Source organism: Strigops habroptila, chromosome 6 (assembly GCF_004027225.2).
Source record: "Strigops habroptila isolate Jane chromosome 6, bStrHab1.2.pri, whole genome shotgun sequence".
Lineage (NCBI taxonomy): Eukaryota > Metazoa > Chordata > Aves > Psittaciformes > Psittacidae > Strigops > Strigops habroptila.
The window spans coordinates 14,979,180-15,264,618 of record NC_044282.2 but is presented as its reverse complement, the minus strand read 5'-3'; the positions used below and the strand labels follow the sequence as shown (position 1 = coordinate 15,264,618).

At 40.1% G+C, this 285,439-nt stretch overlaps 6 protein-coding genes and 2 long non-coding RNA genes across 23 annotated transcripts; 4 read left to right on the top strand and 4 right to left on the bottom strand.

The window, feature by feature from the left end:
* Positions 1-14,857: 14,857 nt before the first annotated feature.
* On the top strand, positions 14,858-26,086 carry LOC115609644. Of its 2 annotated transcripts, none has more exons than XR_003991933.1 (5): positions 14,858-14,926; positions 16,116-16,165; positions 22,445-22,524; positions 23,090-23,252; positions 25,756-26,086. It is a non-coding gene; the product is annotated as an uncharacterized LOC115609644 (long non-coding RNA). The 2 variants fall into 2 exon arrangements; XR_003991932.1 differs by having other exon boundaries at positions 22,407-22,524.
* A 24,050-nt stretch (positions 26,087-50,136) lies between these two features.
* On the top strand, positions 50,137-56,488 carry LOC115609484. Its single transcript, XR_003991876.1, has 3 exons — positions 50,137-50,149; positions 50,370-50,372; positions 56,404-56,488. It is a non-coding gene; the product is annotated as an uncharacterized LOC115609484 (long non-coding RNA).
* Positions 56,489-57,944: 1,456 nt separating this feature from the next.
* Positions 57,945-69,872, bottom strand: CD164 (CD164 molecule). The gene is made up of 6 exons (XM_030489802.1): positions 69,606-69,872; positions 66,885-66,968; positions 65,350-65,427; positions 63,163-63,285; positions 61,934-62,014; positions 57,945-61,012 (listed from the first exon to the last, which is right to left on the bottom strand). Exons 1-6 carry the CDS (start codon positions 69,727-69,729, stop codon positions 60,852-60,854), a joined length of 651 nt encoding a protein of 216 aa, XP_030345662.1. The 5' UTR covers positions 69,730-69,872; the 3' UTR covers positions 57,945-60,851.
* Positions 69,873-72,048: 2,176 nt separating this feature from the next.
* PPIL6 (peptidylprolyl isomerase like 6) lies at positions 72,049-88,473 on the bottom strand. Of its 2 annotated transcripts, XM_030490203.1 has the most exons (9): positions 86,559-88,473; positions 85,176-85,271; positions 84,526-84,714; positions 83,605-83,667; positions 83,318-83,465; positions 82,373-82,429; positions 78,780-78,915; positions 77,171-77,312; positions 72,049-72,319 (listed from the first exon to the last, which is right to left on the bottom strand). In XM_030490203.1, exons 1-8 carry the CDS (start codon positions 86,637-86,639, stop codon positions 77,201-77,203), a joined length of 882 nt encoding a protein of 293 aa, XP_030346063.1. In that variant the 5' UTR covers positions 86,640-88,473; the 3' UTR covers positions 72,049-72,319; positions 77,171-77,200. The 2 variants fall into 2 exon arrangements, with proteins under 2 accessions (XP_030346063.1, XP_030346062.1); XM_030490202.1 differs by lacking the exon at positions 72,049-72,319 and having other exon boundaries at positions 77,092-77,312.
* Positions 88,474-89,186: 713 nt separating this feature from the next.
* On the bottom strand, positions 89,187-103,048 carry ZBTB24 (zinc finger and BTB domain containing 24). Of its 6 annotated transcripts, none has more exons than XR_003991952.1 (8): positions 102,757-102,815; positions 99,321-100,320; positions 98,764-98,931; positions 98,520-98,603; positions 97,733-97,816; positions 95,603-95,684; positions 93,130-94,702; positions 89,187-92,221 (listed from the first exon to the last, which is right to left on the bottom strand). XR_003991952.1 is itself a non-coding variant. In XM_030490199.1 (7 exons), the coding sequence occupies exons 2-7, from the start codon at positions 100,291-100,293 to the stop codon at positions 93,892-93,894; spliced, it is 2,202 nt and encodes a 733-aa protein (XP_030346059.1). In that variant the 5' UTR covers positions 100,294-100,320; positions 102,969-103,048; the 3' UTR covers positions 89,187-93,891. The 6 variants fall into 6 exon arrangements, 4 of the variants coding, with proteins under 4 accessions (XP_030346059.1, XP_030346058.1, XP_030346060.1 ...); XR_003991951.1 differs by having other exon boundaries at positions 89,208-89,800; positions 91,916-94,702; XM_030490199.1 differs by lacking the exon at positions 102,757-102,815 and adding an exon at positions 102,969-103,048 and having other exon boundaries at positions 89,187-94,702.
* Positions 102,976-174,915, bottom strand: AK9 (adenylate kinase 9). Of its 8 annotated transcripts, none has more exons than XM_030490193.1 (36): positions 174,654-174,915; positions 173,626-173,755; positions 172,179-172,242; positions 168,589-168,641; positions 168,408-168,504; positions 164,518-164,630; positions 161,174-161,350; positions 160,155-160,280; positions 158,102-158,176; positions 156,562-156,660; positions 154,523-154,662; positions 154,258-154,438; positions 153,674-153,812; positions 152,038-152,168; positions 151,198-151,354; positions 146,525-146,636; positions 146,037-146,107; positions 133,396-133,602; positions 132,305-132,423; positions 131,129-131,341; positions 130,255-130,521; positions 126,556-126,674; positions 124,955-125,174; positions 122,662-122,724; positions 121,056-121,259; positions 118,677-118,895; positions 115,720-115,933; positions 114,552-114,753; positions 113,265-113,411; positions 111,445-111,665; positions 110,100-110,296; positions 109,394-109,563; positions 107,130-107,228; positions 106,947-107,049; positions 106,262-106,376; positions 102,976-103,278 (listed from the first exon to the last, which is right to left on the bottom strand). In XM_030490193.1, the coding sequence occupies exons 2-36, from the start codon at positions 173,740-173,742 to the stop codon at positions 103,076-103,078; spliced, it is 5,154 nt and encodes a 1,717-aa protein (XP_030346053.1). In that variant the 5' UTR covers positions 173,743-173,755; positions 174,654-174,915; the 3' UTR covers positions 102,976-103,075. The 8 variants fall into 8 exon arrangements, 5 of the variants coding, with proteins under 5 accessions (XP_030346053.1, XP_030346054.1, XP_030346055.1 ...); XM_030490194.1 differs by having other exon boundaries at positions 103,076-103,278; positions 146,043-146,107; XM_030490195.1 differs by lacking the exons at positions 146,037-146,107; positions 146,525-146,636 and having other exon boundaries at positions 103,076-103,278.
* A 115-nt stretch (positions 174,916-175,030) lies between these two features.
* On the top strand, positions 175,031-242,490 carry FIG4 (FIG4 phosphoinositide 5-phosphatase). Of its 2 annotated transcripts, none has more exons than XM_030489818.1 (23): positions 175,031-175,269; positions 185,241-185,339; positions 186,383-186,506; positions 189,564-189,720; positions 191,043-191,093; positions 193,129-193,277; positions 196,009-196,137; positions 197,671-197,771; positions 198,224-198,386; positions 199,023-199,120; positions 201,026-201,159; positions 203,084-203,200; positions 203,656-203,701; positions 205,278-205,426; positions 209,322-209,488; positions 215,464-215,602; positions 218,350-218,408; positions 219,008-219,155; positions 220,009-220,092; positions 222,853-223,048; positions 225,665-225,747; positions 230,101-230,190; positions 241,013-242,490. In XM_030489818.1, exons 1-23 carry the CDS (start codon positions 175,201-175,203, stop codon positions 241,188-241,190), a joined length of 2,730 nt encoding a protein of 909 aa, XP_030345678.1. In that variant the 5' UTR covers positions 175,031-175,200; the 3' UTR covers positions 241,191-242,490. The 2 variants fall into 2 exon arrangements, with proteins under 2 accessions (XP_030345678.1, XP_030345679.1); XM_030489819.1 differs by lacking the exon at positions 175,031-175,269 and adding an exon at positions 177,217-177,444.
* Positions 242,491-268,176: 25,686 nt separating this feature from the next.
* Positions 268,177-269,507, top strand: GPR6 (G protein-coupled receptor 6). The gene has a single exon (XM_030489896.1). It carries the CDS (start codon positions 268,277-268,279, stop codon positions 269,132-269,134), a length of 858 nt encoding a protein of 285 aa, XP_030345756.1. The 5' UTR covers positions 268,177-268,276; the 3' UTR covers positions 269,135-269,507.
* Positions 269,508-285,439: the final 15,932 nt, after the last annotated feature.

Below are 285,439 nucleotides of genomic sequence, written 5' to 3'. Positions count from 1 at the left end.
TTTCCCCTATGAATGACCACAGATAGGTATCTACCAGCTTGATTTCACATTGTTAGAAAGTAAGAACAATCAATCAGCTTAATGAGAAAGGAAATACACACACTTATAACTGATGTGAGATCACAGTAAAGCCTCCAGGTTTCATGCTTGTGTGTGTGTACAGTCTGAAAAAAAAAAGACTGGACATTAAAGCAAATATTGTTATAGGAGGAACTGGTTAATGTCCACCATTTCCTGGTATAGGATTTGGAATTTGGTTGGTTGTAATTTTGATAAATGGTAATTATTGTGAATGAAATTATTGATGCTGGATTTCTCTATTAAGCTGATTTGTTTTGTTGTTTTTTTATTAGTCAGTTGTTGCTGAGAGCAACAAATGGAAAATAAATTATTTTCTATGTTTTCTGTACACGATCATAATACAGCTGTGCTTTGGAGCATATATTTCAAGTTTGGGAAGGCTCATTAGCTGATGATATGCCAAGTCTGGCCAGTATAAACTAAACTAAAATACACTATTGCAACATACACAGTAGGAAGACATTATCTGAAATTTCTGTGTGCCCTGGTATATCTGTAACCTGAGGCAATCAGGACTTTCCATTGCAGTCATAGCTCTGGTTTAGGTGATCCATATTTGATTTGGGTCTGAGCATTGAAAGTGAGCATGAGGAGCTCTTAGCCTGCGCTTGTGTTGCCTTCACCAGCCAGTGGAGGAAGCTGGCTTAGCAGATTTCAGAGGAGATGCAGCAGCTCTGTTAGTGGAGCAGGAGCTGGGCAGGAGTGTAGGTGGCTTGGAAACAGGCGTGGCAGCCAGTAAAGGGGAATGAAGATTGAAGTAGATGAAAAGCTGGGAAATACAGACTAGAACTAAAATCTAGTGGTTTTCTTCCTTTTAGAAGGAAAAGATATGGGGGAAAAAGTGCACAGCAAAGTGAGGCTGGGACAAGGAGGCACCTTGGGTGGTGGTGGAGGTTTGAGAGGGGTTTGGTAAATAGGTTGACGCAAGCTGCCAAAATCCACTGGTAGAAGGGCTTTCTAATCAAGGGAGTGGGGATGAAAATGAAAAGTCTGATGCATGGAGACAGAACTGGTTAGATGAAGAGACTGTGAAGACAGTGATGGGTAAGAGCAGAAGGGCACAGCCTCCTAGGATGCTCCCCTCCCTGCCCTAGAGCAAAACCCAAGAATTACTTATCCATCATGTCTCTGCTGCCAATAAAATTCACAGTCAGTGTCCCACTACCCTCTTGTCCACAGCAGATCACAATTCTTTACTTTTTAAATTTTAAATCCTAGAAGTCGTGGCAGGGATCTGTGCATGGATTATAAAGTTACTGCACTGCTGTTGCCATGGGAGAAAGGATTTTGTTGTGTTTACTTCTTGCCCATTCCTTTTCCTCCAAAAGAAGTTGCAGATGAGACAAACACATGCAATCAGACAATGTTTAGAAGGAACTAAGGCTGTAAAAGTCTACCATTTAAATTTTAGGAAATTTACTTTTCTCAGAGCAGATTTAATCCTTTTCCATAGACATGATGATGCAGTCTTTACATGATCACATATTGTTTTTCTTCACGACTTGGTGCGCTAAGATCAACATTTCTGTCATTCCTGGGCTGGTCCTTTTGTGACCTTGGACCTTATTCTTTCATGTTTTTCCAACCCTTCGCTAAGGCTGGTTTTACAAGATCCTATTTTTGTTCCCCATCTGACTTCATAAACATCTTTCAATTTCATAACAAACAAATTACACAGGGCTGAGGTACAGATGCTGCCAGCCTGGGAAGAGGTGGTTCTCCTATGTAGAAATATCAGAGAGGCCATACAAAAAAAAAGTGAATTCTGGAATTACAAGACTAAATGCTCCCTAGTAAGCTGTGAGATCTTCCTCTCTCACTCCAAGCCAGGATCAGTTATACTTATGTTCTTCCCATGAGATAAGTAGCTGTCCTGTTCTTAAACACATCATCTGACGGACTTTATCAAGCAGTCAGTTGTAGTGCTCCACCAGCTTCACCATTCTCAAGTTCTTAAACTCTAGCACAGACATGCCTTGTTGCAGTCTAAGTTTATTACCTTTTCTCTAGTCCTCATTGGAAATAGGGAAGATGCTATTCTTGTAGCAACCTTGTGAAGAAGCACATGAAGATGAGTTGTCCTGTCTCACCCATCCAGAGTCACGGAATTACAAAAGCATGTTGCAAAGTACTGGGTAGAAGGGACAAAATAAAGTTGCACAACTTCTGACACTGAACCTCGGGGTGTTGTCTTTAAAAAAAACTTGTTTGGGGTTTTTTTTCAGTGTAGCTGTGAAGGTGTAGTGAATGCAGGTGTTGAAATCTGGACTTCCATTACTAATAACTGCATGGCTGGGTTCAGATTTCCTCATGATTTGTGGTTCATTGGTCATAAGCAGTGAAGTGTGAAGCCACTCAGCTACAGCAGTGGCCACATCTATCCCATCTGACGTGAGCAGGGTGGCACAATTGTACAGGTTGTGACAGCTAGAGACAAGGACCATCTTTTCATGCACACAGAGCCAGGAGATGTTCCTCGCACCACTTCCACAGCACAACAGCCAATGGGCCATTGTCTTCTTTCCAGATGTCCACATAACCAAGCTGCAGCTTCTGATCACTTTTTTTCCCTTGGGTTTCTGCTCTTTTGGAGGCTTCCACCATCCCAGTAGAAAAGGGGTTCAGCTCTGCTGAGTTAGCTGAGCGTGCGAGTTTACTGTCCTTATTTTGGGAGCATCATATGTACAGTGGCACATGTGCTGGGACCTGTACACTCTTTAGAGAAGGAATGGCCTCAGCTAGTCATAAGTCAGCCAAGTTATAGGGCCCCTGCTTTAGAGAGGTATATACATCTGAAGGCCTTCTGAATTTTTATTACTATAAAAAAGGCAAATATCTTGTGTTATATATGAAAAAATAAATAAGATAAACATTAAGTCCTTCAAGTAAAGCCAGCTTTATAGATACAGTGTCTTTACCTTAGAAACAAGTGGCAAAACACCAGTGTAATTTTAGGGGTCAGGATAGGTCAGGTGGGCACAATTCTGGCCTTGCATGGGTTGCCAATTATGGCTTACTCCTGAAGAAGAAAAAGGAGAATGGTCTCCTAAGGTATTTAAAGACCTTTGTTATCTGTATGTAAATGCTTTCTCTGTTTCTTTTCTTTTCTTCTTTCCTTTCTTCGCAGTTATTTGCCGAGGTACTGATCAAGATGCTGTGCTGGCGCAAGAGATTGCTTGGTCGCTACTGGAGGTGGGAGCAGATGAAGGCATGCAGAGAAGAACAGCTCTTTCTTTACTCTGTATTCCTTCTCCACACTCCCGGAGCTTGCCATGCTTTGCCATCGGCTGGTGGAAGTGGTGGGAGAGAGTGTGCAGTTAGCTACGTTAGTGGGTCAGTAGTGCTGGTTTAGCTGTGGTAGCCTCAGAGATGCATGGTTTAGAGGGAAAAAGCAACTTTTCTAAAATAGACCACCCACTATATTTGGGGAAAAAAAACTCAACCCAAACCAAAACAGAACAAACAAACAAACAAAACCAAAAACAACAACAAAAAAACAACAGAGAGAGGGAGCTTGCATTTGTGTTGCAGGAGGTATGTTTGCTTGTTATGTGGAGATGGAGCCTGCCTGGGATTTGCAGATATTCATTAGTTTCAAAAGTTGGGGCCATGCTGCTCCTCAAAACTTAACATGAGAGGCCCTTTGCCAGGAAAATGGTGAAATTTTGTCAAAAGGAGGAGCAGTAGGAATTCACTGACCCAATGAACACTAAGATGCCTCCTACTTCAGAGTTTTAGACAGACATTTGTTTTAACTGCCTTCTTATGAAGAGTAGTGCAATGTAGGAAAAGGCATACAAGTACAAGCTTTGTTCACCACCAGAGGTAGGAAAGCATAAAAATTGTTCTGGCTATGCTGATCTTTACAATGATAATCTACACAAGGGAAGTCATTGTCATGCATTTATGGAGTTATCAGCTGAAGGAGATGACAATTTGTACAGGAAGACAAGGGAGATAAGGACTGAGGTGATGGGGAGACTACAAAGGGTAGTATTGAACTACAGGCTTGGAGGCAGGTTATTGGTGAAGTTCCTATTGTTCTGCTCCATATTACTTGACATTTTAATTAATGTTCTCAATAGAAAACATAAGAGAGTGTTATTAAATTCAGGACATTGTAGTGCTGGCAGATAAAACTGATACGGAAAATAAATGGGATATCTTACAGGAAGAACTCATGGTTCTAAGGACTGGCGTAGTAGAAAGGAGATAAGCATCAATAACACAAAGCTTAAGGTTCTACATAATAATAGGAAGTTCTCCTGTGAACTTTGAGCTTATTATTTCGAAGCAACAGAGAAGGAGAAAGAATTGGGTGTATAGCTGGCCATGGGATGATTGAAAACTGCAAACATATTGCAACCGTGGCGGGGGGGAAGCCATTATATCTTGCTGTGTAACAGGCAATGAGTTTCGTAGCTAGTACAGAGAGGGAGAATTGGTGCTCTGTACATGAATCTGGTGATGCCTCACCTGGATTATTATGTATAATTTGGAGATTTGTGTTCAGGCAAGATAAATTCAGATTGGAATGAGAGCAAAGATGATCTAATAGCACGCTGAGGGGAAATACAGAATGCATTTTACAAAAGCAAATGAAATATCCTGGCTTTTTTACCCTAGTAAAATGAAGGCTGAGAGAAGATAAGATTATTCTCTATAAATACACCAGAATGATAAGCACTGGGAATGGAGAGGCTCTATTTAAGCTAAAGGCCAATTCTGGCAGCAGAACAAATGGATCTAATCACTGTGGACAAATTTAAGCTGAAAATTAATAGGGGATTTCTAAGAATCAGACAACAAAGTTCTGGAAGGGAAAGAGGAAAGGGTAGAAAACTAGCAGTTTTAAAATGAGGCTTGATTCATTTATGAAAAGGATTCAAGGGATGTGATTGTTTGCAATAGCAAAGTTGGGTGTGTGGGATAGATGACATTCCAGTCGTGATTTTTCTTTGTCATAACCCTTGCTCTACCTTTCTTCTTGAAAAATTAAAGTCAATGTCAAAAAGTCAGCAGCATTTATTCTCAGCAGCTGGAAGCCTGGACGTTTTTAAGATATGTGAGCCACAACTGTACAACTTAGTTTGGTGGAAAACCTAATTTTCTGTCACAATTCTTCTTCTTTTAAATAAGAACTTCTTGAACTATAATTTGATATCTGGAACTTTCTTGGGCAAACTAACAAACAGGTTAACTTACTTCAACCCAAGCAATTCCATGAAGAAAGAAGTTTTCCTTTCCTGGCAATTTGTGTTTCTTCTTTGGATACTCAGCTTTCTAATAATACAGATTCTAGTTAAACTTCTTCTGCTGGTTGAGTTATCTCTGTGTTCTTTCACTCTTACAAATATATAAATACATACACACGTATTTTCTGGTAATCAATGAGGGGTGAGGTTACCCTGAAACATTTCACTTAGCTGAAAAATCAATATCGCATCACCTTTTTTTCATGAAACCTGTAGGAAGTTAATATCTTGAAAGCCCTGTCTCTGTGTCAGATTTCGTTAATATTCACCAACAGATTTAAAATTTATCCAGAGGAGACAGATGGGCAGACCAGATCATCACATGGCTGCATTTGGGAACAGGGCTAAGAGGACATACTCATCTGAGGTGACATACTTACAAATCCCTGAAAAACAGCAGTAAATTGTCATTTTCCAGGATGGGAATTCAGTGGGAAGTTACAACAAAAAGTAAGACATCATGATGCATATGTAAGGCATATGTAAGGCCATTAAGCAAAGCATTATCTTCATTTAATAGAAGATGGTTGTCAGTCTAAATACCAGTATAAACCTAGTTAGTTTATTTAATGTGACATTTTGAGGTGCTATTTTTACATCTTTTGATGTGATAAAGTTCACAGTTCATTATAATATGAACTATTAGAGACTCAGATTCAGACTGAAAAATCAGAAGTGTTAGTAATCTTTTTTCCCTGCTACGTGAAAGTAAAATGAAGTGAATGCACCCACATTTGTGGACTCCTCTACCTCATACCATAGTTTCTATCAGACTTTTTTGGGGGACCTGCCAAAATTACTCCCATTACTTGACTGTCCCTCCATTCCTGGAGTGGGAGGTCATTTACATATAAAAGTACACATTTTTCTTGTACGTATTGTTCCTTACAGTCCTTGTTGCTTCTCTCACTGTTCCTCCATCCTCAGTTCCTCAGTATTCTCCTTCTATTTTGTGATGAAAAGGGACATCACTTGGTAGAATAGTAGAGCTAGACAGTGCAGGTTTAGTCTGAATTTTGCTTCTTTCTAGTTTTGTTTGACACAGTCACCTTTTTAATATCTTTTCTTTTTCTCAATTTTTCCCCTTTACACAGTAATAATAGGCTGATTTGTGTGTTGATGTCTGTTCTGTACAGACTGTTCATATGTCTATACTCGTCAACTAAGAGATTAACATTTATAATAATTACATAGACCTCTGTTTTAAGAACTTAGAGTTGATCTTGGCTGTGCTCCATACAATTATTGATTGATGCCATGGTGTCATTCATATGTTATTTTGCCTCCTTCCTTTTTCTTTCCCTTACTTCACAGGCAGGGAATGGTACCTGATTTTAAAGGACGAGGAGCTGTGCCTTCTAGGTCCTATTTGTGTCTTTATCACATTCTCACAACACAGCTGCTCTGTGACCTGATTTCTTGACTGATAAAACACCTGCCTTTGATGTTAGGAGGAAGCAAGGGAGTATCTTATTCCTTTGCAGTATCAAAAAAAAAATCAAAGTCTTTCTTTTTAGCATCTTCTTACACTATATGAGAAAAGCCATCACAGGCCAGATCAGTGGTTCTGTGGTCCTGCATATGAAGGAGTGCAGTGGTGGATCTGTAGGGAAGGAATGCAAAAATCAAGACATTTCCCAACTTCTAATGCTCACTGCTTTAGAGGTTTCCAGAGCTAGTGGTTGCGCCTACCATGTGTTTACTGTCTGCTGGTGGGCTACCCTCAGAATTTATTATATAGGGTAAGTTGAATTGGGGTTGTGTCATACTGGGGGCTTCTAGAATAAATGTTTCTTAAGTTATGAACTCACTGTTTTGACAGTAGTAATGTGTATGAGCACTGCTTATCTATTGAAGCCTCCTTATTGGCATTCAGTTCTCTTCCCAATTTCTAATCTAAAATAGTATTCATCTCTCTGCCAAATGCAGTCCTTTCTAAATAGAAACAGTTAACATATTTCCTTGTTTTTCCCTTATGACATTGTAGACTCACAACTTACTGTCCTTTGTAAATGCTGTCTGTGTCAATTGGATGGGTGATGCTAAGCAACCATCAGCTATCTGGGTACAACACTTGTTTGCTTCGTATCCATCATACCACTTCAAATGCCAAGAAATGTTTTAAGTTGAATGCAGGTGTCTCATTGAAATGAACTGGATGGTTGTAGGTTTCTAGATGTGTATTGATTACAGCAGGAAGAAAGTTATTTTTTCAAATGCATCCATATGGTTTTGCTTCTAGGTTATATAAGGCTTTTGCAGCAGAAGCAGTTTTTGGGGAGTTTCATTTTGTACCTGAGGCCTGTACCTTCCCACCAATATTTATTACAGCTCTCCTGGAAGATCACAGCTGTGTTGACAGGTAAACTGAACTTTATTTGTGTTTCACCAGGCATAATCTCTTTAGATTGGATTGGATCAAGCTTTTGGTCTGCTTAGGCTCACATATAAGCCGTGAAAATTTTAGTGTGTAAAATACATAAAATTATTCAGGCAGAAAATGTAAAATGCTGCATGACTTGTTTCATTTTTGTATAGTTAAAGCTGATGAGCAATGAAAGTAAGAAGACAACAGCTTTGTGTGTAATGCTGGTAATTTGGAACTAAAGCGCATTTTCTTTTGAAGTGAGGAATGCTTGATTGGGCTGTCCTGAAAGTGATTGCCCCAAACCCCATATGTAGCAAAACAGGACCTCAGAAAATGTTGTGAAAAAACTAATTCTGAGCATGAAGAAAGCTTATTCTCCTAGAGTCATACTGCACTTCATAAGGTGACACCTTTGATTTTTGTTTTTCAACTCAGTGACTACTGGACCCAAACACTGCACAGGGAAAAGGCTATTTATTATCTTCCCTTTTCCTCTGGGGAAAGTGACTGGAACAAGTAGCTTTTACAGTTGCTGTGATTTACTCTTTAAAGAGTTGGTAAATGTGTGTGTATACACATACATAAATGCAGCAGTTTGTGTGTGTGTTTGTGTGCATTTTAGATCAACGTTTAGGAGGAAGGAAAGAAACAACCTGTGAATTCTCTTGCTAGATTCAGGGAGGGCATCCTGTCAGTCATTCCCTATGGCTAACACAGGCAGCAGGGCTCCGTTTTGACCTGTACATGTACCACCTGCAGTCCTGTGCAACCTATTCACTTGCATACCCTGCTGTGAAAATTGGGCTGTTCCAAATAAGTTCAGGAATTACAAGCAACCTGGAATGAAACTTCAGCTGCTAATTGAATTGAGTCAGTGATGGATATCAGGGCCCAGAAAACAGTACACCCGCCTCCCTAAACTATTAGGAACCAATACTTGAAACAAGGCATGATTAAACTGAACAAGCAGATTTTTCACTGGTTTAGCCAAAACTTATCTAGGAGGAGCTAATAAGTCATAAAGTCAACCACAAATCATCACAAGAATATACATTCTTCTTACAAAACTACTTCTGAAAACTAAAGCAATGTCCTAATATCACTAAATTAGGGACTAGACTGACCAATTCCATTATGTGTTCTAAACGTAAAGTGGAAGAGAAATTAACAGTATTTCTAAATTTATTACTATTTTCTTTTCATCCTCAGTTTGTCGTCTTTTTGTGACATACTCCATTCTTACAGATAATTTTGCTTTTATTTCAGATATATTCCATCTAGCTTACCATTAAACATTCAAGAAATCAACAGTCATATTGAAAAGCTTAGTTTCCATACAAGAGATCGTGTTATGCAGGTGAATGATTTAATTTGCAGAACAAGAAAAAAAGAAGTGTATTACATTATTATTTATTTGCTAGAGTACACAAGGACCTCAGTCATATGATTATTAGAGTATAAACTTCTCTACTGTTTGTCTTTCTCTGAGTGATAATATACAATCATAGAATCGTAGAATCATAGAATGATTTGGGTTGGAAGGGACCTTAAAGATCATCTAGTTCCAACCCCCTGCCATGGTTATGATTTAATCTATTGTTTTATAATTAACATCATAAAATTGCATGGAAAATTTAATTGTTAATGTGACCTAATCCAGGAATCCTTACTGGAATGTGGTGTAGAGAGTTCTGTAACGAAAGAAAACAACCTTAGTCTTCAATGCTATTTTGCATACTTCATCTTTTTTTCTTTGTACGAGTATATAAAAACAGTACTATAGACTGGCAGGCCTTGGAGATTTCTTCTTAAAAGCTCTCCACAAAGTCTCTTTCTTGCCATCAGTGCGGTCATGACCTGTACTCTGCAGCAAAGTGGCATGTAATTAAAAATGTGCCAAGGAAAACCAAATATGTTTTATTTGGTATCTCCTCCTTTACCAGCTTGCTTGCACTTGGCTGCACTGTCTGGCACCATCCTGCTCTACTGAGTAGAGCTGAGAGTACAACCCATCAAATCAAATGCATGAAATCTTTCCTTGATCTCTGCATTTACTCATGTTTCAGTATACAACATATACAGATAACAGATGTTTCAGATAACAACATATACAAATAGAATGCTCTCCCTTACCCCTCCTTTCATTAAATTAAGCTGCTGAAGTCTACAAGACAGAGAGCAATGTCTGTAAAGTAACCTGGCTTTTAAATGGCAGAGGAAATGCCTCTTCTTAGCTCTTGTGTCTGGAATAAGGAATGTGCAACTAATCCTGGCCTGTCAGGTCATTTAGAAAAATGCTCTTTTGGCAGCTGTTGAGCAAGCCTCCTTTTGTCACTTGGTCCAGCCACCCCATACCCTGAACATAAAGGTTAGCACCATCTTATTCCTCACACTGCACTAGTAATAATGGGTTTTGTCAGACTAAGCCCAAAGAGGCTATCTATTAATTCTGCTTATAATCAATTGGATGGCAATCCTGCGCAACACTTGGAACAGCATCACTGATGACTGCAGGAACTGCAGTGATTGTGTATTAGCATATGACATAAAAATAAATGGTGTCACGTTGGTGATTTATATAAAGTCTATTTGTTAGGTAGGTGATGAAGCATAGCTAAAAATATACCCCAAGAGAGGACTGAAAGAGGTGGGAGATGAATTGGATTCAAAAGGCACGGATGAAATCTTATAGCCTGTGGTATGCAGTAAGGCTAGCAATCACAACCTGACCTTGAAATATGTATTCTTCTGGGATGGTGAAACCATCAGTTCCTGCTGCTTTCATTTGTCCTGTCTTCTGAAAACAGAAGTATGGTCAACACTGTTTGCAATGGGAAACATTCACGTCAGTCTGATGCCATAATGTTGGTTCAAAAGCTACCTGCCAGGGTCACCAAGCAATTACTGTTCCCCATCTATTTGGCTTTTTTTTTTCTTTTTCTTTTTTCATCCTGTGCTCAGGAGCTGTCCTTGCTTCATACCTGCAAAATTGCTGTGGGGCTTCGGGCAGCATTTTCTTGCACAGCTGTTGTGTCTTTTCAGAGGCAGCTGCACTACAGTGATGAGCTAAATGAACTCATGCGATTTTGAATTCATGAGTGAATAATGATTCTTTAGGGCTTGTCTTGCCTTCTCTGTGCTTATACTGACATCTCTTTCCATGTTCCTTAGGACACCCTATCCATCCTCCCTCAGCCCCCTCTTGCATCCCCAGTGCTCTCCACATTCAGTCCCTTGCCACCAGACAGTATCATCAGCTCATTCCTGGGTATGGGAAGTGCCTGTGTTTTGCTGTCTAGCTGGGCAAGCAGCATTGTGTTTGCAGCAGGTTTGTAGCCATGCACATGCTGACTGCCTGGCTGTCATGCTGAGAGCCCAGCTGGCTGCTGCCTCTTGGGAGCTGAGCAAGCCAAGCTAAATGGCTAGGGATAAAGCCCTCCTTGCCTTTTCCTGGAGCAGAGGGTTCTCCTCACTGGCTGAATGCTGATTTTGCAAAACGGGAATGAGCTTTATACCCTTGAGACCTCTTTTCTTATGTCAAATGTATTTAAAATTAGTCAGAGGGTTCAAAAGTTGTTAGAGATGGGTTGAACAGTCAAGGGAACGAGGCTAAAACATTTCCTGTGTGACACCACTTTCTGAGTTTAAAAATGAATAGATATTATCATGACTCCCTGTTGTCTCATTTTGGGTCACTCAGGGCTGCAGTGTGGAAAGGGAAAGAATCTCATGCAGCTGTGACTTGAAAGCTTCTAAGCATGGATTGCTGTTCCTGGAGCAGTGCCCTGTATGTTTTCTTTCCTTATACCAGAAGGGAATATAAAGGAGGTCTTAGGGCAAATAATCACCCTAGAGACTGCCAACTGCACAAGAACAAACTTGTTTCACCACTGCATGGTTTGCAACCGTTCCTAACATGAGCAGGACAGTGATTCTGCACCATGTAGCTGAGATCCATTGGCCCAAACAAATTGATATCCTGAAGGCCCACCAGAGAAAAGCTTAGTATCGCACAGAGTCACCTGCTTGCTGCTGAGCAGAACCTTTAGCACCATTGATCTCATGCAACTTATGGCAGCACATGAGCTATGTCCCAGGGAGCTGCTGCACTCTGCAGCGCCTTGGTGGGCACCCAGGCGTTGGCAGCTGTATCGCCAGCTGTGCAGCCTCCCAGGGCTGGCCATGGTCTAGTTTGTCCCAGAGGCTGGTTTGCATTCGCTCTCACAGAGAAGACTGAAATTCCCCAGCTTCATTTCTAACCAGGTTCTGCAGCACTGAAATCCTCAGCGAAACTGAGCAACCTCAGTTTCTTTCCCAAATCGATCCTCTGTGCTGCCATACAAAGTGCTGGTGTTGTGTGTCTCTGCTGATAACCATGAGTAGTCTTATTCTGGAAATGGCTCTTCATCATTCATTTGAAAAGGATTGATCTTCCCAACATTTGGAGCTCTTTTACTGTCTAAATGTTGAATGGCTTCTTTTTCACGGAATGGCAGGGACTGTATTTTTTCGTTTTCACGTCTCCTCTCCTCTGTAAATCATTTAACGGCTGCTGCATCAATATGGATCAGTTTTTGCTGATTTACAGTCAGTAGGTATTAGCTAACTAATCAAACTCGCACACAGAGGACAATTAATAAAACCAACAGAGGCTGTTATCACTGAGGTCATGCATCTGTTATTCCATATTAATATGTAAAACTGGAAAAAATCTTGTATAACCTCCTTACATAGGAAAGGGAGATGGTTGCAGGATGTCACAGGCTGCGTCTGCACTGAGGGACCCCCCAGATGCCCACTCAACACAGGCCAAAGCCCATGGTGTCTCCCTTCAGCCCATGTGAAGGAGAGCTAGTTGTGTGATGCTAAGGGGGCTGTGTGCTCTGCAACACCCACCATAGTCTGGCTGGTTGATAGCCATGGCTGTGCCACGAAGGGCACAGGCTTAACCAACCCAGTCTTACCATGCAATAAGCCCTGAGGCAGACCAGCCTCTTTCATACTGGCTGTGACACTTTCTAGGACCTTCAAAATGGCAAACTCACATGTATTTGTAACCTCAGTGCCCAACTTTTCTATACTGACTTTGTTTATAGGCTGAAATATTTCTCAGGAATGAAAACACTGCTCATATCTGCCTTTTTACTTCTAAGGCAGTTGCTGACCACTGTTTTTTAATACATGTTGTATGCTGCCTGTGCTCAGCCAAACAGGAAAAATTGTCTCTGGCCAATAAGTCCTTTTTCTACTACAACAGAGCAAAAGTGTTCTTTGGTAGATCTGTCTGCAAGCTGGCACTAACCCAAGCCAAGCTAGTACTTACTTAGGAGAAGGAAGTCAGCTCTTAAAACATGGGCTGTTTTTTCGTTTGGTTGGTCGGTTGGGGTTTTTTTTTCCCAATTTGGTCTTTTTCTTTCCCACTATATGCAAAAGACAATAGCTCTCCTTGATTTTCAGGGGAATTATGCACTTTTTTATCTTCCCTGGACTTCAAAGTGCCTGTGCCACTTTTGAAATATGACTTCAAGAACCTGGAAAAGTACCACTTGTTCCTATTTGAAATTTAGGTTTATTTTTATATAAATATGCAGAAATTTCTGAGGTTACTTCATACCAGGAGCCACTAGGACTTAAACAGGCAGTGTGGGGGAAAGAGCGTAGTTTTTTGTTTTCGTGGGGAGGCAAACTCATTTTGCAGACAAGTGATCTAAATATACAATTATTTGCACATATTTTAAAACGTGAATCTCTGTGAATATTCATGTTTTATTTGCAGCTGATTGAGTGTCAAGATTGTTGTCTGATTTACAAATCAGTGCTGCCTCTGAGTCTGCTGTCACTACAGTTTCATTATGCCTGTGCTCAGTGAGAAATGTTTTTTTCCTGTGACTTTCAATGATCCCAGTGAATTATTATAGCATAAAGCTAGAGCAAATGAAAGCATACAGAACTGCAAATCTGCATTGATTTAGTAGGAAGAGCAGACAGTCTTTATGAGAGCAAGCACAGAATTGATATTCATGCTATTTTAGGAAGAAAATGTAAGTCTAACAAGTTGGAGCAGTTCAGCAAGTGAAAGAAATTCAGTCTCTGGGAGTGAAACAGAGGATCAGCTGCTGCAAACAACCACACCGGCCCCTTCATTTTCTCCTGGGCGTTCTCCAGGTTTACTCTGTACCATTAAAAGGTATTTGTTACAGACTGGCCAAGCTGCCTCCACTGGGTAGGGGTCAGTTTGGTGCATGTGCGATTCCCCAGCACTGCTTCCTTTGAATTGTGCTGGGCCTCCACCAAGAAAAAATACAGGCATGTTCCCAGACACCCTGTTTCTTGCTGTGAATCAGTCTTCTGAGCATTATGGTTGTCCCATCATACCCTGCCCATGGGACTCTGGCTTTACATCAAACTCCATGGAGATAACCTGTTCATTAAAGGAGGAAATCCAGATACCTTATAGATGCCAAGAATCAGCTAGTTTACAGTTGAAACCACTGCAAAATTATGACAAGTTGTTGGACCAGGATAAGGCCATTAAATATGACTTTGCTTCACCTATAGAACAGAGCTTGGCCCACGTACTAGCTCCCCAGCCCAATTTCCTGGCCTTTACATGGGGTATTGTTTACTAACAGGGTATTGTCAAGACACAGAGCAATTTTTTGCATTACTCAGTGCTGGTCAGCTGGAAGCTAGGCACTGAAAACACTGTGCTAATTGAAAAACCTGTGGTTTGAAGATACAAATAAAAAGGCATTCAACATGTCTAGCTTAGCCCAGGCAGTCTCACAGTTCCCGTTACTACCTTAACGCCAGTATGTGGAGGTACATTTCTTTTTTCTAAATTTGCTACTATTTCTTTCACCATTTATTTCGCTTGCACTGAAATTAAAAATACGTGGACTTTCCTCAGAGCTCATCTCATCTCTGATAGCTGATCCACAAGATTCAGTGTATTTGTACCTGTTATATACAGGGAATGAGTAAAATGAATCTTGTTGGAGAAGCTGTAGCTAATCTGAAGAAGTTATTTGAGTGGTTCAGAAGGAGGTTATCAGTTTGCCTTTTGAAAGACAACTCTTCTCAGCCCTCATGGGGTTTTTTTTTCCTCTCATTAGGCTTCTGGAATCTTTCATTTCCATTCAGCTGAAGAAACAGGGACCTCAAGGTAGGATGCTGAACACTTTCACTCAGAGAAGCACTGGGCAGCAGGCTGCAAAACTCTGTAAGTAGGTCAGGAGGCTCCTCAGCATTTTTGAGAGGGACTCTTGGGTTTCGGTGCATTGGCAAAGTGGTAGCTTTGAGTTAGCATTGTACTTACTCTGTGGTTACTTTAGGGAGAAAGGCAAGCCAGTGGCAGGTGTGGAAACCCAGGCAGTGAAGAGGAGGCTAGGACATGGCCAGGGTGTGCAGATCAGGCATGGGGCTGCAGATGGTGGCCCAGCTCCACAGGCAGTGGTGGGAGACTCAAGGGAACCCTCTTCCACTGTGCTGTCTTCCCGTAGTCTCCCATAGGCATGACTGCAATGCTTGTGATGGAGAGGTGCATGGAAAACAGCAGCAGTCTGCAGACACATGGCTAACTAAGGTTGTGGTTGCTCCCAAACTATTTCTCTCCTAGGTACGGAGGTAAATTCTGGCTATAGCCATGTTGATAGGTGCAGAACTGTTCTGGGCTTTTACATATAAGCATCCAATAGTGGTCCTAGCTAGAGACAGACTATGTAAGGAAGGCTCCTTGAATAAATATTTCTAGCAGTTTTATTATTTTAGAAGAAGGTGTGATAGTTAAAAAAAATATTTCTAAGTATACCACAATGGGTATAGATTTTGCCTTTTGCAAATTCCTCTTTATTCGGTGTTTAAAGGTGAGAACATATATCCTGTATTAAACTGCTTGTGACTGTGTATCTTGCTCTGAATACAGGTTAGGCATGGCCTTTAAGAGTTTATCAGACAGTAAAACTCATTCTACTCAAACTCTTAATGGCTATTCTGTTTTTTAAATAGCATAAATTATTTAGTTCAACATACTCATAAGCTTCTTGCCAGCTCAGAATGCAATATGAGTGTATGAGGAAATCACTGCTAGCTGCAGACTCTTTTGAGAAATATTACAGAATTCATGAACAAAATTATACGAAACAGACTTGAATAAAATAATTCTGAATTTATTTACAAGACTGCCTTAACTATCTACTGGGTCTGGCATACTGGTTGAAATCTTTCTTGATGTTTAACTTCCTTAAAGTTTTGGAATTTCATAGTTTAGATATTTGTAGTACTGCATGTAATCTGGAGGGTTTTTAAAAATTATATTAATAGAAAAAATTACAAGTGTTTTGGCTTTGTTAGATTCTCAGTACATGTAAGTCCCACATGATACTAAGGAAAAAAATATTGTCTCATTATAGGATGAAGTCCTGAAACTCAGGAGAGACGTTATTGTTGAATATTGCCATAAGTAAGTATATCTGATACAGACATTTACTATACGTCTAATATACGCTTAACATAGATCTAGTATAGACATTTCCATACAAACACATGTTTTAGATATAAGTCTTGCTCTGAGGGCATCTTTTTCATGTGAATAATATGAATTTAGGGACTTTCTGTTCAAAATATGATGAATATAACTGTAAGCCATTTTGAAAGCTGAGGAAAAGAACATTTTCAGTGGTTTAGTGGGACAATGTTACAGGCAGTACAAGCCATGTTTCTGGAAGAGTAGAAAATATGCCACTTGGCTTTATTATGAGGAGAAAGGATTGATGATGGGATGCTAAATAGAGGCACAGAACACCAATGCTTTTTTGGTATTTCAGCAGAAATACCAGATAAACATAATTGACATCAGTGATAAATTGTAGTGGAAATAATGTGCAGTAGATCAGAGAATGAATGGTTGAGATCTATTGTCCTCTGAATTCAATCTAGTTTATAAGACTACTTGGGAGAAAACAGACCTTCAAACTGAGGCGGACTTGATTTTAGCTTTTTTTATCCTATGTTCATATGTCAATGTTCAGTATTTCACGGATTTTACTCCACTTAAGTTTACATTTCTGGGACCTTTGCCTTGCACACAATATCATGAGGTTGAGCACATATGACAATAAAAAAGAAAAAAAAAGGGAAATGGGCTATTTCTAGTTTACTTTCACTGAGAAACAACCCATACTTTATATACCACCGTAGATTAGTTTATGTATTACCTTTCTACAAGAGTGCGTAGCCTGACATGAAGCCACCTAAGAGCTGTATATTCCACATCCACTCTGTCAAAAGACTGAGCGAGAACCTGGCATGTGACCAGCATCCACGTCTGTCTTGTCCTCATATGCCCAGGTAAGCAGAGGTGCACCCAAGCAGCCCTTGGAAAGGGCATGGCAAGGAGCAAGCTGCAAGTAAGGCAGCGGTTTCATTTTTGCAAATGAGGTAGGTTTGTGTCATGCTGCAGATGCAGACTACCTTTAACCCAGGTACAGCTTATCAAGTGTGTAGGTAAGGCCAGACCGATGGGTCTAGAGGCACCTTGCAGCCAGAGATTGGAGTAGAGTTTCATCACAGCTCAGTGACGATGAAATCTGACCCAGGGTCACACTGTCTAATTCCCAGTTCTGCAATTAACTCGTCGCCTCACTTAGCTCCTTCCTTCTTCTGCTTCCTTATTGTAAGTTATTGTGTTGTAAAATTGTAAGTATTGTAAGTATCAACAGCTACCACAAAGCAGCTGCTGAATTAATTCACAGATATTTCTAAAGCCTTGTAAAGGCATCTGTGTGATGAAAAGTGTTAGATCTCAAATTTACCTTAATTCTTAAATGCCATTTTCACAATTTGCCTCTCATTGGTTGTACATTATCGTACAGAGGAATCATACCTTGTAAATTTTGCTGTAGAAGATGCCAAAGATAGAGGAAGAGATAAGGTTCAACAAAGGTAGAGCTTATCTGGACCGATGACACCCTGCACAATGCTACATATTTTCATTATACCTTTTTAGGCTGAATCAGCGTGTGTCCCAGCGTGCCCTGAGAGGTCAGCTCAATGGGTACCACAATAGCCTCTTAGATGATATCTCTGTCATCAGAGACAAGTATTTCATAATTGGACTATCTCAAGGAAAAAAAGACGAGCAAGACTTTAAGAAAAACCTTGCAGCTGATCCCAAGTTTGTATCATGTTTGCAAGCATGTTCCTGGGGGCCAGAGTCCCCAGTCAGTTCATATTACTAAGTAAAGCTGGGATGTTTGTCCCATGTTTGTAAAAGGAATGATAGACTGAAAGTGCCCTACGCAGTGTGTTCTGCCAGTCTGCAGGCAATTTTTGATGGATGAAGAATGTGCTCAGTCAGAGTCTCCTGCAAAAGCTGGCATATGGAGAAGGAAAACTGGAAATTTGCTTGCTTCTAATCCCAGCACTACATGTAAAGAGAAAATAAATGGATAATTTCATTTTCAGGGTATAAATCCTCTGCTTTAATGATTAAGCCAAGGTAGGGAGCGTTGTTTTACCTTTTACATTTTATTTATTTAAGATTTAAATGAAACCTGTTAATAAGTTGCAGCAATGTGACTTGTTGGAAGCTAGAAAAGGAGAGGAAGAGCACACCACATATGAGCAGATGACCCTTGTATCACCTGCTCCTTTCAGAAGGGACAATTTTTTGTCCATGTCACAAGGATCTCCTTCCGCAAAACTTGTGGCTCACAAGGCAAGCCCTTCTGCTGACTCTGTAAGTCTCTAGGTTGCCCATGTTAGCACCAGCAGACAAATGGTTTTAGATGTGAAAGTAGCCCCCACAGCACACTAGTTTGTCATCTTGTTCCCCAGCAGTAGCGGGGCTCAGCAGCAAACATAGAAAAAACATTTGATAAGGTCAGGCAAAAGCTTTAGTTCTGATAACAAAGGTTGGGAGCATTGTTACAAGCCCAACAAATAAAACATGGTTCAAAGAGATACCTGAGAAAGTGATTGTTGCCCCTTCCCTGTTCTTTAACTGCATGCCAGTGGCAGGCCTGTGGAGCTATACCTGTTTTGGGCTAGCTCTTACCTGGCTAGTAGTAGTTGCTGGGAAGTAAGCCCATCACAGGCCCATGGTACAGGCCGTTTTTCTTCCTTTATCTACCTACTTTGATTAGGTGTTGTCTAAGCTACTGTATTTTGTACTCCCATCTCAGATTCCCTGAGAAACTTTTAAGCTCTGTAGTATTTTGCATATTATCCTAAAAAGTTGTACATGGGCTGCAGAACCTACACTTCTGTAGTTCATGCTATGTGCTACCTACTACTCTTGTGTCAGGGGGATGTTGAGCAAAGAATAAAACCATGGTACGTTTCAGGAGTATCCATCTTGTAACAGAGGAGGTCCAGCAGAGCATTGACTGTTGAGATATTCAACATCCAGATCTGTGAGTCCTAGCATTGTGTGCCCTCATCAGATATTGGCTTGTGCCTTTTGGACCTGTAACTTTTCAACAGCAAGAAAATGTTTCAGTACCTTATAATACTTTATTGAGTTATACTATATGTAATATATATTACACTTCTTAAAAAATGTTAATATAAGCATATTAACTTATACACAGTTGCACATTGTCCTTTTGCACTTTAAAATGAAACATCTGAATCAATGAAACATCCTAAAACATAAGCATGTGTACATATGTAGGCCCTTTTATTTTTCTAAAGTAAAATAAACCCTGAATTTTCCGAGGTTGCCCTTTCTCCTCCTGTGCTTCAACACTGTCCTGGTTTCAGCTGTAACAGTTATGGGTTTTTTCCTTCCTAGTAGCTGGTACAGTGCTGTGTTTTGGCTGAGAACAATGCTGAGCTCCCCCTGCCTTTCTCTTCCCGTGGAGAAAAGCCTTCCTGCTCCTGGTGGCTCCCAGAGGGCTGCCTGCACATTGTCTGTGTCTCTCCAGCAGCCTGCAGCTCAGCCAGACTCGCTTTCATATCACTTGCTATAGCATGCTGCTTTTCTGTGCTTGATGTACAAAGGAAGCAAAGAGCAAATCCTTAGCTGGGGGAGGGAAGCAAATGTGCAGGTGTCTAGAGAGCAGCGAGCATGGGGACCACTGCAGTGTGCCTTTCACACCTGCATCCACTCCCCTGTACGGGCCCACACCAAAACTGGTGTTGGTGCCAGAAAGGGAGCTGCAGGGAGCTGGAGAAAAGGCTTTAATTGAAAATGGCTCCTACCCTTTCATCTCCTCTGAACTTTTTGTCCCCACTTTATCAGTTATTACCAGTCAATGTTTCATTTTCTGTTGTTTAACTGAAGCTAAGAAGCACCTTGCAGACAGCAACTGTCAATTAGTTATGATGAAAGCAGAAATTTAGCTTCCATCTTGCCTGCATTTAGGGGGTTATAGCAGGACATTAATTTAATTGCCGCCTTATCTTCTGAGCTAATCTTGTTGCCTGCATTTGTGGCTGCCAGGTGCTTGGGGGGTGAGCAGGTCCTGCCTTCTCTGTCCCTCCCTCCCTCCTTCCCTCTGAGAAGGTCCTGCAGCTGGGTGGAAGAAACAGTAGATGGGGTGCTGGTGAAGATGGCTAGTTACAGTGGAGGAAATGGAGGGAGGAAAAAATAAGTGGAGAAAGAAGAGAAGGGGAAAGAAAAAAATAAGATGGAATAAAGAAGAAAGGAAGAAAGCAAAGAAGCAGCTCTGGGGAAGGAGCATAAGAAATGAGAATAGTTATAATGAAAAGTTTTCTGCACATGCATGTATATGTATTTCCATAAGCCTAAAATTCATGAACATCAATGGGAAATGTTTGAGAATAGCCCACCTAACTTTAGACACCTGTATCAGACTAAGCTCCCCTGATAATAGGTGCTTCAAAGGGATGACTTGTTTCAGACTCCTGCTTTTGGATGGGATGAGCTGTGTCCTGGAAGTGCCTCTTTCTCTCTCTAGGGACTCAAGGGAGGTGCTCATATTGTCAACATCCACATTTGGTTGAGTGAACCTCCTATCCTTCCTGATTTTGATATGTTTACATTATGCAGAGTCCAGCTGCCGTGGAGTGAAGGGAAGGCTGTGGATACGTCCACCCTTGCTGGCTTACCTAAGCTTTGGCAGGATCCCTTAGAAAAAAGCAGAAGCAGTGGCTACAGCAGAAATGTTATCTTACAGAAGATCGTAAAAGTCTCCCGCAGCAACTGCTGCCTTAAAAGTAAACGTTAGAAGCAGGAAGAGAGAGGAAAAAGCGTGGCTGTGGGTTTTGTGCAGTGGTGCCATCCTGTTCTTCCCTTCCCCCAATCTTTTATTTTTTTCCCAGATTTTGCATATGAAACCAGGTCATAGCTTTTAGCCATATGTGTTTTAAAACTACTAGTCACCCTGTGAGCATGACATAGCATCTCTGGGGTGTTTTGGGAGGTTTCAAGGGGGTTTTCTAAGTAACGTAGAAAATCTGTTTTATTTGGGATCAGACTGTGGTTTAGCTGTTTCTTGGGAAATGGCACTGCAAATTGTTCACGTGTTGCTGGGGTGGGCAGCGCCTCAGCTTACCTGGATGTGGTGGACTGTCTTTATTTTCTCTCTGAAGAAGTTAGGTGCCACATCATAGCAGGGTGACGTAGCGTTGGGACTCCTTTGCAAACATGGCTACTGAGAAGCCATGCTTAACATCCTGTGGTGAGGTGGGGAAGCCTCTGTGGCAGGCTGCCCACAGTCCATGTCTGCCAAAGTCTGTAAAGATGAAGCACATCTGGACAGTGTGTGTGCTTCCGCCTTCAGAAGAAACCCTGGTCATCGTGTTTGCTCTCTCCCTGCTGGTATCGTTTACGGGTTGTGATGTAAAGTGGAGGAAATGGAGAGTGTGAATACTAATCTCACCCTGAAAAGCATCACTTGTGTGGTTTCTTTAGGTACAATTTGTGTTTATCATTCTCGGGCAAAAGTTAGTAGGGCACAGCTGGTTAAACAAACCCTGCCCAAATATAATTTCCATGCTTACAACACAGAGTATTTAACCTTTCATTGCTCCATCCCACCCAAACCAAAGGTCTATTTTCTGCATCCAGGCTTGCTTCTTTTTCAGACAAAAGGAAACAAAAAAATTAAAAACTCTGCAAAACTTACTTCAGAAAGAGCTGAACTGAATCTCCAAGCTGAATTTATATCTCTTCTTTCAGAATGTACTAGCTGCATATTATACTTCATGTATGTGAAGACAAGAAATGGCACATTGTATATAAAAACAGGAAAATACATTATTAATGTAATAAATGTTGAATTTTCATATCTTCTGGCAAAAAAAAGTGGGCTGTCTACTAGTAATTGCACATCGTATTTTAAAATAATGAGACAGACTTAATGCCTGTCTGCTTCTTTGCCCTGCCTGTCTCCTGTTCTAGACAGCAAAAGCACGTTCCCAGGGGAAGAGATCCTAAATGTCCTCAGCACAGCAGCTCATGTCCTTGCTTTCTAAATCAGATTATTAAAGAAAGTTGCTTTCAAGTTTCTCTCAAATTCAGCAGGTTTTGGAGGTCAGACCTTTACCTTGTATTCTACACATCAAAGCTAAATCATGTTATGTATGTCTAAAACACATTTTCTCCAAATCTTAGAGGCAAATCTTATGTTCAAATAACAGTTTTGTCAAACTTCAAAAACATGTCTTTCTGGGAAGTGACAGGCAGAAAGAAGCCTCAAAATGCTAAACGCCTCTCACTTCTCTCAATAACTCAGATCCTTCCATCCTCCATCACTGTCTTTGCTGTCTCCAGATGGATGCACCTTCCTCAACTTGTGGTTCATCCCTCAGCCTACTGAGGTGTTGATCATGTTCAAACCACTTCCAGAGAAGGTCAGTATTTGCTAATGCTAAAAGAGATGTTCTAGGCAGTAAACCACACACATCTTTTCACGTGCACTGCAATTTAGCTTGTCACTAGAGACGGGGAAAGAAGTGGCAGGCTGGGACCTGTATGGCCTCTGACTTACTTCTGCTGAAACAAGGAGAAGAGGGATGTGAGGGAGGAGGTACCCAGGCTGCCCCTGGCAGTGCAGGAGCTGGAGATGGTGCAGTGCAGGGGGTAAGGACTGCGAGGGGAAGGCTGCCTGGCCATGTCTATCTGCTTGGATAGCTATAAACACTGACAAAAGTGATTGTAAGAGACAGTGGGGAAGCAGTTTCTAAAACAGAAGCTGTGACACCAGATAGGACAGTAACAGCTGGGAGTGATATCCTGAGCCTGGACAAAATCCAGTGCTTGACCTTGCTCTGGGAACCCCGGCGCTATCCCAGGAAAGTCTCATTTGGTGCTCAGGAGTGGTTGGTGCCTGGGAAGCAAAAATATTTGCTACTTTGGTGTGTCTGCTTAGGGACGATCATCTGAATGGTTTAATTTGTGAATTTGTCTTGTCTGCAGGCTGCTCTCAGAGCTCTCCACCTAAGCCTAGAAATCGTTGGTGCATTTCACAACGTGGTTTCGTATCTCCTGGCTTCTGCTCAATTAGGAAATTCCCCCAACTGCTTTTGTGCCTTAAACCCAGAGCCTCTGACCCCAGACTGAGGGGGGGCTGACAGGATTGGTAAGTAACAAATGCTGTGTCCTTAAGGTAGATGGATCCAGGTGCAAAAGTGTGTGAAATGCTGATGGTGAAAAAGAGACAAGAGGAGTATGAAGATGAGACTGATGTCAACTGAAGAATAATGATAAAATTCCACCCTTTTTTTTTTTTTACTTTTTTTATGCTCCATTTTACTGGTGGAAGACTCTGTGTTTTGGGAGCATGCCCACCACATCATATATCTGTCACAATCTCACAGAGAAGCAATGTACCTACAGGGCTTGGGAGGTCTGCTCCAGCAGGGAACAGAAAACATGGTCCAAAAATTGCTCTTCCGCCTCTAGCAAGTATCTGTTAAGCCATCTGGTCAGCCCATGTTGATTTTTTCTGTACCAGAGATTAAAAAAGGCAGGCTTGAGTTCCTCCTCTGGTAAATCTTGATTCTCCTTCCAAAGGGTGAAACAGTTGAGGTGTGTGTTGTCCTACATGAACATGGATTTGTGCAGAAATAGTACTGGTTTCCTCAATAGCTTTGACCTGTTGTTTAAGTTAATTTACCAACCTTTCCTTTAGCGAGGTATGTAACTGCTGGCGACTAAGCACCATTTAGGCACCTCTGCTGTCACTGTGCTGGACACTGTTACAAAGAGGCCTTCAGAGGAGTTGCTTGTCCCAAGCTAAAATGTATTCAAAGCGAGTGGGATGAAACCCTCTTTAGAGGTGCCCAAGATTGCAGGAGCCCAATTAAACTTGTTGCCTGATAATTGAGCAACTAAAGTCACATGAGATAATCCTGTCCCAAGTGCTGAAGTGCTCTTAGCATTTGACTTTTCAGCCCCTTCATTATTCCTACAGTAGAGTGAGCTGGAGTTTCAAAACATGGCACATTGTGCATACCTCCTCCTCTGTGGAGGCGTGTGCTGCGTGGCTGGACTGTTTTCATGGCACCTAGAAATGACCACATTTATATATCCGTACATTCGGTGCTGCTCAGATGCAACTCAGGAGTGGAAAGTTTACCCATACAGCTTCCCTTCTGTCCTGGTAGCTTTTAAAAAATGAAAAATTGATTATGGCAATTGGGTAATAATATTAAATTCTTCAAGAACTGGGAAAAATATATCAAAGACTAGCTTTGTCTTTTAATGTTTCCAGATTTTATGTGTTTTTCTTTTTATGTAAGATTTTTATTGTCAGTGCCGAATTTACCTTCTTGAAATTTCATTTTCAAAGGGAAGAAAGGACTCAGTGAATCATAAACACTTGTTACAGCTTGTATTTTAATATTGTGCTTGTGGATGTTCGATGTTGAAGTGGGTTTATCTTCGCCAACAAAAAGCACTGCCTGGTCTGTGGAGTGTGCACATTGTACCATTAAATGCGTAGTAGTGACTCCATTTGTATATGGCTGAGAAAGCTCACGTAAATTAGCATGTTTAATGAGCTTTGAAACAATCAGGAAGACTGAGCTCAGTGATCAGTAAGAAAACATATAACCAGATGTAGGAGGAATATTATGTGCAATGTATTTCAATTTCAGACATATCTAATACATCCCTAGCTGCCACACTTTCAAAATAGACAATATGGACAAAGACGGAACACTCAGTACTCTGCTATCTTTATAACGCATTTTGTACAGACAATTTAACTCCATTGCTCATGACCAAGAGATCTTTTTTGTTGCTGATGCTGAGGAATAATTTCCCTCTCACCCAAACCAGGCCATTTAACTTCTTAAATGATGGCAGCTCCTGCAGCTTGACAGAGAGAACATTGGGTTTCTATAACAGGTGTTTCCAAGTTAAATCACTTCTGCAGTGGCTGTGGCTTGGGTGGCAGTCAAGCCCTGTGAACACAATTCCTACAAACACCAAGTAAGAGCAGGTGCTCTTGTAAGGGTAATGATTTGTAGAGACTCATTGCTTTGAGAAGTTTTTTGCTAAGCTCGAAGGGGATAAAAAAACTTTACAACCTCAGCAGAAAAGTATTCATTAGTTTGCAGAATTGATCCCCAATAGTATTTTATTAAAAACAGTTGGAAAAGTTGTCCTTATCATTCCTCATCAGGTTGTAACTAGTTTAGGTCTTTGGAGTAAGTAGAACCCTATCTGAGCCCTGATTCTGCTCCTGTCAGACAAATCTAATGTTGATATGATAATCAGTAAGATACACCACCATGCTTGTTGGTATTTTATAATAATTTATGTTTTAGTGGGAAAGATTAATAAAAGCATCATTTTGAGTTGCTTGTAATTTTTAATTCCTATGCCTCTTCCTCCCTGACTTTACTACATCCTCATAATTCTCCACCTGCCACAACCTCTTTTCTTAAAACCTGGTTTTGTAGTGTTGAGGGGGATGTAAGCACATTCCTCTTCTTCCTCCCAGGGGAGGGACAAAAAATGAAAGAAGTCTTGAAGTACAAAACTCCTGGAGGGAAAACAAGTTTACAAAACTGAGATACTTCTATGTGCATTTTCTGATATCTTACCTGATAAACTTACTGTTCTTGGGACCCCAGGGAATGAACTTCAAGACATACAGAAAATGATTGACAGCCTCCAGAATCCACTGTATCCCAGAGAAGTGGCCCAGCTGCCAACCATTCACAGAGAAGTGGTCTTTGTACAGTTTGATGCAGCAATTGGGCATCGACTATGGTAGCAATTACAGCCGGTTAGGGATGGGACTGGCACCTTCTGTATAAAGAGACTTTTATTTTTTGTTCACAAAGAAAGAAAAAAATGTATGAAAGATGAATTTGAATTTCATTCATGGTATCTGCTTGAAGATCATGAAATATGCTCTGTAAGTGTAGATATTTTCCTTTCATTAAAAGTGCTCATTTTCCTTTAACTAAAAGTGGTGAGAGTCTTTATATTCTTCATTGAGGGATCTCAACACACCATATTGGAGTACAGCTGTCCTTTTATCTGAACATTATATCACTGTTATGTTGTGATTCATATGTTACTAAATCAGGGAGCTTGGTAGCTGCTACAGAGGTAGACTTATGAGTTAATCTTTTTGTTTTGCTGTGGGATCTGCATTCAATTTTATTTTTTCCTCTATAACAGAATGCTTAATATGGGACTTACCTGCTTATACTGAGATCTAGGTTTACCATCCTGTAAAATGTTATTTACCCTATCATCACAGAAACCCAACTAAGATGTACTTTTCAGATCTTACTAAAAAGTAACTTGTCTTTCTTTTCTCACCCGCTCTCCTCCCATATATTGTCTGCCATTAATGGTCACAGAGTGGTTTGACTGTACTCAGCAAAATAACCTTGGCAGAACCAAAACAAGGGCAGGACATGCAAAAGTAAAAGAAATTTCAACTGTCTTCCCCTATGTAGATGCCGGGTGGTGGCATGATGCAAGACTGGATTTGCAGGTGTAGCTTGTGTGGGGCAGGCAGGCCATACAGTCCACCAGAAGAGAAACAGCTCCTGGGCTTGCTTTTGGGTAACATGCAGGACCAAGTTCAAAATGCTGCAGTTGGAGAACTGTTCTATAAGAGCAGCTATGATGTGTTTGCATAAAACATCCCTGAAGGAACAGTGAAAGCCAAATAAATATCACCATAGCTGAGCTCAGCTTCAAAATGAAAAACTACATAAAAAGAATACTTGCTGAAAAAAAACCCCAGAAGGATTAGCTAGGGGAGTTAAATCCTTGCAGATGGCATGGAGACTCTTTGGAGGCATACTGGAGGCACTCAAGAAATGCATACCACATGTGAAGAAAAACTTAAGAAAGGATAAGAGGATGCTGGCGTGGCTAAACAGCAGGATTAAATAGATTATCAAAGCAAGAAGGCATCCTTCAAAAAGCTGAACTTTCATTCAAATGAAAAAACAGAAAGGACTATAAACTGTGACAGGATAAATGTAAAAGGATTCAGACAGCCCGGCAAAGATTCTGCGGAACAATTTTGCTGAAGGCTTCAAGACTAATAATAAATCTTTTTTCAAATATACCAGGAGCAGAAAACCTGCCAGAGAGTCCGAGGGGCCAGTAGGTGATGAAGAGTGTTCAGTGAAGATAAGCCAATAGCACACTTTTTAAAAAATTATTTGTTTATTTCTGCATTCCCTGTGGAAGAACTTGACGAGGTTCCCACACCAAAACCTTTCATTATGGGAGACGCGTCAGAGGAGTTGCTGCAAGTGGAAGTGTTGCCAGGGAAAGTTATGGGACAAGCAGACTGAAATGAAGATGAACAAGTTGCCAAGGCCAGACAATGTGTGAGAATTCTGAAAGAACTCAAGGATTTACATTTATTTGTTTATTTATTGTTAAAAGAAGCCAAAGTACTAGCTATGGTGTGCAGCTTCTTGCCTACACTGCCTTCATATCCGAAGACTGAAGTGGCTGGTGCACTGCCAGTTGTAAAAAAGGATTGTAAGTGTGATCTGGCTAATCATAGGCTGATAAATCTGATATCCATAGTGTTTCAAACTAGCAGAAACTGTAATGCAGTGGATGCATGGACAAATGTTATGTATTTGGGAAGAGACAACACTGCTTTTGGGAAGTGCAGCCCTGCCTTAAAAATGTATTGGTCTTCTCTGAAGGTGTTAAGAAACATGGATAAAGGGTTGGTACAGTTTGTCTGAATACCCTGAAAGCTTTAATAGCCTCAACAGAGGCTCTTAAGCAGTCTGATCCGCCACTGAGTATGTGAGGAGGTTTACATCTGTAAATAATTTGTTGGTATTTAGGAAGGAGAAGGCTGTAAATGGTCAACTTTTGCAGTGGATAAGGAAGATTCCCAGTGGCTTCCCACAGGAGTTTAGTTTTTCTCCTGTGCTGTTCAGGTGCTCATTGGTGACATTGAAAAGGGACTGAAGATGAGGTGGTACTGTGTGTACGTAATACTGTGACACCCAGATATCCAGAGTAGGAGTGGCTGGAGGACGACCTTACAAAACAGAGTGACTGCAAAACAGCAGATGGAGTTCAGCATGTTGGTAATATGATGCACCTGGGGAAGGAGAACACACAGACAATCCCAATGTATAAAATGACAGCCTCTAACGTGGCTGGTATCATGCAGTAATGAAACCTCAGAGTAATGACAGATAATTCTGTCAAAATTTCAGCTCAGTAGTGATCCAAAAAGACCCCAACAAACAAACAAACAAAAGGAAAAAAAAAAAAGGCAAATTGATTCCTTTTAGGAGAGCAAAAATAAGACCACCACTAAAATACTGACTAAATCTGTGTTGATGAGCCTATGCAGTTCTGATCCCCACCTGAGGAAGGACAGAGAACACGGAAAGGTTCCCAAAGGAGCCATGTGGATGATGAAAGGTTGCTGTGCAGAATAAGTAGTACAGCTGGGAGAGAGCTCTGTAAAACTGTCAGTCAAAGGTAGGCAATAAACAGGCTCACAGTCTTTCCCATCGTAAGGTGCATCCCAGATGAACAGCAGGTAGGTGCTTCTGAACAACAAAATAAAGGTGGTTCTTGCACATAGCTTCTAATTAGGCTGTGGGATTTCTTGGTGCAGGATTCAGTAGGTGGCGAAAGTTTATGGGGCTCGGAGGGAGACTGCACAGGCTCATAAATGACAAATCTACTGATGGTTATTAAACATTTAGCAAACCCTTCTGACTGAGGAAATGCCTGAGTTACAAATCCCTGGAGACCGTGAGAATATCAGTGGGAAATATCAGCATATGCTTGTTCTGGAGATTTTTGTAATCTTCTCATGAATCCACTTTTGATCATTGTGGGAGAAAGGACACTGAGCTGGATGGACCTTTGCTCTGACTCGGTATGACCACTCTGGTGCTATCCAGTAGAGTTGTGATTGTACACATTTGTAGACTAAAGATTATTCTGGAGACTCACAAGAAGGTGAAACTACTATGTGGTTTTATTTCTATTTTTTCCTGATTAAAATACTGTGAAGGCAGTTGGTAAGGGAAATACTATCCTTGGATAAAGAATTGTGTGTTAACAGGAAGTAAGAAGAAATGCAGTACATCAGATACTTGATCCTTATTGCCAGTGCAATTAGTTTCCATTTTCTCCACACCAGGGCTTACAGTGTTACACTAAATCAAATTTAATCCCTTTTGAACTTCTCTGCAAAATTTGAGCGTGGAAGCTGTTATTTGTCTCTCTGATTCCTTTGTTGGTCCTGTAACTGATACAAACTCCATGTCATTTTTAAAAGCATTTGTGTGTGTTTGACAAAAACAAAAGACCAAGATCTTTGTCTTAGAGTTACCATTCAAAGGAGGATGCACAGCTACAGAAAGAGTTGCAGTCTAGGTTGCTGCTTATATTGCAAGAACTGGTTGAATGGGGGCTCTCTATTTTAAAAGCATGTGAAAAAAGTGGAGGAGAATTGAGGGTGACAAAGAGGCTGCAATGAAATGACAAAGTCATGCTTGGTTGTGTAGTATATTTACATGATGCATAGAGTGTAGTAAAAAGTAGCTTTATGTGTGGGATTGCACAACCCAATCCAAGCACAAGGAGCCAACTGGGTCCCAGAAGCACTGTACGACTGTGTTGGAATAGCTCTCTGCAGCTTTAGCTGGGCTCTGGCATCACCTGCATTGCTGTGTGAGACCAGATCTCATGAAAATCAATGAGGAGTGTTGTTGCTAAACTTAGCTCTGGACCCCAAGTGCCCTATAATTCAGGTTCCAAAGCTTCACAAGCACTTTTGAAAACTATGGAAAGCTTTAGTGGCAATCACACTTTGTATAGGAAATTATCCTAGTATCAGGAATAGGAGGCAGTAGAGCTCTTGAATTATTACCCAGTCTATTAGTTACCTGAGCATCCGTCTCTGCTAGCATGTGTTTTGCTGTAAATGTCTCCAGTCAGAGGCACTTTCACACACACATCTACATCATTGACATTTGTGTCTATTTGTTTTAACTGTCATATCTGCCGCTACCCCTATCAGTTGCTACCATGTTAGCTTAAAATGAAGTGTAGGCAATTTTGTTATAGACCATTTGGAGAATTTTGAAGTCATCTTACTTCTTTTTTAATACAAACATTTTGCTTCCTTCACAGAGAGACATTTTTGTCCTCAGGGAATGTTTCAGCCTACCAGAGTGTTACAGACAGGATATCCCATGCACCGCCTTCATTGAGTAACTCTGGGATTCAGGGTGCATTTGCTTCGCAGCTAAGGCTCCCACAACTTCTGGACCCTCAGAGCTGCAGGATGAGGAAAGGCACTCTTCCTCCATTTGCACTGAGCTCCTTGGAAAACAAAGTCCTCTGCATTCCTTGCTGGTGTGCTTACTCCTTCCCTACCATGGTGCAAAGAGCCCAACCACTAATAGCTAATTAAAGAAATTGCCCTGATCACAGCTTATTAACTTGATTCACCACTAGGAGTTCTAGAAAACACTCTTTACAGAAGTGAATAATAAAAATTTGAGAGGGAATGTAATCACACTGATGTCACCAAAATGGAATTACTCTGCATGATAGATACTGGTAATTCTACTAACTTTCAGGTTTGGGTAATTACCCTTCTGAGCTCCCTCATTAGCTGGCAGCAGTTTTGATTGCCGAACATGTCTGTCATGGTTGTGTGCAAGATATTTAGGTCTAATGGTCTTCTTAGATATAGCATCACAGAGAGTTACATAATGCCAAATTACATACCTATGTGCTCAAGAGGCACCTTGAATGACAGCAGCAAAAAAAAGGTGGTGTTATGTTAGGGAAGGTAAAGATGAGTTTTGCTGGTGATATTAGCATGTTCCAAGGTAAGAGGTAGTTTGAAATAATCATTCTAACTTCATGTTTCCTTATTTTAATACCATCATGCTAATTATCCAATAACGGATACTATCATTTCACCTTTACTAATGTCTTTCCCAATCAATGAGTTATAGGAATACAATTTTCTGCCATCCCTGCCTTGATTTGGGTGACTATGACACATAGGATATCTTTGGCATATCTATCTGAGAAACAGAATTTGTGCTGGCATGCAAAATCTGAATGTCCTGATGCCTCTGAGATAGGACCAGTAATAAATGATTAACAGTAGGTAGGTAAGGTCATGGGAGCTATTCTGTGGAGACAGAAGTAACACAACATCTTGGTAGGAAATGTATTCTGGAATTAATCTTTGTTTCTTTCCCAAGGAGTGATAATGGATGCTTCTCTCTTTTCTAATATATGGCCTACTTTCAAAGTCAGAGCAGAGTGTATCACATATCAAATAGCAGCTTGTCCTCTGAATTGCCTTTTCCTGATCAGATTAGATGAGACTCCCATAACTAATTGAATGCTCTTATTTATGAACAGTTATCTCTATTCTTTTAGACATTCATGCATTTTCCTTGGAGGACATTCCTAATGGATGGAGGATTGTTTCCAGTCACTATCAACATCATAATTAATATAAATTACAACAGGTACAGTGAGACAGCAACCTTGTGCTTATGTCCAAAGTCATAAAGACAAGATGAATCTATGATAAATGAGAAAAAACCAAACTAATCATAGAATAGGATCATAGAATAGTTAAGGTTGGAAAGGGACTTAAAATCATCTAGTTCCAAACCCTTGCCATGGGCAGGGGCAGCTCACACTAGAGCATGTCATCAAACACTCCATCCAACCTGGCCTTAAACACTGCCAGGGATGGAGCATTCACAACTTCCTTGGGCAACCCATTCCAGCACCTCACCACCCTCACTGTAAAGAACTTCTTCCTTATATCTAATCTAAACTTTCCCTGTTTAAGTTTGAAGCCATTACCCCTTGTCCTACCACTACAGTCCCTAATGAAGAGTGCGTCTCCAGCATCCTTGCAGGCCCCCTTCAGATACTGGAAGGCTGCTGTGATGTCTCCACACAGCCTTCTCTTCTCCAGGCTGAACAGCCCCAACTTTCTCAGCCTGTCTTCATATGGGAGGTGCTCCAGCTCCCTTACCATCCTTGTGGCCCTCCTCTGGACTTGCTCCAACAGCTCCATGTGCTCCATATGTTGAGGACACTAGAACACAGTACTCCAAGTGAGGTCTCACAAGAGCAGAGTAGAGGGGCAGGATCACCTCCTTTGACCTGCTGGTCACGCTTCTTTTGATGCAGCCCAGGATACGGTTGGCTTTCTGGGCTGCAAGCGCACACCGCCGGCTCATGTTGAGTTTCTCATCAACCAGCAACCCCAAGGCCTTCTCCGCAGGGCTGCTCTGAATCTTTTCTCCGCCCAACCTGTAGCAGTGCCTGGGATTGCCCTGACCCAGGTGCAGGACCTTGCACTTGGCTTGGTTGAACTTCATGAAGTTGGCATCGGCCCACCTCTCAAGCGTGTGAAGGTCCCTCTGGATGGCATCCCTTCCCTCCAGCGTATTGATTGCACCAGGCAATCGTCGGCAAGCTTGCTGAGGGCGCACTCAATCCCACTGTCCATGTCGCTGACAAAGATGTTGAACAAGATCAGTCCTAACACTGACCCCTGAGGGACACCACTTGTTACTGGTCTCCAACTGGACATTGAGCCCTTGACCACAACTCTTTGCATGTGGCCATCCAGCCAATTCTTTATCCACTGAGCGGTCCATCTATCAAATTGATGTGTCTCCAGTTTAGAGACAAGGATGTCGTGCGGGACAGTGTCAAACGCTTTGCACAAGTCCAGGTAGATGACGTCAACTGCTTTGCCCCATCCATCGGTTCTGTAGCCGCATCATAAGAGGCCACCAAATCTGCCGTGGTCCCTCCTGGCACCACCCCCTGTGAGTCCCTGTTCGCATCAGCAGAGCTGCAGCTCCTGGGCAAGGCCTGGCGAGGGCTCGAGGCTCCCTTGGTGGCTCTCGCTGCTCAGAACTGAGGCTCCGGGATGCGGTGTTTCCCCTCGCTCTGGTGCTGAAGGCTCCTCTCTGGAGCCACTCGCTGTGGCAAAATTAATGTTATCTTGTTTCCTGTCTTCGCTTTTTAAGAACAGATGCGAACAAAAACCATCTCCCCCCTTTCTGTCCAAAAGCCACTTTACCATTTACTTCTCATTTGAGCTTTCTTCAAGCAGAGCAAAGCATTTTTATTGATAATAAACCTATACTTACCATTTTATCAATGTGTTAGATCTAGAGAATCAAATAATTTTTATGCATGGGCAGATGTGTTTTAGGACCATGGTGCTAAAATCTCTATATCCGTTTGTGTTTGTATCACAAAAAAACCTTGTGCTGGCAGTTATCTGAGATTTGCTATTACTGGTTAAGCTCTGCATGGCAGACCTTCAGAGACTCTCCCTTTCTCTCCAGCTGTGCCTGTGCAGCCTGTGTGATGTAGACTGAAGACTTGCTCATGCGCAGCTAGTGGCAATGCAGTTTCTAGTGGAGGATGTACTGCAGAACAGCTACAGCTCTGCTGTGGAAGATCATGCTGACTATCGAACCTTGTGAGCTAAGAGCAAGCAGGTACCTCTGACAACTCAATTTGTTTGGGACTGTACAGCTTCTGTGCAGGACTTCCATTAGTTTTCGCAACCAAATCCTTGTGATCATAATTGACCTAGACCTGAGGTATGCCATAATAACCTCATCTACTCCTGGCCATCTGGTACGAAGCAAAAGGAACAATGTTGTCTCGTATAAATCCTGAGAAGCCCTAGTGATAGATGCCCTGGGGCGCCTGTTGGTATCACCAGACTTCTGGAAAAACAGCCTGTCCTGACGTCTCCCCACAGCCCACTGAAGGTCCAGTTCATTCTTTATGAAGAGCTACTCAGTGCAAAGGGGAAAAGAACAGCCCGGCCTCTGTCTAAAACTAAATCTACTCAAGGAGAGGCAAGCTACTTCCAGGTTCTACTTCCCCAAGTATTGCATTATGGATGTGATGTGATGTGAGGAATGGTTCCTGGGAGCACCCAAATCCAGGCAGAAACCATACAAAGATTTGGTTCAAGGAATGGGGAGAGATTCAAATGGTTTGTGATGGAAAATAGATATGCTAATGGATTTGTTAGATAAAATGAATAGAAAGAAGAAATTTAGTTATTTTAACATCTGCTTCCTTCAAGATTTGAGCTAACAGTTTGATTTATATAACAGTACCTTTAGTGGAGATGAAGCAGAGTGATGCTGTTGAAGCAATTCACTTGATGAAAGCAGCAATAAAACAAAGGATTTAACTTCTGCGCGATTTTATCCCCATCTCTGTTGTATGTGCATACTCATTGCAATCAAAAAGCAGGCTGTTTTTTTTCCTGTACCGTGCTCTGAAGGACACTGTTGTAAAGCCCTGCTGCAAGTTCTGGTTGTGCAATAGCCTGTCGCATGTCTCATCTCACTGTATATTTCATGAGATGGTACTAAGCAAAGAAAATCATGTGAAAAGCTTGTCATAGCTTTTTGAAGCAAAATACTTCCGTGTGACTTCCAGCAGAATCTGGCAGAAACAGTTGAGTCAAGTGCTAACTGGTTGCAGAATAGCAAAAAGATGTGCAAACTTCTGCTGAGGCATCATGATCCCATCACATCACTTATCTTGCCGAGATCTTTTCTAATACTATGGAAGCAACTAGAAATATTAAAGGCAGAATGGGGCTGGCTCAAGCTGGGGGCTGAGGATATCAATACAGTTCCTCTCTGCAAAGGGTTTTGTGAGCAATATGGGTAAGTTACTTTGGATGCAAGAATATTCCAGAGTGACTGAAAAGATGAAAAAAAAGGATGCCTTCTCCATCCATTTTCCTCCTTTCTCCCTCTTTCACTTGCTTTTTTTTTTTTCGGTATTTCTACCTTTCTTTATTTTTGCTTATCATTGTCCTGGTGAATCTGCTTTTCTCTAAAGGCTTGGGAGCTACCTTTTGTTTCTTTGTTCTAGCACAGTTGGTTTTTCCCCTCTTTCAATGTCTATTCAGACTGTTTGCTGATGATGTTTTCCAAAAGCATTATTCTCAGTCGTGTGACCCGCCTCTGTATTTCAGGATCTATAAACAAAGTTAAATAGAGTGCTTGAATAAATGGAAATTTTGGAAGCCCATTAGATGAATTGTAGCAGAATTCCTCCTAACCCTCCTACTTGGCTCAACTTTGAGCAGTCAAGAATAGAAAATTGGAAGATTTCCATCAGAGAGGCCCTTCTGGAAGTAGAAAATGGAACATCGCTTTTATAAACCCTTGTCCCCCGGAAACCACAAGAAAGGAAGTGAAAGAGCAAGATGACATAGTAAGGGTGAAATCTGTGCATGGAGGCACTGGAAAGTGCCATTGTCATGCAACGGAGCACAGAGGAAGCAATGTTCAGTGGGCCTGTCCCTACAAGGCCAGGGCATTTTAGACTGACGAGTCTGAATCTGTCACAGAAAATCTGTGTCTATGTAAAGAGCTGGTACCAGATTTGCTCCATTCTGGTCTCCATTTATCTGTATCCCAATGTTACCTCCTATGCATTGCCACCAGACTGGAGCAGGCACTGTCCAATGCTGGGGCCCCACAGTCTCTACCTCTAATTTATAAACTGCTGGGGGAGCAGCTGCAGGGCAAAGCAGGACTGGGGTGCAGGAGGGCTGGGAGTCAGGGGCACAAGTTCTTTGTGCAAACGGAGCAACAGCTTGTGCTTCCACCATGGGGCTGGGCAGCTGCAGGAGAGCCCCAGCCCCAGCGTTTGCCAATCCCTCTACACCCAGAGCTTTCTTGTGGTGACGCCTGCAATTGGGCTTAGCTGTTACTGTCTCCTGGGAAAAGAGGTGATCTCCATGCCCCTGACTTTGCCTACACTGGCCTTTGAGCAGAAGGAGATGCGGTAGCAACACCTGCAACAGCTCTTCCAGAGCAGGCAATTTACCAGATGTACTGTATCCCAAAATCCCACTGTGTTTCCCTCGTCCACATCCCCACCCATCCCCTGCCACAGATAAGAGCTCCCTACTTCCCTGTCTGAGCTTTGTGTTAACCTGTGTGTCATGCCATCAAGGGTTTAAAAGGCAGCATGATTAAAGCAATAAGATGCAAGGAAGTATATATGCCTTGCCAATGGCTTCTCTGCTTCTAAGAGCAAAGTGAGTGTCTGCCTTGGCACTTAGCACTCAGAAGCACTTAGCAAACCCATGCTCAGATATGAAGGAGAGCAGGGGGAGGAGGCAAAGGGAGTTTTTAGGTCTATTTGAACAATGATGGTAAAAAGTTAAGGTCCAACGTCAGTAAATGCAAACACAGTAATTTTGAGAGAGAATGTGTGAAATACCCATGTCTTGATGATTCTAGCACTGATATCCTGAACCCAGCTATGAAAGCCGTAAGTCAGACAAATGCGCACAGAAGAGCAGTTCAGAGAGCCCATTACAAGCACTCAGCATACGCTTCCCCACAGAGGAGCATCAGAAATTGAAATGAAAGTGTGCCAGGTAAGGGGAGGGCTACGAGTGGGGTGCTGTGGGGGACCACACAGCGGCAAAGGTTTCCTAATTTTTGGCAAATGAAGCCCATGGAGGCTGTCATGAGGGGAAGTTTGGCAGATGTGGGTGACCCAGGAGGCTCTGCAGTGGCACTTCTGCTGTGTGGAGCCAGGTGTGGGTCCTGGGAGACCCCAAATAGGGGAACCTGCCTCCATTCCAAGTATTTGTGGCACAGCATTAGGCATACACTCACCCCTAAGTGAGATTGACCTTAATATTGTATCTGAAAGTACTGTATTTCAGAGAAGAATGGAAAGATCTTTGGTTTAGTTTGCTAGTTGTCAATTTGCTTTATAAACAGTATAGGTATTTAGTAAGAGTTAAGTATTAAACTTGATTCTATCTGCAAAAGCTTCTGGAAACCCTAGAAATCCACATGATCCATGATGTGTAGAAGAAAATTAACCAGGAGATGACTCTAGTGACATCTGAAAGAGACGGACAAGAGACCAGTCTCGCCACTGGTAAGGAGAATTAAAATGCTCTTCCTGGGAAATATGGGAGCCATAGTCTTGAGTGGGAAAAGTAGCCTTGATGCATAAAGGCAGTAAGGAGTGGCCTTGCATGTGAACAGGAGAGCACGTTTACACTCAGCTCCCCCGTGCACCCTGTGCCCTGTGCACCCATCTGAAGGCCAGGGACAAGCAGAAGTGTGGGGAAGGCATCTCTGATGAGAAGCAGCTTACCCTCAGGAAACTCTGGTCTGGTTTGGAGAGCCCATTGTGAGAAATTCCAGAAATACATCTATCAGGAAGCCATAAGGAGCTGTGTACCAAGATATCATACACCTTTCTGCACAGATCTGATTATTCTGTCTGTTCAACAGATTCAAATTCCCTAAATCTACGAGTTCATTTGCTCTTTATAAAGTGAATGTTTAGCCATAATAATTGCAAAGACAATTGTGCAAAAAAGGCTGAACACTACGCTAATTATTCTGGAGTTTGCAAGTAGCCTGAAACAGACTGATAGGAAATGACTTCTCTACTCCTCTGTGTTGCAGTATTAATATTTTAAGCCTAGCAGTGCAATTGAAATGCCAGACTTTTTAGTATGTTAGGTGTTTAGTTGGTACAATTACTGCATGGGTACGGGCAATTTGGGTATTCACAGGCACATATAGTAAAACAGAAATAGTGGAAAAAGAAAGAGAAGAAAAATGTGCCCTACTACCACTGGTTGTAGTTGCAGGCAGCAAAAATTAGCACACAGAAATGTTCAGTTTCACACAAAAGCCATATTCTTGACTCAATATTTACAGAAAACTCCAATACACAACTGTGGGCCAGGTCATTATTAACAGAACTCGTGGTAATGAAATTGCATTTTGGCTTTGATACCAGAACGAATTTGATATTGCTGCTCGACACAGGCTTTGCAATCTGTTTGCAATGACATTTACTTTTTGTTGTAAACATTTCAGGAAAGCTGAGAAACCCTAAGCTATAAAGCATACCCAGTGTCAGATCACAGGGATTACTGAAAGATCAATATTTTGTGACAGTGATACTCACGGATGTGTGGCTTTATTCAGGTTTTGTTTCTTGATTTTTTTTTTTTTTCTCCCCCTGTTCCTGCAGAGCTCTGGAAACACAGGGTAATGCAAGAAAATTTCTCAGTTGTAAAACCACAGACAGTTGAAACGTATCCGAAGGCTGATGGAAAACTACCAAGAATCAGATACAGAGAGGTACATATTCTGCATTTCTATCTAAGCAACAGCTAAATCATGTTTACAGCTTCATTTATTAAAGCTCTTGTCAATCAGTGACCTAAAAGAGAAACACATTTCTTAAGTTTATGAGCTTAGATTCAGATTATGCTGGTTTGTAATAGCAGTGTTGGCAGCAAACTTGTGTCTTGCCCTACTGCCTTCTGACAGGTTTATTTCAGCTCCCAGTACTGTAATAATGTGAAGACGAGTTAGGGCTGGAGGTTTATATGCAACCGCAATGCAGGATTGCAGGGCTCTATTCACAGATTCAGTAGTGGGAACTCTTCTTCCTGAGTCATTGCTAAATCAGGGGTCCAGCACAGTGTTAAGAAGCAGTTTTAGGGTTTTTTTCAGAGAAATTTACAGAAAATATTATGCAAATATGACCACTTCTAGTTAAAAACCACAAAACATGCTTTTTTATTTGAGAGAAGGGGCATTTGGGTCCAACCGCAATCCAGGCAGTTCTGAGCTGGTGATTTAATTTCCCTACTGAAAATTCTCTTTTAGCTTCAGATGCAAAAAAGAAATACATTATATAGTTGCAGCTAGAACCAGTCAAGAACCTGACAAAAATCTGTTTTCTGTTAGTTCAGTGAAATTGTAGATTGGGCAAAAACATTTACATTGAATAATTTTATTTTTCCTTCATTTTTATATGGCAGAAGCATTTTATTTACAGTTGGGTGGCCATGTTTCATTTTGATGTATGCTGTATATAGCCACTCTTGTGACTCAGGTCACCTGCGAGGTTGCTTATTTTGTTTTCCCAGGTTACTTTTAAAAAAGGCCATTTACAGCAGTGTCTCAGCACCCTGAGCTGTGACACCATGATCAGAGAGTGCAGCAACTTTGAGACCTACTCCATGCTTTATGAAAATATTCTCCAGCAGCAGCTTTGTTTATTTTACTTTACCAAAAAGAACAAGTATGCTCAGAATGTTGAGTTGATTCTACTCTTTGAGAACAGGAGACGGTGGTTTCTCTGGGTGGGAGGCAGTTGCTAAGTAAAAACTAAAGTCAAGCTGTCAGGCTGGAAAGTTGTTGAAGTGGAGCTGGGCTGCACAAGCATAGTCACCATGCATCTTTGTGCTTTGCTTCAGGAGCTGCACGCAGTGGAAGAAGGTGGCAATCAAAATGACGTGGCTCTGACACGGGTTGGTGATACTGGTCTATTCACTGGTAGTACTTAGTGGTCTCATTTGGGACAGAATCCCACTGTGATTGGTGACAGTCTTTGAAGAGAAAGGTAGTGGAGTTCTAGGGCTGCTGTTTCTGTGCTCAATGCCAGAAGTCATGCCACGACTTGAAACCAAAACTAACCTGAAGGCAAAGGTAGTGGCCTGCCGTTCTGTGGTTCATGTTCACAGTGGATGATATACTTGCAAACTTCTAACTGAAACTTCTACTGATGGGTCTTTTCCTTCACAAGGCATTTTTCCAGAACAATTCAATCCTGTGCATTGACTGAGATAGAAAATAGAAGTGGATCAGGCCCATAGGTCACACCGCAGTGTAGGTACCAGGTATGCTATATCATGGCTGCATAACCAATTCCTCTTAAATTCTGAGTACTTGTCTTTGCAGCTTCAGCTGTGTTTTTTAGGGTAGTTGGTACGTGTTCGTGGAATTTTTTAAGGAAGTAAACCAAGCCAATAAATCAGAAATGCTATCTTGTGGAATTGTGTGATATCCATGTAAACTATTAGCCGACCTGGAGGCTTGGCTCCATTAACACAAACTCCACTGCTAGAGGCATGTCAGTTTCTACAGAAACCTACACTAGGGAGAAGAATGCTTGAGTTTCAGGGATGTTTGCACAGCAGTGTTGGGACACCTGCATTTTGAATTTCATTCCTGGGCTCCTTTTCTCATCTGTCCTCATCACTGTCTACAAGACTTCAGTTCTTTTCTGGGTTTCTTAGCAGTTTCTTGCCACACTTCCTCATGGTTCTTTCCTTTTTTTTTTGCCCCTATATCCTTTTCTGTACAGTGTCTTGTCAGCAACCTCCCTTCTTTGCTGATTTCACTGTCCTGTCCATATGTTTGGGAAGGCTGGAGTGAGAGAGAGAAAATGAGAAACACATGAGGTTTCAGCTGGGTGGAAAGATATAGGAGGAGTCAGTAGGGAGTTCCTGGAGCCTGTGGGCGGTGGAGTCTCTTTTCCCCTCTGCTGTGCTAGCCCATCATCACCAAATCCCCAGCCCATCTGTGTTGTACTCAAAGGAAGGGGCCCAGGGTCACCAGCTGCCTGCTGTCTCTGGGCTCTGCTCCAGCTCCAGAAGAGACTTCCTGCTTCTAGTTGCACTTCTCGCCTAAAGCAACTAACAGAGGCTATTGCAAGTCTGAAGAGCAAGTTCACTTGCTCAGTTTTAGAAACCATGAAAAAAGTTCATGCGTGATTAGCCAAAATGGGACGGCAGATAGTTTTAAAACTAAAAAGTCTCTAAGTAACACACATGAACCATGTGGGCTGGGGGGTTTTCTTCAACAAAGTCTTGGGAATTGACAGACTTTTACAAAAAAGACACCCCAAACAGGGAAAAGTTAGTGCTGCTCTGAATAAAGATCCCAGAGTTTTTCAGCAGAGTTAAAATACAGGTATTTTCCCCCAACATTCATTTTCAAAAGTCTCTCAGTGATGTTTGCTGTAAGACAAAAAACAATTGACACAGAAAATTACAGTGAGAATCCAGTGCAGTTATTAGCATTTACTATTTAGATCCAGCACGCGGAGGTGGGAGGCAACCTTGAAAGCAGACTGTGCTGTTGGCTGTGCCTACAGTCTGCATTCATACCTATTTCTTATCTGAGTAATGTAATATACTAAGAATGATTTTTAGCTTTTCTCCATTGTGTTCACCTAGTTGCAAATGCTGTTCAGTGGTATGAAAATGACTAAACATGTATACCTAGCAATGATGTGCCTATGTGAAATTTAAATCCTGTCATTTAAATCTGTTTATCACGTACCTTCCTACTTGCGCTAACCTGCATGCCCTTTCTGAGGGTATGTTGTTAAATATCAACAAATGGAACACATAATTGTTTTTATCATATATTAAATGGTCTGTATGTACAAGCTTATCAGCAGACAGCATATTTGCTCTGATAAATGCATTACCTCACAGCTTACCGAGCAAAGCCTAGTCACAGTTGTTTTGACTTTCTGGAGGCAGGGGACATTATGCCATGGGAGGCCGGCTCACTGACGTAGCAGAGCCATGCATGGCATCACATTCCCTAATTCTGCTCCCCAGTCTTTCTGCTCTTCTGTCCTCTGCACACATTTCCTTCTGTCAATTTTCATACCCATTAGCGAGGCCGTCTTTCTTTCTCGATGACCAGTAACGGACATTTTAAGGTTATGTATGAGACTTAGGCATTTGCCCTTTCAAATACTGGTCATGAACTGCCACAACTCTTCCCACTGTTTCCAGTTATTTTTGCTCTACTTTACTTAATTAAGTATCCTACAACATGTTCAGAGCTCCTAGGCTATGGCGTTCGCTCACCCCGAGCTTTGCTCATTCCCTTTCTCTGCTGTGATAGTTTGTGGGGCTGAGCCATAGGATGATTATGGAAATAACTGCCCTCAGAGCTTAGCTCGCTGTCTTAGAGGAAGAAATTCTGGTCTCACACAGAAGATTAGAAAAGAAGTACAGGATGAATATGAATCATTAGTGCGGAACCTATTTCTGACATGTGTCTGTCTAAAAGTAGGTACAGCATAAGAGGGGGTACTCAGTCGGTCTTTTTTGTGCTGCTGTATAATTTGCCAACAAGTGTAGCACTCAAAGGAATAAATTGCTGTAGTGTTCCAGGTGGATGAATGGGTGAATCATTTATCTCCTGCTGCTAGAAGCATCTTGTAAAAATGTCTGGTAGAAAAATAGTGTACCTTTTCCAAGAGAGGAGGCGTATTGTCAATGGAGCAGGTACCACATTAGAGAGAGTGATGGAAGACCATTTTACTTACAGTGGAGGGAACTTTCTGGATGTAGTATTTCATTTTTGCAATATTTTGCATTATTTTTCATGGAAACTTTATGTCCACTGTGTAATTGTATTGCCACTCTAACAATGTAATCGTTTTCAAGCAGTTCACTGATTTCTTTGGAGCGACATATATGATTACTTACAAAGATACCTCAATCTAACCTGTAAAAACTGACCTGATTATAACTGTGTGTATTATAGAGCAACTACCTGCATCAGATCCCCAGGATTTTAAGTGCCCATTAATGTCTGTGTCCAGAACAGTAGTGACTTGAGGAATATTGTGGTTTATTTTGCAATCCTGAGGGTGAGTCCAGTTTTAACCAGAAAGCCGATTTTTTCACCATGGTGCTGCTACTCTCATTAAATGCATACATCCCAGGATTGCAAATAGGTTGCCTGCAAATGATACAACTAAAATTCCACTTCTTGTAGTGCCTGGATTCAAGAAGAATATTGCTCTGTCTTCCTGATACATTGATTCTAGGAAAATAATTACGAAGAAAGACCATCTGGTTGTAGTTGAGAGACTTCTGAAATCTTCTGAATGTTGTTTTCCCATATGTGCACACTTCATCTCTTATGAGTCCTGTTTGTAATTGCAGGAAAAGCTGGATGACTATCACCTTAGCATTGAGTAACAAGTGTTTGAAATCACCAGTGAAGTGAGAAGAGAAAGGGTTGACAATACGATTGCTCTGAAGAAAAAGTTTGCTGCACTAAAAATAATGGTGACTTGAAAGACCACTTGTCTAAAGTAAGGAAACACACATGTGTGTCAGTAAATGAACACAGGGATAATATCCTACTTAAGCTTGCTGAAGAAGGCTTAAGTTATTGCATTCTATCTGGGACATTGGCTGGGTAAAGAGCATGGAGCTGGTCCGTTGCTAGGTTCTGTTAATGGCTACTCATTTGTCAGGCTGTCATGAATCAATCATCTTTGACTGTGTGACTGAAGTGCAGAAATTTTGGGCCAAACCCAGCCCTTAGACCATGAATAACCAGATGTATTTAAGCTGAATTTGGTTCTAAACTTAAGAAATCTGCTTTCAGTTCGTTCTGAGGGCAACTAACACCATGCTTTCTACACAGATGAACATCAGAGTGGCTGAACTTGGATCTGAAGAAGCATAAACATGAACTCACGTTCAATCATATGCCAACATTGTCATGTGTTGTAATTGTCCCTTTTTGGGTGGGGGAAAGAGTATGTGATATATTCAGTTGCCCTGATAAATATGTTGATGGGAGTTCCATCTTCTTGTCGTGCAAGCTGGTCATGTAAAAGAATGTGACAGAATTGTTTTTTTCCACTTGGGGTTACTTAGAATAAACAATATATTCAGTTTTGTGTTTTAAAAAAGTGCTCCCAAAACTGATGTTCTGGGAATTATAAACTAAAGCCTGGAAATTACTTTCCAGGCTACAATTTCCAAATCAATCCCTTTTATAGTCAAAAATATTCCTCCTCAGCAAAGTTCAATTTGTACTGAAATTATGGTAGTCAGTCAGAGAATACAAATAAGATCAAATGGATAGTGGTTAAATACTTCTGCCTAAAGAAAATATGCCTGCAGATCTCTCAAGCAGAGAAGCTTGCGAAGCAGGATATAACTATAAGGCCAACAGAGTGAGAAGGGCTTTCAACACCCCCAATGAACCTAGGGGATAGGGACACCCAGAAGTAAATGAGGAACCAGCGGAAATGGAAGAGGTCCATGTGTGAGAAGGCTGCAGGGAGGCTCCCACACCCCCACTTGGAAATGGGGATGTGTGTGCAGAGGCAGCGAACAAGGAGAGTGCAGTTAAAGGGCTGTGGTTTGAGCTGAGTCATGGGAACTTGGTGGGCTGGTGCACACCATGGTCATGGGTAGTTACAGGGTGTTTAAGAAGGATCAGCAGGGAAGAAGAGGAGCAAGAGTTGCACTCTGTGTAGAGTTCATTCCCTGCACAGAGCTCATGAACAAATGTGCAGATGTACTACTGAAAGCTTCAGTCAAGGTCAGAGGATTGAGGAACATTAGTGATGATTAATGACTGTGGTGAGCAATCTGTTACAGGCAGCTTTGTCAAGAGAATAAGTTGGATGGGCCTGTCTGTAAAGGGCTAAAAGTGTTTCTGAATCCAGGCCTTGGAATTTGGAGGTTTTATCCATCTGGAAATCTACTGGGAGGGGAACACAGCATTGTGAAAGCCTTGCCAGTTCCTAGACAGCATTAGTGATAGCATCCTAAAAGCAAATGCTAGAAGAGCCAACCACAGTAAATCCCTAATTCTGCTGCTCAGAAACAGGGAAAAACTGGGTGATGTCATCCGAGGCTGCAGTGACGATGAAATAATTTCAGGATCAGGAGAAAGGTTGCAAAATTATGCTGCAGAGCTAGGACTTCGGACTTCAGGAAAGCTGACTGTGACTTAATCAGGGAATTGCTAGGTCGAATCCCTGGGAAACTGCCAAGAGGGGAAAAGTGCTGAGGAAAGCTGGTTGATTTTTAAAGAAAACATAGAGATTTCAAAACCAACCTGTTATGCAAGAAGACCAGGGAATTTAGCAGAATCTTGGCCTTGCTTGCCTTAGCAAGGAGCTTCTTAAAGGACTAAAATACACAAAGTATTTTAGTATTTTAGCAAGTAGTGGAAACACAAACAGGCAACAAAGGTAGAACATCAGAGTGATGAAATTAGGAAGGCCAAAGCCTGGCTGCAGATAGAACTAATGTGGGACACAAAGGGTAAGAAAGTGAGTTGACACTGAATGGTAGAACTTCTGTGCAGAAGGGCCAGGAACTCTAATGTAACTGTAACTTCTGTAAGTTTTTAGGAGGAAGTCTGCTATTTTTTAACAAACAAGAAGAAAACCTGATGACTATACTTTTCATGAATCCACTAATTTTATTTTTATTAAGGACATTGCAATTAGGGTGAACCAGGTTACTGGATACGGTATGAATCAGAATGCCCATTTGGCATAATAGTGTTTAACACCATTAACAGTGCTTCATTTTGGAGGCATTTACCTGCTTGCTATTTTGGATTAAATTTCTTCCATTTTTTTTCCCAGTTTCTGGGCAATGTTCACATTTCCTGTTTCCCTGGAGACACACTAATAGAAATTCATTGCCAAAGGCTTCGCTGTTTCAAACTGCAAAGTATGAGTATTTGAAAATTAAAATTAAATACAAATAGTTTTATGCTTTTACAATTGTATTTACTTCCAAACCGCACGTTTCTTCCTGGTGAAAGTAGTCTTTGTGAGTCTACTCTTACCAACATCTTCTTTAGCAGGAACCGATGCAGCTCTTTCAGGATGAAAATATTAGGCTAAGCAAGCTGGTGTGTAAGCTGAAGGCTCTGAACTGTTGGAAGCAAGCCACTCAGAAGGCACAGATCTCTGTAAAGCTTAGAGATGCTGAGAAGGTGATATTTCCCTCCATTTCACCTGTTATTGATGTCTAATTTTCTGCAAAACTAATGGTCAGAATAGGCAGGCTCACTATTATTCAGTGAACCCATAGGAGCTCATGGAACCTGAAGATTTTGGGTAGAAATTCTAAACTTCTTCCCCTCTATATTATGGGTATAATGGTGGTCTTCAAATCTGAAGAGTGTGAAACAAATCCCTGATGTCTGCTTGAAGTGAGTTTAGGAAGTACGACTGGCCTATAGTTTTTCTAATTCCAATGTTGACTCAGAAGACTGATTATGACACTGTATTGAAATCAACCCTTTCAAAACTGACCAAAACAGGCAGACATGAAGTGAAAATGAACTGGATTGTTGGCTTGGGAGCTGGCTGAGGGTTTGGGGTTTTTTAATTTTTTTAATTGGTATCTACTTAAACAAAGCAGAGCACAGCGTGAGGTTTATAGATCTAATTACAGAAATACAAGATGAAGCACAAAAATTACTAAACTAAACAAAAGTGAAGATGGATGGAAAGAAAAGTGCCTCACTGCTTTAAATGAGGCTGATTAGAATGGAACAAAGAGGTTATTGATTGTTATATAGGTTAATTAGCTGCACACATCAAGCAAAGGAAAGGAAGAATGGATCATATTTGTCAACTTGAAAGGCATGAAAACAAAATGGGTTTTGTGTGCTTGTCAATTTCAAACCAAAATAAAATTGGATGTGCACACACTTAGTTCAGTTTTATCCAGGGGATGCTAAATCATTAGAATATTTTATTAAACAGATCAGTCAAAGATTAATTGAATTATTGAAAATGTTTGGATTTAAATAAGAAATAAGAGCTATCTTCACAGGATTTGAAAGAAAAGTCTGAAACTGAGAAAAATTAATGGGAAAATTTGGCTATGTTAAAATTGGAAACTAGCTCATCTTGCCCAGACAGAGCTTTCTTGTGTCTGACTTTGGAGTGATCCTGAAGATCTAAGAGCTTGTATTTCACTGCCCTCCAGTCCAAGTGCAGAGGATCCTTTGACCTTGCTTTTTCCAGTTTAAATGCATGGGAAAGGAGAGAGGGCTGTTAGATCTGTGCGTGACACTGTACCATGTATATATATGAACATTTATGTTTGTATTTAAAACAAACAAAAAGATCCTCCTCAGAAGAAAAAGAAGCTTAATCACACACGTTTTTACTTTAATGAAGGAATAAACAGATTAGTAGATGGACAGGTCTTTCTAACGCGTAAGGAAGATCAAATTTTGCAGTGCTCTGTGCTTGTTTGCAAAGAAGAACTTGAATTGTTGACATGTGAATATAATTAAAATTGTGCAGTTGTACCCACATGAAAGATTATCTTACATTTTCCCCCTTAGAGGACACATCTTGTCCATCCTGTTTCCCACTTTGCCCTAAAACAAGATCCAGCCTTTATTAAGAAATAAGAACAATTCAATCCCACTTTACTAAAAATCTCTGAGAGCTTTACCTTTCAATAAACCTACTGCTATATGAAATAGAGAAAATCACTGTTCTCATAATTGTTTTTGTTACATACTTTCTGTACACAGAAAGCTCTTCAAAACAAACAAAGAGTGCCTGATTGCTAAGATGATGCCAGAACAAGAGGTGGCTTTGTTTCAGGGGCAGCTCATGTCAGTAAGAAAAGCTCTTGAAAAATCTCAAGCAGGCAATGAGAGGCTGAAGCAACAACTGCATAAACAGGTATCTGAATTCAACAGGTCCTGATTCATCAGTGCAACAAGCTGAATTCTCGTCCCCATCTCACTTATTTTGATGAGGATTTTGCCCACTTATTCTAGGAGAGAAATGGATTCAAACCAACTGCATAATACAGTTACTGAAGCTGGATGTGTATTTTATGGCATTGAAACAACGTGTTCATCTGCATGTTTTTACCATTGCAGGTAGAAGGAACTACAGAAAAAAATGTAGCATCTTGGATGAAGTTTGAGTCACATACCAAAATGACAGCTACAGGCACTGCATTTATGTATGCTATCAACATCACTGGATGTACGTTCTAGTAGAGGCAAAGACACTATGAATATTTTACTCCACAGATAAAAAAAGATTTAAATTGCAGATCTTGAGTTATTAGTCTCCCACCCAATCATTAAATTTCAAGGAAACGTTCAGGGATGTTGCCATTAAATGCAGAACAAATGCGTTACATGTTTGGGTTTTTTTCTGAGCACCTTCATGGATATAGCACCGCCATGGCAAGCTGCCTTTCACTTCTACATGCTGAAAAGCACACCCTTCACTTGCAATATACTTAACATCAAGAAACATTATTGTGTGGAAAATGAGTCTGGTTAAACCAACCTCATTTCGTTCTGTTGATAAGATTGCAAGTTAGATAGATAAACATAATGCTAGAGATGTAATACATATTTGGAAGGGTCTTGTAATGCTTGGGGTAGCAGCAGATAACTTTTATATTTTAAATATTAGTATTACACAATATCACTAAAATGCTAAATGGATTGAGAGCTAGATTTTTTGACATATAAAAATGTGTTATTTTCATTAAATGAGGATAGTTTCTGACGGATTTCTGCAGGGGTTGGTAGCAGAACTATCAGTATTCATCATTTTTGTCAGTGGCTTGGAAATAAATATAAAATTATAGATTATAAAATTTGCCAATGACATATTTTGGGAGGAATATTAGTGAATTTGATAAGGTACATTTAGTGAATAACGATGTGGGTAGAGCAGGAGTACAGAATCATACAGATCGCTTGGTAACTTGGTTATCTCTCTGAGAAGCATCTCAGTGCCTGAGTAGATAAAGAATGAGAAGAAAGCAGGACTTGTGCAGAACAGGGTGACCGTATCCCTGGATAGGACGAGGACTATAACAGACAGATGAGTGGCCATGTAGTGTGGTACTGGAAAGGATGGATGCTGCAATCTATTTGTTTATAAAAAGGAGAATAGCACAGATAGATAGATATATTAAAAAATGAGTTTGTAGCTCTATGTGCAGCATACAAATACTGCTGCTGGTTCCAGAGCGTACTACTTTAAAAAGATGAAGAAAAAATTGAGAGAGTGAGGAGAAGAGTTACTAAAATTGTTTGAGTGCTGCAGGTAATGCTTTCTAGCCTTAACAGGCTCAGTCTGTTTAGTCTGTCTGAAAGAAGAGTGACTTGATCACAGTCTACAGATATTTTTTGTTGGGAGAGAACAGCAGATATTAAAGGGTTCTTATGGAAAAGTGTAACAACAAGGGGTGGTGCATAGCAGTTGAGGCAGACAAACTGAAAATAGGAAATTAGAAATAACAGTCTCAAAATGTGATTAACCATGGAAATGGCAATATGTCCAACTGAGTATCTTCAAGTCGAGACCTGATGCCTTTCTGGGAAACATGGTTTAGCCAAACCAACTTGCTCATTCCAGTACAAGGGTAATGAATGTAAATGGGATATGAAAAAGTCACATCTGATGGTTTGACTGCTCCATTCTGAGCCTATTGGTATCTGAAACTCCAACCTTAGTAAGGCTTAGTGAGCTCCCCAAGGAAAAATGTTTGGGCTGTGACTGCTTTTAGCTCTGTGTGTTCATATTTGTCACCAGAGTGGAGTTGCCTTTGGCTGATAAATTGCTTTTCTTCACTGAAAAGCTGTCAATTTAATTCCAAAAGGCTCACTGGATCTACCATCTTTCTAGCAGCTGCTTTTGTTGTTGTTTTGGTTTTTCTTTGGTTTCTGACATCAGCTTCTGGATCTTTCTATTCTTTCTAATTTCTTTCCTTGCTACAGATTGTGACGATGGTGTTTACAAATAGCAGACTCTGTTCTACAACCCTTGGCTGTACAGGAGGGTTTGATCTATTATGGTAGCTTGCAATACCATTGCATTCAATTGTAATACAGATGCCAAAACGTAGCCATACTTACTGGCTGTCTCTACACACCTTGTATAAACAGCTATGTTTGAAAAAGCCCCCCCCCTTTCCTTGTTTGTATGTTGTTTTAAAACAAGTTCCACATGCAAACCAGAGGCTGGCTGCTGAAAGCAAATTACGGCAGACTGAGGAAATTGGAAGCAACTGCCTTTGCGTTTATTTACAATTGAATGAGTTCTACATGTGAATGTTGTTTTGAGGCTTCTCTCTCTAACAAGCAATGCTGTAAATACAGCATTCTGCTCCCACTCCCCACTACCATTCCCTTGTGCTCCCCATTCCCACAACCCAGATTTTATTTTGGGTTTGGGGCTGACTGTGGTCCTTTCATAAGATCATAGGATAATTCAGATTTGTTTGCCAACGTTTCATTATCTTGAGTACCGAGCTATGTGGGATTGGGTCTCTCCTCATTCAGCTCAGCTGGGCATGACATTCAAGGACTGGTCATCAAGGAAATTGAAAGGAAATCGAAAAAGGTGTGTGTGGGAATTGGGTGGAATGTAGTTTAGGTCTGAAGTCTTTATGGTTGTATGTTGCAGAAACAAATGCTATTGGAAGTAGAACAGAGGAAGATAACCAGAAGCCAAAAAGAGACAAGTACTGAGTGCAGTGAAAGCTGAAAACATACAGTAGATGCTGGAAGAGGTGGAAGAAAAAGAGCAGAAAGTGGGGATGCCTGACTAAGGAAGCTGAAAAATCTTCTAAAACATGCTATCTTCAACAAAAAGGAGTCAAAAAAGAAATGCAAGTAAGTTTATAATGCAGAGTTGAAAAAAGGAAACCAGTAGCATTTCTGGAGAGATGTCTCAAGTTTTAACACTGTCTGACCACATCTGAGAGTATGTCTTCATGTCTGAGCTTTAGAGCTTCTCTGAGCCCTTCAAGTGCTCAGGATGAGGGTCTTGCAGCAGAAGCCTTGGCACTGTGCTGGGCCCTGCCTGCTGGGGGCTTAGGGCTGTGATGCACCTATTGGGGGGATCAAGGGGTGCAGCAGTGAGAGCAGCAAGCGGCTGGGCTCAGTGCCCTGGAGGCTCCAGCCGGCAGTGCATCCCCTGTTGGGCTGTAGCCCAGTGGTGTGCCCCAGGCTGTAACTGCCATCCTTGTCACCAGACTAAACTGGGAGCTTTGGACCTTCACTTGGGCTCTGCTTCCCTGTTGGGGCCATGTTCCTGGATCTGCAGTGTCTGTTGCTTTCCTGGCTCTCCCTGTGATGTTTCCCAGGCAGGGCTTTGACACCAGAGCTGACAAACTGCTGTCCTTTTGCTTTATCTACTCTGCATTTGACAAACTCTGCCCTTACCTCTGTTTCACATACGTTACACTGTTTACCAAATTCTGGACTGACGAATGTATTGGGGAACTGCTTTAATCCAGTCTGGCCACAGAAATGATGTTAGTTTTCACTAAACTGATGCCATTGTACTGAAGTGATGTACGGAGTTTTAATCTGTTGGCAAATCATTGATCTAGTGTAACTGAGTAACCAGGTCCACTTTTACAATTTATCTCCCTGTAAAAGGGGCTGTAGAGCTTTAACTACTTCAATTTAGAAACGGATTTGGCCAACTAAATACGATCTGTGTTTAGCGCACCTGATAGAGTGGGCTTTTGGCTGTGAAATGTGCAGTGCTTCTTTTGTAGCGTAGCCTGCAGAACAAAATATTGTTTGGCAACCCCTTGATTAGACTTTAAGTAGATAAATCCATCTACTAACTGTCAACTTTGCTGTCACTTAAGTCTCCTTGCCCTTGCTTTCTTGGTCTAGACAGAGAAAAAGGTTTAATGTATCTGAATGCCTCTCCTGTGAACCAAGCAAAGTATATTCTGTCTTCAATCTTCTAAAGCATCAAGGTGAAAGCATAGGCTGTTTGTTTTCCAGACTCAGGATGACAAATGCCATTGTGCTGGGAGTAATTTCTCAGGGTGCGGGCATGTTTTCTAAACAAAATCATACGAGAGACTTTTACACAGCCAAAGCAGCTGGTGCAGACACGAGACCACTGATTTTCTGTCTAGTGTCTGTCTTCGATGGGGCTTTAAACTGTTTTGCTGTGTTTACAAAATAAGCCTCCAAGAGATCAGAGATGTCAACAGCTGTATCAGCCTGTGAGGAGAGCAGAATGAAAACGGCAGCTGCAGTGCACAGGCTTTTATCACCACACAACAGTCCCAGCTGCAGCTAGCACCTACGTGGTCATTAATGCTAACCAACTTTATATTTAAACTTGGCAAATTACAGAGTTGGTGGAAGAGATGGGGGAAGAGCTGCTGGTTTTCCTACATACCTCTGCCCTGAAAACTGGCGGAGTAGGGTCTTGTCTAATTACAGTTACATGCAGAGAATTGTGAGAAAAGGCCTCTGTAGTGTTTTTGTCTTCCTCCAGCAATGCCTGAAATGCAGATTCCTGTTAAACAATGATGAGAATTTGCACTGTTTGTGCCGTATTTTGTATTCAGAGGGATTATGGATATGTTTAGCAAAGCTGTGATTACAGATTATTTCAACCAGCCAGAGCTGATGGCCTCTCATTCACAAGAGCACATAGGGCAATAACATCTTTTCCTTTAAATCTAGGCCCCTGCTTTGAGGCAGAGCTCTCAGATGATGAATGTTGTCCTGAACCCAGGACAAGTGTCAAGTTTATTATGACCTGGAAGCTGCAGTTTCCCAGAGGAATGTTACTGCAGGTAAAGATAGGTTGTGTGTTGTAACTCACTTTCTTGGGGAAGTAAGTCTTAATGAGCAATGTGTCCACATCTCCAAATCCCTCCTTAAGTTTTGATGCAATAGGAAACTTAAGCCAAGTATGAAAGAGAAGATGTCCTCTGTAATGAAAGCATTTAGGTAGAGGAGAAAGACTTAAAACAGCCTTGAGGAAAAGTCGGACAACTCAAAAGCCATATGGCTTCTTACACCACAGCTGCTCAAGCAGCACAAGAAACACTGACTCTCAAGTTAGTAACTTCAAACCATAACTTGTGTTGTCTTTTGCATTGTAGGGATGTCATGGGAAATATGAAGGGAGCTGCATTTGGGGGGAGGAGGCAATTGGGAAACAAAGGATCCCAAGTCGTAGGACATCAGGTGTCATTAATGGCTCTAGTTTTGGAACACCTTAATTACAGATCATGGGGGGAAACCAAGCAAGACTGTACCCTTGTAATTCGCCTAGGTACATGCCTATGATTGCAGGTATTTTTTAGAGGATGTCAAAGCAGCAGTGAGAGCTTTCTAGCCCTTAATTGAAGTAACCCAGAACTTAAGCATTTAGCAAAAATCTTTCTTCTCAGCTGATTGTTAGGTAACTTTTTATCATAATGCTTACGTAATTCATGTAGCTTAAAAAAGCTTGATTAGGGATTTCTACTCCTACCTGCCTTAAGTTGCTGCTTTTCTCTGTGTTACCAAATCCTACTGTCAGTCTGACAAACGCATGCAAGAAAAATCGATGGGCGATACCTAAATTCCCAGTAAATGGAATAAACATAAAAAACTCCAATGATCTTTCAAGGCGCCATGAAGAATATAAAGTATTACAAATTTAATTATAGTTTTCTTCTGCAGGTAAATGTTAGTTATTCCTGCCATAGGAAACTGGGAAATGCTCATTAGCACACTGCTGAAGACAAGACATGAATCAAACATGGGAAAATAAAGAACAGGGAGGTATCTTTAATGCACAAATATACTTGGTTTCTCTTGCTTTAAACCGATCAAGTTCAGGGGAAAAGTTGCTGCAAAACTTGTGACATTGATGCTACTATGCCACATTTCCTGTGACAAAGGAAACGATTTATTTTTTCCCCTGCAGTGAGTTACCATTGTAAAACATGATGCAGAGCTGGAAAAATCGGCTGAGGAGCTTGGATTTCTCTATGCTTAACATAGGAGCTCCATCTAACTATATAAACACCTTGTCTGAAATGTGTTAAAACTTTGCATTGTGATTTATTTTTTTTTTACTCCTATGTCTGTAACAGTAGATGGATGTTGTGAAGGTTTGGTAGTGTTATTTTTTTCTTCCTTTCAAAAAGGTAGAAGGAAGACTGCAGAGCTGTTGGTCCATAGTACAAGCAGTATAAGAAATTGTTTTCCGGGTAGTTAGTCAATATTAAATAGCTCTATGTTTTGATGCATTAATACTAGTACTTCTCATAAAACAATCCAGACTTGCATCATGTAAAGATTTGTCTTATCTATTAATCTGAGTTGCACTGTCCCTGACTTCAGACTTATCTGCGTCAGGGTGGCAACTGTTACTTGCAGTAGCCCTGGTTTGACTGTAAAGATGAAGGTGACTTTGAAACAGGTCACATCAACTCCAGGAATTGCCCTCAGACTAAGACTTCAGCCAGTTTGTAACTCCTGTAGATTAGCAGTTTGAGCCATGTCTTCTTTTTCTCTATTCCTTCTTCTCCATCCTCACATCTTTCTTTTCTTCCCTCTCTAATGCACTAGGCCATGACCTGTCCCAGTTGCTGCACTTCTCTCCGGGTTTCATGCGACACTTGTGTAGACAGTCCTCTCAAGCCCCTGCTTCAGGATTCACGGATGCTGAACGCAGCCTAACCAGACTGGGTAAGTTGTGAGCTCTGGGCAGCTGCAAGCTGCTCTCCTGCTGCTTCAGCAGAAGGCCTGAGTCCCTTAGATACCCACCCTGAAATAATGCCAGAAACAGCAAAGCAATGTGGTCTGAAACATCTTGGGTCACACCTGGGAAGGAGGAGGAACACTGTCTCAACTAACAAGGGCAGGATTACAGCTACACAGCAAAAACGCCCGCTCCTTCTCACCCAAAGTTAGTGGGAAAGGTTAACGTAAGCTTAAGAAGTGCTATAGCAACCCCACATTGTACAAACTACAAATCAGGGTTGAATCACATTACAGCCTATAGGAAGCATAGCATTTGATACAATGAGGATTGTTTTAGTGGCTGAAGGGTTGGCACTAAGTGGCTACATCCCTGCTTTTCAGGAATCTACAGTGATAAAGACTACAATTCACTAGGGAATTAAGTGTCACTGGGAACAGATCAGTAACACCCATCCCCACACACCTTTTAATCTTGGCTTTCAACGGGACCTGGAAAGACAGAGCTGCGGGAAAAATAATCACATATAATGAAGTAGACTTGGGGCAGCAAAAATTTTCTGCCTCACCACGATATCTCCTGCTGGAGGAATAAAGATACACTTATTACTATGAATGAAAAGGGCATGCTGTGAGCAGTAAGTTGCAGATAGTTGCAAATAGGCTTTGTTCTAATTTGTGTCAAGATCATCCATGAACCGCTTTTTCCAGACTAAGTAACTTATTATTCTATCAGTACTATGCCAAGTGTTTTGTGTGTGTTTGGTTTGTTTTATCTTAACATTCTTCTTAGAGGTCAGAAACAACAGCTTTTGCATGTCCTTGAGTTCTGTCTTAATTCTGTGGTGTTGATAACACTGTATGTTCTGCTACTCAGGTCTAGAGCAACAAGCTTGCACCATCCACTCAGCATGGGGATTACCAGCAACATCCTTTGAACTTTGACCCAAGAAGCAGCAATGGAAGAGGAAAAACCAGAAACATTCAAAGACCAATGACAGTAAATGATGGCATTGGTTATAAGCTGATACAGTTGCAAAATGAGCAAATTCTTCACTGATTTGCAAGCTGTGATTTGTATACATACACAGGCAGGTTTCATCTGGATAATACATCAAACCCCTCTTGAGATTTATCTTTAAGAGCAAGGTGACAAGTATGTATGGCTCCCAAGTGTTCCAAAAATCAACTAACGAAAGCAGGCAGGAGGGAGGTATTTAGTCAGAAAAGGTCTGGGAGAGACTCCTTCATTTTATTTTTTTTTTTGAGTACCATGCCATGGTTGGTGACTCTTCTTATGTTACTTATGCTTTCAGGTGCCTAGCAGATTGAAGGAGAGAACGGCAGATAGGCTATCATCACACCTAAATGAAACGTCTCTTCCTGCTGTATTCATAGAAACAAAGGCTGGCCTGGAAGTAAACCCACATGTATTTTTAATCACTACAGAGTATTTTAGGAAATGCCACTGAACTGGCAACCTTGAAGAAAAACATTTTACATACAAAGCGAGGCAGCAATACTCCAGTGCAGTGTCATTATGTACATCAACATTGTTGGGTGCAGCGTTCAATATCGGCTCCAGTCAGGTTACCTGCCAACCCATTTTAGGCACTGGATGATGCAGATCCTCCTCTGAATAAGAGCAGCACTACATGGCGTCCCGCAGACAATGCGGCATGCTGCAGAAAGGGCAGCAGTTGGAATTAAAAGGCTTCCTTTTATTGTGGTAACCTTAGAACACAGTGGTGCAAAGCACAGCTAAGTGCTTAGAGGAAAAGCTTGGGGTCTGGTGGTTTTTGGTTTGTTTTTTTTAAACTGCTTTCCTATTGCACCCCCCAACCACCACATCCTGCCCAATGCAGTGCCCTCACCCCCAGAGGTTGCTGCCTGTACTCTGAACCTTTGATGCCTGCTTGAAGATGACTCATCAAAAGTACCAGCCTCCACCTTCCCGAGCACCTTCTCTCCCCTCCTCCTAGAGACGGGAAGGGCAGCTCTGTGCTACACTAACTAGAACAGGAGAGGAAAAAAAAAAAAAGCATATCTGTGTCTGCCCCTCTCTTGCATGGAAAAAAGCTTGCTTTTATAGCCTAGCCAATAAAGGTTGTCTTTCAGAGATGTGCCAAAATGTATTGCAGCTTTTGATGAGTTAGAATACCAACTATGTGCCTTTTAGCATCATCCACATGCCTGCTTGTGAGCACTGAGTAATGAAGTACCTCAGTCCTTGTTTTATACTTTAGAACTTGAATTACATTCAGGCAAGCTTTAACAGCATTGCATTGGTTAAATACTCAGTAAAGAACTCTAACTTCAGCTAGAAATGCTGCAGTATTCAGAGAATGAGGATTTCTAGAATAAGATTTACATCCTTCACCATTACTGAAACAAGCTTTATTTCATTTACACTTGCTGCTACATCAAAACAGGTCACAATATACTCAGAATCCTGTGGAATTAGTTATCAAATAACACTTATTTTAAGGCATGCCTGAAATGAAGGACAGCTGTCATTACAGAAGCCATCAAACGTGATTCTAGCACATTCCAGGAACCAGATGCCAATTTGGAAGTAGAACAATATCATCAGTATGAAGCACTTCTGTACCGTAGCAGCAGTAAAAAGGGCTGTCTCCAGCTAATTACAGCTTCTTGATAAAAACACTTCAAGTAGTACTCAATACAGCAAAATTCAAAGACGATTTCTGAATGAATGCTATACCTACAGAAGACTGCCTTCAAAGAACAGCAGTAAGCAAGACTGGTACTATAGGGATAAACAACTGTGCAGAGGCTTCCAGTGCTGCACTGTAACAAAAATATAACTCAGTCCTTGACTGTGTGCAGTAAATGATTTTCTGGAAGGCACAGCAATTTTAAGCACATCAGGTTTCCTCCATTTCCATACAGCTTTTCCTAAAATACTACTGGAGTTTTTGCAGCTTCCTATATGAGACTAAGTTATGTCAATACTACCTAGTGACACATTCACTGCCCGCAAAAGCGTCAAAGCCTTGATGTAAAACTATTGAGGTCAGCTCACTCAGAGCCAGCTATCATTATAGTCGGTCTGTAACTACAGAATTGTGCTCGCTCTGTTCTCTTCAAGCATAGTCACTCCCTAGCAAATATCCTCCTCTCTCTCATGCCATCAGGAAAGAAGTACGGCTCAGAGCAATACCTTTTCATGAAGGTCAAAGATCTTAATGTGAAAAGATGCCACAATGTAGGGGTTATTTACAGCCTCCCTGGAACAACAGTCCTTCTTCCGCCTTACAAGCTGACATCCAGTATTATTACAAGGTTTGCTATTGGAAAGAGGAGCATTAAGCCTTACCGGTTGCTGCAGCTGGAACACTTAAATGCCTTGCTGTTCTTTCGCCTTAAGGGGAAAACAAGGTTCAATATGGAAAACATGGACTAAAGAATTCTTTTGGAGACTATTCTAAATCTGAATCAGTATTGTTGCACATAACAAATGCAGAGCTAATACTCTACTTAGGAGAGCTAACTTAACTCTTCAACCTTTCATTCCCCCTCTTTCCCTACAGTGTTCCTCAGTTTCTATGGAAAATGGCTCTTATCTCCAGAAAGTCAGCAGACAATTCCCTCTGGGGTTGCTCAAATTAAACTTACAAGAAAAATTCCATTCAACAGATTTTTATTTATCAATTTGGTTTCGCGATTACAACTGTTTCAGTTTTCTTCCACTGAAGACAAAATACAAACTTTTACAGCAACACTTGCAGAGAACATTCATAACAGCTTGATATTTGCACAAGTTGGCTTCAAGAAAAAGCCAGATAACTTGAAAAGTCACTACAGTTCAGTGCCTAAAATTCATGTAGGGGCAAATACAACTACAGATCTATGAGCTACCTTCCACTTCAAAACACAAGGCCAAGAAAAACTGCAAGTTGTTACCTCAGGTTTTTTTTGCTAATACACAGCACGGATCAGCCCATACTGCCACTTCACAAAGGAGTAATTACTAATCATAGTGAGGCAGCCAAGCACATGGTGAAGATGTATAACCCAGCCTCCCTTCCACCCAAACAACCGAAAGGGAAACAATCCTAGCCAGAATTCTGTGAATGGGGGATCATACCTTGCTGGCTAGGCTAACAAGCAAGTGGTGCGTAGTGCAGGCCTTCCAGAACATGACTGAATTGATACAGTACAAGCTTGAGTTTTTCAGGTTGGCATCTGTACATGTCAGAGATCCTGCGTTTCTTATAGTCTTGGAAAGTAGCAATTGCTGGCACCAAGAAAAAATTAGTAACTAAGGCAAGGTATCCCTTCTACCCTTTTAAACAAAATTTGAGGCAAAAGATTAAGTAACTTTAAGGCACTTTAAAAATTATTTTTAGTTTGCTTTACCAGCACGCTTTATCAGCAACCTAAATCAGGGTCAGCCTAGCTCACAAATAAGCATTTTAGCAATAGTTTATAATGTCTTCCATGCTATGAAGTGTTCCGTTGCAATTTTCTGCAAGTTACCCAGAAGATAGCCCTTTGAGGCCCCCAAAAATTATGTACTAGGCATACAGTTTGCTTTGCTGAGCTGAAGGAGAACTATCACACTTTAGCAGATTATTTTGCTCATTGCAAAGCAGAGAATACAAGCTCATGGATATCTTCTTAAACAAATAAATGTAGTAGAACAGTTCTGAGATAAGGAAAGGACAGATTAAGTGATTTCACAATAAGGCCAAGGATATACCATCTAACCCACACACATACTGTTGCTGGAAACTGGCTGCTCACTCTGCTCTTTTAATAAACCTGAGCTGATTGTCTTAGTTTTGTTTGGAAAATCAAAAGCTAATAAACTCAAAGATACAGTACTGCTGAGTAACTTTGTAGCAATTTGCATTTTCTATTCAGCACAACAGAAACAATGCCATTTGAACTAGAAGAACAAAAGAAAGCAACACTATGCACTTTAAGTTTCCAACTGAAGTGCACTTAACTTGCTTCGTATTTAAGCTCCACTGCCATGACTATTATCTGCATCAATGCATCATTTTGTATTAGGTGCCAAATTCCAGTCAAGTCAGAGCTATCAACAGTGCTACAGATTCTCCTGAAATTGATGATCAAAGTATATCATCAAAAGCTAAGTATTATGTGCTACATCCACCACTTGAATTTCATCTTTACTTCATTCTTCCTGTGGGTTTACTTTCACAGGTGCTCAAGTCACTGGAGAGGACGTACCTTTGATACTCAGATCATATGGCTGATCCAGCCAAGGAAAAAAGTACTATTTGGCCAAATAGATTTCCTTACCGGTTCACTGGAGGGTGACACCAACCTGATGCCAGGAAGGGGGAAAGAAAAAAGGTGTAGCCCTGGCTGTCCCAGGACTAGAGTAATCCTGACTAGGATTAAATCAGCAGATCCTCTGAATTATACTTAACTGCTCCTTCAGCAAGCAGACATACTGGAGGGTAGAAAAAAACCAAACAACAAACCAACCAAACCTTGAAATTAATTGCAATAAGTTTAGGAACCGTTTGAATAAGAAAATTCCAAGGATTTTCCAAACATCAGTATTTCAAATATAAATGTAAGTTGTTGCCTTTTTATACAGGGAGTGAACCAAATTTTATCACTAGTTTTATGGTTTGTAGGCCAAAACAAAAGGTAAACAAAGTTCCTGTCTGTAGCTGAACGTTACTGTACCATGCTTCTCCACCCTCACAAGGTCAATAAGGGACAGTTACTTTGTGTAAAAAGTTTTTAACTGGAATGCTCAAGTCACATATATTCCATTATCCTAATTAAAGCTGGTATTTAATAGCTTTATCTTTGAAATAGGTGGGACACTTTGGCAGCCTTTTGATTTTTAGTCTTTCGAGGCACTAATCTTCATTTTCCCTTTAAAAGGATTATCCTTACACCCCCTCTTCACCTGCAACATTAATTGAAAAGGGTGTAGGATATCTGTTTGGAATGCAGTTTTCATCAGGCAACCTTTATTCCTGTGTAAATTAAAAAAAGAAAAAAAAGGAAAAAAAAAAAAGGTTATGTTATTCTATTAAGACATCATCTACTTCTACAATTTTATCTTTCTAGCAGCACGCTTTAAGAGCCATACGCTAGTATAAATGGTATTTCACTCCCTGAAGTCAGTCACCAGTAATTCACATCTTGACAAAGCTGAAGGGATACTGTATCAAATGTTGATTAAATTAGCCTTCACAAGTCATCACAAGATTATCTACTCAAGACAGTGTTGCCACTGAATAAGAATCTCTGAATGTCTACATTTGGCATATCAAAAAAAAAAAAAAAGTCCCACAGCAGCAGCCACTAAAGGAAAATAAGACAGCCATTAGAACCCATGCAGCATATTCCAAGTACTCCTGTTGAAGAGATTAACGTCACATCTTGCCAAGTATAATGTTGCAAAAATATTCTTTTAAAGTCTTCTTTTAGAGATTTGAATGATATTATGAACTGCTGTCTTCCATGAGCAACAGAAAATATTTTGGTTCAGTGAACTACAGGTGTTGGGCTACAAGTCCATTACAAAGGGGCAGGTCCTAAAGTGTGTGATAGTTTCGGTCTTTTGACTTGCAGAATTTGTACAGAAAGAAAACAACAGCCTGCAGACCCAGAACAAGGACAATTCCGCCTATAAAACTTGCAGCATCAAACGTAGATTTGCGTGGAGAAGGTGCAGGAGTCACAGTAGCATTTGTACCTGTTAAATACGACATCAGAGTTTGTAAGTACACACTGCTCAGAACAGTTTTCCAGATTTTCGTACTGGCTTCCTGGTATCAAGATTACTCAATATATCAAATACCAATAAGGAAACAAACGAAAAATAAATAAAAAAGACATGTCAGCAGCTGCATTTAGAACAGTGATGCTGAAATTCTGATTAAATACTGTTTGTACAAGGCTAGAGCTATTTATAACTGCACTGCTCTGGACCTCAATACTGAGGAAGTCCCAGCTGGACCTTCTGTACTTCAAAAAGCAAAAGCTTTCCTCCTTTACATGAAGTCTGTTACTGATATACTCAGATTCGAAACACATTTTCCAATGTCTGCTGCTTGCTCCAATTTTCTGCTTAAATTCAAGTTAAATTATTATCTTCCATCTACTAGACAAGAGTCATGCTTAAAGAAATTAACTGAAGCCACAACACATATGAAACTGGAAGTAACAGCCATTTGCTGATGGCTGGTTCTGAAGAGCTTTACTTCATGAGAGCTTTTCATGAAATATCATATTCAGGACTGATGCAGAAATGGAATACTTCAGCTTATTTCCATCACTATTATGCTGAAGTGAAAACCAAAATACCACCTCCCACAAACATAAGTGAGTCAACAAGTGACTTCCAGCCACACTATTAAAAACAGCCAGCTGATTTAAATTGACCAACACATCTGACTTTTAATATCTCACCAGCTAACTTTGTTTCTCAGAGTTCTACCTTGCTACATACATACCTCTCCTTCAAATTACAGACATGCCATAAAGTTAGAAGCGATGACAGCACATATACCAGTACTACTTTAATGTTGACACTTAGGTCTTTCAAGATGCACTTCTAAAATCACACTAATTTCTAAGTATTTTACATGTTAATTATGCTAGTAGTAGCAGTTACCTGGAATACTGGGTGTTGTGGTAGCTGAACTAATGGCAGTTGTAGGTAGAGGAGGATGTGTAGTTACACTGGTGACATTAGCTGTTTGAGAGAAGACAGTATATGCATACCATAAACTTCAAGAGCAAAGTTCTTATGTAAATCATTTGTCTTGTTTTGCTTCACAAGAATAAGCTTTGACCTCAGACTGTACCCCACACAATTTAGATGTTCAGCTGCATGGCATTTAGCCAAGTTTCTGCAGTAAGGATTTCTTTTTTCAAACTTGCATACTAATGTTATCCAAATATTTCAAGGTTCTCCACAGATCAGACACTCATTCTTCATTCAGACAAAACCACTTTTCTTTCAAGTACCGACATAAAGGCTGGTATCTGAACACAAATCAAGACAGTTGTTTCAAGACAACTGAGAATCTGCATCAAGGCAAAGGACTTTCATTAAACAGCCCTCAGAATCAGTTAGTGTTTATTGTACTAAAAAGCGTACTTAAAGTGATACCTTAAGGTATAAACATTTAAAGGATAGCAGAACTTCCTCTTTCCCCCCCCCCCCCGCCATCTTCAAAAACACTAACTGAATGACACCACTGAAATAAGCAAACACTCAGCTGCAGCTAGACTGTCTCCTATAAGCTATCAAGCCAGAACACTGGATCTCTGACCACCACCACCCCCCCCCCCGCAGATCAGCATTAAAAAAATTTAATCAGTATTCCACTATGTGCCTGGGAGAAGTGCCAACATTTGTAGGTTTACTCAAAGGTAAACATTGCTCTGCCATACATTAGGCTGTTCTGAGCCTAATCAAGTACCAACTTGTTACCCCCCAGCTCCCTTAAGCAGATGCTGTAAAAAAACCATAACAACCAAAACCACAACACCCAAAACCAACCAAACACCAAGATTTTTAAAAAACTTCACTCTTAAGATGGCAGCACATGCAACAACCAAAAAACCAAAAAACAATCAAACTCATCCTTAGTGGAAATGACTAATCAAATTTAAGCAATTACCACTGAGCCAATGCTTAATTATATTGTAAAGAAGCATTTTCTGTTAGTTTTATAAAATCCCCTTCTTCCAAAGCTTGGGACCATTTACGTATTCCATACATCAGATGTTTGGTGGTCAGGTTACTGCAGTGATCTGTGGAAAAAGCCCTTGTCCTTTATTTTATTCACCAGTTCCTAGCTGACTGCCATTCTATGTCCAGAGGTACCGTATTACCTATAGTAGTAGTATTGGCTGTCGTAGCAGGACTGGCTGTGGTCGCATTGGAAGATGCTGTGGTAGTATTGGAAGATTCTGTGGTAGTATTGGAAGATGGTGCAGGACTACTGGGAAGAACAACTGTAGGAGCCATGAAAGAATGAAGAGTTTAAGAGATTAATCACAGTATTTAACTAAAAAAATATAAAAAAATAAAAAAAAAAAATCACAAAACAAAACCAACAAGAAAAAGCCACAAAATGGAACAGCAACAGGCTGTGTTTTAAGGAATTCATATAGCACCAAGTTTTATTGCAGTTTTGGTCTGAAACTGCAAAGTAGTTGAATGTTCAATTCACACTAACAGCAAAAGTTGCATGAGCAACTACAAGGAAAACCTTGTCAGAGGCAACCCAATCAAGCCAGTGTGCAACTGCCAACTCAAGGTTCCTCAAAGCAAACAGAAGGGAGAAGAGTCCTACTGTACAAGCACGAACTGTGCATGCTTTACACAACAGGACACTAGGTATTCAGTACTGCTTCCCAACCTCACTGCAACTAAAACTGAATCTGACCTATCAAGCTCAACTAGAAATCAGTGGTTAGACTGCTGAAGTGGCAGGGGGTGGGGGGAAACCAAGACATCCTTAAGAAAAAGCTTCCCGTTCCAGGAATTGTTGCTGGTTGTAGGTGATGTCAACCTCAGCATGTGCTGCAAAAAAACCCCACTGACCCCGTAACTGTGAAGCCTTCTGCAACTTACTGCACTGAGTTAATCACACATGGACAGTTTATCTAAACTCTTGCTTAATCATACACCAGTACACCAGCACACCAGCAAGCTTCCTGCGGAAATACCATTATGTCCAAAAGCCTTTATGTCCAGAAGTGAGCTCAGGCTCACTTAAGTGTGGTTATTTACACCTTGAAACAATTCAGCATGGTGGGAAACCAGAGCTGACTGTTTCTACAGAGACAGGCTGATACATCAGAATATACATTCTCTCAGGTCACATTCACATCAAGTCAGGTTAGGGTCGCCTTGACGTTCTTCCATGTCAATCCTCAAATATAGTGCTAAGCCATGACACTGTAAGAGCTGATAAGGTATACTGGTTCCTCTCACACCAACAAAGATCCTCTACTAACAGTGACAATTAGGTTTCCTTGAATACGCAGAAGCGAAAACACAACAATCCGATAAATGTCACCACCAGTTTAACAGGAACAGATTGGAGAAATTCTACTCTTAGATACAGAACAAGGCACTGTAACACCATGCTCTTTGCAAAGCACCGAAAAACAGCACTTTTAACACTCCTGATTAAAAAGAGATTGTTACAATTTTAGAAACAACACAGGAAGCCCGAGTGGAATTATATCTGACTGGCTGCCACTGCCACCACCACCACCACAGTAGCATGGAAGCTTCATCTCTGTTGGTGTGAGCCAACCTCTTTAGCAGCACTGCTGAACTCCTCTAGAGTATTACAGATTTTCATTTGCTGTTCCAGATCTCAAACCCAGAAAATCCCTATTTTCAAGTCCATTTTTTGTCAGCTTTCAGAAAAACTAAATTGGTGGGCTTTCACAACAGTGAATTTCAAGATTTAATCTGAATTATTCATATCCCACAAATGTGCTTTGCACAGCAAGCACAAATTAAAAGACTGAAGTAGATATGCAACTGAACATGTTCCTAGCATGAAGTATATACCTTACACAGTTCTATAAACCAGACCCTACACTTAAGAACTGCATGAAATGTTGTGCTAGTTAACAATTAAAACTGGAAGGTTCATAAGCTTTTCCTATTTCCTGCATCTCAGATGAAGCAGCAGACTTAGCAGATGAAAAGTTCTTGTTGATTATTAAGCTGACTGCCTTGAGGATGCTAACAAATTCCTTAGGATGTGCTAGATCTAATAGGAAGCATCACCCATTTTAATTTGAGAAACCAAGGTAGCAGCCAGAGACACGTGCCTAGTAAAGTATGTCAGGCTTCTTGAAGCAGCCATAGTAAACAGTAAACTGAATGTACAACAAAATTGTGTATTTTAGTATCACATATCGCAGGTTTAAGCTGGCAGCAAAGAGCTTATGTAAATTGTAGAAGGCATGTTAACAAAGGTCAGCAGATGAAGGAGTTGTAAACACAACGGCTTCACATTAAACAATGTGAAAACCGAGTGTCTAAATACTTACAAGAACACTGTTCTTCAACTGTACAGCTTTCATTCATCGAAGCTACTTCTGTTTCATTTACACATATGCCTGTGTCTCCTGTCAGAAAAGAGCCAAGAATATTTACAGCAGCAGAACTTGAAAGTGCTTGAGACATTGTTCATAAATAGTAATAAACTGTTCACAGGACAAACTAAACACCATCTTCTAGCCAGGATAACATAAAGCCACTTCAATATGCAGGACTTCAGCATTGTATTAATAATTAGAAAACTTCTAGTATTTTCTTAAACTACAGCTACTTTACCACTCTAAACAATACTTAAGCAACACTTCTACGTGGTTATGCACGATTCTACGGTAACAGTATAGCTTGGTATTTTCTTCTTCATAGCCTAAAGATTTAGACAGTGTTTCTACTATTTGTGGCATTTTCCAATTTGAACATTTTGCATTATGGTAGCATCATAAAAAAAAAAAAAGTCTTACTGTCTTAAATTCTGCATGCAAGCCGAACTTAAGTTCTAGCTTTTTAAACAGATCCTTAACCTTGAAATTGTTGAAGACAGTTTCTTATTCTCTGCCTGCATACTGTTCTCCCTTACCTCAGATTTCAACCTCTCCCCAAGAAGTTACACAGATCTCTTGGGTGTTTGCACATGTGCCTGTTGGTCAGACCACACATGCAAAATTCAGAAGTGCTTCTTCAAGGACACTCTTGTACTGGGCAAGTTAAATCCAAACTACTTTTCATTAGTTCCGAAGCACCTTAACCTTCATTATATAACCTTGCTTGGTCATCTACAATCACATACTACAAAATCACTATCACAGTTAACCCATTCTGCCCTCTTAGAAACTGTTTCCACCTCACATAAGATGTACAAATAATCCACCCGAGCACTACTTATGTAGTCTTTGCAGGGCTTTGTCAACAGCAACTTCATTTCCTCCAGGCCTGAGTACCAGAGGTCACCTAAATGTAGTTATATCCAACTCTCCCACAATGAGGGAAAACAAGGCTCTGAATGAGACTAGCTAATGCTTCCTTGGCTCTGTCATGTTCCCATCAGTGGGTTGCAATTCTTAGTTTTAGGAACACTACTCTTTAGCTGATCTTATTTAATGGACTCCTCTCCGTTACTACACTTCAATGCAGGAGTAGTGGTTATGACCACCAGTTCTAGGACAAAACCTCAAAAGGGACTGAAGCACAGTAATGTCCCTGCACACTGGAACCCACTCATGACTCTTAACAGCAAGCACAAGTGACTAGTTTGTTCTACAAACATTCTGAACCATCTGGAAAACATTAGCTTACCAACAGCACAGATATAAATTAGAAGCCTTAAAAATCTGGGGTTATTTGAATACGTTCAGCTGTCTCAACGTAACACCTTGACTTTCTCTACAACAGATACAACTTATAGTTAATGCTCCATTAGATTATCAAACAGAACAGTATATTTGTGCAATGAACATTAATACAGTACATCTAGCTGGGTTTAAGGTTCTGCATGGCATAGTAAGGATCTGCACTGTTTAGTCCTCCTTACCTTCACAGCTGATCCACTTGCAGCCTGCTACACTTGTGTCATTCCCAATACACGAACTGCAGTTAGAAATGTTTCCACAGACACCTAAAAGAAAAAAGCATAAGAAATGCGCTGATTAGTACAAAATTGCCACTGTCAAAGAGCATCTTCACCCACGAAACAACTCTGAGATCTGTACCTTCCCCTGTGTTCATCTCCTGGATTAAGGCACAATCCTTCCCACTGAACTACACACAACCAAAAGCTAGAATTTAAGGATACATTTGACAAAACACAAATACATGTATTTCCCTTCAGACGCTACAATACTCTGAAACCAGAGTCCACATATACACCAAGATCTTGCCTGATACAACCTCTAACCACAGTAAACTAAGACAATAGAGGAGGTACCACTCTAGTGGAAGTTACCGAAGTCCAAATTAATTTTGCAGAAGTTCACTGAAACCTCAGATGGCAAGAGCCTTGTTCCTTTAGATTACATTTTTCCTTTAGGTAATAATACAGCCAGCTACGAATAGCCCTACAGTATGGGAAATAATGACAAGAGCCTAGAGGACTTCACCTACATATGCACAAAAAGAAGGGCAGAAAGTAAGTCAATTATTCATATTTTAATCACAGTAGAAGCCAGCAACATAACCAGTCCAGCTGCTTTTTTTACATCAATCTCAGCCAAACATTATTGCCTTAAAACCACAATGACAACACATCCACTACCTCGATCAAATAAGATCTTCTCCCAATCTACAGTTTTACCACAGAAGTTTTAATTAAGACTTAGTCATACAGCCATCATATGCAGAAAACCCACACACAACCCACAACTCCTCTCTCCAGCACATTTCACATCATATCCACCTACTCCAGACACCTTTGAGTGACCTTTCACTTTTCTCAGCTCTGCTCCCTAGTGAAGGGAACACTGCTATTCACAGATCTGTGGCAAACAGCACGGTAATTTACATCTCAAGATAACAGCTACAAATACATCAACTAACTTTAGCATTCTTGTAATCTGAATTAGGCCTGAATCCACCTGGCCTTTCTCTTAGTTACGGTAATATGAGGCTAGAAATACTAGCACTATTTCTTCACTTTTAAGAAATGCAAGAAGATGTGAAAAGACCTTTGCCGGTTTGCATCAGTGAGGTATGAAACAGACTTGCTTGTTCCCATCAGAAAGAAGGCACTTAAACCATTTTAAGAGCTGTGTGACAGTTTCTGGATAACAGATTTCAGAAAAGTCATTTGTTATTCTGGGTATACATCTGAGGAACAATCAGTGCATGTACCACACTTCTGATGAATAAACAATGTTCTCTTTTGTAAATTCTTCACTGGTACAAAGAAAATCTAGCACAGCGTGTCTGTGGAGACAGGAAAGTCAGCACGGCCAGCTAATACCAGGTGCACACTAGGATGTTTAGTTTACTTTCAAAACAGCTTTCCCAGATTAGAGAAACACATGTGCAAGAGTAAGGGATTGGGAGACATTTTTATCACAGCAAAAGGTTTCAAGAATGAGCTGTCAGCTTCAGAACCGGTGGCAGACTGTCAGATGTTCTCCCAGTGCTAATAATCCTGCTGTGAAAGGCTCTCTTAGGATCTTTATATGGGATAACAGCAAGCTCCCCAGCTGCCCCCATCCACAGGTCCCTGCTCTTCACTGAAGAAATAACTCTAGTACCACAAACTCAGCTCTTAAGTGCAGGCAAGCTCACGTTTGTTCCCAAGATAAACCCGACTCTTACACAGGGTAAACGTGGATATTCCCCTTACGCTTGAGGAAACCTGGAAACACGAAGCAGAAGCCTGTCCTGCTGGACCAACACTGCCCTCTCCCGCTGCACCGGAGCGGTTGTTAACCTCCGACTCTCGGCAGTCCTCAAGCAGCGCACGGTTCCGACAGGGCGCTCGATATCGGCTTACACCACGCCGCCGGTGGTAGGGGTGAAGAGGAAGTCTAGACGGGCTGAACCAGAGCTTACGGAACAGCTTCACGCGTAGCTGCGCCCAGCGCCATTATGCAGTGCGACCAGAGAACACTAAAGTACCTCCAGAACAACTTCTTCCCTGAGCGTTTTGGGGCACGCGGCACGTTTTGCGGTTCTCGGCCACGCAGGCAGTTTAGCAAACAGCTCACAGAGCCAGTAAGAGCAGGACGAGTAACGCGGCTAACCTCGGGACAACGCGCAGCGGTGACAGACCACCGAAGCGTACATAAGTAACTCTCGCAGTTTGACCCGTACTAAGTTCGCAAGACGCGAACGCGCCGCTCATATTTTACTGACACAAATCTACCCGCTACTAGCGGCTCGCTGCGCGCGAAGGGGGTGTCTGGGGCGGTGCCGAACCGCGCTAACGGATTCCACACCGCGCGCACCCAAACCCTCCACAGCGAGGGGAAAGGCGAGAACAGAGGAGCCAGAGGGAAGCGGGTAAAAGCTCGGCGACTGCGGCCCAAGCGCCGCGGGCGGCGGCGGCCGAGCTATGAGGGAGCGCGAGGCGGCTCGCTGCCCCCCACACCCGCGGGGCGGGAAGGCGGCGCGGCGGGGCTCCCGCTGTCCCCGCGGGGCGCGGGGGGCCGTGCGGTCGCGCTCTGTGCGCGGAGCCCGCCCCGCTTCCCCCGCAGCGCCGGGCACCGGGCGGGGCGCGGGCGGGGCTGCCCCGTCAGCAACTCCCGGCGGGAGGGGGCGGCGGGGGCCGTGTGGCACTCACCAACGGTCGCGGCGCTCCCCGCGCTGACCGCGCGCGCCCAGCGACTCGGCAGGTCCGCCGCGGCCAGCCCGCAGAGGCAGGCCAGGCACAGCGCGGCGACACGGAGCGCGGGCGTCCGGCCCATGGCGGCAGCGGCGAGGCCAGAGGAGGTGTCGGCTCTTCGCTCGTTGGCGCTTCCCCTCCACCCGGCTCCGCTCCCGCTGCCTGCGCGCACCCTCTGAGCGCCGCCGCGCCGCTCCGCCCCGCCCTCCCCAGCGTCACGTGAGCGCAGCCGCCTGGAGGCGGTCCCGCCCGGGAGGGTGACGTGGTTGGCCCCACCGCCCCGGGACAGCGCTGCCCGCGCGTCAAGCGCTCCCCGCCCGCCCCTTTCCCCGCCCCGTCCGCACGGAGGCCACGCCCCCCGCTGGGGGCCGCAGAGCGGCGGCTGCTCATTGGCTGGGGGCCAGGCGGGGCGTGGGGACGGGGCTCTTCCCGAGCAGGCGCCGTACGTCGAGGGTGCCGTTGGTCTGTTCCGCTGCTGTGGGCGTCAATGGGTGAAGTGGCCGTAGCGGTGGAGGGTTGGTGCTCCCGCAGGTGCCAGCCGTGCAGAGGGGGCTCTGTCTTCTTACCCTGCTCTCAGCGCACCTTGGGCACCGGCTCCTGTGCCTCTGCCAGCTCCGATGCAGTGCTTTTGTGGTGGGTCTCTCACAGAGCGGTTGCCACTGGTGTGAGGTTCATCTCTTCACACTTCCCTCTCCCTTTTCCACCCTGAAAACGCTTAGAAAATAGTACGCAATGGTTTAAATGATCACTTGGTAATAATCCCACATGAGGCTTAGCAGCCGGGATGTCCAGCAGTGCTCCAAGCCAGTGCTGGTGCCGCCTGTGCTGGGTGTTTGGGTGGCTCCGTCATGAAATGTCTGCTACTAGGAGGGAGGCATTGTAACAGCTATAATCCTTACCTTAACTATCACTGCCTCCATCTGCACAGGACAGAGCACCTGGAGAGGGCTGTGTGGTGACCCCATCACTTTGGTGGGCTTGGCAGTGCTGTTAGATTTGATGTTAAAGGTCTTTTCCAACCTAAACAATTCTAAGATTCTCTTCTGATCGCGGGGGAGAGTTCCCCCCTCTGAGTCTGTCCATTGTTTCTGCCCTAAGGCAGCTTGAGTCAATGTATATCATCAGCAGTGGACTCTGCAAGTAAAAATTCATGTAAACCTGCCTCAGCAGTCTGTGCAGTGCCAACTCAGGCAAATGTTGGGAAACCAAGACAAACATTTGTGCCTGCTCGTAATCAAGGAGAGCAGCCAAGCTATAAAGCAAATTTTAGTATGGTTCTGGTGTGAAGAAAGGTGCCATCAGAATGAAAGAACAGATGAAATAGGAGTTATAATCAGGAAAATTCTCCCCTGTTTCTCCTAAGTGTGAGCTGGACTTGGGCAGTAAAGAGGAAACTGCCAAATAAATCCCTAGCTTAATCTTCCATTTTACTTTCTTTCCTGAAGTTGTTTTATTGCCAAGAGCCCAGAGACCAATACAAATTCAGAAATTTTAAGGCAAGCTGCCCATCATGATTACTGTGTGAGCTCCAGAAGGCTCCATAGGACTGTAATACATAATTTGGGTATAGGGCTTTGTGACAAGCTTCTGTACCGTCATGTATCGTGGTGCTTCTGCTGCTGGGCAGGATGGCTAATGCTTTGCTTTCCTGCAGAGGACTCTTCAAGTGAAAATACAAAGAAAGGGCTGCAAAAGAAGCAGCAGAGGAACAGTTTTGCAATACGAACAGGAACCTCGTAGCCACTGAGGTGAAATGACCAAACTTTTTGTTGGTTGTAAATGTCAGTGACACCTGAATCTAGTTCTGAAATAAGGTGTGAATGAAATCACACGCTCCCTTTAGTTATCTTTCATTCTGTGTGTACTTTTTACTGGAGTGTTAGTGTGAAATACTTCAGTTATTCCTGCAGTGTGATTAAAGTTGCTGGCGTTTTAATAAAAAAGAAGTAATTTTCACATCCATTATTAAAATACTATGATTCTGTTCTAACTTTGAATAAGCAGCATGTAAAATAAATGGAGGAGCAGCATAAACAGATATTGCAACGTAACCGAAGCTGCAGTGAGCACTGAATACAGACATTTCTTATGGCTTAGGGTCTCCTACTGGGATCAGGGCTTGATTTTCATAGACCCTCTTGTGATTTCACTACATAATGTGGCATTATTTGAACTCAGGTTTTCCTTTTTACAGCTCTTATGGGTTATGATATTAAATATCTCTGTAGCAGTTGTCGCAGTGTTGCGTGAGGGATGCAGCAGCAGTTCAGTTGATGTGCTGGGCACATGAAGTGTCATGGTTGCTGCAGTCTGTGCTTCATGAGGACTCCATACTGAAAATCTCTTTCAGAGAAGGGAAAAAAATGGGACAAATGTTAAATGTGATTGATAAAAGACAAGATGCTAATTAGTGTGTATATATGTGTAAAAAGTGGGAGAAAATGAAGTACATAATCAAACAGAACTGAGATTACCAGCAGGGCAAGAATTACAGCTACAGCATGCCCCCACAAGCGAGTGCAAACATGTCTATCATGTAATCCTGGGGGTTGGTGGAATCCAAGTGAATGATAAATGTGGTTTGTCTGTTTTTTCTTGAAGTCAGCATCTTGGGACTTTGTTGCAGCATACAGTCAGCAGGATCATGGCAGTCTGAGTTGTTGTTGTTGGATCTAAAATAACACATTCATCACTGTATTCGTTTTTCATTGTGCTATTATATACTTAGTGGTTAGTTAAGGCATTTAACTCTGGTTTGAATCTATAAGGAATTCCAAGCACTGCATTACTGGAAATTTATGTAAAGTCCTTGGCAAAAATGAGTAAAACCTAAGGGTCTGCAGATGTCCATTTTAGGGAAGCACATAGAGTAAAAGCACAGCACGTAGAAAATGTCCAGGATTCACAGCAGATTGTGTTATGCCATAGAGCCATTAGAATCACAGAATGGTTTGGGTTGGAAGGGACCTTAAAGCTCATCTGGTTCTAACCCCTGTGCCACGGGCAGGGACACCTTCCACTAGAGCAGGCTGCTCAAAGCCCTTGAACACTGCCAGGGATGGGGCAGCCACAGCTTCTCTGGGCAACCTGTGCCAGTGCCTCAGCACTGAACTCAGCAAAGAACTTCTTCCTAATACCTAATCCTCTCTTTCAGGTTAAAGCCCTTCCCCCTTGTCCTATCCCTACATGCCCTTGTAAGAAGTCCCTCTCCAGCTTTCTTGTAGGCCCCCTACTATTATCCCTATTATTATTATTATTATTAACCCCTATCAATTGGTGCATGGCAAGATGTGATAACAGGCTTTTCAAGAGGTTCCTTTTTTCAAGAGGAGTGTGCTGCAGTTTGGGATGCTAGCAATAAATGAAAAAAAAAAAATTAGTAGATAAACTAAAGGGGGCATATATTTGGTTCAGTTTATAAACACTTGTTCTCATTTCCAAATTGCCGCTTCACCTGCATGCAAAGAGAAGCGTGTGTGAAGTGTAAATCATGGTGGGTGTTCTAACGAGAAAGAGACACCACCCAGAGAGGTTTCAGGGTATTCCATACCATTACGTAGTGGTGCATTATTGGATTATGATGCCATTCACCACGTTTGTAATCATTCAGAAATCATGCCTCAATTCCTGTGCTCAGAGATTTCTAACCTGAGTTAATCTTTGCGTTGTGAGACAGGTATAGTAAAAAACCCTGCTGCAGAGGTGTGTCTGATCGGGGCTGGAGACAGCCCCAAGGCATGTTTGGGGTGGCGCTTGCTGTGCTGTGTGATGTCTAAGTGTGCTGTAAGCTGCTCGTGTGTCTGTGCCCAGTGGAAGTTCTGGGTGAGAACATTGGCACCTGCACTGTACAAGCCCCTTGCCTGAGGCCAGCAAGCTGGGGCTGTGTCTGGTGGTCCCTCACGTATGCTGTGGTACAGGCACTTGCTCAGCCCCACCACGTGGAGTGGAAAAGGCTGCTTTCAATGTAAGGAACAGATAGAAAGATATATGCAGAGTGATAGTGAGGATGTGGTAGTGCTAAATTATTCTTCTTAGATCTTTTTTAGAGGTAGTGGTAGAGGCCACTGCTTTTAGCCTAAGGCAAACTGAAGAGATGTCATGAGGAGAAGAATGGAAGGCAAGAGGCAGAGGTGAGATGGGACGGAAGGAATAAACATTTCCCCTGCACAGCTAGGGCCAACCACAGAATGAGGTCAGGCTGGTTTAAGTAACCCAAGAAAAATAAGGCTAATGTTTAGATGATGTCTTCCTGCAGCAGTACATCCTTTTACTGTACTGTAACACACACTTTTCTGTTGGTGATGGTGTAATACAGCAGTGGGCTCTGGCCTGTGTCAGGGCAGGAGCACGCCCCCTGCCCCTAGCAGTTCAGCCTTGTGCTCGATGCTGTCCGGCTGATGAAAGGTGCCTTGGCCAGCCTGGGAGCTTCTCAAGAGGAGGAACCTCAGCAGGGCTCCCCAGCTTTTCCTCACTAGGTGCTTGTAGGCTGAGGCTCTTGCATCTGGCCCCTGCCTGAGCTGCAACCCTACGGATGTTGCAGCCCTGCCTGTGCCTGTCCTTGGGTCACGTTGACCTGTCCTCCAGCATCTGAGGGACAGGCATGATTGAGCTCTGTTCAGCTTGCCACCCATTACGGCATCTTCACATCCTAAACCTCACCAGAATTACAGTAAGAAGCTCAGCATAAAGCTCTAATAGCAAAACTTGAAAGATAGTTTTTCTTACAGCAGTGACACATTGCATAAATAAAACACTGTGTAATCCAGTAAGATAATTGTTTTCTCAGGATTCTGGTTGCTGCCATCTGCGCTTTATAGAAGGGAGGTTTTTTACGTGGTTGCTGGGAAGGGAGCTTCTCCAAGACCAGCAGCTGGCAATGGAAATTTTCACCTCCCTGTCTGCAGACTGTCCTGAATTTCCTGGCTTTTTGGAAACCCTATGGCTTGCCTCTGGACTTGCGTGTCCTCTCAACATTTGTGCACGCCACTTCTCTGGTCTGGCTTTCTCAGAGGAGGCAATGCATTGCTAGTGACTTGACCAGAGATGTAAGTTATAGTAGAAAATATGGCACGAAACGTCATTTTAAATTGAGGTTAAGACTGTTCTTCCATTCCTGTTTCATTCTTCATCACCTTAGGCTCCTTAAGTATATCCAACTTGCAGGTGCTGGGGAACCAGGGTTGAAAGACACACTCTTTCTTTTAGGTGACCTCCTTAATAGTGGATGAAAGATTTTACCACTTTTTTGCTGGCAGAGAGTCCTGTCCTGACCAATGCAAATACAGTAATTGTGGCTTGCCTGAAGTATCATTATGCTTGAAATTCAAAATGTTTCCTGGTTATACTCCCCTCTTCTCGTTATAACGTTTTCCATGTGGCATAACTTCAACCAGTTGTTCCCCGCCCAGTCACCCTGCGTGGCTCTTACAGACCCTGCGTGTATGATACCCTGTATGTCATATATCAAGCCATCATATTTGTTACCAGGACTGTGACTTTGGGCACACAATCAGCTTTCTGGTACTCGACATGGTTAGGCATTTGTCTGCCCTGAGGGATCCTGAACACAGCCCAGAGCATGAGTTTCTGGGCTCTGGCTGCTGATCAGACCAGGACTGTGCTCTGGCTCAGTCCCTCATGGGGACACTGGGGTGCAGCGACACCGCAGAGGGGACCTGCCATGCATGACCAAGCCATCAGCAAATAAAAATCAATTGGTCTTTTGGCACTGTCATCTATAACCTGCAGAACTAAAATTACTTTTTTTGACTTTTATCTTTAAATATCTGAATATAATTTTAAATCCTTGCGAGAAATAAGAACCACTAACCTCTGTCCCAGTAATGAGTTCGGAATTCATATCCTTTCACAGCAATAGTCTCTATTACTTATGAAAAGTAATTTGTCAGGAAATAAGTTATTTTATGAAGGAAATACAACACTGTATTTTCATCTTTGACCCAGAACTATAAAGTGAAAATAATTACTCTCTAGGCAATTTAATTGAAGTGTTCCTACAGAAGACTTAGCTCCTGTGTAATAGTCTATGTATAGATTGCAGAATGCTTTAGAAAATAGAAGGATAAGATGTATTAAAGGCTTCTTAGCTAGCTACAGACATATAAAGATATTTTAGGTTAAAGAAACTTATTGTTTTGTACCATAAGTAAAGAAAAACCTAAATCCCCTTGCTAAAACTAAGACAATCTCTCCATTCACTCAGAGCCTGTGGTCTATACTCTCTTCAGGCATTCCGTTAAATTCAGTTTGCTGATTTGTTAAATTCATTCCCATTTAGCAAATACACTTAAGATTGTTATTTTTCATTAAATCCATGGGCTTAAGCTCGGACAAAATTAGGTCTCTCCTAATGCTTCTCTAATTCTGTCTTTTTCATCTTACACTGGTGCTGTTTTGTGGGGTTTAGCGGCTCATACAGTGAGCTGAGGAGCAAAGGTCACTCAGCACAGCACTCAGCAGCGCTGGAAATTGAGGCGAGAGCTGTATACTGACAGTGTCTGTGGCCCTGGCACTGGTTTAGCATGCTCTTCCCTTTGAACTTCCAATGCATTCGGTTATGACCTGTCTTTTCAGGATGCATTTTGATCTTCCACATGACTTCTTTTAATGTTTACCTGCTGTCATCTGCTGAAGCCATCTGTGCCCAAGCTCTGCACTGTACGTCGGAGAGATCTTGCATGTAAGGAATCACTGACACTAGCAATCATTGTGTATTATATTGTGTATTTGGGTTACATTGTCTAGTGCGAGGTGTCCCTGCCCATGGCAGGGGGGTTGGAACTAGATGATTGTAAGGTCCTTTCCAACCCTAACTATTCTATGATTCTGTGATTCTATATATTTGCATCCACACAAAACCTTAAAATTTCCTGTTTTGCGGTAACTTTATAAAAAATATTTTTCTCTGTTTTATTTGCAATAGTCACATTTTTGTTATTTGACACCATTTGCCAAAAGTGGTTACTTAAAGCTTATGCCTGCTCTAGCATTTCCTGGTTTTAGCCTGATGCAGCCCAGCTTGATTACAAGGGCGTTACTTTTAGCTTATAGTAGTCAGTGCAGGATCAAATACGTGACATTCAGAGAGACCACAGTCCTGCAGGCATGCTTTTTCCTGCTTTCCAGGGCAAACTTGGCAGGGCAGTTGTGCTGTTGAGATTGTGGTAGAGGCAGAATTTAGCCAGGAACAGTTAGCCTTATCCCTATAGGTGTGTATCCATCTGCCCACCCGTTCTTTAGCCATATATACATTTTATCTTATCTGCTTGTCACTGTGTAATCATATTCCCACCATTTCCCATAAACCATAGACTGGCACCGAGATATGTCCACAAGTCTTTCTATACTCCTGTAAAAGTGCTTTTTAACAGCTTATGAACATTATTTTTTTTAGCTAAAATAACATTTCCAAGCCACTCACAAGTGCAAGAAGTGCTTTTATTTTTGCTTTAAGTGTATGCCATTAAGGTCTGTAAAAAGTTGAGTAGAAAATTGTGCTCTACCTTTCAGCAGGCAGGAAAACCAACTGGTGATCACGGCTCAAAGGTCCCACAGTTTGTAATCTGGCAGGGTACCATAGGCCTTTCATTATCCGTAGGGACAGCTTCCAGTCTCTGAAGGACCTCCGTGCCCTCGATCAGTTGCCTACAGGAGGGAGAAGGTGCACTTACGATCTGTCTCCATCTGGAGCCAGTTCTGCAGCGTCTGGCTTGTGCAGGGCTGTAACAAACCCAGGCACTGGGTTCCTATTGACGGGCTGCACCCGCTCTGCTCTTTAAAAAGTTGTTCTTTGCAATGGAGTTGCAAACACCATCCCTTCTTGATTAAGTAGCCTCTAGCTGGTGTTTCAGGAGAGGTGAAAGTGCAGTGGCTTTATGCAGCTGCATTTATTTAAAGAAGTGAGTGTTGTACCATGTGACCCAGCCACAAATGGCCATTACTCTTGAGGAGAAAGAAGTCAAGAGATGCTGTCAAAAGTGACACTATTAGAAGTGACTCCCTGAGAAGTATCTTTCGTTTTCTTTCTTCACAGCACCAATCTGAACCCTGAAAACAGTCCAACATTTTGCAGTCTTTACAGTTTTGAGCCTGTCCTGCTCCCCCAATGTGGGAGCATGAGCTGTGCCTTCTGCAGGTACCATTGCAGCAATGGATGCCAGTGCTCTGGGAAGCTTTATACCACATCCCATCCCACCCAACCCCAGCCCAGCCAGCACAGTGGTACCAAGCGGGGAGGACATTGCAGGTGGCCCTTGCCCAAGTGAGGACATCAGAAGGACTGAGCAGACCAGAGCTGGCCAGGCTGTCCTCGTGTGCTGTGGCTACTTTTTGCTCTCTCAGGATTAAACTCCCACTCAGATTTAGGAGGGTCTGGCTAAAGATCATAGATCCCGCACCTTTCAGATTACACAGAGCTGGTGGCAGGGCAGAAACTTGATGTGAATGCCAATGGTTATAAATATATCTACCCAGCAATCGCTTTTGGGTTGTCTCTGTAGGTTAGACAGTTATGCTTTTTGCTTCCTTTAAAAATCCTTTCTGTGGTTACAGTCCGTGATGTGGTTACATGGAAACGGCACTGCGAATTTCTCTCTATGGTAATACATACATATTTTGCTCTCTTACATCAAGCAAACTGCCCAGAGCAATAATCTTCCTTATTACATTACTGAAAAATCTAAAAACCTTAAGAGGGCCAGCCATATACATTAACCTACCGAGAACAAACTCCCAGCATGCATTCACTAAAATAATCTCTTTCAGCTTGTGAGGGCAGAGCAGAGCCCGAGGCTTTGCTCAAGACCCCCGTGTCCATCAGGGCCCACCTTTGGCCGACACCAACCTCTGCAGCCATGGGTTTGTAGCCTTGGTTTGGGAGATGCCCTAGCCTTAGCTTTGCCATAGGGTTTTCCAGCTCGAGCAAGCCAGGCCAATGCAGAGAAAGGAGGGATGGGTGTCACTAGGCATTTCAAATCTGATTTATCCATCCTCCCCCTGGCCAGAGGCATCTGTGTGGCAGCTGCATGGCAGCTGCTGTAGGGATTTTGTGGATGCTTATTCCCAGGGCAATATCCCGCGCAGTGCAGTAGTGGCAAGCTTATGTGTACCTACCCAAAAGCCACGTATTTCTTGTCCAGGTAGGGAGATGGCTGGAAGGTGATGTAGAACTGAGAGCCATTGGTGTGGCAGCCCTTGTTGGCCATCCCAAGGATCCCTCTTCCCTTGTGACGGATGGAGAAGCTTTCATCTAAGGAAAGAGTTCAGGAATGAAGGGCCGCAGCTGTGCTGCTCCCTTTGCTGCTGTTCACTGTACAGCTGCCTTTTGCCAGCTTCTGCAAGTTCCCCTTTCCTCCTTCCGCACTCTCCCTTTCCGTTCTCATTTCCCCCAAAGGTCTCATTGAGTCTCATGCAAGCAAAGTCTACTTTGAATCAATGTCCTCCCTAGAAAGAGCTTTCCACGACTGTCTATTGCTTAAGCCAGTAAAGAAGCTAATGAAAAAATACCTGTAAAAAAGCACTCTAGTGAATATTAGAGCCACAGCAAGGATGCCTCTGCCTCCCCTTTGTCTGTAAGGCCTTTCAGCAGAGGAGCTCAGGGCACTAGCACAGCATTTCCCCATGGCTAATTGGGATTACTCCCACTGTATGGATGAGGAAGGCAGGAGGCAGAGCAGATGCTCCACAGCCTCTGCTCTGCCTCCCCTCATGCTGCTGCTTGCAGTGAAGAGAACAAGATCCCCTGTGAGCACAGACAGGTCTGTGAGGGCAGGACATGCAGGAGGGCAAGCAGGAGACTTCTTTAGCCAAATAAAATGACAGAGCTGAATGAATGGAGAGCAGATCTGTAGTTAAGGAGGCCAGGGTGGTCCCAGAGCTGAAGCTTTGTTCTAGGGTGAGGAGAGGAGGGAGGTGATGGGAGCAAGAGCTTGGAGGAGGTGGAGAGGATCCTCTGTGCCAGCTGAGGAAGGACTGGTGAGGGAGAGAAGAAATGGCTCTCAAGAGGGGTGACTGTGGAAGAACAGGCATTAGGTGTGCTTGGGTTTGGGGGATGATGGCAAGGACTTGATTCCATCTTCTCCATGGAGGGGAACCTGGCTACAAGGTGAGAAGCAGGGAGTCCACTGATCCTGGCCTCCTCTGTCACTTGTCTCAGTCCTGATCACACCGAGCAGTCATGAGCCCCATTGAGCTCTCAACAGACTTGAAGAAAACTGTAGAAATAGTTAGATCTTATAGTTCTCTTTTTTTTTTTTTTAATTCTTTTTGCCCTGTTTGAGAGCCACTTCTCAGAAACTGATTCATAAAAATGACAATTGAATTTTAACTGAACGGTTACTCCCTGACTGCTGCCCTGTGGTTTGCAAGATGATTTCAGCAGACTCATTTTGGAGCAGGATGCTTCATCCTACGGCATGACGCTCCAGTCCAAGTGATTTTCTGTAATCACCTCAGCCCGTTCGGCTCATTACAGTAAGATGCAGTTGTGTCCCATTAATTTCAGCAGGCACTGGTTGCAGTGCCTGGCCGCTTGCCAAGCACGGAGTCTCCCAGAACATTTCCAGCTGACAGAGGCATCTCTCAACCTTTTCAGGTATTGAAGATATTTCTCTTCTGCCCTCAGAGTAGAATAGTTTTGCGGGAAGTACTGGGAAAGCAATCTTAGCCTTAAAATAGGCAGGCATACCCAAGGGAACACCTTTCTCAATGATGAAAAGCAACTTTTAATTTAAAACGGGGAGGGGAAGAATTAGCAATCTTTTCCCGTAATACATCAACACATGGAGTATGTGCAATGTGGGTAATAAAACTCTTCCAGGGACACTTTCAAAGCTGACAGATTCCAAATTAAATCCACCTTAAAATTACTTAAACGATTTTGACGCATTGTCACCTTCCCACGTGGCATGGGAGCTTCTTTCCTGGGTAGCACGGAGGAAGCACAGGCCTGGAGGAGGAGGATGGAGCCGAGAGCAGGACGCTGCACGTGGGGCTGGGGCTTTGTGCTGCAGCTCTCCTGTATGCAGAGGTGCCTACGCATGCCCAAACTCATTTTCCTCCATGGATGATTTCTACCCAAACAGAAAGTGCGAAGAGTGTGAGATGTGCACTGTCACAAATCCATGGGGCAGCATTGCTGGAAAAGCAATCCTTGGTGACATCCACCTTGCAAACAATTTAATAGCCAGTCCTACTTTTTTCCAATACCAGCTTATGTTCTTTCTGAGGTGTGCGTGAGTCTGGGCTTGCTGCTGTTTCAGGAGCAGTAGCATCAAAGAAGTGATTTTCTTCCCTTCCTGCCCACTCTAGGCAGCCCAGAACATCACTGCCTAAAGAGGCTGACAAGAAAGCTGGAGAGGGGCTTTTGACAAGGGCAGGTCATGATAAGACAAATAATGATAAGGCTTTAAACTGAAAGAGAGTAGATTGAGATTAGATAGAAGGAAAAAGTTCTTCCCTGTGAGGGTGGTGAGGCGCTGGCACAGGGTGCCCAGAGAAGCTGTGGCTGCCCCATCCCTGGCAGTGTTCAAGGCCAGGTTGGACACAGGGCCTTTGTGCAACCTGCTCTAGTGGAAGGTGTCCCTGCCCGTGGCAGCGGGGTTGGAACTGGATGATCTTAAAGGTCCCTTCCAACCCAAACCATTCTGTGACTGTGATTTTACTGCCTTAAATCCCCCACACTTCCACTTCCAGCAGCCTTCCGGCACACCAGTGCTTGCGACACAGCTGGGTGACCCCCCTCCAGCCGGGTTTTGCTCCATCCATCCCAGGGCCTCAAGGTGAGAGCAGCTTCTTGTGAGCGGGCTCTTCTGCGTCTTGGGAAGGAAAGTTTTCAGCCACACTTGGCATTTCTGATCTCACTGTTGGCTGCTGCCCAGACTGCTCAAATGTAACATCGTTTGCACCATTGGCAGTGGGACATCTTTTATGTAAGGGAACATAAATCAGTTTCAAAAGTGTTTTAACTGTCATAAAACGTCTTTATGGGTAGCATTTAATCTAAACAGAAGATCCCAAACGTCTATGTCAATTATATGGATTGTTTTTCTTAAATATTGCAAGTTATAATGTTCTTTTTTTCTTTACATTTTATTACTTTATATCATTATAGGGGAACATTTTTTGTTAAATTTAGCTCATGTTTGTCATTTCTCGACTTTCATGGTTTTATGAGATTCAGAAGCAACTCCCCTTAAATCCACAGTCACTTAGCCACTGGCAGCAACGCCTGTGGTGTGCCCAGGCCTGAAAAGCTGCATGAGGTCTAGGAAATCTAGAGTTAAAGCTGACTTACTTCCATTAGTTTAAATGCATTTAAATAGGTGGTATCAGGTGCCTGGAGATCTGTAGCTAATCCACTTTTGCATTTCTAAGGTCCTGTCCACAAAGGTGAGTGTGCACAGTCTGAAATAGGCAGCAGGTGACCATCAGCCCTTATTTAGGCAGGGAGAAGGGGCTGCTGGAGCTGAGCCTCAGGCAGGGGACATCAGGGGAGGAGGACAAGGTTACAGATCAAAAAGTGTCCTCACTAGAGCAGTCCGCTGTTGCTAATGCAAGCAGATAATAATTCTGACTGAAAAGCAAACCCTTTTGCTTTAGGGAGATGAAAGGAAATTCCCAGGTTATTCTGTGAATAAAATCAGATCAACAGCCTGATTTTTGTGGAAATTTGCCATTTGTGCAGTAAGATGGCTGAGGAAACGTACCTTCAAAGGTGGGACCATAAATTGACTCTCCTTGGTCTCCCTTTCCAGTGATGATATCTGCAGGGTAGATAAAAGTAACCATCAGAGACCAGGTTTATCACAGGCGTTATTGGGGCTGTCAGTGAGCAGCTCAGCTGAGGTCAGAGACGTGGGTTGTGCATCAGCCTGGGGGAAAACTGCATCCATCTTTCTGTTTTACTACTGAAATACTGTATGACTACATAGATATCTGCGTAGTTACAAAAAGTAGGAAGTGTATCTTCAAAGTATAAACTTGAAATGTATTTATGCACTCACATTTGGAGCAAGGCAAACACAGGTAAAAAGAAGTACAGGTAGGCAAGATGTATGATAGACCAAAAGGGTATAATGAAGGAGATGCTATCTGGTACACCTAACTATCTTGACTTCCCTGGGGATGTCAGTCGAGCAAGCTGCATGACCATCATTTGTAGTGCCTTTCTCCTCAGTGCTACACTCCAGGCATAGCACTGACGTTCAGACAACTCACAACACGTATGCAAGTGCTCTGATGTTTCACGAAATACCACCATACATTAATCTCTCTATAAAACAAGTAATATGTTTTCCTATCGGTATTATTTTGTTCATGTTTCTCTAATTAGGAAACCAAAGACTTATCAACCTTGCCAAAAGGTCTTACCAAAGAACTTCCTGGAAGAGAGTTTTAGTGTTTTCAATTAGTTTCCCAAAGTCTTTTGAAATGGTCTTGGATAATCAAAAGAACAAATTATTCAAACTTTTCCTACGTTTTGAAAGTGAGATGTCTAAAAGAGTAAATGTTTTCTGTTTTTTTTATCTATATTAGTGAAGAGATTAGCTTTGTCCTGGAGTTCAGTCGTGTCTCTGTGGATGAGGACTGTTATTCATCACCCCCCGGCTTGTGCTGTAGCTCGGTTTTACTCAGGACACCTGGAAGCGCACCTCCTCCTTGGATCCACCCATTTTTCACTATGCGATGAAAAAGGGAGTTCTTGTAGGTGAGCTCTCGGCCATCACAGCAAGACTTTGCTCCTCCGACGCACAGAGCCCGGAAGTTCTCACAGGTCCTGGGACACACATCTGAAAAGAGCTGCAAGAGTGAGAAGACGAGAACACGTGTGAAATTCCTAGCTGGCATCCACCGGCCAGACTCCTGGCCCCCCACCTTCAGCAGGTGAAACCACTGCGCTGGGTGGACTTTTTCCTTGCTTTTCTCCTTTGTTACATACCTCAAAGAGCAGCCTCCCGATGGGCTGTTCCTCAATGGCTATCTCCAGGTACACAAACACATGCTGTTCAAAGCATAAAAACAACTGCAGTGAGGGAAAGGCCAGCTCTCTGTGCTGTGCTTGCTTCCTAACACAGCCCGGGTCCAGCCACCCAGCACAAATGGTCTCAGGGAATGTCTGTGGGACTGTCAATGCACAACAGCATTCCTATTATTTTGTGTAAATAAAAAAGTAGAGCATGTTTCACTTTGTTCTGGACAGAAATAATCCTACCAGTGTGTTAAAATGAACTACTGGGCAGGGCCTGCTTCTTTATCTTGAATTTATTTACATGTCTATTGCAGCCCATACAATACAGGAAGAAATAAATACAGGAATACCGGCCACCCTGCCAAAATAGACATTTCTGGCTATTCCCAGCCAGACTGGTATTCGTTCTGGTGTATTTTTCTCTGCTCTCTATACTGTGTGAGGGCTGGCACCACTGTTCCCAATCCCACCATGGCATTTCAGGGGGTGTTGGCTGGGAAGGGAGAGGTTTGGCTGTTGGGTTTTTTGTACCCAAGAATTTTGGTATCCCAAGGGCTGAGTGGTTTGGGATTTTGGAGCAGCACAGTTGCAGCAGAGTCAGCATTGCACTTTTGGCTGTTCAGCCCTGAAGCAGTTATACGTGTCAGGCATCCAAGCTAGTGTTTGCCCCTTTCTGGCTGCCGAGAGTGCAGAGGCTCTGCTGTCCTCCTTGCATGGGATGCTCCCCATCGGCCTCTCCAGCCCCAGCTCTGGCCCCGCTGTCACAGGGCAGAAAACCAAAAACCTGCCACCTCTGTGCTCGCTCTCCTTCCTCCTCATGTTACCTGCCCTTTCATCAGGCTCCTGGCACTTACAGACCTTGTACCCTTGTCATAAAACAGTGCTACTTGCCTGGGTGCTTTTCAGATATTTGCTGTAGAAATCCTCAGCAATCGCTTGGTAAAGCGCCTCAGGCCTATAGTCACGATAGCCCCACTCATGGTAAGACCACTTGAGCAGATCCTTCTCATCCCCCAGCAGCCGGCCATCAAGGAAGCACATCACCGAGGAGGTGTATCCCCACACCTCACCTCTCAGTTCCTGCATTCAGTGGGACAGCAGAGCTTCAGGGGATGAATTACACACTTGGTAAAGAAGCAGTCAGTAATATTCAACACAGGTAAGGTGGCCTGTGGTATTTTTATGCCTTTCTTACTTTTAAAACCACAAATCCCACCAACTGGGAAGGATTTGGCAGCAGCTTTTGGTGAGGTGTGCTGACACTGCACTGTTACATGCCCTAAAGATCTGGATCCTGATGCTATGGGACATTATTGTGGCAAGAGTCATCTGGGTGTCACCTTGGGGGCAGCTCAGGCTGAACAGGAAAAGCGCCTGGAGAGCCCCATCCTGCCTCAAAGGTCTCTAGAGAATGTTACATAAATTGGGGTGGAAAAGCTCACTTCTGACATCTGTGGATGGCACCAAGCTGGGAGAGGCTGCAGCCCCAGGGAGAGGGGCTGAAACTCATGTCTGAAACAACCTGAGGACGTGAAAGTTACCTTCTTTTTCTCTTGTAAATATTCATGCCATGCAGATTCTACTAAAGGCTGTATTACAGGATCTGCAAACTTGCTTGGAAACTTCAGCTTCAGAGCCTGTATTTTCAAGGTAAGGAAAAAAGTACTTGCTTACAAGCAGTTTAATACCTTCCCACACTCTGTCCTATCGCAGCTTGTATTCCCCTTGTGAACTACCACCTAAGCCATGTTCTAATCCAGTTATTGCTCTGCACCCCTCATGCCTCTGGCATAATTCCCGACACTTGCAGGAGTACATGCAAATCGTTCTGACTCCCTGCTTGTGGATGTAGTGGGTGTCTTGTTTTTCTATGACGGGCTGCTTCACAAATATTACTGAGTTACATTGGTACTCTCCCACCCCTCCCCACCATGTGAGATTGTTGTAAGCAGTGAGATATTCAAAGATGCTGATGAGCATCTTCTACTGCATTTGTTGCATGCATTTTTACATGCACGGGGAGTCACAGCCCTCTTACTGCACCAGGAGATTGGGCCTAGGGCCTTGGGGCAAGCAAGTGGCTCAATGAAGGCTCAAGGTGAATGTTTCCAGTCCCTGTTGCTTGTACCATCGCCTCAGGAGCCCACCGCTATTTCAATGTGGGACATTCCTGCCCATCAATTTAGCCTCATGTCCCTGTGGACTGTGGCACACAAGTGCCACAAGCTGTGGCTTAAAGACAGCTGAGCAGGCCTTAAAAAGAATAAAGCAAAGAAGTGACTTTCTATGCAGCTTACGATCCTTTTTGCTATTGTCGGGATGGTGGCTAGGAAAAATAAAGGGAGAAAAGCCAAGAGGCACACACCCCCTGCAGCTATTGGCTTGGCTTGTCCTTTGGGCTGCTGATAGATGGCAGAGCTTCGTCAGCTGTAAATAACGCTGGGGAACAAGCCTGACAGGTAAACAGTTACAGGCAGGGCAGGCACACAGGTCAGCGTTGTGAACCCCATGGTGGGCTGCATGCTGTGCATCTGCTGCACAGCCGAGCTTCTCAGGAAAAGTCTGTGAACCCCCGTTTTTGCTTTCTCATTTGCACTGATAGAGCTGCATTAAGGACTTGTCATAAGCTGCCGAGCAAGTGGGGCAGAGCCATGATGTGCATGACATCTCACACAGCATTGCACTAGGAGGTGCAGGAACAAGGAGGCGAGGATGCTGCAGCAGAGACCCCTACCCTGAGCAGCGCTGAGCCAGAAGCCCTTAAAGCTTCTGTGCCTGTGCCTGGCAGCAGACATCCAAAAGTCGCAACATGTTCTTCTTCAGAGCCGCTGCCAGGCACAGGCATTCCTCTGCTTATTTACTTCCAACCCCCACTGCTCCCTGCTGCTCCCAAAGCAGCGCTGGGGTTGAAGCCCAAGCCTTACCTCTGCTGTGCACTTGGCCACGTGGAAAGCTGTGTCCTGGAGCAGCCCCACCACTGTCACCAACATCTGCTGTGGGCCCATGGCACCCTGGCCACCACGAGTCTGAGTTCGTCAACAGAGCCCAGCTCCACGGCAACACTGGGCACCAACACACACAAACCCCCCTGCATTTGTAAGCACTTCCCAAGCCTAATGTAAGCAGGTTTCGACCCTGACAGAGGGTGGAAAATGCTCCAATTTCCATTTTTCCACGAAGGAAGGAAGAAGGAGGTTACACAGAGATTGTGTGGCAGCGCGAAGGACTGAAGCCAGCTCTCTCCAGAGCTCATGACAGGTTCTGTCAGTATGGGATCATTTAAAAGAAAGAAGATCCTGTTGCTAATCCTGCAGTGAGTAATAGCAGATGTCCAGCAAAAAGAGGAAAGAATAAGGGAATGCAAGAGCAGCGCTTCCCTATTAGTCTCCCAGCCCCTGGTGAGCCTTTGCTCAAGGATTTCCAGTATCTTTGTGTTTAATTCCCCATTGGTGGCTCCTTTCCATGTGAATTTCTTTGCTTTGCAGACAAACATAAAAATCCAGCACACACAAAATCCTGTGGCAATGAGGTTTACAGCTTAATTACACCCTGTACAAAGTGTGCATCTCCTTTGAACGCAGAAACTCTGATCCACAGCTGTATTTCCTGAGCATTGCCGAGACACCATTCCCTCAGCTGCCTGTTACAGCACATGGACAGAGCTGTTCCAGAGGGGTTGTGGCTCCTGCAGCAGCTTCACTCCCTTTTCACTAACATAGCACGTGCAAAAGGGGTTTGTGGGACAGCCGCAGGGTCAGCACGGGCTTCTGCCGGCACAGTTGGATCAGGTTGCTCTTCACCTCTGAGCAAGGTGCATTTTAAAAGACTGGTGTTAGAAGTGACAAAACTGAACGGTGCATCACATCAAAAATCTGTCTAAGTTTTCATGACATCGTGGAGCAACAGAACAATCATCACATGCCCAGGAAAAATACATCTTTGACATGTAAAAATCCTATTGCAAACAAGATAGTTGTGATTTTCATGTTCTGCAGAAAATATGTTCTGCAGAACAAACCTATGTTAAAAACAGTAAAAATTATAGTGATTTCTCCTCTTAACAATGTGCACCTTTTTTTCCAATTGTATAACCAAATGGCCTCATAAAATGATAAATTTGTACATAGCCATAGAGTTGGCATCGGAAAGCCTATATAGCCTCTGAGCTCGATGCTTCCCACCTATGCCTGTGAAAAATTCAGACTGAGAAAGAAATCGCAGGTTGCAGAAGGGCTCTGCCATGGAGCCCTCAACTTTCTCTGACCTGTGTGTGGCTCAGTGGTATTTTCTTACAGCGATTCATTAGGGTAACACTTGTAACTATTCTGTTGAGATTTGAAGCAATATTGAAGAGCTCCACTCTCAGTGTCAAAGACCCGTGAAGATGATCAGATTCCGAATGTTTTGCTCCCTTGCCTGGAAGACCCATGCACAAGACGTTATCGTTTCATGTCATGATGTTGTCCTGCTTAAAAAACCAAACAGAACTGAGGAAGACAAAATGGTTTGGAGAAGGGGACATACTAAAATCCTCTGGTAGACAAGACAGTTTTGATTTACCCACAGGTACTGGTGGCATAGACAAGCTGAGGTGCGACAGTAGCAAACCACGATGAGCAGCACATGCAACTGCTATGTTTTGCAGGCTGTGACAGAGTGATGCAAAAAAGGAAAGCCCCTTCCTCCTCTTCCCGAGGGCCGGCACAACTGCCTCTGCAGGCTCTGACAAGCAGAAGCTAATTTTAGTAGCCAGGCCATATGCCTTCTGCTATAGCCAAAAAAGTCTGTAGTGCCCATACGTAAAGTCAAGAAGATAAGCAGCATATCCAGAGTAAAATATAAAATCAATAATGCTATTTTTCCTCTACATGCGTATTTTTAGCTTGATACAGATTAATACAGCTGAAGCTCATCTTTCCTCCTGTCTTTTTCCTCCTTTTTGTACTACAGAACATAAATATTAAAACCAGAGCAATCCACTGCATATTATTTTCCATATTATTTTCAAAAAACCAGATTGATATCTGCATTTTAGTCAGGTGTTGGAACAGACTTCCCAGGGAATTGGTGGAATCACCATCCCTGGAAATCTTCAAAGACTGTGTAGATGAGGCCCTCAGTGACATGGTTTAGTGGTGGACTTGGCAGTGCTGGGGTAAAGGTTGGACTTGATGATGTTGAAGGTCTTTTCCAACCTGGTTGATTCTATGATTTTGTAAATGTGCTTAAACTTACCACAAGTTCTGTTCCTGAAATTTAATTCTGCACATACATATGACTGGCTCCTGTTATTCCTTCTTCAAAATAGTATTTAGCTGTTTTGGGTTTTTTTACTGATAGCTTCTAGGCATGGAAATTCCTCCTGTCATCATGGGCAAGAAAGGGAATTAACTAGAAACATGCTGCTGATAGTCAACTAATAATCAACATCAAGAAGAAAAGCAACAATTAGCCAAACAAGAATAATATTACTAGCCAACAAGCTAATAACATTATTAGCTGGACAGGACAGTTGCTGAACATTTATGATGGACTTTTTTCAAACAAAAAAATAGTAAGCCAAGAGACACCAATTACATGCTGTCTCTATCCATTCTGGGTTTTATTTCTCCCCTTCTTTTCACATTGTTTTGTAATTCACGTACATTAAGATCTATTCAACAGGGTTGTCAATTACCAAAATTATACCTATTAAAATCTTGACCTGGATTACTATTATTCATTTCAGCCACTTTCTATTATCTGTTTATGACAACATGATACTGTTCTGCAGGCTTATTCATAGTACTTAGAGAAGCATAAATGTTTTGCTGGTGGTGAGTTAGGCAGGAGTTTGGCAGTACCGCTCTGCTTGCCAGCTGCAGCAGGTGTGCTGTGCTGTGGTGCATTCTGTGTGGACAGAATAACAATTACTGCCAATAAAAATATAGAAAGCACAAGAGGTTGTGCAGTACATTTAAATGACAATACTGAAACCCTTTCAAAGGCTGTGCAGCTAATGTTCTTGGAAACAAAGCCCTTTGAAACATGCACACATGCCCTGACACAAGACCCGAAGTTTTGCTTCAGCGTGATTCTGAGAGGGTTTCCTCACTCCAAACCTCTCCACCTGCTATGGCTGCAGCCACTGCAGTTCTTTTCAGTCCAAGATAGCACCTGAAAGAGACTGAGAAAGAGAACAGCAAAGCATGATGTGCTGAGAACAGCATCATGCTGTGATGACTAGTCGAGGGCCACTGCTGCTATGCCACACCAGGCCCGCATGCTGCCACAAGCCCTTTCTGAGACATGCAGGGAAAATGTAGCCATTCAATCACCCAGCAGTTGAAGAAAACAACACCGAGGACTTCTAAAAAGGTTTTCCTACTGTCAGGGACCAAAGGACAGATTCAGCTCCAGAAAGAAGGAAGATTCTGTAAGCTCAGTCTTCCAGGTGGAAGGCAGAAACTGACATCGCTTTATCAAGAAATTCAAAGCAAAGCCAAAGGCATAAGCTGATTTTGAAGATGACAAGATATTAACAACAACTTGACGTTCCGCAGGTGACTGCTGTAGCAGCCACGAGGCATGCTACCTTCAAGGACAAGGAGGATCCAGTGGTTTGAAGGGAAGACCTATGAACATGTAAGCATCAGTCCCCTTCAGGAAGAGATACAGTTGCAGGTGTTAGAAAAAAATTGCAGGACAGGATAGGGAGCTGCTAACTAAATATTTAAATATTATTTTAAATATCATCAGACTGGAAGCCCCCCCAGTCTAATCCACACTGCCAGCGGCTCGGCTTCCACACACAGAACAGCAAACTCTTGAACTTTAGAGTGCCAAGGTCAGGAAATGCTATTTGCAGCCAAACCCATCAATATTACTGGCAGGTAGAGCAGGTATACACGCAATAGTTGAATACACACTTAACAGAGTGTTTGCTCTACCTCTCAGGGATTTTTTTTTTTCCCCGAGAATCTGCCAAAATCTTCAGAAAAAGCCAGAATTTCATAAACTTGTGTTTAAAAGAATTTTACTCTTTTTTTCCAGAGTTCAGCCACACTGGGTAACTTACAAATGGAGTAGAAGAACTACAATGGTGTTAACTGATCACAAAATGGATCTTTCTGTAGTCATTTTATTGTCCCGTGTTTATGTCCAAAATCCTAATCTTATTTTAGCATAATAAGCAGTGAGATGGATTTGCTAAGATTAGTCTATGTGAAAATGAGATGTTAAGGTGTTTACTAGCTAAGGATTAAAGATATTTAGAGAGCTGCTTTGAAATGTAGTTTTTAAAGGATGCATTTGTTTGCTAAACAGTTCTTAGTGGCAGCTGGACTAAAAACCAAAGCTGAAGGGATTTCCTTTCAAATTCAAAGCTTTAAGGCTTCAGTTGGAGCCTTAACAATGCATACACAGAAAAGGGATTTATTTTCATCTTTAGTGCAAATATACTCCCTAGAAAGGAAAAAAATGGTGTCAAAAAAGCAACACTTGTGGCATAAGAAACCACACGAGCTTCTCGAGTGCAAGCCACAATGTGTGCCGACAGCTTCAGCGGCACAGAGTGCAAGATGAGTCACTGCTGTGCTAGTCACGGAAGCTCATTTCTTCACTGGTAACTTGTAGAAAAACATGAGAAAATTCCAACCCCCAAACTTCTTTTTTTTTAGTCATAGGGAAAGCATTGAGCAGTCAGTATGTGATAGTGGCTCACGCATAACTGTAGCTTTGGACTTAATTCTGCAAAGATAACTTCATAATGAACAAATCAAAGTTTGAAAAAGGAGGAAAGTAATTACCAGTTACTTTACTGGTAGTCTTAGAATTTAGCCTGTAACCAGCTTTTAAGCGTTTCAGGATTCATAAATACACGGCAGAGAAGGAACTCAGTGCAAGACAGTATTATGGCTGCATATTGCAGTATTTTAGATAAGATGAAACCACCAGAATATTTATTGTAAGCTTAAAGTTCTATGATTATCAGCAAGATTTTCTTAGATGTTGTAACCAGCTTTACTGTACTTTTTAATGCTCCTACAGCATCAAGATGCCAGCAAGCCTCTGAAGTGCAACTGCAGAATACACTGGTTCTCTTTGGTGGCAGGAAGTATACAAATTGTATTTCTCCATTTTGAGAGGAAAGAAAAGGTGAAAAGTCTAAATAGGGTTTTGCTGTGGGATGGTTTCAGTTTCTTCCCCCCCACCCCCCTTCATTGATTTATTCTGTCTACCTTTTTCATGATCCGTTTATATAAAAACTGATCTAGTACTTTGAAAAACTGAAGGTACTTACTCAAACTCCCGCAGCATGCAGTCAGGAGCTGGCTGAGTTGTCTGGAGTGGAATGAGGAATGTCATCCAGAATCTGGGCTCTCCAGAGTAAGACAGACATTGACATAGTGGACTGAGGGTAGAAGTCCACCGAGGCAAATAAAGAGCTGGAGCACACGACGGAAAAGGCTGAGAGCTGGGTTTGCTCAGGCCCTAGGTGCATGCAATTGGAAAAGACCTTCCTGCTGTCTTCAACTACTTAATGGGAGGTTGTGGAAAAGACACTTCTTGGAGGCACAGCAGTAGGATGAGAGGCAATGGACGTGAACTGGAACATGGGAAATTCCAATTAAATACAAGAAACATTTTTATCACTGCAAATATGGTCAAACACTGGAACTAGTGGCCTACAGAGGCTGTGGATCTTCACCCTGCAAAGCATTCAAAACTCAACCAGACCACAGCAACATGATCTGGGCACACCTGCTTTGAGGAAGGTGATGGACCAGGTGGCCTCTGGCTGTCCCTTCCGCTTTGAATTATTCTATCATTCTATGCACTGGGCTTTTATGCCAGTGACTCTCTGGGCCAGTGACATAAGCCAAGTGTGTACAAAGACCTTTTGTTTTGCTTTTAAATTTTTGCATTTTTCATTTGTTAAAACACAAAATATCAACGTAAATCACAAATAGGACATTTTAAAACCACAGTGACAATTGAGCACATTCCTTTAAGTACCAGTTGTATTTTAACTGGTTTTTAGCACACTAGTACACTGTGTGAGACATGACCAGTAGCCAAACTTGAAAATGCAAAGCATGTACTCTGGCATGGTATTTTATAAAGATGTCAAATCTTTCTTGTCAGCAGCCAGTCAGTCAATGAAAATAATCTGTACACATCTAATTTAGTCAGCGAAAATAGCTGTACAACTTTAACGCAATATGTAGCTCATTATGCTCTGAAGTGATTAAAATCCCCACAAAAAACAGTTACCAGATTTAACATATACTAAAAGTAACATTACATTCTGCTCTCAAAAGTACAAAAAATAACACTTTAAATATACACTGGCTCCTAAGCTTACAGAATCCTGTAGAATCTCTATCAGGAAGAGAAATTTGCACTTCAATAGACAATGCCTTCAACATCAAGAGCTCTTCAAAGTGCTTGGCAGAGCATGAGAGCACTATCCCCACTTACTAGATGACGAAATAAGGCACAGAGGTTAACTACCTTGCCCACAGTCACACAGGGAGTGAGTGGTACAGCTAACAGAGCAGAATTTAGGCTTTTCAGTTGTCCAGTGTAACCACCACATCTCATTGCCACTATTCAAGTGTAATGGCTTAAGCACTTCTGAGGAGCAAAACTTGTACAGCACACAGTAAAGAGGAGGGGTGATCCTGGGCCAGTCAAAGGCTGCAACAATTCCAACCCAAACCAAACCAATTTGGCAGTCAATAAATCAAAATGCACTTCAGGGAATGATCACATAGAAAATTATACATTAGCCTGCAGAGAGAATGCTCATTAAACATAAGACATATGGTGTTAGCTTTGCAGAAAGTACCGATTATCTTAAGCTTGACAGTAGTTCAGTTAATGCTGACTTCATCAGAGAAGTCTTACTTTCTGATCAGCAGATATCTTAAACACTGCTCTTCTACCAGCTAGGTACGCTTCTCTGGAGGGTCACATAGGAATGTGACTAAGGGGCCAAACAGCTCCTTAGTAGGCATGGATGTGTATGAGGCACAAAACCCCACACCGATCACGTGCGAGGTATGGACTAAGTGGTAGAGAAATAGCAAGCTGGAAAAATAAAAGAAGTCCCAAATAAATAAGGTTAAAAAAACCTGAAAGTCACCCATCAAAATCACCAAGAAACGCATCTTCAGATAGATTATGCTGTAGAAAAGAAAGTGCAATATGTGTTATCACTGCTTGGATGAGAAGCGATCCTATAGCCCAGCCCTCCGATGACAAATAAGCGTTTCAGAAAGCCTGTCCTTGAACAGGATGCTCATGAGATGACTCATTCACTGACAGAGACTGCTGATGGGATTCAGAAACATGTACACTTTGATTCTGTTCTTCACTGATTTGATGGGAAGGAACCGTATCTTGGCTAGAGTGAGACTGTTGACTTGACTCTTGAGTCAGCTGCACATGCGGAGCTGCATGTGAAGATCCTGCTAAGTGGATTTCTTCATTTTGTCCTTGATGAGCAATGGAGATGTCTAGTGCTTCCTTGGAAAGAGTGATGACATGCATTTGTTCAGGCTGTGGAGCCTCTATTTGGTTTGCAATCATATTGATACTTTGGATTTGTTCCGCTTGCTCCTGCTGCGCTGAGAGCAACAAGTTTTGCAGCTGCTGTGGTGGCTGAGCAAGCAGCGTGAGGTTTGCAGCCTGCTCTGTTGCCATATTTGAGGCATTTTCTGCAGTGACAATACTAATGCCTTGATTATGACTAGGCATGAAGTTTATATTATGTACTGCATCTGTAACCAGGAGTTGGATTTCCTGCCCTCCAGAGGTGGCAAGTTGATACTGCTGCAGCTGAAGAATGTTTCTCACTTCTGAACTAGTGTTGGTGCTTGGGGCAGCACTGGCTTCCTGAAACTGCTTTTCCTTGCTATGAATTTTCAAATGAGACTTCAGGTTGTCCAGACGAGCAAACTGTAAACTACATTCTGGGCAGGAGAAAGGCTTTTTGCCTGTGTGTAAGATACAGTGTCTTCTCTTGGCACTGGAATCGGAGAAGGACTTTCCACATATACCACAAGAATATGGCTTTTCTCCTCTGCAAAACAATGTATTGATCTCATTAAAACACTCACTTGGACAATGCTGCTTTCTGCAACTTATTATAAAATAAAAAGCTTAAATTATTATTTTATTTTGCTAAGTCATAATCACTTAAGAATCGTGACATAAAAAACATTCTGTAGTTCACTTCCTAATTATTTCTATTTGACTTCACAAACTGTACGACACTTTCATTAGCATATACTTAAGAGCTACAGAGATAACATAACTGCCTTCCTGTTATAATACCAGAGTTACAAACTCCATGCTGCTACACCTTGATCAGAATGCAACAATCCTGCACAACTGTAAGCACTAGCCATTTTAAGAATGTTCATTAAGAGTGTGGGCTTTAAAACAAAAAGAAGTGTTCAAATCCTAACTTGCTGCCTGATTCAAAGAGATGAGAAGTTTTACTGGAAACGTTTTCTTTTACATAAAGCCTACAACAGTTCTCCAGTGATTTAAAATCTGGCAAGCCTTTACACCATAGATCACACTGACGTGGGCAAAAGTTAACTAATGCTATTAAAAAGACATGACAGACTACAGGGAAATAGGACAATGCTCCAATAACCTTGTTACACACACATGGCTACTGCTCTGCTGTCAAACAAAAACTCACAGTAACATTTTCACATAAATAGTATAATAGTAAGTACATTGTCACTAAACAGACAATACACCAAAGAAGAATCTTACAACGTCCTGGCACACTAGTATTTAACAGTGAAGTACTTTCCACTACCAATTATTTCGTTAAATAGATCAAGCAAAAATACACCCAAAATGGAAACAAGCCCTGACCATTCTACAATTGAACAAGCACTACACCCAGGTATCAGATTAGAAGTTACTTTTTTAAAGAATGTAATAAATATTAGACTTATTTTACCTGTGAATTCGAATGTGAGTCTGAAGAGAACTTTTAGCTGTAAATGATTTGCCACAAATTTCGCAAGTGAAGGGCTTCTCACCTATCAAAAGAAATTTGACATCACTTTTTTAAATAGCACTTCCCATCAACGTATTAAAAACATTTTGTATTTTACCATACACAGTATCAAGTGTGTACTGGCAAATCCTCACACTTCTGCCATGGGTCAGGACAGATATCTAAAACTGAATGAACTCACTAGTTAAACAAGGGTATAGTATTTTAAACGTACATCTCTGATGTTTCTCCCCTTTGAAGATACTCAGATATCTATGACACCAGTGCGGGTGTTCCACATGGCACAGACAAGTTAGAAAAAGACTGACCCTGAACTGGTAGGCATTAATGCTAAGCTCACATGCAGCGCCATGCAGATGAGTAAGCCCAAATTTCCAAACCTGAAAGTAAATCCATTATCTTAATAAGTTGGCTGGCTTTCTATAAGGCTTCATTATCCCAGGTCTATGATATCCTAGTCAGGGAAAAATTAAATTATGGTGGGTTGAACAAATTCTGTTTGGTTGGTTTGGATTTTTTTTTTTTTTTAACTGCATTTAAAATTCATGTGTCTAATTGAGTAGAAGCAGAGGAGCCAAATCAAATAACAGAAAGGTTCGCAAGAAACAGATACTACCCAGCCAGAGCAAATCCTAATTCACACCATAACATATCTAGTTCCAGTCTCCTACTGAAAACAAGAGTAACTTCCCAAGTAGACTGTATTCACGTGACACAGCGTTACAAAAGCGCTGCCAAAGCAGAACAGTCATGTCAATGCTAACACAGAATCCTAGAATAGTTAGGGTTGGAAAGGACGTTAGGATCATCTAGTTCCAAACCCCTGCCATGGGCAGGGAACATCTGTCCCCCAAACTCCTTAGAATTTTACTTCTTACTTTTGAGATGGGACAGATCAATCGTTATTTCTGCAATGTTAATACTGGTGTGTGGCCTGTCTTTTCTGGAAGCAGAATACATGACAGGGCAGTTTCTGCTAGAACTCATCTTAGTTTATCTATTTTTGCAGTGTACTTTGCTAGTACGTTTCCTCTTCTCATTTCTCACCACCAAACTGATTTCCCGCTGCATTTAAAGAGCCGTATCAGCTTCAGATACAAAACTGTTGTGTGTGTCAACAAACACTGTGTTCTCCTCAATAGAAAATGCAGTACTCGTATGTATCACAAGCTAACACTATTCTGGACACACCAAAAACTCACAAAAGCACAAGTTTTGACCTCTTTATACCCCAGGGAATTTAAAGCTGTGTTATTTTCACTGAGAGAAGGAAATGAATGAGATACATAACTCAATCTTGTGCAGTCACATGCAACATGCTTAAGAACAATCTGATTTGGAAAAAACCCAATCGCCACTGTCTATAGCTATTTTAAAAGAAAAAAATATTCACATGTCATCTTATGAACTTACCCTTCACAGAAAGCTATTTTAAGAAGCTTATGCTTTGTTATCACAAGAAAGTAGATCAACATATTTATCTCTGTTATCCACCCATTTCGGTATCACCTTGACCCCTAAATCTCTTAAAACACCCTCTGACACACTTGCATTAAATGATCTTTCCCAGCCCATCTCTTGCCAACATCTGGTTTATTACAGTGCAACGAAAAGGCAAAAGGAAATTACTGTTCTGGTCCGCAGCACTTCATAAGCACCCACCCCTCACACACAGGGGTGCCCAACTCATTTAGGACATACACTTTCTGTTACTAGCTAGCTCACTTCAAGCCCCACACATGCTGGATATGGCTCTCCTGATAAACTGAATTCCCAGTCCAGGATTCTACCATAGGAGAGCTAGCTTGCATTTTCTGCAGCAGGCTGTATAAGAATGGGGGAAAAAACCCCCATCCTACAATAGGTACTACTTCTGCACTACTGTAATACCAAGTTTTTTGTGCTCCTGCACTCTAGGTGCCAAATCTCTTCATTAGCAATACTGGCATCATTATGTACAGGTAGAGCAGAAGTTCCTCCCACAGAGACAAGGGTCATTTGCCCAACATTGTTTTGTCTCTGTTACTTCAAGAAAAAACAAAAACCACAAAACGTGATGGACAATATTACCTGTATGTGTTCTTAGGTGTTTCTTTAACTGAGCTGCATCCATGAATTTGCGACGACACTGGTTACATTCCGGCAGCGAATGGCCTTGTCGCAATAACAAAAAAAGTGTCAGTGCATAAGTGATCCCCTGTATCTCTTCAGTGACCTTTGTTAAAGCACTTTCCTGTAAAATAACCACTTTGATATAATATAGGGAGAAAACAAAAGGTGATACACTGCCTCCTCCCTATCTTAACTGTCACACTCCTATTGCTCTATTTAATATTGTCATGGGAAAAGAAGGGACAGACATCTGCTCCCCACCGAACCCTTCTGTTGAAGTTTGTAAATTCTGATCTTTTTCCACTACTTCCTGTTTGTGTAGCTTAATCTCCATCGTGCTCCAGAAGAAAAGACACTTCTTAAAAGCTTGTTTGCCATTACTAGTTCAAGGTAGTGAGAAACTACAAGGCAATTTGCACAACAGGCAGTGGACACAATTGTTTATACAATTCCCAGCTTCTGTGTAACACAGACAGCAGGGCTAAAACAATCAAGTTGTATGTCAAAACCAGCATAACTGGTTTTTAGTCATCATGAGTCCTTCTCCATTAACTCTTTTTCTAAACATTCAATTTATTACAGGCCATTTTGTCTCTCTCCGCCTATCCATTGTTATATCAAGACACCACACATCAGGGTAGCAGAGACTAAATGCATCACTGAAGATTTTTCAGCTTCAGTCAATCTTTAGGAGGACAAACCAGCATGCACTGTAAGCCAGCTCTTCAACCCAAACTTGTTGTACCTGTGTGTACTCGATAGTGGCTCTTGAGCTGTCTCTTTTGGCTGAAGTATTTCCCACACTGATCGCACGTAAAAGCCTTCTGCCCTGTAAAGAAGACCACTTATTAAAAAGCCAGCCACATCCAAAGCAAGCATAAGGAAATAAATAAGTAAACCGGCACACACGAGAGAGAGAGCAGAAGTACTTTTTTCCAGAAAGACAAATTGTTGGGGAAGAGAGTTTCCATTTACCTTGAAATATTTACCTGTATGTAGGCTCATATGCTCCAGAAGAGAATGCTTTGTTGTCAGAGCCTTACTGCAGACAGTGCATGTGTATGGCCGTTCTCCAGTGTGCATCCGCTCATGGACTTGAAGAGAATGCTTCTGAGAAAAGCCTTTGCCACACTCGCTGCACTTAAAAGGGCGCTCCCCTAAAAGCAAAAGATGTCATTTTTAAGTATGGATGCATTATTTCTCATTAGACATTCTGACAGGGAGAGGCACTGTAATAAAGGAGTCACTAAAAATGACCTGAGTAGTGTTAAGGAGAATTAAGAGACAATCTTCACACAGCAATAAAAGAATTCTTTAAGCACTGCCATATAATTCAACATTTAAATAGTGAAATGATTAACTAAATTGCAATCAAGGTAAGACATAAAGGCTATGAGGTCTGCTGACAGGAGTAAAAGAGCAAACATAGGAGTCACCATAATTTGGATCAGCATGCTATTTTGGACAGTTCTTGCTGTAGACAACAGCCCACATTTCAGCAAGTCACTAACCCCTGACCCAAAAGCAGCAGTCTCTTAATGCCTACCTGTATGACTTCGTTGATGAATAGCTAAGAAGTGATTGTATTTAAATACTTTGCCACAGTCTTTACAGCGAGCTTCAGAACCTGCACGTTTTCTTTTTCCATCGGTTCTCTTTACCAGCCCTTTCTCATCCTCATCACCAAAAAGTTTATAATCTTTTAGTTTGATCGACCTCCTTATTCTACGTTTGCTGTAACGGCTCCGAGTGCTCTGTACTCCTTCTGATTTGGGATCATAATTCTCATCTTTCTCAGCTGACAGATCAACAGCAGGTTCTGAGCCACAAGCACGTTCATTTTCTTCTGCATCTTTCCTCGCTGGAGCCTGTCCGCTGCCAACTGTTTCTTCTGCTGCAGTGTCTTTTGTCATAAAGTTTTGCTTATTTTGCATGGAGTTGTTCTCCCTCAGCTGCACATCTTCAGCAGAATTTCCTCCCGATTCTTCTTCTTGGACATTCCTGACTTTCCTTGGTCGCCCTCGTTTTCGCTTTGGTGGATCTTCATTTTTCTTGTCACTTGCAATAACAGCTACACAGGCTCCACTATTAGGTGGAGCTGGTAGTGCACTACCTGGGCTACGGCTGGCCTGATATTCTGTGCAGGCCAATACCAAGTCAGTCACCTTCAGCAGCTGTGCAGTAGCCAGAATTTGTTCTGTGGTTTTTTCACTGGCACAGAGACAACCAGTGTAGATAAATTCTAGCAGTGCGCCAAAGGTGTCTGCAACCATTCCCTCCAACATGTAAATTGACTGCCCTATGTCACCCTCATCAACAAACATCATTGAGAAGTATTCACTGCTGGCAGCAAGCAAAGCTTTATGGGCTCTGAACTGCACATTCTCCACTATCAGAGTAATGTCACAAAGAAAATCCTTTTTCCTTTGTTCTTCAAAATTAGCTAGAATGGTATCTTTATGACCTTTGGAGTAGATGATGACCAGTTTCTCGGAAGACTCAGGAGTTTTTTCTGCCATTTTTATTGCAAATATGAAAGGAGGTGCCTACAACAACAGAATAGCTTTAATAAATATTTCAGAAGTTTGCATTAGAAGACACCAAATATCATTTGTTTTACCAGCCAACAGCATTCAACAGTTACTGAAGCAATTCTCAAGCCTCTGAACTTTCTTTAAAAAAATCAACACTGATGCCAACAGATTTTCTTTGAAAAGTGTTTTTAAATCATAAGAAATGGCTACAGATACTTTCTTCTTAGATGAGAATTGCTGCCTATTATTTCACTTGTTTACCTCTGATGTACTGTGAGCCGTATAGCATCTAAAAAAAAAAGCTACCCTTTCTGAAAACTCCTTTCACAACTAAAACAATTGGACAAAAAGAACTCTGTGTTTACAGCTCCTAAATGGTGTATTTGGTTTGCGTGGCAAGGTTCTGGTACCACAGGGGCTACAGCGGTGGTTTCTGTGAGAAGCTGCCAGAACCTTCCCCTGTGTCTGTCAGAGCCAATGCCAGCCAGCTCCAACACAGACCCACTGCTGGCCAAGGCCAAGCCCACCAGTGATGGCGGTAGTGCCTCTGGGATAACAGGAGGGGGAAAATCCTGCACACAGCAACTGCAGCTGGTGAGTGAGAACATATGAGAGCAACAGCGCTGCAGACCCCAAGGTCAGTGCAGAAGGAGGGCAGGAGGTGCTCCAGGTGTCAGAGCAGAGATCCCCCTGCAGCCCATGGTGCAGCCCATGCTGAGGCAGGCTGTGGCCCTGCAGCCCATGGAGGTTCACGCTGGAGCAGATCTCCACCTGCAGCCCATGGAAGACCCCACACCGGAGCAGGGGAAGAGCGTGAAGCATCCACTCCTGAGGAGGAACGAACAGCAGAGACAACCTGTGCTGAACAGACCACAACCCTCATTCCCTGTCCCCCTGAACCACTGCAGAGGAGGAGGTAGAGAAATTGGGAGTGAACTTGAGTCTGGGAAGAAGGGGGGTAGGGTGGGGGGGGAGACGTTTTAAGATTTGGTTTCTTTTTCTCATTATCCTACTCTGATTTGACTGGTAATTTCCCCAAGTTGAATCTGTTTTGCCTCTGACACTAACTGTTAAGTGATCCCCCCGTCCTTATGAGCCTTTTGTTATATTTTTTCTCCCCTGTCCAGCTAATTTCTCTTTCAGAACTTACGTGCTAAGCTTCAGCCTATGGAGGTGGGCATTAAAAGCAGAAAACCAGCAGCTTTTTTAGGAGCTCTGTCTAAAATAGGGTTGGCTATGCTATTAACCACAATTTGGTGTGTTAGGCTTCTTCAACAGTAAATATGCAAAAATTAAAAAGGAAAAAAATCCAGCCACTTCAGAAGAATCCACCAAATACTACTATAGAAGAGATGTGCCAAAAATGTCCATTTCAAGAGGATCAAATGAACCAAAGGTGAAATAGATTAGCTACCTGCCTTCCTAATTTATAAGTGTCATATTAAATACAAATATTCTATTTGTATTTAGTGAGGCCAACAGTTCCAATCACTGTAATGGATGCTGTAAGAAACTACTTATGCTACGTACAGATGATACCCAAACGCTGCTGAGGTGGCCCACAAGTAATTTTTTTAGCTCCATTCAGCTGCCAAACAGTTCATGCTGGAACTAAACTGTTTTATCCAGTAGGTTTAGTTTCTGGAGGATGTGAGCCTGGTGCTGCTGGAGCACCCCAAAGCAGGTCTGACCCAACACTGCCTTGCAGTGCATTAGGAAACCGGTAGCAGATGTTCCATGGAGAGCTTTGGTATTCAATCACAAGCTGACATCGTTAGTATTTTGACTGCAAAATCCAAACCAGCACATGTAACTGAAAACGCTCTCATCATTCTAGAGTAAGGCTGTAGAATGACAGAATCAGCTAGGCTGGAAAAGACCTTTAAATTATAAAGTCCAGCCGTCACCACAGGACTGCCAAGACCACCACTAACCCATGTCACTGGGGGCCTCATCTACACGGTTTCTGAACACTTCCAGGGACGGTGATTGCACCACTTCCCTGGGAACTGTTGGAATACACAGGGAAGGCACGCACGCTGCCAGCAGCACGGACAGAGCAGCTCCCGCCACTCGCGGATGAGCTGTGGAGGACTCAGGAGCACCACGCGCGTTCTGGGATCTGGCCCCCGGAACAGAGCGCGGCCCAGGGCCGGTTCTCCACACGAACAGAGACGACGGGCGCCGTTCGGCCCGCGCAGAAACCGGAAAACCCGCGGCGGGCGGGGCGCGGTAGCCGCGAGGAGGTTGGCGGCACCGCAACCGCCTCAACCGCCTCACCCGCCCCCCGTACCTCGCTCCCGCAGGTTCCGGCCGCCCGCAGGGAAGGCCGCTCGCACCCTCAGCGGGCGGCGCCCCGCGTGAGCCGCCGACCAGTGTTCCCCTACCCCGGCTGCCCTGCCCCACGGCGGCCAGGCGCTGTGGAGGGGACAGTCACACGGCACTCACCGCTCCGCCACCGGCCCCCTCAGCGCAACCGCCGCTGCACTTCCGGTCCGTGCGGCAGCGGAGCGCCTCGCGTCCTGACGTACCGCGCGCCGCACGGCGGGCCAGGTCGGCCCCGCCCCTGCCCGCCGTCCGCGCGTGCCCCGCGTGCGCTGGGCTGTGGGATGAGAGCTGAACGAGGCTGGGGGCGGGAGGCTTTAATTGTAAGAGCTCACAGTGAAGGGGCCGCTCCTGGGAAGCGTGGCTTCGCTCGCTGGCCGTGTTGCAGCGTCCCTGCGTTCCGGGAAGGGTGTGGGTGTGCGGGGTGAGGGCGCAGCCCGCGCTATGCGAAGCCGGGGCGGGCATCTCTCAGGGACAGGAAGGTCTGCAGGCTGCCGTCGAGGCCGAGGGGCCGGTGCTGCGGCTCCCGGTAGGGCCCTGCCATGGCGGCCCCCAGGTAGGGCACGAGCTGGCAGTGCTTCACGAACTGTGCCAGCTTCCTCCGGTAGGCCTGACGCGTCGGCTCCGGGCTCCGCGGGTTGTGCGCTGCGGGGAGTTAAGTGACATCTCAGTGTCCCCTCTTAACTGCATGGCATTACGTTACCGAAATTAAAATATACTCAGAAAGATGAAAGCTTTTGTAAACCACAAACATGCTCAACTGCCATCAACTTCCAGCTTTTGGGCTGTGAGGGGCTGGTGTTACCCCAGGCAGTGCCAAAACTGGATGAGGTGGCACATACCTTGACATGGCACTGCATGGCATGGTGCTGCCACATCCATGGCACAACTGTTCTATGACCTAAATGCTTTGCCCATAAAAAATCTAGAGCTGACCAGTAGTTCGGAGGAGGAAGGAAATGTCAAGGCCAAGAACTTTACAATGAAGATACTGTTTCTTTTCCCTCCTACCTTTCTGCCCTAAGCATATCAGTACTGAGTGCCAATTCTCAGAGCATCCTTTATTGTTTTAATTGACACACTGAGGCGAAGGGGAAGGAGTGATTTAAGACAGCCAAATCATAACCATTTTTTTCCCTGTGGATGGTACTTCATATCTCATTACGAAAACTGGACAACATGAAGAACTATGCTGTGAGATGCTTCATCCCACTGGCTTTAAATTGTAGGTAACTGCATTTTACAGCTTCTGAATGATTTTTCAAGGATAGCTGTATGCAGAGCTCTCACAGGAGTCAAGTTTGAAAGGCACTAAATCACTCTTGTGATATATGGTTCATTACTCTTTTTCCAGGAGTAAATCTCTCTGCATTCTATGGTTGATTGCCTGTACCTTCTTTTCTTGGATATTGGAAGCAATACAGCATTGTTGACAGAAAAGCTGCAGGAGCAACTAAACCACTGTTTCTTGTGCTTTCTAAATTTCTATTTAAATGTGAGATTAGAGAGTGACATAAGTTGAAGGTGAGAAGCCGTACTTCAGATAGACATACGACGTAAAGATTTCCAGGGGACCACAACATGAAGCACTTCGATCAAGTTTTTGATGAGGTGTTATGTGACTACTTAGAAGAGATATGCAACAGTAAATAATGCTGTATTTGCAAAGGAGATTTTTCAGTGTACTGGAATTGTGTGTCTTAAAGTTGGAAGCAGTTCTACCCAGCATTAAAAGATAACTTGGTTTTCTGGATTCCTATGGTCGAACAGTCACTGTATGAGGAGAAGAGATTTGTGCACTTGTATAACCTTTCAAGTGCTAATAATGATTTAATGCAATGCATGTGCAAAGCATTCCTAGCATGGACATTGTTATGTTAGCAAAGCTGTGCTAACAATAGAATGAAAACAGCCTTTGTGGACGAAACTATAGCATAAAAGCAGTTTGCTGGCTTCAGAACTGTACGTTTATGCAGGGGCTTATCATGTGCCTGCACTGTTCAGTGATCTTTCCTAACAAAAGCTATGCCAGCAAAAATCTGTGATAGTCCAAGAACATTCTGGAGGGCTCTGGAAACTGAATGAGGAAACATGGGATGTGAAGAACTTTAGACAGATAATAAAGATTACCATTATAGTAGAACTGCAGACTGGTTTGGATCGGAAGGGACCTTAAAGCTCATCTAGTTCCAACTCCCCTGCCATGGGCAGGGGCACCTTCCACTAGACCAGGTTGCTTAAAGCTCTGTCCAGCCTGGCCTTGAACACTGCCAGGGATGGGGCAGCCACAGCTTCTCTGGGCTAAAAGAATAATCTAAAAGAATAACTAAAAATGTAGAATACTAAAAAGGAAAGTAAAGTTTGTCCACTGAACACATTGGCAAAACTGGTGGGTTGAGGAAATGGAAGTCTTGCTTCAAAAGTCTCCAGCAGTACTGAAAACCAGACCAAAGGTACAGCAGAGCTGCAAATGAGGCTGTTGAAATCTGGAAAGCTGGCACTGTTCAGGATGATTGCAAATTATTAAAGATTATTGGCTGCAACTGCAATCTTGGACTGCAAACAAACAAACAAAATTCTAAAAAAAACCCAAACAAATATGAACACAGGAGACAAAGCTTAAACAACTTCCCTCAGTGGAGTAGTCCTAACCTCTGGTAGACCCATGAGGTGTGTTACTTTATTATTATTTTGTGGGCTGAGTATGAACCACTTGATTTTAGTTTTTGACTGCCTATCTTTGTTATGGAAAAGTAAGGTCAATTGGGCTGTTGATTAACTAATAAAGAAGTTAAAAATAACATAATGATACTTTGAATCACATTAGTGTTAAGATATTCCCAGATAATTTCACAAATAAGCAGACTGATAAATAACATTTCATTTCTTTGTGCTAAAAACTTAAAAATCTAATTAAATCTGCAAGAATATCTATTTTTTCATACTGTGTTAACTTAGTGTTTCCATGGAAAAGAAAGGCTTTTTTGAAAACAACAGGTGTTCTATGTGCACTTAGGCTGTTTTTCAGTACAATTAGCCCTCCCATTTACATATTTAGCTGATGTGTTGTTGGAGATATGTATGATCAGGAAGCTATCTTCAAGTTATCTGCAAGGCAAAGCTTGTTAATAAGTTTTATTTGACCACCTGATACAGCTGAAGAAAGGTAAGCATTCAGGCACCTGAACTGTTCCTCAGACAGTATTTCAGCTGCATTTTATTACAGTAGTTTTAGTCAATTTTAAAGACAATTCAGGTTGTCTATGACTAGTTTAAAATGTAGTACTATCCAGATTATAACATTTTACTTTCTGCTTAAAAACTCCCAACAATGCATGTTAGAAATGTTTTTAAGGTCACCGGAGTGTTGGTGATAAAATGTCATTAAGTCTTATAATTTGTGAGAGATCACCTACCTATCTACTTACCCTATTAACCTTATTTTCCTTCCTTCCTTCAAGTACACATCTTCAAGAAACTTGGCAGTTTGTACTTAAATCAGTATATAATAGTATTTTCTCAAGTTGCACATAAGAAAACTACACAAATTGATTATCTATGTTGTATCAGATGATTTACTGCATTTATATAATTCATTATTTTTAATAGCATATTATTTATACTCTACCTTTTAAATGGCAGGCGACAAACAGCAGAGCAGTTTTTTTTACACTTAGGAATGGAAACTTTGGCTTTAAGCAGCCTACTTCATTAAGAGCTTTTATTAGAGAAGTTGCTACTCCCTAAAGAGAGAAAACAGTTACAGAAGACCATTACAGAAATCTTAAGTCAAAGCCTGATCCTGTTGTCATACAAATCTAATAATACAGGATGATATCTAAGTTGTGAATTGTAGAAGATAAGAAATAGTATAAGATAGGGAGGGAAGTGACTATAAATCATTTTTTGTTTCATGCTCATGGCTCAAAATGTAACCCACTATGCTTAAATGATTCCAGATAGACTTGTGTCTACCCTGGTTTCAAAAATCAAAGCAAAATGTAATCTTACAATATATGAAAAATGACAGAGTCAGAAAATCCATTATATGATATTGCAGTTTGTTGTTCCCCTCTGATGGTCTTACTCGCATTTTTTCCATTAAAGCTAAAAATATATATTATTATAAAGCTTTAAAAAAATCCTCTCAATTGCAAGTACACAATTTTCAATTTAATATAATCCCATAATAAACGTAAGACTCATATTGCATTAAAAATGAAATAAACTGGGTGGAATATACTATACATTGCAAAATCCTCTTTTAAAATTAAAATTTTTTAAAATTAAAAAAAAGGAAAGCAAAAACTGGCCTGTTCAAGGTATCCAGTCAAAGGAAGTGCAGTGAGTAGTATTGGTTCCTTTACTGGAGGGAGTTTACGTGGAAGCTTCAGATTCCAGTACTTCTCTGGTAACCTAAACAGATAAAAATAAGCACTTTTCAGATGTGTAAACAGTGACATGATTAAAGATTAAAATGCAGTTAGTATATTCACCTCATAAACTTCAGAAGTTTTTCTTCACTTTCAAAAACATATATCTTCTCTTTATATTTTGCTGAGTACTCAATGTTGCCAGGCACCAAAGCTTCATATCTGAGGAGACGGAGCAAGAAAAAGTATTAATTCACAAGAAATGTAAAACATCATTTCATAGAATCATAGAATCATAGAATAGTAAGGGTTGGAAAGGACCTTAAGATCATCTAGTTCCAACCCCCCTGCCATGGGCAGGGACACCTCGCACTAAACCATGTGGCCCAAGGCTCTGTCCAACCTGGCCTTGAACACCGCCAGGGATGGAGCATCCACAACCTCCCTGGGCAACCCATTCCAGTGCCTCCCCACCCTCACTGTAAAGAACTTCTTCCTTATATCTAATCTAAACTTCCTCTGTTTAAGTTTGAACCCATTACCCCTTGTCCTATCACTACAGTCCCTAAGGGAGAGTCCCTCCCCAGCATCCTTATAGACCCCCTTCAGATACTGGAAGGCTGCTATGAGGTCTGCACGCAGCCTTCTCTTCTCCAGGCTGAACAGCCCCAACTCTCTCAGCCTGTCTTCATACGGGAGGTGCTCCAGCCCCCTTATCATCCTCGTGGCCCTCCTCTGGACTCGCTCCAACAGCTCCATGTCCTTTTTATGTTGAGGACACCAGAACTGTACGCAGTACTCCAAGTGGGGTCTCAGGAGAGCAGAGTAGAGGGGCAGGATCACCTCCTTCGACCTGCTGGTCACGCTTCTTTTGATGCAGCCCAGGATACGGTTGGCTTTCTGGGCTGCAAGCGCACACTGCCGGCTCATGTTAAGCTTCTCGTCAACCAACACCCCCAAGTCCTTTTCTGCAGGGCTGCTCTGAATCTGTTCTCTTCCCAACCTGTAGCAGTGCCTGGGATTGCCCCGACCCAGGTGTAGGACCTTGCGCTTGGCTTGGTTAAACTTCACAAGGCTGGCATCAGCCCACCTCACAAGCGTGTCAAGGTCCCTCTGGATGGCATCCCTTCCCTCCAGCGTATCAACCGAACCACACAGCTTGGTGTCGTCGGCAAACTTGCTGAGGGCGCACTCAATCCCACTGTCCATGTCGCCGACAAAGATGTTGAACAGGACCGGTCCCAACACCAATCCCTGAGGGACACCACTCGTTGCAGGTTTCCAACTGGACATCGAGCCATTCACCACAACTCTTTGCGTGCGGCCATCGAGCCAGTTTTTTATCCACCGAGTGGTCCATCTATCAAATTGATGTCTCTCCAATTTAGAGACAAGGATGTCGTGCGGGACAGTGTCGAACGCTTTGCACAAGTCCAGGTAGATGACGTCAACTGCTCTGCCCCTGTCCTTCAGTTCCGTGGCTCCATCATAGAAGGCCACCAAATTGGTCAGGCAGGATTTCCGCTTAGTGAAGCCATGTTGGCTGTCACCAGCCACCTCGCTGTTTTTCATGTGCCTTAGCGTGTTTTCCAGGAGAAACTGCTCCAAGATTTTGCCAGGCACAGAGGTGAGACTGACTGGTCTGTAGTTCCCTGGGTCTTCCACCTTCCCCTTCTTGAAAATGGGGGTTATATTACCCTTCTTCCAGTCATCAGGAACTTCACCTGACTGCCAGGATTTGTGCGATGTAAATTCAAGAGCTACTGGGAGCCTTTGGTAATTTAGCAAATATAGGAACTACAAAAAAGTAGCAATTGGATCATCCGAGTTTCCACCACAGGACTGACACAAGGCTCAAAATCTGAGAGTCTCTGGCTCAAAATCTGCTTATTAAGGGACTTTTATAGTGTTTCTTTAGAGCTCTTCTAGTAAAGATGCCAAGCACACTTGTTCAGGAGATTAAGAAGGGACAGTATAGAATTGACTATTACACTTCTACCTTGATGAGAAATTCCTGCACACTGAGGAAATCAGTGGTGGAACTTTTTCAATCTTTTATAAAAATCATAATAGAAAGTTTTGCATCTGCAGAGGTTTTCTGAGGTTTGTTTGAACTTTTGAGGGCTTATGATAGAGAAAACTCAAATTATATCCAAGCAGTCTTCATCACAAAAAACAGTAACACAGATTGTTGTAGAACCTCTGGCCATATGAGTTTCAAAAAGTGATTCTACATTGATTTCCAAAGCCACAAGCACAATATAGAGAATCGTAATTGCTTTTCCTGTCCAAACCCTGAACACTATTATTGAAAGTATTTCCTCATTAATGTGTTAATGTAGGACACATAGCCTGTAATTCAGATTATGAAAACTGCAGTTATGTACCTCTGTTTTCCATCCAGGTAAGTGACTGGACAGCATCCGTGCATTTGAGCACTTACAGGGAATGAGGCCTTCACTTCTGCTGCAGTCAGTTTCTTTGGTAGCATATCTGAGGGTGGGAGAGGGTGAGGTGCCAGTGGTGACACATAAACCTCTGGTCTGCTCAAGAATTTCTGTAGAAAAAGAAATTAAATGGTTTTATAATGAAAGAAGCACTGTTAAGACTGTTAAGTCAAAACTCCAGAGGACTGGCTCACACGATTTAGATACTTGTTTCTTGTACAGCACCTCTCTTAGTGTGCTGGTAGTGCTGCTGCTGCTGCTTTCAGGTTAGTAATTTCTTTTCCAACCCACCCTCCGTTGAAGTCACTACTATCTGCCCACCATCCATCACTATCCATTGCTATCATTAGCCACTCTCTACCCCCAGTCTCCCCAAAACAGATGGAGAAAGGTGGAAATGATTGCTTTAAAATGAATGTTTAGTCTATGATAATTTTAAGAGGAGCTTTGGTTTGAACGGACTCTCTGCTGCATTTTGTCTGCCTAGACATTTGATAGCAGCAGTACTCAGAACAAGAGCTTGAATACTAAGAACACTAGTCTAAATCAGATTACATATTGTTTGTTTCTGTATGGAATCAAAGAATCTAGGTGACAATGTTCCATTTTCCCATAATCCCCTCGTGACCTGCTTTTTGACACTTACGTCCAGTTCTTCCTGTGAAGCCATTTTGTAATAACGTCCTCGAAATTCTGCAGCAAACTGCAATGATGATGTTACAGAGCAGTCGACCAGTTCTCCCTTTTCTGCAAGGCTGACGGGACAGTACTGTCCAAACTCCCCCAGCCGATGCTGCAGCTCTTCAGGAGTGATACATAATTCAGCAATGCTGGCTGCTTTGCCTGGTAATAAAACCAATGTTTTACTAATGAAAGACATAGAAACATCAAGCATTTTTATTCAGAAGTCTTACAGTTTAGAAGAGATTGCAATTCATCATGTGAAAATGATGTGAAATAATGAGAATTAAAATAATGATTTTTATAGATTGATATTAAAATGAATTTGCAACCCATTTTACCAATTAATAACATTTTTCTAGCACTTATTAATGATGTGGGATACTCTGTGTGCTTAACTTATTCTGTTTTCCCTGGGACAGTTTTATTTATTCTTGATTGATTTACTCGTTTGTGTTGGTAAGGAACATTTCAGCTGTTTTATTCCTTTATATTGGTGAAAAAGTGTACAAGGTGTGATAAAAGCCTCCCCTTCACTCATCCATGTCTTGCAAATGCTACAGTCTATCTGGATGGTGTATATTCAAAATCTTGAATAAAATGTCATACAAAACCCGAACTGTTTTAAAATTATGCTTTTCAAGCTTGATGTGAATTTTTCTTTTTTTCTTTTGCTTACAACTTTTAAGAAGGTTGCAGCCACAGAGCTGTAAAAGTTAAAACTAGAAAGTAAATATAAGATAAGGAAGTTTGCCCTTCAGAGGCAAACAGGGTTAAACATACAGGTATGTTTAATCCTGACCATTGCTGACACACAAAAATTCAAGTGGGAACCGTGTCATTTTAGACCAAAGTGGTTTTCCACAGCACCGAATTTAACTTGGATGGAATATTTAACCTTAATTCCAAACTTATAATTCACATTTTCCCCCTTCTTCCATCTTCCTCCACTGACACTTATGTGAAGCTGCAAGTTATAGTCCCCCTATACTTTGAGGTATCCTTTGTGATTTATTACTGAATGTTGAAGAATCTGCAGTGGACCATGAGACCTCTGACATCTTTCAGCTGTATTCTGTTATCCCGTTCTTTGGAGAGTGACCTCAGACTGTCCTGTAGTTGGTTTTGTCTTTACTCTTTTTCAAGAGATCTCTTCAAGATCTCTGCAGAGGAGATCGAGGAATCTGAGACTATGTATGTGCTCAAGAACTAGCTTCATCCAAAGCAAGCTGAAGTTGAAATGCACTCATTACATTGCAGCTTCTTAAAGAAACAAATATTATTTTGAGAAATATTGTTTTTTCTTTTACCTTCTCTTACTCTTTCCAGGTATATCTGGATTTCTTTAATAACCACTTGAACTTCCTGCAGTAGTTTGTTCCAGACCCACCACTTGCTCCGAAAAGCATCAATCACACACCAGTTCTGATGCTCCTTCTTATAGTAAGTCCTGATTGCATTAATGTGCTGTTCATAGCAGGATTTTTTAATAGCTAGAATCTGTGAGCTGTCATGTTCAGGGTAGGGAGGCCTGAAGACAATGAAAAATAACACTGATGTAAGTATGAAGATTAGATAATTTCATAGAATTTCATGTGCAACTTCTAGAGTTCACTTTAAGGCCTTTTTACAAAATTCTGCTTACTTGACACTGTAGAACATATTTGAGAAATACAAATTTCTCATTGAGAATGTTCCCATTTACGTATGAAAAGCAGCATACTTCTGATCAGACAGTTATGTTCAGAAACAAAGAACAAAACTTTTGCTACTTAAGTCCAGATACAAATCAATAATTCCATGAAGGATTTTGACTGTATCAGCACGTATTAACTGACACACATTACTAATGCACCATTAAATGGTATCCTAGACAAAATGCTGTGAGACTTTTTAAATGGAAGTCAATTGTTAATGAAAACCAGGCTTGGTTTTGAATTGTGCCATTGTTTGAAATAAAGAATTAGCCACAGTCCTTGGATATATTTTGAAAATTGTCTGTCATATTTACATATACATAAATTAAAATAATCCATCTGAGCTCTAAAAATATTATGCGAGACCAGGAGAGAGATTTTGACTAGGACATAGAAGCATTTGCTGTTCTGGTTCTTAATTTAAATGATGCAAAAAAAACCCCAAAACCCACTTCTGTTTTAATAGGATTAATTTCTCTGTAATTTGTACCTTCGAGAAATGTCTGATATTGCACATTTGATTTGTATTTAAGTCAATAAAATGTAATTAGTCTGGTATTTAAAATGAAAAGTTTGAAGTAAGTACTTTCAAAAAGACAGCATTAATTTAATTTTTTGCAATGGAAATAGTCTTTAGGCTTTCAGTAAACAGTTAAGCATTGTACTGATTACTTGATAAAAACAAAGAGGCAAAATGAAGGAGACATGCAATAATGCTTTAAGCTATCTGGAACTTCTTAGAAACACTTCCTCTAATGAGAACCAGGTTCTCACACAATTTAATTTTAAGGTGAATGTTCTGTTCTTTTTAATTCTCTGACCATTTATAAACTACTTACTACTCTTCTTCAAAAACAACCAATAGCTCTTTTAAACAGAATGTTTTTATCTCCTTAGAAAAACAAAGAAGGGACTGAGTTGAACTGAAAGGTTTGGATGAGTAACTCACGAATTGTATACATTATTAAAATATACATTATTTCCATCTTTTAAAAAGAACTCAAATTGACTGAAAAGAGAGCTTATTAGATGAAGTATCAATTTCCCTTATGATGGTAATAGTTGAATTGATGAATAATAAACTTCAGCAGCAGAGTGAACTAGTAACATTTCTGATGTACGATTTCGTTAAAACCAGTTTAACTAAGCAGCGGGTGCACAGCATTGCACATCTGTGACCTCAGTCATGCCAGCAGGGGATCTGGCCAGAGCATGCCACAAATTCCTTATGCCTTTGTTTCTGATCTACGGAAATCAAAGTGTTAAAATGCAGAGAGACTGGTGCCCATGTCTTCTCATATGTGGAGTTTGGAGACAGCTGGGTTATGCACCAGCTTAGATACAGCCTTTCTGGGTATAGCACTTGAGGCACATAAACAGAGAAATTACAATATTGTGTGGGTAAAAATATTGATATCATGGAGCATCACTACCTATTCATGCTTTCCTTATCCGACAGTGCTCTTCTGAACACTTCCTTTGTATCCATTTCTAATTCAAAGATCTTCATTGGAATTATCCTAGCTGATTCCAACAGTTTTACTTGGTTTGTTGTTACAGGGTATCCATCTATTACAACTCTGCATACAAACAGAAACAGAAAGACAGATTTCCTAAGAAGTCAATATCTAATTAACCCGTAAGACTGTATTTCCTAGTACATTCTAAATTGAGACAAAAGTCTACAGCCATGCCATGAAGTTATTGCTTCCCTGACTTGATAGACAAGTCTTCACTCTTTAGAATTTACAATAAAAAAAAAACCAACAAAAATCAAGTAGCTAGAATAAGAAATAGTAAAGAAAATACACAAAAGGCAAAAGGTATAGGAATGTAGGTGGATGGCTCTGACTTGTGAAAATGGCAGGCTTTAAAATTCTGACCTATCAGTCTTTCAGAAGCATAATTTTAAGTGTGAAAATCTCCATATGGATTGAGAGGAATAGTTTTTAAAGTAGAGGTAAAATTATATACAGTCCTTGAAGAGTCTTTTTAATCATATTGAAGAAGAGATGCTTTTCACTTATTAGGCAATACTGGGGCAAAATATATTGAAGCAATATTCCAGTATTTAACATGAAAGAAGTGTTGAAAGAATTCTGCTCTCAAGCTGAAACACTTTTCAGAGATTATTCCAGAATTGCCTTTCCCTATAAACAATTCTCCTTTTTGGATAGAGGAGTTGAATGTCATGAAGCTTTTTAAGTCTGCCCAGTATGGAAGGTGTTTTAGTGATGGAGAAAGAGCCTAGGAAATCAGGATCACATAGGAATGAGGTGTAAAGACTTGCTGGTTTCAGTTCCTCTGTAATAACTTCAGTTGTAACAAAACCAGAAAAAACACTGAGTACTGAACCAGTCTGCATGACCAGAGAGAATCAGATGCCTGAGTTGGTGCTGGAGTTGGTTTAAGAGAGAGAAAATGGTAGTTCTCAAAGGATAATAGAAAATAGTGGCTTATTGCCTGAAGAAAGGTAGCTTCCATACAGCATATTATTTGGATTTACTGGAATATACTTACTTGAAAACTGCAGAAAATTATGCATCAGTCTGGTTTCCCAGAGTAATGCGAAGAAGCTAATTTTGTATGGATTATTTTGTTAACACATAAACCACTGATGTGTCTCAGTGAAATTGTTTTAGTGATGACATGGGAATCACTGCCTGTGAAGGGACAGGCATGTCTTGAAAAAAAACCCCAAACCCAAGCAAGACTCTTACCCAGCAGTATTACACACGTGGTTCATCAAAGCCACATCTAGAGCCTGGATAGCTAGTGCATCAGGTACAGTCAGTCCTTTGTGAAGGTGCCGGTTTAACATAAGTGCCAGCTGACTCTCAGGCTGATTGTTTAACACAAGCCGCATGGCATCTCCTATACTCAGACGCAGTAACCCATATACACTTGCAAATTTCTTGGCAACTGCAAAATATTTTGATTTCAATGCACAACTTTTATGTAAGCAACATCACAACTTAGTTCGTTCAAGTATGTCCTTAGTCTTAGGAGTTAACTGCTCAGCTCATTCCCTGGGTCATTTCCAATGCAGAATCTTGGTGAGTGGGTACCCTCAAGGGCCCAAACCTTTGCATAGACATGTGCAGAGCATGTCCAATGCACTAACAGCATTCAATTCAGCACTTCAATTGCAATTGCAATTGAACTGCAATTTAACAACTTCAGCAGCAATAGTCAGTATTATTACAAAATATTTTAGAAAATATGCCCCTTTTACAAAACAGCTTAGCTGTTACATCAGTTTTCCAGGAAATATGGTTAAAATTTCCTCCTTAATCGGAAATAATTTGAATCCATCTCTTCTTTTTTTAATATTCTAACCTATTCTAACCTATTCTAACCATTAAGCTATGGTGAAAGCTGAATTTTCAACATCCTCAGTTAAAGGCAGAGACCTGTGGATTGAAAGAGTCATGGAGAAAGAAGGAGAGGGGAGAAAGAAAATCTAGACGTTTGGAAACAGACTGGGGAATGTGAGATTTGGGTTTGGGTTCTGGTCCTATATTGTAGGACCAAAATATATAGAATAGGAATATTTCTTCATTTTACATTAGATCATATTGACAGAAAGAAATAAAAAACAATTAGAAAATAACAGAAATAATACAGGAGGTACAAATAGTGTAAGCCCACATTTCCTATCTGCTAGTCCAGGTCACTAACTTCTTAAGAAGCTGGGATAAAATTCAGATGGACAACGCATAAGTATCTGATTGTCAAGACACTAGAGAATGTAACTAAAAGAATCTATGCCGGGCAAGAAAAGCAGGAAGACCAATAATATTAATGGTTTATGATTTTTTAATAGCAGTAACGACAGATACACAGTTATTAGATAAGGTTTTGCTCTATAGATAATACGGGTCCTACCTGTAGTCTTTCCAGATTTTGGAGGTCCCACAATTGCAATCTTAACTGGCACAGGTGGTTTAGGTTTTGGCTGACAAATATATTTGATAGGATTTTTCATAAATGTTTCTCTATTTTCTTTACTTGAAAAGAAATAAATATATTGTCGATGGATTACAGGAAAGACTTCGTTTCCATAGCTTTGTGGTGGCTTCATTACATCTCCTTCACTTAGCTGTAGAATATACAAAATGGGAAGCAGTTGATTAGGTTTGACAAGGCCTACAGAAGTGGCTTTACAAGGGGGTAGAGGAGTATCAACTGTATGAAACAAACCATTAAAGCATTCTGAAATTCATACATATGGGCATAATATTTTGTCCGAGTCTGAGGAACTTCCATACATATGCAATTCTTACACCAAAAGATAAAGTGAACGTTGGAGACATCAAGAATATTCACTGTTTCCAGTAGGTGGTACCATAACACTTTCTGTCCATCAAGAGAGTGTAGTCAGAGGATATAACATAATACTTTTTTAATTTTCAAAGAATAAAGAAAATAATTTTATTCCTCTATGAATTACTTATGAGCTTGACAGTGTAAGATACACTGAGAATATTCAGCAGAATATTCAGCAGAAGTCATGTACAAATGACGAAACCAGAAAAGAATATCAATACTTACTTTATGGTGAAGTGTAAAACCACAACAAGGCCAGCCAAAAAAACTTTTGGTAAAATACATACACTGCTGATGAAATCTTTTCAAACGCATCAGACAGCCAATTAGAAAGTCTGTAGTGTTGCTGGATTATTGAGCTGTGAGAGGAGCACTAATGGTCATTGCAGAAATGCTAAATGCATTCCTTGCACCACTGTTCACTATGAAACAACTTAGTCGTGTCCCCATTGCAGCCCTTCTTGGAGGAACTGCCTGAAAGTGTCAATAAAAGATGTTTTAGAACAAACTGCTGACACCTGCAGAAAAAGTTACTCAGACCAGATGTCATTCACCCTACAGTTCTAAAGGGACTCAGAAGCGAAATTGTTACTGACTAATGTGTAACCTATTGCTTACGTTGGCCTTCCTTCCACAAAAAAGGAGAGTGGAGAAAGTGACTGTTTTTTGAAAAGGCCTCCAGGATAGATCCTGGCAAACAGCCCAGTAAATCTAACCCTGTATTGAGCAAATTGAAACACATTAAGAGGGAAAAAAACCCCAGGCATACATAGGAAACAATGGAGAAGAGCCAACTCAAGCTTCTTGTAAAGGGAAATCATACCTCACAAATCTACTAGTATGCTTTGAAGGAGTCAGTAAATATATAGATAAGTTGATTTGGTTGTTACAGTAAGAGATGGGACTGTTCTACTGTGTGGCATTACCTTACCAGAATCTTCTCTGATTCCCAGGTTACTGTTCCTGCATCAATTCATTTCAGGGTGCTTGTCCTCAATTTATAAGACATTGGGAGTCTGTTCTACTGTGTATCTGCCCTATTCATCCCGCAGCTCATAATTTTTATTCTCTGCTTATCTAATCAGTTGCATAACTCCTTTCCTCCACCCTAAATTTAATCTAAAAGTAATTGGCGTGTACTCTGTCTGTCTTTATGCAAAAAAAACTCTGGTCTGTAATCAATTTCATAATTTCTATTATATCTTAAAATTCTCTCAAAATGATCCTATTTCCCTTTCATTATTGTTAGCATGTACATTTCCACTATTAGCTCACACAATCTACTAGATTTCAGTGACTTCTTTCTTCTAACTGAATTGTACTTTCTGGTTGATAAAAAACCACTATACAGCATGAATATATGGAGAAATGGAATGACAAAAATGTAGTGAAATCTAAGAGAACAAAGTGCAAAGTCTAGCATGCAGGGACAAATAAGAATTAAACATATAAGCTGGGGCTCAGTAATTGGAAATGACAGAAGAGATATCTACCTCTATCAGTATGTCCCTAGATTATTAGATGCCAATTTGATGCAGCCATGGAAAAGGCAATTCTGATCCTAAAATATTTTAGGAATTTTGATTGTATAAATCTGTAATAAGAGTTGATCTGTATACAGTTCTGATTGCCAAGGTTAAAGAAAAATAAATGTGATCTGGAACAGGTGAAGACCCAACACAATGACTATACAAAAGGGAATAAAAGTTACTTGATTAAGTAGCATAGTAAAATGAAGGCGAAAGTATGTTTCTTTCAGGAACTTCCTGTTTTCTGTATCTCGTTCACTGGGGTTTTTTAAATCAATCCTCCTTTTTATTTCTCATTTACTCACAATCCAACCTGTTTTTATTTCTAGCATTAAAACCAAAACCATACTTACTAACATTTCACTTGCTACTTACAAAACTGTATCAGCCCACTTTTGGGGACAGACATGAGTACTTTCTGACCTTGACTTTCCAGATCTCAGTAAAATACTATGGAATTAGATTTGTTGCTCTTCAGATTTGTAAATTTTGACAACAAATAATTATTTCTGATGGATTATATATATTTAACATCTGTTGGCTTACTTTTTTGCCAGTGCTAGGGTTAGTGGCCACCTGTATGACTTCTTACAAATTCAAATCCCAAATCCTTTCAGTTTGTTTTCACTGCTTCTGAAAGGCTTTAAGACATTCTCTGTTCTCCAGGGTTTTGTGTATCATTAAGAGTTAGGCATTTCTTTCGGGTTCAGTGCCACCTTTAATTGTTACCAATGCTAATCTAACTGATTTTACTAAGTGCCTCTCAACCTTAAGTTAGCTGCAACTCTGAAAAGACTAACAACTTTTATTATCAATACTTGCTGTATTTTGTGTATATCAAGTGGTGTAATGTTGATTCAGTAATGTAGTGTTCATGACATATTTCTGGTATTACCTGCTATTGTATGACAATATTTTTTTAATGTGAAATATATTTTAAAAGATACTATTTCTTGAAAGTGTTCTTCAGCTATATAAGAACATTACCTTGATTGGATCCCACTGACCAAAAGAACTTGGAAATTTATATGAGAAAACTAGCATCTTCTGTGCAAGGGGCAAACTTATTGGGTAGCATTTCTCAAAAATGCTTCCACGATTTTCCATTAGAGAATTCAGCTTGCTGTATATTTGGTAGTGTACAATGCGAGGCTTCCGTCCTCCATCGATCTCAATTAGTGGTATTAACCATTTTTCAAGTTCCTCCTGGTTAATGAAAAAGTAATGAAATATTACAATCATAAGCACAATCAGAATTTTAATAATGGCCAACAGCAGGATTTTCTGTGAACTATCAGGGATTTCTTGAGCATGTTCTCAGTCACTGTAAATCAGCAAAATTTGATTCAAGATAGGAATTGGTTTTCCTGCCCACTGAAGTTTAAATTAGCCAGCCTATATTAAGTATCACACTATTAATAATAAAAAAATAAAAATAATAAAAAAAAAACCCACCAAAAAACAAACAAAAAACCCCCAACAAAAAAAGAGACAGCCTGACAGTTAACTTTAAGGAATCTCCTATGATAAAGCTAAAGCTTGAGAAGCATATTTTATTAAAAAAATAAATAAATAAAAATCATATATAGTTCTTTCCCTACTTCCAACAATTTAGAATGGCTTACTTAGTTACTCTCCAGAAATATTGCTGCTCTCTGGTGATTTATTCCCCAGCTTACTCAACTAAAATATAAACCAAGTCCATTTTCTACAGAGTTTTTTTCTAGCAACCTAATACTGTTACAAGTGCTAATGTGTTTTAATGTCATCATTTATTTTCCATAAAAGACCAAGATTCCACAATGTTAAAGAGGACCAACGATTAAAGAATCAGAGAACAGCAAAGAAGAGTCTTGAGTAATGAATCAGAAATACTTACTTACTATACTTAAAAGTTATTTAAAGTTTTTATAAAGGCATAAATGTTCTTGGAATTAAAAAATAATGAGAAAAATATTGAGTAAACTGTAAGTAGGGGATACTAGTAGTATCTAGTCCCAATTCCCAATATGTAATTCTAGTATATGATACTACTTCTGTGTAATTCCTCAACTTACACGTATCTGTATAGATCCACAGTATTGGATATTTCCACTTACTGTCATAAGCAGAACTCGATGTAATAATGAACTCTAAAACACTAGTCACCTCTTTTGTTGCTGAGATGTATGTACTTTTTGAAAGAAACAAAATTTGCTGACTCTCTTAATTGCCTGTTCCTTTTCCGATCATATTTTTCATCAGTTTACTAATGCAACATATCTTATGCTTCCAAATAACACAGAGGAAGAGTGCTCCAGGAACTATGGTATTCCACTAGCTTTAACTTGAAACATTGTATTGTTCTCGTAAAGGCTATTCCTGGGATTTCTTGCTTATTGCCTCTTATGGGCCCTAACCTAAATTCCTTCAAATTCTATTTTGCATTCATTCAGAACCCCTAAAATCATTTTTGTGATTATCATAGGGATACATATGCATTGAATAGTTCAATAAAATTTTCCCATTTTACGATCACTTTTGAAAGTTGAATGTATTTTCAATTCGTCTTCTTCCGAAATTAATGGAAAGGTGAATCTCTGAGCACAAAACATTAATCTTTTCCACACAGCTTATGCTTCCTTGTAGTGCAAAGAGTGTTAGGAGCTATTCTTGATTCATCTGATATTTAATCCATTAACTATTAAAGAGAACCTTGAATAAGTCATACTTGTGGTATTGGTAAAGTTTGGATTCACTTTGCAAATATTGCATCTATGTCTTGGCTATCTACTGCTGCAAACTTTCTCTCTGGTCAGTGAATAGAGTTTCTTCTAAGTGATGATTAGTTTCCTCCTGAAGCAAGATACTTAATATAGAGTAAAGAAGTGGCACATATCTACTTACTGCCTTAGATGTGGGCATCAACGTTGCAGATATCTAAAGTTAGATGAGGTTACCTCACCATAGGTAATTGCATTGATTTCAGGAAAATTACATTACTAAGAACTGTGTAAAAATCAGAGTTGTCTAATAAGAATTTTGCCTTAAAAATTATTTTGAAGTACTGTTCACATATTTTAACTCTCTAGTGTGGTTGCCTGCATCAACTGGCCTATCACAAAGGAAATAAGGACCTTAAAACTGGGTAGGTCTGCTGAAAAGTTCCCTTTGTTTCTTTCCCAACAATATTAGTCTTATAAATTGTGTACTTTTTAAAGTATATACCTTCTCACTACAAACTTCATCTTGCTCACATATTTAGATCATGAGTACAGCAGCATGATTGTTTAAGCACTGTAACTTTTAAATTGACAAGTAAAACTGAATATTCTTCTTTTATCATGTGATGATATAATTGAACAAAATAAACCGTGGAATAGGTACCTGTACACCTTGTAAACCATCCATGTCTGAATAAAACTTTTCTGTAATTTCATTTTGTATGCGGTCAACAGCATCAATCTCCAGTTCTTCTTCAGCCTCTTCTTCTTCTTCTTCTTCTTCTTCTTCTATAAACTCTCCTTCAAGTATAGCTTCAATATCTTCAGTTTCCTCTGTGGCTTCGTAATGCTCCTTATTTGCTAAAGCCTAAAAAAGTAAAATATTTTGTTGTTTTATATTTATGATACAGATGTTTTGAATAAACATATGGTATTGTCTCTTTTTATTTAGAAAAATCACTAATTCAACAAAACCTCATTTTGGGGTATTTTTATCATAAGCAAAAATCTAGTAAATTCTAGATGAAAATACAGACGTATTGCATTGTGCATACAGTGAAGCATTGTACCAGTTCAAAATGTGCTTAAAAAACTGAAGTGGTATACTGCAGTTTTGAGAAAAGGAGTATTTTTTTCATATATGCTATTGTAGTTTGTCAGAGCTTTGGCAGAAACAAGCATGTTAGCTGAAAGCGTAGTTGACAGAATTCCATGAGCAGTCAAGTAGTACATTAATGCATTTATAAATATACTATGTAATTGAGTTTGGGCAGAAATCCTGGTACAGTCTTATTCTGGATTAAGCATGGATTTGACAGAGTACTTAAAACACATGCCTAATTGCAATTAGTGGGACTACTGTCATTTAACCCTGGTTTAACCCCAGTTGGCAACTAAGCCCCACACAGCCATTCACTCACTTGCCCCCTGGTTGGATGAGGGAGACAATCAGAAAAATAAAAGTGAGAAAACTTTTGGGCTGAGATAATGACATGTTAATAGGTAAAGCAAAAGCCACATGAGAAGCAAAGCATGAAGCAACAAGGAATTCATTTACTCCTTCCCATGGGCAGGCAGGTGCTCAGCCATCTGCAGGACAGCAGGGCTCCGTCATGTGAAACAGTTACTTGAGAAGACAAATGCCATCACTCTGAACGTACCCCCCTTCCTTCTTCTTTCCCCAGCTTCATACACTGAGCTTTATACACTTTATACATATGACACCGTATGGTATGGAATATCCTTTTGGTCAGTTCAGGTCAGCTGTCCCGGCTGTGTCCCCTTCCAGCTCCTTGTGCACCCCAGCCTGCTCACTGGTAGGGTAGTGTGAGGAGCAGAAAAGGCCTTGGCTCTGTGTAAGCACTACTCAGCAGTAACTAAAACATCCCTGTGTTATCACACTGCAGAATAATACCAGAACATAGCCCATACTGGCTACTCTGAAGAATATTAACTATATCCCAGCCAAAACCAGCACAGCTACTCTTACACTTACAAGTAGATACATTAAACACATTGGTAAGTATTTTGCTGAATTGGAGCATATTGAAAATTCTTTTAAAATAGTTTTTCGTGTTCATGAATTAATAGTTTCTGAAACAATCTAAACATCATGACAAATGATTTTTAAAAGTAGAAGTTTCTGACAGTCTGTCACATTTTTACTATTCTACGTTGCCCTGAAAACTCTTTAACTAAAATCTCTAGAATTTTCTAAGATACAAATGCAAACACTTCTATTTAAAATCTTTCTTAATAGCTTTTCTTACCTCCTCTTTCTTTTGTTTTTGTTCTGCTAGAAGTTCTTCCCTTCTTCTAGCAATCTTCTTATCCTGTTAGTGAAAAAAAGATGTAAGAAGACAATGATCTTTCCTAATGAAAGTTCTTTTCTGAGAACTGGTAATGTGACTTAGAATTAACGTTCTTTCTACCTTAAAGCTCTGTTTCCAGTTGTTTCCGATGTTAAAAAATACTGCAGCTTGAAATTTTGCAGACCAGATACATCTCTCTACTAGGTGAACATGTAAGTAAATTTTAGTAAAACTAATTTGGCAACCTCTGAGACTGAGATTGGGGGGGGAGGGAAGGCTGTGATTCTGATCACACTGAAAATATAGCACTCTTACTGGTAAACTACAGTGTTTCTAAACTTACAGGTGTTTTCTACTATTTGGGAAGGGGGTGAATGAGCATAGTATTAAATGTGTGCTGTTCCCTATGCCTGCTTAGAACTGCCTAATTTTGACCAAGTTGTAAGCATTTGAAATACATTTCCCCATACATATTCAGTAGATATATGTGAAATACCCGATGGCTAAATCCTAACTCAGAAATAATATACTCTGAAGCATTCTACTTCAGGCCAGTGGGGTTGATGGGGATTAAACCTGTAATTGCTATTCTTGCACACTGTAATGCTGTCACCTGAACTGAGGTCAGAGGAACTGAGTATGTCAACAAGCAGGCAATAGTGCAATTTTAGAAATCTGTGTTAACTCCAAGCAAAGTGGCCTGGATACCAAAGCATTCTAAGCAGAGCAGAAAGAAACTCTGCACAGACTAGTTTTCTCTGCTCTTGTGACTAAACTCTGGTGTTCTGATGGCACAGCACTGCAGGTATACTCATTGCTTTCGGTGTCTTGTTGCCAGCTTCCTTCAGTGGAGAAGGAAACTCTACAGCAGCATTCAACTGGTCTGTCTGTTTTTCTCAGACTTTTCTGTATGTTCTCCAGCTTTAACCCTTCTAATAAAAGAAGGGTCAACAGTACACTCAGCCATGCTGCATTCTCAGAGCACCATCTGACTTGCTCACCAACTGTATGCTATGGAAAAAGAATCTGTAACTAAAAAATGTATATTGCAATACACACGAGCAAAAATATCAAATTGCTGTTACTTCAGAAATACTGTTTCTGATCTTTCCTTTCTTCTTAATGCCTTTATCAATTTGTATCACTGTTTTCTGTATATGTTTTAAATGGGAACCTTTGTTTTCCATGTTGTCAGGAGCTATATTGATGCCTAAACGATTCATTAGCAGTTTGAACCCTAGGATCTGTAGCACAGATATTTGCCACATGAATTATCAGAGTAACTGCCTACAGGGTGAGCTTAGTACAGCAATAGTCAGTTGCACAGTTGGTCACTAGGATGTACCTTTTCCAGCAAGATTTCCAACTTGCATCAGGAAAGACTAAGTTGAAAAAATATTTTTACTCTCGTGGATTATCTGCATTCTCAGAGCCAAACCCTGGCACAGGCAGTTCGGAAAACTTACTGGTATTGTATGAGCCTTGTCCCAGTTTCCGTTGTACTAATTTCCTGTGTGTCAGCTGCTCTGTAGTAACTTGCACTCAGACCTTTTCTGATAGTACATGTGAAGTAGTTTATCTCACTTTTACTGACAGTTAGGAACCTTGAATATATTGCATGTCCTCATTGTAAACATCTGCATAGAAGTTTCAGGTTACTTCAAATAACTTGTAACCTGTGCAGTAGTAGGCACAATTTTGTTCAAATGGGAGACTGCAGCTGCAGCAGGACTGAGAATGTGGCTTAGTGCTATTACATTTCTATGCAGAGTATCACAGCTGGAAAAACAGACACATACACCATACAGTACCTGTGAAGTCAGCCTATGGGAGGTGCAGATCAACTCACACATGCGCAGGGAATATGAGATGCAACGACAGTATGGTGCGTGAGCTGTGTATTTTATTTTGTATGGTCACATTCACTCTCTCCATGTAGTTGACTTTTTTCCAGGACTTTCCAGATGTCTGGCATTCTGTCAGACTGCCAGTTGGCTGGCAGCACAGCTATTTTCTTGGGCTGCAAGATATCTAAACTCCTGCATGCATTAACTGCACAGAGGAGGAAAGCAGCCCTAAATTCTTTTTAGTTTCTATGGTAGATCTAAAAATGCTGTGAATGTGTGGAGTGTGTCGGCTGGCTTCCATATCTATTTCTCTGTGTGCTCTTCCCTGCTTTGTGAGTTTTAGAATCTGTGTTCAGACCCATGCTGCTGAAATTACAAGAAAGGATACAGGACTGAAAACGTACCCTTATTTTTGCTTTCAGGTCTTTCAGTTTCTTTCTATTTTCCATTCTTTTATGCTGTCTTTCTTTCCATTTCTGCAGACGTGGAGGAAAAAGGCGGTCAAGAACATCACTCTCTTCTACTTTAATATAAACTGCAACATCAGGACAAAGTCCTTGTTCTGACAAATACTGAGCTTCATCTGAAGTACGAGGGAATCCATCCAGTATAAATCCCGTGGACCTAATTGGAAAATAAGATATTTATCATTACACAATGTAGTTTAAAGCACAACACAGGGAAAATGCAACTAATTTGGAAAAAAACCCCACAGAACCAAACAAACCAAAAAACAACCCTAAAGCAACTCTCTTATTAAATGTGTATGCTAAAAGTAAACAAAAAAATACTTTCAGGTATTATCTTTTTACAATGTAAGGAACTTGAAAAAGCCAAAATAAATTGTGTCCTCAGTATTGCTTGTGTGACTCTAAAAGCAGTACTTCTTAGGTGCTACTCTTGAAAAAATAGAAGGTGCCCCAAAGATCATTTTGGTAACATCTGCTGCAGAAAGCTTGTTGCCTGAAAATTTGTTTTTCAGCAACGCCTGTCAATTTCTTCTCTAGTACAGGGAGTTTTGCCCTGGCTTTTTTTGCCACTCAGCAGATTTTGCCACTGAGCATGACCTACATCTCCTTTCCTGCAGATATTAAAACCAGGTCAGGTATGTCTGGAAAGCTGTACGGCTTGTTGGAGCTCCCAAAATCTCAAATTAGATGAGTAATTCTAAAATGCTGAAAGGTGTGTTAATAAGAAGTTCATATTTCTCTTTATTACTTTTAAGAGAATGTTGTCCCCTATTTGCTGGCTGCAGGACAAAAGTTTACATGAGGATATTGTTTATTCTTTTTAAGGCATTTCTCATACTGTTAGGAATTGAAACTTAATGTTCAAACATTAAAAAAAAAGCAGCTATGATGTAGATGGAAATGGATGGAAGAGATAGGACATGAAAAAAAGGGATATTCCCTGCTGAAGTTACATCCTAAAAATCCAGTCTGCTTTCTAGGAGTCAATGATCATATTTATTCATGCCGCAATAACCCACATTTATCACAGTGTTACGGATGTACTCTCTGATATGAAAAGAAGTCTGTTGTGGATACATCACTGGACATTGTGATGAATGCACAAGATAGATAACCTGATTCTGTGCTATTTTGGAGCACAGAATACTTTGCTTTTGCTTTCCACACAATAGTTACAATGTATGTAAACCAATTTTTTCAGCTGGGTTCCAGCTCTCCATATTTATTAATTAAATGAAAACACAAAAGGTTTATTTACATATCTATCCTGTAAGCCCATGGAAACTACCCATTCAGGAGATTTAACCCAAATCAAGTGCACCAAGTATTTTTGTCCAGTCCTGTGCAGAGCGCGTGAGACGATGTATTACTGTCAAAATACCAATCAAAATAGAGCAATAAACCAAGACTGAGAGGTAGGTCATGATTCATAAGAAGTACAAGAGCATTGAAATAATCTCTGCAATTTGTAATTGTGGACACAATGAATTATATCTTTATAAGATTAATTAAAGAGGGAATCTAATTACAGTTACCGGAATGGCTCTTTTTTCCACCAGTCAAGAACAATCTTATCAAGAACGTCTGGAGGCAGTGGGTCTTTATCCATCAGATTTGCTTTGATTGCCTCTTCCTCAGGGGTTAACGTCACTTCCTTTATATAAAGAAAATCCACAAAATAATGAAAAAAAACCCCCCAACAAAACACCATTAACAGAAAGAAAGAAACATTTGTGGTTTGGTTTTGGTTTGGGTTTTTTGGCTAAGTAAGGTACTGTTTTAATTTGATTTAAGGCAGCAGAAACAAACTCATTTGCCACATTTCACTGCATTATAAATTTGGCGATATTTTCAAATGCTTGAGGTTGTATTTAATTATACATATGCTCAATAGCGTAGAAACTGAAATGCTCGCACTTTCTCCCAATTGCCTACAAGAAGTTTTCCCCTGAGTTATACATGTTCTCATGCTGGAAAACTATCTGCACTACATCAGAATGGTTTCTTTTTCACTTGTTAAGGAGCAACTTTTATCTTTTGATACAATCAGAAGATGTCAAAGAAAGATATGTAAGGGGATAAGCATATGACGAGAAATCAGACAGATAGCCATTGTTCTATAGAGCAGTGGTAGTATTAATGACTAGTCAAATACAGAGCATTCAAATACCAAAACCTAGCTGTCAAATTCTTGTGAAAAACTGTTTTTTCAGAACGTGTAACACTGTGAGAGTCATATGGCTCAGGATGCACTTTTCATAGAATGGCTTCCTGACACAAACTGCAGTAAAAAAGAATGAAAAAGAATACAGATGATTGGCGATTCTGGATTAGTTTACATCAGTCACAGTAGGTCTACTGGATAAAAGACAACACTAGAAGTCAGACAATATCACTGTTTCTGACCTGCTGTGTTATTTTTTCATGGTAACATTCATAGAAGAAAATATTATTATGTAGTTAGTTGATTTTTTCCCCCAATAAAACAGAATTGCAAAGTTTGTAAGAGAAAATGTACCTGGTATCCTTTAAAGAGTTCAACGGTTTTTCTGCCATATGTTATAAAAGTCTCATTTCTAAAAAAATCATCTGGATTTATTTAAGATGATGAGATATACACTACCAAAAGAGTGTGTTGTTTAAATGTCAGTGGTGATCACACATGCACCTAAGTTGCATCCAAAGTCACTTGGAAAGAAAACTTGATATGCAGCTAGGTATTCTCCTCTACCTCTCTGCAAATGGATTTAAGTTGTCCCCTGACATTCTATTGAGAATTCATTACGAAGTTCTGCTGTCCTTTCCTTATGTAGTACTCATATTAACCCAAATTGCTCAAGAATTTGTTAGCATAACCTGTCAGAAAATAAAGGAATAACCCTTTTAACAAAAAGATCCAACGGATCAGAAGATCCAAGGAAACCCCAAAGTGACTGTAGGGAACTGCTTGCTGCAAGGACATGTCTGAGTAAGAATTCCTATGCCTGACATCTATTCTGATAATGTAGCCAAAAGAACTTGAGAATATGCTGGAAGCCACAGGTCTAATGTAGCATGTATGTGAGTAGTATTTTGTCTAGTGGCTGACCCAGCATACATGTTAAAAGAAGTTAGTAGGGCATAACGGATACCTAAGCAGGCAAAGTGTTAGCCAGATCTGTAACACAGAGGCATCTTGAAGGAAACGTGGAAGTGGAAGAAAATGGTAAAACCCACATGTATCACTGACATTTATTTATTTAGATGAGCTTTTGAAATGGCATTTGTAACTGATAGAAGAAAAGAAACACAAGATGCATATTCCTGGTACAGAAAAGAGAACACCCCACACAGCAGTGGTTCAAAGGGTAAGGTTGCTCCCCAGACATGTCGGTGCTGTGAAGGTTTTGGTTGATACGTACTAAAACAACCAGCATGATACCTTCTTGCTAAATTTCCTAGACTGCATGGTATGTTTTCTTTGCCTTCAGTATTTTTGCTTTAGATATTATAGCTGACCTTTACCTTAAGCTATGATAGATATGCTTCTAGTGCCTTGTGCCAAAGTGAAAGAGAATAATATGTATGAAATTAAATGACATTTTGGAGAAGTAGTGGGTAGGTGAAAAACTGTATAGTCGGACAGTCTGATGGTAGTTATACTCAGAGAAATGCTTAGGGAGTCCACAGCCTTGGAAATGATTCACTAGTTCTGTGCATAGACCAATGAATGTGTTTTTAAACTCAAATTGCATCAGCTGTGCTTTGGTAGTGCCATCAGATAAAAGCACTTTACAAGAATTGTGAGAAAAAGATACTAATGTAGAAGAAGAATGTTTACCAGCAGATAAAAAGATGAGGAAAAAATACTAACAGAAATGCCTTAATGTAAGACATGTAGTGATGCCCAAAAAAATAAAGCTCGGTGAGAGCCAGCCATAATCATCACTGCCAGGAACACTTGCCATATTTTTGGCAAAAGAACCTCCTCTTAGATTTAACTGATGAAAAGCTGAATTTTTGTGCTGACATCCATGGTTTTGCTCCATACTCCATCTGTATTGAGGCATTTGCTTCCAGTATTACCTGCTCTTGCATTATTTTGTCAGGAACACTATCTTCCAGCTATCAGGGACCTCCCCTCCTTTTCAAGACAATAGAGAGTGGCCTTGAATGCACCTTTGGCATCTTCCTTGGCACCTTCCTTGGCACCTTCCTTGGCACCTGTGAATGCATCCCATTGACTTGTATATGTCCAGATTACATAAACAATCCCAAATTTGATCCTATTCGTGTTCGTTCAAGTTAGTAGTCATCAAAGACATCCTACATGGCAGGTATTAGGAGAACCAAAAAAAAAAAAACCAAACCAAAAAACCGAGGCTCTTAGAATGTGGTGCAGAAACTTATTTCTTCCTGAAGCTTTGCAAGTTGGATAAACCCTTATTTGTATTGTCGAGGAGGTAGATTTTCAATTGAAAGATTCATATGCTGTGTACCTGTGTTGAGACTTCTCGAAACAATAAAGGCTTCTATCACATCCATTACTATCTAAAGAAGAATTAATTTGCATTAAAACCTTGTCTGGTTTTCCCAATATATCACTGTCTAACACAAGAAGTCACTCTCTCCTGATAAACTTATATGTAAATATTTATTGTTCAGGGAAATTACACCCTGTAAGAGACTGGTTTTAGAATGTATGTTTATAACAATTTTGAATGAGTATTCAATCTAATTTTCTGAAAACTATCATTCATTAATTATTTTAACAGTATCATGAATATCAAGGTATTTGAAAGAGTTTTTTCAACTACAAGACATATTTTATACTACCTAAGAGCTTTCTCTGGTTGGAAACTTTGCGGTCAATAAGCAAAGACAACACTACAGTCCAGATTACAGAACCTGCTGTACAAAAAGAGTACTCTCTTACCCTGTTATGAACACTGAAATATTTACCTTCACATTATCATTCTGACCTTCATTTTATTTTTTAATCTCTATTTTTCTTCCTTTGCCCTATTTAGCACCTATCTGTACTATTTAAGAAAATCCCTATACATAATTCTTGAAAATGTTTTGAAGAGTGTTTGTGACATTCATAAGAAAATATTGTCAAGAACTAGTATTTCCAAATTTCATCAAGTAAATAACATAAGTGATTTTTATCAAACTAGAATTTCATAGGAAATTCCTATTGTGGCCTGAAAGTGGATATTTTGTGTATGGATATAAAAAGATCAGATTATTACCTGTTTGCTTTTTTCAGTCTTTTCAATTTTAGACATGGCCTGAGAGTCCTCCAGTTCCTGTGATAGCATTAGTATTTTATTGTCATCTTCTTCAGGTTCTTCATCAAAATGGGGTCCAACTTTCTCTTTAGTTTTGGGTAGGATCAATTCCTGTAGATATTCTTCAAACTGAATATGGAAAATGCCTAACTTGTCTGCTACCTGTCGTGCACAAATAGTTTTACCTGCTCCATGAGCCCCAATTAAGCACACTCGTAATGGAGGAGCCTATAGGAAAAAATTGAAATATATTGTAACAATTTGGAGTGCACCCCCTACTGTTTTTCAGTTTCAAAATGTCATAAAAATTACATCAAAACCTGTCACAAAATTTCGCATTTTATTTCTTCCAGGCTTTTTATTGCTGTTCCAAACAGATTACCTGCTCACTGGAAATACTGAACAAATACACTATGGCAGTTGATGCCAGTAGGTAAAAATGTAGTTTCATTAGACAATTCTGGTAAATCTTTCCTTCTTTAGCTTTCTTCCCCTTACAAAAAAAACAACAAACAAACAAACAAAAAACTTAAAGATAGTAAAACCCCCCAAAAACCCCAATATGTGTGATTTTTTAATCACATTTTAGGATTATTGTAAGCCTTTATAATCTTCCTCTCTTTTCTGCTTTATTTGCATTATTATTCAATGCGTTAATTTAAGTGTACACTAAAAAGTCACTAAGGAAGTTTTATTTGTTTCAAGGACTTGCCTGATATTTTATTATCACCTAGAAAAAAAAAAATCAGCAATAATAAAACAATTATAAATGAAAATGGAAAATAGTGATTTTAATCTGTCATTATCTGCTTCAAGCAATTTTGAAGATCCTCACTTGTATTGGTTCATTGTGAGCCACATATTCCTCAGGGTTCTTCAAAAATTTATCTCTGTACTCTGGAGTTGAAAAGTAATAAATCTTTTCTTGATATTTAGCTGCATGATCATAGAGTCCTGGGTGAAGAACAAAGTTCTCTTTCAGACTGACTGGACAAAAGTGTTTTGTGTCTCCCATGTGCCTTTTCTTTTCCTTAATTTGTTCTTCATCCTGAAAATATTATGAAAACTTTTAAAAAACTGTTTGAATTCAGTAGTTCATTTAGGTTTTAGGTAGATCAGATTAAGCAATGTCAAATACATCAGCTGAGCATTGAATGAGAATGGTATTCTCAAGGTAAGTCTATGAATATAAGTCTATGAAAATAAATACACACTATTTAGATTCAGAGTCAGAATACAAAACTGCCCAATCTAGTGCGAAAAGAATGACCTTTTTAAGTTTGAAATTATAATATCATAGGGAGCTGTTAAAGACCAAAATTAGGCTAGAAGTATCTGTGATAAAATCTTTTCCTGCTGTGTTCTTGAAACTCATTTTCTATTGCTTCTACATGTGCAGAAGTAAACCTCTTCAGAAAAGGCAATGAGAACTGGTATTATGACTACAGATTACTTATCCAATAAAATTAATTTCTAAAAAATCTACTCAATACTGCTCCAGTACAATATATGGATATCCTGTACTTTTAAATTTGGGGATGGGACTCTTCCAGTATATGGGATAAAAATAAAAGAAAGGCAAAGCTAGACCTTTAATGTCATTAAAGTGGGTGTTCGAAAATTATCAATAGCTGAGAAGAAACAGGGGATTGCACATTAGGACTCTGCATCTTCTGATGCTTATGTGATGTCTCACAGAATCATTGTTAGTTGACAGAAATCAAAGTTCACATTTGTTTCTTTAATAACCTCCCATCTTTGCCATCTGTACATTCATTCTCTCTATTAGCATGGGTATTTATGATTCTTGCTGGAGTAAAACTACTATCAGCCAGAACACAGGAATACAAGGAAGGTGTTCTTGAAGCATATGCCGATATTTATTCTGTAAGGAGATTAAAACTAGTTCATACAAAATCAAGTGCAAAATCTGACTTCTCTGGGATTATGTTGAAACTGAAAATAAACGATTTAAAATAAAAGCATGAACAGACAAAGCCAGCATCCTTACTTCTTCATTCTCATTCTCCTCTTCTTCAACTTCTTCATCTTCACTTTCTGCAGCCAGATCTTCTGCCTCCTCATCTAAGTCTTCAGCAGATAATTCCCAACCATGATATTTAAAAGGTTCTGAAAAAGGTTAATTTTTAAATTTTTTTTTCTGTTTCAATATTTTTCATTTGGCTGTGCCGGAATATATTCTCTTTGTCCATAAAATAAGCAAATCATGCCAACTGTACATTGCATTTCTCCTACTCATAGAATAAATTGTTCTCCCTGAATGTAGGAATCAGTATGTTGCTTCCTTCAAAATGGAAAATCTACTGGTTGTTTTTTGGTTGAATTGGTATTTTCAACAGGAACTTATAGTACAGAAGTATTATACAAACACACACAGATAGTGCCATTACTATTTGCAACAGGTTTTTTTTTTTTTAAATTTTGTTCATTGGGAAAAGTCATCAGCCAAATTTTATTTGATTATAAAGCTAGGACAATAGATGTTTTGGTTAATGAAACATTTGCATTGTATAGTGATTGAAAAAACGTAATATTATTTATCCAGTACTCAAAATTGTTAGAGATTTGAGAACACAGGTGAAGAAAGGTAATTGGCAAAAAAAAAAAAAGTATCAATACTGTAAAAAAATCCAGTCTTGAAACACAGTCTGTGCAGATGGGTAGATTAGATTATTACATACCCTGAAAGTCTCATTGACTCAAATGAATACTGTACATTAATGAACCTTTGTTATCTGTTCATTTCTCAAACCAGTATCCTGACATAAACAGACACAACAAGTAACTGGGAAACTGCGTTGTCAGAATGTTTGGGGAGCTATACATACATATGTGTATAGTCCCATACATATTTTTTAAATATATATATTCCCCACTTTTCCTATGTCTTAAAGGCTGGCTGTGTGCTTTTCAGCTCACCCACGAGCACAGCATGTCCTGTTCCCACTACATGTTAGTAATACAGAACTGAGTATAACCTACACCCAATATCAAGCTGAGTATAACCTACACCCATCATACAAGCTCTCCAAAATCCCTCTTGTTAGGTTAAGTGTAAATCACATAAACAGTATTACTTACTTTCCATAACCAGCACAGTTTGATTAAGCAGACTTTCTGGAGTTTGCTCAGCAATTTCTAAACCAGCAACCTGAACTACAGATGACTGCTTGATTTCTGACTCCACCGTTTTCCAGTCATTCACGAAAAGGTCAATCTTCTTTCTAACTGTTTCCATTTCTGGCATATCTAGAAAATCATCCTCTGTAAACTCAGGTAGTATGATTTCTGAAAATCAAATGGTATATAGAAGGCAATGCTCCGTTATGCTTTAGGTTTATTAGTTTTTTCCTCAACTATGGTGGCTTTTTTTTTTTTAATGCTGCTTCCTTCCCTCCCCCATAATTATGAATTATTATATTACTAGTTTACAAAGATACTTTAAAAATGCCAAATTCATTATGTCGATGCAGTATATACAAGGTCAAATTACTTAACTGAATTTGCATATGGTTACTTAAATCATCACCCAAATAAATATGACTCTTTCCTCAAAGAAATATAAGGAATATGCATTAATTTAAAAATTACAATTTAATGACAGTTTCTGACAGGGTATCCATATGGTCATGCCTCTTATGGAATATGCCAGTATAGATAAAAATAGAGTAGGAAAACTAACACACAGTGCAAAGAAGCAATTTCATGTTCTGACCTGGTTCAGGTTCAGTTACTGAAGCTGTTGTGGAGTGTTCAGGTTGCATGTTAGGTATCTAACACATATTTCAAGTGGAGCATGTTCTCTTTACTTGAATAGAAGAATAATGCGTACTACTAGCCATGTTTCCTCTTCAGCATAAGGTCTCAATATACGGAATTAAACCTTCATTTACTCAAAGGCACTCGGGTATATAAGGATCGACATGGCAAAATTGCAGAGAAAATAGAAGATTTAGGGGAGAAAGGAAAAAGAAAGGATGAAACAAAGAAGACCGCTTCAGCGTAAATGTCAAGGATATGAGGGATAGTATCAAAGACTGAAGTCCTAAATTGGTAAAGGCAAAGCAGTGAGCCAGAACACTAACTTATGCAATACGAGAGTTCTTACATAAATTACAACTTATGCCTGACAGACCCTCCTCTTACAGAAGTCTGCTGCCTCCCTGGGGCGCTGGTTAAAGACATCCCTAGGAAACTTCTGAGCCAAGCCTTGGACTATTTCTTATTATTGCTCTTCCATATGGGTAGCAATGAAGGAGCAACACATAGTCCAAGGGTGACTTCAGGGCCTTGGGATGGTTGGTAAGGGAATCTGGAGTATCCTCTCTCCTTCCGGTTGCAGGCAGCAACATTGGAAGAAACAGATACACTCAGTCTATTAATACATGGCTCTGTGTCCTTTGTCACCACCACAGTTTTGGGTTTTTTGATAATGGCATGGCCTACATGGCACCAGGCTTGCTGACATCAGATGGGATTCACCTTTCTCAAAAGGTGAAGAAGATCTTTGCTCATGAGCTAGAAGTGCTTATTGCAGAGCTTGAAACTAGACTTGAAGGGAGAGTGGAATAATACCAGGCTTGCTTGTGACAAGGTGTGGGATGATACATCCAAGGTTAGAGAGATGGGGTGCTAGCGAGGGCCCTCAGCCAGTTGCTCTGAGATGTGCTGACTACACTGGAGTACACTTGAAGTCTTACGGAGATGACCCAGCGGCTCCTGAGGTAACAGAAGCCAACAGGGAAACACATGTGAAATACCTCAAAGGAATTAAGGGGTGTTCTCTAAGAAGGTGACAAGGCTGACAGCCCACCTTAAATATCTCTACAACAATGCGCAAAGCATGGGCAACAAACAGGAGCAGTTGGAAGCGACTGTGCTAATAGAAAGCCATTACTGAAACTTGGAGGGATGAAACCCATGACTGGAGTGCAGCTATCAATGGCTACAGGCTGTTTGTAAGGGAAGGGACAGGCAAGGAAGGAGGGGTTGCCCTTTACATCAAGAAATGAATAGAGTGTGAAGTGCTGTGACAGGACAAAGGGTAATGGTTTTATGGGTAGATTTAGACTAGATATAAGGAAGACATCTTCTACAGTGAGGGTGGTGAAACACTGAAACAGGTTGCCCAGAGAGATGGTAGATGTCTCATCTCTGGAAACATTCAAGGTCAGGTTGAATGGGGCTCTGGACTAGATGACCTTCAAAGGTCCCTTCCCACCCAAACTATTCTATGAGTCTTTGACAGGTAGACAAAGATTATAATCCACATTTTAAAAGTGATCTGTGATGGGAATGTCTCAATTCCTGGATAACTGATGTTTCACCTTTGCAGAGATGCTGACACACTTTTGCTAGTTATATGAAACAGAAACTATGGGTGTTAAACAGCTTGAAATTTAGATCTATTTATTCAGAGAACTGGAGTACTTCCATTTCACTACCAAGTCTGCAAAAGAATTGAAAAAGGGAATTCATTTCTTCTGACTTTCAAGCCTCGTTTGTGTGATTTAACCACTAAACCAGGCCTTGTAAGAGTTATGAATGCATCTTTCCAATTGTACATTGTTATAAAAGTACAGAAATTAATGAAGAGGTGATCTGTTACATATTTAGAAACAACTTGGTCATAGATGTATAATAAAAAATTAAAGTTTACAGTAGATAATGGCATAAATGATGCACTATATCTGCCTTAAAATTATACTGATATTCCCATTCCCTGCACTCATGTAATGTTCAATACTGATTTTCTTATTTTTCTTATCTGTTTTCTTTTGTGTTCTGTTTAATAATTCTGATATCAGTGTTGTCAGCTAACAGACAGAAAAGCAGTTGAGAGCAGTGATTTAAATGGTCTGATACTACTGTAAGTTTGCTAGGACTTACAGTGTATGCTGTGTTTGTCTCTTACCAGAAATAAAGCTGCAAGAAAGAGCTTGACCAGCGGATGGAGCGATTTTCTACTTTGCTATAATTTCCCTCTCCTCTTGTTTCTGTCTTGTTTTGAATTCAAAAGAGCAGGAAAAGATTTTGACACAAGCAACAACAGGTTCAATCTAATCCAATGAACTTTTGCTGATTTTTACAACAAAGGACCATTAGTACTCATTTTCCTTATATAATTTCCTACACCAAAAAAGGAGAACCTTACATAATGCCTTGTGTGTTAAAAGCTTTGACCATTTTCTTAAAAATACAAACCCCCAAAACATTAAAAACTCAGTGGTTTATGGTTACTCCCTGGCATTAAGCAGCTAATGCTCACTATGCAAAATTGCAGCACTGTAACATGCATTTTGAGTTTGCCCCAACCTGAAAAACCTAAACAATTTTTCTGGCTCATGAAGTTAGATTGCCCTGTTACAATTTTCTTCTTTAAGAAAACTAGTATTTCCTCCCAGAACTGAATGTCTCTCAATCTTCTCTCGTGTATTGTTGAAGAAATCCACAAATGCAACATTTAATTTCCCAAAATAGAGCCAGATCAAAAAATGCTAGTAACTAGTACAATGTAGCTGGATTTCAGTGATTAAGTACCAGTCAGATTTGGCAGGTCTGAACATAATGGTCAGAGTAGAGATGCTGCCTAACTTTTGTCTAACATGCTAACTAAAGCGTTGCCTGGAAGTGCCAATAGCAGCTTGGCTATGTGAGCACCTGCAGGACAAGGAACACATCTAACAAGTTTTTATGACTTGGATGGCTGAGCTACCTATAAAGCTTTTATATCAAAGGTCAGTGACACTACAGTCTTCTAGAAGCAAGCAAGCAAGCCCCTGCCCTGCCTCCAATGAATTAATTGCCAAAGAGCTAGAGTTCTTTTGTCCTTGGCCAAATTTAGAAATGCGCAGGGTTTCAAATATGTGCCCTCCTTTTAACATTCCTTCATGGCTCACTAAGGTTGGCCCTTTGATAGTTTGCTACTTGTTGTGCCTATTTCTACAACTCTTAATTCCATATATGAAGCCAGGCACTTTAAAGTTAGCATAGCAGTTTTGGGCACTGAAATGCCTACATCTCCTTATGAGTCTGGGTCTTAATGTGTAGTCCTCTGGAAATACAGAAATTTCTAGATATTTAAGTGCGCTTAAGAATTTGATTCTTCAACTTATGAGGCTGAAACTTTTATTCTCTCAATACCCCCATTTACCTCTACTATGTATCTGATAAACTGAGATTTGAAATAAATCAGGCCTTCTATGGCAATTGATATGCCGGCTTTGGGACCTGAGGGTGCCCATAGGCCCGGCTGTCACTGCTCAGGCCCCTGGGGCTCCCCCCCTCTCCACCCCAGCCCAGGACCGCATGTCAGCCCCCAGGGCCATCAGCTGCTGCCCCAGCAATGCTGCATCAGGGCCGGTCTCCAGCACCCCACAGCTCTGCCTGGCCATGGGCTCTGCTGAGCTCTGCCCACCCATGGGCTGACATCCCAGCCTGGCCTCAGCTCACCCCTGTCCCAGGTGCCCAATGCACAGGATCAGATCTGGCCTGCTCCTGGCAGGGATGGTGGGACTGGCTCTGGCTGCTGGGCCCTGTCCTGATGGCTATGTTACCACACTGTGCTGCCAGCTCCCTGTTCCTTTGGGAGCAGTTAGCCCTCACAGTGTCCTGACATGCTGTCCCCAAGATGAACTGCTAAACTTTATTTTAATTGAGCCACTTTTAAGTAATAGGTTAACAAATCCGCGTTTTCTCAAGTATTTTTGTGATCTTTTATAACAAAGAATACTTAATGCATTTTCCCTCTTTTTTTTTACAGCTTTGAACAACACAACGATTAGACTCACACCTCAGTGGCTAACCTTCTCTCTATTTGAATGATTATTAGTCTAAACATAAACCAGAAGTGCAAAACTGCATACTAAGCAGAAACACCTTAAAATCACCTTAATTCAAGATCAAATAGTCTGATCTTGAATTAGAAATTATTTTTTTTCTTGAAAATGTTTAATACTTGCATTTTACTAAACTACACATTCATTCTGTATATGTCATATTAGTTATCCCCTGCAATGATAGTTCTGTCTCTTGCCATGATTCTAAATAGAAACATGAAAATGCCTTCCTTTTTATGTCCATTAAAAGATGTTGTGTAAATGGTACAATTAAGTATGTTATATTCAGTAGTGATGTATTCCAAATGAGACAGAGATATAGCCAGGTAAAACCTGCTTAAATTTGGGCAGCTCTAATGTGTTATGTAATGATGATTCCACTAGGAACACAGATTTTAAGAAAATAAGCAAAGGATACATTAATAACCAGGTTATGTGAACTGCTTTTTGCACGTGTTATCCCTGGCACATTCACACTGTAGAAATCACATGCACTGCCTCATGAACCACAGCCCTATTCAAAGCAATAATGTATGCAAGATGGTAACACGTGCTGTCTGCATCTAGCCTTCAACAGGTCTAGGATTTTATAATTCGGCCCTTTAAAAAACTCGCAGTTCTGAGTAGGTCATGAAACTTTGGAAATACACAGGCAGAATAATGGATTTAAATGAATATTTGACATTGTCTGAGACAGAATATTGAACATGGTAATGAATCCATTCAATAGAGTGCTTCCCATATGAAACTAATCTCAGAAACACAATTCATGTTACAACCCTCCTGATAGGCCATATTTAGTAAATGGTGGGCCAGCATGTGTTCCAGCCCTGCTTCTCTACTCTAGGCACATAATTACAACGTATTACCTTTATCTGAGAGTTTTCTTGTTTAAGGAAACTTATTTTTTTTCCTTAAACAGCATTATTGCATACTTGTAATCATTTTTGCATTATTGCATACTTATGGAGCTTTTAAATAGGTTATACAGGCCTAAGGGAACTGGAGAAACTTTCCCCTGGGAAGACGGCTGAAGTAACAGAAGAGAAAAGGATTACATTCTTAGAGAAAAGGAACAACCCAAAAACCGGACAACTCAAATGTTATTTGTTTCTGGTTCAGCTATTGAACCTTATTATGACAAAAATGTTGCCTCTCTGGCGTTTGGTTTGTTTCAAACTGGGTCTCAGAGACTAAAGATACTGCAAATATTTGTAAGTAAGGCAGCTGTACCTTTGCCATTAGATACAAGTTATAACAATTCTGCTTGCAGAGGTGATTTACGGTGAGATGATATTTTCAAAGAAATAAGAAACATAGTCAAGGAAAATACTTGAAAAGACAGTAATGATTTAAAAATAAATGGATCTAAAAATGCAAACAATTTTCCTTCAGAGGCAGTGGTACTCCATCTAACAGCGCTGTTTGTAATTTCTTTTCCTTATCACAGAGGTGATAGAAAACAATCCTCTCCAGCCCTTAATCTGGAGCTTTCACAGGGAATGCCTATATGGCAATCTCTCATATTATTTTGCTCTGTGTCTTCTTTGCCTTTACTGAGCATAGTTACCATAGAGACAAACAATCCTCAAAGGCTTTCTGCCCCCACATTCTCCAAGTGAGTTTCTGGGGAATGAAAGGCTTTAATATCTTTTTTTTGAGTGTTCTGCTAGTATTAGATATGACTTGTTCTGCCCTCAGTCCATATTTCAGCAACAAAAAAGATGAAAAAAATTCTTCTTTCCTCCCCTCTCAAACCTTGCCAAAGCTGAGATGGAAAGACCAGAAGCCAGCATGTCTTCTTCATTAGAGCTTAGCTATCCAAATAAACAGAAAGGCAAAATATAGGATAACAGTGATGCTTCCATTCCTTGGAACTGATATGTATTTCATTATGAACATATTTTCATTTGTCTTTTTGAAACAGACCATGTAGTTTGTTTATACAGACTTTTCATTACTTACTTTCAAATAAATGCAGCCAAATAATTTTTGGCTTATTACAGTGAAATGTACTTAGTAGACAAACTTATATAGTATGTGCTGATTTATGGTGTTTGAAAAAAAAAACACCAGTTCAGTTTACAGATGAAATTGACTCTTTCTAATGCATAAAAATGTGCATATTTAACAACTTGCAATTTAAAATAAAATGTTTCATGTTGGATTTATTTATCTTCTGGACTTAACATATTCTAAACATTCTAGTAGATAAAAGCTAAAATGCTTACTTTAAAAACTAAAACAGTCTCCATTAAAGATGAGTTGCCTTAAAAATGTTTTTTGAGAGAAGGCTACTACAGGATTTTGTTTATCTTTTCATTAGCTTATGGTTTTATGGAGTTCCATGTGCTGCACAATTGTGCCTTATGCCAAAAAGAAGTACACATAACTCCATGTGAAATCTAGCAAGCTGTTAGCAGGACAATGGATGACTAAGGAAAATACAGGACATAATCCTTTACATCCAAAGTTAAAATTCATCCATTCCTATTTTTCCCAAGATCCCTTGCCACAGGGAATGGACTAGCAATTTCTGATTAATGTGGATATAATATAAATTTAAAAATGGGCTGTAGAACAGGGGTTTGTTAAAACCACACGTAGGTGTACTGCAATATGATTATTTCCTGCAGACACTCCCCCCCCCCCCCCACTATTTTTTCCTGGTATTTTCTTCTTTCTACTTTTTTTCTGCTTTTTTTTCTACTTTCTACATGGCCCATGACAGTGACTTTTTAAAGTCTTTTGTCTCCTCTGATTTCCTTTCCTTATCACTTCATCCTGTAGAGAGTGCTCATGGATTTCTGAGGAGGTTACGTCAACCTGAAATTTCAGCAATTCTCACTTTGTTATTTCCTTAGATCTCTGTAGACATTTATTAATTTGATATTTAGGCAGTAGATGCAATAGTGGGATTTTGTTGTTTTTTGCAAAGTGCAAATACCTGGTGCATTATTTTTAACAGGAAATAACAACATGCCTTTAATTGCATTTATAAGTGTTTAAATAACTTGAATCTGACTATTCCATTACAAATTTCTTTAAAATAAAAAAGTTAGGGTAAAGGAATTATATTTGCAGCTGATGGCTCTGATCATAGGCTTTTGTTCTTTTTATCTGCAAAGGAATGTATAGCTGTACTAAACCAATATCTCTTAGCCTTTATTTCTCTGAATAAAAGACTAAAAGAATTTAAGAAATGAAAGTATTTAGGATCTAATTGAGGAAGTTGTTCATAACCTTTCTGGTTGAAATTTTGAAATTTTGCTGCCTAAAATGCTGTGATCACAGGTATTAGAATGTAATTATCATACCTGGCTTACAAAGGAGGGCTGAAAATGGTTTTGAAGGTCATGCAACTTTGCCCAAAAACTGAACAAACTGTTTAGTTAATATCACTACAGCTTGATTTGAAGTTTGTGGTACAAGTTTGCTATCCCCTGTTTGCAGATTAATAAACTGTCCTTGTTCAAACCCTCTTACTGAAAAGCCTCCAGTTAGAGGTAGGAAAAAAAACCCCAACAAACCACAAATCAGGATTGAAGCCAACCAAGAAAAACAAAATATATTTAGAGGCTGCAGGACTGAACACACATCAATTGCCTGGTAAATGTTATAATTACAATTGATTCCAAAAAGCATTGCTCTTCAAACCTAAAAAGGAAATGTCTCAATATGTACAGGTTTAATTATTATTATATTTCTTTTTTGTTGTTGTTTAAAATATCTTACTGAATTTAACACAATGATAAAAAAGAACGAACATAAGAGCTCAAAAGATAGGTATTGATTCAACCCTCCACCATCTGTAATATGAGAAAGGGGGTGGGGATGTCAATATTAAAGCGTTTATAGCAAACACTGATATTAAAAGCTGTGAAGGACAAGCACAGGATGCAATAGCTGAAATCATCAGCTCCAGCTACCCATTACTTCTTGCAAGACCTTCTGCCCAAAGAGCAAGAGTAGCAGAAGATACATCACTGAAGATGGGTTTGTACTAACACACACCCTGAGCTACTGAGGTGTAGGCAAACGTGCTCCAGTTGAGTTTGCTGTAGGAAAGGGGCAATCTCTGGCAGAAAAGCAGGACTGACAAATAAAGTACAGAAAATAAAGTCTTAAACCATGACAACTGTTTGCTTTAATGGACAAGATTAATTGTATGGGATATTTTATTGCTGAAATGTGTCAAGAAATAAATATGCCAGGTTTTACTTCAGCAAGATTGGAGTGAATCCACAGATCTACCTGAAGTTGTATAACTCTCTACAATGCCTGAAATATATTCTCATGAAGTCATATAGCTGTCTCCTAGCACAGATAAATCCATACACACACAAAGCTGCTGCAAAAATGTTTAAATACAGTAAGAAATTCCTGAAAATAATTTAAGCTCAGAATAATTGTGTGAAGGGACATGAAAAAAGATGTGCAGCTATAATATTCGGCTAGAGACTGCAAGCAAGAGTTACCAAATACAACTGTTTTGTGCACCTTCAATAGACATTTTTGGCACTGAACTTAGCTTCCTACTCAAGTATATTTGTTAAATTTATTCAGTCTCCTTCTCCATTTACTTTCACTCTCATTAAGACACTTGTAAGTACCTCATTAGTGGAACCACTTTTTCCTTTTAAATACAAACAATATTATAAATTTGGTTATGTTCAGTCCTGAAGCAATCCCAGTTACTTCAATGTCCCACTGAAGCTACAAAAATTGCAATTATTGAAATGCACATTTATTCATACAGAATAGAATAGACCCTGCCTTGTTAAGAGGATTGGAGTAGATGATCTCCAGAGGTCCCTTCCAACTCTAACAATTCTGTGATTCCCATATTACATGATACCTGACACATCAAAAGAGCACGATTTGGGCTCTGGAGTATTTTTCTGTGTTTTCATTTTTATACCATAACTGCTATATGAAAGCTCCCAAAACTGTGAACATAGCATTCATTTGTATTTTTGTAAAGATATGTCACATGGGAGAAAAGCTGCAGTCAATGTGCTGATGGCACATGTGAAATAAAACTGTTGTCAGGCTAAGAGCAGTATGACTAAAGTGTTTTGGTGAGTCAGTATTTGATTATTGAGATCAGTTGTAGGCGTAGGAAAACACAATTTTCTCTGAACAAGGGCTTAGCACGTGTTAAGAGCACAACTGTGTATATGATATTACTTCTCTCATTAATAATTGTTTTGATGCACTCAGATAAAAATGAGTTAGATATTCAAAGCTAGGATGAACTTTATTATTTGAGACAAAGATAATAGAGTATCTGTGTACAACCCTTTGTATTTAATATTTTAGCACTCATTCACTTTGGAGAAGATTTATGTGTTTTATTAGCAACAATGAAAAGTCATAATGAAATTTTTTTTAAAAAGTATATGTAATTTAAAAAACCCTACAAAGCTAGAGTATTTTTTTTTCAGAGAGCAGATGAAATGTCACCCGGTTAGAAATCATAAGCATTTATTAAATTCAGTCTATCTTATACTACATTTATGACTTAGGCCTTGTTATATATAGGTAAAATAAACATCAGACTGGATAATGAAAGAAAGTGTATGTGAGACATACTGGTAATACACAACTTCAGCTTAGCCATGATATTTTTCTACAGAAACCAGTATGTCATGCTTGAACAGAAGAGAGTAATGGCAGACTAGGGCCCCACTACTGAGAGGGAAAAAAGGAAAAAAAAAAAAGAAAGAAAGAAAATGGGAATTCATACCCTTCAATTTTTAATTTCAGCTCCAGCCCTTAGGTGATAATTTAGGCTATGATGGAGAAACCTTGAAATCCCATAGCAGAGGAGGAAAAAACTATAGTCTCCAACCTTATTCTTAATATAGAGACAGATAGTTGTGCATGGTACTTCATCTTGACAGCGGATCTAAATTAGACAGCAACATTGTTCTAAGAAAGTAAGCAGTGTTTGAAGAAGACAAAAAGGAAAGTACAACCCTGAAACTTAATTTTGACTGTTGAGGTTCTAAACCTGGACCCAACTGAGAGAGTTTTCTGAGGTTCGAAAATTCAGCCTATTTACAGTTGACCTGCCCCCAAAATCTCACTCCTCACAGATAATTCAATCCTGCCCAGGACAACTATATTTTCATTGCTGGAAACAAAGTATAGCACAAATCTGATATAAAAGTAGGATCTTACAGGAAATAAAGAGTGGCTAAACAAAAAATGATGTGTTTGTGTTAGTACAGAAAGAAGCAAAGTAAGAAACTATTTACCCAAATATTCTATTAATATTGTTATTACAGGGGAAACCTCATGTAATACACATAATTCCGTTATTTTTTATGTTGTTAGGTTATGTTATTAAAGGCTAATCTCTGTAAGCACAAAGGAGGCACAATGACAGGTGGGAGTACCCCAGAAATCTGATCAGAACAAACATAACCTTGAGGCCATTAAATGAGGATAATGTAGGCATTGTCTGGGAGTGAGATCTAGTGAGGTGAGTCAACTAGAGAGGCTTGCCCTGGCTAAGGGTGATTACTGACTACAAACTAAGTCATTCATTAGGGGTTGCCAAGAAAAGCAGTTTGGGATTGTGAGAGACTTACAGTATTATGAGGCATTTCTGAGGACCAAAGGCAAGGAGAAGGAGGGATCAAAGTAGATTGGGAGGAACAAGCATGGATAATAGTAAGAAGAAGATGAAAGCTGAAATAGGAATATATGCTCAGACTCATTACTGCATGGTACTAGGGACATGGAGCTTCAGCAGCTTCACCTCTACTGGGCTTCTGGATTCAGTAATTCATAACGTATGCTGTTACTAGTTTCAGCAATTCTTGCAAGTTAAGAGAGCCACTCCTGAAATAATTTTCATTCCCTTCAATTGCTTCAGGCTGAGCTTCTTGGAGCAAAACCAGAAATTCAGACAGTTTTGTGATTTTCTTATTAGTTACTGGTGAAGTTCTAACAATGTGTTCTAACTTGTAAGCAGATACAGATTTTTTGATGGGTAGGAAGTTTCAATACACTTATGTCCCGGGTTCAGCTGTAGCAGTCATTTTTCTCCTTCTTAGTAGCTGGTGCAGTGCTGTGTTTTTGACTTTAGGCCGCGAACAATGCTGATAACACTGATGTTTTTAGTTGTTGCTATGTAATGTTTACTCCGACCTAGGACTTTCTCAGTCTCATGCTTTGCCAGGGAGGAGGGGAAGCCGGGAGGAAGCAGAGACAGGACACCTGACCCAAACTGGCCAAAGGGCTATTCCATACCACAGCACGTCATGCTCAGTATATAAACTGGGGGGAGTTACCTGGAAGGCCCAGATCGCTGCTCGGGTCGGGCTGGGTGTCAGTTGGTGGGTGGTGAGCAATTGTATCCTCTCCCCTTGTTATTTACCTTATCATTATTATCATTGGTGGTAGCAATAGTGGTTTTGTGTTATACCTTAGTTACTGGACTGCTCTTATCTCAACCCATGGGAGTTACATTCTTTTGATTCTCCTCCCCATCCCTCTGGGAGCAGGGGGAGGAAGAAGGAGGGGAGTGAGCGAGCGGCTGTGTGGTTCTGAGTTACTGGCTGGGCTTAAACCACAACAAGTTAATAACCTAGTTAAAAGGAGGAGATAGAGAGTCCTGTCCTTCGAATTTATTGAAAAGCACAACTGTGCTGGCTGATTTACTACACATCTCTATTCTGTAACATTGTTTAAGAATGATACATAGAAATGAGTACCTGAATCAGTGAATGAAACAAAGATAGTAATATGAAGTAATTTTTCTAGATGCTGAATGTAATAAGGAAATCAAAACTGTAAAATCTGAATAAAAACCAAATTGCTAAATGATGTGAAATACATAATTAGATTAAATAGAAGTAAAATTATGCACACTTTCACCTTTCTCCAGAGCAGCCCCTAGAGATTGTTCTTCCTCTGATACCGGTTTTTCTTGCATTTCTCTTCTGTAAGTAAAAGATTATTCTTCTTAAGACTTACATAAATACTGCTGAAACAAGTTGCAGATACATTAAATGTAAAGATGTGGAAAAATACTGTTGGGAACTGAAATATAATTTGGGTTGTACAAAATAAAAATCAAATATATTTTATAATCTAGAATGTTATTGTCTTATTACATCAAAAGGCTGGAGTAATGAAAAGCATTTAGCAAGAGAATCTCCAGCCACCATCTTTACTGATCTAAATGAGATATTGCTCAAAATTGACACATATTGGCTTAGTTCCTGTACATCACAACTAATCTTTGTGTACTATTTTACTACATTTATGTTGGTAAATGCACTGATAAGTTTAACACAAAGTAAGGCTGGAATTTTCTTGTTCTCATTTTATATGTCCAGATATTTGGAATATTTTACCTTTCTTCTTCTATATTTTTCTTTTCTAATGCTTCATCTGTTAGTCTTTTCAAAATCTTAGGATTAATTTCATCCCTATTTGCTGAGTATGTTCTGCTTATTATACAGACTCCTGCAATACAAATATACAACAGTATTGAGTTTTATGCATCTGTATAAAACTAAAGTTATTTGAGTTAGGAAAATTATTTAATAAATGATAGACAACTTTCTAAAGCCAATAAAATGCATATATACCACTTAAACAGTATTATACTATTGCTTTCTAAGGTTTTAGAGCTTTGATTTTAATTTCAAGCACCTAATAAGCTGAGTCTAGGATATGGGAAGGTTATGATGAAGGCTATAAGGACAGACAGCACTTAAAGGATTTATCTTATATTTCTGAATATCAAGCATTACTCTGGCATATATTTTGTTTGTATGTATATGAAGAAAACTATGAAGAAACAAATGAAAAACATTAAAATAAAAATACGAAGAATGTACATACAGTGTGTGCTTGCAGCCCAGAAAGCCAACTGTATACTGGGCTATATCAAAAGAAATGTGACCAGCAGGTCAGAGGAGGTGATCCTGCCCCTCTACTCTGCTCTTGTGAGACCTCACTTGGAGTATTGTGTACAGTTCTGGTGTCTTCAACATAAGAAGGACATGGAGCTGTTGGAGCCAGTCCAGAGGAGGGCCATAAGGATGACAAGGCTGCTGGAGCACCTCCCGTATGAAGACAGGCTGAGAAAGTCGGGGCTGTTCAGCCTGGAGACAAGAAGGCTGCGTGGAGACCTCATAGAAGCCTTCTAGTATCTGAAGGAGGCCTACAGGATGCTGGAGAGCGGCTCTTCATCAGGTACTATAGTAATAAGGCAAGAGGTAATGGGCTTAGACTTTAACAGGAGAAGGTCAGGTTAGATATATGGAAGAAGTTCTTTACAGTGAGGGTGGTGAGGCACTGGAACAGGTTGCCCGAAGAAGTTGTGAATGCTCCATCCCTGGCAGTGTTCAAGGCCAGGTTGGACAGAGTCTTGGGTGACATGGTTTAGTGCGAGGTGTCCCTGTCCATGGCAGGAGGGTTGAAACTAGATGATCTTAAGGTCCTTTCCAACCCTTACTATTCTATGACTCTATACTACTTCAGCTGATTGACAGAAATTAAGAATATGCTGTTCTTACTAGGAACTCTACTGACTTACTTACTTTGGCAAATAGATTTATGATACATGGCTGTGTGGCAGAAATCCATTTCCCTCAGTGGAGTTATGCAAGTTTGGACTAGTTCAGGGAATAACTTACAAAGTCGTGACTCAAAATGCTGTGAAAATGTAAACCTCACAACATTATTATTTAAGTGACAGAAATTAATGGGAATCAAATAAAAAGTTAGCACAATTACCCAAATTAAAACAGAGAGAAACAAACAAAACCCTAAACCCAAAATGAAACAAAATAGATACTTCAAGGAAGTATCCGTAAGCAAAAAGCTATAGTATAAGCCAAACCTTACAGCAGACATTAAGATCTTATCTCTTTCACCTCACTTTCTCCATATTTGTTCCTTCCATATCTCATGTGATCACTATCACCAAGTAACATAAAATGTATGTTTATCTAAATTTGAACTGTGAGAAATATGTTACCAAACTGCTAGCAACATTGGTGTTGATTTTGAAGCAGATGATAATTTTGTGTGAATGGTTTATATTTTAAACCAATACTTTCAATTGAATGTATTTTTGAAAAATGCAGGGTGAGTGAAGGGAATTTTTTTTTTTTTAAAGTAGTTTGTAAACTCATCTTTAGATAACTCTGTCTTGGTATTCTTCTGGGGAAAAAAACCAAAAGAAAAAGGTTTTGAGAGTTTCCAGTGGCTTTGCCTGGTGGCCCAGGGATGCACTCTTTGTGTTTTCTTACAGTATTACAAAAAGTAGCAATGCTAAAGAGCATTAGTTTTGTTAATTATTCAGAGTCCAAAAGACACAGAGCTGAAGTGAAACAGCTTTAATTACAGAATTATAATATGCAGAACTTCCAGAAGTATCACAATTACTGTTCTATAACTAACGTCTTTTTTTTTAACTTGGGTACCAGCACATGTGTTTCTCACTCAAACGATTCAATATTATTTCATCTGATGAAGGATTTCAGTAGGAATTGATCAAATTGAGCAAGGGATCAGAAGAGTGGATAATAAATTAGCAAGGTCCTAAGTGGCTGAGCTGAGAATCTATGCTACTGGTATTAACCAGAAATAAGATACCTTGCTAATGGAGCAGGTTTGCAGTAACTCAGCTGATTATGGTTGAAAGAACAATGTTCTTGCAATTTCCTGTTTTAATGCAACTGGAAGTCTGTTAAGAAAATCTCTATGCCACTATTATATTTTACTTAGATTTGTTGTAATAGGCTACAAATTGTATAACTCGTATTCAGTTTGCACATGACTTGTTTCAAGCTGAGACAGTCAAAATATATGCTTTATCATTTAAAGTATATTAATTCATTTCCTGCCACCAGTGAATGAAACTTTGAAGCAAAAAAAGTTGTCATTGATCCACGTGAAACCTGAAACAGCTCCAGGGATAAAATTAGGGTATAGACTCATTATCATCACAAATATATTAAAAATGGGAATAATGGATTTCCTTCCAAGTCTAAAATATACATAGGGCCAAATGGGTTGTAATTCATGAAGCAATCTTTTTTTGCTATGTGATATAAAGACTAAAACAGTGTTAGTTCAAACAGAGGTATCATTGGGGTTGTGAGCACAAAATTTAAGTTTCATGAAGGACCTCTCTAGCTTGTAGGAATGCTTATGCTCTCAAGATTCTTCCATCTATCAGACTAGAGAAACAGGTGATTGCATGGAAGAGATGGCTACCAAGGGTATAAAATAGATTATCTGATTAGAACAAGTAATTGAGAGCTGGGTTTTGAGAACTAGTGGGAATGGCAGAAAGGTGTACATTGCAGGAAGGAAGAACATAGTTTGAAAGCTCTTGAGAGGTCTTCATTTGAAAGCCTCTGCTATGGACTCTCAACTTCTTCCCTTCATGAAACTAAAAATCCAGCAATTACTATTGATCAGCTTTCAACTTGGTTCCCATGAAGAATTATCTATTTCCAAAGTGTGTTATCTAGAATAAAGCCTTTCAGGGATGAGGAGACAACTTCTTTCATTCAATTAATTCACTATTTTTTTTAAATTGTGAGAAGGGAACAGAAATTTAACGTAACTCTGAAAGCATCTCTCCCACCTCAGTCCTCTCCCTGCAGAGAAGGCTAGAGCTTGACTCCTGCTGTTTGTTATTTAGTACACTCATATTAATATTACATTACTGCATGAGAACTGCATGAATAAAGTGCTTTTTGTGGTTATAAGAAAGGGCAATGCGCTGTGTCCCAGAAACTAGGTTCATGAACATTTCAATATACTTGAAATGTCTGGGAAGCAAAGATGAGGCATGGAAATGCAGTTTGTCCTCAAGTGCTTTCTGAAAGTATCTGAGATGAGATCTTCAATGATAGAAGCAGCAAATACGATTTTCTGTCAAACACTCGGTCTAGAACTTTCCCATAGAAATGTTGAGTTTGTATTTAGTCTGTGTAAGAGCTCCAGCCACACTGGAAGAATTTAAATTAAGATGTTTAAAGTGTTACAAAATTTTACAAGGCTATGTGACTAAGTCCAGGTACTATAGCTGAGTTGTGAGGATCATTAGCTGACCAGATGACATGCTTTTGAAAAGTTGGTTTGGTTTTGGTTTTGTTTTAATGAGAAATCTGTTCTGAGTAAACAGTGTAACCTTGATTTGCTCAGGTTGATTTTTATATTCAGGGACAAGGATTTGAAAAGCTCTCTGGACTGATTCTAATAATCGGGCAGTAACTGAGCTTTCTTGAACTAAGTATGAGTAGACCTATCATTCCTTTCCTGAAGGCAAGTGTCTACTACTGAAAGAGCTTTTGATAATGGACTTGGTTGAACAGGTAATGATCAAACATTGCCAAAGGGCAATGAAACTTGTGGTGTGGTATGAATCAAGCAGGCAAAACCCAGTAAGACATGATTTGGAAGGCAAAACTTCTAACAGTTTTTCATGCCCACTACCAACCTTTCTTCCTGCTTGAAATAAAAAATCCTCTCCTCTAATTTCATAGGTACTAAGCTGTTGTATCAATCTGGCTAGAAAGTTGCTTGACTTTTTTTGACCTCATGATGGGGAACAGGATTCACATGCATACAGACATTTCTCCCTCTCTTTTCTCTCAAGCAGAGAAAATTCATATCAATAACCTGATATTGTAAGTGGAGAAACCAGTGTGGAGGCAGGGAAATTTGACTGAGAGACACATCGCAAGCTGCTGGCCAGCCAGCCACAAAATACAGAAGTCTGAAACTGCAAGAGTCTAGTGGTATTTACTGCTGATTGTAAGAAGGAGGAAATTGTAAATAGGGCTATAAATAGGAGGAATTTCCAGTGTAATTCCCTTAATCCAAATTGGGAGAAATTTGGTGTACCCTTGTTGATTCACTGGATTCTTCTTTCTCTAGACACCTGAAATTTTATAAATAGGACAAAACTACTAGTTTTTCTTATAAGTGTGCTTTATATACAGTTATAGACACAGAAAAAGAAGAAAAGATCAAGTTTCATTAGTGTGCATTTACTAACCGGTTTTTTTTGTATCCTTCAGACAGACAACAGTGTCAGGTACAAGTCCTTTTCCTGATAAAGCTGACCAGTGATCTACTGACAGAGGGTAGTTATCCACTACCCATCCTCCTTTTTCTGGAGCACCAGGAAACCTGTCTTTGTTATTCTTGATAAGCTGTTATAAAATGTCAGGTCAGTAACATAAAAAGACTAAGATAGTCTCTGAGCTGTTGAAAAAGACTGCACAATACAAAATGATTTTCTAAACGTCATGATTTTTCCCTATTGTCATTTCAGGTCAATAAAAAGTAAGACATTTATAACTTTGTATGTCTGAATGAAATAAAAACATTTTAAACAAAAAGAGATTCATATGCCAGTGATTTTTTAAGGTTGCCTGTAAAGAATTTAGATTCCACTTATCAGTAGTTACACAGCAGTGAACAAATTTTAAACTATTCAAGATTCTTGAATAAACATTCATATAAAATTCTTTTCAAACACTTGTATCTGGCACTGAGCTCTTTAATAATGACTATTAAGAGTATAAGAATAGGGCAACCATACAGTGATACTTCCCTCAGATAATTCTCCCAAGCTTTAACAATTTGTAGCCCAGGTACTTTGCACAACAGAAATAATTTGTGTGTGTATATATATATGTAAGTCCTCAACAGATTTGTCTTTCATGATCTTGCTCAATCTCTCCTTAATCGTGTGTAAGCTTTCAGACTATGTGATATAAACAAAACTGATTGTTCCAATGGAAAAATTAAGAACATATATTGATAATGTATAAGCTGTTACAGGTTGCTTTTAGAAAACAAGTGCTTTGCCATGTAGTGCTTGTAGTTTTACCTCTGCAATAGCTCTCTCCAGTACTTCAGCATATATTTCAGGTGGCAGTGTAACTTCGGAGACTGATGCACTTCTTGTGGCTTCTACCATCGCTTGAACTTCCGGGTGGTCAGCAGTTATCTCTGCCATTCCTAACAATACAGATTTTTTTAAAGTTAAAAATTCACAAAATTCTGAAATACTTATTTCTTCTGGTCAGGAATATAACCGCATGACATGGACATTGAGTCCTTAGCACCAACTCCTTCAACTTCCTGACCTACTCTGACAATAGACAGAAACCCTGCAGACTTCAGTGGAGTTTCACAGCCTCACCGTTTAGGGCCCAACTAGACTTGGGAGCACTCAGTGCAGTCAGGAAGCCATTTAACAAATTAAAATGGTATATCGCCTTTTGCATAATTTTTAGTGATTCTCTGTAATTCTCTCAAAAGGCAGAATTTACTAGGTAATTAACTAAATAATTTCATTAGGAATAGGAAATACTTTCGGGGATGCTTATCTCTAGATCTAGATTCAAGCTTCCAAAACCATTTAATTTCCCCTTCTGAAGCTTTCCTCCTTTGTGTGACAATTTACATTCTTCATCTGTTTGTAGCTGTTTTGCAATAATATCACTTGAGCTCGTCAAGGTTATTAATTAGGATAAAGTTCTTATTAATTCTAATATGATTTCACATACTATCCTGAATAGTATTTACATAGCCAGGAATCTGGAACATGACACTGTTTAATTATTTTTATTTTGGTGTGATAGTTCACCACTATTCTTACTGCAATGCCAACATTTTTTGTATCACTGTCAACTTCTATGTTTTGCAGCACCAAAGGAATATACCGACTTCTTGTTAGATATGTATCTACACATGAGTAAGTCAAATATGGTGATTCCTTGCTAGCTGAATAAGGCAAAATGGCTTGACCGTCCATTTGAACCACAGGTAGAGCTAACTGGAAAGGCAATTGCAATTCAATGGAAAATTTTCATTTCAAAATAAATAATTTTGAAAAAAACCCACCAACCAAACCCACTAACTTTTCTGAAAAAAGAACACCTCAATTTTGTTTAAAATATATAAAAAGAGTATGTTATTTTCACCTTTTCAAAATATTTTCTGAATTCATCAAGCTGCAAAAACCTGGGCAGCTTATGAAGTGTAGATGTGACCAGAGCTGGAGAGTCTTGTGAATATGCCATCTGAGACAGCATACTTGGAAGGCTGCTGCAAAGTGGAAAATCTGTAGACTGTGGGTTCACATCAGGCTAGCTGACAAGGTGCTTTCTTGAAGAAAATTTCAATTTTGCAGAGATTTAACTTTTTAGAAAGTCATTCAAATGGAAAGTTTTAAACCAGTATCAGTCACAACCAATTTCTTCTTTCAAAAAGAGCTCAGAAAACTCTTTCTCACATTCTTGTGGCCTTCAACTTCTGAGGATTTATATATAATATCAAAAATAGTGAATTTTACTCAGCTGTCCCCTTCACTGCATGTATGTTTAGTTCATATTTCATGCACAACAACCGTAACAACTTCTGTAATAATTTCTAAGTAAGTCGAAGTGACAGCAATTGCTTCAGTTTAATAACCTAAAGCAAATAAGATAGCTTCAAAGACCATGGAACATCTTATTCACCTAATTCTGTTGACTGTTCTTCCATCCTGTTTTTCACTGCTGTTATAGCCTTTTCTATTGTATCCCTTCGCACTTGCTCCAAGTTTTCTTCTCTTGCTTTTTCCAGATGGGGTTGAATGAGTTTGGCCACATCAAGAACCTAGTGAAATTATTTGAAAAAATAAAAATATCACAGAAGAGAAATGTAGCATCAGATACAACTTCTATACAATGAAATGAATTGGAAAAGCTGTGCAAATTTCAGAACAAAATACATATAATCCAAGTGTGGGGATTTTTTTGTGGAAAAAATAGTTTCTAATTTGCATTTACATTTAATTATCTTACGATACAGAAGTTATTCATGATATTCTCATGCTAAGACAAATAACTGACACAAATATTTGTCTTACACAGAGGGAAAATAAGAATATTTTTGAAATCTAGCTACTTTTATATAAATGAATTTCACAAAAATACTGTTTCCTCTATAATCCATATGTTTGCAATGTATATGTTAATAACACAACAAAAATAAGAATGGGCTTAACTGTTTTCCAAGCCTCAGCTGATACCCTTGTTACATAATACATTTATAAACCTACCTTTCCTTTGTATTTGCGTGCAATTAGGTTACAAATAGTTGTTCTTCCGGAGAATGGAGGACCAAATACTAATACTTTACAAGGAGGAAGTGGCATTGGTGGTAACAAGTAAGGCCGTGGATTCGACATAAATGCTTTTAATGCCGCTGGGGATGACAATATGTACATTTTATCTAGAAAACTTAAAACAGAAGAGAAGCTAACAGATATAGGCAGTTATCTTATAAAATAGAAATAAAAATAAAAAGAGACAAATTCCACTAACCTGACAGCTAAGTCTGGATTTCCCATTACAATATCACCTTTCTTTAGAGCCACAGGACATGCTTTCCCCCACCTGCTTCTACGCCATCGATACCTGCGTGCTATTAGTTGGTAAGATGACAGAACCCGGAAAAGTTCATCCTGTTTATTAAAACAGCAAGAACAGCATATGTAATTTTTGTCCGAAGCTGCATGCCTCGTTCTTAGCCTTTTTTGAAATATTTTGTTGGAAAACAAGCAAACCTGAATAGAAAACCACGCTTTTTAGTATATTTTTAAAAAAATCACATAGATCAGAATTATGGGACAATTTTAAGGAGAAACTATTTAGTTTTTCAAGGTTATTTAATGAAAATAGTACCTAAAATAGTTCCTCTAGGCTTCATTTAGTATTTTCAGAATTTTAAAATGATAAAAAGAGGTACAAATCAGCCACTTATTGAAGATGACAGAAAATGGCCAAGATTTCTTTTAAATGGGATGAAGAATGAACTACGGTCTATGGCAGGGGGGAATAGCAAGGTCAAAATATCTCTTTTAGGCATTTAGAAATGTCATGTGATAGGAGTAAGTTTAATAGACCTTTACAGAATGTGAATAGTGACTGAATCCTAAAATTTATGGTGACTCTAAATTATTCGGAATAGTACAGACAGATGCTGGCTGTGAAGAACTGCAAAAGGCCCTCCAGAATCTAGGAATCCAGGCATGAAAATCACAGGTTTACACAGAAAATGATGAGTTATCATTTACTGTCACTACTCAGGAATAGATCTTGGAATTGTAATACATACCTCCATGAAAGCATTTGGTCAATGCCCAAAAGAACTCAGAAAACCAACCTGAATGTTAGGAATGTTTAGCAAAGGGAGAAGATAATGGTTTAATTTTTGAATTGTATAAATCCTGCCCTCACCTTTACTGCTATGTGCATTGTGCTACCCGCATGTCAAAAAGAATACAGTAGAATAGGACAAGTTTAAAAAAAAGATAATATGACTGATCAATCACACAAAAATATTTTCATGTAAGAATGAATAAGATTAAGTAGACTGGAACTCTTTGGTCCAGGAACAAAACAGCTACATAAGAACAGACAGAAATCTGAAATGATGAGTTATTACAGGGCAGATACAGAGAACAAAACTATTTACTGGCTTTTGCATATCAACAACTAGAGGATGCTGAGCTAAAAGGTGGCAGGGTCAACACAAAGGGAAGCAATTCTGTATATAATGTCCAGTTAAGCTGCAGAACTCCTTGCCCCAAATATTGTGGATGCTAAAATTTACACACAGATTAACAAACACACAGACTTACTAACTAATAAATACAGATGACCTCTGACACATAAAGTCCTTCACTTGTGAATTTTGTCAGGTACCGAGAAAACAGAAAAGTGAGGGAGGGGTGTTTCTCTGAAAATGTATAGTGGGGTCTCCCAGTTACAGTACCATTTATATATTCAGAGTTTTGTTTAAGAAATAGGAAAGATGACTGCAAGTGAATATAGCTGAAGACATTTTGCAAAGACCTCAGTTTTTTATTTTTATTTGGAAGGGACACAAATTATGATTGTCAGGATTCAGCAAAATTCAGCACTAACTAGTCATGTTTCTAATTAATTACATGTTGCTAAATTTGTGTTAGCATGCTGTTTCTAATTCAGGAAAAGAGTAAGCAGGAGTCAACTGCTGAGATTGTTATCTTTTGGCTAAAGTTTCTTTATTTTCTTGGAAGGAAATAATTCTTCCTCTAAAACAAACATTTTGTTCAAAATCTTACTACAATAATCTAACTTTTTTTTTTTTAAATGGCAGACTATTTTCTTTTCATACTCTTTAAGTGGATTTCAGCCCCAGAATTAGCTTAAATTCACATTTCTGGAAAATCAAGGCTCAAAAAATGCCCTTCTTGCATAGTAAAACAAACTGGTTGCTGTGAAATGAAGATGTTGCAATATAAGCTTACAGCAGAAAAGAAAAAAAAAAAATTTTTATAGTTATTACAGTCAATCACATTTTAGAAAAGCACACTTACATTTTCCAGTCCCTCCAGCGTTTCTTCTTGATCACTTTGAAGTCTGGTTATAGGAGCTCCCATTTGAACACCCAGAGATTGAAGTCGAACTGCCACTGACTGAAAAGAAAACAACTCTTGACTTAGTCCCGACCAAAACTGCTTTTGTCATCCAAAATGACCACCAAAGTATTTTTAAAATTGTAACTTATCATCTATATAATGGCTACATAGACACTAAGGCCCAGTTTCTAGCTTGGAGTCATGCTAGTTATTGAGCTGAGTTTTAACAAGCTATTTGGTAGATACAGGCTGTGCAAAACGCTGAATCACACACAGCCTTTATGCCTCCTAATTATGCTGTGAATCCCAAGCCTTCTAAAGGAATAGGCTGTGAAGGGTTCTTTTCCACACAGCACTGGAAGCATTCAGATGAGCTTCAATCAGAAAAGGAGGAAAGTCTCTTTAGGAGATCAGATTATGCACATTTGGAAGTAATACAACTTTGGGTTATTTATTTAAAAAGATACTTAAACCAGATGTCTAAGAATCAGATGATATTAAATTTAATTGAAGTATTTCCTGAATGTAATCTTGTTTGAATGCAAGTATTCTTAAAATAAAAAGCAAATTTTGCCATGTTTAGACTAGTCTTATAATAGGTCTTTGCCTTACTTACAGGTAAAATGGTTGGAATCATTACACAACCTGATTGCCTTCAGCCTAGATTTTCTGTTGTCACATTCACAAACAGATCATAAATGAGGAAATTTTCTGTTCCAACTCTACAGAATTAGTGTGGGGCTTGGGTTTTCTTTTTCAGTTTTGGTGGTGTTTGTATTTTTCTCCCCCTAGGACCACTGTTGGTAGTAAAGTTTAGCACAAATTGAAATAATATGTACGGAATTATAATTGTTCTAACAATTCTGTTCAATTTGTCTCAAAAAACAGCAGGGAAACTGCAGAAGCAGCTCACTTCCTACATTGTCAAAGACAATCTCTCACTTCATTTCCAACCCCATACTTCAGGTTTTGATTTGAAGCAACTCTTCATTTCTGAGGCAGAGGAGAAGATTACTTATCTTCAAATTTTAGCATTGTATTTTTTTAATAGGGAGAATGAGTTGCTATGTTATGACCTAAAAAGCTAGACACAAACACTCAGCAGCATTATTAAAAGAATGAAGTGTTTTCTATTACACTGTAAACCAACATCATAATAAAAATCCTGTCATTATTTTAGATACCAGCTCAAAATAAGCCAATTCTGTAAATATACTGAAAATATCTTGATTTCTTATCTTAATAATGTGTTACACTAATACACAAAATAAAGTGCTAAAACCAAATGGATACAATATAAAAGCGTTTGTAGCCTGCCTGAAAATATTCTCATGTAACATATATGTAAGCCTGGGGCAATGCAGTGAATCTTACTATTGTTTTAATAGAGCAATAAAAGCAAGCATTTCAGAGGTCATGTTTTCCAACAGCAATTAAATGAATTTTATAGACAATTTAAAATTTTGCCAACACCTTAATAAAGGATACTAAAGCTTACTACTAAGAGATCATCTGGTTGCTGATTTCCATCCACTTCAATAAGACGCTCACAATCCTGTTCAGCCATCAAGACCTGTTTAAGAACAAAGACATACTCATCAAATCAGTATAGTTAACCAGATAATGACATTGAAGCTCATTCTGTCCCTATACATATCAAAGGCTGGACTCCTGTGGACTCAGCAAAACCAAGATTCATTGTACTGATGACTTATCAAATCTTCTGAAGAGAAACTTTTACTCTGTATAAATACAGAGAGAATTAAAAATTTTGAGTTACAATGGGTTCAGAAAATGGATTAGATATCCTAGCTCAAATGCAAAAGAGCTACAAAGAATCAAGATACAGTAACATTTTGTGTACGAATTCAACTTCTAATTGCCTCAATTCTCTGCTGGAGGATGGTGGCAGTGTCAATTAACAGATCTCTTGGAAATACCAGCAATGAGACCAATGTTTTAATTTTGGTCCCGACTCTCAATTTCTATAAAATTTGAACAATACCTTTGATTTTTCTTATTTTCAATTTTCCCATTAGTAAACAAGATATTAGACTAAAATAGACATCCCATGTCCACTGTTAATGTCTCTGACTGAGGATTGAGAACATTCACTCCATTCCTGTTAGATGTTGGCCTGACCCCAGCCGTGAAAAAGCCTAATGAAGGTGACTTTACAACTTGACTTACAGGCAATCTGTTCTGGTTCTTTACTACACTTACAGCCAGAGTTTATTTCCTTGCATCTAGTCTAAGTCTTTTATACTATAAATTAAACTATTTGTCATATATTTGGTAGAAATAGATAACTAATGACTTCTTTCTATTACGCTTCTACAGAGAAGATAATTGTTTGTGTTTCTCTTATATGCAGTGGTCCTATTGGTACATCCATAATATCTGCTCTTGTACAAGAGGATCACATTTATTGACTCAGTTTACAACCAGTTATTTCACATGTTGCAGTTGTTCATTAGGTTTCCTCCCTAACTGTAGTATTTCACACTTCTTTCTCCTCAATTTCATCCTAATAATGTTCTTCTATTAGTGGACCACTATGTAAATTCACTAATACATTTATCATTAATAAGTCTAAGGAAGACCTACCAACTAATGGAACATGTTGAAAGTGCTGAAGTTTGGAGTACAATGTAAAGTTCATTTAAACAACATTCCATTAGTTTGCTTATGAGAAATCCATGTGAGACTGTATAATGATTAAAGATTAACAACTTTTTGCTTTTCCCTTTGCAGCAGTAACAAGTTTGTTATGCTAGCAAAAAACATTGTACCAGTTTTATACAATTTTAGCTGTAGAGTTATCTAACCCATAGGGAAATTGATGGGGATAAATAAAAAATAACTGTCAAGTGCGCAGCAAACATGAGGCTTTTGCATTTGTTTGTACCAGGAGGAAAAAAAAAAAGGGGGAGGGGGAAGGGGGAAGAAAACAAATTATTGTTTTGGACCTGTTCTGGGGGTTTTTTTGGGGGGGAGAGGAAAGATACATAGTAAATCCAATTTTAATGAACCCAAGGAAATTGGAAAGCAATATCACAGCTGCAGAAATACAATAGGTGATAAAGCGAACTGATGGGCTAATTATTGTGTATATAGATCTGCAGGCAATGGAGCAGGTGACAAAGGGAATCTATTGGAGTTGAAGGCAGTGGATGAAAGAGCAGATTTCTTATGGGACTGCATTCTAGAATGGACTCAGTAATGGTGATACACTGGGCTCTTCAAATACTTCACTTCCTTGATTTGGGAAGCGCGTGTGGTGGCGGGCATGATTTCACTTTTAGAACTCAAAGTGGATTAATTTGTCTTGACTCCAGACAAATTAGAAACAACACCTACAGATGACAACTTTGAATCACTGATTTCAGTAAGTATTTCAGAACTTGGGGCTATGTTCTAGCATGTCTTGTGCCCACATCCATACAATAAATCTCAAACTAAAAAAAAAAAAAGCCAACAATGAAAACCAAGCAAGATATTTTAAAATTTTTTTTTGTTATGCATAATCACATTATTTTGTTTTTTCTTACTTCTAAAGGATGAAGCATGATATCCTTATACATTCCAACTCTTTTCTCTGCATTTTCAAGAAAATCCTCAGGCCTCTGCACTAACTGATGCAAAAATTCTGCCTTCTTAAGTGGATCTTCTGCTGTCTGCAGAATGAAAGTTAAATATTTAAAGATACAGAAATAATATACTAAACCAATTTTTGTCTTTACTCAGAGGTAAATAAAGAAGCTTTCCAGTGTATTGCAAGGAGTATTAGTCCAGTGGTTGCTGACTGTGATCCTGTCCTGATGAAGTGTAGTTTCTGCAAATTCAGAGGAATGTGACTAGGACTTGCAGTGGTCAGTCTCTGGCCAGTATTATAAATCAGAACAACTCAACCTGAATTCAACATCAATACCTTAATGAAAATTAAAAAAAAAAAAAAAGGGAAGAAAATCCATGTGTAGTAGTCTAACACTAACATCAGAATACAAGCTACTATCCTGCAAATACTAGTAAAACTTGCTACAATAAATAAAATTTTAAAACTCTTTTTTTTTCTTGCTTAGACCAAGAAACAGACAATATAGAGTCACACTTCTCATACACCCTTTTAACTTATGGAAAGAAAAAGTTAGTTCAGTGCCTTCTGAGTTAGAGACTGAATCCAGAGTAAGCTGTACAGTAATCACCATTTGCTCTCATTTAAACCTACCACTTAAGTACTATGCCACATCTCTTAAAGCAGAACAGAAACAGAATTAAAGTTAAAGTTGAGCAGAAGTTTCATCCCTATGAGGGTGATGAGGCACTGGAACAGGTAGCCCAGAGAAGATGTGACTGCCCCATCCCTGGCAGTGTTCAAGGCCAGGTTGATGGGGCTTTGAGCAACTTGGTCTAGTGGAAGGTGTCCCTGTCAATGACAGGGGGGGTTGGAACTAGATGAGCTTTATGGTCCCTTCTAACCCTGACCATTCTGTGATTCTATGAAAATTGTTCTGCTTTGTCTAGAGTACATTATAATACTTTGCACTGTCTAGACATTAGCAATATTTACCTGTTCTTCTTCCAGCTCTTCATCTTCTTCTTCTTCATTATCTTCTTCCTGCTGATCTTTCTTCTTCTTATGCTTTTCAATAATGTTAGGATCCCACTGGTTCCTCTGATACACCTGCCCCGAATCAGGGTGTTGCCTTTGTCCTGATATTCTTTGGCATAAGTCATAATCTGAACACTAGCAAGGAATAATTAAGAAGAAATCGTGTTTATTGTACTGCCATAATAATACTATTTTTTTCTGAAACTGCATAATGGGGGTAAGAGTCTGGCAAATATTTGGATTCATAAACTTCTCCAATGACATTCTGAGTAAACACAAAATTTTCAAAAGCAGCAAATACTAAAGAAAGATTTAAACACTCGCATAGTTTTTCCCCATCAGCATTTTACATTCCGTATCAGGAGTGTAATCACTACTTGAGCACATTTTACCATGCAATTTATACTTTGCAGTATAACAAGTGTAGGTGCAGTTTATGGATAAAAGTGTTTTGCAAACAGGCTCATGCTTGCTCTTGCAATTAATGCCAAAGTGGTTTGGACTTGAGCAACATTAAGTTAATTTTACTAGGTGCCTCTGACCTCTCAGAGATCTACTATTGCCCAAAAGCGTAATGCCATTGTGTCAGAGGCTAAAGGATTTCAGCAGTTTGGAGCTCTGCAAGAGAAAGGAATGGTCTTTCTATAAAAAGCCCTGCAGACACAAATTTAGTTTAACATTAAACACAGATAAATCTGGATGTGGTCTGTGGTGGTAGAAATATGAATATTTAAGATTTGAGAGGTTTGCCTAAAAAGTTTATCCTAACTAAAACATTCCTAACTAAACATCCTAACTAAAACATTTACCCTAACTAAAACATTCCTTTCAACTAAAAGCTAACAGTCTGTGACTGTTTCCACCTCCCTCCTTCTGTGCTAAGATAATACTGGCTGCACCACTTGTATATGCTCCACGAGAGCATATATTATGTACTGTCCCATTACGTACTGTTTGATTCCTTCTTAGAATTGTGGCTGTTAGCGAGATACCTGGACTTTGGATACCTGACTTTGCAACATTGAAAGGATCGTTTTTCTTCAACTCTTTCTTTTCCTTTTTTTTTTTTTTTTTTCCCCTGAAACAAGAAGCTGGTTGGCTCTTTGCAATCACTCAACAGAGGACAAGGGATCAGAAGGGGAGATGTTGTCTGAAGGTTTGCTGTGATCATAGTTAATAAAGCTTCTGTTTCAGCTGTCCTGAACTGTACTTGCATTAACATGCACTTGGAGGCCCCAGACCTCCAAAAGATCTTAAGATAGATATCTTAAAATTCTACTATGGAATTGGAGGTGGGCCACAATAAAAAATAAATCATCTTTCTTCCCTTCTAATCACTGACGCCTATCCTTCAGACATAAATGAAAAACCTGAGACAACACAAAAATATTGTAGTTGTTAAGATCAAATTGTTACAGAAACAGAGAATTGATTTCTACAGAAAATATGGCGCTTTTGAGATGGAATTGCTAGCAACAGGCCCACTACACTAATTTCCTGAGGTATCCCTTGAAGTATTACAATAGGTTAAGGTATTTCTATATTCCTATGGTCGTGCAGCTGACATGACTGCTATATGACACAGCACATTTTGAAATGGGGAAGGAGAAATTTGATCTGATATGTTTTCTGCTTTCAAAAGTGCATATTCTGTCCTTTTGGAGAGAAAAAATTTCTTTAAATTGGTCTGCTAATAACAGTATTTCATTATTCCCAGACTTATCTAGAATCTTCCTTCTCCCTTTCTTTTTGATATAATGAAAATGGTTACAATTCTAACATATCTGTGAAAACAGCTTGAACCCACTGAAATTGAAGGCAAGATTATACATTTGACTTTGAGGCAAAGATTTTGAATGAGCATTCAGTCTCAGTCATCTTCCCAGGGGAGAAGATGATGTATCTACATGAAGTCAAGAATTCTGTGATCTTTCTAGTGCAATTAGTATCACACTTCTATTTGTACTGTTGCACATAAAACTATATAACATACATTCTCAAGAACTAGGATTTCTCGCTATCTGGTGTTAAAACAAAGATGGACTTTCTGTAGATGAAAAAATCAAAACTGCCAGAAAAGCAGCACACAAATATGTTTCTCTGATGTTTTAAGATCTTTCCGTGAGCACAGAAAGAAAGGTTTGAAGTAGGCACTCATAAATTTTCATTATGCATGGTCAAACAAATTAAGTTTCCAAGTGTGACTTTCACAGAATTAAATCTTGCAAAATCATAGACTAGGTCCATGCATTGGAACTTAGCATCTGACAAACCACATAGATGGTTTGTCCAGTTTTGACAACTAGAATCAAATCCCAATAATAATGGAGCACAACACCAGAGGCTGATTATTCAGAGTTGGCTTGGCAGCTCTTTCTGCACATTCAGAGTAAAAGATGGAAATACTCTAGTTGATGATAATAAATAAAAACATTGCAAGAAGAAAGGCCTGAACTCTTGTTCATTATTATATATACCATTACTTCATCTGCATGGAATCTGGCAAAACTTGGTGTGGGCCAGCGAGTATTCTAGCAAATAGCTGGGCACAATCTGGAGAATGTCACAGGCCTGGGTTCTTTCCCAGTGGGCAGTTTGGACACGGCCACCTCATTCTGGCTAACAAGACAGATTAGCTGTGCTCTGCCAAAGCAGTTGGCTTGATGTCTGAAAAGTCACTCTTGCCTTGTTTTATTTACTAATAGGGACATAGCCAGCAAGTCTATTCTTCTAAGTTACACTGAGAAAGTCCTCTTAATCCTATACTAAGATTTATGTTTCTCTCTCTATGGTAATATCAGAGTCACTTTTGTAAAGTGTCTGGTATGACACATTACTCTCATGAAGAAATTGAGATTTGTAAATGAGACGAATGAACAATGACTAAGAAGCAGTTTCACAATTAGTGAGTAAAACATGTAACAATTTGCTCTCTAGCATCCACATGTGAAAAGTTTCTTCCAGAAAAGTATGAATGGCAGATGCACATGTATCCAAAATTCCATAATAATCCTGTTATTCACAGTTTTCTTTTCTTGAAAACCTGTGTCTTCTAATTGGCAGAAATGCAAAAACTAACTGCTACTGAAGTTTTAGGAAATGTTCATTATTTTACATGAGTAATGTTTATAATGCAGCAAGCTAGTGTAATTTCAATCCAATATAAAAGAGAACAATTTATTATTGCTCAATAAATACCATACGCAAATGCACAGGGAAAAATATTATCTTTTGACTTATGCAGCATATGAGTCTAATAGTAATTAGAAAAATTACTAGCAAGTTACTGAAGATGATAGTACCTTAATGTTAATCAGGAAATCCGGTTTTAATTTTAGATTCTTTATTTTCTCTACTTGCTGTGAAACAGTCATGTACTCCTCTGAGAGAGAAGGAAATCCACTGAGAACATAACCTGCCAAATACATTTTATTAAATATATCTATTAGAAGGTTATGTCAAATATAGCACTAGTTACACTCATCTCCTTTAAACAATACATCTATTTAGTGGCACAATTCTAAACCATGCACATGACGTAACGCTATTAAAAACAATGTGCATCCATGTCTACTTCAGATGAAATACAGACAAAAGGGTGTTTTCAACTTGAGAAAGGGCTCTCAAAGTCTGTGAACTCAGTTGAGAAATATAAGAAAGATGTAGACATTAAAGATCATACTCAGACCACCTGCACCATGTGTCTAGCTCAGACACCGGAGCATCTAAAAAGTAACAAGCTTTTAGTGACCGCTTTTGCCACTGTAAGACTTTGTAAAAAGCGTAGCAAAAGGTAGCCACTCTATGATACAAAACATTTAAACTAGGAGTCCAGGCTTTTTATACAACCTTTACAGATCTTCACTTCTATGGACAATAAAGTGAGCCTGAATATCCCCCTGGGATACGCAGTGCTCCTGGAAGTTAAATCCTCTCAAAAGGAGGCACTAGGCACACAGTGTGCATATTGAGGCACCTAATTTTGTAAGGATCCATTCGCTCAGGTTTCACAATGCTGAGTCCTCTTTGGCAAACAGACACCAAATGTCTGGTGGTAATAATACCTTTTTCCTAGTATTAGAGTGCTCAGCCCCACAGATGAACCTGTGGCCTCAAGTTTCTGGGAGAGTACTGTAACTACTAATGGCTGCATGCAGTGCAGTAAGAACTACCGTATAGCAAGGAACTCAGCATTCATGAGGCCAGAATGAGAGACTAGACAAGAATCAGGTGGATTTTTTAAGTCTAATAATGAGAATATTCCCTCAGAGAAATGGTTCATGCTCCAAATGCCTAGAACTTTATGTAATAATATTTAAATGCAAGACTTAGTAGCACAAAAAGTAGCAGTCTTTGCAAGAGGTATTAGGACTGAAGATAACTCCTTCTTTGGGGAGCTATTATCCATACATGCAAAATTTATAGTCATTCCTCTAGGAAGTGAAAATCCTGGATTCTAAGTTGTTGATACCTTCAGAAAATTCTCACTGGCAATGAGATGTAGGGAGTCTGCACAGCCTCAGTTTATCAACAAATCCCAGATAACAACAACTGATGTGAGAGGAATAGAAGTATAACATGGGAAAAGATTACCCCAAACTGTTTGTTCGAGAGGGTGTTTGCCCCCAGACTGATAATGTTGTCGGGGACTAATAATGATGAAGTTTACCTAAGGCAACCCAAGAGCAACAAGGGGATTACCAAGAAACTTTTGGGGAGAGAAGGATCTTGAAAAGAAACAGTAAAATTTGTGGCTAGGGGAAGAGGCCTTAGAGATGAGGTAAAAGAACAGCAGCCTAACAAGGTTTGCTGTGTCAGCACTACAGGTGTCTGTCTAGGCCTGACAGCCAGACATCCCTGTGGGATGCTGCAAGTAATCTTCATGTCAACTACTGGACTGACAGAACAGGGTTAAGCACATAGTGACCCACACCTCGAGTGCATCTATGTGAGCTCATGGGAGCCTTCTCACTGGTGTGTGGATTAGTAGGCTGTAGGAAATGGCACACACAGACAAAACTAGGGCACCCACCTTTCCAACAGAAAGTGTGCGTACACAGGTCAATATGCATTTTCAGAAAAGGGAATGTGTGCTTGTAAACTTCCTTCTTCGTGAGAGGGCTTGCATGTTTGAGTATATTGTTTGGAATTAGTTTTAGGAGGGTGTTCAGAAATTTACAGGTGTTTATTAATATTTGACAAGTGCCTAGTACTGTGGCTTGACCGTTGTGTGGCTAATACTGAATCTTTTCACTGATCACTAGTTCACTGATTGTCAGTTAATTACATGTCATTAATAAATAAACAAGTTTGGTCCTGATTTGTCATGCTAATTGAACAGTTTTCCCCTGTGGCATAGATTTTTTCTTTGCAAACATTATTTAGGTTAACATATGAACTTCTGGTTGTTTTCTTAGTCTATTAAAAAAAAAAAATAATTAGCAAGCATGTCAGCTACATAGAGGATATAATTCTGTGTTTTCTTACTTACAATACCCTAAGTATGCTTGTTCTTTTCCAGCGCCTAAGTTATTTTTTAAAAAGACACTGGTTACCTGAAGAAATAGCTTTATATCTGACCTTCAGAAGTAAAAAAAAATAAATCTCTTTTTAGTGACTTAGAATTTTTAAAATATTATCATTTGCTTCAGCACTTCTGAATAACTTTGACACATCAGTCCCCCCAACATGTGCTTATTATTTAAGTCAGAGTATAATTGAAAATACCTTATTGTGTGTACTGTTTAGAAATTTCTGTTTTACAACGTTTAAACCAAATATTCAAAGTAAAAAACTCAGCCTCTCACGCAAACTGCTTCTAAAATCTTTAATGAAGAATGAATAGTGAATTGACTGATTACTTCCTGCTGAAAGCCTACTTAAGCTTTCCAAGGATTATATTAAGATAATTATTGCTAAATAAAAATTCATTAGAACTAGAAAATACTTAACAAAAATTGGTTTTGGAGCTGAGATGTAGTTGGTAGGAAAAATAGCGAGGATGTAGGTTATTCTATTCCTTGCTACTTTAGGGCATCTGTAATATAGAAAATGCCTTGGCTACAAAAAACCAAGCTTCTATCAATTTCATAGTCATGTTTACAGTCTCTAGGATCTCTGTGGTTCTCCATGGTAGGCACATCTTAGGCACTCATCACCAGAGTGACTCAAAGAGGGGATCTCAGATAACACACATCTCTTCAGGCTTCTAATAAAGTCCTGACATACGGATTAAGAGACTGTCAGTTCTGCTGCTATTTCATCCCTCATATTTCTGTTTCTTCATCATCTCCTTTTTAAAAAAAATTCTCTATTTCTCTTTTGCCTAGTGTTTTAAAAGCCTAGTTTCGCCAGGTTAGGCTGCATCTTTTGCGCAACTGTTGAGCCTTGGACTAGAGAAGGAACAAAAGCCATTGCAACTGAAAGCTTCTAGAAGCGTGCTAGTTTCCAGAGCAGTGTCTCCCTCCTTTAATGGAAATTTCAAATAAAATCAGCAACAGGAAAAAGAAACTACATTTTCTTTTTCTTTCTTTCCACTTAGCAATAGATTTGTTTTCTCTTCAGGAAAGCACATTCAGATTCTAGCAAAGATCTGCAGCACTAGTCTTAACAGCCTCAATTAACATCATCTTTCCTCAAAAAGAAGAATCATTATCACTACCAACACTATGCTCATCTAACTTATTCTCAGTGGCAAAATGCAAAGTGAATACACAATTTTGTAAGAAAAAAAAAAGACTAATACTTTGCATTTTCAGTATCTTTTTTTGCTATCTTGTTTTCCTTCTTCATTATTTTAAATGTTTCATATATTTTTGCTGGTGGGATTTTGTTGTTGTTGTTGTTATAGAAGTATTCAAGAGAAAAAAATCTGTATTGTAAATCATAGAACTTCTCTAACCAGATACTATTGTTAAATGAGAGTCATAGTAACACTTAAAATTTGGGGCAAATTCATTTTCTCAAAATTAATACAACATAGGGCTGGTATGACACTTTCTGATCTCCCATATTGGTAAATTAATCCCTAAATACACTCTCAGTTTAGGAGTATTCCACAACTTAAGGAGCACAAGAAAAAGTTCTACTGTCTGATATATAAAATAAATTATATTTGAGCAGTAATGGATGTAAAGTGTATTATAATTATAGCTAGCTCATTCTAAGAAGCTTAAGTTATAAATATACTTACCAAAATGAGTAACTTCTGGTGACTCAATCTTTTTCAGAATCATTTCTGTAACCAGTTCTTCAGAAATACTTTGACCTTTAAAAAGCAACTCTTGACACTAAGGTAAAATTCAAAACATAGTCTTATATAATATGTATTTGTCAAGAATGTGACAAAACTCACTAGAAGATAAGACCTTTACCTTAAGCCCATATTCTGTTTCTTCTTGAATATTTGTTTGGATTACTTCCAAAGCTGAGGAAACACATTGGATGGAATAAATTTAAAATAATTAATAAAACACATATTCTATACAGACATGTACATGCAGATACATACATACACACTCACACAAAGGAGTATGTATGTGTGCTCCAAGCAACCAGACTATTTTTGAAGGAACAGCTATTATATTTAGGGCCATTATTATATTTTGTCCATCCAGAACTTGGTACCTTCTGGCAATGTCTGGGTAGGTGATTTCCCTACTATCTAAACCTATAGATAATACAGATAAATGCATAACAGCAGCCTTGCAGGATTATTTTAACTACTCACTGATAGCAAATTAGCCTTACGGCTGTGTAATCCAGATGCGTATTTGAGCTCAAATGCTTCCCAAATTTTAAAAGCAAGTTTTAGAACAAGAACTGTTTAGACACACAGAACCATCTGCTTTAAAAAAGCCCTTAAAACCCCATTCCTTATATAGTCTAATTATCTAAAATTAAATAAATATCAAATTTAACACCCATTAAATTCAAAGACCTGCCTTCTGTCTCTGTGAACAGCGACATCATAGCAGAATGATCCTGGAAGTCTTTCACACTTCTATACCATTGAAAGAGGCAAACACTTAACTAAAGTTTTTAATAACCTTTAAGACTACATTTATGTTACTGATAAACCAGGCCAGGGAAAGGTCCCGAAGCCAGGTGACTCATGCCTATACAGCTAAAGTCTTTCTTCCTAAAACCTGGTGGCTGTTTACAAACTGCTCCTACTAGTAATGACTATTGCTCATACTATCGTTCATACTGTGAATGGGTGTTCAGGAGAGCAGTATTTGCCATAGGCCAAAACTGAGACAGGGAATGTACTAAGCAATACAGACAACTGAAAATCCGCACTGTATGTGTACCCTGACCCTGATTTATTTATGAGTATAAATTATTTACCTATTCATTGGAGAAATGGATAGAAAGTATTTTGTGAAATTAAAAACACTGCAAACTATTCCTATTGAATAATTCTCTATCTTGGATTATTTTTAACAGATACCGATACACTAGAGTGAGTCCAGTGGAGGGCACCAAGATGATCAGAAGTGCTGAGCATACTAGGAGAGGCCAAAAGAACTGGCCTTGTTCAGCCTGGAGAAAACAGGACAGCTCTTATTGCTGTCTAAAACTACTTACTGGGAAGGCAAAAAGACAGAACCACTCTCTTCGCAGAAGGGCAGATAGGACAGCAAGCAACACACACAGCTAGGAAGACGATGAATTCCAGGGGGGTAACTGGGAAGCAATTTTTCATTGTGAAGGTAGTCAAACATTGGAAAGTGTTGCCCAGAGGTGGTGGAGTCTCTGTCCTTGGAGATATTCCAGATTCAGTTGGACATAGTGCTGAGCAACCTTCACTAGTTGATCCTGCTTTGAGTGGAAGGTTGGACTCAATGACCTCTGGAGGTCACAGAATCATGGAATGGTTTGGATTGGAAGGCACCTTAAAGCTCATGTAGTTCCACCCCCCCTGCCACAGGCAGGAACACCTTCCACTAGACCAGGTTGCTCAAAGCCCCTTCCAACCTGGCCTTGAACACTGCCAGGGATGCGTAGAGGATGACTAGCTAAAAATTACTTCTCCCAGATTCATGTTTATATATGTTGAATTTCTTTGTTTCTTTGGTTTTTTGGGGGGTTGGCTTTCTTTGGTGATTTTGGGTTTTGTTTGTTTGTTTTTTGTTTTGTTCTTTTTTTGGGGGGGACGGGGGGTTTGGTTTTTGTTTTGTTTTGTTTTGTTTTTTTCTTTTTTTAGTGTGGAAAATTAAAGAAAAAATCCCTACTAGTAAAAGCAATGTGTGTGTGTACACTAAACAAAAGAAGATTAAAAGAAATACCATGAGCAAAAGAATAAGTCTCTGATTTTACTAGAAATACAGCATAAAAATGCAGTAACTGAGATTTACATCAGCCATTAAGAAAAACTTTCTAATGACAAAGACTGTGTTATAGAGATACACTACCAAGAGATTTTTAAAAATAAATTTGATAGACATTTGTCAGTAATGGTTTAAATACATTCAAACAGTGTGGATTGGCTTAAGTACATTCCTAAGGTCCCTTTCAGTTTTGGTCTGATCTATGTTTTGGACCAAGCATTAATATTTTGTTAGACAATCCTATGAATGAAAAATTTTATATTTACGTAAGTCAAAATAGCACTTTATTAAAACAGAATTTTACCATATTATAATTCAAACGATGTATCTTTATCTTTGCCCTGGATTCAGCTGTAGCAGTCATTTGACAAATAACCCTACATACTCACAGGAATATGAAGTGTTACACTATCCACTAGAGGGCTTTTATTAGAACAATAAAAAATATCAGGGGGCACATTCAAAAGAGAAAAAAAAAAAAATGTAATGAAAATTGATATATAAAGAGTTATATCATTAACAGAATAACTGTACACATATATACCATAAAATCAGACTTATAATTTGGAGTTCCCAAAGAGGCACTCAAGAAACTGCTTCATAGTTAAGGTTATGATGTACTTTCGTTTTTTCTACTTAAAAAGATTATATTAGCCTTCAGACTGGTAGGACAAATCTGGTGGAAAAGTTCTCTTTTTTCACAAAACTTAAGTGAATAAATTAAGATTTGTGAATGATAATGTCACAGATACAGGGCTTAAAAAAAAATACAGATTTAGTTGCTGCTGACAAAATTAGTGCAAAAGAAAACTGACGGAGAAATTTTTTTTTGCAGGAACTTACTTTCTTGCTGAGATGCCTCGAGATATTAAAAAAAGAAATGTCTAGTGATATACTGACAGGGAATAAGATAATGTTACAAGCAACAGGTTTTACTCTACAGATCTTCAAAAATTTTTGATGAGAGGGACTGTCAGAAACTGAATTGGGTAGCTTAGAAAATGAAATTATATCCTCTATTCTGGTAAATACATGTTGGGAGAAATTAAGTATACCTTCTGAAATAAGCCATCAGATATTTTTGGTTTAGAAATTTGAAAGTGCCAGCTCCTATTCTTTCCACTGTTACTCATGCTGATACAAAAGGTATGTTTCTGTTTCCTGGAGTACATCCCCTTTTGTATTAGGCACTGCACAAACAGAAAGGAAAGATCCTTCTGATTTTTCATGGTCTATATTGAAAAATCTCTGTTCTCTCTGGAGTTGAATGTGTTGCCTCCATGTGAACAAGGAGGGTCACATAAATCATCTTACGGGGCTGGGAATCGAATTTGATTTTGTGTTACATATATCCCCATGGGAAAAAAACCCCAAACAAACCAAAAACCACAAACCAAAAGAAAAATAAAAGAAAAAGGAAAAATAAGCTGTTTTCTAAGTCTCTCTATAACTAAAAGGCCATTTTTCAGCAATTGCATTTCTGGAAAAATGGTTGGTCCCTTTTGGTCCCTATCAGTAGTCCTTACTGCATTCAGAAACCTGCCATTTTGAATTACATGAACAGCCAGGATATTCTAAACCAACAGATATTATGAAGCCAATGCAATGTTCCAAATATAGTGTATGTTTACCTTCTATGAAAATGCATTTCCATATTTGTGCTAGCTTTCTAGCCAATGTTTTCTTTCCAGAACCCTTAAAATGAAAAATACACATTTAAAAGAAAAACAGGTAGGAGGAAAAAACAAAAAAAACAACTAAAAATATTACACAATAAAGAATACATTTTCATATGATAAAAACAATTAAATGCTACCACCAGGATTAGGACCTCTGAGTTATGCACAGACACATGGGCAAACACAAACACTCTTTTTAATAGCATCCTCTATTTTAACTGCCTAGCATTGTTAATATACTGTTACTGCACTTTGCAGTTAATTATCTCCAAAGTAATTACATTGACTTTGTTTCTGAGTATCTCTATCTAAAACTCAGCTATGATTTGCCCATAATTCCTATAAGAAGTTCTTTAGGACTGAATTTTATTATCTTCAGTCTCAAAGCAAATTATGATGGAAACCTGTTCAGCCGTTTCTGAGTAAGATACAGAGGGATAATATTCTTCGACTAAATCACTGAATATAAAAAATCTGCTCTTGTTAGTCCACAAACCTGGTATAGATACTGACAAAATGTTTATTTTATCACTTACATGAATCCTGAGAAACCAACAGAACCAAGAGTAATGAGGCCTCTTAGGCCTACCTGCAAGGTACCGCTACCTAAATGGGATTTTGCAAAATGGGCAACTGCAATGTTCAGGAGGAAAGCAGCCTTCAGGGCACCAGTGGTGTGTTTAAGTGCATACCAGATTCAGTATAGACATTAGGCAAACTCGCACCACAAAAGAACTCCCTTCAGTAAACTGAGGTACTAATGTAAAACCACACATAGAGCCTCCTACATTTGGAAAAAAGAAAGTTTAGGACTACAAAACATCAAATTTTCCTAAGTAAAGGAGGCCACAAATTATTTGAGAAAAAGAGACACCTTGAATTATAGTTAAAATATAGTACAAATCTCCTTATTGGAACACCTCAGTGTATTTCAGTTATTCCCAAATATATGACTTAAAATTATGTCAATGTTTTTAATATTAAAGTTAAAATATTTACTATCTCATTGCATGTCTGTAAGTCAGTATATTAACCTGATGGTTCTTTTATGCCTGTTTATGTCTTTAATCAGTCAAGTATTTTAGAAGTTACAATACTGAAATAAGATAAAAACAATCCAGTTGCCAATGTGAAAAGAGAATAAACTTTTTGAGCAACATGTGACTTTTAAATACAGTTATAACACTTTCAATTGTAACTGACTGGTCACCCAGGCCAAAATTTGGCCTCATTAAATGAGATCAGAATCTTTACCAAACTGTGCAGGATATGCAAAGTGTAAAAGATAAAAAAGTAGGTCTTTGATCATTTTGGCCGTGTCGCTAAACTAATGTTTTGAAGGGAAAAGTATAATTGTTAACAGAATATCTGAAGAAAAAATTTCTATTAGACATCTTACTGGCTTTCCAAGGATAACTAAACAAGTGGGCTTGGACAACAGAAAGGATTTTTCAGCTTCATCTTCGTTGAAGATGTGCGCAAAGGGCTGAGCTTGTTTTTCCTCTGGTGAAGCCATATATCATCTAGGACTGGAGGAAAAAAAAAGCTTATTATAAAATACACACGTGTAAAATGACACATACTTAAAAATGGAACCGAATAATGATGTGGTAAAAGGTGAATTGCTCTGTGACAAAAGCTGTTATAAGAACAGCTCTATCACTGTCAATGGAACTACTCGCTGAGTCCACAGCTGTGTACATGAATAAGGCTTTGTAGAATTAATTTATGATTCATGTCATTCATGTTCTGTCATCCCCACATAAGTCCCAGCTCTTCCAGGACTGAAATTGCACATCCAGCACGATGCAACACAGTAAAACAGAAAGCAGTTTCTAATCGAAGTGAGCTGGAGCAAAATTTGGGCGGGCCTTTCCAACAAATGGACTCCAAAACCATGAGGTGCCCGATGAAGACTTTTTGAAGAAGGCAAACCAAAACCTCGCTTTCTTTAGAGGACCACTGAAGCCTCAACTCCACGCCCACCCCAGTCATTTTAAAATTGAAAAACTTAAGGTTGAAAATCTGAAAAAGTTTGTTTTGAAACATCAAACTGAAACGTTTAGACACTTTCAGAATAAGACCTTCTGAACGACAGGGACAGTATTTTAGTATTAAGGAACCCACCACACACAAACCAAGCCTCCATTTCTCTCACAAAAACTCACTGGCCGAACTTCACCTGGCATTTACAAACCTTTACAATTAAGGGGCAATTTCCTCACGACAAAAAACACCTCAACCAAACCAAAGAAATAAACTAACCCCCCCTACCCTGACTAAAAGCCTGCTGGGGCCTCGTTTCCCTCCTCGGCCCCTCCGGCACCGCGCTGACCGGCAACGACCACCCGACCCCGGCGGCCGGCGCCCCTCAGGGACGGGGCGGGAACGGGCGGGAAGGGGGGGGAGCGGGTGTCACTTACGTACCTGAGGTGCGTGAGGAGGGGGCAGAGGGTGGGCGCAACGGCCACCGCGCGCACCCTGCCGCCACCGGCCGTTGTACCCCCGTTACCCGGGCAACCGAAAAGCACCGCCCCCTTCCCATCGCCCCGCCCCCCGGAAGGGGGGTGGAGCCGGAGAGCCCCGCCCCGCCTCGCTGAGGGGGCTGCGGAGCTGTTCCTGGTGCTGACCCGGCGGGGCGAGAGCAGCGGCTGACGGCGCCGGCGCCGCCACGCCTGCCCTCGTGACCGCCCCGCCGCGCCACCTCCACCGCCCCGCGGGAGCGGCGGCGCAGGCGCTCTCTGCTGCCCGCCGGTGGGCGCGCCTGCGCGATGGCGTCCCGCCACTTCCGGCTTCCCCACGTCCCGGCGGTGGGCGGCTGGTGTTAGTCCCTACCCCCGGTGTGTCCCGTCCCTCCCCACGCTCCTCCGGCAGGAGCTCGGCTGCGCCCTCCGCTGCTGGCGGGCACCCCCTGCCCCTCCTGCCCTCGCCGTGCCGTGGGGCCGGGGCAAGGCTCCAGCCCTGCGCGGCCGCCATGCCGGCGGCGGCGGCGGCCCCTATGATCAGCTCAGTGCAGAAGCTGGTGCTGTACGAGACCAGGGCTGTAAGTAGCGTCTGCCCCGCCGCCGCTCCCGGGGGGCGGGGAGGAGCTCCCCGCGGTGGGGGCTGCCGCGCCGCGGGTCACACAGGAAAACCTACGAACAACTTAACAAAAGTTTCCTTCACCGTGTCCCTGCGCTTGAGCGAAGAGCCGGTTTCTGACCGACGTGCGGTTTGCCTGCCTAAGCCAACTCTCCGAGCTCCGCGGAGCTGTAAGAAGGCGGCCCCGGGCAGCGGGGCAGGCCGGGGCAGCATGGGTGCTGCGGGCCGTGAGGTGTCCGAGTTTAGGCCCCACATGGCTCCCTTGCTGTTAGTGTTTGCGCAGCTGCCTGCTTGTTTTGTGTGACTCTTGTCACTCAAACAGGCCAACAGTGTTGATTTGCGCCGTGATGAGTTAAAACCGGACAGCTGAAGTTGTCCAGAACTAAAGGTGTGAATTAAGAATTTAAACAGAACAGCTAAACTGGTTGCCACCCGCACCCATGTGTTTATTACTTCTGTGAGATTTCTATTCTCATCGTCTGAATGGCTTGTGGAGCCACTTCCGGAGTCTTAACGTCTGACCTCTGGCAGTAAGCTGTTCAAGATTTTTAGCATTCTTTAATATTCAGTTGCAGATACAGTAGGGATGTGTTATTCACAGTACTTTTTGCCACGGGCAAAGTGGACTGGAGGTTTGAGTGGTAGTTGCTTTAGCCATGTGATGAGCACCATCTGAGTCAGAATCTGATTCTTGGTGTAAATAACCTGAGATAATACTGCTGTGTTTATCATCTTTTAGTTGCCAATCAGATGTCTTTGTGTAGTTTTTCTTCTCCCCCAGTATGTTGGGTTGTTTTTTTTCCGCTGGAGGTTTTTTTGGATAGAGTTAGGTACCGTGGGTTTAAGTGCAACAGTTAGCTCTAGTTCTAAGTTCAGATGTTACCTGCAGTGGTAATAGAAAGACAGCTTATATACTGAAGTCAGTGTAGGCTCTTGAAAGCTTGCCAAATTAGCACATGTAGACTGAAAGGAATGCAGCTTGGCCTGTGTGGATGGTCCCAATATACAGAAGAATCCTACTTGCAACTTTGGTTCTATTAGAAGTAGGCTTGTTCTTTTGTGCTAATTCCCCATTAAACAGCCTGGAAAATGGAGGAGGAAGATTATGGCATGCAGAATTATTGGTACCAGTAAATAAAAAAAACTGGGTTTACTCTTGTTTTCCAGAATGTTACTTCTTTTTTGCCTACAGGGATTTTGATGGCTGCCTTAATAATCTTTCTCAGCATCGCTGGAAAACACTGTTGTTTTATTTTCAGCTAAATTAATGCTGTATTGGAGGAGGGCAGTGGGGAAATATGATTCCTGAATTACTGAATTTAGTTGTTCTTGGCTCATAACTCATGCTGCTTCTCAGATAGCTGAGATTTGGCTTTTTGTGACTGGCATGCCTGGATATCTGGCTAACTTCTCTCTGAGCTATAAGGCTCAGGTGCTGAGAGACAGCATGGTGTGTACAGGGACAGCGTTACACTTTTAGCTTCTGTCTGATAGCTACAGTTCTCTAAGGCCTTGAAGCTGATCCTGTTAGTTCAGGAACCAGAGTCTTTTACATCTGACTGGTGGTAGCTGGCTATATCTGCCCAAATAGACAGGTTTGACCATGCTTTCCCGTGTTCAGAATTCAGTAAGGGGCAGATCCAGCAGTCCTGATCACTTCAGGAGGCAAGATGGTGTTGATCAGCTATGAAAGACAGTGCTTTGTATGTGCCACCAACTAATGGTGTCTCAAAGCTGTTTCTTCAGTCACTTCTTGCAAGTGATGAAAATAGAGTATTTTCCCTCAGTGTGGTTATGTTCTTAAAAAATAAAAAGGTGCAAATTGCAGCTCTTTGAGTTTTGGTATTCATATTCTAGTCTTTTTTTTTTTTTTTGTCTTCCCCCCCCCCCAAGGGAAAATACTATAGGAATCATTTTGGTGTAATTCCTTGAAAAGAGCTGATGCACTAAAGAAACTCACAGACTAATGTGGCTTAGAATGGACTTCTGGAGATCGTCTAGTCCAGCCTCCTGCTCAAAGCAGCTTCAACAAGAGTATGATGAGGTTTGAATACTTCCAAGCATGTAGATTTTACAGCCTCTGAAGACATGCTCTGCTTGACCACCCTTACGGTTTAAAAAAAAGAAATTCATTATAGTAAGTTGGAATTTTGCATGTTTCAACTTGTATTTGTTGCATCTCATCTATCCACTGTTCACCCTCCAGAAATGTTTTGCTCTGTCTTATCTAAACCTTCTCATTAGATCGTTTTAGAGAGCTGTAAGATCCTGCCAAAGCTTTCTGAAGGCTGAACAAACCCAGTTCTCTCAGTCTCTCCCAGTGCATCATGTGCTCCATCCTCCTGATCATTCTTGTATCTCTCTGCTGGACTGATTCTGGTATGTCAATGGCAGACTTGATCAGGTCACAGAGAATTTCAGAGGGAGATCTGTTGTTACAGCTGATTCAGTGTCACATTGGCTGCTGACTGAAGTTCCCACTTCTTCTCCCCAGGGTACCCGTCATGCATCCTTCTTTGCATTAAATCCCACAATCATGCAGTTGCCAGCTGTGACAATTAGTCACTGATAGGATGGAAGCATCACCCAGACACAGAATTGAATAGCTTTCTCCTGTTTCAGGTTACTCTTCTGATTTCCCTAAGGCCGTATGCTTGCTAGATACAATGAAAACACGTGGGACCTGGCATTTTATCAGATATACTGTAGCTTGAAACTGTATCCTAAGATTCCTTGTGGAGACCTTGAATGGGCAAGGAATAACTGACTTAGGTTGTCAGCAGTGAGAGAAACAGTGGAGATTACACTGATCGTACTTCTTATTCCTGTTAAAGCAGGAAGAGGTGACATGGATGAGAAAGTGAGAATGGTTTAGGGAGGGTTTTTTGGGTTCGTTTTGAGTTATGAATACAGTAACATTATTTAAGTCAAACAGGAGAAACTCTGGTAGTGTTATTGCAGTCAAACAAGAAAGAGTCCTAGAGGTGAGAACTGAATTCACAGTGTTGATTGAAGCAATGGAGACTAAAATTCTATATTTTCTATTAACGTTTATAGCAACATAGTTGCTCAGACCTCCCTTTTAAACTAATGCTTTGAGTCAATGAATACCATGGAGATGTGAATTGTATCTCCTCTTTGTCCTGGGAAGTTGAAGGCTTGTTTAGAAGTAGTCAGAAACATGAGCTGAAACAGTTGTATTCAGATCAATGCCAATTATCTTTCATTTTATACATACATTTACTGCTGAAATGCACGCCAGAGGGCACTAAAGATATTTCAGCAATATGACTAATAAGAAATAAAAGATGTTTTCCTCTCTTCCTCAGGAGAAGGTAGAGCTTCTGTGTATCCCCCAAATGAAACCCACCTGAAAGCTGTAGGTTTGTTCATTGGAAATTATCATTACCCATAGGAAGTGTGACATTGAACAAACCAATTTGTGCAATTGCTATAAAGGCACTTGCCTGTCTTTCAGGATATTATGAGGCTTAATTAATATTTTTTTATTCTAATCAGGTTCTTCTACAGTCTCCATCTCCACAGCATCCAAATGACTTGCACAAGCTTATTAAGCAATGTGACTAGCATAATTACCCGTAGATTTCTCTGCCTTTTACCCCAGGGAAAACTGGTTGTTTTGTCTTGTTTGTTTTTGTTTGTTTGTTTTAAATTCATTTTCTTCTAAAAATAATTTGAATGCTTTTATATTAATAAAACCAAGGTTTCCGTGTTTAATGCTGGAGTTAGTCTGCTCAAATTGGAGAAACTTTAATGTGGAAGATGATTTCACAGAAAAAGCTACTGAATTATGAAATGTACTGATTTATATAGGTGGTTTTCTGACGCACTTAAAAATGTTGAAAGTAGTAAACAATCTACAGGACAAACATTAGCTATCATAATTTTCTAACTAGAAGTGGCTGTGAGATTTGGTCTCTCTGGAATGGTTTCATTAGCAGAATCAGCCCCTCTCTGCTGACTGTCCTATTCCCTCTGTAGTGGTGTTCCAGGAATGGTGATGGTGTAATGGAGTAGAGAATGGAGTAGGGGCAGGCAAAGGAGTTTTGTGAAACTTAGGAAAGTACTACTTCGGTCGTGAATGTCTTGATGTACTGCCAGATGTATGGCAAAAAAATAGAGAAGCTTAATCAACTAGTGTATGTGGGATCTGAGACCATGTATGATTACGACAGATACTTGGTAGAATAGCAGTGATAAGAACACAAGTTTTGAAGGGTATATGCTATGGAGGCAGGACAAGTATAAAGTTCAAAGGTGGTAGCATCACTTTGCATGTGCAAGATGTGCCTTCAAACATCTACCAAAGTTGTTTTGGCGGCTTACATTTTATTTCTTTTGTCCTGGGTGTCACCATGTAGTCACTAGATCAACAGAATGAAGAAAAATGGGTTTTTTCTATCACTATTTTTTATTTTCAAAACAAAGTTTGTTATGTCCTAAAACTAACTGTTTTTCCTTGTTTAAAGTAAGGATTTACTTGGAGTACAACTGTGTAGAATAAGGGTAAAGATAAAATGAGTGACAAGAATGAGGTTATGAAAACGGGACCCATCAGTGTTTGGGTAGAAATAAAATTGAATATATTCAACATGCAAATTTGAAGACCTAAGCATACTAAACAGTGGAACAACTGTAAGTATTTTCAAGCTGCTCTAGTCAAGGGTGGTGCTGTGACTGGAACATGACAAATGGAATATTTAATCCATTTTGAAGTCCTGTATGAAAGTAATTGAAAATTGAGGTAAATTGCATCAAATTTAGTCTAGACTTACAAAGATGCTGTCAGATTAACCTAGTTGTTTTGCACGTCTTCATTTAAAAAAATAGATGGCCTTATGCATTTAAACCAAATCCGCTATGGAGGTGCAGTGCCATAAGGAAGATCTCTGGCTTCGCTAGTGGAAAGAGGAAGGTTAGTAGAGAAGTTAGTGTGGAGCGGATAAGGAATCATAGATAGGGCTGATTTTTTTATTTTTTTTTTTTTTTTCAAGTAATGGTTTTAGGACCAATATGCTTAAGTATTTTCGGTAATGTTATTAACCCAGAATGTGGGGCAGCTCTGCTTAGAGTTTTGAAATACTGTAAATAATTAGGATAGTCAGAGCACAAGATAGCAAGAAATTATGATGACCTTCAGGAGTAGGTAAAAGAACACATTTTCTGTCCATATTCATTTGAGAAATAAGGCCGTAGGATGCAGAGTGGGTAGTTGTTCCTGCATGCCTTGAGAGTGGTGCTTGGCAGGGTGTATTCTTAAAATTTCTCCTCTTGAAAGAGCTGCTTTTGAACAGTTTCAGCAGATTACAGGAAGTAGACAGCACACCAACTGAATTTTTGCTATTTTCATGTACCTCGTTTTGCCTGACTTACCATCTCTTCCTTTCTTCATATCATTCTGCCAGATTTATGAGATGAAATAAATACTCCCTAAATTGCTGTAGGTTCTATAGAAAGAACAAACATAGAGTTTTTGCTGTACCTTGCATCTAGGTGTAATTATTTTTCTCCCCTTCTTTGGTGTAGTAGAGAAAAAAGGCTGAACCTATACCTTTTTTAACACTATTTAATAACTTGGTGCCTTCAAGATTTCTGATCTACAATCAAGTTCAGTATTTATTAAACTAACAGAAAAATCTGAGGAAGAGGCTTTTTCTTGCATAACTTATGCCTGATGTGAAGGAGGGTGGAAGTTTGATGGCAGGTGACAGTTACCATTGCACTGCCCAGTTAAGCATAAATTAAAGCAGAGAGATGACAGTGTTCAGATCCAAAGTCAGTGTTCACATGAAGGCTTTTCACATCTGGCAACCCAGTGTGTTTCTTGACAGAAAGTGTGGTTAGCTTGTAAATGCCTTCATATATTGGGTGCCCAGGTGCTGGAGTGGTGCAGGGTGGCCTCTGTGAGGGGAAGCGAGAGAACAACTGGGTGGGGGTCCAGCAGCTGTCCAAGGGCAAGCCACCACACTTCCTTAGGGCTTTGTGGTTTTAGACATATCCGTGGGCTCAGTGCGTAACTTCTGCAAGCATTTTTTCTAAGTTCTTAAGTGTTTCCTTTATGCTATTTTCAGGTTTAAAAATTGTCTATGTTAGTGCACTGCCGTATTTATTAAGTAACTTTTAGTGTATTTGCACTTTTATTTCCTGTGGATTGAGCTGTGTGTTGTTTTTTATCTGATGAGTAAAAAAAAGTTCTCTACAGTGCTAACATTTATTAATGATAATTAGTCTATACAAAGAAGCAAATCTAGTTTTAGACCAGGAGTTCTAAGAAGTAATCTTCTTAAAGAGGGGGGGGGGGGAAAAAGGGTAGTATTTGGGGGCAGAATGTTTGATTTCAGAACTATTATCCTGACATTAAAACCAACAAGTTTCAGTAAGAAGGTTTTTTATTTTGTTTAGACTCCTTTTAGAAGGAGCAATTTTTATTGGTATGGCTGAATCAAAAGATTGATAGAAGAGGGTGTAATGCCTTTCAATTAGATTGCTTTGGTCAAAACTCAGTCCCAGGTGGAAGTGACTAATGATTTTTCCTATTTTGTGGTTGCTTAGTGATAATTGTGCAATAAATTAAGCTTCAGTACAGATTTCACAGCTGCATGGTGCACTGTTGCGGTTGGTAAAGTGCACTTACTAAGTTTCAGCAAAGGCCAAGAGCAGGCTAAACCTGGAAACAGCATGTTTCATCTCAGGTGATGGTTGAAGGACTTTGGCAGAGTAATATGAGGAAGCCTGCACAGTTTTTCCTTGTGTACTGTTCTGCAGAAAAAGTACTTTGTTGGTCAAGGTTGTCCATTTATCTAAATGCAGTGGTTTTGCTGTGGAGTGGAATTATTTGAGACACTTGGAACATGCTTCAATTTATTCAGTTCAGCTTAGTTATAAATGGAACAAGAGAATAAGGATAGAAACTCCCAGAAAGGTTTCTGCAGCTCACCCGTGGTTCTCATTTCTTTTACCATAATGATTTCTGTTAATCAAAATAGTTGTAAACAGTACAGTGTATTTGAGCTTTAATTAATTTTGCAATTATATTACAACCTCAGAAATTAATTTATTTGATGTTACATGCTCAGTGTTGTGTTGATTTGGTATTTTTCTTTATTCTTTCCTAGTATTCATGTGATGGGAAATTTAATTGTGGTACATGTCACTGATAATGGTTATATTTGTGCTCCATATCATCCAGTAAGACAGACTTATTTATTCATTAGATACATAAATTAGGTAGCAGAAGCAGCTAATGCTGAAGTGTCTTTTTTGTTTAATTTTTGCATTGTTAGTTTTCATACCGTCTTAGTTTTCATTTCAGATCTTAAAGGTTGAATATGAGCTAGCATGTCATGCTGCTTTTTCGAGTAATTCTGGGGTTGATTGTTAGCCAGTCCTGAAAACGTCACAAGTAGAAGTCTAATTTTGGGTTCCTAGTTTTGAGGACTAGTCCAAATTCCAAAGTTTTGCAGATGTTTCCTTCTTTATAACTTCCGCAGGAATATCTTTTAATATGCAGTGGTTAAGATTCCCATTTGCCAAACAGAGATTTTTCCATTGCCTGGCTTTCTAAGAAGGTAGCCTCTTAAAGTCCACGGATGCTGGGTTTTGATGCTGTTCTTAACTGACCTTCCTAAATACATTACACAGCCTAGCTTTCTAACTTAAAGCAACCCTGCTAAATTAGTCTTTAAAGTACTTCAAAGAGAGCTTGTTAAGTACCATTCATTATGATGGTTGCTACCATAGTCTGTGGATACAATTACTTCTCATCTAATCTGACTCTGCTGCTGTTCTAAGCAGCAGCACCAGCACTTAAAGCTGGCAGTGGAGCTGTGCATAGCTCACTATAGCAACTGCGAAAGGGACGTGAGTGATGCGTTCCTCATAGCGCTTCCTTGCGTTTTATTGGTCTATTAAAGTGGAAATGGAGAAGTATCCAGCTGAACTTCTTTAGTAATAACATTTGCAACTCCGTATCCATTTCCTTCTCTGTTTCTCCCTTCCTGTGTGTCAGGTGCTGTGTTCCGATTTTAAATGTGGTCTTTGGTCCAAACTGCTGTTTGGACAAGCATCTGAGACTTGTACTGCTCTGTTTTTATTCAGGATGATTTGTCGGTAACCATAGGTGTCACTTTGGGAAGAAATTGCACTCATTTAATGAGCTGGACATGGGAGGAGATCACTGAGCTGTATTGTAGTATTATGGACTACTTAAAGTCATTTAGCTCTAATTAATTAACAATTTCTACAAATAGAGAAGCGGCACTCTTAAAATGCGAACTAACATCATTAGTTTGTTACAAATGAATATGGTATTTCCCTCTACCCACTCATCTTCTACCATGGTATGGTGGCATGGTCTAAGCAAGTGTCTGTCTTGGTGTTGTGTGTGTCTTCGTGGTGAGTGATACAGAAGAGCTCCATCTTCCACCTTTGTGCCATTCAGTGCCATGCAGCAGGGGCTCCAACCCACTCCATCTTGTTATGATTTCCCTCCTAGGAACGGCAGGTTTTGGCCCTAAGGGATCTCCTGTGGAGGGTACTCGGAGTGGGCAGGCTGGGGAGCCTGGGCTGTGCACAGCAGCACATTGCTGCTAAAAAACCCAGTAGGAAATGGTTTCCTGTGCCAAAGTGCTGCTTCAAGGCCTTCAATAAGGGAGTGCAAATGGCTTTGAAGGGCCTTCTTTACTGTTATTTGGGAGTAAACAGGAAAACTTGCCACTCAGTAAGCACTGTAATATCAGTGTACAAAGGTGAAGCCAGGAGTTGGTGGTGTTTCTTTTATAGCTTTTCAAGCACTTTATTTCCTTTTTTAGAGCTTATTGACTAGATGATTTTATGACTTCAAGGAAGCTGAAGACGGCTTAAAGTTCTTCTTTAGCCTTAAACATTTTGACGGTTAAATATGTTTATTGACATCTAATTGGTAAAATTATGAAATTCTGAGGTTTGTGTGAATGTTGTTATTGATTTCCTTTCCCACTTCTTAAATCCATGTGACTTTTAAAGTTAAGAGCTGGCTGGATAGATCCACGTGAATTTGCCATGCTTTCCTGTTAGGCTGAGCATTATTAATGAATTACACCTTGCTGTGTGGTAGCACCACACTGATTAAATGAATTAGTAAAATGAGAGCTGCTTCTAGCAAGTCAGTTGTGCAACTTGTGCTTACTGTTAATTCCTCTAAGTGTAAAAATTCATTTATAGTTTGATTCCCTTAAATGAGAAGTTGACACCTTATATGTTTATCTGTGGTCTTTCATATTTTAAATGAGAAGTAAAGCTAAACCTTTTAGAAAAAAAGTGGTGGTTTTAACCAGGATGGCTGGTGAAATTAAACTTGAATGTTGTGGAAGAACATTGGTGAGAAGTCTATCATAGCAAATGTAAATAAAAAATGAAGAAAACTTGCAGTACTGAAATAATTTTTCTATGTTTAGTATGGACTAGGAAAGACTAGTTGTCAGAAATAGCAATGGTCTACAACATAGAAACAGTAGGTTTAGGTCATGAAAAGTTACAAACTCATGTTCTTAGGCTTCAGCTAAATTTTATAAAGCAAATGAGAAGACAGTGATGGCTGGGGCAGGGTGTAGTTGGACAGTGCCTGGTGTAAGTTACATTTTTCCCTCTCTACACAGCTTTTCACCTTTTTTGAATTTTACATTTTTTTCCTCCTTGTACAGTGGAGAGATTGAAGTCTTAAGTTGTAAAGGCTGATTGTATACAAATGTACCTTCCTAAGGTGCTGATGTCTAAACCAGTTTATTAACAGTCCATATAGAATATTATATATTTGATGTTAGTTGAAATGGATCTAGTCTAGAAACTATATGACACTGTTGATGTCTTATGTTACAATGGGCATTGGTTGCTTTATCTTGTATAATATTCTGACTTTTTTTTTTTTTAATGTAGCGGTATTTTCTTGTTGGAAGTAATCCTGCAGAAACCAAATACCGTGTTTTGAAAATAGATCGCACTGAACCAAAGGATTTGGTTATAATTGATGATAAGGTGAGTGCCCCTTTCTCTATTCCCCCCCCCCCCCCCGGTTATTCCAAATAGTACTGCTCATATTGAGCTGAATTGAAATATTGCACATTTAATCTGTTTCAACAAAGTATGTTACAGAATCAGTCATCTAGCAATTGAGATTGAAGGAGATCTCTGGAGGTTGTCTAGGTCTACCCTCGTGCTCAGAGCAATGTCAGCTAGATCAGGTTGCTCAGAGCCATGCCCAGTCATGTGTTGAGTATGGCTGGAGACTACACATCATCTCTGGGTAGCCAGTGTTCAACCATCCTCACAGTAAGAAAGCTTTCTCTTGGATTTGAATGGAATTTCCTGTATTTCAATTTGTGCCCATTGCCTCCCATCCTTTGTCAGGATACTACTTGAAAAGAGTCTGCCTCAGACTTCTTTACTCCCTTCTACCAGGTGTTCATACACATTGATAAGATCCTGTCTGAGCTTTTTCTTCTGCAGGCTGATCAACCTCTACTCTCTCAGCTTTTCCTCATGTCAGATACATACAGTATTAGCATGAAAATGACAAGTTACAGTATGGGAGTGGCCAAAAGATCTCCAAACAGCTGCTTCACTAAATCTTTCCAAGTTTTTCATTTTATTATGTATATGCTCCCAGTGGTTTTCTTAAGTTCAGCCATGCTGTTCTAAGTGCAAAATACGTTTAATCATGATCTAGCCAAATTTTTAGTGTTTATGATATACCGTATCTGAAGCAAAATAAATAGCAGCAGCAAGAGCTTTAATGTACACAACAGAATAACATTTGATTTCTTTCCAAGAAGTTTATGGTTTAGAATCTTAACACTTAAGATTAAGAAATGTATGAATTCACGTGTGACCATGACTGCTTCTATTTCAGTGAATGGTGAATTTTGTTCTGTTGTACTTGTTGGTAGGACTGAAAAAGGAGACAGAGGATGTAGAGCAGCTATTTGTTTTATTCTATACTAAGTAAATTCTACTATTCTTTGGCATGAAATAACATTTAACTACCAAAGCAGTAACTTAAGTGACTGTTTATTTTAAAGCATGTGTATACGCAACAAGAGGTGAGGGAACTTCTTGGCCGTTTAGACCTGGGAAACAGAACAAAGATTGGGCAGAAGGGCTCTTCTGGGTTATCTCGAGCTGTCTCTGCTTTTGGCGTAGTAGGTAAGTGTTTCGTTTGGTTTTATAAAATCTTTTATTTCTTGACGTGAGGCTTACTGAGTCACACTGTATCCTTCTGTCTCCCTCCCTTTATTTTTAAACTGGATTAGGATTGAGAAATTTCTTTCTTAAAGATAAATAAGTTTCTATGTGTTTTGTGAAAACAGGTGGCCAGTACAGGTGTGAGAGTTGTGCTGTTACTAATCTCTTCTTTGTCATTAAGGGATAGATCTAGGAAATAGCCAAACTCTAAAAGCTTGGTTGAAGATCTCGCCAAACTCAACTCATTGTAGGCTACAAATCATGTGGAACCTTGCCTTCTGAATTCCAGAGCTCATGGAATGCTTTTTTAAAAGAAAACAAAAGTTGACATTCTTTATTAGGTTGTATTTCTTCATCATAGACTATTCAGAACAATGACTTAATTTTCTTTTTGGGGGTTTTTTGGTTTTTTTTCAGTGACACATTTAAAGATTTTTTTTTTGTGTTTAAACAAGTATAACTGACTGGTACGTCAACTGAATTTTTAAATGCTGATCAGATGTCCGTAATCCTAGAGAATTGCTTCAGGGATTTAATAGCTTGTAATTTCATCTGAAAGTCACTACTCTCCTGCCTGTTGTCAGATGCTGAGGTCGATATATTGATGGGTGATGTCTCCAAAGTAAATGTTAATGTGTGCTCTGACAGCTCCCAAGAATACTTTGTGCTTTATCTGCATTAGTATATAACTGGACATCTCAATTCAAAGTTGCAGAGGAGGTGGAGAAAGCAATTACTTTAAAAGATGCTCCTGAATTTTTCAGAACACCCAAAGCATAGAAAATATTATTAGTATTCTAAAGTGGCAGATTAAGCAAAATTTTTTCTATATTCTTTTTGCCCATGAAGCATTTTGGATCTTAGCAGTGGATCCTCTTTTCAGAAATTGATCAGATAAGGTTTATATTCCTTATGAATTTAAGAGTATTGATAATATGGGTAGACATAAAGAAGCCTCTTATAGTCTTGCAGCACTGGCTTTTTTTTTTTTGCACAAGCCATCAGTGCTCACTGTCTAAATACATGATAATGTATTTGATTGGAATGTGGTTGTGTTCAGTGAAGACTTTCCATTCCAATTGTGTATTTGTTTATATGTACTCTTCATAACAGAAGAGTTTCTATTCTGTAGCTGAGCAAATGCATTGGTTATCAGATATGGTCTACTATTTCTAGATGATTTATTTAAAAGTAACATGCTCTCTTATATACTTCAGACGTCTTCCATCTTGATCCTATCTAAGCTGTATAAACATGTAATTTGAGGGAATGCACTGGCTCAGGTCTGGTATTTTTTGTAGAATTGGAAAAGACATCTTTGTTCTGTTCTCCAGTTACTTTGTTAGCCAGAGGCAGTGCATTCATTCGTCTCAGAATGGGGGGCCTGATAGTCTAAGTTCTGGTTCACTGTATAGTGTTTAAAAGTAGAAATTGCTTTTAAATGGAGAGAATCAGGCCAAGGGGAAAGGCTGGGTTGCCTATCAGACTTTGGTATAACGTTTGGTAAAATTCAGAGGATAGAGGCTGTCCATATAAGTGATTTCAATACCTGGAGAATACAGGAAGAACTCTGACTGCTATTTAACAACTGAAATTCGATAGTCTGGCTACTTCAAATAGAAGATTCGTTTCTTATTGTCAGCAGGATCTCCTGTCCTTGTGCAGGTGAGAGCATTTTTCCAAGGGGGGCTAATAAGGCAGAAGAAAAGATTGCAGTTCATTCGATCACGTTGCAGCCTCCAGCAGTGACAGGGAGGAAATGTGTGCTTTGCTCATCCTTCTTTAATTGATAATAAAAGCTAAAGAACTGAATATAAATACAAGTGAAAATGTGAATTGTGAGTTGTTTCCCCACCCACCCCCCACTCCCCACCCCCAATTAATAGATTAAGTAGGACATGGAGCTATGAAGACAGGCTGAGAAAGTTGGGGCTGTTCAGCCAGAAGGCTGTGTGGAGACCTCATAGCAGCCTTCCTGTGTCTGAAGGGGGCCTACAGGGATGCTGGAGAGGGGCTCTTCATTAGGGACTGTAGTGCTAGGACAAGGGGTAAAAACTTAAACAGGGGAAGTTCAGGTTAGATATAAGGAAGAAGTTCTTTACTGTGAGGGTGGTGAGGCACTGGAACAGATTGCCCGAAGAAGTTGTGAATGCTCCATCCCTGCCAGTGTTCAAGGCCAGGTTGGACAGAGCCTTGGGCGACATGGTCTAGTGTGAGGTGTCCCTGCCCATGGCAGGCGGGTTGGAACTAGTGATCTTAAGGTCCTTTCCAGCCCAAACCATTCTATGATTCTATGATTCGTTGACAGTGCAGTAGTGAATGAGTTTCAGGCTGTTCACTAGTAGCAACCCATCAAAGCAGCTACCTCCAAAAGCTAATTCATGTAATTTATTAGTTATTACAACTTAGCACTGCTGTATCACTGCCTATACTGTATTAGAAACACATTTGGGTTCAGGGATATTTAGGTATTTCTATTTCTAATTTGAATTTACACATTAGTATTGCATTGAAAAGTTCGTTGTGATGTTTCCTAATTGTATGTAACAGAGACATCCAAAGAAGCAACTTGGTGAAGAAGCATGGCTATGCCCTGTAGTGTTAGGGAATGAGGGTGGGGGCTTCATAAGTCTCTTTTTTTGGGCAATAAAGCCAAACACTGCCTGTTCTACCTCCTATAAAAAGCAAATACAGGTGTCTTAAGTAGACAGCAACTTATTCTGAATTTTCAGTGTTTTAACTCTGCTACCTAATATTAAAAATATGTACAGTGGAAGGGGGGAAAAAAATAAAACCTATGTACGTCATTGATTGACACGTAATGGGGGAAACTGTAAAACTCTGTGTATGTGTATCTGTGTTTTTGTATGTGTATGTATATGCACACTGTACATGCAACATTATGAATAAACAAAGAATCTGTGAAGTCTTGTAACAATTTGATGCTGTTTTTCTAATTATATTTGATCAAATCAACACAAACATCCAACTAATACCATTTTAATGCTGTTTTAACAGGTTTTGTCAGGTTTTTAGAAGGTTATTACATTGTGTTAATAACAAAAAGAAGAAAAATGGCGGATATTGGAGGTCATGCAATATATAAAATAGAAGATACAAACATGATCTACATTCCAAATGACTCTGTAAGAGTCACTCATCCCGATGAAGCCAGGTAATAATGGTGGTACTTTTTGAACATTTTCTGAGCAGTGGTGAACTGCAACTAGAAATTTCAGTCATGGATTTCCTTCTGTTAGTATGTTATTCAAGCCATTTTATCTTAGTTGATAAATTAACATGGAAGAATGGAGAATCAGCCACAAGTTCTGTGGCCTCCTACCTGGAGAGTAAATACAACTGTTAGAGTCTTTCAGAGTTTTTTTGTCCACATCTTCATGTCGCCTACCTGTCAAAGCTACATTCTAGCAAATGTGCACCTGGAAGCATCCAATATAAACGTTGTTCTTACAAGGGCAAAGTAACTCTAATACTGGTTTGTGTTGTTTGGAGTACAGTTCTCTAGCATCATGTTAATCTCACCTGAAGAGATCTTTTGTGCTCTTCAAAAAGGGCAGAGTAGATTATTTAATGATTCTGTGCTGTCATAATCTTGTGAATTTTTTTGTTGCTGTTGCAAAAAGTGATAAGCTGACCCACTGGTAAGTTTAATTTCTTCCTTTTTTTTTTTTTTGACCTTTTTGTGAAAAAAGAAGTTTGAGCCTTTGCAAGGAAACCTTGTGTGAAATGTACAACCACATCCTGGTGGTGTTTTTATCAGGGTGGGGGAACTTTACTTCTATGAAATACCAGGCAAATAGTATCAATAAACTGCTTTTCAGTGTGTACCAAGTGTGAATAGTCTAAAAGTGATGGATTATGATAAACTGATGTCAGGTAATAAAATTAAGGCAATGGGAACTACTCAGAAATTTCCCACTTTGAGGTATGACTGATCATAAGCCTCAGTCTCCCCTCTTAGAATGAAGCAGACCATGTTATCTAACCTATATATTTATGGTGTTAGCCATATTATCATTCATAGACAGTGTTACAGTTTCTTCTGAGAATTTGCAAAGGTATGGCAGCTTGAAGTAGATATTTCTTTTCTTGTTCATTTGTTTGAGAATAACTGTGAAAATCTTCAATTCTTGTATAGTATTGTTGTGAGTTTGCTTGCATAAAACCTGGAGAATTTAACCCATATATGTGGAAAACAGAGTTACAACTTTATCTGCAACTGCCTAAAGAAGTAGAGTACATACATGAGTAGACACTGGGTTAAAAAAAAAAAAAAAGTGCTATTTGATTTATTTAATCCAGATGCTGACATTCTAGTGGAATTACCTTTAAAAACAATTACAGTTAGATATGAAGGGAACATATGGCAAGAGTCAATATTTATATGTAGTTTAATTTGTGAGATTTACTGAATGACTTCTTGGAACTGTCTGGTTAAACTAATAATTTTCCTTTTAATTTGAATTGTTTTGCTAGGTATCTGAGAATCTTTCAAAATGTGGACCTTTCTAGCAACTTCTACTTTAGGTAAGTATTAGTTACTAATTCCTTTAAAAAAATTGTATACTTACATTTGCTATGAAATTCTGCTTTTGGAATTTGGTAACCAAGATCTTTTGTATTTTAGGGAAATAAGACACATGATCACTCTGCTTGTCCATTTTCATCTGTGTCTTTTGAACCTGCTTTCTCCTTCAGCAAATTGATTAGAAATATAGTCTCCATGAACTGTAGAACTATTAGTGGCATTGTAAAAGGTAGACACTGAAATTACTGTTTGCACTGACTGTTTAGCCTTGCCAGATTGTGCAGATTATCTCTCTTTGGAAAAGTATTCTATTTCAGGGGGTTTGCTTGTCCTGTCATTTTTTCTTTCTTGATCTCGTTTTCCAGAACTAAAGCTTTGCTTTGATTCACAAACAAAGATAGAGAATAGGTCTTCATCCAAGATACACCCCACACAGGGTGCATCTTTCATAGGGCTTTCCAGGCATTACTGATTCTCTTGCTTATTTTTTCATAAATACCATACCTAAGACAAGTTTCTGTGTCCCAGGTACTATAACACATGAGACTTTTGGGACAGCAGAAAAATGGCAGAAATACAGTGATAAACCTGGCAGTACTAGTGAAAAGCCTTTAAGACTTAATCTAAATGAAAAAAGCCTCTTGTGAATACCAAAATGTATATCAGTCTAGAAGATACTTCCTCTTGGAAAATAAAGGCTTCTTGTCACAAGTGTATCTGTGAAGACAAACCTACCAAAGTTTCATGTCTGTTTTGTGGTTTTGCATGGAAAGGCTTTTTCACAGTAAAAAACCTGAGTTTTTCTTCTATGCTTTGTCTCTCAGCCCTAACACTATACAACTTTCTTTTTTATTATCCTTCCTTTTTTATTATCATCACCACAGTGGTGATGAATGTATACTGTTTCTGTGGTCATGCATATAAGGGAAAGGACAAGGTTTTTATATGACTCCCTGGTAAACACATTTATCAGCTTAATTTAAATTGTTCTTGGCTGCAATCATAGCATATTTTTCTGCATGGTTTTCATATTAATCCTGAACAGAATTAGAGGTTAGTTATATGAAAACATTTGGTCTAAGGGGAAAATGGAGGAATAGCCTGAGCAAGTCATATACTGGGATACTGTTTAAAGGTTCTGTTGTATGCAAACTGAGCATATAACAGGCTGGATTTTTTTCCTAACAGATAAGCACGTCAGGTTGTTCTTACGAAAATGTGGTGAATACATGGTTTAGGCTTTGTTATCATTAGTCATAAATCTAAATGTCCAGTGTTTAAAATTATTTTTTTTTTAGGTCGTTAATGAATAGAACATACAGGAGGGCTGGTAATTGCTGATGCTGTATTAGGCTAAAATGGAAATTTGTGTCCATTTCTGATTCAACTGTTGTGTAAATTTAGTTTCTCCTTAGGGAGATGAATCTTAGTGGCTTATAAAATTTAGCAATTAATGTAGAGTGTTGTCAGTATAAAAGCCATGAGATGCATAATTTGTTACTGTTATGGAACTAATTAAAAAAACCCAACCTTTTGTGTATTCTGCAGCCACTGTCTTAAGATGCATCTGTGCTGCAACCACAAATTTGAGGACAGTTTTTATGTACCAGAGTTTTGGCTGCTTTGACGTCGGGTAGCAGTTAGAGAATAGTACTTAAATCTCAGAAAAGTGAGGTTGTCTGTATGGATATTTCCAATGGAATAGCTATTTTTGATCTCTAGGACTGTTTCTTGGCACATAATGAATTATGTGTGATATGCTTTGTTCAAAAGGCATGTTCAGTTTTCAGTTATAAGAAGAATATAAATACAGTTTCAGCTATTGTACTGTAAACAGTTTCTATGTTGTAAAACAACTTTTGGAAATCAGTAGTATTATTTGCCATTATAGAATCTGAGTCTGTGTATCTTGTTCAAAAGTCTTCTTTTAATAGATAAAATAATAGTGTTAAATGTAGGTACAGATGGAGAGTAAGGGCTTTCAGAAAAGTCCCATGCATCTACAGTTATTAATACATGTTAACTTTCTATCAGTTACAGCTATGATCTGTCTCACTCCCTTCAGTATAATCTTACTGTCCTGAGAATGCCACTTGAGACATTAAAAACTGAAACAACTCAGACCCGACAAGAAAGTTTTGATATATTTGAAGATGAAGGACTTTCAATACAGGGTGGAAGTGGTAAGCAAATATGCCTAATTAAACTGATGCTGGTCAAGAGTACATTTAGAGTATGTTCCACTTAAGTTTACTTTTGAGAAACATTTGGGTCTTTTGTATTGATCGCCAGTCTCATAGCAGTTTTGAGTTAATAAAAGATTACATGAAGTGCCAATTACAGACATTTGAATAATGCAATTTCTAAAGGTGATTAATCATTGCTTTGTTAATTTACATTGCAACTCAGGGAGATAATTGAACTTGCTGACATTATTCAGCAATTGATTATTCAACTGACTTGTAAGACTCCCAATAGGAATAAATTACAAAGAGTGGGAAGTAATAACTGAGTAATACATTTTTTGATTTGTGTTGGAAAATACTGACGACAAAGGAATTATATGGTGTTAGTATCAATTTGATATAGTAAGCACTATCAGAAAGCCCGAGAAAAACTATTGATTTCAGTTGAAAAATACAGCCTTCACTTTGGATCAACATATTCATAAGAGTGTAAAGATAACCAGCCAAACAGGAAAACTGTTCTCTCTCCCTTTTGCTTTGCTCACACACACACACAGGTTTCCCCTGAAATTCTTAATAATGGATTTCATTCTGTTGAGGTTGATGGTTTTTAATTTTATTGCCAAAAAATGTTGTTTTGTTGTTTGTTTTTTTTTTCTTTTATGTATGTGACACCACTTTTTCCTTGTTTAATTGTGAAGTGTCAGAAATAACAGTGCTACAGTTGATTCATAATGAATACATTGCTCTCAAAGTGTTCTCAAACAGCTGTGGAGATTCATCTAGCCTTCTTAGTAATAGAACATCATGCCTTTTAAATACATCACTTATAAGCAAAAGAATAGGATAGAGCAAGTCTGCTGCTATTTTGCTTAAACCTGTGAACTTGATATGCAAGCCAGTTTAGATATAACACCTGGATCTGTGCTTATTGGATCTTACTGGTTATAGAGGCTCAACAGCCTCTCTGCATTACCACCCTTCTTTGTAGTCACCTGCTGTGTAACTTCTGTTGCACACAAAATATAATACGCAGGGAAACATGATACAAAATCCCACTTGTCCTAAAGTAACTTTGGTTCTTTGAGATACTGTAAATTTCATGATTTGTCTTCCACCTCTTTTAACCCAAATGAATCTTCCAAGGCACTGAAGAAAGAATTTATTGGTCCTGCCTTCTGTGCCTCTAAAGGGGACTCTGAAGGTCTAACATGCATATAGTTAAAATACAGAAAAACCTAAAACAACCCCAGACCCAAATTTATGCAAGATAAACTTGGACACTATTTGTCCACCTGTTTTTCATGACCTTTTATCACAACACCTAGAATAGACCTACACTGACTACAGCTCAAAGAATGGTAATGAACATTAGGTAAGCGAGTAATTGTCTCTGATGCTGGAACTTCCTATGTTAAATAGTTCTAACATCTATCATACTGTCATTTAAAAGCCTGAAAGTAATGCTGTATGCAGTAAACCCTATATAATGGAGGGAGCAATTATTCCTTTTCTGTAAAGGCTCTTATCTGCAAGATCCCTCAGGAATCCATACAATGTCATCTCTTCTATGTCTTTGTGAAAACTTTGGAGAAAAAGATGCCATAAGCTTGACCCTATCAGCAGTATGCTGATAACACACACAACTCATTTCCAGTAGGTATTAGTAACGTATCTGTTCATACGATAGAATATATGTAAGAAATAGCCACCTGTCATTCAAGAACAAATTCTCACCAAATTAATGCTGCTAGAAAAGAGAAAGAAGACAAACTGCTGACCAAGTGCTTGTGGCCAGGTTCTTCTGAGTGTATACGCTCCTTCACCAAAATGGTTACATCAGTTTTTCCTGGGCTTATGTAAGTTTGATGACTAGGTAGCAACATTTTGTTCAACAGCTGCATTTTCAGTTTCGGTCTGTTAGGAGAACTCATCTTTTTCCCCCAACAGAGGCTGTGCTAATTGACGTACTTACCGCTATGATATAACTTATCCTTCCAGAAATTTAATTTGCTAAAACTACACAAAAAATGTAGGTAATAGAGTTCTTGTCCTCTTCCTTTTCTTCAAGACTCATTTAATTCCCTTTGCCAGCTTTTAGTGCTAGTTGTCATCTTGGTCTTAAATTTTGAAATGGAAAAAGACTTAGGTTCCAGTTATATCAGAAATCGAATTTTAATTTGCAGGTCTACAGTAGCTGCATTTCTTGTGTCAGTGGATATCAGGAAAACCATGCTAAATTCTGTGACAAGGGGATGGATGTGCTTTTTCTAAAGGTGGCCAGGGCTATACATGATCTTCCAGAGCCTAATAGATACTCCAGAGCTGACCCAGATTTGAAAAGCTTATGAAGTCCTGCTGTGAAAGTGTTTTTGCCTTAACTGGAATTCGCTACTTGATTTATTTCCCTTACTATCAAATCCTCTGCTGCTACCATGCAGAGATCTCTTTTCAGTACTGTAAATATCAGAAACTTCTGCATGAAGGCACTCACATACTTCAGTGACTGGCAACCATAGAAAAACTGCAAATCCTCATAAATGCTGAACCTCAACATATGCCTGAAGTTATCTATGTTTGGCAAACTTCAAAGATGCAAGGATGATATGCTGAGTTGCAGTCAAAGGAAAATCAAAATGAAGGTCCAATGACCTGGATTTTAAAAGTCCAGTGCAGGTAAGCTTGTTACTTAATTGCTAATGCATTTTTCATTGTAACAACTTCCTAGGTGTATTTGGGATTTGCAGTAAGCCTTACGAGAAATATGTGTGGAACGGCAAGCTTCTGGAGGCAGTAAAAAATACTGTTCATCGTGACTGGCTGCTGTATATTATTCACGGATTCTGTGGGCAATCAAGCATCCTTTTACTGTTGTAAGGAATGTTTTAAAACTTTTTAAAAAAGTTTGAACATGTGACATACATTGAGTGATTTCTTTGTCATGTAAATACTTTTCAATTTTAGACTTACTGGTTGGCTTTTATTTTCATTACTTTTCTAGGTTTTATGCTAAATAAAACACACAGTTATGTTGTTAGAATTCTCAGTGAGACACGGTTCGTAAGAATGGGGTTTAGTAATAAAGAACTTGAGAGGATTTTAAGGCTCAGCTGTATCTTTTCACATAGGTTTGAGGTAAGAGAAAAAAGCTAAATGGAACTGAATTGCTGACACAGAAATGTCCTCTCACTAATCTTTAAAACATTTTTTAGTAACTGAGGTTTACAGAAATTCTTGTATTTATTCTGTTTCTGTTGAAGATGATGATAGAACTTTAGGCCTGTTATTTGAAGAGAGTTAAGTAAACACTAGGATATCTGAAAATCTTTTTTTCCTGGCTATATATTATTTAAAATGAGTAAATGGGCTTATGTATATTGTAGTATTAACAGAAAAAGCCCAAATGCATATCACACTCCAGAGAAATGCCATCTCAACATCTTAGTTGGTAAGAATTTAATATATTACAGACACACTCCTATCATCAAGAGCATAATGTTTGTTTAAAAGCCTGTCAACAAAGTATCTGGGCAAGCAAATACAATTATGAAGTTAAGGTTAGTGGTGTCTCTAAAATTTAATTTTAGGGGTTTTTTTATGATTGTAAGGCTGCTGGTCATTGGCTTAGTTCCCAGACAGAAAGCTAGATCCATTTTTATATACCACTATTTCATCTGTGCTCTTATTTAATCAATGTAGTAGTAGAGGATCTTACTACCAGCATTATGCCTGCAGCTACTTAATGAGTGGCATTAGTCTCTGCTCTAGGTATTTGATGAACAAATGTCTTCTTTCCTCTTTCTTGTGCCTCCCTTGCACGAAGTAAGCAGTGAGAGTCATGCTAGACATCTGATTCTTTTTTGTTTGTTTGTTTTTAATAAAAAAATAAAAAGCCTAAAAGAAAGCCACCACTGCATCAGTAGCTGTTTGCCTCTGGTTTTCAGTTGTTGTTACTTAAGTAGTTGCAAATTTATCTACTTTTCCAGACAAGTAATTAGAGGGTGACTGGTGTACCCTCTGAAAATAGAAGGTGAAAATAGAAGCTCCCAGACTTCAATCCCAGTATTCACTAAAGTAGTATTGGTGGCCCAACGTGAATCTTGAGCCTATTTCACTTCTGTTGCCACTTCATAAAATAGAAATACTTTTCTTCTGTATGATGTGAGAAGTGGTTGATGTAATGTAGATTCTGTTTTCAGAGTTCTCAAAAACCATTGTTGAAAAAGCCAATGCCCTCTCCCAACTGCAAAAGAAGTTTGGAAGTAGTACTCATCACTGTTAAGGACGTCAGTAAATCGGATGTTTCAGTTTTGTACACCTTTTTTAGAATTTGTGCTTAAAGTGAATGAAAAATTGCATGTGAAATGTAAACCTTAACTTCTCTCTCAAGAACTGTTAATATATGGTCGCCCTATATACGTCACTCTGATAGCTAGAAGATCAAGCAAATTTGCTGGAACACGTTTTCTGAAACGAGGAGCAAACTGTGAGGTAAATTAAATCTGATTTTAGGGGTTCCCTCATATCCTCCCCAACTATATAAAAGCTTGAGCTTGACTGACTGGAGAATTTAAATGTTTTAGAGGGTTGTTACAGTTTTGGCTGTAAATTATGCTGTTAGGTAATGTTATCACAGCTATCATTACATTCTTAATTGAGATAATAAAGCTGTTCTTGAAATAATAAGTCTTAACTGGCAATTTCCATTTTTCTTTTTTTTTTTTTTTTTTTTACACTTAATGTTGTTTCCAAAATGGGGGGGGAGGGGGGGGGAGATCTGATAATACGCATTTAGGGACAAATGGGAATTTAACCTTCAGTGGTGTTCTCACCACTGTGATTTGGTGTCTTGCACTTTAATGTTTGTAGTGATCAGTTCTCTATAATACATGCAGCTCTGAAGTGCCATGTCTATACCATACGTGTATTTCTGTTTGTTTTAGGGAGATGTTGCTAATGAAGTAGAAACTGAACAAATACTTTATGATGCTTCAGTTATGTCATTTTCTGCGGGGAGTTATTCATCCTATGTTCAGGTTCGAGGATCTGTCCCTCTGTACTGGTCACAAGATATTTCAACTATGATGCCTAAGCCACCCATAACATGTATGTACAAATTATTCTTTGTGTTAGATTATAGTTAGCACTGTCCCCTACAGGAACACCGGAGACAGTAAGTGAAAACTCAAAATGAACGAATTGTCTATAGAGTTGTTCTTTGGGAAACCGTAAGTTAAGGTATATCAATGTTCTTTATAATAAACATCATGGCATACAAACATTCAACCATATAAAAACTGCATTTGCTGAAACTGAATAGAAAACGATCTCTGTCTCAGACTTCACGTTCAGAAATGGAATACAAAGCCATCCGTTCGAAGTTGTCAACTTTCTTTGTGCTTATTTTGTATACAAAGTTAGTTAGATTTACCTTTGTATTTGTGAATAAAATTTTGAACCTGTTGAAAATCATGGAAAAAGTCTGGGCTAACTTTAGTGGGGCCAGAATAATGGCTCTGTGTAAGCATCTCATAAAAGTTTTGGTTAAGAAGTTGCCTCCAATTTGGAAAAGGGAAGGGTTTTTTTTAACAGCTTTTGCATGTAAATGGGGGAAAGTATGAAATTGTATCATTACTGTCAGAGAGTTAGCATGTGTTTTGTGAAGAGTACTTTTAAGGGAAAATTACTTAAGTGACTCTACAGCTCACTTAATATTATCCTGAATATATGTATTTATTGCAGTGGACCAAGGAGATCCTTTTGCACATGTTGCTGCTCTTCACTTTGACCAAATGCTTCAGAGATTTGGTTCTCCCATTATTATTTTGAATCTTGTGAAGGTACAAAAATTTTAATATGTTCAATATATTTTCTAATTTTAGTATTATACTTGTTTCTGTAGAGTCTCTGCGTAATTTTTCACTATGTTCTAAACTAATATTAGCTCATAAATTGAATATTTTCTTCAGAAATTTCATCCTACAGGGTACAGTACATAACTCTCTGTTTCTACTACCACTCTTCAAAAAAGAAGTTTACCGTGTTTGTAGCCACCTTACAGTAACCTTTTGCTGTTGTTTTCAGGTTTTTGCTATTACCCTTTAGATGTAAGTCCGAATAAATTTACCACTAAATTTAGTTGAGCACTAAAACCACTAAAACAGTATGGTTTCATGCAAAGTGAGGTTTGGAGGTTTCTTGACACTGATGACTAAGTTATTTAAAATATTACGATAAAGACTTACCTTCTTTTGTTTGCTCTGCCTGGTAGAGTCATGGAAGTATGAGCAGGGTAGAAAACTGAAGCTTTTGATATTAGCTGGTGGGCAGTGCCATTGGCAGCCCAGCTGGAGTAGTGGAGGGATCTTCATGGCTGCTGCAGTAATTCAATTCACTCCTGTGTGATAGGTTGCGGTGCAAAGCCTGGATTCTGGGTGACACTGTAATTTTGGTTACTACATCTTGTATTTGTGTTTAATTTTTTTCTATTCTGATCCAGCCATTTTCTGTGGTAGTGTCTATTTCCACGTTTGAGTTTAATATATTGTTTTGTTTGAATCGTATCTTATTTCTTTTTAGTCGTTAAAAAATCATTTATCATGTTGTAGAACTGTATTCAGCAGAGAAAAAGGATCTTTTATGTGCATGCAGGACCTATTCCTGGTATTAAAAAAATAGGGAAAATTCAAAAGGAATGCTTTTAAAACTCTTCAGTTGTAATAAATGGAACTAGATAACCTATTTTGTATTTCTAGAAGCTTTCGTCTGCTTTTAAGACTGTCCAGGAGTCTGTGGAATCAACGTAAGATAGCATTTGTTGACAAGAAAATTATTTTATCTCTTGCAGCCATAGATTTCAAAAGCCGTTGTTATAGTGAGTCTAGGCTCACATGACCTTGACATGTGAATCATTATCTGCTTTTATTCACAGGGCTTTTGATACAGTGGCTGAAAATGCATGTCTGTCTTTCCCTCTCTGTAGACGCTCAATACTAAAATGTTAAAATTTATGTTCCTTTATTACTAGACTAAATGATCTGCAGAGGTCCCTTCCAATGCTAATGATTCTGTGATTAAGTATAAATCTAGGTCTTCCCATATCTGTCTATGCTAGAAATTTGTTAATTAGTAATGAATACATTAGGCTATATATTTAAAGCAGTTTCTATAATGTAGGTTCAGTATAGGTTTTAGTGTGGATGAAGTTGAAAGCCATGCTAATCTATGGAGTACCCAAACATATTTGGTATTTTCAGAGAATGGCAACAAAATTGAATTTTTTAAAAATTATTGCAAAGCTGGGAGATGGGAGCTGTTGTTCCCCATCTCCTATCAGTAATGGAGAAGAATTTGCCTGCGTTCTCTTGTACCCCAGAATTGAATGGGACATTTTCTTTTCTCCCTGTCTTTTTCCTTCTCTCTTGTCTTTGTCCATTTCTTTTCTATTACTACTTCTGTTTCTATGTGCCCTTCTTTGCTGTTACAGGGTTCTATTTTTCAGCCAATGATTATGCACAGTTGAAACAAGTGACTTTTACTACTAATACAGATCAGTTGTTAAAAACCCAGAATGTTTAGACTTTTCTGTCTCTTAATAGCTTAATTGTACTAGTTATGAAGAACTGCCTACTGTTACAGCTTCCACTTTAAATTTCTGCTATTTATACATACATGTGTATGTATATGGGTTACATACATTTGTTAATGAAAATTGTAATGCTAACTTCCTTTTCTTTTTGCTAAAGGAACGTGAAAAGAGAAAGCACGAAAGGATTCTTAGCGAAGAACTTGTTGCTGCTGTGACATATCTCAACCAGTTTTTGCCCCCAGAGCATGCAATTATATATATACCCTGGGATATGGCTAAATACACAAAAAGGTAGAAAAGATCCTTCTTTGTACTAGTGCTTTTAGCCACACTGCAAATAACTATGCTACTGAGGGTGTTGTTTTTCAATTGAATGTATTGTCAGTGAATGATGGGAGAATTTTATAAAGACCTATGGACAGAATAAACCCTCAGCTTTTTTTGGAGGATTTTTAATGTTTTCTGTGGTTTCTTACGAAAGTGGAGCGAGGCCTGAAAACTTTTAAATTCTCTGCAAACAAAAATTTTAGCAAAAAGCTATTAGACATCAACATTCACTTTTTATTTTGAATTAGTCAAAACACTGCATTTGTCATATACTCCATCTCAGTCACTGAATTTATTGAGTTACAAAATTTTGAAAAACAAGGGGTTTCATATCAGTCGCTCTTTTCCATTTCCTTTACCAAAAGGAAATGAGGGCATTAGTATCAATGTTTTAAAACATTCATATTATTAGAAGCATGTATTTCAGAAAGGCAAAATATATTCTGTAACTTTTTATTCTACAATTTTGCACAGTAGAATGCTGTACTAGAATTATGTGAAAAGGGTGAATGTTTTCCTAAATGTAGAAATATTTACAAGGCACAAACATTTTAAATCTGCAGGTATAGACTGCTATTCTGAAGAAACACACAATTCGTTTGTAAAGTTCTCTGGTCTGCATATGTATATCATATCTTATTAATGCCAGAAACTGTAGAAGAATGATAAGAATTGTTGGGTCAACTTTCAGGTATCTGTTACTATATTAGTCTGAGTAAAAAAATGGAAAAACTGGTATGGTTCAAGGGGCAGGAATAAAATGAATGTGTTTTCAATTAAAATTTTATGGAAAATCTTTGGCAAAAAATCCTTACTTGCTATTTGAAATTACAGCTTGGTTGATACAGTTGGTCATGGGGGTCTGAAACTTTAAAGTTTGACTTAAAGAGTAATGCTTTCACACTACTTTTTTGTTCTAAAATGGCATTGTGTACAGTTAGATGTACATGCAACTGTTTGTGTTATGATTAAATAGCAAATCTCAAAATAAGGCTAGATTTCCTTTCAGAAGATATGCTAGTTCCAAGTTCTTGATTTTCATATTGAATGATGCTGATGAAGCTTAGTGGTCTGTCCTATATGAGAAATGATACTAGGTGATCAAAGGATTCCCCTTCTATCTTTAAGTTTGATGTATGTTTATCCACCCTACTATGAATATAAATATACCTGAAGTCTTTGAACAAGATTATTTGTATAAGCAAAAGATATTTAGGAATGGAAGATAATGTATATGTCTGCCTAAGGAACTGCCAGTTTCAGGAATACTGAGAATATGTTTGCTTTAACATGTAGTTTTGAAGTAGGTTTGCTGGAAAGCAGTACTGGTTTTGTTACTTGAAGTGTTAACACTGTAATAAAAACCGAGTAAACTTTATTTGAAAATAAAATTGAGTAAACAGAAGTTGAAGTCCTCCACAATGAATGGATGGATGCCCTGATCTGAGCAGGAGGTGTAGGACATCATGAAGGACACAGACGAACAAATGCTACTGAACAAAACAACACCTTGCAAACAAAATGAGGGAGTATGATTTAGCATAATCGTATATTCTTTTCTGCCTCATTCTTATTTCGCAAAGCACAGAAAGTTTGTTAGGGGAAAATTAGTGTGGTATGAAAGTCAAGAAGTTTCAGAGTTTTGGAGTCTTCCACTTCTAGTTTGTGTAATGCATTTTAGTAAAAGTAAAGAAAATTGCTCAGGTACAGTCAGTGTTTCCTAAGTCTGTAAAACCTAAGAAAATTATAGACATAATTACTGTTGGGTAAATAAAGATGTGATGTTAATCTTCCTTAAAATCATTTTAGTTATTGAAAGACCTTCCAAGCAGTGAAAATTTTTTAGTATTAATGTACCTTGACTGTGTATTTTTTTTCCTCTGCTCAGCAAACTTTGCAACGTCCTTGATAGACTGAATGTGATTGCAGAAAGTGTAGTAAAGAAGACTGGATTTTTTGTAAATCGACCTGATTCCTACTGCAGTATTTTGCGACCAGATGAAAAGTATGTATAATTTAATTGTTGCATAATGAATAACATCTATTCCTTGGAGAGTTGTCTGGAATTTCTATGTGTATTACATGATTTCTTATGACTAAAATCAGTATGAGGAGTGATTTAAATCAACTAGCTTGTGCTACCATGTATGTTAGACCTCTACTTTCCAGTTGCTGGCATTGTACCTACTTCAACTTTTGTGCACGGAAGAAAGTTTGTATGGCTTTGGAATATTTCTACTTTAAGTCTAGGGGTTTTGGTTGGTTGGTCATGATGTCATTTAAATAAAACATCTTACTGTGGCCTAGAGTTTTCACTGCCTTTGCTATTCAGGGACATCAGTTTTGTTCTGTGGCAGGTTTTTAATTGTCACTGTTTTTCACTGAGCAGATTAATACATGGTATGATCTATTATTTTTTAAAAAGTATTTGCATGTCATTCTGTTTCGTTTCTCTTTCAGATGGAATGAACTGGGAGGTTATGTTGTTTCCACTGGTCGCTTGCAGGTACTGAAATGTACTTTATTAATTCACAGTTACAGTGATGTAGATCAGCACTTCCAAAGCAGCAGTGAACCATTTAATTTAAATACCTACTTGGTGATTCGCAGAGTGCTTTTAAATTAAGAATTATAATAAAGAGCATTATTGCTGTCCATCCCAGAAATCCAATTGGAAAATAGCTCTGAAAGTTCTTGCATGGTACCACAAAACTTTATGCTGTTGGAATTTTATTTTTGCTAGAGGTAGTCTGAGAAATGCTTGTATTTTAAGCAAGTTTCCATTACTATTTAGTCTGCAGTGCTACCAGTGCATTGAAAGTTAAAACAGCAGCATTTTAGCAAACTGCATAATATCATGTTACACAGAGGAGGTGAGGAATAAACATACTTAAGCCTGGTGACATTCATAGACATTTTCACCAGTGCTGAATATTCTGTATTTTGTTACAATTTCCATCACTAAAACAAAATAAAACTAGAAACGTTGCTTTCTTTAAGGTCAGAAAAGTACTACTAAACTGTAAACCATACAGTACCAGATTTATACCTGAATGTTATGATTATATACTCTGAACACAGGCCATATTCTTAAGAAGCATTAGTTGCTTGTCACTTGCCATTCATAATTTTGTAGTTCATGTAAGTTAGAAAGCAATTCTAACTTACAGTTAGAATTGTGACTGTTCCTTTACTAGGTGGTCACTGGGATATGTTTGTTGAGGGCAGGTAAACAATGGAGTAGATAGAGTTTGATCTGTTTTTAAAATAAAACATATCAGCACTAATTAGATTTTTTTTAATGTTAGTCTTACAGGTTTACTGGTATTAGAGGAATGAGTAATTTGTCTACCTTTTAATGACTTGTGGTATCACCATTGGAATACATTTAAGCATTGGGATCACAGTTCATCTCTGAATCTTGAGTCACACCCAAAAGTGCTTCTTTATTAAGGCAGTAAATTTTAGTTGACTAGTTTGGATGTAGCCATGTATATTTAAGCGGAAGAATTCCCCATGTTGATATGTTAAAATATGTTTCTTTCAATTGTTCATAATATAAAATAACTTTGTATGTATTATGGAATTGACAAATGGTGGTGCAAACTGCGTAAAAGAATATGTGCATGACTGTGACCTTGAGTTTGTGTGTGTTGCTGCAGATACGGAAAGCTTAAAAGATAAGCACCATCACAGTAGAACCACGGCAAGATAGAAGAGTGCTTATTTTTTGCAGTAGTTGCAACATAACTTGAAAATAAGGCCTCCTTCACTGAAATAACATAAGTTTTCTCATTAAGGTAAATTTTTAGGGCTGTTTGTGAATAGGAGAGACGCAGTTTGTGTAATGATAAAAGCAAGAATAGCATTAGTAGAATATTATAGTAGGCATTACAGCAGTCTGATGTAGCTTGCTAGAGATAACTTGCTTTTCAACATCTTCAGAAATGTCTTACCTCAAATTTTTGTGAACTGATTTAATTTGAGATTTGGCAAATCTTGGATAGTAGGAAAAAAGTAATAATCGTGAGTATAGTAATTGTTAATTAAAAGAAATCTCTTTGTTTCGATTGCTTTACCAGACAGGAGTTCTCCGAACCAATTGTGTAGACTGTTTAGATCGCACTAACACGGCCCAATTTATGGTGGGAAAATGTGCTTTGGCATACCAACTCTATTCATTGGGATTGATTGATAAACCAAATTTGCAATTTGATACGGATGCTGTTAGGTAAGATATATTAATAAAGCGTGTCATGGTTTTATTTTTTTAATTTTGTCAAGAGATTTAGAAAAATTATATAGAAGAAAAGTCAAGTTCTTTCTATTGGAACGATTTAATAATATTTATTCATCCAAGTTTAAAAGATCTTCCATACTTGAACTCTTCTTGAGAAAATCTAGTAATGCTGAAAATTTACTATTCTGGAAAAGTATGTTAATCAGGCTTCTTTTAACATAACTGCTTGACTTCATTCTCTTTGCCTAAACTTAAAGCTAGAAATTTTCCTTTAAATAAATGTAACAAAACCCCCATCCCAGTCTTTTATTTATACTTGCTTGAGGCAAAATGCTGATGAAAAATGAAAATTGAAAGAAGTACATGCTTTTATAGAGAATGCTAAACTGATATTTGCATGGCGGTACATCTTACCTTGCTATTTCTTACTTTTCCTTTCGATAAAATGTTGTGCTTTTTTATTTATTGAAGAAAAGTTTTCACCAAAGTTGTTCTCTCAGATCAAGTACCCATGATACTTATTCAAGCATCCTCAAACCATTTAAGAAAACTGAGCATTTAAATTGAAATGCTTTGGGGGTCATGGGAACTAAGCTACTTAACTTGTGAACGAACTTCAGAAAATAACAGAAGAGTCCTTGAGGTGATGCAGTTTTATTCCTTAAATCTGTTGTCATGACTGTGAAACGTGGGGCTTCATTTCTGGTTTTGACTAGTGGTTTGATAGTTTTAGAACATGGAGATGTAACTCATATTTCAGAAAAGACAAAGTACTCGGTCTCACCTTTACTCAAGACGTACCTTCAGCTGCTCTTCTTTTCCCATTAGCTTCCAGGAGTTAGTAGGTGCCACAGAAATAACCCTACTTGCAGCATGTTGGCTCACTGTGCAAGTGGTGGCTGTTGGCTGCCTGATGACCAGGGAGAGCACCCACTGGCTGGCTTCCTCTTTGTGCAGTGCCTCTCGTCCACCGTGTCCCAGCTGCTAGGTGCTGCGTGTTTACCTCTGGGAGCAAAAAGCTGCTGCTGCTGCAAATACCAGTTGCTGTGCAGCCTTCTGGAGACTCGGCAGTCTGGATTCTTCGATTCTAACTAGAGGGGATCAGGAGGTGGACAGGTCTCTAATATCCACTCTCTGTGGTATTCCCTACACCTACAATTTACTTCAGCACCTCAGACTGCATTTTACTATCTTTCGTTACGCTTCACAACCTCCCCCCTTTCCTACCCTATTTTGGGAGCCCAAATTTCCTCTGTTGTTTCCTGCTGCAATAGTCCTATGTTTCCTGTCTGTCTTCTCTACTTCCACTTTCCTTTCTGTGCTCCAACCACCCAAACGTCCATCTCTTACCATCGTCTGTTAAGAGTATAGTGGTTGCTTTGTCTCTGAATTTCCTGATATCTTATTTCTCATTATCTCTCTGAAATATAGCTATTAGCCTGGCATAAAAGGTTATTTTCATCTGCCTGCATTTGACTTATTTTTTTTTATTCTCCGTTGCAATAGATGTGTGTCTGACTGAAACAGATTTTGTCATCTAAGACTTGTTTCTGAATTAGTATATTCAGAATAATTAAAAAATTCTCCATAATGCAACAAATTCTAACTGGCCAAAGAGGGTAATCAGTAGCAGTCTGTCTTTCTTGATTTAGCTAATGTGTCTGAAAAACTAACTTTGTTTCATCATATTCTTCAACTGTCCATGTAATTCTGACTTTTCTCAAGTGGTCTCACAGGCTGGCTACAATTCAGGATATCTTTTGAACTAGATTTCTGAAGTCAGCATTTTATTTTGTTTGGCCATTGTGAAGGATATGAACAGGATAGGCATCTTGAACAGTCTGATTTTGTTTCTAGCCAGATTAATCTTAATGACTTTGTTGCACAAGATCACTTCTGCAAGCTGTATTTCTCAATGATTCCTTCACTTTAACTGTTGTCTTATCTAGAGAGTTTCCTAGGCAAAGTGTACCTTAGCAGCTTATTTTATCGCATGTAATTAACTACTTCTTCTACAGAAGACTAGATTTTGTTTGACTGCAGGCTTAATATTTTGAGGCTGTGGAAGGGTAATTTGTTTCTACAAGTCCTTTCCAAATTGAGTGGATCAATGTCCTTAGTGAATTTAAAATTGTCTGCTTTCGTGAACCTTTATTGCAAGGTCATTGGTTCATCAATACTCCATAGCTGACTGGGAAATTTTTGAGAGGCATCATCCTTTTACCTGCCAGTTTTTGCCTTCAGCCAGGTTTTTAGCTTATAGTTGACCAGTTGTCCTTTTGCTTGTATTTAAAAAAACCCAACAAAATAAACAAAAAACCAACCAACAAAACAAAACAACAAAAAACCAAAAAAAACCAATAAAACAAACAAAAAACCCAAAACAAAACAAAAAACCCACAACAAAACAACCCACCAAACACAAAGAAACAACAAGAAATGATCATATATGATATCATGAGCTCTGAACAATTTGTGGTTTGGTTTGTTTCTTCTGTTGTTTTTTGGTTTGTGTTTTTTGTTGTTGTTGAGGAGGGGGGTTAAGTTAAAAAGCAGATGTTTCCTCCTAATGGATCTTTTTATATTTGAACTTGGGCAGAAGATTTGCTGGACAGCTATTTTGTTTTTACAGAAATTGATTTGCTGCTCAGATAAGTGTTCTTCATCCAGAACCTTTGAGGACTTTGGTCAGATGGATGCAGTACTATCCCTTTATTGGAAACTTTCTTAAGGAGATGCTTTTGCTGATTTGATTTAATCTTTTTCATTTTTGTTGTTGTTTTGTTTGTTTCTACCCTCCTTTATGCTTCTTAAGTATTACAGTGTATCACATGCAGATGCCTGAATTACTGTATTTTGCTATATTCATGTGAAATACATTTTCACAGATTTGGTGGTGGTTTGGTGGTTTTTTTGTTGTTGTTGTTGTATTGTGCTGGTTTGGTTTGTTGCCTCTTAACTAAACTTTCAGCCTCTTTTGGTAAGATGTCAAGCTTGTCATTGTCTTGCTCAAGCAACGCGTTAGTCTCCATTTCTGAGAAGCACTTTTCAATCTGTTATTTTTTGGACTAAGATAGCCTTATTTTCTGAGAATGTTGTTTTTGTCATTGTTGGGGAGCTCTTGATAATTTTAGCTATTTGGATTGCTCTCAGTTTGGAGTCTGCTGTCAACTTCTTGATGATAGAGGACTGTCGTGGTTTTAGCCAGCTCTCCTTGTTCATTTTAGCAGCCAACTCTTTCGTTACCTTCTTCTTACATCATGTTTTTCCAGCTCCAGCAAATGGTATTTGCCATTCACATTTCTTACAAGTCATGTTTATTCAGCCTGTGCCTTTGAGCCATCATTATTGTAACTAGGGAGATTTTGGGAAAATTATGATAACTTCATTTCCAGTGGCTGTGACAGTAAATATAGCCCTGAGATATTGAAGTATTCAGTCCCATTTAATGTATTTAGAATACCTTAGTTTGTGAAGGTATACAGTTTGTTTTCCCTCTGCACAGTAGTAGGACATGTTAATCTTCTCCTTGAATCTACAGAAATGTATATTCTGTAGTGTAAAGGCATTCTGATACATTATAAATCAGTGAAAATCTAAGAGTCTAATGTTTCTTAGTGATTATTGCATCTGAATAAAATGTCCGCATACTTACCTGAATAAAGAATAGAGACATAGCTTTAAATTTCAGTCTTTGTAAGTTAATAGCTTCATTACTATCAAGTTAATGAAATACTTGTTTTCGTAAACTGGCAGAAGTCCTTAGGAGAAGAAAATGCATTGCTTGTTAAACAGAAAGACTTTATTATTATAGTACTTTATTTTTTTCTGCTAAAAAACTTTTTTTCATTAATTTGATAGATGACACATTTTGCTTTTCCTTCAGATTGTTTGAAGAATTATATGAAGATCACGGAGACACACTTTCTCTGCAGTATGGAGGTTCTCAGCTTGTCCATAGAGTAAAAACCTATAGAAAGATAGCTCCATGGACTCAGCATTCTAAAGATATTATGCAAACACTCTCAAGATATTATAGTAATGCTTTCTCAGGTAAATTTAAGTGCCTTTTTCTTTTTAAGTTACTATTTAAAAAGAATTTTACTTGTTATGTTTCAATAATCCATACTGCGATTTTATGACAGAGATCCTCTGTATTATAGTTTCCAAATAATTTGGTAAAATCTGAGGGATATCAAATGGGTGTTCTGCTTTGATGAAGTATTTATATTCTATGCAAATGCATGTTGTAGCATGCAGCCTTATTTGATATAAGTTAGTGAAATGATGTAAGAAGTATTTTGGAAATGTACACATGTAGCACTGACACTGTCAGTGACATCTGTAGATCAATAGAGAAGCAGGTAGCTGTTATAGAGCTGTTAAAGTGATGGGCAGAATGACTTCAACAAATAAAAGGAAACTGGTAAATCTAAACACGAGTAGAATGCTTTGAATGGAGTATTTCTTGTGGTGTTTCTCGGGACTTCAAAAAAAAACAAGCTCCGATGCGTGTAATTGTTTTGTATGAATAGAAGTTACGAACTGTTGAATCTGTGGTAGAGAAGACAAATTAAAAAACCAAGATCCACCAAGTAAACAAGCTATTTTTGGGGTTAAATAAGTGTAAAATATTAATTTACTGCTTTACTAGCTTGTATCAGTCACTGATGCTGTTCTACTTTGTTTTGTACACCATTGCTGAGAAGAAACCTCTTTGAAAAATGCTGAGCCATATGCAAAAAAACTGAAAAAAATGCTTAGTGCTTTTAGAAGTTGTAGTCTAAGACATGTCAAGATGACAAACATTGAGTGCTGCTGTGTTCTAAATTTTGTGTCAGTCCTCTATTACTCTTTTTCACAAAAGCTGCATAGCCAGGGAAGGATGTAGCTTTTTTTTACAGTAGACTTCAATTACATAGAAACTATGTGAACTTGAAACAGTAAGTTGGACGCTGGCTAGAAATACTTCGGTAATATCTGGTTTCTTTGGCTGAATTTACTGGTTTTGTTAGTGACAATTCTGTGTATGCAACAAAAGGCGAGAGCACAGTATTTAAAGTACTGTTTCTGGATGTAGCTCTTGTAATTTGTGTATCATATTTGCTCAAATTAGATGAGAAATGGCAAGCCTGTGTATTTCAGTAATAACGATCTTTTGCAGTGGCAATAAGGTATGACTTCCTCAATTCTTATGAGCAAAAGGAAGCACACTTGCAGGGTATTGCCTGTACCAATAAGTACAAGATGGAACAAATCTCTGAAGGTGTTCATTTTTATGCCAGCCACTTAAATAATTAGATGGAAGCTAGAGCAAAATTCTAGATCCACATTTGGGGTTGTGGTCTGCTTACAAGAATAGTCATGCTATGCATATGGTTTAGTAATAAAAGAATTCATCCTGAAAAAGATGTTACAAAAAGAAGAATGAATACACAATGAAAGAGTCCATCTTGTCACCCTGGTGAACTTGTAGCTCAGTACACAAACAATCTTTACTGAAGTCAGTATGAAAAATGAAACTTTCATAAAGGTGTTGCATGCTTTCCCCAATTTACTGATGGTTTTGGTATTTGAACATGTTTGAGCCATGTATTTTTGGTGCTTTATGGATTTCTTGTATTTGAAGACTGCATTGTTGAAACATGGCATTTGGTGCTGTATTTTTACTGCATTTTTAGTATGAAATTTAAAGGTCCACTGTCCAACACTGCCTGTTCAGTTGTCATCTGCAAGCCTGCTATTGTGGCACATTGAGAGAGACCATTTTATTCTTGAAGTTTTCTCAGAAAGCAAAGATGAAGGAAGCATTTTTAGAACAAGATTCTGAGATTTTATACTGTGCTTAATACTGTTACATAATTTAAAATAAAAATAAATAAAAATCTGAGGGCCAGGCAGTCCAGGAGCCAGAACTTACTTGTGTTTCTGATCTGAGAAACATTTTTAATACTTATGAATTTTATGTACTAGTGGTGAACTCAGAAAATTTTAGTGATTTGCTTGAAGTCATATGGTGTATCGGATTCAGAACAAAATGATGTGGCCTGCTAACAGTGCCTCCTAAATAAATCACTCAGCCACACTTGTTCTTTGTCTATGGTAAAAAATACATTATTCTAAAAATAATTTACACTTTTAAGAAAATGGTTTCATCTGTTACCTCAAAGCTCTTAGGATAATCATTACTAATTAAGTTGTACAGAAGAGGAAAAGTAAGACAAGTATCAGTTAAGTGACTTGCCTGGAGATGCTAATCTAATAGATAAGCCTTGGACTTGTAAGAAAGATAACTTTGAATGCAGTTCAACCCTAGTTCATGATATGTGGCTTAGCTTTTCTGTAGATTTTTCTGTACCTATAAATTTGTAATATGTTGCCTATATAATAGAAGAGTGAAGAATTAAAAAAATGTTCTCAGGATCAAGTTAGTGACTGAAGCTTAGAAGAAAACCAGGGTTTCCTCCTAAAAATACGGGACAATTACTTTTATGGTGGCTTGAAAAAAATCTTACAGGTCTACGCCAAAATTCTGACTTTTTTCATGCATGTTTTTAGTTATAGCATTTGAAAAAAGTAGAGGGCAATGTGTAGTTCAGGTAGTCAACTTTTGGTTTGAAGAACCTTGGTTATAAGCAAATGAGTTGTACCAGAAAAAAGAACATAATCTAGCTAAGAATATAGGTGTTCCTTCAACACCCTCTCTGGCGGGCATTCTGATTAATTGAATTATAACATTTTTATTTCATTTGTGATTGTCAGAAATTAGGAAATGGTATTCCAAATAACACTCTTCTAGCTTTTATGCCTTTTAGAAAGTAATATGACATTGCAGACTTCAGTGCTAAGAGTTGCAACATGCACAATAAGCTTCTGGAATCTGGAATAATCTATTTATCCACAAACAGGACTGGGTATAGTAAACTACCTTGTAGTGTTGAATGAAAGTAAACTTAATTACTATAACCTTTTAGTCATAGGACATTATAGTCGCAATTGTGTTGACTCTCTCATGACTAGTAATTTGTCATGTACTGCAGTTGCAAACTCAGATTGAGAGCAGTAGATTATTTTAGACTAATTCAATTAAATGGCCCCTTCAGTTCCTGTTTTCTCAAATGGTCTTAAAAATGTGCCTGTATACACGTACATTGCAGTATCTTTTGAAAAATCAGTGCAGTCTTTTTACTTGCTTGTACATAATTACAACATTTGGTGCTAACAATAAAGGGAGAAAACCTGTTTGCTCTTTTGTCTGTGCTCCACAGTGCATTGACACATTCTTATTTATTTACTTTTGAAAACAGATTTTTTTTTTCTGTCTAAATAAGAAAATTGATCTGAAAACCTCAATATCCTGTATTCTTTGGCCAGCATTTCAAAGAAAGACAAAAGCTTTCATTATTTTTGTTCAGAATTAAGATAAAATTGTTCAACCACTAAAGTAAGGCGGGGGGAGGACTGTCACCTTTCAGGTTAGCTGTCTGCTTCCCCAGTCACAGAAGTTTGTGCCTGCTTGAAGACTTATGCACAAAGAATCTTTAATGTTAGGGTTTTTTACGTACTTTGAAATTATGAGTTGAGAAATAAGACAGTAGAAAGACATTTTTCTGATAAATGTCCTGTATTTCTGTTAAGTTTAAAAACACAACTGCACAGATGAAACAATAAATGCAAAAGAGAGTTTGAGTCCTTTTGCAGTGTAACATTGAACACCAGTCTTTTCTTTTGCTACAGAGCAAGGTAAGAATGCTTTAATGAACTGCTGCTGTTGACCATTTGAAACAACAGATTGGTTAATTCAGTTGGTATGAGTTTAAATTCAAGCTGGTTTTCACAGAACAAATTTCATTTAGTTCTATTTAATTTTAGCATCTGTCATATAAGTAGTGACATAGTTTGTTAACTGAATTATCTTGTTTTACTCTAATTGTTTTACAGTTATTTAGTTAACAGTGTCAGTATACCTTCTGTTCCTGGCAGGTGAAACAATGGTAAATGAACAAAGGAGGCTTATCTCTGTCTTTAGCTTTCAGAAATTACCATCAATTTTAACCTAGTTGCTCATGTTAATTAATTTTGTCTTTAGGGCTCCTCCAGTTTCTATGCTTAGAGAGCTTTCTTGGGTTTTGCTCGGCACTTTCTTTAAACCACTAACCAAATAACTTATCAGGAGGAAAGAATACAAGTTACTGCTTTTGACTTTTCCTTTCGTTTTAATTCTCAGTGTCTTCAACAATCTTTTCGTTTGTTTTTCCAGACCTTTTTACTGAGTTTTGCATAGCTTTCTTGCACTGTTCCCAGCCTCCCTCGTTCTCTCCTTATGTCTTGGTTACACTGTGACACTACATTGCAGAAACAGTATGGCTTACAAACCTACGTATGCTTTTGAGTATTACTGTGTAGAAGAGTTAATGTTTGTAAAGTGATCCTCCTAGAAAATTGGAAAGGTGAGGAGCAAGAAAGAAAGTAAAAAAAGTATCTTTCTGCAAGAGTGCTCTGAACGGACAGCAGAAGTATCTGGAAGGGAGTATGAGTGGATAGAAAAGGAAGAAAAAAGTCATATTCCAGGTGAAAGGTCCTCAAGCAGGGAAGGAGAGCCAAGTAACATCCAGAGATTTGCCTTTTTCTTCCCTTTTCCTGGTGTCTTGGCCTGTTACACCATGTGACTGTTTAAACAGAAGATTCCACTTCCAAATATTGACCTCCACATATGCACATTTCCATAAAATACGATACTTTTCTATAATCATATTGTCACCAAATTTCTACATAGCACTTCATTTGTCAGCTGCTTAATTCCCTGTAAATAATATTGCATGTTGCACAGAGGGAGAGAGACATTTGAACTCTGGAGAGAAAGAGGTATTGACTGAAACTTTAGTGGTAGCCAGAAACCAACTTTGTCCTTGCTGTTATGCCACCACTTTGTGGATTCCACCTATTTCTTTTGCCTGCTTTCTGGTATACCGAGACTGCAGTTTGTCTTTTGGATGCGGTGTGTTGCTAAAGGGACACTCAACTGTCATACTCTTTCTGAAATATGGAAAGAACTGAAGGAGTAATACTGTCTATTGAACTAGTCTGAACTATGCCTGTCTGATTACTGAAGTGCAAACAAGTGGAGACAAGCTTTCCACATGCTAATTCCTCGGGGCACGAGTAGACCTCAGTTCTCCACATATTCCCCCTTATCTGAAGCTCCTTTGTGTTTAAGCCGTCCTCTGCCCCTATGACTCTGCTTGCAAAGGTCTTTATCACAGTTCACTGCCCCCAAGCCCTCATCTGTCTCCAGCTTTTCTTCATATGAAGAAAAAAAGAAGAAAAAAGTTGTAACTCATCCTATCTGCAGATAAGTAGCAAGAGAGGTTTTAAAGATATAAGTGAACAACGTTTCTTGTCTTGCTTCATCTACCGTAGTATGTACTGGATTTTAGTACTGGCCTTGGTGAAGCTTAGAATATGGCAAGAGAAATTGATAATTTAAGCCAACAGCAAAAAAAGCCCAAATTATTAGAAAGTGTTTGTGAAGTTTAATCATTTTACTGACTATGTTTTGGCTAGAAAACCCCAAGGAATTCATAATTTGTGTGTTATGTGGGAAACTTGTGTATTGTCTGGATACTGTTTAACTTGATTAAATCATTCCTCTGTTAATTAAACTGCAGTAAATTCGTCATATGTCAGATTCTTCAATACAAGCACATGCTTCATGCATACACATATATATGCAGAGGTGGGAGACAGCATGAGGTCTTACTTCTGCAAAGCCACTAAGCAGAGCTGCTGCCTCGGCTCCTTGTGAGAGAAGCCAAGGAAAGAGGCAGTGCTGGTACCACCCCCCATGTGTGGCAGAAGTTCAGGTCTAAAGAAAGTTTCATTATGGTGGTTGAAACCCAGAGGTTCCTGTAGAAGTCGTGGGAAATACACACTCTCTCTGTGAGGAGCAAACATAACAAACAAGCAGATGTCTGAATGGGCTTGTGCTCTGCAGTGTTCTGGCGTTAAGTGTACCTCTTGTCTAACAGATGCAGACAGGCAAGATTCTATCAATCTCTTTCTGGGAGTATTCAAGCCTACAGAAGGAAAACCGCATCTCTGGGAACTTCCCACTGATTTTTATTTGCATCACAAGAACACCCTCAGTCTGTCACAGACCAGGCGAAGGTATTTTGCTGTTAATTTTTTCAGTTTGGTATTGCTCTAATAAACTTTAAAAAATACGTGTTATTAATTTGGTCAGCCTGTCAAAAACTTGTTTACTGTTTTTAAAGTTTTTATGAAAACTTAAAAAAAAAACCTGAACACCCAAACCTTCAAGAGATTACCAAAAATGTTGGATGTTGGTGTTCTGAAGGTTTTGGTTTAGTATGTTGTTTTCTGTTCTACTGGAAAAAAAGCAGTTTCATTTAATATAAAATTCTATCCTGCAGTGTGAAAAGCTTCACTATTTTACCAAAGTACAGTTACCTATGTCTCATTAAGCAATATGCAGGTGTGTTTTTGATGGTTAGATTTATTAAGTTGTTGTATTTGAGATTAGGTGATGAGGATAACTTTTGTGTGTAATGCACTTAGTCTACAGCTGTGTATACCAAGAAGCCCATGGTTTTCTACCTTCCTTTCAGCCATGTCTAGACTATTTTTCTTCATTTACATTTCACCGTAGTTGCATGGTAATATGCCAAAGTAATAGCGCTAAAGTGTAAAGATTTTAAAGTAATTTTAGAGCGTTTCACAGTGTGGAATAATTTTGTTAAGGATTATAAATATCGTTTGTGTAAAATAAAAAAAATCCATTTTAAGAAAAAGGACAGTACTAGACTTGTTAGCTAAACCATCTCTCTCAGGAATTTTGCTGTTTGTATCTTTGTTAATTCTGTGAGTCTTAAAGCTCTATCACGAATGGTAGATCTGAATATCTGAATTTAGATTTTTGTCTGGGAAAAATTGCAAGTATTTAAACAGTGCATTCAGTCCCTGTTGACTGCTTATTCCATTAACCCATCATGGCAGCTGGCATGTTATATCACTGTTTTTAAATTTCAGTCCTTTTGTATTCTCCGCTGAGGCTTCTCTTGATGCTAGCTCATCTCAGCCATACAACCAAGTGCTATTTCAGGGACATGTGAAACATGCAACTTTAATTTTATTGCTTACTGCTTCTGAACATTATGTCAAAAATGAATTCACCTGATATATTCAAATGTATGAATGTCCTGGTCTCCCTTTCATCATTTACTTTGTTAAACAACTATCTGATAGTCACAGATATTGTTCTCAAATGAGGTAGAACATTTTAAAAAATAAATTAATGGTATTCTTCATTTATTTGTTAATTATTCATTCTGGCCAGAATTTCCGAGCAGTTATTATATACAACCAAGTTGTTTTCTTATACAAACAAAATGACACCTCCCTCTAATAAGTAGTAAGGTAAAAAAGCTCTTCCAAGTAATTTTTAATTTCTATCAAACTATTGGACAAATTCTTTGTATAACTTCTTCCTGCCTCTCTGTGCAGTGCCTCTTTTGTATTCCTTAGGCACAGCAACAAAGGAAATAATGAAAACTCATAATGAAATTGAGGATATAGGAAGAAGAAGATGTTGTTTCCTGTCATTGAAACTTCTTTTTACTATCTGTGCTTTTCCTATATTGTACTTGTCTCTTCCTCAGAATGAAGAGGTTTCATAATGAGTTTCATATACTACTTTTATATAATTTGTGATTCACATGAAAGGACAGTGAATATGGAAAAGGAGACTTTCTGTTGCAATATTACTTACCGTTTCTGCAAAAAATACCCAGCAAAACTGGGTATGTCTGCATAGTTTCTGAAAGTACTGGATAAAATGGCTTGCTAGCATGACCTGATACAGTACTGCAAGAAGAGATGGGACTGTCAGGCATAACACATTCCTTTCTTTCTCAGGCATATACAGTTCTTATAATGTGCTGCCCTGCCTGTTCTCCGCCATTTGCTAAGTCCCACTAACAAGTCTATCTCTGGGCATGGGAATACAGGCATTGTTGCTGTTCAAAATGGCTACATAAGTAGAAGGAGTGCTCGGATTTACAGCCCTTGTGATATTGTGAATACACACATATTTGAAATAAAAAAATCAATGAAGATAAATGTCTTTTCATCTGAAGTAATGAAACAGAAGAAACTATCGGAATCATTTAGAAAGGAAATTAAAGTAAATTTGAGAAGAGAAAATAAAAATACATAAATACGAATGAAAGATAAAACATGCTTCGCCTTATGAATGTTGCTTTACTTCTTTTGTTGTTTTTTTGGAAATCCTGAATAAGCTTCCAGCAGGGCGTGATTTTTGCTGTTAGCTGTGCCAGCATACAGTTCTCAGAGTTAGGACAGCTGTCACATCGAAATGTATTTCTATGTGTAGAAATCAGGTGCTTTGACAATCTTCTGATTTTATTATCATTGACCTTCATTTCTTCATACGCTTTTCTTAAATTTTAGGATCTGAATGACAAGCGGTGGGAGGGGCAGGGGTTATTTTTTTTTTATTTATTTATTTGATTTTTTGTGTTTTTTTATTTTGAAGACCAAACCAAGAGAAATATGTAAATACCTTCTATAGGTACTGAGTGCTCAACTTTCTGTACTGTAGAGGTAGGCACCTGATATGTATTTTGTTTACTGGAACAAAACCACTCTTCCCTCTATACCTGTATTGACATTCATGTGTTTAAATTTCATGACCTGAAAGCAAAAGAATAGAATTGGGAACTGTTGAAATAAGTCCTCTATCCACACTTGATTTATAAAGAAATGTTTACTAAAGTGACATTCTGTGACTGGGTAATTGCTGCTATGTATAAATGTTTAGACTGGATACAAATCAAACCTTCGCTATCAATTGTGTGTCTGTTTTTCCTGTACAGTTATACTTACTGGTGGACCACAGGTGTGCTAAAGCATTTACCTCTTCCTTTTGATGAAGGTAGGAACTACATTTGCTCCTTGCCTTACAGTGTGTTTCACAAAAAGAAGTTTTAGTCACAAATGCTTTTTAACTGGTTTAGATCCCAAACCTGAAGAAAAAATAGATGTTCCAATAGTGTGACTGCTAAATACCTTCTTTATTCCCCCTCCCACCTACCCCCAATGAACTATGATTTTTTAACTGCAGGATGCAAGACATACCTAACTGGCTAAAATTTGGCTTCCATATGTTTATGTGCTAGGGCAAACTTTTTTTTTTTCTTTTTTAACTTATTGACTTATATTTAACACATTTATAGCCTGTGCTGGTGGTTGCATTCCTGTTGCAGGGTATAGCTGGTGTGTCTTATTTCTCTGGGATACTGTTTTATTAGGAATTGTTGTCATGAAGGGAAATCAATTTATGGTGGTTGATTATGCATATTTATTAGAGATGTGCTATGCGTCTTCTTCATGTCATATTTTCTTGCCTTAGAGGGGATATGTCTGTAGAAAAATGCCTGTTAGGGTGGCTAGGTAAGCAGTCTGCTGTTTGTTTAGATTTTTGCAGAGTCAGTAATTGTTAGTAAAAAGATTATTTATTTTTCTTTTCCCCAGTGGCATGTCCTGAAAACAGACGCAAGTTGACAGTGAAGAAATTCCACAAGTATGAAGAGGAAATTGATATCCACAATGAGTTTTTTCGGCCATATGAGTTGAGCAGTTTTGATGAGACCTTTTGCTTGGCAATGACCAACTCTACACGGTATATTGGGTTGTTTTGTGACTATAAATCCTTAACTGGAAGTTGATTTGGTGTGAATTAACTGTACGTTTGATGTACTTGGTTACATCTGTATAACACGATGAGTTTTGGGGAGTGTTTGTTTTCTGGGGATTTTTTTTAAGCTACAAATTTAGAAAACTTACAGAAACTCAATCACAATACTGAAATGGAAATGCTACTGTAAAAAATTCTAATGAGATAGCATTTAAATTTCCAATTATTTTCCATTGTGGGGTGCCAAATGTTTGGGCACTTGAAGGCTGAGAAATGAGTTTTTCTCTGTGTGAAGGCAGAGGTTGCCTTCAAAGCAATTGTTTTCTAATTGTTTTCATTTTACAATTGTTTTCTTCAGTTCATCAGTTTCTCACAGCTGGCCAGATAGTTTTGGTTGTGGTTTTGTTTGTTTTGTTGTTGGCAGCAATCAGCTGGATATTCTGAGAATAATCTTAGTCACTTTTCAGCTAAAGACTTCCAGGCAGATTATGTTTCATGTAGCTTTTTGACCCAATTTGAGTGTTGGCAGCACTTTGAAAACAATGTAGCTGAGTTACAGGGCTTCTTCAGCAGGGGAATGGAGCACATTGCTCGAGCCTGCTTGGAAAGTGGTAACGTTTGCAGTTGTTTTGTGGGACTAAATGCATTTGAAAGCTTTTTAAGTACCTGAAGGTTTATGTTTACATGACTCTAACTGGTAATGATGAAGTTAAAACTTGATGTTTATTTTTATATATATATATATATTTTTTAGTTTAGAGGTGGATGTTAAAGGTGGTTCTTCTAGAAAATTTTAAAATTTTTGCTCATGAACAGTTTTTCCTTTCTATTTTGCCAGAGACTTTATGCCTAAGAATGTGGGGATTGATCCAAGTCCTTTTACTGTTCGTAAACCCGATGAAACTGGAAAATCAGTGTTGGAGTAAGTCTGAAATACAAAATTTTGTTCTAGCTTAATAGTAGTGAAGTTGTAATGCAAATATATAAACTCTCTGTGTGTCTTTGTAGCATATTGTCTGTTACATGGGAAATAAATAATTGGTGTTATAGTGTAGAATTGAATACTTTGAAAATCATATCAAATTTGAGATTTTTAGTTGACATTGGGAATTCTTTATTCAGACTTGTTTAATCTTTTCTGTTTTCTTGTATTCCTCTAAGTGAAACACATGAGAAAATTTTATCTAGAATAAAGATATAGAGGTTGCTAAAATTTTATCAACTTGTATAATCATCATAATACTAGTGGCAACTGTATTTTCTATTGGAGATGACAGGAATGCATGTATGGTTGTCTTTAAAAAAAAACAACAAACAAACAAAAAAGTTAATTTTGGATAAATAGAACATAACCCAAACCAGCAATAAATGCCAATGCCAATTTCAGCATAGTTTTTAATAAAAAATGTTATTAAAATATTTACAGATAACATTATATAAAATAATTCACCAACAGTTACTGAGACAAATGAATGTTTCATTTAGCTGCATCCTGGACTTGGTTTGTTACTTCTTGCATTCCATTTTAATGTTTGGTCTGGTGGGTCACACAAGGGCTATGCGGACTCCTCCTGAACCAACTAATTCTCTCTTTGATACCTCATATTAAGGAAACCCTTTGTTAGTAATGACTATTCCTGTGCTGTCACAACATTATAAGTTCATCTGAAAACTTGCTGTTCTGCAAAAAGCTACAAAATTTGACTGTCTCATAAATAACATCCGTTGTGCCTTGACCCCGAGGGACTCACTGTCAATAAATATTGAGAGTAGCCTATGCTCATCACTAGTAGAACCTGATTTCATGCTGGTGATGTTCTCTGAGAGTAAGCAGAATGACTGTTCAGCAGTTCTACAATTTACTTCTGCTGAGTTTATGAGTACTTTTGAGGATAACTTTTATTCTTCTGCATTGATATAGTGTCAAATTTTGGGTTATCTAATTTCTCTCCAAATATTCCATTAAATACTTGACCATTATACATTTTTCTCACGCACTTTGCTTCAAGCCCTCCACTGTGATTTTTAGCGTTTTTTACAAGATAAAGAATCAGCTAGATCAAAGCCACATTCCAGGGCTCCTTGGGTATTGCTCCTAAGGCTTCTCATGCATTGACTGTGCAGTGGGGTAAAAGATGGCTTCAGTCGTCCACCTTACCCATATTTAGCTCTAGGCAGACGTAGTATCTTTGCCTTTGTAAGTGTTCTGGTTCCCCAGTGCAAATAGATTTTGGCCGCCTTCTGAGTATGCATTGGGGACGGGGCTACCACTTTTGCCGGTATTTGGCTACCTGCTTCATTCTTCAGCTCTCAGAAAGGACAGCTTTTCTTGTGACGTCTACCTCATTTAGAAAAGCAGGGAAGATAATCTTAATTTTCTCTAAAAATAATGCAGTATGTCTTCACAACTGTCTGTAAATTTCAGTCGAAGGAGATGTCAGGTTTTGCGCAATTAGAAACTAAACTTATCTGTAGTGTTTTCTCCCCTAAGGTATTTGTTCTGTCTGTAAGAATTATCCTGATATATTAATGTCCTTGGGGGCGGGGTATGCTCTCAGATCAAGAACCTTTGGGAGGATGCTCCTACTTGCTTATATGTGTTCCTAAAGCATATAAAGTTTAGCTAGTTCACTGCAAGGATAAACTGCTGTATGAGTTTGACAGCAAAAGGCAGAGTTCTTTGTGACGGTCATGGTCACATGCTCCACTAGAGCTCAAGTGATACTGGTGACCTCCATGCATTTGCTGATTAGAACGTTAGACCTACAATTCAAAATAGCATTTGCACCAAACTGCATGCTGTTGTCAAAGCCTCTTAGCATGCTGCTGCCTTCCTTTAGGGCCTTCCTTCAGAGTACCTCACACACAATGTCAATGTATGTATGGACAATCACCTCAGTAACGAGGTGTGGCTTCCCTGTTTCCAGAACTGATTTGTGTATAGATATATTAATTACTTGTCTTCCAGTCCCTCTTCCTCTAGAGTCCCTGAAAGATTGTGACAGTGTCTGAGAGGAAAGTGCAACCACATACCCATCTATGGCCAGAGGAAAGGATGTAGAGGACTAAGGGTGGTACAGTTTCTGATGGGTAAAGTAATATATACCTTTCAGAGCTTGTACAGTTAAACCCAGTGTTAGTCTACTAAATATAGGTGCTGTAACTTGAACAATTCTTGCAAATAAGGTGCCTCTTTATGTTGCCTAGAATTTCTAGAGGGAGAAATACATGCCATATAAAGAAATGTTGCTGATTAAAAAACTCAGGTTGAGGGGAGAGGTATGGGAAAGGAAGGGAAAAAAGTGACATTATGATTAAGACTTTGGGGCCCAAGATTAAGAAAGCCAGAAAGTGAAACTTTTTCCCAGAGCGAAACCAAAGATGTTATGTCTCAATGAATTTTTATGCCTTTTTATACCTTCAGTCTGGGGAAGAGATTTAAGTAAGGAATCAGAGAATTGGTGGAGAAAAGCTGACATAATCCTTTGAGCTTTCTTCAAATGCTGTGGAATAAGAAGAGATTGAAGAAAAGTAAATCAATTGGGGGATTCAAAAGATTAGCAAGAAGTTGCTCCAGAGGATAGAACTCATTTCCCCCAATAAGATTGTAACCAAAATTAGGAATTTTAAATACTTGTAATATCACACCAATTTCATAAATACATACTGCTTTTCAAAATAGGAACAAAAGTAATAGAGAAGAAACCGTGCTGCAGCGCAAAACAGCTGCTAGTGCTCCTCCACCCCCAAGTGAGGAAGCCGTTTCAAGTAGTTCTGAAGATGATTCTGGGACAGACAAAGAAGATGAAGGCGCTGTTTCACAGCGTTCAACTCCAGTAAAAGTGACTGATGCAGGAGACAATACAAAAATCACAGAGGTAAGAAATTACTGTGGCAGGCAAGAAGGCTAATCATGGACTTAAAATCCACATTTCCTTAAAGAACCCCCCCAGTAAATGTTATAGAACAGTCAAAAGTAAAGCACTGAGAAACTGAGTGATAAAGGTGTCTGGTGTAATTTCTTTGTGTAGATATTAGCACAACTGCTTATAAAACTTTGCTGTTATAGTTACTGTGTAATAGTGAAACATAGCAAAAAATAACGTTTTTCAAAAAATTAAAATTACTGGTAGAAACCTGTGGCATTTGAACGGTACTTGGGTCTGGTGTGTTCCGTTAGATAAAGCATAAAATACACCTATGTTAGTGTGTGAATTCAGAGCAGTAGTGCACTTCTGATCATTGTCCTTTACCATGCTTTGGCTCACATCATGCTCCACATCTTGGAGCATGCAAATGGGATGCTCCATGTTCTTTTGGATGAAACTAAACTGAATTGAGAGATGCTTCTCCAAGAATGTACCTGATCGACCTACCTAGTCAACATTTAGTCCATGGGATCTAGTCTGGAGCAAACCCCCTGAAAGACATGTTGTATGTTTCTGAGGTCCTGAGCACTGCCTCTTTCAATTACAAATCTATTCCTTTTGATATTTCCCCCTGCCCTCAGGTAGATAAAACTGTATTTCAGTTGCAATCCCTTCGGTGCTAATTTGTACAAAATATTAATTTCTAATCCATGTAACATTTCCTTAAATTCTTTCTTGTAGGTATCCATCCAGGTACCACTGAAAATGTCTTAGCAAAAGGATATGCTAATGGAGACTATACAAATTTGGAAAATGCTTATGCTATTTTGGGGTTGTTGGGGTTTTTTGTCTGTTCGTGGTTTTGGGTTTTATAAGTCACAGCTAATTTAAATGGTTAGAGTGTTGTGGTTGTACATGTTATCACTTTTAAAGAAACTTCAGTATTTATGACCTTAGTGTAAAATGCAGTGCCTTATAAACAACAGAGAATAAAACTGCCTTTTTTTCCTACTACAGTTCAAATTTTCATTCCATTCAGTCTTTAGCCTAGGGTTGTGTGTTCTCACAACATGAGATAATGGATTTTCAGCCTTCTGTACAGCACTGTCTTCTTCCTAACCTATTAAAGCATTTTCAATAAAATAACTAAAAGTGTAGTATTAATTTTGGACAATTTGGTTTAATTGTCATGCCAATACAAGTGCATTTATTTCTGTCTATGCAAGATATTTTATCTGAAAATTTTCCGTTATCTCTGAATAACAGAGTACCCAACAGAGCAAGTCAGATTGTTTCTAGATGGGTTTGTTGGATTTGTTTTTTTTGTTTTCTTTTCTTTTTAACAAAAATCTAATCTGAAATTTTGTTCTTGATTCTTACCATTGCACAAGTTACCTTACGTCAGTTTTTCCATCTGTGTATTGAACACACTTCAACACTGAGACTTAAGATATCTTTTTTAGATTTTTAAGAAGCTTAAATGAAAGATGCATGTAAACACAAAATATAAATTAAGATAGTATTGAATTTTAATGGCGTACAATTGGGTGAGCTATTCAAATTCTTTTAGTAATGCACATGAACAAATATTTCCCTTTTTATTAGCACATTTTCATGCATTGAATTTTAGTCATAATTTGCATTGTTAATTTGTGTCATTGCTTATTAAGGTTGCAGTGCTGAAAAGTAGTAACTATCCAGTTATGCTGAATTGCTGCATTAGCAATTAACTTGGTTTATTGGTAATGTCTGCCTGCCCATTGTAAATCTGTTCTCTTCAAAAGTACAAAGCTTCTCTTAGATGTGTTATTTTTGAGGGCACAGTATTTATGGAAGCTTTCTGTTCAGAAAGAACCCAAACAGATAGTTCCTTTCTATTCACATCTCGCAGAAGTCAATAATAAAATGCTTCTATACTTCTGGTCAGCACATATATTTCTAAAGTTGTTCTTTGACTTTGGATCTTTTTAAACAAGAGGAAAACTATTTTTACGGTTGACTTTCAGTCACGTGTCTTGTCAGTAAACCCCCTCAGCTCAACACTGAATCATTAGACATTGTTAGTGAAGCATTGCATATGCATTGGATCCTTGTTATGGTTGACTGACATGATTTTGTAATGCATAAAATAAAAATAGTTTTGTTCAACCTGAGGTTTGTAATTATTTCAGAACTGACAGCAGGAAATGTGAAAGCAAATGTGGGAGCATGTTCAGAATGAATATGGTTTATTCTATATTAAGTTTCAACACAGAACAGAATTTAATACCTATATCATTATATATCCTAGAAATATAGTTTATTCTCCTAGCATGTTGTTTTATCTGATGTTATCTTTCAAGAATCATTTCCTTTATTTGTCGAACATATGTTTTGAATATTATTTTTAATTAAAAAACCCCACAAAAACCAAACCAAACAAAAAAAAACCCCAATCAATCAAACAAAAAACCAAACACACACATGCACAAGTGAAGATTACTGTGGATATGAGAAACTTGTTTGGTTTTGCCTGCACTTTTGAAAATATTTTGAAGTTTAGAAAGAATTCCTTGCTTGAAAGCAAACATTTCTTTTAATATTGTTATGGTATTCTCAGTATGAACCTTTCTTCTTATGTTCTAGAATGTAGTGCAATCAACAAAAGATGTGTATGGAGTCAATCTTTCGGATGTTCCTTCAGAAGAAGATCTCACAATATACACTAGGTGAGATAAATTTCCAGTGGTAATCAGTAAAATATAATTGGAGCTACTTAAATGTAGCTTCTTAGTGTTGCCTTAGATTGAATTTATTTAAATTATAAATTTTAGATATATTTAGATATATACATTTTTCTTTTTGTAAAATCAAACTGTTTTGTAGATGTCTGTGTCAACTCTGATTTCAGTGAAAGTTATGTGGATGTCTCTGAATGCAAAATTTGGAACTTAAGTCAAATGAAAGATGCTTTAATAGAAATACCTGTCACTTAATATAGTTCTAGAAATTAATAAACAAATTCCACATGAGGAGCGGTTTCATGGTTCTAAGCTGTGTAGTCTGTGATTTTTGCATTTTTCAAATGTTAAATTATGCTAATTCAAATCAGTCGTTCGTGAAATAGCCTCTGCTGTAAAAATGCATGCAAACCAAGAGAAGTTAAGTCTTTTAACATAATGTCGTTTGTAGAGATGTGTTAACTGTTACATTTTCCTCAAATTTAAATAGTTGGTGACTTTCGGTGTTCAAGGAAAATGACTTTTCTGAATAATATGCAGCCCTTTTTCTTGAAACGTTTTGGCCTTTTGAGCTTGAAATAAAAAATTGTGGGTTTTATATGGAGACCTTGAGACTGTTACGAAATCTGTGGCAGATTATAAGGAGAAAAGTGGTCAGAATAACTCACGCCATAGAAGCATGGATATCTAAGTGACAGATATTGGCACTGTAAGTTTCAGGAGAGGGAGAAGTCCGATTTGCCCTTGTCATTATAGGAGTTTCATGAAATAATGAAATGCAAGTATATGTGGCATGTGGGTTTACATGTATATGTGTGTATATATATATGCACAGCACCAAGTATGATAATGTGTTCTTAAACACTGCATTATGAACAGCATCATACTGCCACTTGTTCTTAATAAATGGATTTGTGAATTCAAAACATATGTACTGGAAATAAGTAAGATACAGCAAAGTACAAGACAAAACACAGCTCCTTAGGTGGTCCAGCAATTCCCACTCAGCTTCTATGCTTTGAGGTAAACTGCTACAGTGGGAGGCCACATGCTGCACAGCACCTACAGGCTCTCCTCAGGAGCTGGGAGCTGCTGGCTTACTGTGAGCAGTTGGAGGTAAGTGTTGGCTGGGCAAGCATCAAGGTGTTACCTCTGAGCTCCAGCTTCACAAAAACTGCTTTTATTCAAGGGTAACTTGGAGTTTTATCCTCTACAAGACAGTCATCACCATTCCTGCAGGAGCCATGAACTGTCAGCTCCCCAGGAGTGATCAGCAAATTAATGGTATGCTTCTCCAAGAAAAAGCAGTGACTCCCATTGTATCAGAAGTGCTGTTTCTGAATTTCCATAACCCCATATAGAGCACTGGCTATGTGTTGCCATTGTTAAAAGATGTGTATTTAATGCTATTCTCACATTCTTTCCTCAATATTTTGACTGAAGTCAGAAAGAAGCTGGTTCAATTTTTTTTTCTTTTTTTTTTTTTTTTTGTTAAATCGGAAATTAATTTTAACCTTTTGAATTAGCTCAAACCAAAACTGAACTAGAATAATTTCAGTAATAGGTGAACTAGAACTGAACCAAAACATTACTTGTTCGGTTCCCTGGTGGAGGAGATTCTTTCCTGAACTGCAATCTTTGAAAATTAGCCAGAATAATGAGAATCAATACTGGAGATCAGTTGGAGAGATTTAGATCCAATTCGAAGACCCTCTTAGTTCCTAAAGGTTTATAATGCTGTTGTCAAGAGAGCGATTGCCGGTGCAAGAGGAAATGCAAAACAATTACATTTGCTTAATAAACCAATGCTTCAAACACCTGTTTAGAATGTACAATTAATGGAGTTTGAGGAAAGGGGTGTAAGAAAACCAACATGTCATCTGAGAAAAACACTGTATGTTGAAGTGAATGCTTGTGAGGCATGCGTTGAAAGGGGCTTGTGTCCGTTTGTTTCATTTTCTAGTGTGTAATAGCAGTGATTACCTTGTTTACTTGAAACCTCTTCAATTTGTGAGGGAAGTTTTAATTCGCTATGATATCTTCTCATTTAGTGATATATGAAGGTTAATCCTGACTTAGTTCATTAATCCTCTCAAAACAATTTTTTGCTTTTTATTTAAAGTCTTTTTCTGTTAATTTTTCTTTAGGAGTAGATACTCCTTTCACACTTTTTAGTTCAGTGAAATTCCAGTTTCTACCTATTTCACACATGCTGGGTAATTTGAAGATAGTATGCTTGAATAGGGCTGAGGAGGGTGTTTCTCATTCTCTGAAATTTTTGACTTCCCTTATGCATCTAACTTTGGTTCTTTATTTTTAACCACTAGAAAATGGATGCCAATTTGACAATTACCCTTTGGTATACTGGATAGTTACTGTTCTGCAAATGGCCCACTGTGACCTGGTGTCTACAACAAGTCTCTTTATGCAGATGAACAGCTTCGTGGCAACATCCAGAATTGCAGCTACTTCCCATTTAATCATTTTTCAGGCCGGACTAGCATTCAGTCTATTGTTACAGTAGCACTGTAAACCCCATGGGGGCTTTGAAGCTCCCCAGCCATATCTTTTTTCAAGACAAAAAAAGCTTGCGTTTATTTTATTTTCCCCAAGTAATGCTGGTTTAAAAAAAATAGAGCAATTACAGATTCTTTACCTCTTTTAGCTAACAAGACATAGTGCTATTTATGGTCTCATGCGGAAAGTACAGATTTTACTGACATCCTTTATTACAATGTACATCGTTTGAGAATAGCAGCAATTTATTTCACAGTAGGATTACAGTTCTCGCTTCAAGTCTTTTTCTATTATTGTAATAAGGGAAATGGAGTTGCAAGATCCTGCCTCTACTTGACATCATTGGGCATGTTATGTATGTTTTTTCTTTATTACCATCAGGCACTTACAGATTTAAAGTACCTCAGGTTAAGTTACTTTACATCAACTGATCTAGATTAAGTCTATATGCAAATGAGAAGTACTTTGAATTTGTTCAGCCAATTTTTACTGAGATAACTTGTGTTAATTCTCATCAAAATAGAAATCACAGAAGCCCAGATTGGTTGACGTTGGAAGGGACAGGAAGTTCTTTAAATAATTTGAGGATGTGTACTGCAGATCAGCCGTGAATAGTATCTTACTGATGTCTGGTTGCTTGTGTTAATTTGGGCCTTGTTTGTTTCAGAATATTGGATAATTTGAAGCAATTATTTAAAATACACTTTTGGTTTGCCTTTATTTGGTTTTGGGTTTGGTTCTTTTTTTCCTTAGGCTTGTTTCAGTAGCAAGCTTCTGCACCAGAATATCTTAATTATCTTTATTTCCACTTGTAATTTGTTCATTTAGAAACAGAAGTATTTCTTCAATATCCAAAGTGATGTTGCATGTTTGTGAGACTTTTGTTTCTACAGTATAGAACCTGAATGGAGCAGAAAGAAAAGCCACAATAAGTTGTTTAGCAATGTATTGTCCCTTTGTCTTCTATACACTCTTCCATGCAATTGCTTTTGCACTGGTAACTATCCCCTGTTAAAATCTAGTAAATATTTCTGAAATAAACCAGTAAGACTCTTTTAAGCTAAATGGAAGCTAACTGTTAAACCCCTCCACATCAAAGAATTGAAGTATTAAATCACAACTGATGTTTACTTCTATTTTCAGTAGAATGGACGTATTGGAGAGTGAACAAATTGTGAGAGAACTACATTTACATATATTTGAAACTGACCTTTCCTCTTAGACTGGCTGAATAAGATTAGTGCTTAACTATTTCTTTTTATCTTTTTTTTTTAATTTTGCCCCAATTCATTGCCAAGAAAAAAACCATAACAGTATTTTCCATTTTCAGTGTCTTCCAGCCAATATTTGGAGATGGGGAGTTCTCCCAAAAGGTTGTGCTTGTAAATAAGAGATCTGGACTAACAGCATTTCAGCTGAATAAACTAGATTGAATTTGGCTGAAGACCAAACAAAATCTGAAACTTGAAAGACTTTTTATGTCTTCTTCTGAGTTTTCCCATAGGCTATTCAGCTGACTATTTGCTTTGAAAAAAGACTGTAGCAGGCTGCCTGTTTCATAGGAATGGAGGCCTGTCTCTATCCCTTGACATACTTGGTGACACTAGTTAATAGGCAAATCTTTTTCAAGCTAAAAGGAGCTGTTGAGTTTGCACCTGCACCCACTGTAAAGTTTTAAAAATGCCTCTTGTTTATCAGAGAGGTAGATCATGGCCATTGACTTACAGAACATGACTTAAAGACTCATTTTTTGTGTCATCCTCTTTCATTTGCTGAATTTTGGGGGGATAGTTCTTTTATTCTCCTGTCTACTGCTTTCCACAGGTTTGTTCAGCTGGGACAGAGTCAGCATAAACAAGACAAGAGCAGCCAACAATTTTGCTCAAAACACCACTTGGATAGGGTTATAAATTTGTAAGTATTCTTTTTCTTTTATGTTTCAGCCTGTCATTTGTTTTTTTCATTAGACCTGAAAAATCATCAGGTAAATTTGATGTTGTTTGAGAGTCATACTTCTGTTGCTCCCCCCCGCCTCCCCCCCCCCCCCCCCCCTTTTTTTTTTTATTTCAGTTTCACCAAGGCAGTTTTTATTTACTTTTGTCTCTGGAGTATGTGATCTCTTACCCAATAGCACAGCTACCTCATAGTACTGCAAGACCTTTACTGCAATCCACAGATTTACAGAAACTTCAGCTTTGTTTCCTGCGCTCCCTCTAGTCCACCCCCTCCATGCTGGTGGAGTGAGGGAGTCTTGAACATAGCACTTATCCAAGTAGGGATAGAGACTGGGGGTGTCTCAGTAGGGCTGAGGGAGCAGGATAACATGAAACAGATTTAATATTGTGTATGAGACAGTACTGCCTAATACCAGTGCTTAGTCATTTCATATTGTATGCGTTTAAAGTGATGATACCACTTTGCATGTTTCATCGTTAATAAGCTTACGCTTTGTAGGTAAATGTCCCTGTAGTTTTATAAAAAATATATCTGATGGGTATTAAAATAGTAAATTAGGTTGGCAAACTGTAAAATTTTTTAAATGTGAAGGAACAACCCTGAATGTTTTGAAGGGAAGTGGTTATTAAGAAAATATTTTAAAATAATAGGAATACTTTTGCTGTGAGGAAAGGCAATTGCCTTTATGTAATGGCATTTTTGATGGTGTAGGAGATAGTCATTCCTTTCTTGCCCCCTTGGAGTAAATTATTCCCCATGCTATGCTGCTGTAAAACGAACACAGCATTCATTAAAGAGAGTCTATCCACATAATTCCATTGGGTTCCGGGTAGTCAGATGTTCATTTTTCTCCTTTCCCAAGTGTAATTTCCATGTGTTTCTGAACAGTGGAAATGTAAAAGTCATAGAGCACACAAATCTGTGTCTCCTGTCAGTACTACTCTTCAAGTCATGCAGATCATCCTTCTCTGCCAGTTCTACCAAACATGCCCTTCTGTGCAGATCTGAGAGGAAACAGGGTATCTTACAGTAGATAATTTTCTTTCCCCCTAAAATTATATCTTTATACAGCTGAAATCTTTTTCTTCAGTTTTTGTTCTCCAGCTTTTTAAAAACATTTAAATATTGATTGGACAGTGACAGATTTTTCTTTCAAGAAAAGTCATAAATGTAGCCATTCCTTAAAGGCATGTTGTTCAACTCTCAAATGAGGAAGCTTTCTCAGAAACTGAGTTTAAATTGGTGCTCTGAATCAGAAATTTCCTTGGAGAATACTAACTTTTTAGAGGCAAAACAACATGAACGTACTATACTCAAGATGAGGTCAAGAGAGAGGGTTTTCAGTAACAGCAGCTGAGGCACATCTTGCACTTGCTGGGCTGTATATTTCCTTGTTTCTCAAGGAGCACTTGAAGAAATTGAAAAATTATGGTAACTTGTATTAATTTGGTGTTAGGTGCATTTTTAATTGGGGAAAAAAAAAAAATCTGGCAAATGTGATTCTCCAGTAGTTCCTTCTAGATACAATGCAATTAAGTGTGCAATTAAACCCCAGTCTTTTTTATAGTAAAATGAATCACTCAATCTAAAGCTTTGGTTTCTCATCAGCACTGAGATATAATGTAGGCTTAGGTTAGCTGCTGTCATTTCCACACTTCCAAAGAAAACTTTTTTTTTTTTTTAATATCCTTTTTCAATCTTAAAAACCTCTCACAACTGTAAAACCTTCTGGCCATTTTTATCAAATACATAAAGCTAATACAAAAAGAAGTATTTCTTATTTTTACAGTGTCACTTCAGTAATATTTATGAACTCAAATATATATTGTAGAAGTACAGAAGAGAAGCTTCTGGCTTAAAAACAGTGCGCATAGATTAGGAGCAAAAAATGAATAAAATGAATACTTGAACAGGGACTACAGTGATGCAGTGAATTAATACTGAGGAGGAGTGGAGAATATGGAAGGATGTTGAAGTGCTTCTTTTTGTTCATAGAAATTCCATGAAGGAGAAAAGAGTACAATTTTAGTTAGAGCTAAAAAGAACTAAACAGAGCTGGATTACTTTTAGCACAATCTATTATCATGTATGTGAAGAGAGACTTTGAGAACCGTAGTATAATTACTGTTGGCTTGACACTGCACTTCTTCCTAGTTCCCTAGTACTCATTGCTGTGTGGTATAAGTAATACTATTGAAAAACATACTCTCAATCACTTTCCAAATGTACTTCTTACATTTATTAATTCCCTTCCTGAACAGGGAGTTGAGTGTTTTGATTGACTACAGCACTTCTGAAGAAGAGTTTGGAAATGCTTTAATGCTGTTATAATAGAGAGTAGCTGGTTGCATACATCGGGGTACAAGCTGTCTTCAGTGCCTGTACCCCTTTTGTAGCCTATGCAGTATAGCAGCAGTGCATGTGCACCAGCTTTAATTCATCAACAGGCATCTACTGTCCTGTTCGGTTTTGCGAGACACTGATAATGCTCAAGCAGAACACTTCAGTAAGTGCTACCTGCAGCATGGTCCAGGGCTATGTTCTCATTAAATACTTGAAAAACATACCCTGTCTGCATAAATATGCCATACAGTCCATGTTTTCAAAAATGCTCCCTAGATGTTAAATGTGTAATCTATGTAAAAGTAGTATATGGGCTTTTTTACTGTTTGTTTCTGTGTATATGCACATTATATACCTTATTTTCTCACCAAGATAAAAGTAATTAAGCAAAAATCAGTGAACAATGGATCACCCTGTGTTTTCCACTTCTGTTAATTAAATGCTCTGCTGGAGTATTTTTAATCTGTAATACCTCTTTAAAACATAAAAGTAGAAATAGAGCAGTACAGTTTATAATTTTAATGAAGTATTTTAAAACACTGGTTACTTTTGAGAACTGTTGCCTCAGTTTAGAGCAATTCTCTTGTTAATTCAGTACTTCCATATAACTTTGTTAGTATAATACCTTTCTTGGAGGATTAGATAAAAATAGCTTTATATTTGTAAACATGGCATCATTACTCATAACTGTGCTATAAAGAAAAGGTTGGTATTGAACTTGTAATTTTTCTTTGTATTTACATGCTAGGAGTTCTTGTGGGGTTCTGTGTATTGAAAGGCAGAAGCAAATGAATAAAAGATGTGTAAGTGTTAAGTTTAATGAATAAAGGATACTTAAGTGTTAAGTATATTAATGTTTTACATTAAACCCATACAAAATATCTAAATAGTTTCTTGATACTGCTGTGGAAGAAGTGAGTCAAAAGGTGCCATTAGTCAACAAGCAACTTTGGAAAATACAAGTTATCTTGGATTCTGAAGTATGTTGATAGTTTCATAGTACAGTGCTTTTTTGCATGCTCTCTGCTTCAGATATGCACCCAAATACGTTGCTTCACATCAAAAAGTTACATAAACGTCAGTGAAAGTGTTTATTTACGATATAAAGGATTATCATGAATAGTCTTGGAAATTATAGGTGAAGAAATTGTTTGTATTCCGTCATCTGTTTACACTGAGCTTAAACCACGAAGGTGTCTTATCTATCTTCGCCTGGTAAGGTGGCAGTCAGGATTTCCTTTTTTTATTTTTTATACATATTCTGCACTTCAATAAAGCACCTTCTTGCTAGACAGCCCTTTGTCAGAGCAGCACCTAGTCTTCAGCAAAGGTGCTTTGTAATTCTTTTTATCCTTAGTCTCCCCTTTGAAAACTCCCTGAAAGGTCTGAATAGATACTGTGTTTTTACCTACAACTCACTTTATTTCTTCCTTTTCTTGGAAACAGGATAGCTATGCCTCTTAATTAAAACAAGCACTGATTCAGCTCCTTGGAGATATAAATACCTGTGTTAAATTGGGAATCATCTTCCTTACTTCCTTTCTTATCTAAAAAGTCTTTGCCTCTACGATGGATTAAATTCGTTTCTGTTTGGTGATTATTTGGATTCATTTTACTTTGAGATGTCCTGTACTGGATCTCACATTCTGTAATAGCTGTATATTAAGAAGCACATATGAGATTAACCACTTTGGATTATCTGAGCCAAAGTAGATGTGTTTTATGATAACTTTAATTTCTCTTTCGGCTCATGTATATCCACTGTTGTGGTATTCTAAAAATAGCTTTGAAAATTAGTCTTTCTCACTTAATTTGACTCTTTCCTCTTTGTGACTCTCAGTATTTTAAACAAAGCATTTATGTGATTCTTCAGCATTTGCTGCCTGTGAGAATTCTCTTGAAATTTACTGGTCAGGCTGTTTATAAGTTACCTGGATTTTGTCTTTTATCTGAAGATGAAAGATTGCCCTTCACTGGGATTCTGAATGGCTTTAGCACTGTCTTTGTGCTTGTCTCTTGCAAAATGTCTTGACTAAGATGACTGTTACTGAGAGTATCTTCATTTTATATTCTGGGGAAGTGGTGTGAAAATCACTGTGGACACTTTCCCTTAAAGTACTTAGTACTTCCTGTTGGCTAGAAAAGACAAAAGAGTGTCAGGAATCAACACTACATAAAAGGAATAATTTTCTCATTTTGGGCTTGAAGGCTCTGTTCATTTTTAGTCACACATCTCAAAAAGAATGTTACTGGCAAGGGTCTGGGGAAAAGCAATAGTATGATCGGAGTTGTAGCACTCCAGGAAAGAGCTGTCTGGGAACTGAATCTATGTTATGATGGTTTATTAAATAAAGTTTGACAGGTGAAATAGTTTGATATAATGTTCTACAGCATGACTGGATTTGATGGGAGAAGTTAAACAACTGAGCCAATTCTAACAGCTCATTGCCACCAAAAGGGGGAGGTCCTGCTCTTTCCCTCCCTCCTTCCCTCCTTACCACTTCCTCTTTCAGTGAGTTGTGCAAGCTTTGCTGCTAGTTACAGTGCTCCATAAATCAGTTCAGCTCATCAGTCTGCAGCAAACTAACTTCATCAAAAAAGCAGATAGTTTCCTGGCAGATTAATGAGTTTATTTAGACCAGTGAAAGTTCCAGTTATCACCGGGGCAAGCACAGAAGAGAGAGAGCCACAGGGTCAAACGCAGCAGAACTTTCTTATGTGACTGGTAGCAATTTGTTAGAGTGGCTCAGTCATCTTGTATGATACCCTTATGACAGATCAGGGAGCAGAGCATGATCTGTTTCCAGGGATCTGGGGAAAATGGTTTGAGCTCGTTGTGATTCAGATCACTATGTGTGTAGGAGGAATTGTCTTTTTCCCATTCATCTGGTCTGTCGATATTAAGCTCTGAGCTTTTCAGATGAAAAAGCTTATATGCCTAGCATTTTTGGTAGAGTTGTCAACTGAGATGCTGAATATTATTTTAACAATAAAACTGTTAACATTTATCTGCCTCATAGTGATTTAAATCATAATTCTAATTTATTGATGTCTGTTTCAAATTTTTAAAATTACATTTTTAATACCTGAATGCTCACACTTGATCTCTAGGTCCTCCATATTTCCTCCCTATTTACAATGAATCATGAATAAAAATCTACATGTCAAATGTCATACCATCCATTGATGTAAAGCGTGCAACGGTGGAATGCATACCTTCGGAATGATACATGAGTTGTGATGAATTTAGCCATCCTTTTTCAAAACCCAAGGCTGCTTTTTTTTTTAATCCTGAAAAAATACTTTGAGCTATAAAATAGTAGTTAGTGCAGTTCTGACTTGACTGGGACCTTGTTGTTAGTGCAACACACATAAAAAATCAGTTTGTATCTGCTGTCCACCTGGTTTAGCATTTCTGTGTAGCATGTGTTAAAAAATTAATGTAGCAGTGTCACAAGACTAGGATAAAAAAACAAAAACAAAACCACAAACCAACATTTTGAGTTTTATAACTGGCCTTAGGCTCTTTCTATTTTTAACATGTCAAAATATGTTCTGTTCTGTTACTAAATTTGCTTTTTTCCAAATTATAAAGCACTATTGTATCTTTTAATATAGTGATCACTGTTAAAATGCTTCAGAAGTTCTGCAGCTTGAAGCTTGGGAGAGTTTTACTGGAGTTTTTTTTATTTTGGGGTTAGTGGGCTGGTGTTTCTCACTTTTGCCTATGAAGTCTCATTTTAATCATGATGTCAGCAGCATTGAAATCACATCCTCTAAAAGTAGGACTGTAACAAATTCCTGTGGAATATAACAGTAAATCTAGTTCTTTCTTTTTTGCTTTTGTTGAATTTGGGATTTTGTATTATTAACAGTTTCTAGCAAAAAGCCCAGAAAGTACTAAACTATATGCCACTTTAGCCCATCAGTTCTCAGGACCCTTTTCCAACCTGTCCCTGTGTCTTCTCTGTGAAGTGGTAAATTTCTATTCATTAGTTTGAGAACCGTCTTCCTCAAGTAATCCTACTTGAAAAACTAAGTAAGCCTGAGCTTTCCTCTTCCAAAAAGAAACACAATATTCTTTTTTCTTTATTTTTTTGTGAATTTTGATACTTGTTTTGTTGTGCCTTGCAGTACCCCTAGGTTCTTTTGTGTGTTCAGTCTTTAAATTTTGAAGTAGTTTGAGCTCAGCATATATCATCTCTATTTAAAAGATTTATCTTTCCTCGGAGATCACCTTTCTGTATCAGATGTTCTGACCTTCTATCGTATTTCTTCTGTCTGCTCTGTAGAGAAGCTGCTTCTAATTTGGATTGTAAAATGCTTATTTAGATGTATACCTGTGTAAAAAGAGTCTCTTCTTTCTCTAACCTTTGAAACTATACATGCCGTTGGAATTTCAGGTGATTGTTGTAGGACCTGGGTGCAGTCCAGGTTTTGCTGCTGGTTGGTTCTATAAGATACAAGCAGTATTATTGGACAGAGGAGGTTTCCTGTCTTTCAGTCCTCTCCACTCACAAAGAATGTAACTGAACCTTTGTTATATGGAGGCGTTGGTGTCTAAGGAAGGAAAATTCTCTTGAAGGCTTTTTCAAGAGCACAGCAAGCAATTTAAAGGCATACCATTTGGGGGAGGGGAGGGAGGAACAACCAACATAACAACAACAAAAAAAACTTCTGGATTTGTTGGAGTTTTGTAGGTCAGATATATTTGCTTGTGATTCAAATAAGGAAACAGTACATTTTGTCCCCTTTAGGTATGCTTTAGAGACTTGAGGAGAACTAATCTATGTTGAAACAAATGTGGTGGCTTTCTGGTGACTGCTGTATTTCTGAGAGCTCTGAGCTAAGCACATGGCCATGCATTTTTCTTTCTAAGTATGGTATATGCTCATTATAACTGAAGATTTTAGCTGTATATTCTTTTACTGAAGAGATAATGCTGCTCTTGGTGAAACCATAACACCATGGAGCCTGCTTACAAGTGGGATAAAAATAAATGTACTTTGCATGTCAAAGGTGCTGTCCTTCATGACATGATGTTTATGTTCCTATGTATGCAATTTTCACTGGGAGGCCATAGAAATACAGATCTCTATAGAGACCTGATAGTCAAGTCATAAATAATGTGCTGTCCTTCACGACTCTATTGTAAGATATTAAACTTATTAAGCAAATTAGATTTTTACATGAATAGTGTTAAAGAAAAGACTTTAATTAAATGGCTGGATAATACAAGTACTCTACAAATAGTTACAGCTTAATAAAGGGTTATTGATCAAAATTGGCATGCATGAACATGCAGTTCTTTCAATGTATTTTTATTATGTTGAAGTAAGTAGGTGGAAAATTGAGATTTAGTTACTAAATATTCAAAATTACATACTCTTCGCTGCCCAGCTTCCATGTGTCTAAGGAAATGACTTCTGACTCATTAGGGCTTCAGAAATGTCATGTCTTTAGAAAAAAATCAATAAATAGAGAAGGCATCAAGTTAGTGTTATGGCTTTGGTTTTGTTCTTTTACTTAATTATTCACTTGCTAGTTGGCTAGAGAGGGCAGCTACATCTGAGTAAATGACATCTTTTGGTGTTAGATAGTGACATTGTTAACTTAGTACAACATGCTAGTGTCAAATACTATTGCTGGACTAATGTTTGGTATCAGTTCTGAAAATACCCACTTTAATGTTTTATAATAAACTAGCAAGAAAAGGTTAAGTATGATAGAATTTCCGTAGTATTACTCATACAGTTTGCCAACAAAAACTAAAATAAAATGCTGATTTTAGTGAGAGTAGATAGCAGAGGTTGGACTCTTCAGAAGAGCTTCAGGTCTTTTGAAATAAGAGTTTTGTGTTGTTTAAGAGAAGCATAAAAATGGCAAGCATTTTGGAAATTTTATCCTAATCATACATGTAGGTAACTTGATCACATTTCTAGTATTTGTTTACTTTCCACTGTAGTGTCACAGAATTCTAAGAAGCCTAAACAGGAAGTGAAATATAATCTAAAATAAGGAGAAATAAAAATATATTGTAAGCACTAAGGCTTCACTTTTTGCAAACTCTTTAGCTTTACTTTTCTCTCCAATTCTAGAATAGCCAAATGTTTCTATGATATAATATAGCAAATTCTGTCTACGTCCTGATAAAATGTAACTTGGTTTTAAGTACGCAGCCAAACTCTGTTGGTGGCCAGTGATTTTATTGTCTCAAATTCAGTAGTTTATCTGTATAAGTAATTCTATCATTGCAGTCAAAGTATAATCAACTGAATGTATTACTATGTGTAATGGAAAAATACAAATGTAAATATTAAATTGAAAAATACGTCTTTGATATTGAAACCTTTTTATTTTTAGATACTATATTCCAGTTGTAGTGGAATATTAGGCATACTGTATTCTATGATACATTGCAGTCATTTTATAATGATGTTGTAATGTTTATATATGATGTTTCATCATCATCACATGATGAAACATCCAAAATCCAACATATTTTAGTGAGATAAAGGGCTACAAAGTAAGGCAGCAAGGGTTTTTTGGTCATTTTAAGAGATCTTGGATTAGAAAGTGTCAAACATTGGCCTATGCTCTTAATGTAAATAGAAGATTGTTACTGCATTTCATTTGTAGAAGGGCTTTGCCATTATTTGGATGTTCCGGTTCTCCCTTGTTTTTCCCTTTAAAATAGGAGATTATACACATAAAAATACCTCTTGCTTCTTGAAGAGCATGCAGATAGTGAGTCATGACAGTGGCTTCTATGGAATCATAGTTCTGTCAGCTGGTTTTTTCTTGGAGTTAATTTCAAAATTTTATTTCCTCTAAATTAAATAGTATTGACAGATATGTCAATATCTCAATATGTCAATATGTCAACAGAAAAGTTAATGCATAGCGTACCTTCAGATGGCAATGTTCAGTTGTAGAATCCAAACTGTTCTATCACACAGGTAAAACATCTGTACTGTTCAACTGTGAGAGTATTTTATAAATAAATTTCTAAAATATTGCTGGGAAATGTACATAGTGTATTTATGAATACAGCTTTCACAATTGCTGAAGTGCTCTAAAATGAAAATTATTTACTACACAGATACTTTTAGTGTTCATTTATTATATATTGACTATAAATAGTTTTGTTGCTACTTTGCAGTTGGTAGTGAAGGACACATTGCTACTGAAGAGTTTGGCTTAGAACCATAGAATATTAAAAACTGGAAAGGACCCGGGAGGTGATTTGATCCAGTCCTCTGCTCAGAGGATGATCAAATTAGATGAGGTTGCTCAAGGCTACATACACTTGACTGTTGAATATCCTTAAGGAGGGAGGTTCCACAGCTTCTCTGAGTAACGATTGACAACCCTCAGAGTGGGGAAAAAAGTTCCTTTGTATCTAACTGGAATATCCCATGTTGCAATTTGCATTCCCTTTTTGAAATTTGTCTTTTCATCCCACACTTCAAGTAGAGTCTGGCTCCACACAGACCCCCTCCCATGAGGTAGTTGCAGATAGCAGTAAGCTCCCCTTTAGCTTCTCTTCTCCAGGCTGGACAAACCCAGTGCTTGCAGTCTCTCTTCACATGCCATGTGCTCCAGCTCTCTAATCATCTTGGTGACCTTTGCCGGGCTCATCCAAGTATTTAATTGTCTGTCTTGTACTGGAGAGCCCTAAAGTGGGCACAGTGCTCCAGATAGGTCTCTCAAGCCCTGAAACAATCACTTCCCTTGACCTGCTGGCTATGCAGTATTCAAGAGTTATAGTTGAAAGACCAGCTTCTACCTTATGAGGGAGTCCGATTGACAATATTGCTTAGAAGAGGTCTGACAAACTCAGGTTCTTATAAACTTTCAAACTTCGTGTATATCTCATGAGTAGGTTTAGATATTAGGATTCAAAGATAGTATTTATTGTATGAGGCTATTTAAAAAAAATATTTTCATAAAATCCCAGCAGTCCCAATGTGCAGAGTGCTGCTGCTGGTACTAAGTTGTCTGTTTCTTCATAATTAGATGGAAATTTCTTATCTGATAAATCCTTTCTATTCAGAGTATAATCACTTGCTTGTTATAATTGCTACTAAGTAGATAGCTCAATAAAGTCTTTCTGTTTTCTGCTGTAATGCGTGGCACAGATCTGCTTCAACTGGGGTACTTACTCACTGAGGAAGGATGAAGAAATGAGGGCAGAGTGGAGGGAAGTGAGAAAGTATTCTGTAATGCGATTAGTGACAACTTACCTAATTACCCTAATTGAAAAGCTGGGTCTTACCAGTCTGCAGTAGTGATAAAAATCTAGGTAAATGAATTATCTAGTGGGAAGTTGCCCTTTCATTGACTGTCATGTATATTTCAAGGAAAAGAAATACTCTTCTCTGTGGAAAATTTTTATCTGAAGTTCCAAATATTCTGTATGCTTATTTTTTTCCAGAATACCCATCTCCTCCTTTTCTCAAGACAATATTTATGAAGTTCAGCCTCCAAGAGCTGATAGGAAATCAATAGAGATTTTTCATGCGCACATTCAGGCTGGAAGAGGAGACATGCAGCCCCTGGGAAAAGATGACTTCCTCATGTACAGAGAGTACATTCGGAACAGATACCTGTAAATACAAGCTGGATTCTCCTGCCAAGTCTCCTGTACTGATAGGTCATAAAAATAATTTTAGAAAGGAAATCTAGTTTTATTATTTTGCAGTAATAAATTTATTAGCTAACATTTCTATTTATTATTCTTTACTATTATCCATTTACAGTGTGTGCTTTACAGGATGAAAGTGATTTAAATATCTGCTTTTCAGATGAAAGAGAAAGTGTATCTTAAGAGACTAGGTGAATAATCAGAATCACTGAAGAATATATATCAATTTATGGCAAAGAAAATACTGCGTCTTTAGGTTTTTATATTAATTTTTTACATTGTTACATTTGCTAGTAAAGCTGAAGTGATTCATACATAAGAATCGGAAGAGAATAGTTTTCTTCCTCTTTGTTCCATGACAGCAAACAGTTGGGGTTTTTTTACAGCAGAATGTTTTCTGATATTTCTTTAGATTTTTAGCAAACCGAGTGCTAAAATGACTGCTCGTAATTTGCTGCTTTCTTAAGCAAAGGTTAAAAATGTGGCTTATGTCAAAATCTAAATTTGCATCAACACAAACCAGCTTTATAACCCTAATTTGTGTCAAAACTAATCTTACTGGTGCTAGTAGCTACAGAATCTGTGTCACATGCAGGGTGAAGATGGTTTTTGACAAATTATCATGGGCCTCTTGTAGGAATCTAAGGTAAACCACTTATTGACTGCATCTGGAAATGAAGGAATGCTCTCCACTTTACTGGGTTTAGTCTCTTAAAGGGCACAAAACTATCCTGTCATTTTTCTGTATGACAGGCATTACCCTTTTTGCAGCATTCTCTTTCCACCCCTGTGTTTGTGCTTCTGCAAGATTCAGGGTGCTAATGTTAGCTCTGTACTAGGTTTGCATAAAAAAAGAGAACAACACACAAACCAAGACTTCCAGTTTAACACTGCCTGAATGATAAACTTTTAACAGTCTGAATAGATCTGCTGCTTAATGCATGTAAAGGGTTAATTTAAAAAGAAAATACACTCATCACCCATCTAACAAGTTCAGTTGTATGAAAGACTCCAGAGATGCTGCCTCTGCATCTACCTATTTTATTCCATTCTTGTGATGATCAGGTTCAGGTCTCAGCCGTGTTAGAAGTTCTGAATAGATGCATATATTTCCCTTTCAGAAGCCAAGGAAAAAGTGTGTGAAATATATATGAACACGAAAAGAATGGGTTGTATTGGCTCTGAAGACTAACATGGTGTTCTCTTTGACTCTTCAGTGCTAATGATCATCCTTAAACTATATGGACAAATAAAATAGTTATGAGAAATCTGTTGGTTTTCCTCCAAAATATATTTAGATTGTTTCAGTGTGTTTGAAGGTTGCACTGAAATACAATACCAAAATGTACACCTGTACAATGATGACTTTGGTTCTTTTTTTGCAGAGTCAAGAAGTACAAACATCGAATGAGAACTTGGTCATTTCTGAGCCAATGGTTCCTTGGTGCCTGTCCCAACAGCTTAAGCTTTGTTCTGTGACGCTCTTCAGATTGATACTTTTGTGCCTTTAGGAGCACTTATTCCCCAATGCTTTCACTGGAAGTTTCATTCCCTTATGAGTTTTGCTTCTGCTTGCAATGCGCACTGACTTTTTGTTCTCTCTCTCTCTCATTCCTTTCCAGACTCATCTGTGGCCCTGAAATAGGGTCCTTTTAATGTGCACACAGCTGTAGCTACCAGAGGGGGAGAAAGCGAAAGAGTTGTAGGTAGTTCTGGGGTGACATTTGAGGCAGCTTTTTGTTTTGTTACTGACTTCTTGAGATTTTTGCACAGGATCCCAGCGGAGTTCTTTTGGCTTTCACAGGCTTGGGCCAGATTTCACTTGTATAAACTCCAAAGCATGTGACCTGTCAAATAGTCATGTTCTTTTTCTTCCGACTTTTTGGTAGTTTGTTTGATTTCCTTTTCTCTTTCTTCTTCACCACCTGTGGTTCAGAATTGTTCTTCTTACCCAGAACTATGCCACAAGTTGTAGTTTTCCTGCTGTATTGATCTTCTCCTTTTGTAGCTCTCACTTCCTGAAGAAAAACTATGTAAATTTTATCCTTTTATTGAAAAAAAATTAATGTTTCTTCAGCAACCCATATCCCTTCTTTTTAAATGCAGGCTGTGCCATTATCTGTCGTGCCTGATTTCCTACCTCCTGTGGTGGTGACAGACGTGTGTATTGTTTCTCTTGGGTTCTCTGTGTCTTTGTAATATTTTCTTGAGAAGTGGTTGGCTTAGGTACAGGATGTTAGTGCTTGAACAAATTGTAGGCATCACTTAAAATCTTCTCCTCTAGAGAAAGTCAAGCGCTGCTCTGATTAAGAAAGTAAGAGAACATTTAAAGTGGTCCCCTCTGGTTGTCTCAAGTCCTGCTATAGCAGCACTCTACATCCTACTGCATGGAGTTGTCCAAGGGGAAGAGCGCCTTCTTTTTTTTGTTTATACTCCCAAGGAAGTGGATCCAGCCTGTTTGAATAAGCTAGTGTTGGCACTTGTCAAGATTCACTGGTGTGTCCAGTGAGGGATTTTGCAGTGACAAGCCTCACTCAGGTCCTTTAGGAGTTTTGATCCTTTCTGTTCTGATGTCTCTATTCCCTCCCAGTGCCTCTTCCTCAATATTAATGGTGGGCTCAGACATGCAGAGGGCTGGGACTCACTTCACCACCTTCTGTGGCTGTTACCTGTGCTAAAACTGACTTTAAGCATGCTGCAGGGTTAAGCTCTAGTGCAGGCTCTGCTCCTCCCTGGGCTGGGGGGACACAGAGGACACCCTGCACACACAGCCCTCCTGGTGTGCTGGTTACAGCGGGGAGGATTCCATTATTTCTCAAAGAAGGAAAATAATGAATGCTGATTAAGTTATTGTCTGATTGTACCCACTCCTTTACTCCTGGAACATAGAATCATGGAATCATAGAATAGTTAGGATTGGAAAGGACTTTAAGATCATGTAGTTCCAACCCCCCTGCCATGAGGAGGGATACCTCGCACTAAACCAGGTTGCCCAAGGCTCTGTCCAATAATCAGGATGTGTTTGTTGGCTTTGGGAGGATGGGTGTTACACATTGACTTACATGAGTAAAAGCTCAGATTGAAAAGCAGATTCACATACTTAAAAACAGGGAATGATGACTTTCATTTGAGTGCTTTCAGAGAATACTGATCTGCATCCATTCCTTAAAGCATGTGTTACCATATCTCAGATATCTTGACTGCATAGCGTTAAAATGCCTCCAGGATATAAGGAAAAGCAGCTTACAGGCTGTGTTATTTATTCCTCTTAAGATAAGCAACACATTAACACTGCATCAGGAGCCATTTTTTCTGTGACACAGATCTTCCTGCGTGAAGTGGGATCCCATCATCCATCACCCACCCACACCCCTCCTGCACTAACACACACCATTAGGGTGACAGGCAACAGCTTATGCTGTGTCGGGTTCATAGAGGTGGCACTATCTTATGCCTACCACATATTTCCTTCAGAATTCAGTCATCCAGGCGTAGTTAGCAACATTGTGCGTTGACCTGGTTTTGCAAAAGTGCTGGTGCTCAAAATCCCACTGAAGTTCCAGTATTCTCCACACATACAGCCCCTTTATATCCCAAATCCAAAATCATTCAGACCCGGGCTTTTGCTGGAAGATCCTTTAGACTTGCCATCAGTGGGTCACCTGTCCTGGCTGTGTCCCCTTCAACCCTTTTGAGCAACCACAGCCTTCTCGCTGATGGGGTGATGTGAGGAGCAGAAAAGGCCTTGGCTCTGTGTAACCACTGCTCAGTAGTAACAAAAACATCCCTGTCTTACCAGCACTGTTTCCAGCACAAATCCAAAACATGGCCCCCTTCACTAGGTACTGTGGAGAAAATTAACTTTATCCCAGCCAAAACCAGAATACTTACCATCTGGTAGAGAAACCTTTTTTCCCCAAAACCTTCATAGCCTTTCCACAGCATGGCCTAAGTGAGCTTTTTAGGCATTTTTCATTTTGTTCTCCCTTTTCTCCCCATAAATCAGAGTCCCTTACCACGAGCAAGCAAGATCTCGCATCTTAGTGAGGCAAGGGGAAAAGGAAAAAGGCAAATAAGAGAAGAGCTAGAGTACTCTGGGTGAAACTGGAGGGTTGGACCTCCGTGAGTTTATTTGAACAACAACGGGAAGAGCAGATTAGTGGGAAGGCCGTAATTTAGTTGCTAGGATCTGCGGAATTGCTGTGCATGAGCCTGGGCACATGCACATCGTTTGCTTTCACGTTGTCTGGCAAATGGGCAGGTTGACACTACAAAGCTGGAGCACACCGTGTCAGAGCCCCAGCTGGGTGTGTGAGCATGGGTCCAACATGCACTGGGACACGTGGAGCCAAGGGCTCACGCTGCCATGGCAGGGAGGAGGCTGGGTCACAGCACGTGTAAAAGAAGCAGCAAGCCTGCACTTGAGACATACCCCATACCCACATGAACCCTGATGGGAGTCACAGCAGTCATTTGGAGGATACATGTGCCAAGCCTAATTTGAATTTCCAAAGGTCACTTTTGTCACTCTCAGTGTACCGGCATTCTCATTAACAAGTCTCTCAAGCTGGTCCTGCACAATGGCCTGAGGACTTGCTGTTGTAACCAAGCAGTGCAGCACAGGGCTACCACTGAGGTCGCGGGCTCATCTACTCTGCTCGCCACTTAAGTGTCATAGCAGAGGGGGCTTTGTACCAGACACATTATGCAGGTGATGGAATTTTGACTTTGCAGGCATGTCTTGCTGGGTATTGCATGAAACCTGTAGAGCAGCTTTCTGGAGGTGTAGGTTGGTCTGCAGGACCACCTCATTGAAACCCATCTTACCTGATGGCAGTAGCTTCAAATCCAGGTAGGCTGTAAACAGAGAGGAGGGCTTCCAGAGGCGAGCCAGCTCACCTGTCTTAGCGTAGGATGAGTTACCCCTCTGCAGGTGCTTATTTCTCCCCATTGTGCCACCTTGGAGGAACCTACACAACTGGCTTAGCCAAGACACCTGCAATTAAAAGGTAAAATTAGATGAGTCCCTTGGTAGCCTTTATAAAACCTGTCAGAAATGTGAGATAAGTGATCGAAGCTATTACATTATAACCAACAATGGGTTCCTTACGAAATGATTTTATGGCTTTAACCTCTGTCTCAACCACTCCAGACACAGATAGGTACACCTCTGGTACAATGCTTCTCTAAAATAAGGGCATATACTACTTCAGGGCTACCCACGTTGTCAGGAGCAGATGGGACTTCTGATTTATCACCAGCCAGGGCAGAAAATGGGATGCTCTGGGTTAATGATCAGTGGCTTGACCAAAACAGGGCTTGTCCATGTCTCCATCACTGATGGACTGTAGTTACCTCTACCCACATCAGGAGCTTTGTCCAGGGATCAGCTATCCCTGACTCCTCTGAGAGTCTCAAAGCTTAGCTCTGCTTCTCCTGTGCCTGCTTCCAGCATGTTCTCCATCTGCTGCCTTGGCTTGGATCTCTGATGAATGTTCTGTTATGGAGTGGCTTTTCCAATAACATTTATACCATTAGAGAGTCCACAGACTCTCCATCTCCCTGTCCACTTCCCACTCATTAAATGCTTTTCCTTCAAAGGCTGGGTTTGGGTAGTGTTAGTTTTCACTGCAGCCTGCTGAACAAAAGTGAAGTCTGGGGGAGCTTCACTCTGCCCAAAGCACAGGGAAGTGTCCACAGTCTGAACACAAGGCTACCTGCTTCTTTGGTCAGCAGTAATTGGTCCCAATTGGGAATCTTCACTTCTCTGCCATATAAATAATACCTGGCCCCTCATCTACCTCGTGTATCCTGTTTTTGAATGTTCAATAAAGTATGTGTCCCACAGATCACTGAATCTGGTGATCTGTTTTAATCATCACCACTCATTTCCTCCATGCTCCCATTTATTAAATGTTTATTTTTTCTTTTCCTCAGGAGAGGCTCAGTCATTTGGCTATTAGATGTGCCTGCGAAAATAGAGGCTGCATTTCAGAAAGGCAGTTAACTCCCTTTCCGTGCTCTCAACAGGTTGTCACCTGTCTTCTCAACTGCATGAAGGTGTTTCAGATTGAGCATCTCCGCATGGCTGTATATCAGCGCATGGGCACAGGCAATGGAGATGGGCCAGCATGGGCTCGCTTGGGTTTCAGTCACAGCAGGAGGCATTTTGAAAGAGCATTGCTTTTTCCACAGAACCCCCTGAAGCTGAACAGTTTTATGTTTTGTTAGAGGACAAGTTTTCCAGTGCAAACTAAAAGTATCATTAAAACACTGTCAGTACTACAAAGTGTTTGGTACAGTATGAATCTTCTCAAAGGAACCATTTAACTTGAGCTGATTATTAGATCAGTCTGTAAATCCTCCAAAAAATGTTTATCCTCAGTGTAAATGACTTTAGGGAAGATACGCATGCATTCTTCATAAGCATAAGATGCTTTCCAGCTTCTAATTATGGAATAATCACAAGCAACCCTGTAGAGAAATCAACGTGCTTTGATATTTGGATGAAATTAATACTTTTGCTCATATTCTCCCTCAGTCAACAATTTTGTTAACTCTCAAGCAGTGCAAGTTTGATACGCCGTTCAGGTGCTCCATGGCTAGCACTGAGTCAGTGGATTCATTGCCTGGCTTTTGTGGTTTCAGTCCACACAGCAACCAACAGCACTGCAAGTTGTGACATTCTGTGCCAACTAACCACAAGGAGAGAGTGAAATCATAGAACTGTAGAATGGTTTGGGTTGGAAGGGACCTTAAAGATCACCTAGTTCCAGCCCCCCTGCCGTGGGCAGGGATGCCTCACACTAGACCAGGTTGCTCAAAGCCCTGTCCAACCTGGCCTTGAACACTGCCAGGGATGGGGCAATAGATGTTTCCCTGGTATCTTCTGGCACAGGGCACCAAGTCAGTCTGGGGAAGCCCATGTTTATTTCAGGTTCTGGTGGGAATGTGGTGTAATTGTTCTCCCCATCCTCTTTTCACCACGGTTTCCTCTCATCTGCCTGGTGTTAACAACCCACGTGCTTTCACTCACATATTTATACTCTTTTGTCCTAATGTCTCCCTGCTGTTCTTTACATCCCTGTCAAGCTTTGACGGCCCTGGCGTCCCCCACCCAGGCTGTGCTGACAGGGTAGGCAGATGATGGGGCACGCTGATGTATCTGGGCTGTAAGGAGGCACAGGGAAAGGAGACAAGTAACGTGGTCTCTAGCTCATAGTTAGGCAGTTTAGGTTTAGGTGGCCATTGCTGATGGCCTGTGTATTTAGATTGCTGGAGACTCCAGCATGGATTTGGAAGAGAAATTTCCAATTTCCTCCTACTCAACCGTTAACTAGAATACTACAGGAACACTGTATTTTTTGAGTTGAATGAGTCAAGGCTCAGTCTTATCAGGCATGAAATAAATAACTTTCTGCTGAGGCAATAAGGAACTTAACTTGCTCTCAGAGCAGAGTTCAATAAACCCTACATTGATCTGAGAAGAAAATCATTAACTTCAGGAAAAGAGGGGGTATAGTTTTCTGAACAGGAGTTAGTTCCATTACCACTGAAGGCCAATCTGCTTAGATAAATGGGCTTCTAGTAACTTTGAAAGTACAGAGAGGATTGGGTTTGGTTAATAGTTTAACAAATAGTTTCAAGGAATACAGGCATTGTTGACCTAGCCACAACCAGACGAAGGCCACTGTGGATATATTGGGTTTGCATGGCAAGGTTTTGGTAGCTGGGGGGCTACAGGGGTGGCTTCTGTGAGAAGCTGCCAGAACCTTCCCCTGTGTCTGATACAGCCAATGCCAGCCAGCTCCAACACAAACCTGCTGCTGGTCAAGACTGAGCCCAACAGTGACGGTGGTAGCACCTCTGAGGTAACATGATTAAGAAGGGGGAAAAGCCACTGTGCAGGAGCAATTGCAGCTGGAGAGAGGAGTGAGAACACATGAGAGCAACAGCTCTGCAGACCCCAAGGTCAGTGCAGAAGGAGGGCAGGAGGTGCTCCAGGTGTCAGAGCAGAGATTCCCCTGCAGCCCGTGGTGCAGCCCATGCTGAGGCAGGCTGTGCCCCTGCAGCCTGTGGAGGTTCACGCTGGAGCAGATCTCCACCTGCAGCCCATGGAGGACCCCACGCTGGGGCAGGAGGATGCCTGAAGGAGGATGTGACCCTGTGGGAAGCCCATGCTGGAGGATGCTCCTGGCAGGACCTGTGGCCCTACGGGGACCCACATTGGAGCAGGTTTGCTGCAGGAATTGTGACCCCATGGAAGGGACCCATGCTGGAGCAGTTCATGAAGAACTGCAGCCCATGGGAAGGATTCACATTGGAGTAATTCGTGGAGAACTGTCTCCTGTGGGAGGGACCCCACGCTGGAGCAGAAGAGCGTGAGGAGTTCTCACCTGAGGGGGAAGGAGCAGCTTTACTCTGATTTGATTGGTAACAAATTATTTCTCCCCAGGTCAAGTCTGTTTTGCCTCTGATAGTAATTGTTGAGTGATCTCCCCCTGTCCTTGAACCACAAGCCTTTTGTTATATTTTCTCTCCCCTGTCCAGCTCAGGAGGGCAGTGGCAAAGCAGCTTTTGTTGGCACCTGGTGCCCAGCCATGGTCAACCCACCACAATGGAAAATGTAAGTAAAACCCAGGATGAAAAAGTCCAGGATAAAGATGAATCATCAACAGTTAATGATAGAATTTACATTTATTTTTAAGTTTACTCAATAGGAAATCACTGATTTGCATTTGGTTTGAATTTTGAGTGATTTGGCTTACCTTTCACTGATTTTGAGCTGAAAATATGCCTAATTTAGAGTGTTTATCCTGCACAATCTGTGACACATTATCCATCATACACCATAGATGGTTCTCACAGGCATGATAATTACTAGAGTATGCAACCCATCGCAGCCCCTATGCATTTTCCTCTGAAATGTATTCCAGCAATCGTGCACATTTATGAAACACTTAGAGGCATGTGCATCTCAAACTGTGGCTCTTTCCAGCTTTTTTCTCAGCAGCAACATAGGTGGCAATGGCATTCACTACACTTCCCTGACCGTTTCCAGAATCCTGGTTTTGGTTGCTATGACTCTGCTGAACTTCAATTGTTCAGGCTGAAATCTTTCATGGCAAGAAGCAAGAAATTTGGACTCTGTCTGCCATACAGAAGACAGTAACATACATTGAAGGGACAGCATGAGAACAACAGCATATATACATAATATAAAATATATAATATATACAATATTATTTACAGTATATACATTATATCTAATATATAGCAAAACCCAACATAGTATAATGGGGTTTATATATTTATATGATTATAACCCAAACTGGATAAGCCGTATTGTTTGCCCTAGTCCACCTAGAAGAGAAGCTAGATGGGCAGCCTTTCAATAGGATAGTTTTGTTTGTTCATGTGGGCAATCCTTGCATCATTGCTGGGAATAAAAAACCATGGTATTTTAAGATCTCACACATGTCTTTTAGCCTTGATTAGGATCCTGAGGGCTCTGTACTGTGGGCTTTCTGTCAATGGCACTGCTTAAATACTTAAAAGAAACATTTGTTATGTACTTACTGGTGGAGGGTGAGGGCATTGGCAGCTTGCTAGGCTGAGCCCTCTCCCTCTCCTCTCTGCCAGAGATGGCACTGGGAGGGAAGGAGCTCAGCTATGTTCTTCAGTCGTAACTATTAAAAATGATGCAATGGAGACAAGAGAATGAACCCAACCGACAGGCAATGGAAGGGGGACTTCTATCACCTTTATCCTCCTTTGACCATCTTTATGTCCTAGCAATCATACTGATTTCAATTGAGTAGGCTGCTCTTTGGCATGTATTTAGCAGACTGTGGCCATGACTGAAAGCAGTGGATACACTCATAGATTATTCACAGGGTAGGTAAAGAGCTACAGTACAAACTGACTGAAAGTAATGTGAAGATGACTAGAGAGAAGTCCAAAATCTATCTGAACTCCAAAGATCCAAACTATAGGCCTGAATCTTGTTTAGCTGGAAGAAGTTGAACTGGATTATTCGGTCATCAGAAGAAATATCCAGGCCAGAGAGCGGCTGCGCTTGGCATGGGTTGGGTTTTCTGCACACCACACGTATTTCTGGGCATGATTTCCCAGGTAAAGAGCCAGGAGCACTACCATGTGCAGACCTCAAAGGTGTTTAATGCAATGTACAGTGTATACCAATAGCTTGAAATGACAGAGGCATCAGAAGAAACTTTGCTGCTGCTGCTGACTGCACTAAATGCACAAAAGGACAATATCAGGGTTTTCTTAATTTCCTAACAGGGGATCAAGGAAAAGATCAAAATTTCACCTGCATTAAAGTGAGGGACTAGACCATGAAAGCCTGATGTCTCCAAAATGACTATGTGAATGGATTTTGAAACCAGATGCTTAAAGTGCTGTCCTGGTACTGTAAGCAGAGAAGGGGGTGCGCTGGCATCCCCAGAAATGAGGCACAGTTGCCCCTAAAGGGCTGTCAAGGAAGGTGCTGTCAGCACTGTTGGAGCAGGGAGCGATTCATCGGCTTGCAGCTAATAGAGGGGAACAGATGACCAGGATCAGCATTTAATAAGTTTATTCAGCATCTTTTGAGCACAGCTGCCCTATTGCTGCATTTTTTTCCACAGACCTGGAAATAATAACCTTTATTTAAGTGCTTATATTCAGCCATATCAGCATGTGCCTGTTCCAACATTAAGGCTTTGAAAAGGATATTTGATACGAGATGATTATTTGCTAAGCCATCAGGTTCAAAAGTAGATTTTTGGAAATAGGCATGACCAGAGCTGTTTTTTAAAAGTGACCTGCAAACAGCTTTTTAAAACTCAGCAGTTTTGCCTTTTCGCTCTATGCTGCCTCATATTCATCAAGAACTGAGTTCATTTCTGAGCAATGACGACCTCAATTCTTGACCTCCAGCAAAACAATTGTTTGGGTTTTTCAGGTGTCCCCCCTGTGTCCTTGCAAGACCCAGCCATATCTGGGAAACAATATCATTAACTACATCATGATGGCTACAGTCGGCTCTCCCATTTGAATCTTGCACATGCTAACAGTCAAGTACTCCAAAATAAGGTGTATTTTGTTGTATTTTGGTGCTAAAAATAAATGACCGTGTAATGAAAGGCATTGTAGGTAGCATTAAATTCATGCTAACTGCAATTAAAATGCATTCTTAAATTCTTCAGGTTGGATTTTTGGTGACTCATCCACGGCTTTTCTCTCTGAATCAGGATATTTTCAGAGCATGGATGAATTCCAAGTATGAAATCTCAATTTAGACAGGATAAAAGGGATAACAGCAGGTTGGAGAAGCAACCAAAATACAGGGAAATTTGATGCTTAGATGAAGACGGTTCCTTTTTTTTTTGCCTCAGCATCCTGATTCCCTGCTCTCACGAGACGAGGGTGTAGCAGCCATGGCTGCGACAGGCTGCTTTCTCTCATGCGCTCTTCAGTGAGGATTTGCAGCTCTCTCCTCCTGGTGCAGCCTGTGCTACCCCACTTAGCGACCATGTCAGGCAGCAAGACTAAAGCCCACTGAAAAGCTGCACTGGGATGGCTGCATCCCAAAAACTCTGTTCCCTGTGCCTTGTGTAGTTGCTTGGTTAGCTGTCATCCATGGTGCAGACATGCAAGACTGATGATTTGAATCTGCTTCTGTGTTTAAAAATGTATGGCCGTTATTTCCACCTACCGGGAACAAACAGTTTATTAATGCTGCTTGTTCTGTAATCTGGGGGTTGGCGTTTTAAAACTCGAAGTTGTTCAGAAATTGAAAGTTTGCACCATCACGGTATGATTAAGGCAGAAGTACCCGTGTGTGTGTCCTACTGATATGGCAGAGTGTTATTTTATGAAGTCTCTTGGGTGTTCACTTTCATCCCACATCCCTTCCTTCCTTCCCCGCAATCCCCAAATGATCAGAAATAATCAGAATTTCTTGAGTTGCAAAGCTTTCAAAGCTTGCATTTCTGCAGAGCTTTAAACAACCAAGGAGGTTGGAGCCGCGTGAGGTCCAGAGCAGGCAGCAGGAGGGCTGCCTTTGCCACATGGTTGCTCTAGTGCTGCTGGGGCCAGCTCTCTGCTGCCGGGAAGCATGGTGATAAAGAGATCGTAGGGCATCCAGCATCCACAGAGCCCTCCTGTACAATCCTCCCAGAGAAATAAATGCAGAGAGGCTGCTCTTACACATTTCCTTCTCAGCCTTTTGCTTTTCGTGGGCAGGAGCAAGCTGATCCTTGTTGTTGTAATTCATCTTGCTTCCATGAGAGACGCAGCCCGCTTGCTCTGCAGGTGGGAGACCCAGCCCTGTGTCTGACAGCCCAGTGCAGAGGGATTTTTGTCTTGTCAGTGCCATTAGCCAGGAGCCATAGCCTCCCAGGCCACGTCTTGTTCACTGAAATGCCCAGTCTCTCAGTTAAATGCCCTTCATTTAAGACCTCTCTTGGTATCAGTCATTGCTGTCACTGGGTATGGAGGCTCCCTGCAAGCCACAGGCATACCAGCGGTGTTGCTAGCGCACTGACACCGGGCTGTGATCCAGAGAAAACACATACCTAGCCATATTTCAGTGCAAAATCAACTTCCACCTGGGAAAAACTCGTGCTTCCTTCTGTCCATGAAACTACATCCTGCAAGTAAAACCCCAGACCTACTTGTGCCAAACCTCAGCCACTGGGCCAGGGCCTGGCAGGGGCCTGTGCCCTCCAACACCCTCCCCATCTTCTCTTGCCATCCCATTTACTGCATTTCTTTCTGTAGCTGTAATTCTTGCCATCTACCTGCCTCTGCCCTGCTGATCGCTGCTAGCCATGGGGGTTTGCTGTCTCTTGGTTCGCTGCTGCCTGGCTGGAGATCAAGTCATCCCCAGACAGGAATATCAGGCAATTCCTTGAAAACACAGGGGCAGCACAGCACAGGCTCCCCCAAGCCACGGGGGGGCAGTGGGGGAGAAAACCCCAGAGCCAGCTGCTCCCATTGCTCTTCCCTCTCCTCTGCTACATATTGAAGAAATACAGTATGAGCAAAGGATGAACTCTCTGTGTATGACCGCACTTCTGGCGCTGGTTGTCCATCCACAACAGGCTGCTGAGCAGCAGCTCCTGCATTTGGAGAGGTTCAGGGCATAACAGCCTGGAAATGGAAGTTTTTTCTGTGCCAGTCACCTTTGCAGTATGTTCTTCCCCTCACTCAGCAACTGCATTTGCCTCTCCTGTTGCTCAGCTGTTCACTTCCAAGATTTTTTAAAGATCCCTGGTGCTGCATGAGAAAGGAATAAAAGTGAATTAGGGTGGTTAGAAATGGAGGCATCTAGTGCAACCCATTAGAGCATTGTTGGACTGGCAACTCTGATAATGTTCAGATACGTAGTAGAGATGTGTGTCCCCACTACGAGATATTAGATCAAATAGGTCAGTTATTGGGTAGAGTAAAAAAAATTGTGTTTTAACTGTATTATTGGGGAAAGCTGATAACCAATAGGGAAAACACCATTAGAAGTGTATCAGTGCCACACAGAGAAAACCCTCCTTGTTCTTGATTTGGGCGGTGCCCGTGAACGCAAAACCAGCTTCAAGGAGGTCACTACAAATGCACTAAGGGATGCTCCACTGAAAATGAGCTTCACATCTTTTTCAAGTCAGACCTGAAATCTTCCCCTACTCCTGTAGCAGGGCACCATCTGGGCATGGCATGGGGATATGTGGAAACCCAGAAGTGGCTCATCTCTAAAGTTGTACTGGGACACTTTCAGATAAATCAATGAAGATTATTTTTTCACCTTGAGAGTGCAAACTGATTTAGAAAGTTGTCTGATCTTGGTGATCTACAGAATGTCTTTAACTAGAAATGAACTCTGACCTTTTGGATATTTAAAATAAACATTTATATGCTCTTAGATAATAAACACAAGCAAAGCCATGTTAGTGCTTTAAATGTCAGAATAATAGGGGAGCATCATTTTTGGAGAGCTCTTCAAAGTATGTGGGTTTTTATATCTTTTGACTCCCATGAGGAATTCACAACAAGGTTTTCTGAGCAATTTAGTTTAAATACCAAAGTTACTCAACAATTTGCTCAGGGAATGGTATCTGAGAATAAACGGTGTTGTCCTTACTGTCAATGAATAGCTCTTTTTGTGAGATATTTCCATGTACAGTGCCAGTGTTTTAACATGCAAAGCAAAGAAAGGCTAAGCTCTACCTGAAGTTTATTTGGCTAATGTGTAACTGGGAATAGCAGAAGGGCAATAAACAAAGTGCTTCAGGGCTTATGGAAATCTCTGACTCAAGTTCGATGACACAAAGGTTGTCGAAAAGCCATCAGCACTGGGATGAAGTAGACAAAACACTGCAGCTCAGTGTGCAGCATCCTCCCACAGCACAGAGGGAACTCAGGATCTAATCCTGCTAATCTGTTCCTCTTCAGGCAGCACACGTAGAGCAGGTCTTTGCCTGCTACTGGCACCACCTGCATGGTGAGAGGTGGTGCCGTTGGGTGGGCAACAAGAGGGGGTTCTCCAGCCTCTATCTGACAGGGTTGGTGCTCCCAGCTACATCACTGCAACAGGGTTGGACCCCACTGCCATAGGGCTGTGCTGTTGACTTTGTTTTGGATGGCCAGTCAGCTTTTGGGTTTGTGCCTGTATAGTGAAAACCAGGGTCTTGCAGTCATTGTGAACCTCATGTACAGGACTGACTTCTCATAGGGATCTTCTTGAAGGGTAGGACTTGCTCATTTTCCTTTTTTATGTGTGCATGCACAGTGTGCAGGTGTGTGAGTGTGTGCATGCATATAAATAAGGCCTAATAATATCCTTAAATTAATTCCTTCTGTTGCTATGGGAACACACACAATTGCATCGAGTGTGTGCAGCAGAGGTAGGTGATAAGGCTGACATGGGAGCAGATCTTTGAGCTTATCTTCTAATACATTTTATTTTTCAAAGCAGGCTGGGGGAAAATAGGAGTGCCTAAATCCCAGAGGTGCAAACCAGGAATTGCTGATCTTTTCCCCATTTGGAAAGGAACCAGTCTTCATACCTAACATCAGCAAGCCCCTGGCATGCCAGCCTGCAAGTGTGACTGTTTTCCAAGGAGATGTGGCAGGGCCCAGGAGCAGGCAGCGCAGAGCATCTGCCCCTCAACACCTCACAGTGATTCATCAGGTTGTGGATTAAAAAACCCAAGCCCCAAAACCCACCCGAGGACCAAAGGCTTGCAGGACAGCTAAAGGTCTCAAAGTTATGCTCTTTCAAGCCAGGTGGGGTTTGCTCCTGGACTATTAGTGCTCTCAAATCGGTGTTCCCATGTTGGATGGCAAATATGCACACAACCGTCCCCCACTGATGGGAACTGTTTTGGAGGCATCATGGTCCAAAAGGTCTGGTGGTGAGGACCTCTGTCCTGACCAACATCACCACCCCCCTTGCTGAAGGGCTGGGAGGTCTCACAGCAGCAACCTCAGCTTCTTTCTGCCCCGTTTGCAGCACAGAGAGTAGTATTTACCCATAACTTCACCAGCAGGTCTGTTCAGTTCTCTCCCTGCAGTGCACAGGTTACAGCTCCCTTGCTGAAATGGGCAGGTCACCTCAGGGACATCTTCCTTTCCATGGTCGCAGCAAGACTACAAGCCCTCCAAGGGGAAGGATCTTTTCTCCTTTCTTTTGATTTCTAGTCCAAATCTGAGCATGGTGTGGCCCACGTCCAGCAAGCAGCCCCCTGCCCCAGACAGGCAGTCCGAACTGGAGACAGGGGCACAACCAACCACCACTATGACGTATCTGCAGGGACAGCTTTCCTGTGAAAGGTTTTCCCTGCTCTGCCTTTCCGCTCTACACCACGTTGAGAAGGTAGTAGTCAGTGTGCTTGAGATGCTTGGGGCTTTAGGGATTTTTTACATCACCTGCTTTTCAAAAGCATGTTTCATCACATTGGGCTTGCTACTTTCTTTACGATCTATTTACAATCTTATTACAATCTTATTGAAGATTGTAAAGGCTCTGACACAGAGCCTTTCCTTGCTAGCCCTACAAGAGCACGCATCGAAGGGTGACCAACAGTTTGAATGGAATATGAATGAAAAAATATTGTGGGCAGAAGAGTACTTCTGCCAGGTTTCTGTTCGATTTATGCTGTGGTTGTAATCAGGGTCTGAGGTGTCTGAGACCATACCATAGTGTTCAAAATGATGAGAGCACACAGGAGACAGAGCTGGAGGCATCTGGGCATATTGCTACTTCCAGGCAATCAGATAATCTGCAAAGAACCAGTTGCTTGCTCATAAACCTCACAAAATGCAGTTAACCCCTAGGTCAGCCTCAGGCCAACAAGGTGTGGCACATTTCGGCTCTGGCTCGGTGTTGTTCCATTTTGCTTTGCTGTTTTTTCATTTCCATAGTGCTTTAGACAAGGAGGGACCAGCATTCTGAGCCCTGCTGCGCGCTGCACCCCATGGTCAGCAGAGGTTAGTGGTCGTGGCCTCCACACATCCCTCAGTCCCTTGTAACAGCAGGGGATTGATGGAGGAACATGAGCGAACCACATCCTCTCTTACAGTCAGCTATGAGGCTACATCAGCCTCGAGCTGCTGGTCAGGACCACCTTTTGGGGTGAAAAGGAAGAAAAGGAAAACCTTTGCTATGTCACCTCAGAGGACACAGATAGCCAATATCTTAGATACTTGAGAAGAAAGTGAAAAAGCAGCTTGATTATGATTATAATAATAAATGAAGCCAGCTGTGCAGTAGGGAAAACAATTCCTTAAGATTTGGAGGGAAAATCCTGCTATATCCTTTGAAGGCAAGCAGCTGAAGCCTTGCTGCATGAAGTCTGAAGACCATTGCCCTAATGCAGAAACACAGAGCCTTGTGGAAAGGTGTGAAGCAACCTAAGAGCTGGAAGGACCCTCCACCCCAATGCCCATTCATCCAATTTAATCCTACCCATGTCTCCACACTCCTCAGAGCCTGGCTTATCACATACCTTTAAAATTATGAGTAATTTCCATTTTAACAAAGCAATTTCTGATCCAAAACTTACATGCAAGAGTGGTTATCCATGTCAACTGCCAACTCTTCCTTTGAGTCACAGCTTTCCTAGACAGGGCTGCACTCTCCAGGAAGACTTTCTTGGAATTCCTTCCAAATGGATCACCTGGCCTTTAATTGTTACATGAAATACATCTGCTCAGGTTGTAACCCTTTAACCAGGGGATCCTGCTCTTCCAAGAGTGGTAGCTTGTCTTCTTGCTTCTTCTCCACTTGCTCCACCAAACTTTGTGCTGGCTCTGAACTTTACCAGTGGTGGGGTTTGTTTTTAATTTATCATTTTCTGTTTTGTTGATACTGGATGATTTAGAAAAAATAATAGTTACTAGGAGACATCAGTGAAGGCAAGAGCCTTTTACTCCCCCCTACCTCCACTTTGCACTACTTGATGTGATCCGGTACTTGGTGTGGGTTTTGACCCCTACATCGTAAACCTTGTCAACACCATGTCACAAAAATCTCTAACACTGCAATGTCACACAGTGACATTTCACACTCTTTGGAGAAATCATGTGTACTTTTCTGCAGAGAGGTGTTTATCCCATCAAAGGGGGAGTCTAATCCCATCACAGAGGGAAAAAAAGAAGTTGTGTGAGGTGATCTGTCTTCTGAGAAGCTGTGCTAACCACATTAGTTAGGTTTTGCAACATATAATAATCAGCTGCTAGATCTACCTGCGCATCTTCTTTTAACCAGGATGGCTTCTCCCCAACAAAACATATTGTCATGTTTTTGGGAGCTTTTTACAATGCTTCTAGAACTGTTATCTGCGAGAGCACCCACAGAATGATCTGAATGATGTCCAGGCGGCATCAACATTTCCATCATTAAACTCATGTTCCCAGCCATTGCATTACACTTTGGAAAACCAGCCATTTTAGAACCCTAAATATGCATCTGAGTGTTTGGTATTGCATTCTGTTTGCACAACGTGAATGTCAACAGAGTCTAACCAGGGGTACCTAGGCAACAGCTAATTTTGAGGTCAGTGATTAACTCTTCTTTGTCAGAGCATAATTTACCATCAAATTATCTCTAGCCGTATATAGCACCTTCTGGATTAAAAAAGGCCTTCTTGCTATTTTTAGACACTGAAAGCCATTATTATTGGTGGCAACTGATGTTTGCAACCAGTTTTCGTCTGGTTGAAATACTGATGTTCATGACGGGAGGGGAGCAGCCTCTTAGGGAGACTGCCTGCTCCCCTTACTCTGGGATTCCCAAGCAGAGGAAGCAAAGGCTCAGCTCAGCCATGGCACACTGTGCTGTGGTGTTTGTGGTCATAGCAGGAAGCAATTGATTTTTATTTTTTATGGCACATATACACACTTCCTTGATTAGATAAAAAGTGGATGCCACCAATTAGCACATATATCAGTAAACAGTACTGAAACAGTACAGAACAGTAAAGCATCAAAACTCTGTTTCGCTCCTTCCCTCCCCAGAGCACTTTGCTACCTTCAACTCTTCAAGCTCCCTCATTTTTTCATTAACTTCTGGCTACTGACTCAACCCATAATTTTGGGTTTAAAGCTCTCTGTATTCTAGCACTGTGTTTCAAACCCATTCTCTTATCTCACAGGGCTTTTTGGAAATAAAAGTGAAAACCTGATAGCATATATTAAAAGGTCATTCTAGGAGTCACCTCAGGAAACAGGCCCTTCTGCAGGGACTAGAGATTAAGCAATCATTCTTCTGCCTGGAAAAATACTCATTTGTGGTCTGCATCAATATAGGCATTTGTATGGAGTGATCCAGACCTATGGATATCACAGGGCCCTGCCCCTTGATTTGGTGCTGCCAAGCTGAGCATGAGCTCACCTGTAGGATGAGGAAGAGGAGAGCAGGATGGGTGCCCACAGGAGAGTGATGGGCTTTGCTTGCTTCCAGTGCCTGCGCATTGCTTTCCCCTTGGATTTTTCCCAGCCTTTCCAACTGCCTTGGGAGATGTAAACATCCTGGCCATTATGCTCTGCCCCGTAAGCACCCTGCGTTGCTAATAACTTCAGCCATGCACCTTTACCCTTGGTTTACTTTTACGTTAGAGTTGACACCACCAGGAAAAATTAAAAAAAAAAAAAAGAGAAAAAAAAAGAAGTTTTCTGAGAATTTACTATTCTCCGTCACTGCTGCAGCTAAATAATCATCAATTTGTTTCTTGCTGGCAGAGACCCAGGCTGCTGAGCAATAACAGGCTTGTTTTGAAGTTGCTTTAATTTGTTCTCTTAGAAGAAATGTCCTTGCTAGGTGTTGCCAAGCTGACATGTAAAGAAATATAAAACTGCATTTTGTATCTGGAAGACTCAAATATGTAAAGTGCTAAACTTTATAATAATAAGGGTGTGTAAGTAGATGCTATTAGTTTAAACCTGAATCCTTAATGTCTCTGGGTGAAGTCTAATATGACATCTAATACATTTGCTGGATTATATGGATTTGTGCTGTGCTATGATGCTGAATTCCTAGGCCAAACACCCCAGGACAACACTCCCACTGGTGGGTAGGGACCTTGCTTTCTCCCCATGCTGTGCCCCGCTGCTGAAGGTACAGCCTTCCTCTGTGCAGTAGCTCTTCCCCCACTTTCTCGCTGTTAACAAGCAAGATCCTACTTTTTCCTCTGTTGGGTTGTTTGTTTTTTTTTTATACAATCTTCTCTGATGTGTAGGATTTCTTACGGTTTAGTGAGTCCAACCCATCTAGTGTTTCTTGGCTACCACCTTGTAATTAGGGAGGTTAGTTGAGCCATAAAAGAGATTGCCTCTGGAGATGAGACAAACTCTGTCACTGGAGTTTTAAGACCAATTGTAAGGGTAAATTGGAAACCCATCTATCAGGGATAGCTGATTTTGTAGTGAGGCTATGTGGAAATGTATCAGAGCAAGCATGGGAAAGAAAGCCTGACTACAGCCTCGTAGGGCAAGTGAAGATGGGGATTTTGGTCCTGTCTTAAAGGCAATGTTTCTGTATTACAGGCAGTGACTGCTTAATGTCTTATAGCTGTTTTCCCAAATTTTTGGTAGGGCATGTAGTTAATACATTCCTATGGGAGATGAGGAATAGAGAACCAGACCTCCCCCTCCATTTCCACAGGGACTTGTTCAGTCACCGGGAGAGTACCTACAGGGTTCTGTCTGGGCAAATGTTCTCTCCTTGGTTTAAAAGCCCTGATGAATAAGCCCTGGTCAGGTCTCTCAAAGCTAGGACATGGCCAGCAGTTTTGGGGAGAGAGTTCTAATGCAGATCCTTCTTGGTCAGATGTGCAAGTCTACTTCCTCAGCACATCCCTCTGGCCAGCTCCACAGAGGTCAAGGCTGAGCTTATTCCCTTGTCCATTTGGCTCCTATTCTGAGCTCTACCTGCTCAAGGGATCCTCAGCATTGGGGTTCCTGGCTTAGAAATAGCTATTTTCCTATTTTGTGGGAGGCAGGTACTTTATCATAGTTCCCCAAGCCCTTTATAGGGACTGGACCACAGAGCCAGTTCTATGCTGTAGGCAGGGAAATTGCTTTTGCAATTTCTGAGAGAGCAATTTCAGAGAGAAAGATGGGCACAGTGCTTTTTCCACAATGAAATTTATTTTTAGCTTGCATTTTAGTATCTGGAAAAATTGTTCTCGAACTTACTATTAACTTTAATGAAAAAAATACATCTACACCCTCCTGTGAAGTAACTAGCCAGCAACTTAGAGGGTCATATGAAACAACACAAACGTTTTAATGAAATAAATTTGAAGATTCTTTTTACAAGGCTGCAAAAGGACATTGGTTAGGTAAACTCAGGACTTCCTCACTTAGATGTGCAGAAAAGCCCTTGAACAATTTAAAGGCTAGTTTTAAGCCATTTAAAAACTTGAGCAAAAAGGTTTTGGAAAAGTCTAAAAGAATAAAAGCAATAAAAGACCTTGTTCCACTGCACTTGATGACACATCTAATGACGAATGACCTTTGCTGCTTCTGATTTCTTTCCATCAACAGAACAAGCAGGGCAAGGAAGGAAAAGTTGCAAAGTACATATATTTAGCTTCACTATATTCATCACTAATCTCTAGAAATAAACAGAGTGAACCAGAGGCTATCATTTTTAATAAAGGTAAGCAATGACTGTGCCTTTCCTAACAAACCCTATACAAACCCATGTGCAGCTCTTTTAGCATCCATGTGTTGCCAGCAAATATTATTCCTTCAGAAGCTAAGCCAGCCTAGGTGGCTGATGGAAGTGGGCTGACAGATGTGGAGATTGCTAAACCCGTGAGTAATCTCATAGTCACAGAGTCACAGAATCACAGAATGGTTTGGGTTGGAAGGGACCTTAAAGCTCATCCAGTTCCAAGCCCCCTAGCATGGGCAGGGACACCTTCCACTAGACCAGGTTGCTCAAAGCCCCATCCAACCTGGCCTTGAACGCTGCCAGGGATGGGGGAGCCACAGCTCCTCTGGGCAACCTGTGCCAGTGCCTCACCACCTTCATACTGTGAAAAATTTCTTCCTAATGGCTAATCTAAATCTACCCTCTTTCAGTTTAAATCCATTTCCCCTACTCCTGTCACTACATGGCCTTGTAATAAGTCCCTCTCCACCTTTCTTGCAGGGCCCCTTTAGGTACTGGAAGGCTGCTATAAGGTGTTCCTGGAGCCTTCTCTTCTCCAGGCTGAGCAAGCCCAGCTCTCTCTACTTGTCTTAATAGGAGAGGTGCTCCAGCCCTCTGACCATCTTCAGGGCCCTCCTCTGGACTCACCCCAACACTGGCTCACTGGATCCCCACTAAAAGATGATAAAAAAGCTCAAGCACCTGAAAAAAACCCAAAAAGTCTCTGGGTGGTGAGCACTCAGAAGGTGTCTCCCAGGGGAGAGTCCCTGCCTGACTTAAGAGGTCAAAGCTTCATCAAAATCTCATCCTGTCTGAAGTGGGAATAGTAGAAGAAGGGCTCATAGTCTGGGACTGAGCCACTGCCAGCCACAGGCAGAACTGGCAGCTGCCAAAACAGTTGGATGAGGCAGGAGGGGATGCTGGGTGGGAGCTTTACCCAAGAAGCGAAAAGGGTGGAGGAAGAATCTTGCTTTAAATTGTTGCAAAGTCCTTTGGGAACCGTAAGTGAAAGCTCACACTCATGTTCACTCTGCTTCTGTCTATTTTTCTGTACATACTCGCATTTACATTGTCTTCTCACTGAAAAAGAAATGCATGATAGCTCAAAGTCTGCAGGCTTCAACCTAAGGTTCAGTTTCAATTTATCCCTGATAAAAAGTATTTGTTACACTATTTAAAGCATATTTTCACCTGTTTATGTGAAGTTTGTCCCTGTACTTTCAGCTACTGATTCAAAGACCACAAAAGACACAGTACCAATTTCCAAGGCACCCATAAAATCTGTTGGAGAAATGCAGCTTTGTGAATGCAACAGAGTGAACCAGGATTTTCATCCCAAGCGTGTGCTAGAAAAAGTGTGATAGTTGTGTTTATGCAGTCCCATATAGCCTTACTATGCAAGCAAAATAGATTTTACAGACATGCGGGCTGTTTTCTGGACTGTATCTGCACAAGGGACAGAGCAGCCAAGCAGCTGTAGATGCATCAAAGGGGACTTCTGGCACCACGAGTGCTCCCTCAAGAAGCACAGTCAAAGACCATGTGGGAAACACGATGTGTAGCAGAGAAACGGGACTGGGTAGGACATGACTGAAATCCTAAATGGTGCCTGAACCCCTTGAGGTTTATGTCATCAGTAAGTTTTGCAATACAGCATGTTTGCAGATGCCTAAATCTGAAGGGTCGGCCAGAGGGTATCTCTAACGAGGACCTAGTCATCGGTGACACCAGTGACGAGGCTGAATTCACCAAGTCAGGAAAATGATGAACTCGAAGAGGTGCCTAAATGGATTGCTAAGTGTTTAAAACATCTTTTCACACCAGCTGCATAGAAATCTCTGAAATGTCAGCACTGGTTAGCTCACCATCTGTGTTATCCCCTCTCTCTTCCCCTCCTCCTGCCTTTACTTTAAGGCTTCTTTATGTTGCCAGAAGAAAAATGACTTTTCAATATTTTCAGCGTGTTATTGGAGAGATGATTTTGAAGTGGTGTTTTTTTTTGGTTCCAACTCATGCTATGTAAAGCACATTTAATAATACTTAACATTTACTCAGCCTACTTATTAATCATTAAAGAATACCAACTATCAAAATAATCCATAGTTAACCGAAATTAAATAATCACATATTAAAATTGCACCGCAGTATTGCTCAACTCTCAGAACAGATGGAGAAGTCAAGCAGAGTGTTTCTACATCGTTTATTTCAGCAACTTTTAAATTTTGTTGCTGCTTAATTTTCGGAAATTTGCTAAGATAATTATGGAGGTATATCATATGCTGTGCTTAGGTATGCACTGCTGAAACACAGCTTCTTATTTTTACATTCCCCTGTGAGATCTATGGATCCAGTCTCAGCTAGGAAGCCAAGATGAAAACATGTTGATGAGAGGGAAAGAGGTCTTGCCAGACTTCTTTTCAGTGCTCTTTATGGTGCTGTGGTAAATGAGCGTGGCTGTTAGATGCCAACTTTATCTATTCTTTGAATCCTCTTTGTCCTACAACCAGTTGAAATTAAGAGCAATCCAGGTGGCTCACCTTTTGTTGGAATGACTGATGGAAGAAGCTGCCCTAAGAAGGTAAAAGGCCTTTAATGACAGCTCTGGAAATATAAAAGTTCCCAAGGAGGTGTAAACCGTTTTAATAAGTGTGATGCTGGTCACTAACCCTGCCAATTGATACTCAGCAACCTGAGGTAGATGAGTGAGATGCACAGCACTGCTTGCTGAGCTCAGTAAGAACCAGACATGGATTGTAAGAGCATCCTCCTCTTGAAAGGGTAAAAGTCCAGAGAAATATAAGGACTAATGAGCTGGAAGGACTCAGAAAACACCTGACAACAAGGAGCAAAGTAAAGATGGACACATGCATATCCCTTTCAGAGACATGCTACAATGCTTGAGCAATCTGTTCACTGAGTGAAATACATGACAACAGGTAAGGGCTGTGAGACTGGACAGACTTATAGGTCAAAAACTCTTCCTACATCTTACTCTGAGATCCAAATGCTCTCACGAGGTTTCACCACACATGAAATGACTTCTGCCCCAATTTGCAATGTTTTCAGTTAAGAAAAAAGTATTCAAGAACACAGAAGTTTAAATTGACATATATCCAGAATATGAAAAGCATATGCTGCCTTATGATATAGATGCCATCACAGAAAACACCTGCCATATACTTGTCTCCCAGAGGTAATAAGTTGATCAAAGATGTAACAAATCACCCACAACTGAAACCTTCCACACCAAATTTCATTAATAAAAAAAATAAATTACATGTTTCTCTCTATCCTTTATAGATGCCACAAAAATACTGCAGATCTTTTATTTTCATTGTGGAGCCCAGGTGGTCCATATTTGTAAACCCGACTTGCTAAGTTTGAATGGCACTATTTTTAATCCATTTTGAAAAACGTTTGGAATAATTTATTCTGTCAAAGTGGGGGTATGTGGCCAAGTGCTTGAGCTATGTAGGCTTGCAAACCCCTCTTAAATCTTCTTACCACTGGTTTTGCTGCAGTTACAAATGCTGTTGTAATGCCTGGAAAGGCATGGGGAAATATGCGAGCAGTGGGATATCACGCAGGACAAGGGGCTGTGAGCACAAGTTGCAGTGAAGGGAAGTCCAACTAGATAGAAAGGGAAAAATCCTTACAGTTGAGGGTGAAGCACAGGAGCAGGTTTCCCGGAGAGGCTGTACAGTCTCCTTCATTGGAGATAATCAGCTTGATTGAACACGACCCTGAGGAAAACCTTTGCACAGTTGATGCTGTCCCTGCTCTGAGCAGGTGGTGGGACCAGAGAGATGCCCCAGACCTGACTTCCACAGGTCCCATCCAAATTAAACTACTATGAGATTTGTGTTTCAGAAATCCTGGGAAGCAACAGCTTCGGTAGTTTACAGAGATACAAAGTGTCCGCAGCTTGTCTTAATAATAGTGTTTAGCCTGCAGGAGGATGTGGATGGATGTAATGAATGATGACACTCTAATTCCCATTGAATGTGGCCACCTTTTCCCGTGTCATGGCCTGTGTGTCTTCTACACTTGGACTGTCCAGGTCAGTAAACACACTTCCTTTCATTGAATTTCTAAAAATTGTATCTGAGCAGTTCGCACGCTGTTCCCATAACAGAGAGGTCATTTGATTTCCACGTTCTTTTGAATGGCTGTTACAGAACACTCTCCCAGCCTGGGGCGAGGGGGCACCTTTTGGCTTGTCCCCTTAGCACTAGGAAAGCCACATTGCTGCAGGTGAAAACTACCTGCTACCCACGTTTGTGTGATACTGGGTTTGGTAGTGCCAGAAGGAGCATGACCAGCAGGTTGAGGGAGGTGATTCTCCCCCTCTACTCTGCTCTCGTGAGACCCCACCTGCAATACTGCGTTCAGCTCTGAGGCCTCCAACACATGAGGGATGTGGACATGCTTGAGCGAGTCCCGAGGAGGGCTACAAAGATGCTGCAAGAGCTGGAGCACCTCTCCTGTGAAGACAAGATGAGAGAGTTGGGCTTGTTCAGCCTGGAGAAGAGAAGGCTCCGGGGAGACCCTACAGCAGCCTCCAGTACTGAAAGGGGGCCTGTAATAAAGCTAGAGAGGGGCTTTTTAAAAGGCCGTGTAGTGACAGGGCAAAAGGGAATGGCTTTAACCTGACAGAGGGGACATTTAGATTTAGATGTTGGGAAGAAGTTATCCACTGTGAGGGTGGTGAGACACTGGCACAGGTTGCCCACAGCTGTGGATGGCCCATCCCTGGATTTGTTCAAGGCCAGGTTGGATGGGGCTTTGAGCAACCTGGTCTAGTGGAAGGTGTCCCTGCCCATGGCAGAGGGTTGGAACTAGATGAGCTTTAGGGTCCCTTCCAACCCAAACCATTCTATGATTCTATGACTAGCAGAAGACAGTTATCCTTGGCTTCATCGATTCATATGCTTTAGAAACACCTTGGCTGCTGGTTCATTGTGAGACACAGAGGGTGAGACAAGGAATAAGAGAGACAGTATTTTTTACCCACATATGTAATTGGGTCTTCTCTGGTTTGACCTTATTATTTTGAGGGACCTCAGGCAACAGTGTGGATTCTTTCGCTGGTAAACAGATTGTCAGCCCTAGAGTATATATTGTTTGGAGCGGATCAGTGTGAAGCAGGCTTTTCCACAGCAATTCATAGCGCTATTTGGAAACATTTACGGTTCAGGGCCATTCTACCGAGCGCCGTCCGGACACAAAACCCACCCTGTTCTCCCTCGAGGCTCCGTGGGGGCACTCAGGGCGGGGAAACCGACTGTAAGGCGGGGTGAAGAGCAGCCGCGAGCAGGCGACGGCTGCTCCCAGCCGGCAGCCGCAAGGCGCCTTCACTCCCTCCTTCTCTGCCCGCACCCCCGAGCAAACCCCTCCGGCTGCTGCGCCTCGGCGCCAAGCGCGGAGCACCGGTCGGTCATCGCCCTCCTGCCTCGGAGCGACGCAGCAACCGAGCCCGCCACCAACTCCGCTGTGCGCTGCCCTCCCCGTCCCGCCGAGGCCCGCCCCGCTTTCCCGCCGTTGACGTCAGCGCTCCCGCCAAAGCCGGGGCCGGGCGGCGGGCGGGGCCGGGGCGGGGCGCGGGGGGCGGCCGGGCCGGCGGGAAACTTCTCCCGGTTCAGCACCACAGACAGGGCGGGCCGGCGCTGCCGCCCGGCATGCGAGCCCCGCCGCCCCGCGCCCCGCGCCCCGCTCCGCGCCGCTGCCCCCGCACAGCCGCGGCCGCCCCGGCGGCCATGGAGACAGCCCCGGCGCTCAACGAGAGCGGAGCGGCCGCCCCGCGGCTGCCGGCCACCGGCGGAGGCGGCAGCGGCAACGCCTCGCTGGAGCTGTCGTCGCGGCCCCCCGCGCCCGCCGCCCTCAACCCCTGGGACGTGATGCTCTGTGTCTCCGGCACCGCCATCGCCTGCGAGAACGCCCTGGTGGTGGCCATCATCTGCTACTCGCCCTCCCTGCGCACCCCCATGTTCGTGCTGGTGGGCAGCCTGGCCACCGCCGACCTCCTGGCCGGCCTCGGCCTCATCCTCAACTTCGTTTTCCAGTACGTGATCCGCTCCGAGACGGTCAGCCTGCTGACGGTGGGCTTCCTCGTCGCCTCCTTCGCCGCCTCTGTGAGTAGCTTACTGGCCATCACGGTCGATCGCTACCTCTCCCTCTACAACGCCCTCACCTACTACTCGGAGAGGACGGTGCTCTGCATCCACACCATGCTGGCAGGCGCCTGGGGGGTCTCCCTCTGCCTGGGGCTGCTGCCCGTCCTGGGCTGGAACTGCCTCCACGACCCTGCCGCCTGCAGTATCGTCAGACCCTTGACCAAGAGCAACGTGACACTGCTGTCTGCCTCTTTCTTTCTCATTTTCCTCATCATGCTCCATCTCTACATCGAGATCTGCAAGATCGTTTGCAGGCATGCCCACCAGATAGCTCTCCAGCAGCACTTTCTGACTGCTTCACACTATGTTGCCACCAAAAAAGGGGTCTCTACCCTGGCTATAATCCTCGGGACTTTCGGAGCCAGCTGGCTGCCCTTTGCCATCTACTGTGTAGTGGGGGATCCCAACTACCCCTCTGTGTACACATATGCCACGCTTCTACCCGCTACCTACAACTCTATGATCAACCCCATCATTTACGCCTACAGAAACCAGGAGATCCAGAGGTCCATGTGGGTGCTCTTCTGTGGCTGCTTTCAGGCTAAAGTGTCCTTTCGCTCCCGGTCCCCCAGCGATGTCTGAGTGACTTTTCTGTGTGTTGTACCACACCAAGTGACAATCTACCCAGTGAACTATCACAGTGCCTGTTCTAAACTTCAAACTGCATCATGAAGTCATTGGAAACATGCTTAAGTATTAGCACTTTATACATGTTTGTATCATCTCTGAGAGTGGTTCGGGGTGTGGAGTTTTGGGTTTCGTGGGGAAAAAAAGAAGAAGAAGTGGTTGTATATAAATTTGCACATCACATTTGTGAAGTGAAGACATTCCGATACTGCTTAATTATAGCACCTTATTTCTAGCTGCTGACCTGCCGCAACAGTGTTGCCTTTCTGAAGGGCAGAGAGGAAGAAAGTTGGGTTTGTGATGTATTTGTATGTGTGCATGTGTTGGGGGGGGGGGTGTATGTATGTATGTGAGTTTGTATGTATGTGTGTATCTGTACTTTGCTGCACAATGTTGATAAATTATGACATTTTGTACACGAATAAAAACATATAAAATGTAATATAACTTTGTGTGTTTAGATGTTTTTCGAAATAAGCGAGCTTGCAAATTTACCTGTTGAGCAAGTTCCCTGTGTTTACTTTTGGAAGCTCCCAGTGTGATTCTGCCTAGAGATCATCATTCACTATGGAGATGAAATACTGCACGAAGAAAGGCACCTTCCTGCTTGCTTGCTTGTTTGTTCCCTTCTTTAGTCTGGCAAAGGGAGAGTAATGAAGAGCACAAACTGCTTTTATTTTCCAGCAACCAAAGAAAGGAAAAGCCCAGTCAAATAGGCTGCTAATGACAGTTATTTGCCAGGTTTCCAGTAGCTTTCATCTTCAAGTTGTAAGTTAGCTCTTCATGATAATTCTCCATTAAAAAGTTATCAAACTGTGGGAAAAATCAGTCTCTAAGCCCGGCTCTTTTTGTCTTCTTTTAGTTTAACACTCGAGGGGAAAAAAAAAAAAAAAGGGAAAAAAAAAAAAAAGGAAAAAAGGTCACAGTCTCCTTCCCTGAAAGCCTGTAAAATGCCACAGTAAATTGACTTTCCTTATCATCCGCGGTTCTGAGGGGAACCTGAATTGTTTCTCCCCCTCCTTTGTTTGGACACCGTGCTGTAGAAAAATCATTTAAGTGCATCTTTGCTCTCTGCCTGTCTCAGAGCAGTATACAGTTTTCTGATAATCCCACATCTTCGTGGCTTAAAAGAGCCCATCAGAGGTCACTGTTGTTCAGAGTTCAGGAACACTTCTTCCCTCAGGTTCAAATCCACCGGCCACTAATTTATTTAGAGCAATGACACGAGTGGCAGATTTCAGAAGCAGTGTTACTGCTTGTTTATATACAGTTATGCTACATTTACATCCTGATTATGTTCTAGTTTACCACTATCATTTCGATTTATATTTAAGGGCCAAAGCAAGGTTACTTTTATGTGCCTAGCACCATATGAAAAGTTTAGGCTCGTGTTTCCCAGCTTACGACTGAGCAATGTATCAAGCCTTTACCTGCTGGAGCAGCTGGGCCGCAAGGATCCAACGAGCCTCAGCAAGGCTGCGAACCAGTAATGCTGTATTTATGTGTATGCAAGTATCATGAAAACCAGTATCATTTCTCTGATAATACAAAGATATTTATTAAAAAAAAAATAATTCCAGATTCAGCTAGCCCCATTATTTTTATCAATTCTAATAATCACAGATGTGATATTGTAATTGATGAATACCTTCAAGCACGCCAGTTCATCGGGGCACTGTTGCAGTCACATGCAAGTATGATTTAAAACAGATCTTATGATAGGTTAAAACTCTTCTCACATGAAGAACTCTAAAGTTGCTAGTGAGAAACATTACTTTTTTCCTCTTTAAAGCCCCCATATCGTACACTAGGTCTAAGCTAGTAAGTAAAAGAGGGCAAGTTCTGCCCTCTAGCCTTGCAGCCGGGTGGCACAGAGTGTGCCTGAACTCCTTCCTCCCTGAAAAGCTAGTGACCAAACTGCTGGCTGGAGCACCCTGGCCCTGCTCTAGCAACCTGCACTGGCTCAGCCAAAGATGCTGCATCACCCACAGTAGTAACTGCTGACAGAAAAGACCAGCAAGTGCCTCAGGCTGGTGAAATCTGGAAAAACTCTCTGGTGAAACTGGAAAAATTGCCATCTGCTAGGCTTTAGTCTCATGAATCTTTGTCATTCCTGTGTAGGCCGAAACAAAACCACAGGGCAGGGTTACCATCAGTTCCCTTACTGAGTGTTTTCCTCACACCCTGGCACTGAACCTGCACCCAAGTGTGAGGTGCTGAGTAGAACCTGAGCAGGCTCCTGGGAGCCCTGTGCAGGCTCTGAAAGACCAGTATCAGCTCTAAAAGCCCCTAGGAGAAACTTCGTATGTGTCCTTTTAGACCATGAATTTAGGGAGACAGAATCTGCCAGAGACCATCCCTGATGCCACCTCCCTCCGTTAACTCTGCCAGCAACTGGGCATTAGGGATTTTCACTATAAAGTCATTAAGCAGTGGCAACCTGTATAAAAATTAGATACAGGAAACTTGGATGGATAGAATCCTATTTGAGTAATAAATCACTTAACCCAGGAATGAAAAGGACTTAGGTGAGTTACCTTTCCATTTTTAGCCCACCATGTTATTTGTTTTGTTTCATTTTTTAACTATATGACCACATTTTCAGTTTAGCACTTTCCCAAATTATTTACTATAGCTACAAAATAAAGCTAGATCTCTCCTGTTAAAAATGTGATACTTCCAAGCTATTTCCCTGAGTGTTCTTCTCCTCATCTAGGAAGCAAGTTTGGGTTAGAGTGATCTTAGACATTCATTTTGTTGGGACAGTACAAGTGAGGGTTTTTTCCTATGTACTATATTCACAAAGCTTTTGCTGACCCATAATTTCTGGGAAAGACTAAGGCAAAAGAGGAGAGAGTATTTTGATGGGGTTTTTTGATTAGTCCTGAGGGTGGAATTGGTGTCAACCTGCTTGCAGTAAAATACAGCCTTTCATTTTCAAAGTGAGTCCTGATCTGCAGGGATACCTGAGCAGAATAACATAAAGCAGGCTACATAATCTCTCATTTCCCAAAATAACATCTTACTTTAGAAAAAGAAGAGCTGCAATTCTGATGGAGGAAATCCAGGAATTGTGTACAGCATGATGCCTATATTTTCCTTGTTGAGTTTTTTATTGAAACAGCAGACATTTATTTGAGAAAATGGTGTTGCATTTGCAGTGTATCTGGACCCATGAACACCTCCTGCCTTCAGACAATGGCACTTTTACCTTTGTCATGAAATGGTTTGTGGAAGACAAAAATTCCTGGACCTGCTGTTGCGAGTCACTGGGCAGTGCATCGCCATGACCCCCACACAGCCCTGGTGGGGAGCCAGCTTGGGGAACAACCACGTACTGTGCCTGATCTTGTATTTCCAAAAGTCAGCGAGTACTTTTGCCTGCACAGAGACTGCAGAACTGCAATAGAAATTGTCATTACCACTGGTGAGCGTGCATCTTTCCTTGTCCCTGCGGGCCCATGTGCTCAATGGTTTTTACATTCTCACATCCGTGGCACAGTCTGTGAGAGGAGAAAACACTGCGTTAGGTATAAGGACCAGTCCCAGTGTTTGGTAATGATATATTATATGTAGCCTTTACTGAAAATGGAAATGAGATTTCCTGCTTTACCACCCTTGAAAATTCTTTGGCTTATTCTGGTGTAAATAAAATGATGTCAGTCTTGGACTGAAGAGCTCTGAGCCTGCTCTACTAAAGCCAGTGATGCTCTATTGCACATCAGCCAGGATAATGACAGTATCTCATTATAAAAAATTACCATTTTGAGGCAGGAAGTCTTCGGCCTTAGCTCCAATTTTCATTAGAAACTAATGGTTTATTACTAACCTTGAAACTTATGGGACTTGCAGTGCCTCGGAAGGCCTGATCCTGGCAATTTGGCTTGCTTGAAGTACCTCTCTCTGTGATTAGCTCCCTCATTTCGGTGGGAGCAATTACAGGAAAAAGAGCACAGCTCTGGTGAGGAAGGCCTGGTCAGGAACCAAAAGTCCCCCCACTGCTGGATTTTCTATGGGGCTTCTGCTGAAATCAGCCGTGTAACAGTGGAAATGAGACCAACTCTGCAGGCTGCTTTGTATGAGTCACTGTAGATTAAAAAGCCAGCTGGATTCAAAGCCACAGGTCAAACAAAACCTCTTTATTTAGCTAAGCAAACAAAAGGACAAAACACTTTTAAACCTGAAAAGTGAGTCTGTACATATTTTTATCAATGCAATGATCCACAGGTACTAAGTAACACCCAGCAAAGCACTAGAAGCTCTAATCTCCATTCTGCTGCTCTTATTTTAAAAGGATAATCTTTTTTAATGAGGTAAAAATAATTTCTAATAGTGCAGCTGCTCCTCAGCTCTTCAGCTACCTTTTGTGGTAGTCATTTAAATAGAAAAAAAGACAAGGAGGGAAACAAAAAATCATGTTTTCTCCTTCTTTGCTGCTTCATGATAGAGATATGCAACTCAGAGATCAAGGAGTGACCAAGCGGGTATGATTCAGCTCTGCATGGAGGATGAGCACATCTGAAGCTCACCAATCCCTGCTGGGTTTGCTTGTTTGGGGGATAGTCTGAGTTATGAGGTGTATCCCCATTGCCCGGTCTTCATCAAGTGAACTCCTCCCTAGGACCTGCGGCAGCTGAAAGCTCACGGATCAGCTCCTAAGCTGCTGCTTTTTGCTTAGCGGTGCCACACAGAACTCCCCTGGGTGGAGAACTGGTATGCCTTTCACTACCCTCTCAATGTTTAAACTCTTTCCTCTGACTACAGAAATCTCTGCAAGGGAAAACATTCCTCCAGGGGCAGTTTCATGTATCGAGGGCAGTAACTTGGCATGGGAATAATTCAGCTGCTGCTGGGGCACCTAGAGAGCCATACATACTGATTCAGCACTGACAATAGAGGTGGCAACTGGTACAGGAAAGGCAGGTCTGCTCGTTTCAGCTCTGCCTGCTGCAAAGAAGTGATAGAAGACAGTGGGAGATGAAGCAATGGGGTGGTCTGTGTGCAGGGTCCACATGCTACAGCAAAGCCTGACAGGTTTTTTTCCAGCAGATTCACATTCTTTTTTTTATCATTCTACTTTGTTGGCACCATAATAGAAATGGTGGAAGAAAATGCACAAGGCAAAATACGAAAATGTTAGTATCTGTGTGAAGGGAAGAGCATAGTGGTTCAAGGTGTGACACACAACATGGAAACAGCTCCTTTAGCAGGTACTTATGATACATCAACTGAATGTGGTGTGTCCTTCCAGCAATGGGACGGTCCTGCACACAAAACAAAAGACCAAAAGCATTTCTTCACTGGAGCATTGTTTGAGTTATCATCAATCTTAGACCCCTCAAATGGACACCTGCATGCACAGGCAGATCCCTTGAGCTGCCTGACCTACTGTACAGCCTTAGGAAGGAATAAAACATAGTCCAGATCCACTTTTCACCCTGCTTTTGAGCACAATTATCTTCTAGCCGCAAGCCCAGACTTAGCGATCGCCTGAAAGACAACATGCCTCTCCCACCCCCCGCTGCCCTCTGTGCCCTTGACACAAGGTGCTGGGGCAGAGCATCTTTGCACCATCCCTTGCACCTTCCCCTGCTGCATGGGTTTTCTCTCCACCCAGGCAAGACCAGAGCCAGAGCCAGGCACAGAGCCCACCATCGCCCCCTCCACCTGAGCACAGCCAGCCTTGGTTAGTCCATGCTCCATCCTGTTTTCCTTTTTTTTTAAGTTGTTTTTAAACCCCAAATGTTTTCCTTTGTTTTCAAGCAGAGGAACCCTTGTTTCTATCATGCATGTTTGGGTCTAGAGCAGAAACATCTACCATCCAATTATGGTGCATTAATCACATTTAAAAGACCAAATCCATCAAGAAAAAAGAAACAAAAATTATAATGCCCCAATGGTACAGGAGCCAAGAGGTGTCCTTAATGCCTTCACAACATGCTATTTGTGTTTGCTGTTTTCTCCTTGTATTTCTGTGTGCTTTACATCACCCACACCAATGGATAGGATATTGGCAGAGAGGGTTTTTTATGCAGTTGAGTTTTACCACCACTGTTGGAAACTCTTGTTTCTCTAGCACAGGGTGTTTTGGTTCAGTGATGCAGGACAGCGGGGTGGGCTGGCTACGATGCTTCAGGCACAGGGGCTGGATGGGGCAGGAGGAGGCGAATCAGCTCTGGGGGAAGGCAAGAAATTCTGAGCTGGGGGATTATTTTCATGCTTTTTTTTCTGTGCTACTCACTGTCCAGCACTTGGCAGGTTTAAATTAATACTGTTTTTCCTGGGAAGGAGTTTCTCCGAGTGGCCTGTTCGTTGTGTGGCTGCTTCAGTTCGTAGCTTAACTGAAAGACAGATTTTCTGAGGAAGGTTTGGAAAAAGGTTTTATAAATTAGCTTTAACCTTCTGTCTTTTTTGAGATGAGGCATATTTTGTATGGATCAGTTTTCATTTTCTCACTGACAGGATGATGGCATTCAGATTAGTAATTACATTTCAAACCAAGGCAGAAGAAGATGCTCTGGAAACATTCTCCAAGATCTAGATTGTTTAAATAAAGGTTGAGTCTTCTAAAAAATGTAATTAGATCTATGACACACTTCGAATGACTGAATTTTTTTCTAATCACCTTCAGTGACACCTTATCCTTTGCATCACAGTGAGATAATGTGATTGTGTACCTGCAGGCAGATACCATTTGTCACTTTTAATTGCTGCTGCTTTTTATAGAAAGAAGTGCATCTAGGTAATATTAAGATGCTGTCAAAAGAAGTCTCTTCTGTCTCTTAATGTATCAGTAAATACGAGGACCTTGCTGCTTTCCATTATCAGCCTCTGACTTTTGATACTGTGCTAAGTAGGAAGTTAGGTTTTCCCAAAACATTTATCATTTTTCCAAGCAGTGGTGTGTTCAGTTTTAAAAGTCATTGTGCGGTGGCAAATAAGGAAAATGGGAGACTAGTAAGTGAGGGGCTCCACCCTTCTGTACACTTGCTCTTCTATAAATGGCTCAAAGAAAGCAATAAAGTCAATTGAATTACGCTGTCAGAACAAACACATCAGAAAGCCTTTTGCAGGGAGAGTTTGGGGACAAAGTGTGACTTTGAGTGGCTCCCCAACTTGACGTGGCTGAAGATGGGCTCCTTTCTCACAGGAATCAGAGCTGCTCTGTGGCAGTCAAAGACAGTCATGTGGGAGACAGGCATTTGCAGAGCAATCTGTTGTATGGGGCCTTGCTCGTAACACTGGAATAGAGCCCTAAGAGCAAACAGATACTGCCTCTTCATAAACAAGAACTGCTAATTGAATTATTTTAATTTGAAATGAAATTGGAAAGATTAGCATACTTTGTAGGTTGATCCAAAAACACGCCACGAGCTCTTCCCCTGTGGCAGCACTTGTGGTGATGGCTCCCTTTCCATACAGACATGCAAGCCTGACTGCCTCAATGCGGGCAGGAGGCAGAGGGGAGAGGGCAAACCAGGCAAGATGGGGAGGGCAGCCCAGGTGAGGAGAGCTGGTGCTGGTGTCATGCTGCTCGGGGGCCTTCCTCCCCGCTCTGTCTTGCTGCCTCTCGAAGAGGCTCCAATCGTGGTCTGTAATTTGCTGTCTCAATCAGAAACTGAGGCTGAACAATCCACATTTATGCCCTTGAGCGTATCACCCACAGGCAATAAAAATATCTTTTAAACAACCTAAGCCAGCTTTTACATTATCTTGCCTTCTCTCCGTTCCCAAATACCTTAATACGATGTTTAGAACTTTGTCTGTCCTGGTATCACCTCTCTTTACTTCCACAAAGAAGAGAAGTTGCTGTTCCTGCTTCTTAAAATTACTCTCAGGTGACGTCCCTTTAAATTGTATAACACTACATAAATCCACAGCAACAATTTCTTGGCTATTCCAGCACTTTGGGCTATTGATTGGCTGTGATGTGTTCACTGTGGTGCGGTTAACTGGGCGCATCCCCCCAGTTCACCCAAGCAACGGAGAGAGAAGTATTGCTCTGTGCAGCTTCCCATCAAGCTGTGTTTCTCAAGAGCTGTTTGCACACTTCATCTATCACATAGATGTCTGTCTTCCTGCATGCTCCTTTATGCTGTGAACCAACAGTGGTGGTTTCTAACTTTTGAAAATGTTCCTTTGTAGAGAGATACAGCGGAAACCTTTATGGTTACTATTACTCTTCTTTTGGTTTTAATTGGTAAGGCCTTATCTGGAGCTGATGTCGGCAGTGTGGCCAGTGAATCTGCAGAGCCTGAGATCCTTTTTATTGCTTGTTTGTGCTTGTCCTCCTGCTGTTCATTTTATTTTGTTTTCTTTCTACAGATATAACAGCTGCTTTATGAAATGTGTTTCATAACTACAGTACAGGAGAAAAGCCTGACACAAACCTTAATTCTTCTGTGAAACCTCTCAAGAGCATTGAGCTAGCGTCATAAGCAAAGGGAGGAGAGCTTTATATGAGTGGAATTTCTCTGTAAAGACCCCTGTGAGAGCAATGACTGGGGGTGTGCTTCCAGAGCAGGAGGATGTACTGAGTCATGTTCCTCAGGTGTCTGTCTCAAACCAAGCGTGATTCAGTTCTTTCATAAATGACCTGGATGATGGAGCAGGGACAATACTTAATGGGCAGCTGCCAGACAGCTGGGAAGGGTTGCAGGTGCCTTGGAGGACCAATTTGGTATTCAACATGATCTTAAAATGTCTGAAAGAGAATCTGGGAAAAGAAGGAGATAGTCTACCAGGGGCAAGCACAGCAGCTCAGCAGGAAAATCAGCAGTGCAAGTCCGGGACAGGGAGTGACCAGCCACAGAGCAAACCCATGGAGTAATACCATCAGCTGATCTCGGTCAATAGCATCACCTCACCATTTTTGAAGGCTCATCAGGGAAGCTCCTCCAGTATGTGAAAGCTGCTGGAAAGTGGAAGGAAATCTTGTGCATCCGATATCCTTGCTTTATAGAACAAATGATGGGCTTTAATGACAGCAAGGGTCAGGCTTGACACTGGAAAATTGGCAGAAATAAAGGAACACTGGAACAATCTGTGTAGGGAAGTGGGGACCTCCATCAGTGGAAACCTCACAGCAAGTCGCAAACATCCACCAGGAACAAGACAGGGAGAATGAGTCTGTCTCCAGACACAGCAACAGATTGAATAAACCCATGAGGTCTCTTCCAGCACTACCTTAGTATGTCACTGTTACAGGCACATGTACTTCTTTAATTTGCTCTTTGCAAATACTTAAGTAGCAGGTATTCAGATACTACAGATGCTACAGTTCTCTACCTTCTGTTTAGGCCAGATTTGTGATTTAGGTTTGTGATTACTTTGTTATGTATTGCTGGCCTCCCAGGGCCAGCAATTCTCCTCCCAGTTCATACAATGTCTAGTCACCAGAATGGAGCCCATACAAGCAGGATCATTTATGAATAAATGCAGTGGGCTTTTTCCCCAGAATATTTCCTGCAGAGTGTCATCATCTTCTTAATCAAGCATTGAACTCTGCGTTCACTTGCGTGTATATACACACATCTTTTTAAATCAAGTTTTCTTTCCCTCTACTTCCTTGTGTGCAAGCCCATTGCAAGGAGTGAGTGGTGCAAATCATCCATCACAGTAGGAGGTGCTTTGGTACATTTCCTGTAACGATTACACCCAGCTGACCTCAAAGTTGTTATAGAGAAACAACCGAGGTCCTCTGAGGACAGCTGAACCTGCAAGTACAAGCTGAAGTGCTCTGTTTCTTTTAGACGCTGTGCAAAAAGATTGTGGATAAACCATTTTTCCTCTTTAGCTAAAGCTGGATTTGGAAACTGGTGACAAACAAATAACAGTCTAGGGAAAATTCCCCAAGTAAAGTGATCTCCACAGAGATGTTCTTTATTCCAGGTTATTTACAACCAATGGGAGGGAAGGGTTATTGAATCACTGCGAGCTCCTAATACCAGACTGCCATCCCCTGTTCACAGCTGCTGATCTGAGCTCTTCCCATTAATACAGTGTGAGCCACTGCTTGCTAGGCAGAGTGAAGGGCCTCCAATAAGCAGGGTTGGTGCTACCAAAAATAGCAGGTGTGGAAGAAAATCTCCTTGAGACGCTTAGGTCTGTTGTATGTGCTTTGTTAGCAACTGGCATAGCACTATAGAGACTGCAAATTAAATCATAACAATATGGATGAACAAATGTGGTCAAATTCTAGTCCATGTCATTAGGACACACCCATTAATTTTAATTAATGGCAATTGCAATGTAATGGTGTCTGACAGCTGAGTTAAGGTAGGCATATGTGCGCATACGTTCAGAAGTCAGTGTCTGAAGCCTCAGAGGACAGACGTTATGGCTTTGACAGAAAGTTCAGGGTAAAAGGGGTCTTAAAGGAACACCCAGTTCCTTTTCTGCTTAGGCCATTCAGGGAACTTGTGGAAACTAGGAGAAGATAATGCCATCCCTCTGACAAACTTTAATTAAGCTTTGCTGAGAAAACTGGAATAAAGCAGAGTCTTCGTGAAGGTTGGGCTCCAAAATTGTCAGAAACTCCACCAACTTTTACAGCTGGTAAATACAAAGCAAATAAGGGAATCGATATGTAGCAACATAGCAGATACCCTGATGAGTGGGAAGCTGTGTGTGGGATAGATCACATCAGACAGAATCAATAGCCACCTTTGTCAAAGCTATAGGCTTGGTGGCAAGAGCAGACATTTATCTAAATTATAGTAACTTTCAACAAAGAACCTTGTAGAAAACCTGAGGGGAGGCAATCTGTTCAGATGCTCATGCTGCTGAGTTTGAATTAGACAAACTTTCGTAGTTAAATAAAAGGCAAGATTTCAGCTTTTTGGACTATTGAAGGATGATGACAGGATGCATTTTGAATACAGATTGGGGGCCAGATACTGTCCGACACCCATAGAGCTGCGTGGTGCACTCATCACCCCATGTGGAAACCCTCCTCTTTCACTACCCGAAATAATTGTTGACTGAAAGCCTTTATATGGCTTAGAAGATATGTGTTACAGAGCAAGCTGACTACAACCAGCACCACTTGGGTGCATCTTTCCAAGGACCTGTGAGCTCCGGCTCCATCCCATGGACACACCATGTAAAGAGATACAAGAACTGCATTAAGGAAGAAAAGGCAGAAGGCTCCTTGGGCAATGGAAATGGTGTGAGGGGGTCATGGAGACACTTGTTTCTGGAGCAGGCATGGTGGTGTGCATCTGTGAGAGCCTGCGTGCATGTGGCTGTTACCCAGAAGTGATATTTCTGCCATGCATGCAGCTGGATACAAGATTCACAGCATTGAGTTTGCTGCAGGACTTGAAGTGTTGCATCCTCAGCGATGAGCAGGTCGGCCATGTCCCTCATACATGATCCTGCTCCATGGCCAGAGTTTGGGTTAAGCTTATGGGCTTGACTCATTTTGGCAGCGCACATCTGTAATGCACTCTCTCTACTTTCTCCACTGTGCATACGCAGTGCTTCTGGTAACCAGCTTTAAAATGGTCATAGCAAAGCACGTAGCAGTCATGTATGACCAGCTGCCAAATAAAATGTTACCCTTGTTGATATTTTCCCAGAGCATTTACTTTTCTGTGGACATTAGGTTAATAAAGATGTTTAGCATAACCATGTGATTACAATAGGAACTCATATTGTTTTGTAGCTGGCTCTTCATATTGGCTTTACCTTGAGAAGGGGAGGTGAGATCCTTACAGTGTTTTTTTCTGTACTAATAAAAATGTTCATGTTAGAAAGGTATGAGACACAAGAATATAGGCAGTTATCAGTGATAATAAAACTCTAATCTGCAGAAAACTAGCCAAAAGAAAACTAGTAATTTATCCAACATCATTGGCCTGATTTATTGCAGCCTGTAAAAGGAAAATCTATGCTTAAACAAGCTGCCAAAATCACAGACACCGATATCTCAATACTCGTTTGCTGATAAAGGTACGGCCACTGCTGCTTGCATGAAAATGTTTAGGAGAGAGGGATCAGTTATATCATTTAAAGGGACTCAGAGGGCTGTTTGCCTTGCCAGCCACATTTATTTCTGAGCAAGCTGGCCTCTTGCCCCCTCACACCACAGCTCAGCCCTGCACCGCTTGCCCAGGTTCACTGGAAGGGGCAGGACAGGCATCAATATGGTGGTAAAATACTGGAACAGGTTGACCAGAGATGTGGTAGGTGTGCCATTCCTGAGGACATTCAAGGCCAGGCTGGATGTGGTTCTGGGCAACCTGATCTAGTCGAAGACATCCCTGCCCATTGCAGGGGGGTTGGACTAGATGAGCTTTTGGAGGTCCCTTGCAACCCAAGTATTCTATGGCTCTATTCTATGATTCTGTGGTCGACCAGGGAGTAACACCAGCCCAAGTGCACATGGGTGGTCTTGGGGGGCAGCAGGCTCCAAATTTATATATACGTACTGGTTTCCTTTTGTGAAATAGCCTGTTGTGCCAGCTCCACGTGGAGAAGTGCCTCTGTGAGCCAGTCACATGGACAAGCAGCTTTGCCTGAATGGAGGTTGAGGCTTGTCCTGTGAATCAGAGATGCAGAGAGGACTTGGTGGTGTCCCTGCCATTGCTCCTCTCCTTCCCAGGGGGGACAGAGCCGCTCTGTGTGGGCTGCTCCTCTCCAGCCCTGGGTGAGTGTTAGGAGACAGGTATGGCAGCAATGAGTAAAAGCTTGGGTGTTTACCCGTGTGCTTGCCTGTAGGATGCTCGTTGTTTTAACGTGAGTGATGGTCTCAGGAAGTGTCTCTGTGGCAGCCCACCTGTCCTCAAACACCTGATTAAGAAGATACATTTTCTTGCAATGTCTTATGCCTACAGGTGAAACAGATACTCAAAAATTCATTTGTAGACATTAGTTTTCTTGAGCACTGCAAATGTTTTCAGCCAAACTATGCTTTCCTGCTTTCCAGCATTTCCACACAAGAATAAAAGCCATTTCCCAGGCTGGTCCTCTGAAATCTCTGGGAGATGTCAGTATTCAGCTTGTCACATCATCAGCTCCTCTACTTATATGCTCAAACCAGGACATCAGAGCTCAGCTTTGGCCAATTCCAGGCAGGACTATTTTTTCACATGGTTTTGTTGTGCCTAATGACCTGGGGCCGTGGTGAGGAAGTGGAAGGAAAGCCCCACACAGCAGCACCACAGCATAACGAATTCACAAACGTGTGACTGCCAATTATGTTACTTGCCAAGTGCAAGTGAAACGTAATGAGACATAAACCCCATCTTTCAGTGTTTATAAAAGACTACGCTTCTATAAGGTTTTATAAAATTATACCAACCTATCAGGAATTAAACCTTCCTTAACACCCCTGTGTTTCCTCGGTGGTGCTGTGAAGATCACAGCTTTCCTGCAGGCAGAAACACCATTTCAGTGAAGAGGAATAGCTGCGTATGAGTGGTGCTCTGCTGATCCTTAGGGAACAGCTCACTTACCCTACACTATGTGCCATCTGCTGCTTCTGCCCAGTCTAGTTTATTTAGTAATTAGCACTTGGGTGAATCCCCAGTGCCTTTTCCTGTGCCCAAGGGCTGCTCTGCTGGGGCCAGCATCCCTCCGACCAGTTTATAATCAGTTTACATCAAGGTGTGGACTCTGCTGCTCTTGTGCATTTAAATGCATGTCTGCTAGTGCTCCTTCCCACAGCAGAGCTGGGTGTTTTTCCACTCAGGATCTTTCTGCAAACAGGGGGAAACGTTCTCGAACCAGCTGTGTCCCAGTGGCAGAAATGGCACAGGAACCTCCAAATGACCTCCTGGGCTCCAAAGCACTGTGGCTTCTTTTGGAAAAGAGATCTCAGGTTGTCCAAAGTCATCTGGGTGCTTTTTTTAAAGTGCTCTCAAGCTCCCTTGGATCTGATCTGCGGTCTGCATGAGGCTGAAGCTGGCGCACTGAGGGCAAGGAAATGCTTTGGGTTTTAGGAACATTTTGTGCAGCTGGTGAGACATGGGCTGATTGATTAAATCCCTCAGAGGAGCAATAGCTCTGCATCAGGGAGAAGCAGATGGGCATCTCTGCTGCATCAGGCTATTGCCTTCTGTAAAGCAAAGGTGTTGCAGAGCTGTCGCTGCAGGAGCCAGCCCAGATTTATGTTTTTACTGTTTTCCTGTGGTTTATGGCCTTCCCAGTAGTTGAAGGAGACTGGGACTGTGGGGCTGTGACACCTGCTCCAGGTGCTGCAGGCCCCTGCTCCATTGCAGCAGGCGCAGGAGGGGCCAGGAGGTGGGTGCAGGTCTGCTGCTGTGCTGAGCCCCCTGCGGGTCCCTTCTCAGGGGTCCCTGGGCTTCATGCCGCCCATGCTGCGGAGCTGCCCACAGAGCACCAGCAGTGCTGCTTTCCCTCTCCAAGATGACCAGGGGAAAGGGGCGGGGGGAAGAAGGAGAGCTAAAAATAGGGATAAGTGGTAAATGGGTAGCATGAGGTGTCAGACGTGGACCTTGAAAGCAAAAGTAATAAGAATTGCTTCTTTTTCTCTTGAAGGGAGTACTTGCACCGTGCGAGAGGCTGTGCCTGTCCCGGCCGCGGGCTGTGCAAGGCGGGGAAGTGCTGCCACCTCCCGATGCGCATCTCCAGCTCGCCGGCGGGGCCGGTTCGGCGGCTGCGGTACCCGGCTCCTAGCGAGGATATGGGGGGAGCCGGAGGCTCCGGGGTGGGACACCACCTCCTCGATGGGCTTCAGCATGGCCCGAGGTGGTTTATGGTTAGCCCCAGGGGCAGCCAGCTCGGTGCTGAAGCAAAACCGCGCACGGTGTCTTCAGGCACCAGCGGCACAGAAATCACACATTGTCTGCATCCTGCTGATTTGCGGTGTTGATCAAACGTTATCTGTTTGTATATGTGAGTGAAACAACGGGGACAGATAGGGAAGAAGCAGCCTTGCCAGAGCAAACAGCCAAAAGGAAAGCAGCTCTCTTCTAATTGTATTTATTTCATTATGATTACATTTTAATTATTATTCTTGCACTGAAAGAAGGCAGAGAAATAAGGTGGTAAATGTGGGATGAGTAGTTCTTACTGGTCAGCACAAAGTGGCCTATATCACTTTTCTAATGGCTTATGACCTGAAAAGGGAGAAATCCAAAGGGTGGACATCCTGCACAGGCAGATAAAAGTCTGTTGGCTTGTCCCCCTGCCTGCATTCAGCTCCCCCTGAGCAACCTGCTTTTCACTTAAGAGGGTGTAGATATGTATTTTAAGAATAAATGCAGCATGCAGTCAGCACGCTGCCCAGACACAGCGGGGATGGCCATGCTCCCAGGGAGGCAGGGAGGCAGCCGGCAGCAGTGCCCTGCTCCCTACCTCTCCATTACAGAGAGAGCAAGGGCTGAATTTTTGCTCCAGCAATGCTAAGAGTAATATATGTGAATCAAAGGGCCAGTTTCATCTCTGGGGATTGTGAGACTGCTGAAGGTTTGCTGTAGGAAATAAAAGGAGAAGAGCTGGTTTGGAAAGGCTGGACTGGCTGAGAAACAGTGGCAATGTGCTCTGTTTTTGGATAGCTTTCTGCCAAAGGCAGCCTGTAGTTTGCTAACCAGCTTCTGATGTTTTAAAGCATGAATGAGGTTCTGTAATTTACCTTACAAACAAGATGCTCATATGCTCACTCTTCCTCCTTTTTTTTAGAGGTTTAGCAAGCAAACAGTGGGAGACCAAAGAATTCAAGCCGTAAAGTAATCTGCATATGATCAGTAATTACCATGAATCAAACCCTCCTCCAGTTCAGCTGGTTATTATTTCCCTGATCATGTAATTCTCTGCGCTGACAGAACTAGGAAATGCTCATTTTCACCAGAATGGCAAAGAATTTCCTGCTGTGAATATAATACTGTATTGAGCAATTTAGTGACCAGATAAATCCACCTAGTGAAATTTATAGGGAATATAAGGACTGTTAAAACCAGAAAACAAACCCTGCAAAGGTAATTGCTCCCATGTGTGGTGGGAGAGGAGGATATTTTGCCAGCAGAATCCCATTAAACACCTTCTTACAGGTGTCACTGCCCGTGTCAGCACTGGTAACTGATGTGGGTGATGGGAGGGTGCTTCAGCAACTACGTGTGGCTGCAGACAGGTTAGTCTCTTTGGTTTGCCCCTGTGGGACCTGCTCCGGCCTCAGGGCAGGGAGAGGGCAGCGTGGCCGCTGCTGGGGCAGGGCCTCGGCCCCGGTGCTCCCCAAAACACCTCCTGGTTGCAGGGAGTGCGAGGTCACTGTTGCTGTGGGGACCGGGCTGGCTG

What these genes read in the sequence shown, in the direction of transcription:
- AK9 (XM_030490193.1), bottom strand. Translation starts at nt 173,742, where the DNA reads ATGGCTTCACCAGAGGAAAAACAAGCTCAGCCCTTTGCGCACATCTTC. An exon ending in ATTTCCTGATTAACATTAAG is followed by an intron (nt 161,351 to 164,517) that starts GTACTATCATCT and finishes ATTCCTTGCTAG; the next exon opens with TGTTCAGATTATGACTTATG. An exon ending in AACTGTGCTGGTTATGGAAA is followed by an intron (nt 132,424 to 133,395) that starts GTAAGTAATACT and finishes AACCTTTTTCAG; the next exon opens with AACCTTTTAAATATCATGGT.
- FIG4 (XM_030489818.1), top strand. Translation starts at nt 175,201, where the DNA reads ATGCCGGCGGCGGCGGCGGCCCCTATGATCAGCTCAGTGCAGAAGCTG. An exon ending in TTCAATACAGGGTGGAAGTG is followed by an intron (nt 193,278 to 196,008) that starts GTAAGCAAATAT and finishes ACAACTTCCTAG; the next exon opens with GTGTATTTGGGATTTGCAGT. An exon ending in TTTGATACGGATGCTGTTAG is followed by an intron (nt 205,427 to 209,321) that starts GTAAGATATATT and finishes CTTTTCCTTCAG; the next exon opens with ATTGTTTGAAGAATTATATG.
- PPIL6 (XM_030490203.1), bottom strand. Translation starts at nt 86,639, where the DNA reads ATGGGCCCACAGCAGATGTTGGTGACAGTGGTGGGGCTGCTCCAGGAC. An exon ending in TGGCCAAGTGCACAGCAGAG is followed by an intron (nt 85,272 to 86,558) that starts GTAAGGCTTGGG and finishes TTGAAAATACAG; the next exon opens with GCTCTGAAGCTGAAGTTTCC. An exon ending in AATATCTGAAAAGCACCCAG is followed by an intron (nt 83,668 to 84,525) that starts GCAAGTAGCACT and finishes TGCTTTGAACAG; the next exon opens with CATGTGTTTGTGTACCTGGA.
- GPR6 (XM_030489896.1), top strand. Translation starts at nt 268,277, where the DNA reads ATGCTCTGTGTCTCCGGCACCGCCATCGCCTGCGAGAACGCCCTGGTG.
- CD164 (XM_030489802.1), bottom strand. Translation starts at nt 69,729, where the DNA reads ATGGGCCGGACGCCCGCGCTCCGTGTCGCCGCGCTGTGCCTGGCCTGC. An exon ending in CAAGTGGATCAGCTGTGAAG is followed by an intron (nt 65,428 to 66,884) that starts GTAAGGAGGACT and finishes CTTTTCTGACAG; the next exon opens with GAGACACAGGCATATGTGTA. An exon ending in AGTTGAAGAACAGTGTTCTT is followed by an intron (nt 63,286 to 65,349) that starts GTAAGTATTTAG and finishes TGGCTCCTACAG; the next exon opens with TTGTTCTTCCCAGTAGTCCT.
- ZBTB24 (XM_030490199.1), bottom strand. Translation starts at nt 100,293, where the DNA reads ATGGCAGAAAAAACTCCTGAGTCTTCCGAGAAACTGGTCATCATCTAC. An exon ending in TCATCAACGAAGTCATACAG is followed by an intron (nt 98,932 to 99,320) that starts GTAGGCATTAAG and finishes TTTTGCTTTTAG; the next exon opens with GGGAGCGCCCTTTTAAGTGC. An exon ending in ACACCTAAGAACACATACAG is followed by an intron (nt 95,685 to 97,732) that starts GTAATATTGTCC and finishes TTCTTTTGATAG; the next exon opens with GTGAGAAGCCCTTCACTTGC.